Genomic DNA, 251,889 nt, shown 5'->3' on the forward strand with positions numbered 1-251,889 from the left:
AAACACAGGTTTACGATTATTGCTGTTTAGTTCTCCTTTAAGTCAGATAGGAGAAAAAAAGTATTACAAAGAAAAAATAAAGTTATACTGCTTTTTCTACTTACCAGTGCCCTTTATTTCCCCAGGTGGGTTCAAGGATTTCTTAAAGGACTCCTTTTAGAATTACCTGAGGGCATTGAAATGGTACCCTAGAACACAGCCCAGTTTTTCGCTATTTTTTTTTAAAGATTTTATTTATTTATTTGAGAGAGAGAATGAGAGAGAGAGCACATGAGAGGGGGGAGGGTCAGAGGGAGAAGCAGACTCCCTGCCGAGCAGGGAGCCCGATGTGGGACTCGATCATGGGACTCCGGGATCATGACCTGAGCCGAAGGCAGTCGCTTAAACAACTGAGCCACCCAGGCACCCTTTCGCTATTTTTATGGAGGGAAGAATTCTCGTTTGCCATTTTGGCTTATATCGTTTTTTTCCCTTGCATTTGGAACCTGGGTGGGGGCTTTGTTCCCACTGCTCAGTGTAGTCCTCCTGGCCTGGAACAAGGCCCCCTGGCCTCCTTCTCTGAGCCTCACCCTTTTCTTTCTCAGAGTAAGGATGCAAATGCAGAAAACAGTGCTCCTGACTGCTTGTAAAGCATTAAGCACAGCGCTAACATCATTTATTCAAACTAAAAGGATTTACCCTGGGGCGCCTGGGTAGCTCAGTCAGTTAAGCATCTGACTCTTGCTTTTGGCTCAGATCGTGGTCTCAGGGTCTTGAGCTTGAGCCCCAAAATGAAGGGCTCGGTGCTGGGCGTGGTGCGTGCTTAAGATTCTTCTGCCACCCCCCACCCCACCCCCACCGCGTACACTCGCTCTCTCTTTCCAAAAAAAATAAATAAATAAAAATAAATAAAAGGATTTACCCTGAAGGAAGAAGGTGAATGTTTCCCTTAACTTGGTGCTGGGGGCAGTACCTGGAGACTTGCTCCCCATGAGGTCACTCTTCGTCCCTCTTTCCTTCTTTCTCCTCTCCTCCCCCCGGTCCCTAAGATAAGGCAGGGTGGGGTCCTCATGAGCTGATTTGGTCATCCCCTAGTCTAAACCAATTCAAGATCATGGATCCTACAGATACGGTGGCAGGTGTATTTTAGGGTCAAAGATAACTTGGTCTAAACCCAGCCATCCATTCATTCCATGTGTCCCCGGAAAGTCCCTAAACATCACCGAGCCGCCGTTTACTTTTCTGTAAAATGTGAGTAATAATATTCACCTTGGACATTCCTAAAACGATTGAATGGAGCAGGGAATGTATTTGAAGTGCCCAGTATACTGCCATCCATTTAGTTGGTGCTTGACAATAATTACAATAATTACACCTATATGCTGTGCATGTAGTTGGTGCTTGAGAATAATAATCATGCCTCAACATTATCCAGAAAGGGCGACTTGTATAGCCTTGTTTATAATCCTTTCCTTTATTAAACACACCTTACTCCCTGAAAGTTTTTTTATTGTTTTTTTACATTTAAATTTAATTTCCCTGAAAGTTTTTATATCTAAACTAAATTCCAGATTATATTCAACTCCTTTGTTTTGGCCCTAGTTGGGGAAAAAAAAAAAATGGCTGTGAACTTTGTTATGACGACCCTTCCCAGCCTGTTGTAAAGTTACCATTAATCCAGATTTCTCTGGTCAGCCTCCTCAGCTCAGTCCCTCCAGTCCTCCTCTGGCGATCCTTTGCCCTCTTTTGTGCGTCTCTTTCTTCCATCTCTTCCTATGTGTATTAATTGGTGTATTTTGTAGGTCAGTGTGCTATTAAGGTCAAGGTCTGTGTCTCTGGGGCTTGGATTCAGCTGTCAGCCCTCAGCCTCTAAAACAATTCGAGACAGAGTAGAAGCCGTACACACAGACAGACAGGCTGCCGGAGAAACAAAGACTGGATTTGATGGACAGCAGGAGATGACTGAAACCATCTCTTTGGGCCTGTTCTCCTGAGGTAAAAAAAACTCGGGAAGTAGGGTAGGGTAAAGAGTGTTCAGGAATAACTATAAACACCAGGCTTGAACACACATAAAACACGGGTCAGGAAACGCTGGGCCTATTTCATTATTTTTCACAAAAGATTCCCTCAGTCTCTTTTGCTAATAGATGCTTGCCCTAAATTCTATTCATTTGGTCTTCCTTCTTTTGTTTATTTTTCATTATCTCCCCTACCCGATTTATTACACACATTTAATTGTCATATTCCTTCTTCTTGCGGGTTCCCTTGGCCTTTTGCTAAACGGTCACTCTTGTCCTCATTACAGATCTTTCAAGGTTGTTTATTTGATATAATGGAAAGAATGAAATTTGGAATCTGACTGGTCAGCCACTGGGAGATGTACAACCTTGAACACGGAACAATGAGCTTATTTCACAATTACCTCCCTCGGTTGTTAGAAGATGAAACGTTTTTATGCATATGCAAAATCGGGACATAGTGAGAACTCTAAAAAAGTATAGCTATTATTGCTGTTTTATAAAACTCAGGCATTTATAGTTTTTATTGGACATGGTAGGGTTATTTGGCTACAAAGGACAACTAACACCTCGTGAGTGGGGCCTGTGTTTGGAGTTGTTTTTTCCAGAACAAGGATAAGGGAGACTGAGTCATTCACTCACACGCTTGGTTTCCCTTTGACCAATGGCTGGCGTTTCTGAGGATGAGGGTTTACACTATGTCTGTGGCAAAAATCGAGGCAGGTAACTTTCAGTATCCCTGGGCTCTGCTGCCAAACGATCCTGATACTCTAGGGTATTATCTGACTTCACATTAGAATCATCCGGGGAGTGCTTTTCTATTTTGTTTAGTTTTTTCATACATCACACTCAGAGAGTCTGTGGTTTTAGGTCTGTGGTAAGGCTCCGTTACCTGAATTCTGAAAAAGCTCCCAGATGATTCTAATTGCTTAGTCAGCTTTCCCGAGTTAGATAACTCAGCCACCCCTACTCCCACATGGTAGATTTTCATGCTGTCTGTCCTCCACTCAAACTTTTCTAGCCCCAATCTTAGCTTCAAATGAACTGGTTTTCTAAGGTAGAGTAGCGTCTACTGATGCCAAAGAGTTAAATGGCTTATCCTCCTGGTTAATATTCACATTGTAAGTGGTTCCATCTGGAGGACCACATTTTCCTCAAAGGAAAGATTTTACATCAAAGTACCTCCTCCTCCAGGAAGCCGTCCCTGATAGGTAGGCTAAGCTAAGAGTCCTTCCTGCGTACTTTGGAAATGCCACCCCTACACCTTCAGTTTAGCACTTCTCGTAGTTACGTTAAGATGATCTGCTTACAGAGCTGACGCCTCAGGGCCAGTGACTGTGTCTTTCGTCTTTGTGCCTGTGGTAATGTTCCCAAGCAGCTGTCGTTTATTGAGCATCTGCTATGTACCAGGTGCTTCACAAATTTGCATCCTCCATCAAGGCTTTTCACAGTGAGGTCAGATCTGGGTCACATGACTGGCATCATACCCGTCTTCCCGAATTCTCTATTTTGTAGTCCTGCTAGTCTTCCAAACCAGAAACCTGAGCTTCATCCTAGACTCTTTTTTCTCCTTCCAGCTCGTATCTGATTAGGCATTTATATCTTGCCCATTGTCCCTCCTGGAAATTTCCCTACCTGTCCCTTTTTATTCTGGCCTCATGACCACTATCTTAGTTTCCTGAAATAGACGTCTAACTGGTCTCCTTCTCCTCGGTCAGCTCTCTTCCCATCTCTTCTTCTGACAGCTAAAAAAAATCCTTCAATAAAATGTCCTTCAATGGGGTGGGTAAAGAAACTGTGGTATGTCCATATGATGCAACACTACCCAGTAATAAATAGGAAAAAGTACTGATACAAACAAAACTTGGAGAAACCTCAAAGGCATTGAGCTCAATAAAAGAAGCCAGTCTCAAAAGCTTATGTAATATATGATTCCATATAGGGGCGCCTGGGTAGCTCAGTCAGTTAAGTGTTCAATTCTTGATTTTGTCATGATCTCGGGGTGGTGAGATCAGGCTCCGCACATGGTGTGGAGTCTGCTTGAGATTCTCTCTCTCCCTCTGCCTCTCCCCCTGCTCTCTCTCTCTCAAATAAAATATTTATATATATATATACACACATATATATGTATGCATATATAGATATGATTCCATTTGTATGACTTCTCAAAAAAAAAAAACTACAATGATGGCAAACAGATCAGTAGTTGCCACTGGTTTGGGTGGGGGAAACGTGTGACCACAAAGGGACAGCAGAATGGATTTTGGGGGTGTGTGTGTGTGATACAGAACTGTTCTGTATCCTGATAGCTACACAAAACTGTACATGTGTTGAAAGTCATAGCACTATTTGTCCCCCAAAAGGTCAGTTTGGGATATGATAATTTAGAAATTAAAATTTAAAAAATATAGTGAAAATCCTGTTTCTAAATTTAATTAATAGAATTTATTCTATTTATAAATCTTACTGATGCAAAACAAACAAAAACCCAAACCAGGGGCGCCTGGCTGGCTCAGTGGGTAGTGCGTGCGACTCTTGATCTCGGGGTTGTGAGACTGAGCCCCACGTTGGGGGTAGAGATTATTTAAAAAAATTAAAATCTTAAAAATCCCAAACCAAACCAAAAAATACCCCTTCAGTGACTCCCTAGAGGCCATCCCCAAATGTCCTAGTGCTTTTGAAGATCTGTTACCATCTGACCCGAGTTTGCCTGGGGGGGCACCCCTGTCACATTGTACTTAGCCTTCAGCACAGACACCCCCAGAACCCACACTGCTCCCGTCCTGCTGAGCAGGACAAAGCTCCTCAGATGCCCCACGCTCTCTCTCTCTCCTTCCCTGGTGCCTTGGCACACGCTAGTCTCTCTGCGGACGGCTCTCACCATCTTCACGCTCCCTGATGTCTGTGTGACCCGTCGGTTCCTCAGCCTTTACTCTGTCACCATCTGGATTCAGCCTGTAACCTGCTCAGGCCCGCCTTCCCTGAGCCACCCTCCGCTGGGTGAGACCAGAGACCTCCCCTGGTCTCCGCGCGAGGCCCCTGCTCAGAAGAGCCACTGGATCCCTGCCCTATCTCCCTCTCTCTGTGTCGTAATCCTGCACTCACCTGGCGTCTGCCCGCAGATTGCACGCTCAGAAGCTGGGGCTCATCTCTCTACCTTCGGGGCGTCACACAGGGCTGGGAGGTAGACTTGCAGTTTGAGGAGTGAATGCATAAAGGATGTTCTCACCCCATAAACAGGACCAAAACACACTAGAAGGGAATGCGAAATGGTGTTTTAAGTGAGCCCTTGGCCAGTCCTTCCAGGGGGCTACAAATACAATGGCTGCCTGTGCAAGATCAATCTAAACCGTTAGCAGGCAGGCTTCCATCTCCTTCTGAATTCACGAAGGGGTGGGAAGGAGGCACTAAGATTGGCCACACGCTGTGTTTCCAGCACTCCTCTCGAATGTCCTTCTGTCCCTTCATTTTCACACCCATCCTGTGGAGTAGATACTAACAGCCCCATTTTACGGATGAGGAGCCAGGCTTCGGTGGCCTTACCCATCCTCCCAGAATCAGTAAGCACTTCGGCCAGCGTTGCCACGGTAACAGGAGCTAATGATTATCTATTGGGCACTCTTTTATCTCATGGAAGCCTGTTAGTGTTGTGTGCATTCGGTAAAACAGAAAACAAAGGCCAAGATGTTGCAGGAATTCTCTGCCTTTAGCACCTGCGGTTCTTGATCACGCCGCGTCAAAGAACGAAGAGGTAGGACCAGACGAAGAGTGGTGGGCAGCAAAGCAACGTTTATTGAGCAAGAGTATAAAGCTCCAGGGAGAGAGGGAGGCCCGAGAGGGTTGCCCCCTGAGCTTCTAAGTTGAGGGGTTTTTATGAGCTCTTTTGCGGAACTACCTTAAGCAATCACGGTGTGCTGAGTCGTGCCCATCAGCGCTCTGGTCACGTTATCTGTCTACCTATTAGGTTAATGTCTACGGGCTGATGGTCTTTTTTTGCTGACATCTGGGGGTTTATGTCTTAACTGCCCCTTGCCCGGGATAGGGACAAATGCCTTGTGTTTAACTGTCTTATTTTTACAGAAGTCACTTCTGCAAAGGCTGCAAAGCAGAATGCTAGTGCGCTCCTGTCTAAGCTGCAAAACCGGATGTCAGTGTTGTTTTATCTCAGCTGTCCTGACTCCATATCTTCTTGTTGCGGACCCCGGCCCTGACTACCAAACTGTCCAACTCACTCCTAACAAAGAGACATTAAGCAATTCCTTCAAGGTCACATGGTGGGAATGCTGGGTCTGTCCCACAGCAAAGTTCAAGCTCTTGGCCACAGCGTGATCCTCCTTATCACTCCACCCACAAAGTTTACACCATTGTAGGCACACGCCGACCCTGGGCTTCAGGCACCGCCCCCCCCTCACTCGCTGTTCCTCTCTTTGCCCCCAACCAGTCTTAGCAAGACTTGCCCAAATCTGACAAGGAGGACCCCAGAACATCTCATGAATTCACATCACCAGTTTTAGGACAACAAAACCCAGCCAGTGTTACTGACGAAGAAAGATTTCCTTCCCCAAATCAAAGCACAAACAAGGCTGTTGGAACCATAGTTAATTTATCTAAGGATAAACATTCCCGTTGGTTTCAGAACATTTTGATTTAGAAATTACACCAATTTAAAGGAAGTATTTATAGTCATTGCACCACACAGCGAGCCTGTACATAGCGGCAGATGCGAGCCCCAGTTACTGTATACATTTGAAAGAAATAAAGCTTCATCCAGTTTGAATTGGAGAGGCTTAAAAACAAAAACAAAACAAAAAACCCTTACAGCTAACTGGAGAATCAGTTAAAAAAAAAAAGGAAAGGAGTTAGGACTTTCTAAAGCAAAAAAAAAAAAAAAAAAAAGCCCGTTTGACCTCTATTTAACCTCTGCTAGTCTTCGTATTATTAATTGCAACACTTGCCAACTCACCAATAAGCCATATTTTGTTATGTCCAGAACATACCCTAACAGAGGCAGCCGAGCAAAAGGTAAAAAAAAATCTGAAACACAGGGGGAAGGGATGGCCCTTCATTATAGGTAGAAGAATCTTTTAACTTCTACTACGGATTGGGCTGGGAAAAAACGGAGACTAAGAATAGCCACGCAGCGGGGCTTGGTCATAAGAGCCTGCAGGCGTTGGCGGGTGAGGTGGTTGCCTTCAGTCTTAAGTTGCTTCCCAGTGGCCGACACTTAACTGTAATTGAGACTGAGTTCAGGTTTATTTTTTGCTCCTTTCCTGCATCCTGCCCTTGTTCTCAATGAGCTTTTCCCTCCACCTGGCACCCACCCAACCCTCCCCTCCCGAGGAGCCCTGCCACCCTTGCAGTCCGATCACAGGATCCCCAGACAGGAGCCTTCTGCTCTGTGCCTGTCTGTGTGGTTGGCAAGTCTGGGCGGCTTGCAGGCCACAGGTAGTGTTTCCAGAAGATCTGGTAAGGATGCGCCAACTCAGCACAGCTGGGAGATAGATGTTCATCAGATAAGACACCTCTCATTCTCCTGTGCGGCTTTATAGCGAAAGTTCCTTGGTTTCTCACTGGAAATCAACCACAAACACAAGCCCTATAAGAATCTTGGCATTGACTTCAAGATTCTATTCTGGATCTTTCTGCTGTTATTAAATTAAAACCCCAAAGGGTCACTTACTCACATTTCCAGTTTTAGCCAAAGTCCCAAGAAGAGCCTCAGGTTAGAGCATAAGCAAATGAAGAATTTCGAAGAGAATGCTTTTCCAGAACTTGCCTAAGGAGATGCCATCCGAATGTTACCTTTTGTGTGCGGTTCCAAGTTAACGTGTCCCTGGCAAAAAATCCCTACACTCTCAGTTCTTATTTTAGGTGCCTTTTCTTCTTTTCTTTCCTTTTGAGGTTACACGTGCTCCTCTTAAAGAAACGATTAACTATCTATTTCAGCTTTTAAAATCCTGTCTTGATGATCAATTGAACAAAATTGAAAGTAAAATTACCGAATTAGACTTTAAAATGTCAGACTGCTAAACCAGTTCTTCCCAAAGCAGAAAGATCAGGCTGCCCCAGGCAGCCAACCTTGGGCGGACACAGAGCCCTCGCCAGCAGAATGAACCCCCATGAGGTCGATCTGCAGCCTTGGTAGCCTGGTCAAGACTCAACCAGCTACAAAGGAACTTGCAAACTCACTCCCAGATCCCAAGGATAGGTCGTTGCATTGCTTCTCAGAAGGAAAGGGAGCCAGGAAACAGGACCAGACCCAGGAACCCCTGGGGTCTCTCTCTCTCCAAGGCTAAATAGTCTCTGTTTCTCCCTATCATGTCTACTTCATCCTTCTCTCTATGCAAATGGAATGATGTCATAGATGCTGAAAACACCATGAAAAAAGGTAAAATTCCAGGCGCAGATGCTTCTAGGCCAGAATTTGGTGCTCCTGATCAGGTTTGTGTGCCCTGAAGCAAAAGCCAGAATGTAGGGGGAGGAAGAGCTCTGGGGGCAGAATAAAAGGCATATGTGCAGAAGTATGAAGATGGGAAAGACAAGGGCAGGTTCAAGGGCTGGTATGCTGGGGTCAGAATTTGGCAAGATGGGGTCACGAGTGAGGGTGGGGAAGAGAAGGAAAAAGAAGGCAGGGCCAGATCTGGAAAAGCCCATGTACCACGTGAGGCATTGGGAGTTCACTCTTCAAGGGGGGGTGGGAGACGCACAAAGAGGCCGGCGGATTGTCCGTTCTGGATCCCAGAAAGAGACTGGGCTGAGGGACGCGCTGGGACATCCTCCACACAGGAGTGGCCGCCACAGCTGTGGTGGGGCTGAGCTCCCCTGGGAAGGAGACAGCATGTGAGGCCGGCGGGAGAGTGGCTGGGACCGGGCCTTGAGGAGCCACCGCATTGAAGGAAGGTCAGAAGTACAGCTGCAAGGCACCAAAGGACAGTGGCCGGAGACAAAGTTACAATGGAGGAGCCTCAGAAGAAGAGAGTTTCCAAGGGGACTGGTCCCCTGCATCAAACTGCAGGATGGGCACGAAGACAGAGGCCCCCGTCATGTGTTCTCTGCTGGTGGTGACCAGAGGAGCGGCCGTGTGTGCAGGAATGATGGAGGGCAAGGCGAAGACCAATGAGCTGTAGAGACTGTTCTCCCAAGAAACTTGACTGCGAAAGAAAAGCAGTCTCTAAGGGCCCTGAGCTCTAAGGGCGTTTACTAGTTGTTTATTTTTCCATCTAAAATAGATTTAGGGACACCAGTCTGGCTCAGTTGGTAGAACTGGGTCTTGAGTTCAAGCCTCACGTTGTTCATAGAGATTTGGTGGTGCCTGGGTGGCTCAGTCAGTTAAGCATCGGACTCTTGATTTCAGCTCAGGTCATGAGCTCAGGGTCATGAGATCGAGCCCCGAGCCCGGCTCCATGCTCAGTGTGGAGTCTGCTTGTCCCTCTCCCTCCCCCACGCTGTTCTCTCTCTCTCTCTTTCTCTCTCTCAAATAAATAAATAAAATCTTTAAAAAAATAGATTTAAACATTTTTATGGGAAAAAAGGTCAACAGAAGAAGAGAATGAGTGAGGGGGTGGGGTACTATCTGTGGAGGCCAAGGAGGGACACTAGCCCAGTGTTCAAATAGAGGCCTCGGTCATCTCCTCATGCTAGGATAGTGGAGTAAAGACAAAGGAGTTGCCAGATTCTTTCGGAGTGTATTAACAGTCCCCACATGGGAGGGGAGATGCCCCCCCGACACACACACAGCCACAAGCCTCCTCCAGGGGATGGGGCACCAGTGCCGTCTACCTGCAGTGCCCAGAGGATGACAAGGACAACGGCCTCTTCACAGACACCTACTGCGGAGGACACAATAATGAAACAGGAGACAAAAATACAAGGCCCATCGTTTACAATTTAAAAACAACAGTTTAAAAAAGTAAAAATAACAGTTTAACATAAGAGATCTCCTATTTCATTTTGCCCTGACAATAAAAAGGGGGAGGAGGGCCGCCTGGGTGGCTCAGGCGGTTAAGCGTTGGACTCTTGATCTCAGCTCAGGTCTTGATCTCAGGGTCGTGAGTTCAAGCCCCGCCCGGCATTGGGCTCCATCCTGGGAGTGGAGTCAACAAACAAACAAACAAATAAAGGGGTCACCTTTTATTAAAGAACATAGTACCAAAAAAAGTCTTATCCTGAGTCTTCATCTCATATTTGAAAGCCAGACACGTTGGAAGACACTTCTTTCGGTAAAATGATGAGACCCGAAAGGTCCTAAAAGTTCAGCTCCTCAAATTCTTAGTAGTTTGCACATTTCCATGTGGATGCAAGAGACCTGCTCATCTCATCTTCAAGCCAGCCTATTGTGGCTATTACAAATATTGATTTTAGTTACTGCAACTATAATGCTTTGCACTTCCGTTTGTATGGAATAAACTGTTGATTTATGCTTGGCCCCCTTGTGCCGTCGCCCCTTCCGTGGTTTACCTTCCCTGGTTGCTGTTCCAAACGCCTCCAGCACCTCCAGGGAGACGCCTCCAGATCCTAAGACAATTCCGCATTAAAATTCATTATTTCAATTTACATATATTTGCAACTCCACCCCTAGGTCTGAAAATAGGTATTGTTTTAGCGTCATCTTATAAATTTCGGGAGCCTCTCAAACACCCCCTGAATATAAGAAAAAGGCGACTGTACCTCCAGTCCTATTTAAATTGGTTCGTATTGAGCACCTCCTGAGTTTTTATTTGCACATGGAATTATCCCAGCTGATCCTGCCTCTGTGGTCAGGTCCTCTTTGCAGCAACGTTCCTGTTGTGAAACTGTTCTGCGGTTCTGCCTGCCATTCAGTGAGCTCATTTCCTCGTCATACGTCTGCCTCTGAAGCCTCCATCCAGATCATGTCAGAAACAAAACAGTGCAGTAGCCTTGCGGGGCACAGCTGTCGCCAAACGGACAGGACAAACACCAAGGTCTCAGCTCAGGTCTAGTGACCACTGGGAATATGCATTTGCTAAAAGTCCTAAGAATCTGCCACCTTCTTCTTCTTTTTTTTTTTTTTTAAGATTTTATTTCTTTATTTGACAGAGAGAGACACAGTGAGAAAGGGAATACAAGCAGGGGGAGTGGGAGAGAGAGAAGCAGGCTTCCCGCGGAGCAGGGAGCCCGATGCGGGGCTCGATCCCAGGACCCTGGGACCATGACCCGAGCCGAAGGCAGACGCTTAACGACTGAGCCACCCAGGCGCCCCGCCACCTTCTTTTATAAACATCTGAAAATTCTTGGGCTTGCAGATTCCAATGTGGTCTCTTTGTCCTTTAAACGCAAACACAGAGCATTTTTAAACACCTTAAAACAACAAGCATTTATTATTTCACACAGTTTCTGAAGATCAGGAACCCGGAAATGGCTCAGCTGAGTGGTTCTGGCTGAGTCTCTGGCGAGGTTGCCTGCAAGCTGTCAGTCAGGGCTGGCGAAAGCTCTAGGCTCATTTGGAGCTCAAGAATCCACTTCTCAGCCCACTCTCATGGTGGTTGGTAAGCATCAGTTCCTAGCTGGCTCTTGGCAGAAGATTTCAGTCCCCCACGACATGGGCCTTCCCATTGGGCTGCTCACAAGATGGCAGCCTGCTTTTCTCAGAGTAAGAGAGGAGAGAAGAGAGAGGGAGAGAGGGTGTCCATCCAAGATGGAAGCTGAGGTCTTCTTATAACCTGATCTCCAGAGTCTATCAGGCATGCAGTCCAGTCCCGGTAAAATAACACATAGCATTTTGCTTTGTAGTATCAATGCTCAAAGGTGTGGATTAATAGAAAGAATATTTTATAAATAATATTTAGGGGCACCTGGGTGGCTCAGTCGGTTAAGTGTCTGCCTTCAGCTCAGGTCATGATCCCAGGGTCCTCGGATCCTACTCAGCAGGGAGTCTGTTTCTTCCTCTCCTTCTGCTGCTCTCTCTGTCAAATAAATAAATAAAATCTTAAAAAAAGAATATTTAAATAAATAGTGTATACATATATTAAAGCTGAATGATTTTTTTTTTTTTTTTTAATTGATGAGAGTACATAGTCAAAAAGGCTGGAGACTACTATTCTGGAGAGAAAAAAAACCTGCTTTGGAAATATTTCCTAGGTGCCAGGCACTGTTCTCAGCCTTTTATATGTATCCTCACAGTTACTCTTCATGTCCTTGTAATTGGTATTATTCTCACTGTAAGGCTGAGCAAACCAAAGCATAGAGAGATTAAATACCTCGCCCGAAGTCACGGAGCTGCCAAGTGGCCCACAAAAACTCAACTCCAGGCAAACTCATAGGAACAGCTTCTCTCCATCCTCTCAACCCCCCTCACAATCCATTTTACTCTCCATTTATAATTCTCCGACATTTTTTAAAAAGTTTTATTTATTTAAGTAATCTCTGCACCCCATGTGGGGCTCGAACTCTCAACCCTGACATGGAGCCCTGCATGCTGCTGGAGGTTTGCAGCTTTAGGAACGAAGAAGGCAAATGAAAATGAAAGCCAAGGTCTTTTTTCTTTGTTTTACTGGTTCCAAACACTTTCCTGAATCCCAGCTGTGGCTTGGGTGGGAGAGAAGAGACTCCCATTTGATTATCTATGTGGTTTTGAGTGTGGGGATACCTCACTGAAAGAAGTTGCTTTTGCAACTTGTGCTGAAAAAAATTGTGTCAGTAAAGGGGAAATTATTCAACAATAAAGGCAATCATTCTTCAACTTAATTGCTAGTTCCTTCACACCAAGCCATCTCATGGACATCCAAGAAACACTGTAGCCGGAGTCAAACAGGGAATTAGTGCCTTCAGCCCTTTTTTTCAGGAATAGAGACAGGTCAGTGTTTTCTTCCCCAGACTGGCAAAAAAGCTATTTTAAACTGTTCAAATCTCTAAAATCTTCTTACCCCCTTTCTCAGCCACCAAAATTAGGCATACTATTATTTTGAAGAGAGGCTAAGATGGATTTTCTTTTCTCTGCATATCTCCAGTGTCTAGAAACCATTTTATCTGAATACAATGAAATGTGGGAACTAAAAGCTCATCTCATGTGGACATTTTGGGGATAAGTCTAGCTCCACTGCTGCTCAAAAATCAGCTTCTTAGCCATTTTTTTCTTTTTTTTCCTTGAGAGAGAGTGAGAGAGAGAGCCCTGAGAGGGAGGAGGGTCAGAGGGAGAAGCAGACTCTCCACCGAGCAGGGAGCCTGAGATCGTGACCTGAGCCAAAGGCAGATGCTTAACTGACTGAGCCACCAGACGCCCCATTAATCTTTTTTTTTTTTTTTTTTTAGTTTTTATTTATTTAAGTAATCTCTACGCCCAATGTGGGGCTTAAACTCATGACCCCAAGATCAAGAGTTCCATGTTCTTCCGACTGAGCCAGCCAGGTGCCCTTAAAAAAATCAGCTTCCCCAATAGTGGTGGCCAGTAGGTGCTAGCTGAGAACTTTATCATTACTGAAGCTTTTAAAAAAATACGATTATAAAGCATTATTGATTTGTTAATCTTGGAGAATACCTTGCTGCATTGACTTGAATGTTGCAAATATTTATAGACAAGCAACTATCTAACAGTTGTTATTAAATATAGGCCAAAGAAGGATATAGATTTTTTTTTAAGCTAGAAAATATAAACCCTGGTCAATTTTCTTGAAGTTAAATTTACCCTGGGAAATTAACATTTTAAAGTCTTATTTTATTTGAGAGAGAGAAAGTGTGCATGCGTGGTGGGTGGGGGAGGGAAGGGAGGTACAGAGGGAAAGGGAGGGAGAATCTTAAGCAGGCTCCAGGCTGGATCTCAACGACCCTGAGATCATGACCTGAGCCCAAATTAGGAGTCTGACACTCAACCGACTGCACCACCCAGGTGCCCCTGGAAAATTAACATTTTAAAACATGGAAGCGCCCCCTCCCATTCTTTATCTGCTTTCCCTTCTCTCTCTTTATCTGATATCTGATATGATATTGCTAGATTCCAGTTTGTATTTTGCTAAACATTAGTGATGAGGGAAGCAGAAAAGGCAGGGACCTTTGCAGAAACTGTTCTTAAGTGTAGGATGTTCCTCTTAGCTGATCTCACTGTGACTGCACCTCTAGCTTCATTTCTTGTTTGATCTGTTTCCTTTAAGGCCCTTCAAAAGCAGGAGAACTTGGAAATGATATTGGCCAAGATGATTACAGGTAGGTCCACTCCTTCTTTATTGGCAAAATGAAACCAAGGAGTTAAAAGGGTGTATTTACACAGCAGGGCAGAGTCAGGAAATCTATTGTTTCTGTATTTTATCAAGTCTAATTGTTTCAGAGTTAAAAAGCCTAGAAGCAAAACAAAATACCAACCTCTTAACACTGTGTTGACATCTAATTTGGTTTAGTTTTCATTTCAAAAGATATTTCAAGCACGTTTGAAAGTTGAAGAGACTGGAAATTAAGTAAAAACAGATATCTAGGATCTTAATTTTAGCCCATCTGAGAATACCTAATATATTGTTCTTTTTTTTTTTAATTAAACCGTTTTTTCCCCCAGTTAATTGTAGATTCACATGCAGTTGTAAGAAATAATGTGGAGGTCCCATATACCCTTCACCCAGTTTCCCTCATGGTAACATCTTGCAAAACTATAGCACATATTACAATCAGGATATTGACATCGATACAGTCAAGGTACAGACCATTCTCATCCAAGGATCCCTCTTGTTGCCATAGCCAGACCCACTCCCTCCTCCCCCACCTTTCTTTAACCCTTGGCTGTCCCTAAACTCTCCATTTCTATAATTTTGTCATTTTAAGTATGTTTTATAAATTTGAATCAAAATGTATGTAACTTTTGGCGATCAGCGGTTTTCTTTCAGCTTATTCTCTGGAGATTCATCCAGATTATTGTATACATCTGTAGTTTGTTTCTTTTTATTGTTGAACGGAATGTCTTCAAATCTTTCGCCCATGTTTTAATTGGATTGTTTGTTTTTTTACTATTGGTTTTGAGAATTCCTTGTATAACTAGATACTAGTCCTTATTGGATTTGTGGTTTGCAAATATTTTCTCCCAGTCTGTAGCTTGTCTTTTCATTCTCATAACTGGGTCTTATGCAGAGCAGAAATCTTAAATTTTGATGAACTCTCAATCTAAACATTTTTCCTCTTATGTTTTTGTGTCAAGTCTGAGAACTCTTTGCTGAGCTCTATACCCTAAGATTTTCTCTTATTTTTAAGAAAGTGTTATAGTTTTATGTTTTACATTTAAGTCCATGATCCGTTTTGAGTTAATTTTTTTAAAGGTGTGAGACTTAGGTCAGGTTAACTTTTTTTTCTGCCAATGGATGTCCCAATGTTCCAGCACCATTTATTGAAAAGGCTATCTTTCCTCCATTGACTTGCTTTTGCAAACTGTGAAAAAACCAGTTGTGCCTATTTGTATGGATTTATTGAAATTGTTATAAAATTATTTTACATTTGTTTTAAAAGCATTTAGCAAGTCAACTTAAAGGAATGCAAAAGAAATGTTAGATCAACATAATCTGCCTCTCTTCAATTTATTCCTAGTTAAGATATTTATCAGTTCACACTCTCATTATTTTCATAACTAAAGGCATGTGGGTTTTGGCTGACCAAATATTTTCTATAGTGATTAAATTCTATACTTTGGAGCAAATATTCAGTATTTCATAACCTAATGGTTTTCTGCCTAGAAATATGATAAGCAGTATATAATTGCATATAGGTAACTTTATACTTATCGGCAGCTCTGTACTGGAATAACCATCTTCTTTGGCGTGGTTTTAAAAAGTACAGTCTTACTATAAGGTATTCCCAATATCACACAAAATGCATTATGCCATGAGGCCCAATGCTGGACCCCTCCTAGGTGGATTGATTTCCTTGAAAGGACCAGAATGAATATATGTAATTATGCTGATTCCAGAGCATAGACTTCCCTTCTCCTAATATCATTAAAAAAACTGTGCTAGGGCACCTGGGTGGCTCAGTCAGTTGAGTGTCTGCCTTCAGCTCAGGTCATGATCCCAGTGTCCTGGGATCCAGCCCCGCATTGGGCTCCCTGCTCAGTGGGGAGCCTGCTTCTCCCTCTCCCTCTGCCTGCCGCTCCCCCTGCTTGTGCTCTCTCTCACTATCTCTCTCTCTGTGTCAAATAAATAAATAAAAAGTCTTAAAAAAAAAATGTGCTAAAAGGAAATTGCTTTTCTCCTATAGCCTCGCTTAGCTGACTGTTAATGCCCATCAAGAAGCCAGGCAATACCCAGAAAGTCAGTTCAATCTCAAAGCTAGAGTAGTCATACTAGACCTCGGCTGCATAGTAGCATCACCGAGGGAGATTTTTACAACCCCAATACCCAAGCTGCACCCTAGACCAACTAATGTGGGATGCAGGCATCAGTATTTGTTAAAATTCCTGGGTTATTCCAGTATGCAGCTAAGTTTGAGAACTACTCTTGTCTACTTCTTTATGAAACTTAATATTAGCATAATTTATCACTCAATTTTGGGAATACAGTTACTGGGTTGTCATGATATACTACATGAACTTCTATCCTTCAGGTTCTAGTGTGCCTTGGATAATTAAAAAATCTCTAACATGCTTTTTATTCTATTGGCAAGAGTAACACATGTTCAATGTAGAAAATTAGGGAAAAAACAAGCAAGCATAATGAAAGGAAAAAAATCATTTTAAATGCTATCGTCCAGAATGAATTAACATTCTCGTATGTACATTTGTACAAAGAAGTAACATTCTTGTCTTTTTTCAAGGCATATATACATATATTAGAAAAAATATATATGTGTATATATATGTTTTCAGTTTTTATCCTATCAAGTTGAGATGATATTGTAAATATAGTTTTTTAAGTTATTTTATTTTATTTTAAGATTTTATTTATTTATCAGAGAGAGAGACAGAGGCAGGCAGAGGGAGAAGCAGGCTCCTTGCTGAGCAAGGAGCCTGATGTGGGACTCAATCCCAGGACCCTGGGATCATGACCTGAGCTGAAGGCAGACGCTTAACCGACTGAGCCACTCAGGCGTCCCTTAAGTTATTTTAGATATCTGATAAATAAATGCAAAAATCAGTACCAATAACAGAAAGTGTGAAATTAATATTGGTTTGCGATATGATCATAATTGTCATAATTTTGGTCAAATTTTGCAATGGTCAAAATTGTTTAATATGTCATAATTTTTACAACTTTACACACCTTGATCTGGGTTATGGATATTAGCAGTTAAGATACACTTTTTATTTTTTTTATTTTTTTAAAGATTTTATTTATTTATTTGACAGAGACACAGCGAGAGAGGGAACATAAGCAGGGGGAATGGGAGAGGGAGAAGCAGGCTTCCCGCTGAGCAGAGAACCTGGTGCGGGGCTCGATCCCAGGACCCCGGGATCATGACCTGAGCTGAAGGCAGACGCTTAACTGAGCCACCCAGGCGCCCCTAAGATACACTTTTTAAAAAGTCATTTTAGGGACCCCTGGGTGGCTCAGTGGGCTAAGTGTCTGCTTTCAGCTCAGGTCATGATCCCGGGGTCCTGGGGTCCAGTCCTGCATCGGGCTCCTTGCTCAGTGAGGAGCCTGCTTCTCCCTCTGCCTGCAGCTCCCCCACTTGTGCTCTTTCTCTCTCTTTCTGACAAATAAGTAAAATCTTTAAAAAATAAAATAAATAAAATTAAAAGTCATTTTACATCGCTATAAAAAAACATTTAAGGTATGTGACTATACTTTCCAGAATATTTTCCCCCTAAATTGACAAATTACTAATGATACCTCCACTTTCATTATGTAAATTTAGAATTATGGCCAAAAATGCATGATTCCCAGCCAAACTAATAACTATTATGTAAAGATAATTAAGTTATCATTTTCCCCCCCAAATCTTTCAATACTCAGATTAGAATAATGATATGAAGCAGGAAAAGCACATAAAGTGAATACAGACTTATTAAATATAGAATGGATTTGCCTTCAGCTCTATCAGACTCAAATGCCAGTTGATTTATTATTCTCTGGATTTCAATGGGATATGCATGCATATATCATGCACATGGGCCTCAGTGTTTTCAATACAGGCGAAAAAAATCTCATACAATATATTCATTACTGAATATTTAGGGAAGTCATATAAGCAAAAACATTTTTTAAAATAAAAGTCATCTATGGGCGCCTGGGTGGCTCAGATGGTTAAGCGTCTGCCTTTGGCTCAGGTCATGATCCCAGCATCCTGGGATCGAGTCCCGCATCGGGCTCTCTGCTCCTTGGGAGCCTGCTTCTCCCTCTGCCTCTCTCTCTCTCTGTCTCTCATGAATAAATAAATAAAAATCTAAAAAAATAAAAAATTTAAAAAATTTAAAAAAATAAAACTCATCTATAACTATTGTTAAATGTTAAATAATTCAATATAATTATGGATGCATCTCAATATAATTATGCTGAGTAAAAAAAGTCAGATGAAGAAAACTATATATACAGCAGATGATTCCATTTCTTTTTTTTTTTTTTTAATTTATCTGAGAGAGTGTGAGAGAGCGTGCATGCATGCAAGGGGGGCAGGGGTAGAGGGAGAAGCAGACTCCCCACTGAGCAGGGAGCCCCTTGGGGTGCTGGATCCCAGGACCCTGGGATCATGATCCAAGCTGAAGGCAGACATTTAACTGAGCCACCCAGGGGCCCCTAGATGATTACATGTCTATAAATTTCTATAAAATGGAAAATACAAACCCATTTGTAGTGACAGAAAGCAGATCAGTGACTGCCTGAGAAGGTAGGGTGGGGCCAGAGGGGCTAGAGAGAGGAATTACAAGGGCACATGGAGAGATTTTTGGGTAAATGATTGTGCTCATTATCTTGACTATGATGAAGATTCCAAGGGTGTATGCATTTATCAAAACTCATCAAATTGTACACTTTAAATGTGTGCAGTTCTTTCTACACCAATTATACCTGAATAAAACTGTCAAAAAATATTCTAAGGGACCGTTGACAACTTTCAATCAGAGGATTTGTTCCGTACAATTTTACTTGAAATACTGAATATTGCAGTCACTCACTGGATATTAGTATCACTAACCCATCATTTTTACTGAAGAAAACACCCCGTAATTTTGCACTCTGAAATAATCAGTGTTTTAAATTCTCTCATAGAAAGTAAAATTCAGGGGTGCCTGGGTGGCTCATTTGGTTAAGCATCTGCCTTTGGCTCAGGTCGTGGGATCGAGTCCCGCATCGAGTCCCGCATCGGGCTCCCTGCTCGGCGGGAAGCCTGCTTCTCCCTCTGCCACTCCCCCTGCTTGTGTTCCCTCTCTTGCTGTCTCTCTCTGTCAAATAAATAAATAAAATCTTAAAAAAAAAAGTAAAATTCAAATATTTTACTCATAATTTCTTCCAAAGAATTCTCAAGAGCACAATAACATTCAAAACAACATATCCAAATGATTATTTCATTTTTCAAAGTTTTCACTGATTTAGTAGCATAAGCATCTGCAGATTTTTGAATCTTGTTTATGTAATTAATTATGCTCCCAATGAAGTTGTAATGAAGTCACATGTTGGGGGGAAGGAGGGGGAGGAAAAGTGTATCTAGTTTCACTATTGATTTTCTATCTTTTATTCTGATTTATCACAGCTACCTGCCTATAGATACTGCATTTGTAGGAGTGACAGGAAGTCATTAGAAAAGAAAAGAAAAAAAAAAGCAGCCCATAGAACTGAGATCAATCCCCAGGAATACAGAATCTCACCACCCATCAAATGAAATTTAGATGGGAGTTCTAGAAAATGGGATGAAATAGCTAACCTCTCCTGTGTACTTGATTTTGGTAATTCTTCAGGTCAACCATTGGTCTTTTCATCGCTAATCACATGCAAACAATAACGAAGTATTTTTTGATGTCAAAGATAGCAAAAATATTGTAGATCTGAGATTAAAAATTCACAAGGGGGGGGGTCGCCTGGCTGGCTCTGTTGGTCTTGATCTCAGGGTCATAAGTTTGAGCCCCAGGTTGGGTATAGAGTTTACTTAAAAATAAATAAAATCTCGGGGCGCCTGGGTGGCTCAGTTGTTGAGCAACTGCCTTCAGCTCAGGTCATGATCCCAGGGTCCTGGGATCAAGCCCCGCATCGGGCTCCCTGCTCAGCGGGAAGCCTGCTTCTCCCTCTCCCACTCCCCCTGCTTGTGTTCCCTCTCTCGCTGTGTCTCTCTCTGTCAAATAAATAAATAAAATCTTTAAAAAAATAAAAATAAAAATAAATAAATAAATAAAATCTTTAAAAAAAATTCACAAAGGGATTCAAGTTCATAGAGTAACATAAAAATCTCTCAATAATTTACAATGTGTGTTTCTAATGTCTTTTATAAGTCAGCAAATGTCGACTTATGAAACCCAAGTTTTCAGCCCTGAAAAGTCCCAAGCATTTTGCCTGGTACTTAACTCAATAAAAGTCTGATGAATTAATATGTTAAAATATATATATATTTTTAAATATTGGATACTTACAGGACCTCTGTAGAATTTGTGAAGTGATTTGAAGTTATGAGGATTAAGGTAACTTGGTCTGCCCTGGGGAGTAGGAACCTTCCGGATACCTTCGGATACCCTCCAAAAATACCCAAAGATACCCGGAGAAATCTCTCTCCCTATTGGGCAAATAATTCACTATATTGTGGTTCCAGTCATAAGTGTGTGGAGAGCATCCTAACTCTAGAAAAATGAGGAGTCAAAGTTATCCTGGCTTATTGTTCAGTGCATTTCAATTGCATTCATTCGTTTGCTTATATTTTAGACACATCTTGAACAAAGTTTAGCTATGGCAGCTACATCAAACTTGTTCTCTGTGAAATTTGCTTTTTTTTTTTTAAGTTTTATTTAAGTAATCTCTACACCCAACATGGGTCTTGAACCCTGAGATCAAGAGTCACATGCTCCTCTGACTGAGCCTATACATAAATGAAAAAAATTTTTATTTATTTATTTTTAAATTTATTTATTTATTTATTTGAGAGAGAGTAAGAGCAAGGAGAAGAGACAGGGAGAGGGAGAAGCAGACCCCCCACTGAGCAGGAAGCCCGATGCGGGGCTTGATCCCAGGACTCTGGGATCATGACCTGAGCTGAAGGCAGATGCTTAACCGACTGAACCACCCAGGCGCCCCTGAAAAAAAAAATTAAAAAAAATTTCTATATATATTATATATAGAAATATAAATACAAATATATATGCATATGTATATATATGTATATATATGTATGTATGTATATATATATATATGATTAACTTCTCCACCCTGCCACCTTTTTTGTTACTTTAGTGTAATCTTGTAATCTTAGATTTGGGTCAGGAGCCAATCTTAAATCTTAGTAAATGAAACTGATAAGACAGAAAGCTGGCTTTATAGTTAACCCAAAGCAATAGGTTTCTTGAAATTTAGAAATTTAGCATTTGCCTGTATTTATGATGTATGTCTACAGGTGGTTGACCTTTGAACTTCATCTGTATATTGAACTTTTTCTGTAACTTCTACATGAATGTTGGATTATTAGTTAGTCATGAATAAAATAAAATTGTCAATTCTTATAGTTTTCCAGTTTACAATTAGCAAATGCAGGAGAGGAGAGGAGGAATTGGGTTCTTAGGTGATTTAGGTATCTTGATGTAAGTAATTAGTTCAGAAAAAAGTAGGCTTCTTATTTAGTGAATACAATGAAGTTACACGTGGTATTTTCAAGATTGAAGAGTTTCCATGTTTTAAGGGAAATTGCCTGAAGGCTTTGTAGCTAGAGAATGAATCTGTGGGGGTAGAGTTAAGTGTTGGTTTTAAGTTGTTTTAATAATTTTAATTATGATTGCTTTTTCAAGGGGTTGTAGTAACTCAGATATAACATGTTTCACATTTGTGAATTCATTTAAAACATATTTGAAGAGGTTTTGGTGTGTGCCAAGATGCCTAGCCATGACTTTAACTCTTACTGGTAAATCTCGTGTGGCCCGTCTTTCCGGAGAAGTTAGGCATGAAGCCTACAAGTTCAGCCTGCTGTACCAGCAACGTATATTTGTTTTTGCGAAATCTCAAGCTGTTTTTGTGAGAGTATCAGCTCTCGCAGGGGAACCACTCTATCACCAGCTGCCCCATGGGAGAGGATGTGGGGGACACCCGTGTCCTGCTGTTCGGGGGAGAAAGGGCCGTGGGCTAGAAAGCGGGGTAACCGACAGCCTTGGACTGAGAAGTGGAAAATTCAGAACAGTTGCCTTCCTCTCTATCGCTGACACTAATCCAAGCAGTTCTTTTTTTTTTTAAGATTTTTTTTTTTTTAATTTATTCATTTGACAGAGAGAGACACAGCGAGAGAGGGAACACAAGCAGGGGAGTGGGAGAGGGAGAAGCAGGCTTCCCGCGGAGCAGGGAGCCCGATGCGGGGCCCGGTCCCAGGACCCCGGGATCATGACCCGAGCGGAAGGCAGAAGCTTAACACTGAGCCACCCAGGCGCCCCTAATCCCAGCAATTCTAAAGGTATCTCCAAAACCCTAGAAAAGAAAACCTTCGTGACTTGATTTAGAGCCTTGAGTGGGAAGCACAGTAACTCTGTGCTTGGCACCAAATAGGTACTTACTTGGTAAATGTATGTTGAAAAATAAAGGAATCAGGCAACTAGTTGGCTCAGTGGGTAGAGCATGTGACTCTTGATCTCGGGGTTGTGTTTGAGTCCCACGTTGGGTGTAGAGATTGCTTAAAACAGTAAAATCTTAGGGGCGCCTGGGTGGCTCAGTTGTGAAACATCTGCCTTCGGCTCAGGTCATGATCCCAGGGTCCTGGGATCGAGCCCCACATCAGGCTTCCTGCTCTGCAGGAAGCCTGCTTCTCCCTCTCCCACTCCCCCTGCTTGTGTTCCCTCTCTCGTTGTGTCTCCCTCTGTCAAATAAATAAATACAATCTTAAAAAAACACAATCAAACAATAAAATCTTAGGGAAAAACATGGATGAATGAAAGAAATGAATGTAGTGTTCTGAATAGCATATGTTCTATTATATAGAATGTTCTAAATAGTATATCCAAAAGGTTGGGAAATGTCATTGCCAGGGATAATAAATAGTACAACTACTCTTCTTAACAAAAATAACAGAGAGTAACTCCCCAGTTTACAAGTAAGATGGAAAAGGATTCTTTGGACAGTCCAGAAACCAAAGGTGCTTGTGTGAATCTACAAAAGAGCCTGTTATTCCTTTTTTTTTTTTTTAAGAGCCTTAAAATAAGATTTTGCTGGGGCGCCTGGCTGGCTCAGTTGGTGGAGCATGTGATTCTTTGATCTCAGGGTTGTGAGTTCGAGCCCCACATTGGGTGCGGCGATTACTTAAAAATAAAATCTTAAGGGCACCTGGGTGGCTCAGTCAGTTAAGTGGCTGCCTTGGGCTCAGGTCTGATTGAGCCCCACGTCTGACTCCCTGCTCAGTGGGGAGCCTGCTTCTTCCTCTGCCTGCTGCTCCCCCTGCTTGTGCTCTCTCTCTATCTCTCTGTCAAATAAATAAATAAAATCTTTTAAAAATAAGTAAATAAATAAATACAAATAAAATCTTAAAAAATAAGATTTTGCTTTAAAAAAATCAGAATATGAGCATTTTCATGGCCTGAAAAATAAACACAAGCAAGCAGTTGCTAGTCTAGGCAGACACTGGTGATGCCTTCCTCGACATGTGGGCTTGAAATCTTTGACCTTGTAATATTTCTCCGAAAACTGGAAAGGTAGATGTGAAAAGCTTTGTTAAGAATTTCCCAAGAACTGAATAAGTATAATCTCACAGAATGGACAGAATGGGACATTTTGATAGTGTTTGTACTACTTACTGATACATTTTCACATGTGCTGACGTTAATCATTCTCAGATAGGCTTTAATAGCATTTTTAGCCCTTAACATCTTAGGTGAGGCCAAAATGCCACTTTTCACAGATATCCCTGGGAACAGAGAACACAGTGGAAGCTTCCTACGGAAGGAGAGTGAAGTGTTGTACAGAGGCTCAGTGTGGGAAGAATCCTTGGTCTTTTTTGCCTACCAGCTGTGAAATCTTGAGCACCTGATCTAATTTCTCTGGGTCTATCTTCCTCCACTCCACTGGTAAAATGAGAATAATAGGATCTACCTCACAGAGTTGTTGTAAGGATTAAATATGATTAGATATGCAAAGTGCTTTGAACAGTGGCACATAGTAAGTACTGGAATGTTTCCTAAGTAGTAAAAAATTTAAGTTGAAATGGATGAAATGCTTGAAAATCATGAAAACCAACCATTTTGCTTAATATTGCTTAAGAAGCGATACACTCCAGAGAAAGTGGCCTTTATGTACTTCTTCAAAAAAATGATAAATGTGAAAAAATTTTATGCTGGATAACCATATGCCATTATACTACACGCCACGGTTAGGCACAAAATATTCCACTACTGAATTAACCGCTTACATCAATTCTCCACTAACTTGTACAAAATCCGAGTATGGGATATTTATCTGGTATCTAGTGTCGATATTCCGAGTTTCTTCATTCTTCCAACTATTTGTGAACACTAAGGCACTTTGTTGCCACTTGAAACTGGGGATGATTTTTCTTTCAACCCCAGCACCTTCAGGCTTATGTCCCCAATAATCCACCTAAAAATTTGATTTCATTCAAGTATTTGTTGGCTGCCTTCTCTATTCATGTAACAAGTATTCAAGAATATGAAGGATAGGAATGCAAGCCCTTCGGCTGCTATTATTCAAAGCCTTCATCTATGGAGAGCTACTGATGGCCATGAAGAAGAGATCTATGTCATGTCTCAGCATGGCGCGAGGGAGAAGTGGCCTGGACCTCCAGCATCAGGCCCTCAAAGAAGGACAGGCACATTTCCAGTCACAGCCTCACTTCCCCGAACTCCCCAAGGAAGGAGGCCAGCCAGTGTCGCTGATGGCATCGCCTGACATCACTCGTTTCGGACGATAGGCGAGCTTGGAACCGCCTGGCCCACCTCATCCGTGGCCTGACTGCGCTACCCTCTCGGTTCCCAGCTCCTGCCACGTGAGGTGTCCTAATATGGTCAGGCTCCGGAGAAGCCAAGGAGCGCTTGCCTTTCTCCTGCTAGTGGGGAGGAGGCAGGAACCAACATTCAGAGGATAACACAGTCCGAAGGAAAGCAACTGGGGATTTGGGTTCGCTTGCTGGGCGAATGGAAAAGTGCGCTGCCGCAGAAGCTCTGCCCTGGGTTATCAATCATTTAATAAACCTCAGCAAATCCAATCTCCCCGAGGGGCCTTCTGCCCCCCCCCTCCCCTTCTGCAACCCTGGGTCGTCCCCCAGCTCGCGTCCCCATTTAGGAATGGGAAGCGCCCGGGGGTCGGGGTGGGCTGCCCGCCTGGACCCCGGCTCGAGGCTCGGGCTGCGCCTCAGGTCCTACAGCCTGGGGGGCGATGCGGCTGCAAGGCGTGTCTGGGGCTGTGCTCATGTGATGAAGCGAGGGAAAAACAAGGGGGAGGAGGAGGCAAAGAGGTGGCTTTTTTTTTTTTTTTTTTTCTTTTTTCTTTTAAGGAGTTTGCCGCGAGCGCGTCTCGTTCATTCGCAGTCTGGGCGCGTTCGGAGGAGGACGGCGGGAGAGGAAGGCGTTCCTGGGACCTCGCGGGCGCACGGCTTCTCGCTCTTCTCCACGTTCCTGCGATTTGGGGGAAGGTGTAACCGGGCAGCTGGGCGTGGGAGAACCGCAGAAGAGCCATGGGTGCCGGGAGCTCCACGGAGCAGCGGAGCCCGGAGCAGCCGGAGGCGGGGAGCGCGACGCCGGTCGAGCCGGAGCCCAGCGGCGGCGGCCTTGCGGCGGAGGCGGCGCCCAGCGCGCCCGGGGACCCGGCCATCGCTACCGCGGACCCCGCCACCAAGGTACGGGCGCGCCGGGCCACCTGCCCCGGGGACGGGGGTGGGGGTGGGGGGTGGTCCCTCTTTTTTCCGCCTGCCAGAACTTCCCGGCCCGTCCAGCCCATCTGCAAACTCGGGAGCACGCACCCCTCTTTCGAGCTCTCCGGGGTCTCCTGCGCCGGGGCGGGACCAGAGCAGCAGCGAGCGCGGCGGGCTTGCATCTTTGTCGTGGGTCTCCGGGGGAGGCGACTGCGCCATCCGCAGTAATAAAATCCGCCCCCCGCCCCCCGCGGACAGCCTTTCTCCGCACTCTTCCGGTGGGAGCGACCCAGCCCGCGACGCCCGAGCTGCTCGGGGGAGCCCGAGGGGGGTGGGGGGGAAGTGAGCCACCCGCCGAGGGTCCTGCGCCCCCCGCCCCTCTTTCTCCCGGATTCAGAGAGTCAGCTGTTGGGCCAGGACCCGTGTGGCAGCGTGGCGAAGCCGCCACCCGTGGGTTCCGCGCCGCGTGTGGCCTTCGGCACCGGCTGTGCGCGGAGAGACCCGGCTTTGGTACCCAGCCCCGCTGCGGCTGCGGCTCGAGCCGACGCCGCCTTCCTGATGCAGAGAAAGCCTGGGCTGTAGCTCCCGCTGAGCCAAAGAAAAACCCGGGTAGACGCTGCACTTCAGAAGGAATGACAGGTTTCGTAAACAAGGCAGCGTCCTCCTTTTCGCTCAGTTCATTGCCCGTGGACTCAAGGGATAAACATACCGTGGTTAGAAGTTCCCAAACGATGCGGTCAGAGACGTAAGCAAGGATTTCTTACCCTTATGTCTATGGAGACAGTGCTGAACCTCCTAGAGATTTTGTATTTTATCGTCTTAAGTCTTCAAGGCTGAAATATTTACTCCTGGCCGCTATAGCCGCCAGGAGCGTGACTTGTTTGATTGTCGTATTCTAGATCTAGTTTTCCAGGACGTGTGTTCATTAGCAAGGCGTCACCTAATCTGTTTTGCGATATCCTTATAGGAAGATGGTGGATAACTTATCATACTTCATTTTTTTTTTTTTCCAAAAACCCCATGTGTTTCATGGGTTGGGAAGATGGTGGATAACTTATCATACTTCATTTTTTTTTTTTTTCCAAAAACCCCATGTGTTTCATGGGTTGGGAAGATGGTGGATAACTTATCATACTTAATATTTTTTTAAAAGCCCCAGGTTTTACATGGGTTCACAACCCGTGTTTTAGCTGAGGATACAAAATGTGAGGAACTTTAGATGTTTACAGTGTGAAAAACACCCCCCCCCCCTAAAATCTGGGTAAATTTCACAGAACTGTGACCTCATTGCCCTGACCTCTTTAGCTGTCCTAGTCTAGTTTGGGCTGAGAGACTGCGCTTAATTAGATTACTTCTAGTCTTTAACTTATAGCTACTTGTAAAACGCATGGCCCTGGGGCTGTAGATACTACCAAGAACAAACTGCTAGAATATCTAATTTTCCAAGACAGTGCCTAAGCTTTGGGCACATGTAAGGTGCAATCCTGTTGAGGTCTAAGTCACATTTTAATATTTAAGTATGTATCACCTTTTGATGCTGATTACTGCCAAAATGGCCACATAACCAGTATTTAGCATCCAGTAGTGAAAGTGGTTTTAAGGTGTAATTGTTAAAAGCTTGCAACTGGGGACATTTTTTTCTTGGTTTTTACTACTTCACGTCTTCTTAAGAGTTCGTGCTGAAATAGGATACTTAATCCCTTCCTGGTAAGCTTGAATTTGTTCATTTAAGAATATTCTTTCCATTCTCTTTTTGTCCTTCTCCCATAACCTTATCCTCCCTTCCTAGTCGCCACCATCTTGAAGCAGGCAAGCAACCTCCTTAAAAAAAAAAAGACTTAAGTAACATCTAGAATATCATTGAGCTTTTTGGCATACTGCCCAGTTATCAATTTGGAGACAAATCAATACACTTACATGTATCCTTGGAAAATGGTGTCGTTTTTCATTTTCAGCTAGCAAAATTTATTACACAGGTTTTCAAAAGTCCTTTTGAAAAGAACTCCCTAATTAAGAATGACTCAGCACATAGCTCTTGCCTCCCCTCTTCGCCCTGTGAAACTCCAGTTGCTGACCTCTGAGTAATCCCATCTGCCTTTCTAGTCTCCTGTAGCCCCACAGACCCTTCCCAGCAGTTTGCTGCACATTTGTGAGGTTAGTGACTTGACTGTTGTCCTGCTTCTGGATGCTCCACGAGGGCAGGGACCATATCTGTGTTTGCTCAAGTGTTCCCCCATCCCCCATGGCCTGTAGGACCATACTGGCTCCCTGGTTTTGATTGGGCCCTGTCACGTTGGGGAATACCTTGGGCCATCTACTTTTTCTACAGTTGAACCTTTGACCATGTCATTATTGTGCTCTCTGCCTCATGTATCAGATAGTGACTAAACCAAATAGGTCTGGTTATTAGTAGACCAAGTGAGTATTTTGGCAAAAAACTGTGATGTAGAGGTTCTCCAGAAATAAAGTGGCTTGTTGGCATTGCAATCAAATTGTCTTTAATCTCAAATAGACAAAATAGTATAAAATGTAGGTGGCTCAGATGAGACCACTTTATACATCGACTTAGTTAGGAATTGCATCTTGAGCTTTCTTGACTGGGTGTGTGGACATTTGGGGGTTATACTAATACACCCCCCCCTTCACTGGTAGAATGCTGATCGCTAATAAAGGCTATTAACAGATTTTTTCCATCTAAATGATGTTTATATCAGATGCCTGCTGACTATTTAGTCATCCAGTTTACTTTCTCTTTTTTTTTTTTTTTTGCTAATTATGTTACCAGTCATTTACGGAGTAAGTACTCAGCCCTCAGAAAACATTACACTAATTGAATATCACTTCTATCAGATCATATGGAGTGTAAAAAAAACTTGATTACTGAAGCCTAACATTTAGGGGCAGTGAGGCACAAGTCCATAAGTCCTGGGTTTATCTGGTGTATTTCAGTAAAATGGAAGGAATCTTATCTTCCAGTCAATCTTTTACAATCTTATACATGTAAATTCTGGGGGACAATGCAATCAATTTAGGCTTAATTTGGAGACTTGGCCATTTTGGCCACTGCAGGGGCAGGAATGTTAGACGATGCAAATGCAAGTAGTAAATAAAGCCTCCTATTCCCCAATCACCTGTTTTTATTTATTTTTTTTTAAAGATTTTTTTTTTAATTTATTTATTAGAGAGAGAGAGAGTGAGAGAGAGAGCGCAAGAGGGGGAAGGGTTAGAGGGAGAAGCAGACTCCCCGCCGAGCAGGGAGCCCGATGTGGGACTCGATCCCGGGACTCCGGGATCATGACCTGAGCCGAAGGCAGTCGCTTAACCAACTGAGCCACCCAGGCGCCCCCTAATCACCTGTTTTTAAAAGTTTGTCTTTGAGGGCGCCTGGGTGGCTCAGTCGTTAAGCGTCTGCCTTCAGCTCAGGTCATGATCCAGGGTCCTGGGATCCAGCCCTGCATCGGGCTCCCTGCTCAGCAGGAAGCCTGCTTCTCCCTCTCCCACTCCCCCTGCTTGTGTTCGCTCTCTCGCTGTCTCTCTCTCTCTCTCTCTGTTGAAAAATAAATAAAATCTTTAAAAAAAAAAGTTCGTCTTTGAAAGAGTATTTTCACTCAGGTGTCAGTAGAGGGTGGGATGACCAATGACAAATTTCCTTAGAGTCTGGCAAATCTTGATTTCTTGAGCCAAGTTACGTCTGGACAATCATAATTCTCTGAATTATCCTTTCTGTATTTTCTGCTCAATCAACGACTTCAGAGCTGAAAATGGAGCAGTGGTCAGTTGTAACCTTGAGGCCAGTGTCCCTGGCAGGTGGGAAGGTGGGGACTCTTTTCTGTCCTTCTGGTTATGGTTCCATTTGGTTACAAGAGCTACGAAACACCAAAACGTAACCGTGTACTCAAATAGAAGAATCCATCATCTGATTGGTAGATTAAAGGATGTCTTTGCCCTCTGTGCACTGAAATAGACAACTGAGTTAGCCAGCTGCATTTCAGAATCCTTCCCAGCCTGAGGTGTAGGATGCTATCTCCCCCTTGCCTTCTGTTTACAAAGCGGGAAGGGAGGACAAAGATGACCTTACTGTGGTTATGCCCCAGTTTTCTAATAAGAGGGCCAGAACTTAGGATTCGGAGAATTATATGTTTGTTAACAGTGGCCTATTGTGTGTGTGGCTACCTGTATTCCTATGGATTCCTCCCAGATTACAAGAGGTACTACTTTCTGAGTAGAACGCAGTCCAGAGACATTGGAGATGTGGGTGTGGTGAGGATGATCATTTAGCCTGTGGGGATTGCATTGCCATCCCTTTAATCCGTTTCGGGTTATCTGTGTAGGTTAGTGGATGTGTGAGATCAGTGGATTTTGAAATACTTCTGTGATGAACAGGCCTTAAACACGCATCCTTTTGGATACACTTTAGGTCGGCTAATCTCTTGCCTTGATCACTTGAAAGCAATTAGAATAAGGATCATTCTAATTTGGTATTTTATAGGATAATTAATAAAACAGAAATAACATGTTTTGCTATAAAATGGCATGAAGTTCTTTTTCTCCATCAGCTGTAACACATTCAGTATTAGAGAATACCACTGAAAGGAAAATCAAGCTAAATGGTGCTCTCATCGTTGGCCTCTATACTTCTATGTGCTATAGTCTATTCATGAAGTGAGAAGTTAGAATTCAAAGCACTGAGAAAAAGATATCAGTACTTTTATCTCATAAAAAAAAAGCCAAACTAAATATCCTTGAATCCAGTTCTTGTTCTCTTATAACCTGAAAAAATTATAACATAGAATGTTTCATTTTAAAATAATGGAGGGGCGCCTGGGTGGTTCAGTCAGTTGAGTGTCTGCCTTCGGCTCAGGTCATGATCCCAGGGTCCTGGGATCGAACCCCACATCGGGGTCCCTGCTCAGCGGGAAGCCTGCTTCTCCCTCTCCCACTCCCCCCTGCTTGCGTTCCCTCTCTCGCTGTGTCTCTCTCTGTCAAATAAATAAATAAATAAATAAAATCTTAAAAAAATAAAATAATGGAAAAACACAAAAAAAGCTGTGTTTGGGGTGCCTGGGTGGCTCAGTTGGTTAGGCGACTGCCTTCGGCTCAGGTTGTGATCCTGGAGTCCCGGGATCGAGTCCCGCGTCGGGCTCCCTGCTCGGCAGGGAGTCTGCTTCTCCCTCTGACCCTCCCCCCTCTCATGTGCTCTCTCTCTCTCATTCTCTCTCTGTCAAATAATAAATAAAATCTTAAAAAAAAAAAAAGCTGTGTTTGTAAGAGAGAAGCACTATATATTATAAATGTGAACTTCTTTAAATTTTCAAGGGGCGCCTGGGTGACTCAGTTGGTTGAGTGTCTGCCTTCAGCTTGGGTCATGATCCCAGGGTCCTGGGATTGAGTCCTGCATCGGGCTCCCTGCTGGACGGGGAGCCTGCCTCTCCCTCTCCCTCTTCCGCAGCGTGTGCTCTCTCTTTCCCTCTCAAATAAAATCTTAAAAAAATAAATAAAATTTCAAAATCTATAATTATAATTGACTTGTCTATTTAGATTTTGGACGATTTTCTTGCAAATTAGCACCTTAGTAGAGATTCTAAGGGTTGGTTTTTGTATGATCATCCTCTTGTTTCCTTACTCATTAGTACATCTAATAAAAGGATTTAGGAGAAGAGGTTAATAATCTGTAATTCCAGTAATACATAATTCATATTTCTTATCTTGAATAATTAAGTTATTTAAAACTGACTATAATCTGACTTTCTTGAATCATAAAGTCTTCATAAGATCAAAAGTCCTTGTTCATTGTTGAAATTTTTAAGAGCATTGCATAATAGGATTTATTTAATGTTTATTTTAATTTTTTTAATTTTTTTTTTTTTTTTTTAAGTAATCTCTATACCCAACATGGGGCTCAAACTCACAAGCCTAAGATCAAGAGAGTCACATGCTCTCTGGACTGAGCCAGCTGGGTGCCCTTAATATTTTATTTTTCTAAAAATGTTAACGGTTGAGGGGCGCCTGGGTGGCTCAGTCATTGAGCGTCTGCCTTTGGCTCAGGTCATGATCCCAGGGTCCTGGGATCGAGCCCCGCATCGGGTTCCCTGCTCCGCGGGAAGCCTGCTTCTCCCTCTCCCACTCCCCCTGCTTGTGTTCCCTCTCTCGCTGTGTCTCTCTCTGTCAAATAAATAAATAAAATCTTTAAAAAAAAAATAAAGGGGCGCCTGGGTGGCTCAGATGGTTAAGCGTCTGCCTTCGGCTCAGGTCATGATCCCGGGGTCCTGGGATCGAGTCCCGCATCGGGCTCTCTGCTCCTTGGGAGCCTGCTTCTCCCTCTGCCTCTCTCTCTGTCTCTCATGAATTAATAAATAAAATATTAAAAAAAATAATAATAAAAAATAAAAATGTTAATGGTTGAGAACTTTGATTTGTAGAGTATGGTAAAAAGTAAGTCTTCTATTACCTCTTCTTCCCCCAGGCATTCACTGTGGATAGTTTGAAGCCAATGTTGGTGGTCTCTTGCATGTTCTTTCAAAACTTGATGCATGTACAAGTATATAAATAATAGCGCCATTTTTTTTAAAGTAATCTATACAATGTGGGCGTCAAACTCAAGGCCTCGAGATCAAGAGTGGCATGCTCTACAGAGCCAGCCAGGTGCCACGCCCCATGTTTTTCTTTTTACAAATAAAGTCATATCACATATGTTCTGCTACTTTAGGTTTGGAATATCTTTTCATATCAGGACATAAAGACTTACCTCCATTCTTATTAATGGCTACATACATTTTCCCTTTATGGGTTGAAGTGCAATAAAAGCTTAACCAATCCCCTGTGTTTACATTGACATTTTCCTGGTCTTTTGCTGTATTAAATTAACACAGGGAATATCCAAGCCCAGATATCTTTGTATGTGTGCAAATGTATCTCTGGGATAGATTTCTGCAAGTGGAATTGCTTGCTCAGAGCATTTATATATATGCATTTAAATTAAAAAAAAATTTTTTTTAAAGATTTTATTCATTTGAGAGAGAGCCTGACCGGCGGAGGGGGGTTGTAGAGAGGCAGAGGGAGAGAGAGAGGGGGGCAGACTCCCTACTGAGCAGGGAGCCGATGAAGTGAGGCCGGATTCCAGGACCCCGAGGTCACGACTTGAGCCGAAGGCAGATGCCTAACCATTTGAGCCACCCAGGTGCCCTTGCATTTAAAATTTTGATAGTCCTTGATAAATTTGCTTTCCAGAGAGATTCTGTGTCATTTTAGGTCCCCACTCTGGAGATCACTTGTTTTTGGATGATTTGCCTCAGTGCAGAGCAGATTTTCTAATACTTGCCATTCTGCACCCAAGTTGGCAATTCAGTTTCCTCAGTGCATTTTTAATTATGTATATTGGCCATATGCTCTGCTTCCATGTACCACCCGATCGTGAACTGGACTGGCTTCCAGAGCATTAAAGGCTATGGTTTATTTTACTGTTAATTTTTAAAGACCCCCCCCAAAGTTACTCATAATAGGGAAAAAGCAAGTTTAAGAGTAAAAAGGTTGCTCAGGTACTGTTTGTATTTCCTTCTCAAATTCATAAACGGTCTTAATTTTATTTGCCTGGACAATGACCTACTTCTTTAGCAATCAATTTTAAAGTTTCTCCTCTGGGAACAATCTAAAATCATCCAGTTGCCAGAAATTTCTTCATACTTCTGATCCATGAAACGTTGGAACCTGGGACTGGGGCTGGGGGCAGCAGAATTCTACTCTTGGGAGAACAATAGGCTAAAGGCCCTCCCTTAGGTTCTATTCTCATTCTCATGACAAACTACAGCCTGGTTCTGTTAGCTGGAATAAATGTGCTTTCCCAGAAAAAAGTAGGTGCTCAAAGCACAGAAATGACAAGATCTTTCCCAGACCATGTTAGGCTTCTCTCACTCTCTCTCTCTCTCCTTTTTTTTTTTTTTTTTTTAAGATTTTTAAAATTTATTTTTGTGAGAGAGAAGAGCAAGCAATCACGAGTGGGGGGAGGGCAGAGGGAGACGCAGACTCCCCGCTCAGCAGGGAGCCTAATGCGGGATTCAATCCCAGGACCCTGGGATCACGACCTGAACTGAAGGCAGACGCTTAACCGACTGAGCCACCCAGGCGCCCTGATCTACTGCAGGCACTGTGCCAGGATCTGGGGCTACAAAGAGTGAACTCCAAGAGCTCAGGACTAAGAAAGTCACATGCTTTCCTTCCCACATAGTTAGCTTCTGAATCTGCTCTAAATGAATTGTTTTATGTCTGGAGGGAGAGATCCAAATTCATTTTCTATACTGGTTACCTACTGTTTCCAGTAGTATTGATTCAGTAAGTCCCCCTGTTTAAAACTCATTTCTGCACATATGCATAAATCTTTATTGATTTTTCATTTTACTTTTAAAAATTCCCTGCTGTGTTTATTTGTATAGTAAATTAAAAGCATTAAGGGAGTGGCTAAAATGTTATCAGTTATAATAGCAAGCCTGGGTTTTTGTTTTGTTTTGTTTTGTTTTTGACAGAGAGCACAAGTAGGCAGAGAGGCAGGCAGAGGGAGAGGGAGAAGCAGGCTCTCCGCTGAGCAGGGAGCCCGATGCGGGCCTCGATGCGGGGCTCGATCCCAGGACCCTGGGGTCATGACCTGAGCCGAAAGCAGACGCTCAATGACTGAGCCACCCAGGTGCCCCAGCAAGCCTGTGGTTTAAAATACTTTTCTGTTCTACATCTCAGGTGTTAACCTACAGAGGCCTCTTTTAGGCAACAGGTTTGAGCAGTGGAAACTTGAGGCCAAAGAGCCCAGGGCGACCACCTGGCTGCATACAGATGGGCTCATCAGGCGACCCACCTCAGACTAGCTGTAGGCCCTCACTGACCGGTGGGCTACTTAGACGCAGGCACAGTTACCATAAAAGGGAAGATTCCACACTTCCCCGTGCCTCCTCACCTTCCCGCTTTAAGTATGGCCCCCACCCACTCCCTCTTGGCAGACAGCCCCTCCTCTGCTCTCCTGCTCACTGCCCCCTTGCAGTGTATTCAGTAAACATCTATCTCCTTTGTTCTGCCCTGCATGAAGCCCGATCCACTGGCTTCCACCTGATCGTCACCCCACATTTGGGGGCCCCCATCCGATCGAGACACCAGAGACACCACCTTACCCTGCTCTGCCGTGGCTATGGTAAGTTTATACATCTGTAAATACAAAAAAGTAAGTGGGAAGCAGATGTTATCTTCTAAACTTAATTTTTCTTGGTATGTATTAACATGCATTAAAATTGGTCAAGTGTTCCAGGAGCGCCTGGGTGGCTCAGTTGGTTAAGCGACTGCCTTCGGCTCAGGTCATGATCCCAGGGTCCTGGGATCGAGTCCCACATCGGGCTCCCTGCTCGGCGGGAGGCCTGCTTCTCCCTCTCCCACTCCCCCTGCTTGTGTTCCTGCTCTCGCTGTCTCTGTCTCTGTCAAATAAATAAATAAAATCTTAAAAAAAAAAATAGTGAAGTATTCCATAAACACACGTGAAAGGCATTGGTCTAGATGCTTGGAGAGATGAAGAGAAAAGAACATGCAGCATTATCCCCGAGTGCCTCATATAATCCAGGTGAGGTGATAGAGTCCCTCTAGGAAATAAGGATAATTCAAATAAACTGGATAGACATAGAAGAATCACCATTGCTTGGTACTTGTCTTCACAGTGAATTGTCTAGGTAGCTGCTGTGGAAAGGTAAGGACATTTTGAAGTGTTGCAGGCACATGAGGCCATTGGCTGGGCCAGCAGATGAAGGAGGCATGTTTGTAAGGGAGTGGTGGGAAGGGCATGGTACACGGGCCTGCACATGGGCATCGGGAGAGCTGCCCAGGAGGCAGAGAGCTGGTGAAGGCTGCTCATGAAGAACACAGCAAAGATGCAGTTGCCACGTGAGTGGATGATCTGGGAGCGTGGGGGGTGGGGGGGGGACAAGACCAGAAAGGGTGATGGGGGGGAGGTCATGCTAGCAAACATCATGATCTGATGATGTATCACGTGTCTGTAGGGCGCAGTGGGATTGGGTACAGGGTACAGGCCTGGCAGGAAGGCAGTCAGAAAACCGGAATGTTAAGACTTCAAATACTGAGTACTTCCAGCAGGCAAGAACATTCCCCTCATGGTGTAGGTTGCCATTAATTGAATTGCTGGGTCACTGAGCCGTGCCAAACAATGACAGATGCTTCAGAGAGTATCTTGGGAAGGGAGAACATGACCTGGTAGTAACAACTTGGGACTTCTGAGAAAGGAGTTTGCAGCCGACTTGACAGGAAATGACAGAGGGCTCTCATGAGAGCCATACCATTCCTCTATCAGGGGTTCCTGTCTGAGCAGAGACCGCCCGCATGGACGGCAATCCAGGATCGTGGGGTGGTGGGTGTGGGAGGCATAGGGACAGGTCACATGCTATAGGATAAGTAAGAGGTGATACTGTGGAAGGAACTTAGGGTACTGGCCGTGGAGAAGGTGGAAATGAAAGTGAGTATTAATAGAAAACTAGGTAGAAGAGACGCCACTGTATTGAATGGCTGTTGGACCCACTGAGTCATCATACATCAGTGACTCTCACCCCAGCATGGCAGGTCCTCCTTTAATGAGAGTGCCTGATGGTTGATTTGGATTCCTTCCATTTGCAGGCAAGGAGTCTAGGTAACATGGGGACTGTTTACCTTTACTTTCAAAGAAGACATTTCTTTGTCATTTTTTTCCATCTCCACTGCCTGCCCTCTGGTTTGTTGTTCAGAGGACGAGTTATGGTTTGCTATTTTTCACGTCGGAGCATATGACTTCTTACTGAATTGAGCCATTACAGGCTCTGAGCTTGCTGGCACAAGGATCAGTTGTCTGTCGTCACTCCCTGATATTGACCATTTTTATTTAAGACCTGTTTTTGGTTTTTTTTTTAAGACCTATTTCACTGCACCCTTGGTAGTTTTCCTTACTCTATACAATACATATTGTGGTGCATAGAACAAGGTTGTTGATGTGTTTTATGGTTTCTAATCTTTGTTTACGTTTTCAGTGCTGGGTGATAATTTTTCACTACGTTAGCAAACTGTAGAATGCCTCTTAAGAAACTTTGGTTTGAAGTTATCCTTCATTTGGGTATTTATGTAAAACCGTCTTACTCCATACCCATAACAAAGAGGCTATGCAAAGTTCAACCTTAGATGTGGTCTGTCTACTTTGAATTTACAGTCTGTATACACACAGTACAAGGGAGGGATGGAGATAGGCTTGTTATCTATAGGCCATTGCAAAGAGTTAGCCACTCTCTCTATGATGAATTTTTCTTAGAGAAATGACACATTTAACCAGTACTTAGACATAAGTTTTGTTTTGTTTTTAGTTTTTATTTAAATTCCAGTTAAGTGAAAACACAGTGTAATATTAGTTTCAGGTGTACAGTTTAGTGATTCAACACTTAGACATGAGTGTCTGACTCCTGTAATGTTAATCTAAATATTTAAATGGAAATTTTTGCTCTTTGGCTCTGTTTTATATGAAGAAAGTTATGAAAAGTAGTGGAAGATGTCACCACTAATGTTTACTAAATCAGTCTTGATTATTACCATCTTTTCTCCAATCCTGACAGAAGTTAGTGTATAAAACTTAAAAAGGAGTTGACAAGTAATGGGGGCAAAACCCCAGTTGGTTTGGTTTTCTATCTGATGTTTTTCTTTGTAAAACCTTCAAGAGTTTAAGTTAACTTTAAACTCAGTTTGATGGTAGTTTTAGATCTGGCTCTTGTTTACAATATAGAAAGTTGTTTTGCTTTGATTAAAACGAAGGTTGATTATTCTTTTGATACTAATTAAAGACATACTAAGGTCTTTGGAACGCTCAAAAGGTTTTTGTCCTCCATGGAGAGTCTGTGGTGACCGAAGAGGACCTACAGTGTTATCTAGAAAGAAAGATTTCAAGTCAGTTCTGGAACTGTGCCTGATAAACAGTCCTCCAGGACAGGGAAGAATGCAAAGAATGCTTAAGTATTCAGGGAACTAGGTCATGGTTTAAAGTATTACATTTGTCAGAGAAAGTTTCTCAAGCAGGCCCTAGGATCCTTGGATCCCCACTTATTCCTTACCCAGGGTGCTTTAGTCTTCGGCAAATTAGGTGACTGAATTCACTTCTCAGCCTCTAGGAGGGCTGGGCTAGAAGTAGCAGATCCGCCACACTCCCCTGCACCACCAAAAAGACAACGTTAAAGCTCTAGGTTAGTGACCGGAAAAATCAGAGATGGGATGTGGTTTTTTGTGGGTTTTTTTTTTAATTGCATGATCTCAGACTAAAAATTACTTTAAGAGTATGTAGGCAAGTGGTAATAGACTGTAAACATATTTAGAAAGAAGAGGGAAATCAGTGTTCCTTTTAAGTGAACCGGGTGTCTGTCTTTTTCTTTCTTTCTTTCTTTCCTTTCTTTCTTTCTTTCTTTCTTTCTTTCTTTCTTTCTTTCTTTCTTTCTTTCTTTCTTTCTTTTTCTTTTTCTTTCTTTCTTTCTTTCTTTCTTTCTTTCTTTCTTTCTTTCTTTCTTTCTTTCTTTCTTTCTTTCTTTTTCTTTCCTTCCTTCCTTCCTTCCTTCCTTCCTTCCTTCCTTCCTTCCTTCCTTCCTTCCTTCCTTCTTTCTTTCTTTCTTTCTTTCTTTTCTTTCTTTCTTTCAGATTTTATTTATTTGTAAGGGAGAGAGAAGGAGAGGGAGAAGCAGGCTCCCCACTGAGCAGGGAGCCCGATGTGGGACTCAGTCCCAAGATCCTGGGATCATGACCTGAGCCGAAGGCAGACGCTTAACCGACTGAGCCACCCAGGTGCCCCGAACTGGGGGTCTTTCTTGGCTGCCAGTGATAAGCACTGCAGGGGACCAGCTGAGTTTCCCGTAACTACATGTGACCACAGTGCCCACAGTTTGCTGTGGACTTAAGCTCGTAGAACCTGTATTTTGCCCTGAATTGTAGCTGAGTATTGGACAAGAGTCACGAACATGACAGGTCCTGAAGGCAAGAGAGAGAGTGCGTACTCCAACACCAGGGAAGGTGACCTAGAGGATGCTACGGAGAGTATCCCCCGAAAATTCATATGCTGAAACTCTAATACCAAATGTGATGGTATTAGGAGATGGGGCCTTTGGGAGGTGATGGGTTAGCTACCTTCTAAGAAGAGACAGACAGCTTGCTCTCTTCCTACCATGTAAGAAGACAGCCCTCTGCAAAGGTGGAAGAGAGCTCGGCCTGCACCTTTCATCGTGGACTCCCCAGCCTCCAGAACTGTGAGAAATACATGTTTGTTGTCTAAGCTGTGCTAATTTGTCATAGCCCAAACTAAGGTAGAGGAAATGGCATGTCTGGTGAATTGTTGAAAAATGGAGGTGCTTGAGAGGAGGCAAGAGAATGGAAAAATAGTGAAATAATAATAAAAATTTAAAAGTGATAAAACAAGGCATGAGGGAGCCTTGTCATATGGGGGGAAATACCAAGAGAAAAATGGTCTAGGAAAAGCTGGGCGACCCATTCTTTCTTAACTGCAGGACTTTGCAGAATCTTTAATATGTGGCATCTTTAGCCAAATGCAGTTGACAAATGCTGGGCTGGAGAGGTGAGCGGAGCTGGAAGAGTGGTTGAGGAGTCTGGAGAGGTAGCTTGTGGCTCTGCGGTGGAGAATGTTGAATTCAAGGTGTGACTCCTGCATTCTGCATGTATTGTGATTGGCAATGTGAAGCCAATAATTAATTGGGATCCAAATCTACATCTGTTAGCATGTAGGCGGGGACTGAAAATAACTTTGTTCCTAATCTGAGACTGAGAGAATAATTCTAAAGTACTAGGGAAATACGTTCTTTTTTGGTGGGGGCACGGGAAGGATGGGTTTTCATTTCATTCATATAAAAATGATTGTATTTTTTATATGTAATTTTTAAGTTAACCACATGTAGAGAGATTCCTCCTCTGGTTAAAATGGAAAAATATGGACTATGTCCCAGCTTTTAAATATACGTTATTTGGGAAATGCCTCAGATTATCCTGAGATGAAATAGTTCAAGTTTTCATATCCTTATTTAATGACGTCTAGATTTGCTAATATATTTTGGTGGGGGAGGGCAGAGAAGTAGAAAGTTGAGGCAACAATAAGGATCATTAAAATTTGGGGGGTTGAGGACAGTTTGGATTAATTTCATTGTTAGATAAGCCAGATAATTGCATCAGATTGAGATTATATTCAGTTTCTCGTGAGTCTAATAACTGTTTATAGACTCAATATTTATAGCACTTAATTGCATGTAGAGCTAAACATCCTAGCTAGCACAAGCCACGTTATGCCTTCATACTTCCCTTTAACCATATTTTCTGGAGCCAACGACAATTGGGCTACTGTGGAGTTAAATGCTGTCAATTATTGTGTTCCTCAAACACTTTCCAGCTCCTGTAATGAATACTGGCGGTATTGTAACTGTATGTGAACTTGAACGAAGATCAGGGGAAGGTCAAAATAGAGCCTTCTTGAATGGAATTGCAAATTCTTCCTCTGGCAAATAAGAGTAAAGAGAAATGTCACCCATTTGTTGCTTTTTATGGTCATGAAGAAGGAAAAATCCTCAGAGCTTATGATTCCTTTGCTATGAGCTGATCAGCTGGCTTATTTGGGCTTTGGATGAGAAGTTGAGAAAGATACTGATTTATTTTTTTCTTGAGTCTGATTAAAGCAAATTAAAGCAAATAACTGTATTTGGGGTTGTAACTAAGCTAAATTTTAAAGAAAGTTGCTTCTTTTAAAACCTAAAAGTCAGTGTAGACTTGTTTTAGGCCATAATAAGCAGGAGCAATTTAACCAAGGCATAAGGCACTGATTCTTGCTTCTTAATGTTTGATATTACTGTGTTTATTTTTATTTTTATTTATTTATTTAGAGCGAGAGAATACATGAGGGGGCAGGGTAGAGGGAGAGGGCAAGAGGATCCCAAGCAGGCTCCACACCCAGCATGGAGCCTAATGTGGGGCTTGATCTCATGACCCTGAGATCATGGCATGACCTGAGCCGAAGTGAAGAGGGAGAGCTTAACCGACTGAGCCACCCAGGCACGCCCTACTGTGTCTGTTATTTTAAGTTCATGTATACATAGTGTATTGATTGAATATGCCCCTTTCCTGACCCTTTTCTTTAGTGTAACTTTTGTGCTTATTCTCCCACTAAGCCTTAACAATGTCAGTGGAAGAAATGGGCCTGGACGTGACAGTTTAGTGCGCTCTCCCCACATCTGAGGTCTCCTGACATACTTGTACACAGTGTTTCTGCGTTGACTTCAAGGTTGAAACCTGTATAGAGAATGAAGTAAAGCTATGCAAAAACTGTAAGAGTCAAGTACATACAGAAATATAAAAAAGTTCCTCCTCTCAATGACTGTCAACTCTCGAATGTTGGTTGTTTTTGAGTATCCATTAGGCACCAGGCGGTTTTGGGGGGCACTTCTACATACTTTTCTTGTTTTACCAATAGCTCATAGCTTCAGTGTGGTAAATGGTATCATCACCATTTAAAAAATGAGCCCACAAAGTGAAAATTTAACTAGGAAGTGGAGCTTTTGGTTCACTAGCTCTTGAGTTCAGCACTAGAGGTCCCCCTGTGGTGTGCTCAGCTCCCAGTTTTGGGGCTGGTGGGTAGAGACCACTGCAACGTGAAGTGGGTCTTGGCTATCATGCCAAAGAGATGTCCTTATTATTTTTTGATATCTCTTATTATTAACTTCTGGGATACCAGACAGCTCCTACGATACCAAAGCTCTCTGTTTTTCTAGGTATTTTAGAATATATGCCTATATCTGTAAATGGCAAACGATTCATTTTTATTAGACAACCTCTTCTTTCTTTTTTTTTTTTTTTAAAGATTTTGTTTATTTGACAGAGAGACAGCGAGAGCAGGAACACAAACAGGGGGAGTGGGAGAGGGAGAAGCAGACTTCTGGCAAGCAGGGAGCCCGATGTGGGGCTTGATCCCAGGACCCCGGGATCATGACCTGAGCTGAAGGCAGACGCTTAATGACTGAGCCACCCAGGTGCCCCGCCAGCCTCTTATTTCTACTGACCTCACTCTTCCTACCCCATCATGGCCTGGAAATAGCTGATGCCAGGCTGTATGAGCAATTTGGGTTTGGAGGCAAGTCATATACAACCTTAAATAAGAATCCATACCACTTGTTTTTCTTTTTAATTTGGGTGTACCTGAATGCCAGGCCCATGTAATCACTCTCTTTTCCCTTCCTGTTTTGCTCTGCCCTCCTGACATCCCAGTTCATCATCTAACCTACTGTACCCCGTTGAACTCCATTCCACGTTAAGCACATTTCTTCCCTTAGGACCATCCCCCAGCTGACTTGCCCTCTGTGATCAAGGCATTGTCTTTAGGAGTTTGTCTTCTCCCAGGGTTTTAACACTAAATTATGTCCCGGTTTCAGTTTCACGTACACATCTGTGTATTATTAGACAAATTGACCTTAAGAGTAGCATTCCTTCTGTCCCTTTTGCCCACCTCTTCCCATAAAGGGGGAGTCTCTTGGTATCTTCACCGTCTTGGAGAATGGTATCCCTGTCTTACTCTTGTTCTTCCTGTCATTTATCCATGTCCAGGCTGCCGTGAAGTTCTTTTGGTTCTATTTCTGCTTCCTTGGATCTTTTCTTTATTCCCCAGTTTCAATTATCCTATGCAATATATGCAGCATTCATGTAAACTAGTCTTCCTACTGGTCTGCAGCTCCCACCGCTCAGGTTAGTGAGTGGGTAGGAATAACCACTGTGTTCTGCAAAGGCAAACAAAGTTGAAATAAGGTTGATGGAAAATCATTCCTAAAAGTTGAAAAAAATCCACTAGTCGTCCTGCCTGTAGCCGTTTTTCTCTGTATACAATTGCTTTATAGATGGAGACGGTTATAAAGTGGACATACCCTGGACCCCTGTAATTGGAAAGGCCCTCTGCTTGCAGGTGTATAAAGCCCTCCAGACTTTTCTTTGCTTCCAGCCACACACCTATGATTCCCTCATTCTTCATTCCCAAGTTGTGTCTTGAGCATTGAGAGAGAAGACAAAAACCAGTGGTTTATTAAATGTTTTCTTTTGATCTTCTATACATTTTTCTTCCTTTCAGTCCATGAATGTGGTAATAAGGGGACGTTCCTTTCATTGCATATTGAATTTTAAGTGCTTTCCTGTGTAGTACGGTAGCATGTCTACATGACTGAAGTTAATTTTCCGCCACCTTGGGCATCCTAAATGCAGACTATGGAATCTTGATCACATTTGTATGGAAACACAATTGTAGTTTGGGCTATAAATTTATTTCATTATTGGGCTGGCGTTTATTTTGGGAATTCTGTTTGAAGCAGAAATAGGACCAGTTGACTTAAAGGTTCAAACATTTGATTTATTGGTATTTTAGTTTTCAACAATTCGTGTCTGGTATGAATTAATGAAAGTTTAGAAAGTCTTTGTTTTCCTTCTCCCCACCTCCAGGAAGAAAATCCCTTAAAGCCTCTATGATTTTTATTACAAACAGCAGGCTTAGGATGGGAGGGACCTTAGTGAAGCCATTGTGTATCAGGTCTGTTTCACAGGTGGGTACTGTCTCACAGGGCAGGCTCAGTCCCTCTTTCTAAAGCTGAAGAGACATTCCACAGTGAATGCCTGCCAAGTCTAAGGTTTTGACAAGTTTTCTGGGTCTCGGTTTCCTTATACGTCAGAGCTGAAGCCCATTTTCTTTGCCTGCAAACCAAAGACAGTTTACTACCCAAAGTTCTCAGCCTTTAGATTTATTTCTTATATGAAAAAAGTGTTGATTTGATTTCCAAAGTCCTTTCTTCTCTTAAACTTAAAAATTCTGACTCAACGCTGATGCTCTGAGAGTCTGGTAATCTAAAGGCTGAAGTACCACTTCCTAAACTAGTAGCTTTGGACTTTTTCTAACTCAGAACTCGTATGGCTAGAGCCTTGCGAACTGGTCTTTGAGGCATCCATTCAAAAAAATACTAAATTCCTTCTGTTGGTATATTTTCAGTCATTGCTACTCCCCAGGCTCTCCTGAGATCTGGTGTTCACTGGCTTGGCTTCCATTACATCTGTGTGCTGTTGAATTCTGAAACTGTCCATCTCCATCTGGGACACCTCTGTTCCATTGTCTTTTGTCTCTTCAGGCTGAGCCCACCCACCTCAAATCTCTACCTACTGTTCTCTTCCCTGTTGATGGCAGTTTCCAGGTTGGGGTAGGCGGAGAAGAGACTTCTGTGAGGAAAGCTAGTGGGATGTAGAAGGGATGGAATGAAAGAGAGGAAAGGGAGGGAGAACATCCTTACACCAAGACAGAAAGCAGGAGCAGGACGTGGTCCTTTTGAATCACGGGCTGACAGGTCCTCCTTGAGGACCAGAGGCAAATCCTGTTAGCTCGGAAATGTTGTATGTTTCAAGCAGTTTATTAGCTTTGCTTGGTAAGAGAATAGGATCTGTATTTAATGCAAAATCATAGATGGTCATTCATTTGTCAGTAAATTCTATATCAAGATAGTATATACAAGTGCATGCTAAAGATATATTTTTATTTTTTATTTTTTCATTTTTTAAGATTTTATTTATTTATTTGACAGAGAGAGAGACAGCGAGAGAGGGAACACAAGCAGGGGGAGTGGGAGAGAGAAAAGCAGGCTTCCCACTGAGCAGGGAGCCCGACACGGGGCTCGATCCCAGGACCCTGGGATCATGACCTGAGCTGAAGGCAGCTGCTTAACGACTGAGCCACCAGGCACCCCTAAAGGTATATGTTTAGATACTATAAATGTGTATGTAATATTTCTGGTTAGAAAATGAATTTAGCGGGGGTGTCTGGCTAGCTCAGTCAGTTAAGCAGCAATCTCTTGATTTCGGCTCAGGTCATGATCTGGGGGTCATTAGATCAGGCTCCTTGCTCAGCGGAGAATCTGCTTGGGATTCTCTGTCTCCCTCTCCCTCTGTCTCCCCTCCCCCCCAAACACTTGTTCTCTCTCTCTCTCAAATACATCTTTCAAAAAAAATGAATTTAGCTTAAAAAATCTCATTTACAGAAAATGACATACTGAAGCTTAAATCTGGGAAATAGAATTTGTCTAAAACTTAGGTCTTAGGGACAAAATTTGTGGATGTAAATTAAAGGATTCTTCTTGCAAAAGCTTTAATTAAGATAAAAATTCACACAAAATGCAGCTCACCCATTTAAAGTATGCAGTTCAGTGGCTTTCAGTAATTAAAAAAATCTTAAATGAAAAATTATCATTAAACAACTGGAGGCAGGTGATACTTGTTAACTGATCTGCTATAGGTGCTCGTGTCTGCTTAAATCTTTTCCTTCATTCGAATCCAGCTGGCCCCTTCTAAATTTTTTGAAAAATTAAAATTCTAAGAAGGGAACTCCTACTGCTATTTGACCTTTAGTCTCTGTAGGGGTTTCCATTAAATCACTTAGCTAGATTAACTTCCACCCAGTAGATTTAAAATACAACAGAGGAAAATGAACTTGAAAAATATAGCTGAAGAAAATAAACTTGAATATATTAAGGAGAAAGGATAATACTGCTTATTAAAAATCAAACAGGGGGCGCCTGAGTGGCTCAGTCGTTGGGCGTCTGCCTTCGGCTCGGGTCATGATCCCGGGGTCCTGGGATCGAGCCCCGCATCAGGCTCCCTGCTCGGCAGGAAGCCTGCTTCTCCCTCTCCCACTCCCCCTGCTTGTGTTCCCTCTCTCGCTGTGTCTCTCTCTGTCAAATAAATAAAAATCTTAAAAATAAATAAATAAAATTAAAAAAAATAAAAATCAAACAGTACATACAAAGGTATATAAAAACCAAATCTTTTTCCTTACCCTTCCATCCCCCCATCATTCTCCCTCATCAGAAAGAACTACAGTTAACAGTGGTTATAATATCCTTCTTGGGCTAGGATGGATTACTCAGCAGATATGAAAAAAAAATTAGTGATCACTAGGAGTCAGGTTGGGTTCACCGAAAATAAACCCAATAACCAAATTTATTTAATTTTTTGTTTTGTTCTTCCTTCCTTTCTTGGTCTTTTGTTGTTGTTCAGGTTCCCATACTATAGAATTTTTGAGAATGAACCGATAGTGTTTCTGGATTTCCCAGAGATTTGACAAAATTGAATGATTCAGCAACTCTCCTTAAATGTAGGCCGGTGGTCAAATGTACAGTTGAATAAACATAATGGAAGGGTCATCCTAGTAAGAGGTGCCGGCTACAGAACTCTCCTCGGCCTTGCCAGAGTTAGTTTATCAACTTGCATAAGAAGTGAAGGCAGGGCGCCTGGGTGGCTCAGTTGGTTAAGCGACTGCCTTTGGCTCAGGTCATGATCCTGGAGTCCCGGGATCGAGTCCCGCATCGGGCTCCCTGCTTGGCAGGGAGTCTGCTTCTCCCTCTGACCCTCCTCCCTCTCGTACTCTCTGTCTCTCATTCTCTCTCTCTCAAATAAATAAAATCTTTAAAAAAAAAAAATTCACTCATAGGAGATATCACATTGCTAAAGTTCACATTTTGCTGTAGAAGTCCTTTGAATGAATCATTAACAGGTTTTTTTTTTTTATCAGAATACACATTTTATATTGATTTAGTAATTTGAACATTAAAATTTTTTTATACTATCCCTGGAAAAAGTAAGATTTTATAGAATTATTTTCCTGCCATCTGTCTCAACAGGACCACCTACATACCCTTTTTTACCTGCCAAGTTGTACATTTATATTTTCTACTCTAGTGTGGGATTGCAGAAAGGCTGTTTTCAACCATTAGGATACCTCACTGACTTGGAAAACTCTTAATTATCTAGACATCTAGACTGGTTTTGTTTAATTGGTTAGCATTCATCTTTGCAGGAAGAAAATAGCTAGTAAATAATAAAAATTAGATCGAACATAATTATTAATAGATGATACCACTGACCATGAACAAGTTGATCAGACGAAATTTTGTGTATAAACAGAATTATGGTAGTCTTGAGTCTAAACAGACCGTGAAATACAATTGGCAGAGTTAAACAATACATTTTGTATTTTATTCCCTTCCAGGTTCCCCGAGACCTTTTAAATCTTGAACAAAATGTAAATGTAGCAAAGCTAAAACCGTAAAAGCTGATTTTCATGGCTTGGTGTTCTGGTGGGAGTCATTTTTGCCAAGGCTCGTTAAGGAGAGCCAGGAAAGAGGTGAAAACGTACACATCTTCCTGCAAGGGTTTGCTTCATGTTTGCAAGTGATTAAGACATTTTTATAGGTGCCAATACATTCGATTGCGTGTTTCTGTTTTAGCTCAGGGCTTTAGTGGAATGGAGAAGGATGGCTAATGACACCGAGTTAGCTTTGTCAGCAGTCCTGGCGGGGGGAAGGGATACGGTTCACACCCAGCTCTGCAGTCAGTGCAGCGCATTTCCCCGTGGACGGAGCCTCCCCGAGCCTCACACAAAGGGAAGCCAGCAGGACTGGGAGTGGCTGGAGGAGCACAATACACCTGCAGAGCCAGGATTGGGAGCAACTTAGTACTTATTTATCATTTATTTTTACCGTTTTCCCCCTAGGAAGTCACTGATTGTGTTTTATCACAGTCACATGCCTTTAGGAAAGAGAGAGTGCATTGATTTCTCTGTCCCTTTTTATTGATGTATCTGTTTAAAAGGAGAGTACGAGGAAACCTGTCCTTTAAAAGACTATCCTTTATGGATTGATGTGGAAGGATTGGCTTTTTCTTAGTACTTTTCAGGTGGAATTCTTCGGGGTTTACATACACAGTTGTAGCCATTTAAAACAGATCTTGTTCACGGTCATTTAGTTAACAAGAAAACCTAAAAACAAGTACAACAACTTACAAAATCTTGAAGATACAGAAGAAAATGAATCCGTCCTTTCCTAGGGGTAATTACTTCTGCAGCTGTTTAAAGGTGGGTTCTGTGCTCTGGGGCTCCAGATTTCCATCAGAGCAGATGGAGATGTTGAACAAATGTCTGGGCATGGTTATTAACCGATGGGGCTGTGATAAATGTTTGACAGTTATAAATGTCATGGAGACTGGAATGCTTTACTAAGCAATATGTGTGCTCTTAATTAAAAAAAAAAAAAAGCCTGGATTTTATCTTTTTGGGGTGGAATATTCCTATGGTAACCACACCCATGGACATAAAACTCACTTTCTGGATCTTCTCTTTAAGAGTTTTTAAAATGCAGAATGGATGGAACAAGGTCTCTGGCATATTGTCTCTAAAGGTCTAGATGTTACCAAGGGAGAACTTTTTTTTTTTTTAGATTTTATTTATTTATTTGACAGAGAGAGACACAGCGAGAGAGGGAACACAAGCAGGGGGAGTGGGAGAGGGAGAAGCAGGCCTCCCGCGGAGCAGGGAGCCCGATGCGGGGCTCGATCCCAGGACCCTGGGATCATGACCTGAGCCGAAGGCAGACGCCTAACGACTGAGCCACCCAGGCGCCCCACCAAGGGAGAACTTTATAGAACTGAGATAATATGCAACAATACCTGTTCAATTCCCTTAACTCAAAATTTGATACTTAGATAATAGTTGCTCAATAGATATTTATTGAATGAATTTCACACTTAGTTCTTAAAATGAGAAGGCTTAAAACTGCGAATAGACTATTCCTCCTATTGAACCATTTTCTTTGGTTTACTATATTTTAGCAGGGCTATAAATCCTCATCTTTTTTAGCTTTTCCCTTCTGTTCTTTTTGAACAAACATAAAAGACATTTTAAATGCTAATAAGAATATACATAGGAACAGATTTTAGGAGTAATGTGTGGGTTTTGTAAGAATTTATTCTCCAACTGTATTGGTTTGCCAGACAGTGGTGCGTCTCCTAATATTAAAAAAAGCTTTCATCACTGAGCTACATGACATGGTAAGCCTTTTCTCTTCAGATCTTTAGGGAATAGCTAATAGGTGCTTGTGCATCGGGCTCCCCGCTCAGCGGGGAGTCTGCTTCTCCCTCTGACCCTCCCCCCTCTCATGTGCTCTCTCTCTCTCAGTCTCTCTCTCTCAAATAAATAAATAAAATCTTTAAAAAAATATCTACAATAATGGAAATGTATCATGTCCAATAATCGAAAATGTCATAAATTAACCTCATACTAATTTCTATGTTGAAGATAATCATTGGGTCTATGATATATGAATGTGGATAGACTCACAAGGAAGGAGAATCCAAGTGCTGTTTATCGTTATTAAAGATGCACCATCAATCCGGTTGGATTTTGCTTTTGGAAGGGTCCATTCTTTGAATACAGATGTGCTGGAGATCTCTTTCTCTCTGCAATATTATTGATGCTGGAGTCATGAAATGATAATGTCTAGTTCATGACTTAGCTTAGGACAATGAGTTTAGAAGTGTTTTTCTATCAAAACCTCATGCTTCTTTTCGAAAACCCTCCAGTAAGTTTTTAAATATAGTGGATTTGAAAAGAACAACAGACCTTGAGTGTCGTTACAGTCTGTACTACTTTAACGGCCTAGAGTGCCCACACCCAGAACCTTATTCCAACTCTTGGGAAGATTCTTGTTATTCTAATGTCTTAAAAGATTGTGTTCCCTGGGTGGCTCAGTTGGTTAAGCGTCCGACTCTTGGTTTCAGCTCAAGTCATGCTCTCATAGGTCGTGGGATTGAGCCCCACGTGAGGCTCCGTGCCTGGGCCAGGAGTTTGAAGATTCTCTCCCTCTGCCCCTCACTACACACTCTGTCACTCCCTCTCTAAAGTGAGTAAAATAAATCTTAAAAAGATTGTATTCCCTAGTATTATCTTACTAACATGTTTTCTTTTCTTTTCTTTCTTTCTTTCTTTCTTTCTTTCTTTCTTTCTCTCTCTCTCTCTCTCTCTCTTTCTTTCATTCTTTCTTTCAAGTAGAGGTAGAGAAGGAGACGGGAACAGTGGCCTGGAAGCTGGGATTTTTTTTTTTAGGGTGGTTTGTATTCTGAACAAGGTCTGTGACCTTTGACTAGTTACATTCCTTCAGATCTTGGTTCTCAGTAGTGTAGTGGAGGAACGATTCTAGATCTTGAAGAGGAACCTTTCACGCTCTGATGTCTCATAATTTTACTGTCTTCTTTTTAAAAAATATTATAATATTAGATACTTTATGCAATATTCAGAACATCCCCCTCCCAATTTTGCCATATGAATTTTAAATTTATATATATTTATGTCAGTGCATGTTATTTATAATTTATTGAATTTATAAGCATATGAATTTTTATTGGGGTAGAGTTAGTTTAACACACTCCTATTTTCCTTTCATTTATAGAATTCCTTATGTTTTCATGTCATTTACATGTATGACAGTTGACTAAGCCATTCTTGTTAGTTGCCAGTGAACACACTGACAGCCTATTTCCATTCTGTAGGGAGTGGCTTTGTTTCTGGGCCCTCCTCCTGTTATTTCTATAAGGTGAGCTTCCAGGCTTCATGACAGAATAGGGAAGAGCTTGTGCTTTGTAGTCAAGGCAGGAATTTGAATCCCCAGTACATAAGAGGCTTAACTTGTAAGTCTTCGAATTGGCTAGAAGGCTGTTAAGGGCATGCTTTTATACGTTACGCTAATTTCGATGCCGCTGGGAACGGGTAAGTGTTGAGATTTCACTGCCACATCACTGATATTGTAGGTTTACTTGGATGGGCGAAGGATGGTATCTTAAGTTTGCTCTTTGCGTTCCTTCAGTTTGTTAGAGCAGATGATGTATTTCTGTTTGTTGATTTGTTGGTTTAATTTCATGTTATGAATGGCATTTATTGCCCACTTTATCTATTAAGGTCTTACTGCTTTAAAACTCATAGTTTCTATTTTTGCATTTGCAGGCAGTCCCTCAGCTGTCTGCATTTTCCAATTTTTTTTTTTTTTTCTTGCCGACAGTGTCTTCGCTTGGGTTTCGGGCAAAGGTCCCAGTCCCGACATAAACCTGTTGTGTCCTGATGATAACACAGAATCTTGGGTTTGGGTGGGTAAAGCATTCTACATGAGGTTGGGACCCAGTTTCTTGTGGCTGCTTTCTTTTGTCCACACACGCTGTTTATTCAGCAAACATGTAGGGCTTAGTCTGTTGCAGGGCTTGTTTCAGACACTTCACAAATACCAACTTGTGTAATCCTCTCAACAACCTCATGGGGGGACACCGAGGCACGCTCTGAACGCTGAGGTGGCTTGCCTCAGGTCACACAGCTTCAGTAAGCGGAGCCCTGGGTTGACATCTTGGAGATCAGGCTTCAGAGATGCCCGGGTTTACCTCCCTGGGGTTACTCTGACGGAGTAGGCTGTGTTTTTCCCTTTAGGGCGTGGACCGGTCATAACCCGGATTTGGCTCTCCTATAAGCTCACCCCTAACATTTGCAGGGCCCAGGGCAAGAAGATAAATGAGGATCCGCATACCACATGTCAAAATATTATAAATCTATTAAGCTAATAAGCTGTTAGATGAGATGTTGTATTTCCTTTCCTGACAATTAAACCTTCATAATGACCAAGAAGGCCAAATCTGAGCCTTAGACCTTCTAGGCCAGAAGGTGGTGATGCAGGGAGCGTCCGCTTCCAACCTGTCTTCTCACTCCTGGCTGACCCTACACCTTGAGGGGCCTCCAGCACATGCATGTGATTGTCCAGCTTTGTGCCTGCCCGCCCCCCCCCCCCCGCCCCAACCTCCATCATAACAAATGCCCGTTGGCTGGCTTCTAGGCCCTGGGGACACAGTGAGCTTGGGTCCCGGGGCAGGTGAGACATTGATTTCAGGTAGATTTCTCCTCTTGGTTCCTGTAGGGAGGAGAGGGCCTGCAGAGGGCCAGAATGGGACTCTCTAAAGGAGGCTTTCTTCGGCCTGAGTCTAATGGTGTTACTGCTCATAGGGATTCCTTGAAGCAATTGCCTTTCCCCTCTTGTGTGTAGACTTGATCCAATCCGTGCTGTCCTCCTCCACTTTATGTTATTACTCTCGATGTTCAGGCTAGTCAAACGTGAATTCAATAATTTACTTAAGTGTGTATTATGGGTAAGGTGCTGGATCCCCAACCTCATGAGTTGATAGAGTTTTCTTATTGGCTTAGCCGTCGCTAGCTTCCCACAGCATAGCCTGCATTCATGTTGCATAAAAGTGCAGATGTGACTGGCAAAATTGAGGATTTCTTCCTGATTAGCCCAAGACTGATCCTTTAGGAAGGAGAGTAATGGGAGCAAATGGAAAGTGGAGGCTATTCTATAAGGAGGGCTTCGTCTGCTGCTACAGATGGTGAGGAGTTAGGGTTTAGGAAGTAAGGGAGACACATGGCAGATGGAAAACTCGAGAAGGTAACCAGGGGGTCAGCTCTCAGGACACTGCAGGCTGCAGTAAATCAGACGTGCAGTGTTAACGCCTGAGCTAGAGCAGAAATCAGTGGATGCAGACAGCACTGAAAACATGAAAAATGATGGGACTTGATGGCGCATCAGTGTGGGGATGAACAAGGGGCAGAAAAGCCCAAGATGATCCCCAAGTGTCTAGGTTCTTGCATGTAGGATGTTCTTCCTTTCCTGGGAGGGAGTAGTATCGAGAAAAGATGGCCCAATTGTTGGGACCAAATGGAAGGAAAGGGCAAGAAAAGCAGTGATTTGTTCTTTGTAATGTTAATAGCTGAAATTAATTGGATGCTTACTACGTGTCAGGTGCTTTCTTAAGCATTTAACATATACAAACATGTAAAACCTCTTTCTATCAATGGCCAAAACAGGCATCGAGAGATTAAGGAACCCCACAGAACTGGGGAGGTGGGAGAGAATGAGAATAAAGACAAAGCCCAGGTTTAGAAACCATGAACAGGATGAGTTTTCTCTGAACTCAAACTCTTACTTACAATCAAGCCTCCAATTCGGCAGTCCATTTTCCAGTGTCAGGTCCTGTGGGCTTCACTCAAATCTATGACAGATTAGGTGTTGCTGTCCCCAGGGTCTCCTCCCTGTTTCCAGTCTCCCTGCCTCCATTCTTGGCTTCTTTCATTTCATTGTCCACTTTGCAGCCAGACTGATGGTTTGGGCGGTTTTTAAGTTTGCTTATGTCCACTGACATCCAGTAAAGCATGACAAATCTCAAGTGTATAGCTTTGACAGATCCTTAGAAAATGAACATGTGTTGGGGCACCTGGGTGGCTCAGTCGTTAAGCGTCTGCCTTCGGCTCAGGTCATGATCCCGGGGTCCTGGGATCCAGCCCCGCATCGGGCTCCCTGCTCAGCGGGGAGCCTGCTTCTCCCTCTCCCACTCCCCCTGCTTGTCTCTCTCTGTCAAATAAATGAATAAAATATTTAAAACAAAAAAAAAGAGAAGAAAATGAACGTGTGTAAAGAGCTCCCAGGTCAGTTTGTAGAACATTCCCAGCGCCCTAGAAACCTCCCTTGTGGCTTCTTCCAGTGATTACTCTTTGCTCTAGAAGAATTCTATCCCCTTCAAAATTCATATGTTGAAGCCCTAACCTCCAATGTGACTGTATTTGAAGATAGGCCCTATAAGGGGGTAATCAAGGTCAAATGCAGTCATAGAGCGGGACCTGATTGAGCAGATCTGTATCCTTATAAGAAGAGACACCAGAGAATGCTCCTACTCATTGCGTGTGTGTGTCTTTCTCTTTCTCTCCTTCCTTTGCCATGTGAATGCACAGTAAGAAGGTGGCCATTTACAAGCTAAGAAGCAGGCTCTCATCAGAAATCAATTGACTTGCACCTTGCTATTGGACTCCCCAGCACCCAGGCTGGGGTATTTTGTTATAGCAGCTCAAGCTGACTAATACAGAGACTTTGGAAACTGAACTTAGAAGGTCAGTAAGGAGAACAGAATGCAAGAAAGCTGTATGAGTGTGTAGTGGTCTAGGTTTCCAGATTCCATGAACTTACTTTTTTTTTTTTAAAGATTTATTTATTTATTTGAGAGAGCGAGAATGAGAGAGAGAGAGAGTACATGAGAGGGGGGAGGGTTAGAGGGAGAAGCAGGCTCCTTGCTGAGCAGGGAGCCCGATGCGGGACTCGATCCAGGAACTCCAGGATCATGACCTGAGCCGAAGGCAGTCGCTTAACCAACTGAGCCACCCAGGCGCCCCTCCATGAACTTACTTTAAGAATAGTGGGAAGAGTGGGAGCCTGGGTGACTCAGTTAAGTGTCTGACCCTTGATTTTGGCTCAGGCCATGGTCTCAGGGTCGTGGGATCGAGCCCCATGTGGGGCTCCACACTCAACGTGGAGTCTGCTTAAGATTCTCTGCCTCTCCCTCTGCCCCATTCCCCTCCATGTGCTCTCTCTCTTTCTCAGATTTTTTTAAAGAGTCTTTAAAAAAATAGTGTGAAGAATGTCATTTATGAAGCAACAGAGTGGGGAGTGTATTGGGGTCAAGTAAGACTAATTCTAATTCCATCATACGAACTTAACCATTAAAGCAGAATGTTGTCCCCATCTCCCCATAGGCAGTCACTGGGGACAGTTTTATAAGACATTCGCTAATTTGTTTCTCAGCCATTATCATATGATTGGATACCAAGTAATATTTTCCTGTCTCGGCAGTAATTCACTTTATTGAGTTTGCCATTGAACTATTTTTTCCTTGCCAGAAGGTGATTGCACGTATTAGAACTGCATTTCATTTTCTGTGTATCTTTTTCAAACTACTGATTACCAGAGAGCTTCTAATCCTCAATGGAGAGTTTATGGAAAAGAGGAAAAGGATGCTTGGGGCACCTGGGTGGCTCAGTCATTCGAAGCATCTGCCTTCGGCTGAGGTCTTGATCGCAGGGTCCTGCTTCTCCCTCTCCTGCTCCTCCTGCTTGTGCTTGTGTTCCCTCTCTCACTGTGTCTGTCTCTGTCAAATAAATAAAATCTTTTTTAAAAAGAAAAAGAGGGAAAGGATGCTTTTTAGAAGAATAAAACACACACTTGAGACAAATGAATATTAAAACAATGGAAGTTCTTTTTTTCGCAGTAACTCGTCTGGTAATCTACTCTGGTTTAGAAAAATCTGTTTTATACCAAAATGGGGGGGGTAGATTAAAGTTAGATAAAATTGGAAAATAACACCTTTCAAAGGACCCTAAACTCTGTGTGCTTAGACAAGACATTTGAACTAGAGAATGTGTGTAATGATGGAAAGAAGGCATTTACAATAACCTAAGCTCTATCTTGCATAGATGCCTTTGTTACTTTGGAGAAAATGACGTTTGAAATCTACTTTGCATCCTCATAATACTTTTCAGTGTTGTGATACCTTTGGAATGATGTCGTTTTAATGTAGTTCTTTCGGGGTGCTTGTGTGGCTCACTTGGTTAAATGTCTGACTCTTGGTTTCGGCTCAGGTTATGATCTCAGGGTCCTGATTTTGAGCCCCGCACCGGGCTCCATGTTCAGTGTGAGTCAGAGATTCTCTGCCTCACCCTCTCCGTCTGCCCCTCCCCCTGCTCGTGTGCGCATTCTCTCAAATAAATAAAATCAAATATATTTATTTGAGAGAGTGCGCACACGAGCAGGGGGAGCAGCAGACGGAGAGGAAGAAGCAGGCTCCCCGCTGAGCAGTGAACCTGCCATGGGGCTCGATCCCAGGACCCTGGGATCATGACCTGAGCCAAAGGCAGATGCTTAATGACTGAGCCACCCAGGCACCCCTCAAATAAATAAAATCTTATAGTTCTTTCACTCTGGTGTATATCGCAAAAATAAAATTATGTCTTATTATCTTTAAAAAATCTTTTCCTCTGGAAATCATTTACTTTGCTTATGAGGTTTTTGACATGTGGGTAAGGAATTGGCCATCTCTTTCTTATTTTTTATATTTAAAAGATTTTATTTATTTATTTAAGAGAGAGAGAATGAGAGAGCACAAGCAGGGGGAGCTTCAGAGGCAGAGGGAGACGCAGGAAATCTGCTGAGCGGGGAGCCCGACGCAGGTCTCGATCCCAAGATCCCGGGATCATGAACTGAGCCAAAAGCAGACACTTAATTGAGCCACCCAGGCGCCCTGGACATCTCTGTTTAGATGCTAGTTATTTATCGAAGCATTTGTGGACAAAACAAGCTAGTCTACTCTGTCTGTCCAGGTGTCAAAGCCGATCATTTACTTGTCCTGACTGAGATTAGAAGGTTAGAGCTCAGAGTTCTGGGTTTATACTTAATAGAATAAAACAAGAACCAGAGCTGTCAGTGTGGGCCTGACCAAGATCCCCTAGTCGTTGGCCTGGTGGAGCCAGCTGAGATGGGTGCAGATTTATTAAAGAATCACGAGCACGCTGTGTAAGCTGACTTTTCAAACAATAGGTGCTAACATTAATTAAGTGCTATTGTAAAGTTGGTAGTTAGAATTCACGATTGCCAAGATCTGAAATATTTAATGCATATCTTTGTTGGATTTGGGATAATTCTGTCTTGTGTCTCACTGCCCCTCACCCTAATCACACCCATTCAGAAGTAACAATGTCTGCATTTGACAGTGATTTCCTCCCAAATGAATGCTTCGGCCTCCTAAATCAGGAAGACTCCTTGCGTGTGTTTTATGTGGGGGATGAGCACTGCTCTGTGTTCCCCTGTAAAGCTAAAAATCAAGGTATTAAGAGCATTACTACATGTTCTCCATGATCGCTGGCAGCTCTAAAAGCTATTTTGACAGGTTTAACTTATGATTTATAAATTAGGTTAATGGATTCCCTTTTTACTGGAAAATGCACTTGTATATGATCACTTATATTCAAGTAATAATTAACTACCAGCGATGAGTGCAGATGAAGAGATGCAAGCTAATACTCTCCACCCCCTGCTGAGGAGATGGTGATACAGATTTGTCTCTCTGCAAATTCACTGCTTAGCCAGACTGAGTGTAGTTAGGTAATGCGTTTTAGAGTGCTTGCTTATATATTAGTGAATATTCTGACCACTCTGTATGTATCAGAAACAGAAGTATGAGGGAATAAATTGGGTAGCAAAATCAAGCAAGCAAGCAAACAAACAACAGAAACGTGTAGTTGGTGTGCTTTTCATAGGGCTTTGCCAGTGATAAAGCTTTTCACTGTGTCTACTTTGTAGAAACACCTTCCAGTAGAGTTAGGTAGATCCTGAGAAGAAAGTCGGTGTATGTGCAGTGTAACTTATTTTTAAGAACTTTGAGAAATTTTTAAAAACCAGGAAAATAAGCAGGAGGGGTGCCTGGGTGGCTCATGATCTCAGGGTCGTGAGATCGAGCCCTGCATGGGGCTCTGTGCACAGCAGGGAGTCTGCTTGAGATTCTCTCTCTCCCCCTTTCTCTCTCCTTCTGCTCCTCCCCCCACTTACACACACGTTCTCTATTTTTCTCTCTCTAAAATAAATCTTCATAGGAAAGAAAAGGTTGCAGAGCTGCCATATTTCTATCTAGGTGTTGTCTTTGTTAGAATGTCTTTATTGGCGCCTGGGTGGCTCAGTCGTTAAGCGTCTGCCTTCGGCTCAGGTCATGATCCCGGGGTGCTGGGATCGAGCCCCGCATCGGGCTCCCTGCTCTGCGGGAAGCCTGCTTCTCCCTCTCCCACTCCCCCTGCTTGTGTTCCCTCTCTCACTGTGTCTGTCTCTGTCAAATAAATAAATAAAATCTTTAAAAAAAAAAAAAGAATGTCTTTATTAATGCAGTCTAAGCCAGTTGAGATTTACCTAGAGAAAATAAGCATGATGGCTCTTGAGTACAGATACTGTGGGGGCTTGATTTTGTAATGGAAGGGCAGAGGGGCGTCCCAGATGTCGCTTCCTTCCAGGTTTTATTAATAGGCTTGTCTCAGCTCATGCAGAACAAAGACCGAGAGATGCTTAACTTGCAGAGACGTGTGTTGTGTCACCTGGATTGTGACTCTATTCCTTGGATAACAACGATGACTAGTGTGTTTAGGGCTTGAGGCAGTTTTGTTTTTGTTTTAATATCTTTTCCTTCGTCCAGAAGGCAGGGCTTGGGAAGAGGCATCTGAACAAGATTACTTGGATGCTTACTGTTGACAGAAGAAACACATCAACCAATATAAACCTGTGCTTAGAATAGTCACTATTTCTTTATGGAAAAAAAAATATATTTTAGTGTCTTTGCATGCTTATGGGACCTAGAATCATGGTGTTCCTTCTCCGTGAGTCCCGATAGCTTGATCAAGGCCATTTGGGTGACAGGATTACTGGGCAGTGTCTGGGAGGCCGAGATGCTGTCTGTGCTGAGCCCCCGGTAAGGGAGCTGGGTGACAGATCCTTCCAGCATGCCATGGCTGTGCCAGCTGGACACCATGATGAGCCAAGTGTCGGGCTGGCTGGCCGGCCGGACATGAAAAGCAGTGCCTGCTGTCCTCTCTTCTCTTGCACCCGCCCCCCCCCACCTCACCTCTACCCCGCCTCCACTCTTTTTTTTTTTTTTTAATTTTATTTATTTATTTGACAGAGAGAGACACAGCGAGAGAGGGAACACAAGCAGGGGGAGTGGGAGAGGGAGAAGCAGGCCTCCCGCAGAGCAGGAAGCCCGATGCGGGGCTCAATCCCAGGACCCTGGGATCATGACCTGAGCCGAAGGCAGACGCTTAACGACCGAGCCACCCAGGCGCCCCCCGCCTCCACTCTTAAATCCATAGCAGAGGAAAAGTTCAAGCCAAGCTGATTGAATCCTGGCGCTAAGGTCTCAACAGGCAGTGAGGCCGCCTCACTGTCTTTATGAAATGCCACTTTCCCTTTCCGCTTCCCTCCCCACCTTCATCAGTTTCTTGTTTTGACCTCCCCCCCCACCTCCCTAAACTTACCTGCAGGGAAACCGAGTCCCTGTGCCTGTAAACTTACGTCCCACAAACTCACCTGCATTCTGATGTGTTTTCCCTTTGAGGGCTGTTTTCTAGTTGCGGCAAATGACCGAACCCAGTGTCCCTGTTCACCAACGGTCAGTCTGCTGTGGTCAGTATCCTGACTCTGGGACCGTGGCTGCCCTTGGGAATCACCTGAGCAGTTTTGGAAACTTCGAATACCTGGGTACCATTCCCCCAGATGCTGATTTCATTGGGGTGGGGTGTCATCCCCAATTTGTAGGCTCAGGATGAGAAATGTGCCCAGATGTCTCACGGCTGATAAAGGAGGCTCGGCTGGGATGCCCATGCCCTTCCATTTACTGCATCACGCCATCCTGCTGGGTGCTAGAGCATTTTTACCAGTTAAGGGAATGGTCTTGCCATCACCTGCCTTTTCTGAATCTGTGGGCCGAGGCTGTCTTTGTTTGACTGCGAGCAGACTTTCCTGTTAAACACCGGCTGTGATCAAGGACCAGCAGGACTGCGTTCACATCACTTGTATTTTGGTCTGCAGCCAGCCGGCTGAACTCCGGGGAGTACAGAGCAAAGCCCACACGTCAGAGAAACCCATTTCATTTATCATTTTAATTCTGCTATTAACCATCCCCCAACCCTAAGTGGATTCTCCAAAATGGCGTCTTCAAGTCCATTATCAGAGCTAGATGTTTAATAACTTTATGAAAAAATCCATGCCACGCTGTATAGGAAACTTCTTTAGCTTTTTTTTTTTTTTTTTCCCCCATCGAAGGAGGCATTTCTGGACAGCCCTCGGGATGGCTTAACATAGTTCTCACCGGCCCGCTCGTGTGCTTCCTTGCTGAGTGCCTTTGCCTTCCATCCTAAAAGCTCCGGGCCAGAGAGGCTCTGGCAGTGGGACCCCCTGCCTGGCAGGCTTCAGAAAGCAGCGGATGTGAGGCAGACATTTAATCAATTGAAAAGCAGTTGAAAATTCAGCCTGGGAAGCTATAGATGCGCTCCGTGGCAAACACAGCACAGCACTCCCTGGAATAGCAGTGTGTTGCTTTTTTTTTTTTTTTTAATTTTATTTATTTATTTGACAGAGAGAGACACAGCGAGAGAGGGAACACAAGCAGGGGGAGTGGGAGAGGGAGAAGCAGGCTTCCCGCCGAGCAGGGAGCCTGATGCGGGGCTCGATCCCAGGACCCTGGGACCATGACCTGAGCCGAAGGCAGACGCTTAACGACTGAGCCACCCAGGCGCCCCAGTGTGTTGCTTTTCTAGTCTCTGTCAGGATCTTTTTCGGTGATTACATGCTAAAAATAATTTGGAGTTGAACACTGTGGGATAGCGTTGTCGGTTCTTTGGTAAATCACGTTATCTTAGATGGGCCATCTTTAGAAATTAAGTTCATTCGACAGGCAATTTTGTGTGTTCATTTTCTTTCAATCAAAGGGAGCACAGACTTAGAACTGAAGTAGCAACAGTGATCAATAAATTGGCTCCACCTGGATTTTAGTCAGCGGTTATTTTATTTTATTTATTTTTATTTTTATTTTTTTTTTAAGATTTTATTTATTTATTTGAAAGAGAGAATGAGAGACAGAGACCACGAGAGGGAGGAGGGTCAGAGGGAGAAGCAGACTCCCTGCCGAGCAGGGAGCCCGATGCGGGACTCGATCCCGGGACTCCAGGATCATGACCTGAGCCGAAGGCAGTCACTCAACCGACTGAGCCACCCAGGCGCCCTAGTCAGCGGTTATTTTAAACAATATAGTTCAAAGGCAGTACAGCCACCAGATTTGCATACTGATAACGTATGTTACTTAACTTTGACCTCAGTTATGCCTCTAATTAAATATTACTTAGGTTGGGCAAAGCTTGCAGTAAACTTACTCTCATTTCCATACACTGGGGTGGAACCTGCAAGAGGTGGTAATTTGTGCTGCCTTGGGCTGCTTAGAACAAGCAATTAAACAATTTCATCAGGATGGGAGAAGAGCTTCTTGTAAGACACCCTTGTGTGTCTCCCACTTTTCCATCTCTGCCTTCCCTCCTACGTATATATAGGTGATGGGGTGCTACCACTAGACGCTCACTCAATCCCAGATGTGTATTTTATTTTGGATTTTGGAGTTGATTGTGCAAAATTTGGTGCTGCATATTTTTCATAACTTACTCCCTCTCTGAAGTTACTGATGCTCATGTCATAGGGATACATCTTTGATTAGAAATAATATTAGCACCTAAAGGTGTTTTGAAGCTTAAAATCTAAACTTTACTGGAGATAATGCTGGTTTTCTCCTTTGTCAAAACTGTTGATCCGGGCGCCTGGGTGGCTCAGTTGGTTAAGCGACTGCCTTCGGCTCAGGTCATGATCCTGGAGTCACTGGATCGAGTCCCGCATCGGGCTCCCTGCTCGGCGGGGAGTCTGCTTCTCCCTCTGACCCTCTTCCCTCTTGTGCTGTCTCTCATTCTCTCTCTCTCAAATAAATAAATAAAATCTTTAAAAAAAAAAAACCAAAAAAACCTGTTGATCTGTCAGGCTAAGAAACGAGTTAGCCTTTCTTTTTCTTTTTCTTTTTTTTTTTTAAAGATTTTATTTATTTATTTGACAGACAGCGAAAGAGGGAACACAAGCAGAGGGAGTGGGAGAGGGAGAAGCAGGCTTCCCGCCGGGCAGGGAGCCCGATGCGGGGCTGGATCCCAGGACCCTGGGACCATGACCTGAGCCGAAGGCAGACGCTTAACGACTGAGCCACCCAGGCGCCCAGCTAGTTAGCCTTTCTAAGGCATGCAGTGGATTTCAGAATTTTTTTGTATTATTGAATTCCTAAGCAAGGATGTGATAGAATATTTTGCTACCTAAGAACAGATCCCTTTGAGAGGATCTTAACCAGAGTAATGACTTGAATGTGACATGGTGTGTAGGATGAGGTGGGAATTGGGATCTTGACTTCTGCATCTACCACAAACCAAACGAGTATGAACTCTGGTACAGGGACTCAAAAGGAACAAGGCATGAAAATAGAAATGTTTCAGAACACTTTGTGTTAAAGATTTTATTTATTTTTTGACAGACAGCGAGAGAGGGAACACAAGCAGGGGGAGTGGGAGAGGGAAAAGCAGGCTTCCCGCCAAGCAGAGAGCCCGACGTGGGGCTCCATCCCAGGACCCTGGGATCATGACCTGAGCCGAAGGCAGACGCCTAACCGACTGAGCCACCCAGGCGCCCCCAATCTTGTGCTTTTAAGCTACTCATGTTCATTGTTCTCTTCATAGTAATACTTTATTTTGCCTTTGGGATCTGCAGGTGCCTATGACGTCCATATGGCAAGCGTTTGATTTACCTTGTATATCTTGCAGGTGCAACAACTCAGAGGGGGGAAAATAACCTCTTAGACATTCATAATATATGTCATTACACTAGAAAATGATGCTTTAGGGAACCATATCCTGAGGTGTCTAACTTGGCCAGATCTGGAGAGTCCACAGTCAAATAAGTAACCAATAGATGTTAAGTACCTACTACAGTTAAACATGCAAGTTCAGCATTGCTTGGAAGCTTAACAAGAAAGTAATTAACCTGAAAGTGGTTAATTCAAAACTTTGAATTGTTGGGTTGCTTAGTTTGTTTCCCCAAGTGGACACACTGGTTCAACCATGGTTCACTTGAGTATCTGTATCAGGAAGGTTGTAACAGTGGTCCGACATAAGTAGGATCATTTTTTCTTGGTTAAAGGGAAGTCGCGGTGGGGGGCTGGTGGAAAGAACACAGTTAAAGTTGAACCCTTAAGAGTTGCGTTCTGATTCTACGAGGCTGAGTTGTGGTTCTTAGCCAGGGGTGTTAGGACCACCACCTAGACGAGGCACATTTTGGGGTGGAGAACACCCGGAATGCCTCATGTCCTGCATTTCCAGGGTGTAGTTTGCACAGAGATCCTCTCAAAGGGATCTGTTCTTAGGTAGCAAAGGCTGGTGGTGTCTAGGATTCACATGTTTCTTTTTGTTGTTTTATGGAGCATCTCTCTGTCCTCAGTACGATACAGACCTAAATGTGGCGGGAACGCCAAACCTTGCCAGGTAGGCCTTTCATGTACTGGAGTTCTGGTAGACCCTCTTCACACAGTGAATTGCTGTGGTTGGTAGGTGGTACTTTTTATTTCCCTCATCTCAAGCAGACATCTTATAAATTCCCTTTGTCTGAAATCAGCATGGTGGATCTCCCACCTCACCAGATTTAGAGCTCTGTTTTCTTTCACATACTTTCCCAGAGAACTGAAGATCTTTAATATTTTTTAAAACAACTGTAACTTTTTAAAGTACGGGAATATCTGGCTGAAAAAACATATTGCATTTACCCTGGTGTCTTTAGTTACAAGGGCTGTTAATAGATGGGACTCAAGGGTTCAGTGGGCAAGTCCGTTTTAGAAAATGCTACAGTTGGGGGCACTTGGCTGGCTTAGTCGGTAGAGCATGTGACTCTTGATCTAAGGGTTGTGAGTTTGAGCCCCACACTGGGTGTAGAGATTACTTAAAAATAAAATCTTAAAATGTTAAAATGATTTCCCCCTTAGAGATTCAGAGCGCACACTGAGGACTGCACTAGATCAGAGTTTTCCCAGATGATTTGAGCCCAGAATACTACTGAGGTAATGCCTGGCACACTGCTATTGATAGACCTAGAGTATTAATATTCTTGGATACCAGTTTGAAAAATGCTGATCATTGAGATTTAGAGGCCTAGTTTGTACTTAACATTACGAATAGAGTTCACCTGTAGTGGCCAGGGCCTTGGGATTTACATAAAAATATGAGATATATTATTTTCTATTTTTAACTTCTTGATTACTAGCATTCAGTTGAATTAAATTAATTTTGCATGCTAAAAGCATTAACTAGTGATTTTCATGGGTCTCTCTTCACTTTCATTCTTTCTCTCTCTCTTTTTTTAAGATTTTATTTATTGGGGCACCTGGGTGGCTCAGTCGTTAAGCGAACGAAAGTTGGGGCACCTGGGTGTCAAATATTTGACAGAGAGAGAGACAGCGAGAACAGGAATGACAAGCGGGGGGAGTGGAAGAGGGAGAAGCAGGCTTCCCACCGAGCAAGGAGCCCAATGCGGGGCTCGATCCCAGTACTCCGGGATCATGACCTGAGCTGAAGGCAGATGCTTAACGACTGAGCCACCCAGGTGCCCCAACTTTCATTCTTATGTCAAGGGGTGACTCTGGGCTATTCCTCCTGAAACTACATTAAGGATTTTAATGAATTTTCCTGAAAATTACAAGAAATAGGGAAATCATAAAGGTGAATACTGCTTAAAAAAAAAAAAAAGAGGGAAATCAGAGATTTGTAGACAGTGGCCAGAGACTCTATTGGTATTAAATACCCTTCACTAAGGGGCATTTAAGGACCCGCAAGCTCATGTGCTGTGCAGATCATATTCCAGAAACATTACTTAGATAGTCAGCATTGAACTTTCAAAAGCATGGTTAGTCAGAGTGTGTGTTTTCTTTATTTGGGGCTGGAGGGAAGAGAGCCACATTGACTCTAGATGACGGTGATGAGACGCCCACCCCCTTTTCTGGGTCTTCAGATGAACTCAGTCTTGTTTAATGTCAATAACCAGTAAGGAGATATTTTTTGTTGGTTGGTTGGTTTTGTTTTGCTGAATAGATGAGTGGGAAGACATAGCATGAAATTAAAAGCAAGCAGAGGTTTTATTTAAAGATCAGATACTTCGGGGCATCAGTATTTTAAGAGATGAAATTGCTGCCTTATAGGAGGGCCTCTTGAGGAAGAAAATCGGGATCAGAAAGAGATCTCCAAACGTCGTTTCTCAGAGATAAGGACATCTTATTAATTATTATTATTTTGAGAAAGAGAGAAAGCTTGCATGCAAGTGGGATGGGAGGGGTGAGGAGCAGAGGGAGGGAGAGAGAGATTCTCAGGCAGACCCTTCGCTGAGCGGGGAGCCCCTGATGTCATAAACCTGCGATCACGACCTGAGCTGAAATCAAAAGTCAGCGCTTAACCAACTGAGTCACCCAGACGCCCTGAAAACATCTTATTTTTAGAGGTCACTAGAATCACTCCTGTCCTAGGGATATAGTCTTCTCAATTTCATGTGGTTTGAAGAGCTTTTGGTGTAACGTTTTGACAGTATCTCTGAAACTTGAGAAGCAGGTCATTTTCTCTCTTTAAAAAGCCTTCCAAGTTTAAAGGGCTCCTTTTTTTGGTGGATTACCTTGCATCCTTTTTAAATTCATGGAATATAGAATAGTATAATAAACACCCATGTACCTATCAGCCAGTTTCAGCTGTGATCAACATTTTACTAATCTTATTTTGACAAATACATATATAGTTTTTAAAAAGATTTTATTTATTAGAGAGTATGAGCAGGGGGAGGGGCAGTGGAAGAGGGAGAAGCAGACTCCCTGCTGAGCAGGGAGCCCACCACTGGGCTCGACCCCAGGACCCCTGAGATCATGACCTGAGCTAATGGCGGATGCTTAACTGACTGAGCCACCCAGGCGCCCCAATCTTATTTTGTCAAATTTTAATTTTTATATTCTATTTGCTTATCTTAAAACAAATACAAGATACGTTGTCTGCAGATCAGTCATTATACACCTAATGGTGGAAGGCTTTATAAAATAACATGACCACATTATTATTGTTAGACATTACAGAATTGACAACTTTTTGGAATCTTAAGAAAACCTTTAAAAATTATTTTACAACTCCTGTTTTCATAAGTTTTATTTCTGCATCTCAGAGATGGACTGCCCTTGGGGTGGAATGGTTTCATATGGAGACAGAGCATCTTAAGGCCAACTTGTTAGAAAGCATGGCTGTGTAGGGGAAAGCATAGAGGGCTTAAGGAATTCAATCCAGTTAGCTCACAGAAATTAGGGCTGTGGCTCATCTAAAATTTTTATAAATATGCTTTAGTGATAGAGTCATCAGCTTCTGCATTTAGCCTTCTTGCTTATTTCTAGAAATTTAAAAATAGTTTGGGAATTCTCTGTGCTTGTGTTTAAATAAAAGGGAGGGCTGAAATAGTTTCACTGTATTCAGTTGGGCACTGTTTGAGCAGTTTGGTTCTAGGTTGAATATACTGTTTGGAGCTATGGCTGTTGACTTACAAAATAACTCTACAGTCATAAAAATGGTTAACTTTTTTTTTTTTTTTTTTTTTTACTTTCATGTTAGATCTCCACCCAAAATGAGGAGTTCCCATTAGCTGTGGAACCTTTGCTCTGAGCTCATTCTCCCAATTATAAGCGGGGACTACGACCATCTCAGTTTTTAGATTGTGTGCGATTCAAATGGAGTAATATCTGGGAAGGTTCTCGTTTGGACCTATGGCTCCAACAGCCCTGAGATCAACAACCTGAACTCAACAACCCTGAAATCAAGAGTTGTGTGTTCTACCAACTGAGCCAGCCGGGCACCCCCAGATGGTCAACTTTTTAAGCGTTCTTTTTTTTTAAAGATTTTATTTATTTATTTGACAGAGAGAGATAGCGAGAGCAGGAACACAGCAGGGGGAGTGGGAGAGGGAGAAGCAGGCTTCCCGCGGAGCAGGGAGCCCGATGTGGGGCTCGATCCCAGGACCCTGGGATCATGACCTGAGCCGAAGGCAGACACTTAACGGCTGAGCCACCCAGGTGCCCCTAAGCGTTCTTGATAGATGGGCTTATTAATATCTTGCAGCTCTATGTACATGTGGTGGTGGGGTCCTGTACAGTCTCTTTCTTGTAGCAGGATAACTTGCCTTTGCTACCTGAGGGTCAAACCAACTAGGATCCCCAGGCAGGAGAGCCTGCATCTCTTGAGTCATTGTTTCCTTATGTCCAAGTCTGTGCCCAGGCTCTGGCCATCTTTTTTTTTTTTTTTTTTTAAGATTTTATTTATTTGACCCTGAGAGAGGGAACACAAGCAGGGGGAGTGGGAGAGGGAGAAGCAGGCTTCCCGCTGAGCAGGGAGCCCGATGCGGGGCTCGATCCCAGGACCCCGGGATCATGACCTGAGCTGAAGGCAGACGCTTAACGACTGAGCCACCCAGGCACCCCCAGGCTCTGGCCATCGTATTCTAGTGGTGCCCTGTGTCTTGAGCTGCAACCCCATTTGTGTGCAGGATTGGGTTTAGCAAGATGCATTCCATGTACACAGCTGTGTCTAATATTGTTGAATCCCCTTGTCATTTGAAATCTGATGCTGACTCCTTCAACACCCTCCTCACTGCAAGAATGGGAATTTTTAAAAGGTGGCCTTAATATGATATAAAAATATTGGAGTAGAATACATACCTTGGTTTGTGCAAGTGGACTGAGGCTCACACAATGGCTCCTCTGAGAGCTTTTCAATTAAGAACGAGAACCTTCCCAGATATTACTCCATTTGAATCGCACACAATCTAAAAACTGAGATGGTCTTAGTCCCCATTTATAATTGGGAGAATGAGCTCAGAGCAAAGGTTCCACAGCTAATGGGAACTGTGTTGTGGTCTCTGCTGTTTCCCCCATACTTTCTGTGGTTAAAAAAAAACAAAAAACAAAAAACCAACTCTGGTGTCTCTCCTCCATTTAGACCTTTATGTAAACTGCCTTGCCCTTCTCCTACCCAGACTATTAGAAAATTAGAGGATTGGAAGTCTTCATGTTAGATGTTGTTGAGTGCAGAGGGTGGCCCAATCAGGCAAAATTTCTTGCAGCTTTCATTTTAGAAGGGGAAATGGGCCCGGGACCGGTACTTCCCTTTGAAGCATAGCTGTTGACAGCAAGTTACCTGTATAATAAAAACAAGTAAAACTTAGTTAACAGTTAACTTATTACAAACTTATAACATGGGTTAGGGGATGTTCCAAATATTCTGTGAGGTAGATAAAATGAATTCTTAATCATTTTACAGAGAAAGGGAGGTAGGAGAGGCTAAATAATGCACAGATTAATAATAAGAGGCTAGATAATGCACAATAATACATTAATAATGAGAGGCTAAATAATGCACAAGGCCGCAGATCAGACCCTGCTTTCCTGGCCACCTCCCCGTTGCTGGCCTGGAGCCAGCACGTTTCAGGCTAAGACAATGACGGGACAATTACAAAATGCCGAATTGAAGTACTTAATCTTGCTCCAGAGTACCCAGCCCTCCACTCCTTCTGAGCCCACTATGTTCTCTTCCCGCCAGGAGGGAATATGGATTAGTTTGCATGAACAAACTCCTGAAATACGATTTCACTGCTGAGTTTCTTTCTTAAAGCAGTTCTGTTTTCCCATGAAAATTCATGTGACTGGTAGAAATTAGAATTACAATGCTTCACTGTAAAGCAAAATTTTCTTAGCTGCCTTTCACCCATACTAAAAATAAACTGAAACAAAATAACTTGCAAAGGAAAAGCTCTCCCACCACCCAGTTGTAAAAGTAATGGTGTTACTTAGGTAAAGAACAGAACACAAAAATAGAAAAATAAAGGATATCAAATATTCATAGTTCCTTCCCCAGTGACTTTGATGCATTACGATATTAACAGTTTGATAATGTTGCTATTTTACAGTATGTTCTCCTATGTATTTATCATTATTTTATGAAAACTGTGTAGTTTGCCTTTTAAATTGACTATTACAACATAAAATACATCTCCATACTATTATACACTTTGTAGGTACCATTTTTAATGCCTACAAGATAGGCTGTAACCATTCCCCAGATTTTGGATATTTAGAATTGTTTCTCATTTGAAGTTAATTTCGAAAAATCTTTTTCCCTCTTACTCTTTTGTAATGACCTTAACTATAGGAATTCGATCCCATAATTCAGGATAGTATAGTTTACTATGATTTGGTAAAGCATCCGCTTCTTTTCTTCACTCTGTGTCCTAAAGGTTTATACCATGTTTAGACTTGGATTTTATAAAGTTTCTGCTTAGATTAGGTTTTACAAAGCTTTCTGCTTAAATTAGTTTGAAATAAAAATGGTTATTTTATAAAAGAAAAGCAAAGCTTTTGAAACCCATAATTCTGTTGGCGTTCTGTAAATGACCTCTGAATTAGAGGGAAAACTTTTCGCTTACGCATAACCCAGGCTGGTTGATACTGCTACGATGACTTGTGTTCTTACAGCCTGTGCCGTTTTTGAGACGAGTTTCCCAAGCGAGGAATTCTGCGCTTAAGAAACTCCACGCGCTGGGGCGCCTGGGTGGCTCAGTGGGTTGAGCGACTGCCTTCGGCTCAGGTCATGATCCTGGAGTCCCGGGATCGAGTCCGCATCGGGCTCCCTGCTCGGCGGGGAGTCTGCTTCTCCCTCTGACCCTCCCCCCTCTCATGTGCTCTCTCTCATTCTGTCTCTCTCAAATAAATAAATAAAATCTTTAAAAAAAATACACATATCAATATATCGGGAGCCTCTGGTAGCGTGCAGGAGAGCCGTGATGTTCCTGACTGGGTCTTGGTCAATATATATTTTTTATTTTTTTATTTTTTTATTTTATTTTTTATTTATTTGCGAGAGAGAGAATGAGAGACAGAGAGCATGAGAGGGAGGAGGGTCAGAGGGAGAAGCAGACTCCCTGCTGATCAGGGAGCCTGATGTGGGACTCGATCCCGGGACTCCAGGATCATGACCTGAGCCGAAGGCAGTCGCTTAACCAACTGAGCCACCCAGGCGCCCCCAATATATATTTTTTAAAGATTTATTTATTTTAGAGAGAGCGAGCGAGCGAGCGAGCAGGGGGAGTGGCAGAGGGAGAGGGAGGGAGAGAATCCTTGAGCCACCGAGCTGAGTGTGGAACCTGACCTGGGGCTCAATCTCCCCACCCTCAGATCATGACCTGAGACGAAATCAAGAGGGGGCCTCTTAGCCAACTGAGCCTCCCAGGCGCCCCAATTCTGTTTTTGATTAATGGTGTGGCCGAGGACATTATTAATATGGTAATCACATTTGGAGATCATACGAACAGAGGGGTGGAAGCTTCATGAGAGCAGTTTGGTCCATCATTGCTCAGATGATCTGAAAAGATTTGTGAATCATGGGAAGCCAGGTGATTAGCATGCTTATAGCCCTAGAATCTACAGCTTTTAGGGTTCTCCAAATATTTTCACCTTTGCAGTGATAAAATGAATAAAAAGGAAACCATGCCTTCATATGATATATATCAGTTATACCTCTCAATAAAAAAAGAAAACTGTCTCTTCCCCCAACACCAGTGCAAAACAAAGAAGTCTGCAAAGGCAACATTTGTTAAAGATTTTGTGTAGTGTTACTAGAGTTTTGTTCTTTTTGTTAAGTGCTTAGACAGAGATCGGACAGAGACCTCTCATTCCCTTCTTCCCTTCCTGCACTCCTGTTAGTGGGTTATTTTTGTCTTATTTTAAACACATAAAGGAATCAAACATTCTCTGTAACTTGCTTTTCCCACTTAAACTGGAGACATCTACCCACATCAATGTCTCTAGATTTATTGCCTTCCCTTCGATGCTGTTATATGGATTGTGTGTTGTACATCACTCTCCCTATGTCTCAAGTATGTAAAGCCGTATCCATTAGAATAGCGTGCTGGATGGGGCGCCTGGGTGGCTCAGACAGCTAAGCATCTGACTCTTGGTTTCAGCTCAGGTCATGATCTCAGGGTCATGAGATAGAGCCCTGTGCCGGCTCCGTGTTCCGTGTCTGCTTGAAGATTCTCTCTCTCCCTCTCCCTCTGCCTCCCCTTCTCGATTGCTTGAACATGTGTGCGCTCTCTCTCTCTACTTCTTAAAAAAAAAAAAAAAAAGGAATAGTGTGTTGGAGTGGGTATGCACATTTAAATTATTTATAGCTATTTACAAATTGCTCTCCAAAGACATTGTTTACTGATTTATACTCTGATTTCTATTTTTTTTCTGTTTGACACTTTTAAAGGCTTACCTTCAAAACGCTGCCTATTAGAATGAAGAAAAAGACATTGAAGTGTTTTCTTTACAAGTTTTATTAGGGGTTTAAAATACCCCCCAGATGGGGATGTATGGCGGCTCAGTCAGAAGGGCATGTGACTCTTGATCTTGGGGTCATGAGTTCGAGTCCCACATTAGGTGTATTTATTACTTAAATAAAAATTTTAAAAACTGACTAAAAATTCCCCCCAGATAATCTTTTTTATTCTGATCATTTGTTTGTGGGTCTTTGTCGTATTGACTTCTGGCTGTTCCTGCTTATATCTGCTTAACAGTTCTGCTTCTTGGGTTTTGCCAGAATTGCGCTGGTCAGAGCCTCATTGACTACATTCGTGGCAGGACTGTGGGCCCAGTCCCACCTCTGGTGGTCATCCAATGAGGATGTAGACAGAGAGCATCACTTCTGTGGTGGAAGAAGATACTTCAGCAGGCTCATCGCTACCCCCAACATCCTGAGAGTGTCAAGAACTCACCTGTTTGAACATTGTTTGACTCATTCAGTAAAGAGCTTGATAATCCTGGGGCACCAGGCTAGCTCAGTCAGTAGGGAGTATGACAACTTATTCTCGGGGTTGTGAGTTTGAGCCCCCTGTTGGGTGAAGAGATGACTTAAAGATAAATTTCCTTTTTTTTTTTTTAAAGATTTTATTTATTTGACACAGAGAGAGAGGGAACACAAGCAGGGGGAGTGGGAGAGGAAGAAGCAGGCTTCCCGCTAAGCAGGGAGCCCGATGCGGGGCTCGATCCCAGGACCCGGGGATCATGACCCGAGCCGAAGGCAGACACTCAACCGACTGAGCCACCCAGGTGCCCCTAAAGATAAAATTCTTAAAAAAGAAGGGTGCTTTGATGGCTCAGTCAGTTAAGCGTCCAACTCTTGATCTCAGCTCAGGTCTAGATCGCTGGTTTGTGAGTTCCAGCCCCATGTTGGGCCCCGCCCTGGGTATGGGGCCTACTTTAAAAAACAAAACAAAAAAGCTTGATACTCCTACTGCTTACTCTGCAAAGGAGCTCAGAGCAAATCATGGGCAGTCCTGTGGAGGAGGAAGAGGAATGGAGAAGTCTGGTGGTTTTTTTGCAATGCTTTGGCTGCCATTTTGGATATTCTCTGTTCTTAGAGGAATGAGAGGAAAACACTGTTGCAGGAAGCACTGAGATTTTTTTTTTTAAAGCTTGTTGAGTTGTGATGTGGTAATACTTTACAGGAATAAACTCTGGCTGACCCACTCAAAGGATATAAGCTTGAAAACATCAAGGGTTTTGATTTGCTCGAAAGAGGCGTTTACGCTTTTTGAAGCATAAATCCAGTGGGAATAGAGGTTTTCTGGTGCTCACTGTGTCAAGTGCAGAGAGCATGTCTTTCAAGTCTAATGTCTATCTCCGGAGTCAAGGTTCTATAACTGTATTTGTACAAGTGTAAAAGTAAGTTCAAAAGGAATGGAAAAAGCTGTGTGAAAGAATGGAGTAGACATTTCCTCTTTCTTTCTTGCTTGGAAACTTGAATCCTGATAACTGCTTTCTTCCCTGAGTTAGATGGCCCTCATGCCTCATCTGGCTCCAATATTCCCATTCCCTGTCACTAAGTTGTGTCCTTGCCTCTCTGTGTTTACCTCGGTAACTGATAAATAAATCCTTCTCTTCTGTGGGCATTTGAATTATAGACAAAAGAGAGAATGACTGAGGACAAGCCAGATACGTATTAAAAAGCATGTAATTCTCGGGACACTGTGGCTCAGTTGGTTAAGTGCCGGAGTCTTGGTTTTCTGCTCAGGTCATGATCTCAGGGTCATGAGACGGAGCCCTCAGTTGGGCTCCGTGCTCAGCAGGGAGTCTGCTTGGATATTCTCTCCCTGTGCCCCTCCCCCCTCAATAAATAAAGCTTAAAAGCATGTATTCTCCCCCTTTTACAAATGCTTATGAATATATACATACACATGTATGTATTTAATGTTAAGGAACAGTGGGTTCGGTTTCTTACCACTTGAGGTGACTTTAACTTACTGGTCACTCTCAGAAGCACCTGAATCTTTAACAATAGTATAAATTATATAAATGGTTGGGGATGGGGAAAAAAGCAAACAAACACTCTTTTTGTCGCAAAAAAAAAAATTATCCATCTACAAGGACACATGAGATTTTGTAAATAGCATCTCTAAATGAAACACAGAATGGTGGAAATAATCCGAATATGGTTAGGGATGAAGCCCCATTTTTGTTGTGGAGGGTGGGTCTGTCATGGGCTTTGAATGCTCACTGGAGATTGAGCTTGGGTGGTCCCCTTGCATTGAGACCCAAGCTATGAATATAATAACATTGACTCAAAACTCAGTTTTAATAATGGTCCCTGTCATCAGTTGTCTGCTACCAAAGTTTATACCTCAAGTGCCTTTTGGAAGTAGAGACAGTTGCCCTGTGGTCCCTGGGAATAAGTAACCCATAATTTTTTTTTTTTTTAAAGATTTTATTTATTTTTCAACAGAGAGAGAGAGACAGCGAGAGAGGGAACACAAGCAGGGAGCGTGGGAGAGGGAGAAGCAGGCTTCCCGCCGAGCAGGGAGCCCGATGTGGGACTCGATCCCAGGACCCTGGATCATGACCTGAGCCGAAGGCAGACGCTTAACGACTGAGCCACCCAGGCGCCCTAAGTAATCCATAATTACCACACTTTGTGTATAAGGAGGGCTAGCAGCGATCTCCAATTTTAAGACTCATTTGATGTCATTTAATGTGCTTTGTTATATGTAAGGGTAGAGGAAAGTTTGTGTCTGAATCCTATAGATCTTTCACGTTTAAAGACAAAGACAGGGGGCGCCTGGGTGGCTCAGTCGTTGGGCGTCTGCCTTCGGCTCAGGTCATGATCCCAGGGTCCTGGGATCGAGCCCCGCATCGGGCTCCCTGCTCCGCAGGAGGCCTGCTTCTCCCTGTCCCGCTCCCCCTGCTTGTGTTCCCTCTCTCGCTGTGTCTCTCTCTGTCAAATAAATAAATAAAATCTTAAAAAAAAAAAAAAAAAGACAAAGGCAGTTTGGATCCCGGTTAAGGTGTCTTGAGTTTGACAATAAAGAATTATGAGACGTCTTTCAAGAATTATAGAAATTCTCTAGGACTCTAAACTCTGTAAAACTTCAGACTTCTGGTTACTAAACAAGGGGCACAGTTTACTGCGTTGAAAAATGGAGGCATTAAACCTGCTTTCCCATGAGCCCCATTTAGTTTGCCGTATCATGGTGCATACGTCAGCGTTTTTTTTAGGTTAGATTCATTGTGTTTCCATGGATCCCATAGTGATATGTGTTCCCTGCTTTCATCCTCTAGCTCTTCTTCACGTTATTAATCAAATCTGAGCCTGACGTGTTCACATAACTAGTGATTTTTAGTCCAAATACTCTTCAACACTGACATTTTTGCTAATGGGCATTGTGGAGACCTTCCCCTCCCCCAGCTTTTGTCTTTAGGTTTCGCTTAAGACTCCTGTCTTTCATATTTTGGTAAGAGAAGACTTAAAGTGGAAATGTAATCTGAGTATTCTGTCTAATAAATAGACTCAGCATGGGTATTTTGAAGCTAACTATTCCTTCTGGAGAGTAAGTATTAAAGTACAGTGGTTATTATTTCAGGAAGCAGCTCATGTCGTTGAAGGGCCGCTTTGCTGGGAGCCGGGAACAGCCAGGTGAAATCAATTTAGCTCGGTTCAAGTCTTCTGGGTTGACTGTCTTGAACCTGCTGTCCCTTCAAGCCTCCAATCAAAGTCAGTGCTTTGGCCAGGGTGCTCCGTTCGCCTGGAAGCATCACTGAATCCTGCCAAGTAGAGTGCCGTGGTTTAGAGATTTCTTTGGAGTAGGCAGGCCTGGGTACTATGGAATACTCTTAATGGCATTGTATCATTATGCAGAGCAACAGGTCCTTCCATAATCTCTAATGCCGTGGGAAAACCCTGGAAGTCGTTATTGAGGAGTGCTGGCCTTCGGGCCCTGGTGCCTCCCTTCTAGGCTGTGGGGCCCGTGGCCAGCCAACCCCAGCCTCTGTGATCACACTGAGGTCCAGTGTCCTCTTCTGTACAATGGAAATACTACCACCCGCCTAAGTTGGTTTTGATAAAACGAGAAATGTATATGAACTTATACGAACTGTAAAGCTTTGTTGAAATCCTGGCGTTCCTAATGGTTATTATACTATTTTTTGCCATAGCCTCAAAACTGGATTTACAAAATAATGGATGGGCATATCTATATGTCTACTGTTTTTGCAACGGAAAACATCAATTGCACAGGCTATCCTCTGGGGTAGAGGACAACTGGTCATTTTAGTAATATTTTAAGGAAAAATCAACGACTCACAAAAGCACGAGTGACCCATCTCTTTGTGTTGTCCCTGGGTACACTGGTCTTTGAACCATGGGGTTCCTAATTCACCTCCCTTCTCTGCTTCCCTTGTATCCTTTGTCACACGCCCATTGTGTGGGAACTGAGATGTAGCTTTATCTGTACTTCCTCATCTGTTTGTGACTGGCTCTCTGTATTCCTCCATCATGACCGTTGCCCTAATTGTTTAGTTACATGTCTGTCCTTTTTCCTGAGAAGGACACATTGTCACTTAGGTATACTTTGGTCAAATATGCATATCTTGCATCCAATCACAAGGAAACATTGTTTTAAAGAAAACAGCATATGGTATAGCTCCATACCCAGCATGGAGCCCATCCCTGGGCTTGAACTCACAACCCTGAGATACAGACCTGAGCTGAGATCACCAGGAGTCAGTTGCTTAAGCGACTGAGTCAGCCAGGTGCCCTGAAAAAAACAATTTTTTTTTTAAAGATTTTATTTATTTATTTGAGAGAGAAAGAATGAGAGAGAGCAAGCACATGAGAGGGGGGAGGGAGGGTCAGAGGGAGAAGCAGACTCCCCGCCGAGTAGGGAGCCCGATGCGGGACTCGATCCTGGGACTCCAGGATCATGACCTGAGCCGAAGGCAGTCGCTTAACCGACTGAGCCACCCAGGTGCCCCAAAAAAACAATTTTTAAAAGTCTACTTTTCAAGTAGTCTGTAAGCTCAAAGGGGCTGGGGCCACACCTGACCTACTCATTGTTGTATCTCAAATAGGCCTGGAATGGTGGGTGTGTAGATCATGTCTGGTGTTTGGATAAGTGGAAGGGTGTGTTCAATTTACCCAGATACAAAGCCCTATCTGCTTGATAAGAGCTCCTGGGGTACCTTCTGTAAGGTAGCTGGATCATCTAGACTAATGACTCAAATCGTCATTATCATTGAAAGTAAGTTTACATGGTTTTGTTTTCTCCCCGTAGCTCCTACAGAAGAATGGTCAGCTGTCTAGTGCCAATGGCTTAGCTGAGGAAGAAGAGTTCAGTCCCCAGGAGGGAGCCCTGAATGGCCAGGAGGAAGAAGCCATTGTCGCAGATGGTAAGCGCCTTTTCGGTCTCTGGGCAGAAGAAGTAGGGACTCTAGGGCTGACAATACCTGCTATAGATCTGCTGAAACAATAAAAACCAGCCTGGTTGGACCATACAGTGTCCTGCCTGGGGGTGGATGAGGTTGATAACAAAAGCAATCCATTGGTTGCAAAAGGAAGTATTTATCAGACCTTTTGGGTGGCCTCAACACTCAGGTATAGGAAGTTCTGCCAATATTTGGGTATAGGAAATGTAGTCATGTTTCGTCTTTCTTAGATGTTTTTGTCTGGAACTTAGGTTGGTGGTGTTTTGTTTTGTTTTGTTCTGTTTTAATTGTTGCCTGGTCGCAATTAGTTGTCTGGTATTGATGTGAATTCTTGTTGGAAACCCCAGAGTCGTGGTTGCTTTAAGAGTCAGTGTCTCTCACTCTGGCGAGAGGCCTGCTCCCCTTGCACAGATTTTTCTAGAAGTGTATTTTTCAGGGCGCATGCCGCTCTTTGCCCAAACTATGATTTGCTGCATGTTTTCCAACTCTTGAGCCTAGAGGCCCCGTGGGGGTGGTTATTGGAAAGTGAATCACCACATTGTCACTAGTTCGAGTCAGCCCACGTGAGGTCGCAGGGACCGCACCTTCGGGTCAGAAGCAGGCACCTTGGCCGGTAGGCCTCAATCGAAGCGCCCCGAGTTGAAGAAGAAACGTCCTCTGCTCTCGAGTTCTTGTTTCATCATTCCATTCAATCATAAACAGAGGAGTAATTTAACAACCACTATCGAGGATGCATAACAATGATGATTTGGCATGGAGTGAAGTGAGTCTTCCAAGCAATGTGAATTAAGACAAATGAGGGGGAAGGTCCCAGGAGAGGAGACTGGCCATTGCCTTGGTTAAATGAGACTCCTGACATGTGGAACCTGTTTCTCTTCTTGTTCAATGCCCCCATGGAACTGCTTCAAGCTGCGAGCTGCTTTTGAAGTTAGTGGGAAGACTGATCTTTATATATAACACCACAGGCACAATATAAAGTTAGAAATACATACAGTCTCACAGAAGGGAGGATTTGCATGACCTAGTGTGAAAGTTTCAAATCATCTCCAGCAAAAGAATTGGAATGGCCCCAACTCAAATTCCAAAGTCCCATGCTTTGTCCTTCCCATGGCAACTTTTGAATCCAGTCAAGCCACAGCAGGTCTGGAGCCTTCTCTGGCCAAGCCACTGTGCTCAGTGCTGCAGGGAAGATGAGCAGACTGACAGACAGCCCACCGCTTACCCATTGCAGGGGAGAGGAAGCGGGTCTGTAGAAGGATACACAAGATAAAGGGAAAGGTTAAGACAGGGTAACATGGTGGGTATCAAATGAATGTGCAAGAAATGAGAGCTGCTCTGAGTTCTGGTGGTGCAACCATTTGAGGTCAGAGCGTGGGTAAGATCTGGGGACTGGGGGAGATCCGGGACTGGGGGAGATAAGGGTTAGATTTGTTGACAAGGGACGGGGGCCAAAGTGAGGAGAGTAATAACAGCCAACACCTTGCAAGTTTTTACGGTGGGTCCTGGAACTCTGCCTTTTGTGCATTATGGTCTTTAATGAGGTAGGTAATATCGGTGTCAAGATTTCAAACCCAGGTCAGCAGATTACCTGGCACAGCGTCCTCTGAGCAAAGAGTAGAATGAACACCCAGAGAGGCAAGTGTGCTCAGTAACAGGGCTGTGAAAGCAAGTATTTGGTAGCAATGTGGGATCACTGACGTATGCCATCAAGGGAGCCCCTGGGTCAGGCAGGCTTCCTCTATGATGCTGATGTATGTGATCGAGAAGAGAAGGTAGAGCAGGAGAAAGGACAGGCCTTAGCAGATGATTATTCCATGGTCTCCCTGAGCTGACCCAGGCTTCTGATCGTGGCCTTGGGGCTCTGAGCAAATAGCAAAGATTTCTTGCAAAAAGAGTGGTAGTTAATATACCTTGTCCTTCAAAAGATCCTGAAAAGGCCTTGTCACCTAGGAAAAGACTGGTGGGTGTCCTAGGGCTGCAGAGGTCTCCACCCCAGGCCCTGCCTTTAGGGTGAGCTTTTAGGCAGAACTATTAATCCATTGGCTTATTAGCATCTGTAATAAGCTTGGTACACTTGTTTTTTCTTCTGCCTTTTTTTTTTGCCTGCCTGGCATTGTAAACACGGATACTTTTTCATGCCCCCCCCCCTTTTTAAGATTTATTTATTTATTTGAGAGAAAGAGAGAGTGGGGGGAAGGGGCAGAGGGAGAGAATATCCAAGCTGACTCCCGCTGAGTGTGGAGCCCGACTCAGAGGCTCAGTCCCATGACCCTGAGGTCATGACCTGAGGTGAAACCAAGAGTTGGATGCTCAACCAACTGAGCCACCCAGGCGCCCCTTTTCATGCTTTTCTTTCGACTACAGTAATAGCCTATGGTTAGATTTTATGGTTCTTTCTAGAATTTCCTTCTACACAGAAGCTTACTAGGATGTATAAACAAAGGCATAATTTAGTATGTAACACTTAATCGTAGGATTGCGGGGACCTTGGTTTCTACTACTGTCCACACCAGTAAGAATAGATCTGACCCATCTTCTTCCCTAGGAGGATTGACCAACTGTGGGATTTGGTCCTGCCATACGTGGATCAGTTCATGCGAGAAAACTATGAACGAGCGGCATTCCTGCTGGAGGGTTTTTAATTTAAAGTGGCTGACTATATTTAGACAAAGCCAGATATGAAAATATTTTCCGACCTTGACTTGTTTGCTTTCTTTCTGAAACCAGACATACTGGTAATTCAGAACCAATCCTCTTCCTATAATGAAAATGGAATCCTGTTTCCTTGTAAACTTTCCTCAAATGACAGAAGATAGGAACTGCCTCCTAAATAAACATCTTCTAATCTGTGCATCAGTGTTAGAAATGTATACGGCAATTTTGGAGAGGACTTGAAGATTATATAATTCCATGGGCCATCTTTTAGAAGGTACACAATCAGGGTTGAGAACAAATAATTATTGAAAAAAAAAATGGGACCCCTGGGTGGCTCAGTTGGTGTCTGCCTTCGGCTCAGGTCATGATCTCAGGGTCCTGGGATCGAGTCCCACATCCGGCTCCTTGCTCAGCAGGGAGCCTGCTTCTCCTTCTGTCTGCTGTTCCCTCTCTCTCTCTGACAAATAATGAAATCTTTTTTAAAAAATTAAAAAATGGGCACCTGGGTGGCTCAGACGGTTAAGCGTCTGCCTTCGGCTCAGGTCATGATCCCAGGGTCCTGGGATCGAGTCCCACATCGGGCTCCCTGCTCGGCGGGAGGCCTGCTTCTCCCTCTGCTTCTCTCTCTCTCTCTCTGTCTCTCATGAATAAATAAATAAACTCTTTAAAAAAAAAAAAGAAAAAATGAAAAAAATTCACAGTAAATTACTTTAGCCTCGGAGATTTTGTCCTTCTGAATTTTTTAAGGTGATTTACCGTTTATTAAAACTGCTTCTGTCCAACAGCAGCCTTTTCCCAACTCGAAAGTTCTTTCATGCCACGCTATTTTCAGTATTCACAGGGGTCATGCAAGTGCCATTAGTTTTGTGGAAAGTCTGCTTTTGTTGAAAGGTTTAAAAAAAGCCCCCTCCATCCCTGTCATTTTTCTATAGTCTGTGGCCCCTGGATTTTCTGTGAGTTAAATGCCTCAACACAAATGATTTTTAAAACATTACATGTGGATCTAGTTCCAATTTTATATTTAAAACTTTTGCAAATTAAAAACTCAGATTAATAAAAAAATTTAACTTTAGTATCTGTTGTATGCATTTCCCCCCCACACAGATGGGAAAATTCAATATTACCAAATAAAAAAATTTAAGACCTTCTTTATTTGGATAGTATATATATTTTAAAGGTTTTATTTATTTATTTATTTATTTATTTATTTGACAGACAGAGAGAGAGAGAGAGCGCATACAAGCAGGGGGAGTGGAGAGGGAGAAGCAAACTCCCCGCTGAGCAGGGAGCCTGATGGGAGCTGGATCCCAGGACCCTGAGATCATGACCTGAGCTGAAGGCAGACGCTTAACCGACTGAGCCACCCAGGCGCCCCTGGATAATATATTTTTTTATTAAAGTGCCTACTCAACTCTGCCATGTGCAAATACACAAGTGATTGTCTCCGATCTTAATAATTTGAATTTATCATTTACAAGGCAGTTTGTTTCTTTTTGAGATTTGCCTTTCTGCAAAGTAGATACAGCAGATGTTATAAAGCAGGTGAATGCCATGATTCCTCATCTCCCTAGGTCATACTGTTTGTATGAACAAACAAGAGTCATTTCCTTGGTTTTTAAATTTTTGTTCGCATGTGCTTTATATAATTTGCATACCCAGAGTGTGAGGACATTTACCCCAGCAGCAGTGGAGTGGTTGTGGTGCTCTCTACCCTTGGCATTTGCCACTCTGGGGCCAACTGCATTAAAAGTAGCAGTCAGCTAACCAGGCAGATAGGCTTTGTTATGCTGATCAGAATGGTGAGGAGGAGGGCGCCTGGGTGGTTCTGTCCCTTAAGCATCCAACTTTTGATTTTGGCTCAGGCCATGTTCTCAGGGTCCTGAGATCGAGCCTTACATGGGACTCCCCGTTCCCAGCAGGAAGTCTGCTTGAGATTCTCTCTCTCCCTCTCCCTTTGCCCCACCCCCACTCTCTCTTTCTCTCTCTCTTTAAAAAATAAATAAATAAATAAATCTTTTTAGAAAATGATGAGGAGGGTCACTACTGCAAATGGGAGGCAATCCTGGGAAAAACCCTCTCAGATCCCAAGGAAAATTTAAAAACAGGAAACCCCCCAAATGTTGTCACTTAAAACAGAAGTCTTTTAGAGAATGTGTTTCTTACATTCTGCAGGATTCTACTTTTTCTACATCTGGATACTATCCCCCAGATACAGTAACAAAAATGGAGCATGCCTTGCTCAGCTATCTAGAAACTTCATTTGCAACATTATGGGAGAATTTCATTTTCCTCATTGCGCTTAATGTCACTGTCTTAGCTTTTATTAAATTGCTGTTTGAAACCTACCAGATTCTGGTGTTTAGTGCCTTTGGGATATGGAAAGACCAAAAGGTTATTTACTGCCAAATGATCGCAACACTCCCTGTGGACCTTGTTACCTTACAGAAAATCCATTCTGGAGTGACTAGTAGTTTGTCGCTTTTTGATCATCTAATACCTTTATCCGGACAGTGAGTACTTAAGATCCTTTCCATGTCTCTGTTAGAAGATGACCTCCCCCCGCCCCCAATACATGTTCTTCGGTGAGAGGCTGCTCTCTCAGCTGTGAAGAAATCCACGATTCAATCGCTTCTCTATTTTAATTGGTGACATAATTGGTACCTTGTTATTTTATTCTCATGAAAACATCCATGCCTGTTGCTCAGATGACTACCCTCCATTCCTCCTTTATTTTTTTTCCCCACATCGTTTGTCAACACGCGGCGTGGTTCATGTCTGTCTCTTACCTCCAGCTCTGCTAAAATAAAGGGACCACGAGGGCAGAGATTTCTTGGGCTGACGTGGGAGGTCTGTCAGATGCTTCCGTGCTGAGTCCCCCGAGGCTAAACCTTGTGTCCGACACCTCGTAAGTGCTTAAGAAATACTTAAATAAATGAAGAGCTAGAGTTAACAATATGACCTTTCTGCTCATGGGAGAAGGGCATCTGTTGGCTTTTCACCTTCGTATCATTTGCTGCGCATAAATACCACCGCTTTGTAGATTTTACCCCCCCCCCCGCCCCGTCCCCTTTCCTTTGGTGCATTAGCACTCTCAAAGCTGGATCCTTCTCCGCACACCATGCTGTGCTGTCACAGGTGCTCACTGTACTTACTATAGGTTATGCAGGTGTTGCCTGGAAAGGTGAGGTCAGACCCTGCCTGCTCAGGAATGCTATCCAGTGTGAGTGCTCAAACCACAAAGAGCGCCCCCCCCCCCGCTTTGGTTTTTCGAGTACAGTATTATTGCATGACATGTTCTCAAGCTGTATCCTGTTTTGTAAGGTTTTGAAAACGAGGGGAAACACTCACAAAATAACCCTTGAACATCGGCAGGAGTACCGTGCTTTGCAGTTTCTGGGAACCGGTTTTTATTCATTCCTCCAGCGGGAATGTTTGTAGCATTCCTCTCTGAAATTACTTATGTCATTGACAAATTTCTGGTAACAAATAACTACTGCTTTCATCTTTAAAGAACCAGGTTTACTTTTTAGTAATTAACAGCTAACCCATACAGAGAAGAATTTCTCCCTCGAACTATATTCAAGTCTGGCAGTCCAAAGAACCTTCATTTTTCCTTCTAACTTGATAAATGGTGGGGGTATGAGGAAACAAGGACTTCTGGTCCTCCGTCCCTTTTAGTTCATTCTCGGGGACAAAACCACGGGTAAGGCTGCTCTAGTCACTATTTCTTTGTGTGCCCTTGAATTGAATCTATCCCTTTATCTCGCTGACCATCAGTTTTCATTCGTACAATGAGCATCCTCAGTCATCTCTGAAATTCTGGGACTGAGTAACATCAGTATTGCTAGTGGGTTAGCACTATGATGCTAATGATGGGTTAGCTGTTGAAGACACCCCAGTGACCTTGGGCAGGTGAGAATCTACATGGTAATTTCATTATGCGTTTTTGTAAAAACACTTTTTCTTTCTAGTCTGATCTCAGAAGTCATCTTCTAGATTTGGGGCGCCTGGCTGCCTCAGTGGGTGGAGCATGCGACTCTTGATCTCGGTGTTGTAAGTGTGAGTCCCATGTTTGGTGTAGAGATTACTTAAAAATAAAAAAGTCTTTAGAAAAAATCATCTTCTAGATGTGAAGTTTTAATTTAATGAGAAGTTCAAGAGGGAACATTTATTCAAGAATGTCTCAGTAGATAATCATTTAGGTAAGAAAGAAAGCTAAGTAGTTTCATAAATGTGGCTACAAGGTAACATAGCTCTCCCCCTGTATGGGAGATTGAAATTATGTAATAAGATTGGTTATGAGTCCCATTCAGTGACAGATATGGGTAAATGCCATTTCTTTTTGCCCTGAAGACTGTCATTCAACCTTGAGTTACTTCGAAGACTCACCCATAAGTAGCTATAGTTTCGAGGCTCTCCCAGTCCACTGAGCAGGGTGAGTGTTCTGGCCCACGTGAAAGGCACGCGGGTGAGATGGTCTATAGGCTGGTCTGCGTTATGTACCAAGCTTCAGACCCTTTCCTTGGAGGGACTGAAGTGGTCTCAGGTTACTGGTTCTTTAATTGTGACTAAGCCATAATGGAAACATTAAATTTTTTTAGCTATTGCATTTATTTGACAGTCCTTTAGATCTTAGACTGACTCATCCTTAAAACAGTTCCAATTTAGGTTCACCTGGCTGGCTCAGTTGGAGGAGCATGGGACTCTTGATTTCAGGGTCATGAGTTTGAGCCCCAGGTTGGGTAAGATTATAAATTTTTGAAAAAATCTAGTTTCACCTAATGTAGCAACCCCCAAATGGTTCCAACAATGGTATGTTCTAGAGCACAATGTCCCTATGTTATATAAATAATGGTGCTTAGGTAACTTACAGAGGATGTAGTCTCTGGGTTTAAATTCTGCCACATTTTTAGCCTATCAGTTGAGTCTTTCTGAGTACCACACGTTGAATTTTTTTCCTTTTTCCTCATTCGTCATTTATTTAGAGTAGTATAAGTCTTCATAAAAGGTATATTTCCCCCAAAATCATTAGTTTCAAGGTATCTCAGCTGGTTATTTTTTTATTTTCATTTTTTTTTTGAATGTAGCTTTTCCACAGTTTGAATTTTTACGAACTGCTTTTGTAGTTAACGTGTCAGGACAGTGTGACTAGTTATAGGCAAGATGTGATTAATTGAATGGACTGGTTACTTTCACATGTCTGAGCCTGCAGTGTTTAGAATGACAAACAAAGCACAGGGCGGTCACCCTGCTGTATTAGTTTGCTAGAGCTGCCATAATAAAATACCACAGAACAGGTGGCTTATACAACAGAAATTTATTTCTTCCCAATTCTGGAGGCTGCAGAGTCCCAAGTTCAAGGTGTCAGCAGGTGTACTTTCTCGGAGGCCTCTCCTTGGCTTGGGATGGCCACCTGTTGACTGTGTCCGGTCATTCCCGTATACGTGCACACCACTGGCATCTGTGTGTCTCAATCTCCTTTTTTAAGGATACCTGTCATTTAAAAAAGGGGGGGGGGCGCCTGGGTGGCTCAGATATCTGGGTGTCTGCCTTTGGCTCAGGTCATGATCCCGGGGTCCTGGGATTGAGCCCTGAGTCAGGCTCCCTGCTCGGTGGGGAGCCTGCTTCTCTTTCTCCCTTTGCTGCTCCCCCTGCTTGTACTCTCTCTGTCAAATAAATAAATAAATAGGATCTTAAAAAGAGAGAAAGAAAAAGAAAATAAAGATACCTGTCAGGTTGGATTTGACCCAACCCGCCATAACGGTCTCTTTTAACTTGATCCCCTCTCTGAATACAAGCACACTCTGATGTGCTGGGGGTTAGGGCCTTCAACATCTGAATTTGGAGAGGGCACAGTTCAGCCCGGAACACCTGTCTGCCTGATTGACAGAACTGCAAAGTCCGGTTTAGTGGCTTTGGTGGAAGGGAACTTAGAGGTGGTCTAGACCAGGCTCTTGCCCCCATTCTGGAGGCTCTTCTGCTCAAACACAGATTTAGGGGAGTTTCTCCATAACAGGAAACCAGTTACTCCACCTCAGGGAGAACATGCCTCCCCCCAGCTGTGCTGCCTTCTGGAACTGTATAGAACAAACTCACCTCCCTTTTCCACATGATGGCCCTTTAAGTATTTGAAAACATTTATCCTGTCTTTTCCTTTAATCTTTTCTTCTCTAGGCAAAACATTGCCAGAGAAAATAAGCCGTCTCCCATTTAAAGAGAAATGCCCGGGGCTTATTATATATTTTGAGTATGAATATGCTTGCTGGAAGCCTGCCAAGCATAACTGGGTTTCAATTTCAATATTCCCGCCTTTTACGAATCGTTTAATTTCTCCAACTCTTCATAGCACGTGCGAACGTAGTTGGCTTTCCACCAAGTATTATGTACTGAAAGAATGGCTTAGAGAGGAGATAAGTACATTGATGGAGAAGCATATAAAGGAGTGTCTCCTTATCAAGGATGTTGCTAAATGAGCCAAAGCCAAGTAGCGTGAAGAAAATGTCAATATACTTTGATACTTTATTTCTTATGTTGGAATTACAGTCGCTCTCTTGGTATTCACTCATCAGGATCCTCAGCACACAGCCTACATAATGGGATCCAGTAGTTAAAGATCAGAGTAAGATAATCTCCACTTTGCAAATAATTGCCTGTCACAAATAAATGGAGGATGCTTTAGTTTCCACATTAGTAGCTTCCTGCCGAGCCCTCAGTCAGTGGCCGCATTTTCTAAGCTCAGTGAATGAACTTTTTACAAAAGAGCAACATTTTCCTCGCGTGTGTCAAATTTTGGCCTTAAACACCTACCAGTTGTGTTAATTTTTCCATTCATTACTCAGATGCATTAGGATTTTCTGTGTCGTCTTGATACACGTATCACTGTCAGAATCTGATGCTGACCTGCTTTTTAATCCCTTGGATGGCTTGATAGTGTCCTTTCTGTCCTAAAAAGGTTCTGAAAATCTTAGTGATGGGTCTCCTTGTGATTCCATTTATCACATGCTGGGTTCTTTAAGTCGAGAAACCCTTCACTTCTGGGAAATTATTTCATCCATTCCCCTCTTTTTCTTTGTTCTCTGTTTGGAATTACTATTACTCAGATTTTAGACCTTTGAGAAAGGCCCTCTTTAAAACTTTTTTCCTCTATTATTTATCTCTTTGTATTTGGCTCTATTTTCTGGGAAAATATGCTAAAGACTAGATTTTGTTTTGTTATCTTATTTTTAATTTCTAAGAACTGAGTTTTTTCCCTAAACATTCATTGTTGAAGTATCCTGTTTTTTCCTTGGCTGCATTATCTTTCTGAGGATTGATTTGAAGTTTTCTTTCTCTCCATTGCCTCCGTCTCTTCCAGATTGCTTTTTTGTCTTTCCTAATAGGTGTTTTCGTTACATATCTGATTTGGGAGCTGGCTTGTCATATTTAAAAATTGGGGGGGCGCACCTGGGTGGTTCAGTCAGTTAAGCGTCTGGCTCTGGATTTTGGCTCAGGTCACGATCTCAGGGTCATGAGATCAAGCCCCGAATCAGACTTCACGCTGGGCATACAGGCTGCTTAAGATTCTCTGTTTCCCTTTCCCTCTGCTCCACTCCCCTGCTCGTGTTTGCTCTCTCTCCTTTCCCACTCTCTAAAATAAATAAATAATAATAATAAATAAAAGTTGGTTGGGATTTATGTTACTGGGGCAACGTGGCCATTCCTCGATGGTGATCTGATCGATCTTAACATGTCTTTTCTTGGGCTGGTCAGATTCCCCCAAGAACACTCTTGTTTCCTGGGAGTGTTCAGGCTCATTTCTGGAGCCTAGTGAGGGAGAGAGTCTGGGAGTGGGGTGCATAAACTCCTCTTGTTTTTCATGGTGGTGCACTTGGTGTCTTTGAATCTCTGCTCCCCCCCACCTTCCACTTCCCTGGCCTGGAGACCAGTTTCACTCCTGTCATCTCTGGGACAGGTGAGTGAAGAGGGTCTGGCGATACAGACTGTGGGAGGGGGAGCTGAGGGTCTTTTTTTCTTTTTTAATAAGATTTTTAAAAATTGTGGTACCTCATATAGGAGGAATCTACCCTTCTGTGAATGGCTTATTTCACTGTTTCATGTCTTGAGGGGTTTGGCTGAGTTGTAATAATGTGACAGGATTTCTATCCATTGTTAGGCCGAGGAGTAATCCATTGTTTGTATATATCACATTTTGTTCATCCATTCATCCATGTATTGGGTCTTTTAACCTAAATCTACTTGCTTTAGGTCCACTGAGGCTTTTGGAGATTTCTATAGCATAAATGGAGTCACTTTCTCCACTGTTAGTCTAGTGGCAGGTTTGTTGAGGTGCTCGAACCAGTTGCCACTGAAAATTTCTTACCTTTTCTGTTTTTCTCTGACCGTGGAGTGTATCCATTCAGTCTTGATGATCCATGAGTATGTTTTCTGGAGGGAGTAAAAGATAAATATGCTGTCATGCAGAATTTACTCTTTATCTCGACAGTAAATTTTACATTGACTTTTTAAAAATTATATGCTTTTAACTATCACCCTCTAGATTTGTAGAAAAAGTCATCTTTGCAAGTAAATTGTAATTCATGTTTGCAAGTAAATTGTAATTCATGTGACTATAGCTTAAATATTTCTTCTGCAAGTGTCGACTTTTGCTTTGTAATTATTTTTTAAGCCGATCTAAATATACTCATAGGATGACCTTTTAAGTAAAAATCATTTAAAGGACTTTATTGTTGTATATGAGTACTATAAAAGTTGGTGGAAAAAATAATATATTTAAACATATTAATTCAAATATATTAACAAATTAAGAGACAATGGAAAAGACAGGTGTACCAATTAAATCAATCAATGGGAATTTTATTCCTTGCCATGTAGAGGCCACCAAGAACTCATCTGTAGTCCAACTAAGTTAGGTCCAACTAAGTTAGGTTTATTTAGGTGCTAAACCAATGGAGGATTCCTGCATGGGAGCTCCAGTAATGGGGAGGTGGGAGGACCTTATTATAGGATTTGGACTTATGCTGGAGAATTCTAGGAGAGTGGAAGGGTCAACTCTAAACTGGACACTGAGGTAGTGCGGGCGATTCTGTGATTGGGTATCTTGGTAATTTCTATCTAGAAGGCTAGGAAATTAAAGCAGGGATAGGATTGTCATTTGCGAAGTGGCAGAAAGAGGGGAACGTTCCGGGCATCTGGCTGGCTCAGAGGTAGAGCTTGCGAGTCATGATCTCAGGGTCGTGAGTTCAAGCCCCATGTTGGGCATGGAGCCTACTTTAAAAAAAAGAAAGAAAAAGACAAAAAGGAGGGGGAACGTTCAGTTAGGTTTGAAGTTTCAGAGCTGTTCTCTGGCCACATGTCACTATTTAGCACTTGAAATTCTGCTAATCCTATTTGAGGTGTGCTTTGTGAATAAGATACATCCTGGGTTTCAAAGACTTACTGCAACAAAAAGATTGTAATAATATATTACATATAATAAAATATTTTCATTAATCATTTTTTATACTGAGTCCATGTTGCCCTGACATTATGTTAATACTGGGTTAAATAAAGCATAATAAAATTAACCTCAATTTTTTTTTTACTCATATTCATGTGGCTACTCTAATACTTGAAGTTGTGTATGTGGCTTGCTTGGGGGTTCACACCATGATTCAGGAAGACAGATGTGGAGGGCGCTGGGCCGATCGCCGCCATTGTTCGAGTCTACCTTCGGCTTCTTCCCCCACCCCACCCCACTCCCTGACTCCTTTTCATTAAGAATTCAGGCAAATTAAGATCCTTTCTTTCTTTTCTGGTAAAGTGAGGAAAAGATGATCATAGTGATTACACAAGAGGATACTTCTCTTCTTAGGATGCATTTCTGAAAAATTGATGACAAAGGGGCATTCTTGTCTTTCCAGAAATATTTTTCAAAGGATTCTTCAAAATGAGGCTTATCTATATTGAAAGTAGTATTTCTCAACCTTTTTTTCCATTATCGCTCCAGTAAGGAATCTTTTTTGATATTTTCCTAGCACCCCCCCATAACATTTGAATGACACAGATGTATATCAGTTTATCTATCATCTATCTATCTATCTATCTATCTATCTATCTATCTATCTATCTATCTATCTATCTATGCTTCATACACAACATAGCCTCCCCATCATGAAACCAGTTTTCTTTATCACTCTGGTTGAGAAGTGCATGGTTTAAAGTGAGCTAATAAGGCGCCTGGGTGGCTCAGTTGGTTAAGCGACTGCCTTCGGCTCAGGTCATGATCCCAGAGTCCCGGGATCGAGTCCCGCATCGGGCTCCCTGCTCGGCGGGGAGTCTGCTTCTCCCTCTGCCCCTCCCCCTCTCATGCTCTCTCTATCTCATTCTCTCTCTCTCAAATAAATAAATAAAATCTTTAAAAAAAAATAAAAAATAAAGTGAGCTAATAGCTAACATTTATTCTGCTTCTAGAATATACTCAGTAGTGCTAGTGTTAACCTTCATTTGCACCTCAGAGTAACATTCCTGTGGGTGATATATTTATTCTCCCATCAGAAACTTCAATATTTTGCCCTCGCCATATAGCCAACAGAGTCAGAACTAGAAGCTAGCTTTTCAGACTTTGGTATCCTCTTGACAATATCAAAGACAGGGGTGTTCAGACTTAAGATGAATGGAGGATTGGAACGCAAGGCACCCAGGAAAGAATTGATTCCTATTTATTCATGTACCTGACCAGATTTGGAAGTTTTTCTTATTTCATAATTTTTAAAAGATTACACTTAAACTTTAATCTCCTTTCAGTTTGCTAATTTCTATGTTCCAGTGATTGGAGAGTTGAAGATCATGAGATTTTGGACCACTGTGCAGTTTTATAGAATATCAGAGGCATTGCTCTGGGGTTCAAGGTCTGGTAGTGCTGGACCCCCACCCTGTCTAACCCAAACCCAGGTGTCAAATGTGCTTGCATTCTAACCATAAAAGTAACAATGTTGTGAAAGATTTGTAAAATGTAGGAAAATATTGGGGCACCTGGGTGGTTCAGTTGGTAAAACATCAGACTCTTGATCTCAGCTCAGGTCTTGACCTCAGGGTTGTGAGTTCAAGTCCTGTGTGGAGCCTACCTTAAAAAAAAATAAAAGGAGGGGCGCCTGGGTGGCTCAGTTGGTTAAGCGACTGCCTTCGGCTCAGGTCATGATCCTGGAGTCCCTGGATCGAGTCCCACATCGGGCTCCCTGCTCAGCAGGGAGTCTGCTTCTCCCTCTGACCCTCCCCCCTCTCATGTTCTCTCTCTCATTCTCTCTCAAATAAATAAATAAAATCTTTTAAAAAAAATAAAAGGAAAATATTGAGATAGAGATTGCCCATAATTCCACTATGTTTGGCTTTTGTTATTTTTCTTTCTGGGCCTTCTTTCTCAGCCTAATGTACATATATGCATTTTAAAAAGCAGAATTGGGATTAGATTCAATATATAGTTTGTATCATGCTTTTTACCCTGAACAAAGGTGGACTTCTATATCCATGTAACCATTTTCCTTGTCATTAACTGCTTCAAAGATGTTGTTTTGCCAAATATTCCACTGAAGGGGTTAGAGACACCATTTCCCTACTAGTGGAACACTTAGGCTCTTCAAATATTGTACACCCCAAGGAATAAATATTCTCATACATAAATCTCTGCCTCCCATTTGGTATATTTCACAGAAACAGAATTGCCAAATCAAAGAATATAACAATATGGACTCAATAAGGGGAGAAATAATACTTAAATTATGTCATTTTTATTGTTTGTATTGAGTTTTTAAATATTTTCCCCTTGCTTTGTTTTAAACTGTATTGTGAGGTGATTTTTAAATCCCCTTTTAGCTTTTCTGTTATTACGACAGTCCCTTTGAGGAACTATTCACATTATTTGTCTTGAGGACTTTGAGTTAGAATAACCATGTCTATATAAACATGTCCAATTCAACAGGACCATAAAATTCGATTAGCTGGTATTTGTCATGGGGGCGGAGCCCAGGAGAACCTACCCATCCTGTCCATGACTTGCCCATGTCATTGAGACAGTGTCTGTGTTCATCTCTTTGGGCAGCTTTGAGCTCACCCTTAGATGATCTTGAAGCTTTTCATTCTTTTAAATATATATATATTTTAAAGATTTCATTTGAGAGAGAGAGAGAGAGAAAATGTGCACGAGCGGGGAAGGGGCAGAGGGAGAGGAAGAAGCAGACTCCCTGCTGAGCAGGGAGCCCAATGCGGGGCTCGATCCCAGGACCCTGGGATCATGACCTGAGCCGAAGGCAGACATTTAACCAACTGAGCCACCCAGGCGCCCCTACACCTGCTCTCTTCTTGCCAGAGGAAGAGACCTCGCGGATTTTTGGTTGCTTTTCCTCCAAGGTGATGATGCCACCTTGGAAAGGTAGTGAAACAGGGTGCGGAGGCCTGGGTTTGGTGTCCATTTCCGCATTTCCCCGGTTCTCATATCTGGGTTTAATACTCAAGACCCCTTGGAGGCAGGCAGTTAGGGAACTGGTTTACGGGCCCCTGTCGCCTCCCTCTCAGGAAAGAGAGTAAAGCACTCATCTTTATGGTGGTTATTTGTCTGCGGGTTCTCCCACCCTCCAGACCGAGGCCTCTTCGAGTTCCTGTGTCCCTGCTTTGTGTGACGCATCAAACTGCTGACCACCTTTTCCACCTTTAATCCTCTCCACCTTTGACTTCTGATGCCACTTCCTCCTGATTGCCTCTAGTCTCTGTCCGTATTCCATCCTTTTTCAAATTTCCTCTTCCTCCGGGTTCCAGACCTTTCTTATTTTGCATCCATCATTCCATTCGGATAATCTCATAGATTTGCATACCCCTGGCCTCATGGACATCTTCCCATCAGTGCATGACTTTTGACGCCTTGCCCGTCTTACCTTGCCATGTATCCTCCTCCTTGGCATTACTGCCCCATTACCTTTTTAATATCACAGTTCAAATTACGTGTCAGCTCTGCTCCAAAGCCTCCAATGGGCCCCTGGAGTCTTCAAAATTAATGTAAAATTCCTTAAAAAAAAAAAAAGCTTTAATGAGATATAATTCATATATTTCAATTGGCCCATTGAAAGTATACATTGCAGTGGTTTGTAGTATATTTACAGAATTGTACCACCATCACCCCAATGAATTTTAGAACATTTTGATCCTTTCTTAACCCCCAAACCTGTTAGCAGTCAGTCCCTCTCTCCCCACCTCTCAAAATCTCTACTGCTCCCCACCTCTGGTTCTAGGCAACCACTAGTCCAATTTTTGGGGACATTTCATATAAATGGAATTAAATATTTCAAGGAGCACCAGGGTGGTGCAGTCGGTTAAGCGTCTGACTCTTGGTTTTAGCTCAGGTCCTGATCTCCTGGTTGTGAGATCGAGCCCCGAGTCTGCTTGAGATTCTCTCTTCTTCTCCCTGTCCTTCCCGCTCCTTTTTTCTCTCTCTCTCTCTCTCAAAATAATAAATCTTAGAAAAAAATTTCAACATGTGCTCTTGGGTGATGACTTTCTTTCGCTTAGCAATGTTTTAGTTGTTCATCCATGTTATAGCATGTATACTTCTTTTTTTTTTTTTAAGATTATATTTATTTATTTGACAGAGAGAGACACAGTGAGAGAGGGAACACAAGCAGGGGGAGTGGGAGAGGGAGAAGCAGGCTTCCTGCTGAGCAGGGAGCCCGATGCGGGGCTCGATCCCAGGACCCTGGGATCATGACCTGAGCCTGAAGGCAGACGCTTAATGACTGAGCCACCGAGGTGCCCCTAATTCTTTTTTATTACTGAATAACTTTCTCCTTTGCAGATATACCTAATTTTGTTTTCTATGCATCAGTTGATGGATATTCAGGTTGTTTCTAGTTTTGGGCTTCTATGAATAATGAATACTGTTATCAGCATTCCTGTACAGATTTTTGCATGGATGCGGGTTTTCATTTCTCTTGGCTATATATCTAGGGGTAGAATTGCTGGGTCATATGGTAGCTCTATGTTTAACATTTTGAGGACTTGCCAGACTGTTTTCCAAAGCAGCTGCACCATTTTACATCTCCACTAAAGAAGGTTCTGATTTCTCGATTCCCTGTTACTGTCCATCTTTCTGATTATCACCATCCTAGCGGGTGTGAAATGGTATCTCACTGTGGTTTTGATTTGCATTTTCCTGATGGCTAATGATGTTGAGTGTCTTTTCATGTGTTCATCTGCCATTTGTGTATGTACTTTAGAGAAATGTCCACTTAGATCTTTTGCCCATTTTTTAATGGAGTTATTTGTTACAAAGCCATTAAGCTGTCATTCAAATTCATAAGCCTCAAATATAGTAGTTCTCGTTCTCACTTCAATTATCATCCCTCTCCTTCCCTTCCCTTCCCTTCCCTTCTCCTGGTCTCTTGCTCTGTACTCTGAGCTTGTAGCTAGACAGAACTCACTCGTGGATGACTTCTCTTTGTAAATGCAGACACACAGAGGTGGCAGCCCTGTCCTTGCTTACTCTTAAGAGGTGGACATCCAAGGAGAACTATCTGCTGAGAGAGTCAGCTACTTGCCCCCTGATGATCTCTTGCTCTGCCTTGTGGTTTTAACTACTTTAGGAATGCCAGATTAGATGTGTCAGCGTCTTTACCATGTCCTAAAAAGAAAAAAAGTTTAAACAGAATCACACAGGAACACGTTTATCTTTGTAAATGTTTATTTGGGGCCTTAAATTGGTAACTAGTGACGTTTCTCCCAGTCCAGCCCAGTGGAGCCGCTGTTGCTTGTGGTTTTGTTAGATCTTAGGCTTATAGGAAGGAAAGGACCTGGTAGCACAGTTAAGCGAGGTCAGAATTGACAGACGTGCCCGTAAGTGGACCAGGGGTATTTCAGAGGTGGCACCAGATGACGGCCATGTGTGGTCCCCAACAGCTGGTGCCGAGAAATGAGGCACAACTGAGACCCCAGATCCCTGAGGTAGCCGGGGGCTCCTGGGACAGTTCAGGGAACGGGTGTGGGCTGAACCTGGGGACACACTGGGCTGATAGACGTGCTTGGGAAGGCTGTAGGCCAGTCATGTAATGTGGCCCACCTGTGCGGCCTCCAGAGGCTCTTTTATCCATGATCTGTATAGCCAGGACTCCCCAGGCCCGGGGCTGGGGGCGTATGTGGGGGGAGGGGAGAAATGCAGACCACTTAGCTGTGTGGACTACAGAGGGACCATTCCACCAGAAGTATTTCACACACACCAGCCTCTCAGTATAATTGAGGCAATTTGTGAACCCCAGTTAAGAGTCCTCTAGGGAAGATGAAAGGTTAGGATGTGGTTTGCCCTGGGAATCAGATCACAGGTGTCAGGACAGGGAGCTCATCACTCCGTTCCCTGGGGCATCCACCACCTGGCTGGGTGTTCTCTGGAATAGAAGAGGGAAGCCGGGTCAACAGAGAGGCTGAAGCTGGTTTTTGTAACCCGGTCTGATTACTAGCTACACTGCCTCCTTAACTTTGCTCATTTTTGCCTGACCCTGGTGCCTTGCGCCTCCTGGTGGCCAGAAGGAGCAACTAGGTGCCAGCCAGCATCCCCGTGCTCAGCTGTTGCTTGATACTTCTCTCCCACCCTTCTCTTTACTGCGCCCACTCTGGTCCACCCCAGGGCTCTCTGCCCCCCTAAGCAGTAATGAATCAGATCTGAGCTTCTCCGTCTGAAGAGAAGAGCAGTGGTAAAACCTTTCTTTTGTTTGCTTAGGGGAAGAGCCCGTGGTAATGAGGTGAGGCAGGCAAGGCATGAAGTGAAAAATAGGGAGGGGGATGAAAGGGGGAGGAAGCCAGGGGGCCTCAGTGGACTTACCCTCACAGAACATTGACATACAAAAGCATGCCAAAATTGTAAGACTTGTTTATCACCTACCTACCTTGTGTCTTTATATGGAACATTCTAAAGTTTCACGAAGAAAGAATTTGAGAATTCAATGCTGTCTGAAGTTTCCTGAGTGTTTGATATGGGTCCTGACTGATTTCCATGCCGTGTGCTTGAATATTAGAGATTCGATAGTGTCTAGATTTTGGAATATGGCCTAGTTTGATCTAAAAATTTAGTTAACTTGTACCATTAAACAAACAAAAAACAAAACAAAACAAAAAACCCCAAACCTACTGCTCCAGTATTTGGGCTTTTTACAGGTTGCCTTGATTCAGCGTTGAAGACACAAAGATTGCCTTGTAACACCCTTCTCAAGGACTTGAAGTAATGGGACAGCGGAGATCAGTTGCCATCCCTCAGCTCAGTGCAGCCCGTGTGTGTCCGACAGGTGGTGAAAATGTAAAATCCTGTAGGTGCTAAAAAGCGAACCGTGTTTTGCACCTCATCAGCCTTTACACCAACAAGGATACAGAGCGCGGTATAAAAACAATGGTCGTAGGATGTAGCATCTGCGCCCATGTTTGCTTTAAGTAAAGCTAAAAGCTGAGACGCAAGAGTACATCGGTGCCAGGAATGAAGTAACGGTTGAGATAAAATGTTGCCGACTCCGGGTTATTCATCCCAGCAACTCTGAAACCCTCCCTGGGTCTCCCTGCAGAGCCTCACTGACCAGGAGCGGAGACCAGCTCCAGGGAGGGCTCCTCGTCTTTGAAATGAAACACGTGACTCGCGCGCGGTGCCAGGTCCCGGCGCGCAGGGGGCGGGGACGGGGGCGGGGGGTGGGCTCTCCTATAATTAGCCGGGGAAATGCATCCTCGCTCTCGTTCTGCCTCCTTTTGCGGCGGCTCCGAAGGCACTTCTAATTCTCCCTCATCCTCGGGGGGTGGCTTGGCGCGCACTTCTTTCCGATCGCAGCCAGACTGCACGGGGTTGGCAAGATCCCGTGCTGCGTCAGCCAACCGCCGAAGGAGGGCGAGGACCCGCTGCCCTTGTCATCTGGAGGTGTGCTATCAAATATGCTGGGGATCATCACAATCACAGGTAAGGCAGGAGCCAGGCTGTTGTGTTCCCCCTCCGTGGCAGGTGAAACAAATGCTTCCTTCCCTGGAGCCTGCATTGGGGTGGAGAGAGCTTCGAGGTCCGTGGCTGAACACACACGGATTGGCATTCATTTCTGTGTGTGCTGACTTTCCAATCAGAAGAGCATTCTCTCTTTGGCTCAGTAAGAACCCAACACGCCCAGTGTTTTCCTTCTGCCTACGCAGGAAATCTTCCTGGCTGTACTTAGGGGAGACCTTGAATGTATTTGGGGCGCTTGGGGAGGGGGGCAGAAACGTGTTAGTTTGGGATGAATTTGCAAATAGGTTGTGAAAGCCTAATCACTGGTTGTAGTCCTAAAAAAGTAAATTCCTGTTTTTGCAAAATCAGGATATTTGGCATTTTGACCTGCTTATTAGAAACTTTCAGTGAAGGTGTGCTTGGTGATTTAGGGGACTAAGATGTTAGCTCTGGTTTAAATGGTGGTTTTAACGAATACCTGGTGTAAAATTGATGGCTAGCAGGTAACCACATTTAGGCACTAATAGTAAAAATGTATGTTTTTAAAACACGCTAGAAATCTGGCTGTAAGTATGAACTGTAATATTTAATTCGCACATCTAGCAAATGACTTGTAGAAAGCCCTGACAGCTCTTCTAACTTGATATTTGATCGTTTATGCAATTTTGCTGTAGTCTGAATCCTTAGGAACTTGCCTGCCTGTTTTCTCCTCTCTCCCTGTACCACTCAAGCATAAACGCCCATTGGCTAATTTAGATTTCTAAGACCTGCTCTTTTCTAATTGTTTGAGATCACTGCTCATCAGATCTACGTCTTTCTTAAAAATGCTGTGTAGAATTTCTAGACTTCACATTTTTCTCAATAAAATGGCTTCTGCAAAGCCTGGTTCTTCTGTGGAATTTTAAGTGAATGTGAAAGTTTAGCAAAACTAAAAATATCTCTCACTTCCTATAGATTAGCTTGTTTACTTTGAGATTTCCTTCCTCACATTAATGCCATAAGCCTTTCTACCATTTGTATAGCAGGAATGTTTACGAGATACCTAGAATCTCTTATTAAATAGACTGTACAAAATAAAATAAAACCAAAATGTTTCATTTTTTCCAGATCATTACCCTTTCTCTGAATGAAACATAGCCATGCCAAACCCTGGGAGGGGCTGCCTGAGAGTGTGGTTTGTGGGGTGTCACGGCTAGGGGTGGGTCTTCTATGATTATAACTTTCTTCTGGGTGCTTTTTGTGTATAGCGTGATCTTTCTTATATTCATTCCCTGATTGCTTTATCACATGCTGAGTTTCTTATGGGAAAGAAAGGTGTTTCTTTTTCAAAGTAATTAAGAGGTAATAAACTTGGGGTATTTGGAGGGCTTTCAAAAATTGATTCAGATCATCCCAATGGACTGACGAATGGAAACAGTTGGAAGGATGGTCTCATTTTTCAGGCAATTTCAAGTTAACTAAATCTGTTGCTTTCTGAGTTTCTCTTCCATTACAATGCTGGTATGGAGGATGGACAAAATTTGGTACTTTCCCCTAGTAATAAGTAGGTGCACAGAAATTCTTTTTAACAGCAAATAACCATTTTGTCGTGGACCAAGGGAGTTTGAACTGTCATTTTTTCCGCCTCTGTAAGTTATCCTGATAAGGAAGATTTACAAGGACCAGTCTTTAGTTGGTCAGAATCTTGAAAAGCAACACAGGCTTTTTAAAATGGCATTAAATATTAATTAAATATCAGATTACTCATCTAAATAATGTGAAAGAGAGTTACTCTAGTCCTCTTCGGTGTTAAGTTATGCTTTGGAGCATTTAAATTTCACAGTGAACAGGAAGGGATGAGACTGATAATATTCTTGTACTTCAGAACCAAGTTTCCTTTTCTGAAAGTAAGGAAATGCTGTCACTTACAGGACTGTTACACCCCACCCCACTCCCCCCCGACCAGTGAAATGAAGGCAGCAGAACTTGAATTATGAAATGATGGCATATTCTCATACACACTTGGTCTTTCTTGACATCTTAACCTCACATCACATGAGTAATACTTAGCTTACAAACTGGAAAATAGGAGGCACCTTGGGTGGCTCAGTTGGTTGAGCATCAGCCTTTGGCTCAGGTCATGATCCCAGGGTCCTGGGATTGAGCCTCGATTCGGGCTCCCTGGTGGGCAGGGAGCCTGCTTCTCCCTCTCCCTCTGTTGCACCCCCTGCTACACGATCTCTCTCTCTGACAAATAAATAAATAAATCTTAAAAAAAAAAAAAAAAAAGGCACGAGCTCTTGGCTGTCTCAGTCGGAATAGCATGCAACTCTTGATCTCCGGGTCCTGAGTTCGAGCCCCATGCTGGGTGTGGAGATTACTTAAATAAATTAAAAACAAAAACAAAATGGGATGCCTGGGTGGCTCAGTCAGTTAAGCGTCTGCCTTCGGCTCAGGTCATGATCCCAGGGTCCTGGGATCGAGTCCCACATCGGGCTCCTTGCTCAGCAAGGGGCCTGCTTCTCCCTCTGCCTGCCTCTGTCTCTCTGATAAATAAAATCTAAAAAAAAAAACAAAAAACCTAGAACATAAGTGATTGCATAGGATGACGGAGGTGTCGTCTCCCCTACCAACCTATTAATGGTATGCCAGAAAAAAAATGCCTATTGGATTTTGAAAGATACTTTGAAAATATGTACCCTATTTTTTCTGACTCACATTACTGAGACTAACTGTGGAGTATCATGGGGAATTAGGGCAGCATTACTCTTTGTAAGAGTCCTCTAACGTTCATGCAAGTTCTAGGTGATTTATATTGCCTTTCTCTATGCAGGTCTTTTGACAAGATAAAAAAAATATATATATATATCCTCCGCATGGCTGCTTCTGTCTGCCAAGGAGGCTGGTTAGTTGTAGAGACTTGTGAGACATTGAAATGAGTACCCTCACACCTGCTAGAGTAATAACTACCACCTACTGAGTGCCCATTCTCATTATTCCATACAATAATCCTGCACAAAGTGGGTGTTTAACGCCCTTTTATTTATTTTATTTATTACTTTTTAACCCCTTTTACTTATTTATTTTTATTTTTAAATGTTTTATTTATTTATTCATGAGAGTCAGAGAGAGAGAGAGAGGCAGAGGCAGAGGGAGAAGCAGGCTTCCCGCTGAGCAAGGAGCCTGACTGATGTGGGGCTCGATCCCAGGCCCCGGGATCATGTCCTGAGCTGAAGGCAGACGCTTAATGACTGAGCCACCCAGGCGTCCCTTGAGTTGTCATCTTTCTCAGCCACTAAGAAGCACAGCTGTAGAGTACCTTGTAAAGGGTCTTACTCTGGCCCTGGTGGTGCCCCCGTTTTTATACACCTGCCAAATGTACAAGGGACCATTCAGCATCCCTGCTGAGGCCGGGACAAACGGGGACCGTCACCTGTACCCCTCCTACACGGGCTTCTGCTTCTCTGAGTTTTAATCCTGGTTTAACATCTCCCCTTCGAGGTTTTGTGGTTAAGGAGCATGACAACATGGGGCGTTGGGTGGGTAGGATGTAAGGGATGGACTTAGAATGTAGAGAATTTCTGGACAAAATCCAGGACAATGCTGCAGATCGTAGGAGAAAGTTAACCAGATCCAGATGTCAGCAGCAAGCAGGCCTGATGTGCCTGCAGAACAGAGCGCGCTGGTTACATTAAACTTAATGTTGTAGCTTTTGCAATATTGCACTTTTTCTTTGACAAAAACGACTGTCGTCGTGCCATGGACTTTGAGAGCTACGTTTGGATAAAAGCATTAAAATTTCGCAGTGTATAATATGACATATTTCTTGTCTTTTTTTCTTTTAAACATCTCACAGTAGAAGAAACAAGTTATACTTTTTATGTCTTAATCTCTTAAGTATTTGGAAGAGTGAGAACAGACCCTGTAGTTTTGGACCTGCAACTGTTTATTGCGTTTGTGGAGTTTGGAGGTGGGGTGTCTGTGAGGAGCACAGCTTCCGTGAGGGTACTTGGACTTTGGGGGTGGGGTGGGGATCATGCGCCTTTTGAAACTTGGGAAGTAGGCGGATGATGACAGTTTCATAAGGAAAATGTAAATTTGCCCATGCACCTTAGAGATCTCGTGATTGATTTCATAAATTGGGGTTGAGTAACTGGACATTTATCCGGAGATTAAACAGAGTTTACTAGAAAGTAACACCTAAAAGCTTTAATGATTCTCTACCAAAGTGGGATTTCTATACCCTTCAAGTTTTGGTCTTGAGACATCATTAAAAATACTTTTCATATATTCTCACACGGGCATATGATTAGAGTCTTCTCCCAGAAAAGGGGAATAGAAACGCATGGTTTCTGTAATACTGATTACTTGAGAAGCAAGAATTCTATGATGTTGTTTACACTGATGGTGAGGTGGGAAAATATGTCAGCAAAACCATGTCCCAGGCAACATGGTGGGAAGTGTGGGGCTCATGAGTGTGTGGACCAAGGTAAGGACTGTAGTCTTTTAAATGGCTTGGGGGTGTGGAGGGGACCAGCATCTGCCAACTCTATCTCCTAGAGGCTTTTCCTGTTGATAAAGCAGACGGGCTCCCTTCCCAAGCCTTCTGTTGTCTTTGACTCCGGGCGAGAATGTGGAGTTTCTAGCCCAGTCACCACAGCAGTGGGTAAATGAGCACTGTGTTTGGACTTTATGGGCATTTGGGAATCTTGCTGGATTGATAGCAGTGTTCTTCAAAGTGGATAATTTGGATCATTCTAAATCCCCCGTGAGTGATACTTACATGTTGTGTCAGAAAGGCCTACTCTAAAATCAGTTGTTTCTGGGGAAGGACTTTCTGGGTACCAAGAAAGTGCATCCCCGAATCAGTGATGCTTAGATGATCAAGCCTTTTGATTGTCCTCTTCCTATTCAATCCGACAAATCTAAGGCAGATAATACTAGAGGGAGCTGTTGTGTTGAAAACTATAGCAGAGGAGGTAAATTTATTAATGAAACTTTTCTGAGTCTGGTTGTGAATGGATTCTCCTGTGCGAATCTGGGGAGGTGAACACCGGGCCTTATCACCAGCCTTCTGTGTCTCTTACCTGCTGCTCCACTCACAGCAGCAACCCTGCCAAACCGGGCCAGCAGGTTTGCTCATCAGGCTATGATCTTTAACTCATTCAGAACCAGCATGCAGACAGCACCTAAAAATGCCTGGAAAAAGGTTTCTGCTAACCACAAACTAGAACACGGACGGGAATGAGGGTGGTCTTTTCTGGAGATCTCCCCCTTCTGCCAAGCACCTGGGAAACGTACTGCATACTGCTGGCCTGGAAAAGCAGGGGACGGAGTGCAACACAAAAAGAAGGGCTGCAGTCCTGTTTGACCCACACTTGGTCCAAAATGGGGTAAAGGGTCTAGATCCTCACGGGGTGCAAATAAAGAACAGGGGAGGGAGGGAGCCAACTCAAGATGTCTGTGCCCCGTTTTTTTCCTTAGTATCTATGTTGGGAGTCAAAGAGGTACACATAGGTAGAATATGGCATTCAACTATGGAGAATTTGAAAAGGCACCTAAGCTTTATGGATTGTTAGGTTTTTGCATCGTTTTCTGGCCCAGGTCTAGGAAATTTGCAAGGCTTCCCAGTCTGGCGGAGTTGAAAACTGTTCAATACTGCCCTCTTCTGTTCAAACACTTGCTCAGGGGTGTTTATTATATGCCTGAATGTTTATTGTAGAGCGTAATGATGAAAAATTGGACCAAGAAATTATTTACCAATAGGAGGACGTAAAAATAAATTTTGTGGCCATTATATCACAATTTCAAAAACTATTGAATAACTTAGCCAGATTCTCAGTTACTAATCTCTGGACACTGTATGCATGTCATTCCCAATTTTCCGAATTTGAAAATCTCCTGCAATTTGTATAGATCAGTTTGGAATTGGTAAAAAAATTAATTAAAATATAAGTAGTTCCATTCTGAAGAAGACAATGAAGAAAAAAACCATTATAGAGTTTTTGTTTTATCTTACAACCAAGTGATACTTCCTCCTGACAAGCCTTAGCAGGAAGTCCTAAAGGTGACCTGTGTTTTAGGCGAAGACACTAAGAACAGAAACCTCAGGAAATTGGCCCGAGGGCCCAGTGTTAGATGTGGTGCAGCTGAAATTTAAACAAAATCTGTCTCCAGAACTTCTGTTCTTTTAATTTCCCCCCTCCCTGAATTTGGGAGAGAGTAGTTTTTCTATTAATACATTGATAAAACAGGGGCGCCTGGGTGGCTCAGTCGTTAAGCGTCTGCCTTCGGCTCAGGTCATGATCCCAGGGTCCTGGGATCGAGTCCCGCATCAGGCTCCCTGCTCAGCAGGAAGCCTGCTTCTCCCTCTCCCACTCCCCCTGCTTGTGTTCCCTCTCTCGCTGTCTCCCTGTCAAATAAGTAAATAAATAAAAATCTAAAAAAAACAATACATTGATAATACATATTATGGTCTGTGATGTGAGGTTAAGATCCCAGTGTCTTCTACAACCATTACCCTCTCCACTTTCGTTGTTTTCTGTATTTTTATTAGTTATTTGCACCTGTTTATTCTTCTGAGTTTTTTTTTTTTTTTTTTTTAAAGATTTTCTTTATTTGAGAGAGAGAGTGAGAGAGAGAGAGAGCACAAGACGGGGGGAGCGGGAGCGGGAGAGGGAGAAGCAGACTCCCTGCTGAGCAGGGAGCCTGATGCGGGACTCGACCCCGGGACTCCAGGATCATGACCTGAGCCGAAGGCAGTCGCTTAACCAACTGAGCCACCCAGGCGCCCTCTTCTGAGTGTTTTTTAATTGAAGTATAACTACGATGTTACATTAGTTTCAGGCGTACAACATAGTGACCCAACAACTCTATACATTACTTACTGCTCACCATCTATCACCATAGATTCCCTGTGATGTACTTTTAATCTCCATGATTATTGTATAACTGGAATTTTGTACCTCTTAATCACCTTTATCTATTTCGCACATCCCTGGGTGATTTTTTTTAAAACAATAACTTTGAACTTAGAGAAAGTTGCAAAAATAAAAAAGAAGTACAAGAAACATCTATATACCGTTTATCTAGATTCATGTATTGTTAGCCTTGTACTTCATTTATTTCATTATTTGTTGGAAAACAAAACAAACCAGCATACAGGTTCCTGTTATCTCTTACATAGGCAGGAGATAGAAATTTGTCTGAAGCTTTTGAGGATAAGTTATCCACATCATTTATTCATAAATAGTTAAGTGTGTCTGTCCTAAGAAGAGATATATTCTCTTTTATAACCATAATACAGTATCAGTGTCCTAAATCTACATCATTACAATAATTGTATAGAATCTATCATCCTTATTCCAATTTTGTCAGCTAATTTAACAATGTCCATTTTAGCATTTCTGACCTGGCATTGTGAGATCCATCCGTGGATCAGGTATTACGTGTTAACATTCTTTAGCTTCTGTAATCTGGAACATTTCTGTAGTCTTTGTCTCTTAAGACATTGACATGTTTGAAGTATTTAGCTCTCCTCTCCCCATTTCCACTGCATTCCTTTGTGTTTATTTCTTCCTTTTTCACTTTGGGTTATGCATTCGTAGCCACAGATGCTGCTGTATCCTTGTGAAAGTTTTACACACAATGTGCATCTGGCCCCAATGGAGGTTGATGTTAAGTTTTTGCCTGGTTTCCCCACCCTTACAACTAGTAAGCATGTAAATATCCTGCCCACTCTCTCTCCCATCCCCCCACTTAGCACCCACAGATTCTTGCCTTATCCAGTTTTTACTGTAATGGTTGCAAAGGTGATGGTCGAGCGATCTTCTGACCATCTGTGAGTGGGTGAGTAGGATATACATGTTCGCTCTTTTTTTTTAATAGCATGACTATAACCATCAAAAACAGCTTTTCTATATTGAAATAGAATTTAAAGTGCTGTTTACATCAGACATAATAGCAGTTTTTCCATCTAAGAATAGGAGTTGACATGTCTCAGTACTTTTTCTTGTCATAAATGACAATTACAAATTATAAAATGTAATTTATGGAAAATAAAGCATTTTAGCACTTTGAAAGTATATGGAATTAATTTTTCTTTTAAAAAGACAAACTTTGTTTTGTTCCTGTTTAATGCTCCCCCTCCAGCCTTTGGCCTACCAGAGATGCCACACCCCTACCATGACACTGGCCAAGTCTTGTGACCATTTTAGGAAAATAGACTATTTTTATTGTTATGTTAATCACCATACATTACACCATACATTACATCATTTGTTTTATTTATTTTTTTTATTTTTTATTTTTTTAATTTTTTATTTATTTTTTATTTTTTATTTTTTTAAGATTTTATTTATTTATTTGAGACAGAGAGAATGAGAGACAGCATGAGAGGGAGAGGAGGGTCAGAGGGAGAAGCAGACTCCCTGCCGAGCAGGGAGCCTGATGCGGGACTCGATCCAGGGACTCCAGGATCATGACCTGAGCCGAAGGCAGTCACTTAACCAACTGAGCCACCCAGGCGCCCATTATTTTTTATTTTTTTTAAAGATTTTATTCATTTATTCAACAGAGAGAGACACAGCGAGAGAGGGGACACAAGCAGGGGGAGTGGGAGAAGGAGAAGCAGGCTTCCCGCTGAGCTGGGAGCCTGATGTGGGATTCGATCCCAGGACCCCGGGACCATGACCTGAGCCAAAGGCAGATGCCCAACGACTGAGCCACCCAGGCACCCCACATCATTCGTTTTAAATGTAGTGTTCCATGATTCATTGATTGTGCATAACACCCAGTGCTCCATGCAGAACGTGCCCTCTTTAATACCCATCACCAGGCCAACCCATCCTCCCACCGCCCTCCCCTCTAGAACCCTCAGTTTGTTTTTCAGAGTCCATCGAATAGACTGTTTTTTAGAGCAGTTTACGTTCATAGCAAAAATGAGTGGAAAGTACAGAGTTCCTATATGCGCCCTGCCCCCCCCCCATGCATAGTGTCTCCTACTATCAGATCTCACACCAGAGTGGTACATTTGTCATAACTGATGAAGCTACATGGACATATCATCACCTGAAGTCCATAGTTGATATTGGGGTTCACTCTTGGTGTTGTACATTCTGTGGATTTTGAAAAAATGATATAATAATCATATGTCTCTACCCTTAGAGTATCATAATGTATAGTTGACCCTTGAACATCATGGGGTTAGGGGCCTACTAGTTGAAAATCCAAATACAAGGTTTGACTCCCGCAAAACTTACCTACTATTAGCCTGCTGTTGACTAGAAGGTTTACTGATAATATAAATAGTTGATTAACATTTTGCATGTTATATATAGGATCCACTCTGTTCTTATAATAAAGTAAGCTAGAAAAAGAAAATGCTATTAACGAAATCACAAGAGAAAATAACATTTACAGTATTGTGCTGTATTTACTGAAAAAAATCCATGTATAAGGAGCCCCACATGGTTCAAACCCATGTTGTTTGAGGGATAACTGTAGTTTTGCTGCCATAAAATCTTAGGTGGTCTATTCATTCTTTACTCCCCCAACCCTTGGCAGTACTGATTTTTTTTTTTAATTGTCTCTAGTTTTGCATTTTCCAGAATGTCATATAGTTGGAATCATACAGTATGTAACTTTTTCAGACAGGTTTCTTTCACTCAGTGATAATGCATTTAAGGTTCTTACATATCTTTTCATGGCTTTGCTAGCTCGTTTCTTTTTAGCGCTGAATAATGTTATATTTTCTGGATGTACTGTAGTTTATTCATTCATCCATTCATATAATGAACATCTTGGTTGCTTCCAAGTGTGTGCAATATGACTAAAGCTATAAACATAGCTATAAATATCCATATGCAGGTTTTTGTGTAGACATGTTTTCAGCTCATTTGGGTTAAGTACCAAGGAGCAGGGTTGCTGTATCGTGGTAAGAAAATGTTTAGTTTTGTGGAAAAACTGCCAAACTGTCTTCGAAAGTGGTTGTACCATTTTGCAATAACCGCATAACCGTATCTGAAGTCCGTTTATTCCCCAGTTGGAAGGACAAGGTGACTTCTTCCTTCAAGCCCTAAAGCATTGTGACTCTTAAGTGAGCGCTGTAATGGGAACGTGCACGAGGTACACAGTTCTCGTTCATAAACTCAAGAAATTAAAGTTCTTACAACCAAACAAACCACGCCATGTGCAGGATCCCGCTATCCCTTGGGCCATCGCTATGCACTGCGATTTTGGAGTTTACCACCGAATAGCGTAGATCAGAGACGCAGCTCAGGAATCCAACAGTATTGAGGTCTAGCAGTTTGGCAGTCATTTAGCCATGATGATTTTCAGACATTGGGTGTGCTTACGTTTGAAGAGACCCATTGGCGCGATGCCCAGGACCCCCGGGGCGCTTTCCTTGCAGACTTGTGAGGCCAGAGCGCTGGGCCCCTGGGCCACGAGGAGGCTGTGCCCTCTGTGACGCACGCGGTGGCCCCCAGGGGGCACCCTCGTCCGCGGCACCAGTGCCCATTCCGCGATGGGGCAGCTGGGAGAAGCAGCTTGGGGCTCCCCGGCCCCTGGAGCGCTGCTCTGCCGGCTGGCGGCGCGTGATGCCCTGGTGGAGTAACCTTTGCTGTGAGTAGCGCGCCCCCCAGCGGCGGTCCGCGGGGGGACGCGGCGGGCGGGTGGGCTTGGAGGGCCACTCTGAGCGCGCAGAAGGCTAGCTCCTAGGATGACTTAGGGCAATAGAGACTGCAGACCGGTGGGTTGACCAGTTAGGATTTAACCTGTTTTTTCTTGTGATCCTATGTCCCTCTTGCAGAAATGTGTTCAGCCCATATACCATGCTGTACTAAAGAGACGGTCTCAGTTTTGGAAGGCTAGCTGGAGCTGTCAGTAGCCGTTTTGTTGGGCCAGTTGGCGGCTGTTTGTTTTTGTCCCTCTAGTTGTGACTGTAAACATTCCTCCAGTCATCCCAGAATTTAAGAAAACGTGTTTCAGATTGAAACAGATTTGGGAGCATGGAGGGAAAAGGGGGAGGAAAATGGTGTGTTTGACACCTGTTTTCTCCCACTATGTTAGCAAAATGTCTCTGCATTTTGCAGTGAATTTTAGAAAGGTTAGTTAATGAGTGTTTGTTTTTCTCTCATGCTTGCCAGCAGGAAATTTAATTTGTATTTGTGTACATTTTTTTAAAGAAGATTTTATTTATTTATTTAACACCGAGAGAGAGCACCCAAGCGAAGGCAGCTGCTTAACCAGCTGAGCCACCCAGGCGCCCCAATATTTGTGTACATTTTTAGTAAAATTGTACTAGCATGGAGTTTATTATTGGGGTTTGACTTTTTTCTCTAGTTTCAGTGGTATTGTACACCTTTTAAAAAAAGTCACGTCTCTGGGCGCCTGGGTGGCTCAGTCGGTTAAGCGTCTGCCTTGGGTTCAGGTCATGATCCCAGGGTCCTGGGATGGAGCCCCACGTTGGTCTCTCTGCTCAGCTGGGAGCCTGTTTCTCCCTCTCCCTGCCACTCCCCCTGCTTGTGCTCTCTTTCCCCTCCTGCTCCGTCAAATAAATAAAAATCTTTTTAAAAAAGTCACATCTCTTGTGTTACATTAAAAAGGTTTGGGGAAAGTTTTTTCCATGAATGTACTTTTATGATTGGGGAAATTAACAAAAATATTTCAAATTATTTATTGGGGGAGAGAGAGAGCACGCGATTGAGCCGGGGGAGGGGCAAAGGGAGAGGGAGCAAGAATCTCAAGCTGACTGTGAGAGTCCATGAGGATCATGTTGTATATGTATTTCCAGATATATCTGTATTTCATATATTTATGGATACATTCTAAGTATTGGTATGGATACTATTTATAGTTATTAAGCTTCATTTTATGCTGTGGGTATTAAGTATATAATTATAATTGTATTAAGACCTTTTCTATGATCATTTTAATTGACTTAGAGAAAATTAGAAAATTCATAGATGCAAAACTAAAATATCACAGGGGCGTCTGGGTGGCTCAGTTGGTTGGGCATCCAACTCTTGCTTTTGGCTCAGGTCCTGGTCTCAGGGTGGTGGAATTGAGCCTTGCATTGGGCTCCATGCTCTGTGGGGAGTCTGCTTGAGATCATTCCCTCTCCCTCTCCCCTTCTGCCCACTTGTGCTCACTTACTCTCTCTCTGAAATAAATAAATCTTTAAAAATATTTTTTAAAAAATCACAGTCTATCCCCCAGAGATCATGTGAGGGGTGTGTTTGTGCCAGGGGGTGGGGAAGGGTGGGTGTGGTGTGGGGGTGTAAACCAAAATGGATTCATACTATATATACTGTTTGGTAACCTTCTCTTTTTTTAAGTCAAATTTCAACTCTTTTCTCTTAGGAAAAGCTCATCTCATCTAATCCTAAATCATAATCACTCACACATTTTCCCAAAAAAAGCGGAAAGTGTCCTTTGACTAGTTTGCCCTAACTAATAACCAAATCTGGGACCACATATGCCCAGTATGTCTTATTGTTATGCTTCTTAAATTTATTAATTTAGCACAGTATCTCCCTCCCTTTGTTAAATCTCATTGATTTGCTTGTTTAAACCCTCAATGATTTTTTAAATTTCAAAACTATAGACGAATATAGTCATATACCCTTGACCTAATTCACCAGTTATTGAGATTCTAGCACAGTCTCTCTCCTTAAACTATTTGAAAGTTACTTGCACACAGTCTACTTGGGTTTTTGTTTGATTTTTGTCCATTATGACATTGACATATCCAGCCAAGCTAGTTGTTGTACTGAATATCCTTCATTGATTTACCTGATTGTTTCCTCACAGTTAGTTAAGCATTTTTGGCAGGGGTGCTATAAGTGATTTATTGGCCTTCTCAGTGCCTCACATCAAAAAGCACAATGATAGTTTTATTCCATTATTGGGGATGTTTAAGGCAGTACGTGCCAGATTTCTCCACTGTAAAGGAAGGTTTTCCTTTTGATCTGTGTGTCCATACTCTAAAACTGTAGGTTTCCTGAGAACTTTTCACCCAATGGTTTTAGCATTTCTGCATTTTTGACTGAATGAGTTACTACAAAGATACTGGTAAAGAGCAGTTTTCTTAATCTGATGACAAACAGACAACTGAGTTTTTTCAAATAAGATGACCATTTAAGTTATCGCAAATCAGACAACTTCCTTGCTCTGCGTTCCAGTCCTTTCTATATAAAAACTTCTCCCCTAACTCCTGTCTTTTTTTGTTTGGTTTGGTTCTGAATGGCTGGTTTTTAATGGTGGTATGACTAGTTCCACATTTATTCAGTCACAGCCACATTCAAAACAGTAAAACTTCTCGTAACCACACTTGCCATGAAACAGTGTTGCATATTATTTTATGTTGAACATAATGAGAAATGATTTTTTACTTTTCTAAGCAATTGAAAAAGTCCAGTTCAATTGATCCTACTGACGAACTGAATTAAAACATGGCTTTCTCTTCCCCAAATAACTATAAAAGAAAATCCACTTAAGTTATTTCATGTAAGTGGATCGTACTTGATGAATGACAAAAATACATCTTCAAAGACCATAATGCTCCACATTTTCACAGCTGAACAGCTGGGTCTGGGAGGAGCCTATATGTAAGTGGCTATAAAAGAAACATTTTTGTTAACTCTTGTCCTGAATAATGTGAATCTTGATGCAGTAAAATTTTGAAATTCTAATGAGTGACTATAGATCAAAGTGGAAATTATATATAAATTTATTGATCGGCACTTTTTATTAAGAAGTATTCCCTGTTCCCTGTTTACTTTCTTAGTATCACTCTTGATCCATGGATTTTTTTTGTTCAGTGTTTTGTAACCCCATCCTTGTCATTATTCTTCTTATGCTTCAGTGTTTGTCCAGCAGGAGGCCCCTTCAAGCTGACTTCCTGTCCCTCTGATATTCCTCTCTCAGCTTTTGAGCACCACCTTTTTTTTTATTTTGTATTTTTTATTTGAGTATAGTTCACCTCCAACATTACATTAGTTTCAGTTGTACAACATAACAGTTCTTCAAGTTTCTGTGTTACACTTCTGAGCACCTCCTATCTGTCAGGATGAATTGTTCCTTGTACTTTCCCTACCCCAGTCCGGAATTTCCCCATGCAGCTCCGGTCCGTTTTTTGGGACTTGTTAAAGAGACTACCAGCTAGTTGTCACGTAGAATGCCCCTCCTTTAGATTCGTCTAGATTCTTTTGTTGTTAGTTAGCTTATTTCTCTAAAACGGGTTGGATTCTGGATCACAGGTGTGATGATTGATTCCATTTTCCGTTGCAGCAGAACCTACACCATCTGCTTGCCCTAGTTTAATGATGTTGCAGCTACTTACATGTAACTAGTATTCTGGTACTTGAGCGTATTGACTTTTCCTTCACAGGGAACTGAAGGAGCAGAGTAGTATCTTTAAACCTGAATTTTTAAAGGTCATTTGAAAGAAGTAGACACTGCCTCATGGACTGAGATTTACAAATCCTGAGAAGACTGTTACCCTATCATGAAATTGCCTGACATTAAAGAAAGTATTACTTGGTTATGGTTTTTACATATGTAATTTTTCTGAACTGTAATAATTTTATTCTTCTCCACCGCTCTCCTTTTTCTGTTAATAGTTGGACAGAGAGAGTCTGAAGATGTGAGTGAAAGAGCCTCAGATAAAGCGACGGCTGCTGGCTCCGTGGTTGTTCAAGACATGGCAAAGGATGGGCAGGAGGAAATGCCTGAAATCATCGACCAGATTCCATCTTCAGAAAGCAATTTAGAAGAGCTGATACAACCTACTGAGTCCCAGGCTAATGATGTTGGATTTAAGAAGGTGTTTAAGTTTGTTGGCTTTAAATTCACTGTAAAAAAGGATAAGACCGAGAAGTCTGACACTGTGCAGCTACTCACTGTCAAAAAAGATGAAGGTGAAGGAGCGGGAGCAGCAGACGGGGCTGGTGACCACCAGGAGCCCAGCCAGGAGACCGGAGAAGCAACAGCCAAAGAAAGTGAACTAAAACAATCCACAGAGAAACCCCAAGAAACCCTTACGCGTGAGCAAAGCAACACGGAGATTTCTCTTCAGGCTGAGTCTGGTCAAGCAGCAGAGGAACACCAAGAGGAAGGGGAGGAAAAACAGAAAGAACCTACCAAATCTCCAGACTCTCCAACTAGTCCGGTGGCCAGTGAAACAGCGTCACCCTTCAAAAAATTCTTCACTCAAGGGTGGGCTGGCTGGAGAAAAAAGACCAGTTTCAGGAAGCCTAAGGAGGAGAAGCTGGAGGCTTCAGAGAAGAAAAAGGACCCAGAGCCAGAAAAAGTAGACACGCAAGAACAGGAAAAGACAGACGCCGCCTCTGAGAAAGTGGATGCTCCTGAGCAAGCGCACCCACAGGAGATCACCGAGAGTGTTAACGCTGCCAGACTGTCAGTGGAATATGAAAAAGTCGAGCTGCCCTCTGAAGATCAAGCGCTGGGACCCCCCAAAGAGAAACCCGCCCCCTTAGCAACAGAAGTGTTTGATGATAAAGTAGAGATTGTTGCCGACGTCCACGTTAGCATGCCAGAGACCAAGACAGAAGAGGAGAAGGCGGAGGGAGAAGAAACAGTAGAGCCCTTGCCAGCTGAAAAGGGGGTGGAGACACAGGCCGAGCTCGAGAAAGCCGAACCTGCTGAGGAGCTGGGGAAGATGAAAGAAGTGTGCGCCCCTGGAGGGGACCACGCCCAGCCAACCGACCTGAGCCCCGAGGAGAAAGCGCCCTCTGCACACCCCGAGGGCGTCGTGAGTGAGGTGGACATGCTGCCCTCACAAGAGAGAATGAAAGTGCAAGGAAGCCCTTTAAAGAAACTTTTTACTAGCACTGGCTTAAAAAAGCTTTCTGGAAAGAAACAGAAAGGGAAAAGGGAAGGAGGGGATGAAGAGTCGGGGGAGCACCATCAAGCTGCAGCAGAGTCTCCAGATAGTACAGATGAACAGAAGGGCGAGAGCTCTGCTTCGTCCCCTGAGGAACCAGAGGAGATTACGTGTCTAGAGAAAGGCATCGCGGACGCACACCAGGAGGGGGAAGCCGAGGAAGGGACTATTTCTGATGGGGAGAAGAAGAGAGAAGGTGTTACTCCCTGGGCATCTTTCAAAAAGATGGTAACGCCCAAGAAACGGGTCAGAAGGCTTTCTGAAAGTGATAAAGAAGATGAATTGGATAAAGTCAAGAGTGCCACCTTGTCTTCCACGGAGAGTGCGGCCTCTGAGATGCAGGAGGAAGCCAAAGGAAATGGAGAAGAGCAGAAGCCAGAAGAACCCAAGCGCAAAGTTGATACTTCAGTATCTTGGGAAGCTTTAATTTGTGTGGGGTCATCCAAGAAAAGAGCAAGAAAAGCATCATCATCTGATGATGAAGGGGAACTGAAAACAATGGGAGGAGACAGCCAGAAACCAGATGATGCAGGAAGAGACAAAGACACAGGACCAGACACTGCCCTTGCCAGTTCCCAGGAACATGATCAAGGGCCAGGAAGCTCCTCACCTGAGCAAGCTGGAAGCCCCACCGAAGGGGAGGGAGTTTCCACCTGGGAGTCCTTTAAAAGATTAGTCACTCCAAGAAAAAAATCCAAGTCCAAACTGGAAGAGAAAAGTGAAGACTCTGTACCTGGGTCTGGTATAGAACATTCAGCGTCAGATGTTGAGCCTGGAAAAGAGGAGTCTTGGGTCTCCATTAAGAAATTTATTCCCGGACGAAGGAAGAAAAGGTCAGATGGGAAAGCAGAACAAGCCACTGTTGAAGATGCAGGGCCAGCAGAAGCAGAGGTCAATGAAGATGATTCTGATGTCCCGGCCGTGGTACCTCTGTCCGAGTATGATGCAGTGGAACGGGAGAAAACCGAAGCACAGCAAGCCCCAAAAAGTGAGGAGAAGCCTGAGCAGAAGGTAGCTGTTTCTGTGTCAGAGGAGCTCAGTACGAATCTTGCTCATGGGGTGACGGTGACTGTCCTTGACGGGGCAAGGGCTGTTTCCAGTGTTGAAGAGAGGTCGCCATCTTGGATATCTGCTTCGGTGACAGAACCTCTTGAAGAAACAGAAGATGAAGCCAAACCCCTAACTGGGGAGGTATTTGAAGAAGTCCTTGCAGAGGAAACCTCCATTGTTACCAAAACTCTGCCAGAGGGTCAAGAGGCCATTGATGACACAGTCGTGAGTGAGGCGGAATTAACTTGGGAAGCCACGACAGCTGCAGAAGGTGCAGAGGCATTTTGTGCTGAAGAAGCAGCAGAAGCATCTGGTGCTGAAGAGACCGCTGACATGGTTTCAGCTGTTTCTCAGCTCACTGACTCTCCAGCAGACACCACAGAGGAAGCAACACCCGTTCAGGAGGTGGAAGGCGGTGTACCAGACCTGGAAGACCAAGAGAGGCGGACTCAAGAGGTCCTGCAGGCAGTTGCAGAAAAAGTTCGAGAAGAATCACTGCTGCCAGAAGACACGATTCAGACAGTGCGGGAAGTAGAAGCCAAAATACCAGAGAAGGTGGAAGAAGCGGAAGAGGATTCTCAAGGGCTAGACCTGAAGAAGGAGACAGATGGAGTGTTGGAAGTACGTGCACAAGAAGCTAAAGCTGAGACTTTGACACAAGGGGAAGTAGTCCTACAGGCCACCCCAGAAAGCTTTGAGAAAGTTCCTCCAGTCACAGACAGTGTAGAGTCCAGTGAGCTTAGAACCACTTGTCAAGCTGAAACCTTGGTTGGGGTAGAATCAGAATTGATCCTGGAACAGGCTATTGCTCCTGACTCAGCTGAAACCCTTACAGACAATGAGACCAGCGGAAGCACCCCAGTAGCAGATCTTGAAGCTCTCCATGTAACACAGCAAGAGCAGATCCCGGAGAGGCATGAAGATACGGAGGTTGCTTCAGGTACACCGTCCCAGGTCCCAGAAGCAGAGGCAGTTCCTGCCCCTGAACAGGTGTCTCCAGCACCTGCTAGTTTTCCATCCCAAGAAGAAAATAAAGGACATTCAGAAATGGAAGAGGTTCTAGAACATCCGGGCAAAGAGATACCAGTGGAAACTGTACCCATTCTTTCAAAGACGGACACGATTCAAGAGGAAGGCCAATTCACCGACAGGGAGAGCCAAGAGAAACCGCTTCTCGAAGGCCCCGATGTGTCTGCAGACCCCGAAACAACCAGCAGTCGGGAAGCGACAAGTGAAGTTGCCCTGAAAGAGGAAGCTACTAGAGAACCTGAATTTCAAAAGGATGACGGTATTGAAGTCCGGAGCCCTACGCCATCTCCCGAGCCAGTGGAGAGAGAGATGGAAGCTCAAGGAGAGAGGGAGGAAATGGAAGCAAAGCCAACTCAAGCCACCGAAGAGGAACTTGAGCAAAAACCAGCTGTGACCACATCTGATGAGCTTAGTAAGCAGCTGGTGCAGACAGAGAGTTTGGCCGTCATCGGCGGGGAAAAGGAGGTCACCGCTTGGGAAGAAAGTTCTCCCCAGCTAGTGCAGGAGGAAGCAGCGTGCACGGAAGTTCAAGTCCAGAGCTCGGAGGCGCCCTTTACTCCAACGGCTGCAGCAGTGGAGGAGAAGGTCTTAGGACAAACTGTCGAGATTTTAGAAACCGCTGAAACTCTGGAATCTGCAGATGCACAGTCCGTTCCAGAAGAAGAATCCTCTGAAAAAGATGAAGAAGCCTTGACTGCCCGGCCAGGGGACGTCGAGGTGCCCACGGGGACTGAGGCTCAGCCAGAGTCCATCCCAGTGACTGTAGCGGCTGCTCCTGATGGAGGCGTCAGTGCTGATCTGGAAGGAGATGAAACCACCCCCCAGAGCCCGTCCTCACATGAAGAGGACGGGCCGGCTGCGTGTCAGGAAGTCCAGGGGAGCGAACCAAGAAAGGAAGATTTAGAGCCTGAAAACGAGATTTCGAAACTTGAGACTGAGGGCAGTAAACTTGTACAGAATGTGATCCAGACAGTTGTTGGCCAGTTACTAAGCACAGAAGAAGCAGCCGCTGATTTCCAGACACAGGCTCAGCCGATGATCTCGGACACCCAGGAGGTGAGAGCGCACACCGAGACTGAAGAAGAGCTTCAGGCTCAAGATGGAACACGAGCCAAAGAAGAATCCACACTAACCACCGTGGAACAGACCCATTCTGACATTTCCGAAGCTGTGAGTGAAGCTTCAGCAAAGGTCACAAGTGTTGAGGTAGAACGTTCCAGCCTAAATGACCAGCAGCTTGAAGAGGCAGTTCTCCCATCTGAGGAAAAGGAACAAACAACCGGGACCGAGTCTGTTTTAGAAGATGGTGATCGTGCCGGGTTAGAAGAAAGGATAGAGGAGTCCCCCTCTGCATCCCAAGAAGATGAAAAAGGTGATGCTGTTGATGAGCCTGAGAACCAGCACTCAGCCCTGGAAGATGCTGGGGCCCCAGGAGGCTTAAGCAAAGAGTCCCCGGACACAGATGGACCAACACCAAAAGAGAAGGAAGGTGACCAGGAAGTAGAATTTCAGGAAGGAAAAGTCCACAGCGAGTCAGAAGAAGAGATCAAAACCCAAACACAGGACGACGCTCAGAAACAGGAGGGAGAACCGGCAAAATCAGAACCCACAGGATCCTAAAACATCACGTAAGCAAGCTTCCTTTTCTCCTAAAACAATCTTTTCCTCTTTCTTGCCATGTGATGGCAAATTTGTCATTAGGGAAGCAGGAATTTGAATCATTATGACTTTATGCAGAACGTTTAGTTGGGGAAAGAATAATCAAGATCTAGCTTCCTTTTTTTTCCTCGCTGACCTGTCATTCAGTCTTAACCGGTGTCATGAAAACAATGAGCTCCTTTTACCCCTATGTGCCCGCTTTCAGAGAGAATGAAGAGGCATGTGCATGGGCACAAGGGTGCATGTGTGTGTTTGGCTTGAAGGCATAAGAAACATGTTGTACTCCCAGCCCCATACTAGCCAGTTTATTGAATTTTTCTTAATAACCAGAAGTCCATAGTAAGTTGATATCCTCCTACAGCTTGAAATTTTAGTTGATAACTTTCTAGGAAAAAAAAATCCCCGCCCCCATCAGTAGTAATAGGCATTTAAAAATCTCCCAGGGCGTGTGATGGGCCCAAATGTTGGTGCTGTGGGGAGCCACAGGCCCCAAGTTGTGGGGTGGCCCAGCCTCAACTGCCGTGGGTCCCGACCCCCTCGCCCTCTCAGGGGCGGCATTCTGCTCTGAGGGCTTCCACTGCTCCTGGACTGAACGAGGGAGGAGGAGACACTTGATTGACTTTCGGTTCTTCCTTCCTCCTACAGGTCCAGCGCACGGGTTTGCAAGACCAGAGTGTGAAGACGAGCAGTGGTAGGAGGAGATGGACGGACGCTGCTGACGAGACTCGAGACCAGTGTTTTTCAGACTCACAGCCGAAGAACAGGCCCCTTGACTGACCTCCTTTCTGGAGCACCCTGACAATCCTGAGGCTGCATCGGGAACTAGAGCCATTTAACACTTCCTCTTCGCAGGGCCACCCCCTTACTGTCCCTTGATACCATATTACAATGTTTCTGACTTAAGGTCCTAAATTCTTAACCCGGAACTGGAGTTGGCCAAACCTAGTTCTGCTTCTCAAACTGGAGTATCCTCCTTTATGTATTTATATGTATGTTTTAAGTAACCCTCCTTCTGTATCTATTGTATATTTTTTTTTCTTAACGATTAAGGAAATGTGCAGTATGGTACATTCCTTTTGTATTGCACAGGACGTGGTGGGGCGTGCAGCCGTGGTCAAGCCTTGGGAAGCTCGAAGCCTCAGCTGTAACCTGTGAAAACAGCCTCCTAGAGACAACATTCCTGATCAGAAGCTATAGTTTGTACTTCAGAATCAACTAAGGAGTAGGGTCCGTGTTTCCTACCACTCTAAAATTGGTCACTTTCCCATTATGCACAGTGTGCTAAAAATAAAAAGCTTTTTTTTTGGGTGGGGGGTGGGGACATACAGAATGTTCCATTGTTACTGTGAAATTTTTCTTTCTAGCCCAGTGGGGGTTGGAAGGGAGTTTTTTTTCAGTAGCAGATTAACTTTAAGCCTTTTCTTTGAATTGTTGAGGCTGTTTGGAGAGATGAATGTGCTTAAAGCCTGAGGCAAAGTAGTGAGAAATGTTTTTCGTCTTACCAAGAAAACAATTGGCTGTTTGAAGGTTTTGATTCTACTCTTCTGTGCTGGACGACATTCACACGCAGCATGAAGTAAAGTCAGGTTCTTGACGAATGGTATTTGGCTAGGTCCTGGATTGGGTCTGTGCCTCATTTATGCCCACTCTTTGAAGGACAGTGTTGCATTATGTTCATTTGGATAAACTGTGATTTGACAACTGATTTAAATAAAATATTTGCTTCACTTAGATTTGCTGGTTTTATTAGATAACTAGGAAGCCTGGGGCATGTTTCCTGAGTCCTAAAAGCAGATAAGGTAGAAGTTTCCAGCGTGGTCACTACATGGTGTCACCTGTGGATATCGGCTTGAGGTAATGTTCAGAGGAACTCCCAGCAGAGTGGCATCAGCCAAGATGACCCAGGAGCTTTTCAGACTGACAGGACTGATACAGTGCCACCATCTGGTGGTGTCTTCTTGAAAAGGTCAATTTTCTTTTCTTTTGTGGTTTTTGGTTTTTAAACAACGAGAAATATCTAGAAAGAAATTTTTAAGAAGGCTTAATAGTAAAGATGCCTTGTCCATCAGGTGATTTTGGAATTTTTTTTAAATGTCAAAATGATTTCTGATTTATGCCAGTATGTAAAAGACTTTGTCAGACTTTGGCCACGATTACCTATGTAATGTCCCACTTTTTCGCACGTAGAAATAGCTTGGCCACAGAGGCATCTTAAATTGCACTCAAACTCTGAACTTCAGTTTGCAAACTGAAATTACGACTGCTAGTTAATGATTTTAAAGCATTCTAGATGTTCTAGAAAGACTAGTTTAGCAGACGGAAAACAGGCTGTTAGAATCAGAAAGTACTTGATCCTAGATCAACAAACCTGATGACCAAAAAAAGGGCCATATTAGAGAGACAGCTCAGATAACAGCGTATGGCCTCATAGCTGGTAAATGTTTAACATCCTTCTAGGAGTTAGTCTCCTATATAACAGTCATCTGAGCTTCATGATCATTAAACTTCAAAGTCCCCAAATTTAAAAAAAAAAAGCCCTCTGATCTAAATATCTTTTGCCAACTTGAGACTCAAAAAAAAAAAAAAAAAAAAAAAATCCAAGTGCTGGTGTGAATTTTTAAAGATCGGCCAAGAGGCCCTGTAAATGAGGGCAACTTGTAAGGGGCTCCTGATAGGTCCAAACACTAACTTCATCTCTGTGGCAAGAGGAAGCTTCGCTTTGAACCGATTAAAGATTCATGTAGTCTAGTGGTAAACGATTTTTTTTTTTTTTTTTTTAAATCCCGTCCCCCCACTCCGTTCTGTTTGTGTTTGCTGTTCTCGGACCACCTGTGGCCAAGCCGTTCTGGCCCTGGCACGTGGTTTTCCAGCAATGACTGTGCTTTCCATACTCCTCTCCGGATGTGCCCCCGGTTATACCTCTGTACGAGCTCTGTACCTGTCTGTTAAGCAACACTTTCATTAACCGGAGGAAATACTATTAACAGTAGCGTGAGATGGAATTCTGTATTATAATTCTAAAGCTGCTGTTAATTTATGAAGTACATAATAACCAAATGTAAACTGCAGAATTTGGAGCAAGTGCCTATATTTTGCTATTTTTGGCATTACTGTGGATCCATGTACAATAGAACGCAATAGAACGCAAGACTTGTAAACTCTCACCACTTCTTGTAATGGAGGAATATAAAATGTTCCCCCTCAGGTTATTTTGCTAATGGTACACATGAGTTGCCTCTCTCTGTCACGAATCCTATGTTCCAGTATTTTCCTTTGGTGTTTGGATCTACAAATAGTCAAGGGCTGGAAATGTTAGCTTTCAGTGTAAGCTTCAAACATAGCAGTTTCCTTTTACCCTGAGACAATATTTGATTACTAGTTCTGTTTGGGGGCAAATTTTCATTTATCTAAATAAAATGCAACCTAATTAAATGCCATGGATTTTCTTTCTGTAATTTCACCTTAATTCGGTTTTGATTGCTTTTCTCTACTGGTGTGATAGTCATCACACATTTAACTTCTTCTTTTAATTACTTACCCATCCTTTGCAACATTTTCCACAGAGCATCATGGGAATTTGGAATGTCCCTGGGACAGTGAACAATGCACAAAAAACTATCAGTGATTCTTAACCTTTTGGAGGCCAAGAGCCCTTTAATTAGAATCTCATTAAGCCTCTGGCTGACCTCAAACTCCCCAAAATGCAGTTTTTGGATAGTCACACAGACCTCCTCTGAAATCCCAACCAGTAACTAGAACCAGAGTTAGAAACCCTTCACCCAGCTCTACAAGGAAGGAAATGGACCCAGCCCCAGGAGTCCCAGATGGTGATAGGATGGAAGCTGAACACACAACCAGAGTCCTGTAACTTCAAGTCTAAGTGACTGTTCATTTCTAATGTGATTCTGGAGATGGATCTGCTGCTGGACATCCTGGCATGATTCTTGTGTAAATGCAGATTTCTCCCCCCCACCAAATTCCTTACCATCTCCACTTGTGTCACTGGAAATGCTCTGGGAATCTGGGTCCTAGTTTTATGTATGAGAAAACTGAGATTTAAACCACCAGCTTTTAATGGGGCGCCTGGGTGGCTCGGTTGGGTGTCTGCCTTGGGCTCGGGTCATGGTCCCAGGGTCCTGGGATCAAGCCCCATTTCAGGCTCTCTGCTCAACAGGGAGCCTGCTTCTCCCTCTCCCTGCCGCATCCCCTGCTTGTGCTCTTTCTCCCCCTCTGTCAAATAAATAAAATCTTTTAAAAAGAAAAAAAAAAAAAACCCACCAGCTTTTAAGTCACTTGAGGGTTTTTGTTTTGTTTTTAACTTTGAAGGTTTTGGTTAAGGTGACCAGGACTTGGGGATGGCATGGTGGTGAAGATAGTCATGACTTTTTTTTTAACGCTGTCACAGCTTAGAAATCATCCCTACTTTTTAGATCTCTGTAAGTAAGGCAGTGTTCCAGTGCCCTACCTCTAGTTACGAGTGAGGTGATCTCAAAACTTTGCATGTTCTTCCATTGCTTGTTGACACTGAAAATTTTAACACAAGTTTTACATTAACTTCTTCAGAGCAGCTTCAGCGGCTCCTAGGTGGCTTACTCCATTAAGCATCTCTCTTCGACTCAGGTCATGATCCCAGGGTCCTGAGATCGAGCCCGCGTTGGGCTGGCTCCCTGCTCAGTGGGGAGTCTGCTTTTCCCTCTCCTTTTATCCCTCCCCACGCCGTTGCTCTTGCTCACTCTCTCTCACTCTCAAATGAATAAATCTTAAAAAAGAGCAGCTTCACCATAACACTCATATTTGGAGACCAGAGAGAGAGTAGCATTTCCTAAACAAAGGAAATAGGACTGAACATGCTGTTTTCCCACGACAGGATATTGAGTACTAAAGCCTACCTCTAACTCAACCTTTTATTCTAATTCCAAATAACTTGGTATAATTAACTAGCACAGAGGCAATACTATAAATTAGGTTAATTTAAAAAACCACATTGTGCTTGATTCTACTCATCCCTGTTAGCTTCAGGAGCTCACCTGATACCTGGAAAAGCAGGTGGGGTTTCCTCTAGAACTTGAAACCTGAACATAACTTGTGTTCTTTTGGAAGACTTTATAGAAATAATATTGCAGAGTCGGCCAGTGGGCCATTTTAGGGAGTGAGATTTGCTATAAATCATTAAAATAACTTAGCAGGGAAGTGAAGCGATATCCTTGTGTGTTAGTGATTCCCAAGGAAGTGTTTAGGGGGTTGTGGTGCTGTTGTACTCTATTCCCTCGTAGTGGTTTTGGTTTCAGTGGTAAGGAAGGGCGTTCCTGGAATTTAAATGTGTTGAGGCCCTGGGGCCTTGTCATCCTGCAAGGCCCAGGACAGCCCTTCATAAGAAAGGAGTTTCTACCTAAAATGTCATGCATCTCAGGGGTGCCTGGGTGGCTCAGTTGGTTAAGCTTCTGCCTTTGACTCAGGCCATGATCTGGAGGTCCTGGGATGGATCCTCACCCCATGTCAGGCTCCCTGCTTGGGGAATCTGCTTCTCCACCTACCCCTCCCACCACTTGCACGCTCTCTCAAATAAATCTTCAAAAAAAAAAAAAAAAAAAAAAAGGAATGCATCTGGAGAATTCCTTCCAGCTTCTAGAGATTTGAAGACTAGAGGTTGGGAGGAGGACCAGCAAACGTGAGTATAATAATCCAGGCAGGAGTTGATCATGGCCGACCTTAAAGTAGTGGCCGTTTGGCTGGCGAGCTGTGCATGAGATCTAGAGATTTGGGAGGGTAGAATCAACAGGGCATGGCACCTTATTATCTGCCATGGGAACTATGTGGGGTGAAGAAGGAAGTTTCTGGGTTACCAGCCTGCATATGGAGCCGAGCCCTGTCATGGTTGGGGCCAGGGGATAATCATCAGTTTGGGAAATGTTCAATTAGAGAGGCCCATGAGCTCTCCAAGGGCAAATGCAGGATCAGCAGCTGGATATGTGGGTCTCAAAAGAGTTGAGACCAACGGAACAGCAATGGCTCTTCTGTTCTATGTCCTGGGAGACCCAGAGAGGGGAAATAACCTACAGGGATCCTGGCAATATGTCTTAAAATCTCACACACAAGCTTCGGTCGGGTGACAGAGAGAGGAGGCTTTAGCTCCTTACACTTTAGCAGTGTCATTTCAGAACTTAAAACTACGTGCTTCACAAGATTTTCCTGTTGGGAACGTGCTTTAGGAACTAAAAAGCAAAATGCACCACGATGCATTCACATTAGTAATTAGAAGAGAAAGAGAAATTTAAATAAAACTGTCACCGGAGCCAACGTCATGACTGCTGGTGACCACCTCTCCTTGAAGGTTTTGGTAGATTCAGAATAGTGACACTGATATTCCTAAAACGTTATGAAGATACACCTTATTCAGACGCGCTCTTTTTTAGACATGAAACATCCACTCTGTGTCATCTGCATTTCTTTTCTTTCCTCCCTGTTGCCTGTTCAGCTTCTGTGGCCTGCTGCACCTCTCCCCGGGGAGATGTGACAGGAGAGACACGCTACCTGGGGTGGTGGGCCTGTGGGAGGGACCAAGCCTGCAGTGTCCTGGGTCAGTCCCAGGTTCCTCTGGACGCTGTATCATGCAGCCGCCCGGTTCTCTCCCACATTTGTCTACTTACGGGCATCACTACCTAACTGCAAAGATGAGATTCTTGAGTTCCTTTTCTTTGGCTGACAAAAAAAATTATAGAAATACATTGAAACGCCTCACAGCTAGGAAGGGTTTCCCAGGTAGTGTGATGGTAGCAGAAGGGCCCTGGCGTAGGAAATGGGGGCTGTGTACTTACCTCTGAGGGGTTGTGTGGCCTTAGTCAACCACCTAATGCCATTTTGTGTCCTCAGATGGATCCCTGCTACTTTCACCGAGGAGGAAACTAGGTGGCTTCCCTGAAAACTACTTAGGGTATTTGATTACTTCAGCTTCATTCTTTTCTGTGCTCACAGGTTACAGGGGCATTTAGAATGAGAAGAGGGAGGTTTAGAATAAAGCCCGTTTCTTCTAAGGGCTCCTGTACCAATGTGTACAGAGCATATATCTCATTAAGGAGCACTTTGCTTCGAAGAAAGCAGAATGCTAGAAATGTCACAGGTCCCTGTCTGGCCCCTTATTAGCTCCCCTGGTTATTGCAATTCTGAGAAGCAAGTAGAACCAGGAAAGGACAGTAATATAGCAGAAATGACAAAGTAATGCTGTGGTTCTCAAAATGTGGCTCCTGGGGGCATCTGGGTGGCTCAGTTGGTTAAGCATCTGCCTTTGGCTCAGGTCACGATGCCGGGGTTGTGGGATAGAGCCCAGCGTCGGACTCCCTGCTCAGTGGGGAGTCTACTTCTTTCTCTCCCCCTGCTCGTGCTCTCTCTCAAATAAAAATCTTTTTTAAAAAAATGTGGCTCGGGGCGCCTGGGTGGCTCAGATGGTTAAGCATCTGCCTTCGGCTCAGGTCATGATCCCAGGGTCCTGGGATGGAATCCCGCATCGGGCTCCCTGCTCAGCGGGAAGCCTGCTTCTCCCTCTGCCTCCCTCTCTCTCTCTCTCTGTCTGTCATGAATAAATAAATAAAATCTTTAAAAAAAAATGTGGCTCCCCGTATCATCATCATCATCGTCATCTCATCTGGGAACCTATTAGACATGCAAATTCTTGGGCCTGACCCTAGACGGACTGAATCACATACTCTGCCGGGCTGACAGTCTGGGTTTTTTTTGTTTTTTATTATTTTTTTATTTGAGAGAGAGAGAATGAGAGACAGAGAGCATGAGAGGGAGGAGGGTCAGAGGGAGAAGCAGACTCCCTGCCGAGCAGGGAGCCCGATGCGGGACTCGATCCCGGGACTCCAGGATCATGACCTGAGCCGAAGGCAGTCGCTTAACCGACTGAGCCACCCAGGCGCCCCCCTGACAGTCTGTTTTATCAAGCCCTCCAGGAGATTCTGATGTGCTTGTTGTAGGACCACTGCTGTAATATAAGGTTTTAGAACGGATTTAAGTTAATTGCCTCAATAGCAGAACAAATAGGTTAACAGGTAAAAAAACTCTCCCTTCCCTGTGCCTGGCACCTCTCCCCAGCAATTGCTTCTAACCCTATGTTTGCACATTTGGGAAAATATCTTTTTTTCCCCCCTTCTTAATATAATTTGGACAAACCTAACCAAATACAAAAAAGTAGGTCAGATGTGCAAGGAAAGCCATCCATGCCTTGTACTTCTTGCTTTTGCTGAATCAAAGGCTTGTCAATTACAACAATACAGGACTTGTCGATTGCCAAGGGCTGGTCAAAGGTGCCTGTGGGGTGTAGAACATCCCTGGGGGAGTAGAAAGAGCATTGCTTTTTGAGGGAGCCACATGGGGTTTTAAATCCTGGCTGTCTCTATTTGGCTGGATAACCTCAGAGAGGTTATTTAATTTCTTTGGGCCTCAATTTCCTCATTTATAAAAACGGACACATGCCTGCCAGGATGATTGGGAGTAAATGAAAGCACCTAGCACACAGACACCCAGTTGAGGATCTCACGTTCCCCCACTCAGCCCTTCCGTTGACAATGGCTTCCTCACAAGGAGCGATGTTCATAAGGGCCAGGAAATTAGGCAGGGCAGGTGATTATGTATTTCCCAGAGAATAGCACAAACTTGGGTCAAGAATAACCATGTTTTATGTTCAGAATTATTTTGGTTTAAGGAGAATTAAACCACAGAATATCATTTCATCCTGGTCCATTTTTTTTTCACATTAAAGATTCTGAGTCTACTTTTTTATTTAGAGAGCTGTTAACGGTTTAGTTGATGTTCTTCCAGTTGTGTTTAAGGAGCTAGCTCTAGAAGAGGCAGATTAGTTGACCTATATCTTAAGATAATTAGTTTTTTATTTACCCAAAGATTTCTAAGCCTAAATCTTGCTTACTTGCCAATGATGGATAGCAATAATTTGTTCCAGACTAAAATGGAGAACTAAAGCAAAGCAAAATGCAATTTAAGTATTCTGAGGACTTTGAAAATGGTCCTAAAAAATGCAGTCAACCTCAAGAACAAGTTCCATTCCATTCCAATAAACTACTCTCCATACAAGTAAGTTTGTCTCAACATTCCTTACTAGTGAATGAGTGAAGAGGGCTCCCCGTCCCCCACTATAATTCCCAGTCAAGTCATAGAAAGTGCTCCTCCCACACTGCCCCCCCCACACCATCCTCCCCGACCATCCTCCTAAGTGCCTCGATCTTTTTAAACATAGCAATTCAGTGTTTTACCTATTTGAAATGCGTGACCAAGGCCTGACATTTTGAACTGAAGGGCTCATTCTGCATGCCTCAGCTCTTTCCCTTTCTTGGGAGGGAAATTACAAATAACAATAGTGGCTGGTTTCTGTGACTTTTTTTTTTTTAAGATTTTATTTTTAAGTAATCTCTACAACCAACATGGGGCTCGAACTTACCACCCCGAGATCAGCAGTCACATGCTCCACTGACTGAGCCGGCCAGGTGCCCCCCTGTGACTTTAAAAAGGAGGATGTTTGGGGTCCACTCCACTCTCCATTCTTATATCACTATCCAAAGCAACTTTATATATACATGTATATATTTTCCAGTTTTATTGGAGAATAATTAACAAATACCTTTTGATGGCAAGGCTTTCTTCCCATTACAGCTGTATTTCCCATGGTAAAGTAAAATCCTACAGTATTTTACAAACTTTTTTAGCTGTATCTGTTGAACGAATGAGTCACTTTTCATTGTTTTCCCTATGAATGGAAAAGTGGTAGGAGCAGTGGTGTTAATAAGGGCTAAAACATGGAGAGTGACAACGCCAATTAATGCTGAAGCTTAGGTGTTCAGACTGATCCCACCATCAACTGAAATTTCCAAAGCTTGTTTAAATTGGGACCATCAAAAATTAAGAAGGAATGGTTAAATTTATAGCCTCTTGTGATTAAACAGCCAGCGAGCATCCTAGGGTATGGAGGACTGGCAGGTCTGTCACAAGAGGAGGTAACCACAAGCTAACGGTAAGAGCCCCTGGACCACCCATAATGAGTAGCTGACCACACAGTTCCCGCCCTCCCCCCGCCACCAAATTGCGGCTGGCATCTTAGCCTCGCCCTCTCTCCTCACCCACCAGATCCCTCGTGATTCCCATGACTTTCTGCTCTTTAAGAGCCTCTGGCCGTGACCCAGGTCCCTTCATAGCTGCCGGGAGTGCTGTGGAGGGCAGCGGGGACATGCCTGGATTTCCCTTCCCCAGATACTCAGAGAAGTTAATTTGGCACAAGACTCTCATTTAAATTGGGAGATTCAGTGAATATAGTTTTACGAAAAAGATGAAATCGGTGGAAACCTCTCACTACTCAAGAGTCTAGGTTTATGTAGCACGACTTTGTGTCATTTTTAGGTAAACACCTTTTCTTCCTCGTAAAACAAAGTCGGGTAGGATGACCTCCCGATCTCTTCCTGGCCAAGCTTGGACTGTCCATAGCACCTTCCTACAGATTCCTCATTTGATTCCCCCAATCTGACGATCCAGCGGTACCGCGGTCTTCATGGTACAGATGTGAAAAATGCCACTCAAGTGAGGGGACCCGCCCACCCCAAGTTCTGCAGACAGAAGGAGGGGTACAGCAAGGAGATGCCTCCTCAGGCCACGTCCCCCTCCTGGCATCTTTTTGGGTAGACAGAGTAATACGCAGATACAATAAAACACCCATTTAATTAAATGTTTATTCAATGAAAGTATGTATAAAAACTTACAAATCTGAGAACTCAACTATACATGAAACAGGATGACGGGATATTCAGTTTTAAACATATACGTACAGCACAGCTAAGAACTGTTCTTCCCTTTTCCCTTCAGTCCTTATTTCTGGCTCTTGTTCTGTCCTGTCAGACTATTCTGTTACTGGCCCAAGGAAAGATTAATGGACACGTTTTACTGCTTTCAGGCCAATGGAGGAAAATTTCAGGTGTTTAAAGAAAGAAAAAAAAAAAGGTGGAGATGAAACATCAAAATCAAGTTTTTTCCCCAAACAGCAATTAGGTTTTTTTGTCCTGATTTTTCTCTGCCATTTTTGATGCTTCAATGAATGTTGCCAGTAAACTATCAGCATTAACGTTTAAAGTCATTAAAGTTACTACATGCTCTGCTCACAACCTCCCCTCTGAGATGCACCTTCCTGCATACGTACACTGATTTAAAGCAGCCAGCCGGTGCTAAAACAAATTTAACACTGGCAGCTGCTGGAATGGCATGTCGTTTTCTATTCAGAAAGACAATCTATAGGATAGTACTTTCAAATCTGATTTTGAAAACAACCAACAGATTTATCAGAAACTAAAACAGAGAATTTTGTTCTTGTTCAACTTTGAAAGAAGCCAGCAATTTGATAAGGCATGTGCGTTAATACACCTGTTAATCGCAAATATCCACACATTTTCTCTTACAAACACACAAACTCACAGCTTTGTCATGTTTTATCCAAAAATTAAGATTGCCATCACATTATTACTTTTTCTCTTTTGTGTTTTGTTCAAGTAGATTTCTTAACGAATGATTTTTCTTGACTGGACATAATCTCAAAGGACGCATTCTGAAATAAGACCTGGAGGATAAATACTAAGAACATTTGCTTGGGTTTCAAGTTTCCCCACACCTTCTAGATTTTGCATAGTACAGAGCCCAGCGGTATCTCTAAGAAGCATGCTGTCTTTTCTGCCATTTTCTGAGAAGGAAGACTTATTACCCAGGGAAAGTCATAATTTTAGCTTACCAAATCGCATTCTAGTTGTTTTGTTTTGTTTTGTTACATACCCTTCATTAGTTCCAAGTAGGCTTTTAAATAATCTAAAACGTCTCAAAATCTATTTGAGTTTATAAGTACTACTGACCATTATCTTTCCAATGTCCCCTGACTGGAAGTAAATATGTTCCAGGTTTGTAATGCACAAAGCCTTTGCGGAGGAAGGGCTGGGGACAGGGAGGGGGCGGGGGGGGACAGAGGGGCCGGGGACCTGTTTGTATCATGCCACGGAGAACTACAGTTCTGAATTGGGGGGGGGGGGGGGGGCGGAGAGCGAGATAGGAGACAGTCTCTGTAAAAATGACAGTGTTTAAAAAGGAAAGTCACATTCAGTCTAACAACACTGTTTCCTGTTCCTTTTTGATGGAAGCTAACACCGGGTGGTCAGGTTCCGTGACTTCGGAGTCCCCGCTGCCCAGGAGAATGGCCCGCCCCTCGTCCAGGGCGAAAACGTCCGAGTGCTGGTTTTGGCACGAATGTTTAACCACCTCATTGGGAGTCGAGAATGTTTTGTCACACAAGTTGCATTTGTAGGGTTTGTTGGTCTGGACCAACATGTTGTCCATCTGGCTGCCTTCCTCAAAGGTGCAGAGCTCCAGAGTCTGCTTGTCCACCATGGTGTAGGTGTCGATGCTCTGATTGAGGCACACGTGCCGCGCCGCCTGGTTGGCCCTGCAAAAGCTCTTGTCGCACGTGCTGCATTTGAAGGGCTTGCCCGTGTGGATGTACATGTGCTCCCGCCAGTGGCTCTTCTGGATGAACTTGCGGCCGCAGATGGTGCACTCGTACTTGCGCCGCTTGACCTCGCGCTCCTGGTCGGCCTGCTCCAGGTTGTCGATGTCCGCGATGTCGGAGGGCGGCGGCGTCTCCGAGTGCTGTCGCCCGTCGATGATGGGGGAGTCGGAGATGTGCGGCAGCTCGCTGTCGCTGACCATCCCGGCCTCGGGCACCTCCATGGCGTCCTTCCCCAGGTCGGCCGCGTTGCTACAGAGAGACAGGGGCGCCCGGCTCTCTCCCGGCTGGCCGGCCGTGAACGGGACCCCCGTGTGGATCTGCAGGTGTTCCCGCAAACTGCTCCGCAGCGTGAAGCGCCGGCCGCACAGGTGGCAGGCGTAGTACTTCGGGAAGCTCCCGTTCCTCTTCATGATGCTCGGCTTGACGTGGGCTATGGTGAGGGGTGCCGGCTGCTCGTCCGAGGAAGAGGCTTCCAGGTTGGTCTCCTCGCCGGGCGGAGGGGGGGGGCACGGGAGTGGAAACGAGTTCTGGAGACAGTGAGGTCTGCAGGGGGTCCGAGGGAGTCAGGTGCGTCCGAGTCACCTGGGCCAGGTTTGAAGTCAGCTGCGAGAGCTGGGAGGCCTCAGGCACCTGCTCCTGGCTCATCCTGGGCGGCTGTGGCCGGGGTTCCCGCCCGAGCTTCTCGGGGGCCGAGGCCAGCTTGGTGGCTTGCCTCAACTGGTGATCCGCAATCTGAATGCCATACAGGGAGGAGGCCAGGGGGAAGACTTGGTCGGGATGAGAAAAGGCTCCTTGGCTGGCCAGGCTGGCTTCCTGGATCAGTGGGTAGGCGTGCAGGAACTTGATCCCCTGCTCTAATCGAACAGGATCAATCAGCTGAGGTGCCATCTTGCCAGTGTACATCAAATGCAAGAGATAGCTGAAAATATCTGGCTGTATGTCAGTTGGTTTCAAACGGACACACTCACTGGAAGAAACAAGTGAACAATCTGTAAGTAAACGGCAACCCACGTCTCCGATGAGAACATGACCGCTGAAGAAAAAAACGGGCCACTTTTTAAAGGCAAATGAAACAAGAGCATTTCCTGTTTCTTACTGTTAGTGTTTCGTGAAATGGAACACTCAGGGGAGATAACTGGGAGCTATGTAATTTAACTGTATTAAGAACAGAGAGATACAATAAATATATTTTCAGGGACCGAGAAGGAAAAGGTTCATGTTAAGCAAATATGACATCTTAACTCCTAGACTCTTGCAGCAGTTTTCCTCCTCATAGTCTACGTGAAATTCTATCATCTTGTATTTTTAGATAGAACTGCACGAGTTCTATAAAAAGAATTCGGTGTTTTGTGCAGAGAATCTATTGCTTATCAGTCTGAAAGCGGCCGTGACCCAGTCATGGTTAAGAACCGTTGACCTGGCAGATCTTTGGCTAAAAGTCTATGATTTTCTATTGACCCAATGCCATCCGGAGCTCAGCAGGAGATCTTTTAAGGCAAATCAAACAATCTACCTGCTGAGAAAGCTTCTTCATTTGTAAAATGACACGGGGGTGGGGGGGGGGGTGGCTGGACTAGTATGAACAAGCGCTAAGAGCCGCAAGACAAAAGTGAGAGAAAAATAAAACCTAATTCTGTTGGTGCTCTGAACTCTCTGATCTATCTCCTGCAGGAAGGTATGGAGGAACATTCTAGCTCTAATGCAGTCAGATCACCTTCCCAGTATTGCTAGACTGCATTAAAAAGCGGTTCCAGGACAACTCCCTTCCTTACCAAATGTAAATACCACCACCATCAACAGAACTACAGCGGGCCTTTACAGCCATGAGCTCATTAAATTGCCATTAATTCTCATTTTACAGATGAGGGATTGAGGCTCAAAGAGATTCATGCCTTGCTCAGTATCAGAATTCGTAAGAGGGATTTAAATTCTCGCTCTCATTCCAAACCCATGACACCAAAATTGTTTAGAGCATGAAAATGATCCTGTGTAGTAGTTAAGGCAGATCTGGATTGTTCCCATTTGACAGATCTGGAAACTGAGATCCCCAAAAGTCAAGTGATTTATCTGAGGCACCTAAAGCAGCTGATTTTCTAACTTTTAGACGCTAGTGTCTGCCTCATTCCAGAAACATCATTCTGATCAAGCAGCTTTAATCAAGAAGTCCCAAAGAATTCTTCCTAAACCATCAACTAATGACAGAAATTCTAATGCATCATTAGAAAGCAATGATTGTATCTATATAGTATGAGTTATGTGCTATCGTCCACTGAGTGAATATATTCTACAGACAATGCAGTTTCAAAGACAGCTTCCTTGAATGCCTTTAGAATGTATAATCATTTTTTAAAATGGATCAGTTATTTAATTAGGTTCTTAGAATTTACAATCATTTTTGATTATACCACTTCTTACTATTACAACTTTTTGTCTCCTTTTGCTGTTTATCTTATCGATAAATATTTTCCGATATGCTAAAAAAGTTAACAGTATCCCTTGCTCTTCCAAATTTAACATTTTATTCTATTTTTTAAAAGAGTGACTTTAATAGCATTTGTGACAGAACAGATCTGACTAATTCCTGTCTTGCCATCAATGTGTGTATATTTCAAGATGACTGCATACAAATAATCATGTGAAAAATGTCTGCCTACGAAGTATGGAAGTCAAAGAATAAAGATTATGCATAAAAACGAGCAGCACTTTGATGGCAGAAAGAACAGAGCTTCTGTGACTCTATTTTTTAAAAAGACAGATCACTCATCTTCCTTTGGAATCTTTTTACAGTCCTCTCTTTATATTCCTTTAAAGAGGAATGCAGTTACAGGTGGTCTTCCCTTCAAGCACAGGGTGAGTGCCAATAATACTCTGTGTACACCAGAATGCATTTAAGGGGCTCTAGGGAAGTTCAATATTCAAAACCCTAGGGAAGTTCATTATTCAGGGATCATGTGTGGTGAAGAATACTTGAATCATGTAAACAATCACCTCCAAAACAGAGAACTGGGAAACCATAGGCCTTCAGAGATATGAAGTACTCCCAGGAGATCACAGGGCACCTTTGTTCTGCTGGGAGGGAATGTTCCTCTAGGCAGAAGGGACAGTGAGCCCCCCTCTGCCTCCCAGAAAGAGAAGAGAAGGGCCGAAAATCCCAAGGAGGGCTGTGTTTTTTAAGCATCTGTGAGCAGTGAGTACCAAGCAGGGCCCCTTCCCATCAAAATTTTGTTGTAAGTTTTATGATTTTCCCTCATTTGTTATTGTACAGGTTGTCCTCTGTCCCCTGCCAGTGATGGGTGGTGACTGAGCAGACAAGAACTCAGGTTTTAAAGAACTGTGTGCAATCTCCGAAGGCAAAGAATAAATGGGGCTGGGAGACTCCGCCAGGCTGGAGGGAGAAGGATTCCAAAGGGACCCACGGGGCTGGTGAGAAACCACCAGGGAAAGGGAGGCAGCAAGTCTCTCCGATTTAAGGCCAGCGCCTAGGGCCCTGGGAGGTTCCCAGAAACCAATTATCTTGATTTCTTGATTTTAATTTTTTTTTTCTTAAAGCGGAAGAACACATGCACCCATATACACATAGAAACACTTAAAAAAAAAAAAGCTATTTAAAAAAGTTCCTTAGGTCACATTCCAGCAATTTCCATCCTTGACTGCTTTCCCTCCCAGGCAGCTAGACCTCTCTGCTCACTATGGGCCGGACTTTGGTCATTTCCAAGTCCTTCTGGAAGGACATAGCTCTCCACGAGAAAATTACACCTGCATGCTTTGATTTGTAGGTGTCTGCTTGAGACAACACTTGTACAGGAAAAATACGGTTTCAGCACTGCCACAAGCCCTTCGTACAAACTTTTGCAGTAATTTGCAGGTTTGCTCTTTCCTTCGCTAGAATCTCAAAGTCAAAGAGTGGCTTAAAGAACTGGGGACATAATTAATTTTAAACAATGTTCGGCCTCATTCAGAAGGTTGTGCTGAGCCGAACCTGCCTCTCTGCAGTTTGGGGAGCTCTGTGTTTGCAGCCCTACAAGATTTAAAGCTTAACCACTTAGTGTGCGGTGCAGGAGACAGAGACATCTAGTGGTACTACAGGCAAAACACTCAAACCAAGTGTGAAAACACTGTATTCTCAGCCCACCTTTGGGGTCATCAGGTGGCAGTTCACAGTGCCTTGCAAAAAAGGCGCTGGCTCAAAAGCCTGCCTCTGGCCTTTGCCCCGGGTTTGCTTTGTCTCAAAGAGAAATGACGCGTGCTGCCTCCAGCCCAGTAACACTTGGGACTCCGATCTACACAGATAACCACGCGTCCTTTTTACAAAGGCATTTAACGGCTCTCCACTTAAGTTTCTTGCATCTATTTAAAATTCATTAAACTGTATTCTTTTACTCCTCAAAATGAAAATCTTCCCGCTTTCAAGACAAGTTAACTCATTGTGTTGAAACTTCTAAGTCAGTCTCTGACAATGAGGTAAAAGGGAACAGCCTTAGTGTCGCAAGACAAAGCAACCTCTGCTTGCCATTATTCCTCTTCTTCACCCATTCTGCTCCTCCAGACACTTAACAAGTGGCTTAAATTATGTACAAATACCTGACCTATACACTGGGGCGTCCACAAAGCTTGGTCCAACCCGGTCTCTGCCCTCAGGAAACTTACAAATGAGGAGGGGAGATAAGTCCGCCAAGAACAACACAGGGAAAATGTGCAGATCTTGCCGTGAAATGTGAGAGAGGAAGAGATGGCTTTGGATTACTGTGGGGAGGGGTCACGGAAGAGGTGACGGGGGAGCTGGGCTCAGGGGCTGGGCCGAGGGGGCGCGGTGGCCAAGCAGGGTGGAGGTCAGGCTGCCAGCCTGCGGGGCCTTGAAAGAGAAGTAGGAATCTGTGTGCTGTGTTGACATGCAATGGATATCCTCTAGGTTTCTGATCAAAGGAGTAACACCACAGAGTAGGTTTCTGATCAAAGGTATCCTACAATCAAAGCGCTGTTTAGGAATATTCATCTGACAGGAATGATTAGGAAATGGGAGGAAGTAAGAAGGGGAAGGAAAGGGCTAATGCAAAAGGGACTGTGAGAGAAACATGATTTGGGGACTGAGAGAATGGGGTTTTAGAGCGGTTTTAAGTGCAGGTTACTTGGAGATGAACAGGGAAGCGAGGGAAGGACCTGGGAAGGCCTAATTCCGCTTCAGACCCGCGGATACTCGACTCTACCCCTCGGGCAGCCAGCCTCGCAGCCTTGGGAAGCAGAGTCCTGGACACAGAGAAAGGTCAAGCTCAGAGCTGTAAACTTAGGGTTTCCAGTGGAGGCCAAATCCAGGAGAAACAAGCCCCCCTCAGAAGAGTGCACATGGAAAGAAGCACGGAAAGCTCAAGACCAAAACTCAGCAGACTCTCAGAAGGCTCCTGCGCCGAGGGCAGGAAAACAGGGAACGTTCTGCATCATCAAAGTGCAGACGACGGCCCTTAAAAAGAGGAAGCAAGCGGGAGCAAGTGCTGACAAGGACAAGGATGCCAGAGGCTGAGAAGAGCCGAGGTTTCGATGAAGAGGTGCCCTTTGAGAAGTGATTTCAGTGGAGATGGAGCACAGGCCACAGGGCCACCAGAGAGGCGAGGTCAGGGGGTGCGGTGCGGGGAGCTCCAGCAAGGCTGTGGCTCGCCCTCTGAACACCTTTTAGGTGAGACCGAGGAGAAGCTGGGGTAGACACCACCGTCAGGGTGGCAGGGGAGCATGGCTCCTTCAGCCTCGGGCGCTGGCCGGGGGTGGCGGCGGGGGGGGGCAGTGAAAAGTACAGAACAAGGAGTAAGAGGTCGGATCCACAGCCCGAGAGTTGGAGGAAGATCATTTCTTCTTAGACATCGAGGGTGCTTTTCTCCGAGATGGGACGGAAAGATCAAGCCAAGATACTGGGATTGAGATGTTTTAAGAGAGAAAAGAAGGAAACTGGGGAACTGATACCCTCAAGCTTCTCATTAGACCGACAGATAAGGATACAAATAGGGAAAGGAGTGCGGGGAGTCCGGGGGGCTGGGGCTGGAGGAGTGGGAGGAAGGGATTCAGGAGGCCACTGCCCATCCTGCTGTTGGGGGGGGACACCTAGCCAGGGTACTGGGCGTGGAGGGGCTGCTGGGGGCTCGAAGGTCCATGGAAGTAACCAAGATGGGCAAAGGGGGAGAGTGAGGTCACGAGGGAAAACTGGGAGCCCAGGGGCCTAGGATTCCAGGGAGAGGAGGGGAGCCCCACGGTCTGGATGGGCTAAGAGCGGGTTCGGAGGGGAAGAGGCCTGGGAAGTTCAGCGTCTACAGTCATTAGGTTATTATCAACCACGTTCGTTACCTGGTCTGATGGACAAACAACATCTTAAAGTAATTGGAGAATGAAGCAAGAACTGATTTGTGTGCCTTGAAGTACACATCGCCGATGGCAACCGTGCAGTCACACAGGAAACCAAACTCTCGCTGAGCGTTTAACTGTTGCAGGAGAATAAGTCCATGGTTGGCCAAATCCATTTTTTAAAAAATCTGCAAAGCAAACAATGTTTTTTTTAAGAAAGGTGATTCACAAGTAAGTACGTGTCCGTTACAGTCACGCATAGTAATGACCGCAGCTAACACGTCATGCCAACAACGTGACACCAATTCACTCATTCAACCTCCACAGCAGCCCTGTGAGTCTGCTGCTCTGTCTTCACTCCCGCTTCACGGATGATGGCATTTACCGTGGCCTCAGGGGGTGACACGGTCTGCCCAAGCTGACACAGATGGTGAGGGGACGCGCCGAGCCGTGGAATGAACTCGGCTGTCTGCGCTCCAGACAGCAAACGTCCCCAGAGCGGTTAATCTTTTAGATTAGGACTCCAAATGCAAATTCTAATGATGTAGCTATCAGAAGTCGTCAAATCTTCCATAGAGATCAGTAAATCAACGTGCTGGGGTGGGGCCACAGCAGGGCAGGGTGAAGGCAATTTTCCAGCTCCCGCTGTGTGGACAGGGCTCCCCTGGACACCTGCGCTCTCGGAGGAAGCAGGATGGTGCTCTTCTCCCTCTTTTGTGGACGAGGAAGTGGGCTTTGAGAGGTGTGAATAATGTGCCCAGGCCATCTAGCTCGAAGATAGGGGAGCCAAAATTTAAATTGGAATGTTCTGACTCCAAATTCTAAGGTCTTCATTCTCCCACTCTACCCTAGCCAACCACTCGGCCTGAATCATCCATATAGTAGGGGAACTACCTCTGAAGGAGACGTGCATCAAATCAGTAGACTGCTCCTTTCCCACAAAGAGCATTTATAACAGCCCACTACACACAGATCAGCATTATACTTAACAGTAGACTCAATGTTATCAAGAGCGAACGCTTTCTGAGATTGTGAACAAGGCAAGGAGGCCCACTCTCACTACTGAACATAGTACTGGAAGTTCAAGTTCGTGCAATAAAGCAAGAAAGGAAATAAAAGGCATAAAGACAGGAAAGAAAGAACTACAACTGTTGCTATTTCCAGATGACATGGTTGTTACCTAGAACATCCCAAGGAATCTACAAAAACTCCTAGAACTAACAAATGAGTTTGGCAACACCACAGGGAGGCTCTAAGATAAACATGTAAAAGTCAATTTCAATTCTGTATACTAACTTTGAACTTGTGGACACTGAAATTAGAAATATAATACTTACAATCACTCAAAATACTGAAATACATTATATGTTGTCAATCTAACAAAACATGTATAGGACTTGTATGTTGAAGACTAAAACGCGGAAGAAAGAAATCAAAGAATATCTAAAGAAATGGAAAGATATATTGTATTTATGGTTAGGAAAATTCAACATAGTAAAAACATAAATTTTTCCCAAGTCAATATATAGGTTTGACAAAATTCTTATCAAAATTCTCGCAAGATTTTTTTGTAGATATAGACAGGACTATCCTAAAATGTATAATGTAAAGCCAAAGAAACCAGAATAGCTAAAATAATTTTTAAAAAGAATATTAAAGTGGGACAAATCAGTCTGATTTCAAGATGCATCAAATAGGTACAGTATTCAAGACAGCGTGGTCTTGTCAAAGGGATAAACATACAGACCAATGATACAGCTTGAGAACCCAGAAGTAGACCCACATAAATATGCGTAATTAATGGTCAACAAAGGCACAAAAGCAATTCAGTGGAGGAAGAACAATCTTTTCAACAAATGGTGCTAGATCAACCGTCCTCCCATTAGGCAAAAAACAACAAAAAAAAGCACTTCACCAAAGTTTCATACCTTATATAAGAATTAATTCAAAATGAATCATAGACTCAAAGGTAAACACCAAACTATAACTTCTGGGGGAAAAGTGGGAGAAAAATCTTAGGGATCTAGGGTTAGATACAGAGCTTTTATACTGAACATCAAAAGTATAATCCATAAAGGAGAAACTGGTAAGTTGGATTTCATCAAAATTAAAAATTTTTGTTCTGTGAAAGAGCCTGTTAAGAGGATCAAAAGAGGGCGCCTGGGTGGCTCAGTTGGTTAAGCGACTGCCTTCGGCTCAGGTCATGATCCTGGAGTCCCGGGATCGAGTCCCGCATCGGGCTCCCTGCTCGGCAGGGAGTCTGCTTCTCCCTCTGACCCTCCTCCCTCTCATGCTCTCTGTCTCTCATTCTGTCTCAAATAAATAAATAAATAAAATCTTAAAAAAAAAAAAAAAAAAGAGGATGAAAAGATAAGCTAAAGACCAGGAGAAAATATTTGGAAACCTTTGCAAACCTTTGACAGAGGACAGGTAAACAGGATATATAAAGAATTCTCAAAATCCAACAGGGAAAAAAAAATATAATTAGACAATAGGCAATGGACTTGAAGATACATTTCACCACAAAGGCTATGCAGATGGTGAATAAAGACTTGGAAAGAACTTCAACCTCGTTGGCGGCTGGGGAAAAGCAAATTAAAACCACACCGAGATTTCATTATATACCTATCAAGATGACCAAAGTAAAAAATAACGGCAACACCAGATGCTAGCAAGGATGCCAACGAACTAGACTGCTCAAACACGGCTGTGGAAAAGGTAAAGTGGTGCAGCCACTCTGGAAAACAGCAGTTTCTTAAAAAACTCCATATGCAACTACCATATCATCCAGCAACAGGGATCATGGACATTCATCCCAGAGAATGAAAACTTACGTTCACACTGAAACCTATGTGTGGACATCCCCAGCAGCTTTATTCCTACGAGTCAAAGACTAGAAACAACCCAGATGTCCTTCAGGGAGTGAACAGTTAAGTGGTGTAGGATGCCCACACCACAGGAAACCACACAGCCAGTAAGGAGAAATGAACTCCTGATACATGTACACAGCAAGGTGGGTGTTTTCTGCGGAGTGAAAAAAGCCAATCCCCAAAGGTCACATACTGTAGGACTCCTCGGCTATAACATTCTCGAAAATCATAGGAGCAGAGAAAGGATTAGTAATAGAGGGTGAGGGGAGCAGGAGGGAAATGGGTTTGGCTACAGAAGGGCAACACGAGGGATCCTTGTGATAGGAACGTTCTGTAGCTCAACTGTATCAGCGGCTGCACCCTGGTTGTGGTGTGGAACTACAGTTTAGCAAGAAGTTTCCATCAGAGGAAACTCGGTAAAGGGCTTTATGGGATCTCTATTATTTCTTGCAACTGCATGTATATTTATAGTTATCTCAAAATAAAAAGTAAAAAAAGACAATCCCACCACACATCAACTAAATAGCCAGATTTAAAAAGAAATGGGTAACTATGATGATTAACTGCAGAACTGGGAAAGCTACTGTGGAGAATGCATTATCGATAAGCTTTAAAAAAACAAAACAAAACAGAACAGACCCGTGGCAATTCTTACTCAGCTGGCACTGAACTCCCCACTCTCCTTTCTGTTCTAGGTATGATCTGGCAGATTCAGAATTAACAAGTGTGACCTAAAAGAAAAGAATGAAATGGAGTAATACTTTGAGAGACCAATCAAGTCACAAAGCAAGGATGGAGGAGGTCCAGTCTCACGTTTTCTATCAAGAGCTATCCCCTTCTACAGGGAAGCGTAACATCCTCTGAGAGCACCCTGCTATGCGCTGCTTTTTCCTGCGCTGTCTCTGAGCAGGTTCCCCATGTGCTTAGGCAGCTCCGGGTGTCACTTCACTGACAGCAGCTTCAAGTATGATAACACATTACCATTTATTCCTTGATGACAATGACAAGAGTGGCTATTATTTATGGAGTGTTTACCACTGACCGTTCATTTCCGTATGTTATTCATTTACCTGCACACTAAATTATCTGAGGTACTGCTATGCAGATTTTATAAACGAGGAAACAGGCTGAGAGGTCAGCTAGTTTGCCCATGAGGATAGAATCAGTAAGCGCAAGAAGTGAGATTTAAACAGGGTTGTTTGATTTGTTGGAACGTGCTATGCGCGAGTGTATTTAAAATCAAATCTGAAACATTATTTTTATTGCTGCTTTTAAGCATATATATTTGTGATAAGACATTCAACGATCACGGACACACAATCGTGAACTGTCTATCCATCCTCCCCCCCAACCCCCCCACCCCCCCGCCCGCCGGTTTCTCCACACTCTGCCAGCACTGGGTATTACCACTTCTTAAAGGAATCTTTGCCAAATCCATTCTCATTTTCTTACCTTCTAAGGGTTTAATGATGAGAGGAAGTATATTTTTATGTTTATTGATCATTTACATTTCCTCTTGTATCTCTTCATGAGCTCTGCCCGGTTTTCTATCAGGTTGTCTTTTTCCTATCGATCTGTAAAACCCTTTGTATATAATAAACATGAGCCCTTTAATCACAAAAGTCGCTAACGTTTTTTGCGCTTTCTTTTGATTTTGTTTTATAGAGATTTTTGACATATAATTTTATGTTGTAATGTCATCAAACTTATCAGTATTTTGTAGGATTTTGAAGTTTTTGTTCTTACAGTGAAAACCCTCCTTCGCTATAGCAAAAGGTAGAGCTGCTTCTCATTCCATAAACAGATTAAGGTAAGTATTTTTTTGCAGCCCATAAGAATGGAGCCATGAAAAAAACTGAAATGTTTCTTTTTTTAAGGGGGTCTACCAGTTAGTCTAGAATCTTGATTTAGAGATTTCCTATTTGATCTAGGATAGGAAACAAACTGAACATGTCTTTCACATAGAGAGGGAAGAACACAGGTACAGGAGTCTCAAGGATGTGAAAAAAGCCAAATGAGAGGAGGAAACATGGAAAGAACGAGTCTTATGTTCAAAATTCACGCAAGGAAGACACACAGGGAAGACAAAACTCTGCACAGATAAATTCTTAAAAATCTTACTTTGGACACCCAAAAAACCTTTCTCAGGGAGAAAAATCAGAACAACCCTCCCCCCGCCCCAGAGTCTGTCACATGTGAATGAGTCCGAGAAAATGGGGTGGGGGAGTCCCCAGCCTGGATTCCACGAGAAGGGCATCTCAGGCAGTGCCCCCCACCCCTGCCCAGCTGACAGCACCCCATTTTCCTAAATCTTCTTTCCTCATCACGGCCCCTCAGAGCTGTTTCCACTCAGCGTGTGCTGAAAAGGCTGAGGCCGCAGCATCTTCATGGGGGGCTCTGCTCGAGGCCACCCCCCTTTGTGGAAATGGAGGTCTGCTCTTTGCTTCCTGCCTCCATCCACAGCTCACAAGCCGCACCTCTCCCGCCCCTGTGCACTGAGATGGCTCAGGAAGGTCACCGAGGACCTCTGCTCCCCAGCCGCCCAGACTGCGCTTGCTCGGAACTCTCTGCGGCATTTAATGCCCTTCCTCCTGCTCCATAAACACTACCTCAGGCTCCGAGGCCGCTGTGCTCTGGTTTTCTCTCACCTCTGGCCGTTCTATTTTGATCCCCGCCAGGGATTCCTCTTTTGCTGATGTTCCCCTGCCTTTGGCCCACAGCCTACTTCTCATTCTGAGGACTCTCTGTGGGGTCCAGTCCACTCCCACTGGGCCACCCCACAGACCCCTCAGCTCAGAACAGGAAAAACAACTCAAATCCCCCTTCCCCTCACCCCCATTTCCTCCAAAGGACACTAAACGCCACGGACACAAACCCCTTCCTTCCGCACCCCCAGCTGAGTGCATGGCACCACCATCCATCTCCTGACCAACCCAGGAATCTCAATTCCTCCTTTCAGGGCCCCACTTCCCTCATTCTTCAGTCAGTCACTCATGGCCCACCAACGTCAACTCCTTATCCCAGCGCCACACCTGAGCTGTGCCTCCCTACTCATCTCTCCAGTTTTCGGCTCTAGCTCTTGACTCCATCCACACGAAACAGCCAGAATGATCTTTCCAAAGGGCAAATCTGGTGTTACGATCCTGCTTAAAATCCTCCTGTGATTCCCTACTTCCTTTAGTATGAAACCCAAATTTTTCAGCACAGTTTACCCGGTCCTGCATGGCCCAATCCCTGCCTAACTCTGCACAACATGCTCTCATGCTGAATGAAACTAATGGTTTGAGACTTTTGGATTTCACAGACCTACTAAAAACCAACCAACCAACCTTGAAACTAGGGGTCCAAAAGGATAGCAGTCCCTCTTTATTTTTCAACAGAAGACATAAAATATTCACATACCCAGTAGGGATGGGGACTTCTGAATGTAAATGGACAGAAAGGACATAAGTTCAGAATATTTTTCTAAAGGAAAGACTGTTGGCACTATATTCATTATATGGAAGAAAAATTTCCAAATACAAAAAAAAAATTACAACATAAAATTTTACTTTATGACATTAAGTTGTGCCTAATTGTTTTCTTGATATAAGATTATCCATTTGATGATCTTCACAAAGTGATTAAGTAACCAACTTGTTCTGAAATCCAGGCATCACCAAAAACCCAGTTTCATCTGAGTATGTTGATGACAATGGAGACAAAATGATGTTATTTCACTCACTTTGGAAATGCCGGATGAACTGAGATAAGCTGAAGGAGGGCATTTTTCTTTATAACTAGAAGGTCCTGAAGCCCAGGCCATTCTTGGGCTCCTAGCCGTCCGCAACACTCACTGCTCAGAGGCTGCACTCTCAAAGCTGAGCCCAGCACCCGATTTCTACTCCCACTGTCAGGAGTGGGGGCCTGTTTGAATGGGGCCTTAGAACCTCTATGCCGGACCTTCAAACATGCCACTCCCAGAGGGACCCACCACTTAACTGCCTCCCCTTTTCCTCCAGCCCGAGCCCTAACTTGTCCTCTGCAGATTAGGAGGCTCTCCTGGTCTCTGGAGCATCTGTGAACACTCCAGTTTACCTGTGTCTGTCTGATGCTTCCAGAAAGCCAGCCCTGAGTCTTATTTATCATTTATTACTTTATTTTACACCAAGCATATTGTCTGGTGTTCAATATTTGTTAAAAAAATTAAAAACTCTATGTTCAGAGAGAAGAATGTTGAGTTCTTGGTCCCTGACTAGCTGGGTGATGTGGGGTAAGAGTTCAATTTCTATTTATCCTAGATTAACCTAAAAAATTCACCTCAGTTTAAAGGGAGCTATATTTTGGAAGAAGTTTTTGATTTTTAAATGTCACCATGTTTCTTCATGCTAACTTCATTAAGTTTTGAATAGTGCTTTATATTTTACAGTAACTCTTTATACTCATTTAATCCTCAATAATACCATGGTATATCATTTTGTCACTCTTTAATATTAATTATAATATTAATAACCACAGCATTAATAATAAATGACCACTTATTATGTGCCAAGGACCAACTGTGCTCTTTCCAGAAGAAATCTACTAGACTTAGGAAGTTAAGTAACTTGCCCACATGTAGTCCAGCGCTTAAGAAGTCGACCTGGGAAGTAGTCAGGCATTTGTTGAGAGCTTTCCGAGGTGCCAGGCACAGTGTTTACAATGGTATGCAGAGTACAGAGTTCAAGGGTAGAATCACACAAGCACACAAATTTATAATGTGAAGAAAAATACAAGGAACTATGAGGTCATGAAACTAGGGTCTAATTTTGGGGTTGGAGGTCAAGGAAGGCTTTTGTGAGAAAATGCCAGTTAAGCAGATATTTGAAGAATGAGAAGAGTGAACTGGGCAAAGATGGAGTATTTCAGGCTGCGGGGACAGCATCTGCAAAGGCCCTAAGATAGGCAGGAGCAATACGCCGCTGAGGAACTGGGAGAAGGTCCATGTGACTGAAGGTCAAAGAGCTGGAAAAGAATGAGGCGAGGCGAAGGTGGAGACTCAGGTCTTCTTAAGGATTTTGGTCCATATCTGAAAAACAACGGGAGCCACCAGAGGGGATTTTGCAGGGTGAGCGATAAGATGGCTGCACTGCAGAGCTAACCAAATTTGACCGGGGAGTGAAGAGGCAGGTGACGGCAGACCTGCCGAAGTGGTGAGAGGGGCGACCTTTCTGGGGTCTAGAAGAGAGATGACAAGAGTGGGTGGTGGCTATCGCGACAGAGCGAGAGGGATGGGATCTGAAAGGTAGTTAGAAGATAAAAACTCAACAGAGCTGGGTGGTGAATTAGATGGAGGAGGGTGGGGGAAATCAGTGTGTCCAAGATAACTCCTACTAGATTTCTCGTTTGTTTAACTAGAAAGATCATGGGGATTCCCGCCAAGAGAGGGAACACAGGCAAAAAGCCAGCTTGGTGGGGAAGATCAGGAGGTTATGTTCGGACATGCTGGGACAGGGATACTTTTGAGAAACCAAGTAAAGGTGTGCAGTACCGTGGTTATATTGGTCTGGAGCTCCTGAGTCCCCACTGGGATTTATGTCAGAGAGTCTTGGGAGAAGCCTGGTGTATCTGACTCCAACCTGAAATCACTACATGATAGTTCAGAGAGGTTACAACTGTAAACAGGAGTCAATTGAACTCTGGTCTTCTGGGTGTAAATTTCACACACTTCCCTCTGCACTACCTGGCTCCATAGATCAGTCCCCAGAGTTCTAGTAATCCGAGTCACGGAGGGCTGACATGAAATCTTGACAAGAAACGGAAGACCTATATAAAGCCCCCAACCATTTAAAACTACAAATGGGACGTTAAAAAAACCCCAAAAGCGGGGCGCCTGGGTGGCTCAGTCGTTAAGCGTCTGCCTTCGGCTCAGGTCATGATTCCAGGTCCTGGGATCGAGCCCCGCATTGGGCTCCCTGCTCAGCGGGAAGCCTGCTTCTCCCTCTCCCACTCCCCCTGCTTGTACTCCCTCTCTCGCTGTGTCTCTCTCTGTCAAATAAATAAATAAAATCTTTAAAAACAAAACAAAACAAAACCCCAAAAAGCTAAACTAAATTAAAAAAAAATCATTTGTCTTGCAGCGCCTGGGTGGCTCAGTTGTTAGGCCTTTAGCTCAGGTCATGATCCCGGGTCCTGGGATTGAGCCCCGAATCGGGCTCCCTGCTCCGCGGGAAGCCTGCTGCTCCCTCTCCCACTCCCCCTGCTTGTGTTCCCTCTCTCGCTGTGTCTCTGTCTGTCAAATAAATAAATAAATAATCTTTAAAAAAAAATCATTTGTCACTCTTAAATCAGAATAGTAAGCAGAAAGGAACTGAAGGAAAATAGAGATGGGAGAGGGGAAGTCTTTTTTTTTTTTCCTTAAGATTTTATTTTTAAGTAATCTCTATACGCAACATGGGGCTAGAACTCACACCCCAGAGATCAAGAGTTGCATGCTCTATGGAATGAACCGGCCAGGCATCCTGAGAGGAGGCAATTCTTAGAAGTGGGTTTTCTTTTTTTTTTTTTAAAGATTTTATTTATTTATTTGACAGAGAGAGACACAGCGAGAGAGGGAACACAAGCAGGGGCAGTGGGAGAGGGAGAAGCAGGCTTCCCGCCGAGCAGGGAGCCCGATGCGGGGCTCAAGCCCAGGACCTGGGATCATGACCTGAGCCGAAGGCAGACGCTTAACGACTGAGCCACCCAGGCGCCCCAAAAGTGGGTTTTCATAGAATGCCTTCTTTATGCATGTATGTGCGTACAAAGTTTTGTTTTTTTTAACCTAAGCAAATTCAGAGACCGTGGGAGACATGTTGAAATACGTAAAAAACACTTTTCGGAGCTAAATGTAAATGACCGTTTGGATTATTTAATGCTTCACCACTGTTTCCCACACTGATAAAGCGGTAGTGCCTAGATGGCAAGAGGTCACAGCACAGGTGGCACTGATCCTTTTTTTTTTTTTTTTTTAAGATTTTATTTATTTATTTGAGAGAGAGAGAATGAGAGAGAACACCTGAGAGGGGATAGGGTCAGAGGACGAAGCAGACTCCCCGCCGAGCAGGGAGCCCGATGCGGGACTCGATCCCGGGACTCCAGGATCATGACCTGAGCTGAAGGCAGTCGCTTAACCAATAGAGCCACCCAGGCACCCGGTGGCGCTGATCCTTATGTGTAAGTTACTCATCTTTTGGACGTGCAGTTGAATGGGACATATATATATATATAATCACATTATATTTTGACAATCCAACTTCCTCCTACATTTTCAGTATAAGAAGGGGAGACCAAAACAGCTTTTGGGAATTGATGACTCACTTTTTAAAGATAATAGCTCTCCTAAGATACCAAATACCACTTAGACGACCCATTTCTAGGGCACTAAAAGGGTCCTCTAAGGTCCTTAATTTTATTTAAGTGAAGCATAAATGAATACTGTAATGCACAGTACACATCAGTAACAGAAAAAGCACTACCCACAAGTAAGATTGATTCTTTCAAGTAGTTCAGACCACTTACCAGGATGAAAAAAAGTGCTTTTTCAATTAGTATTATTAATAATTAATATTTAGGGCCTATAAAGTAAACCTGAATGAGGCTGGTCATTTGAATTTTAATGTTTTTAAATTGTATCTCAAAGCTAGGATATGTGTCTTAATTAGTTGTGGTGACAGGTTGGTGTATTGTTCTTAACATTAGTCAATCCTTTTCCATAGTAATTAGAAAAAGGTGGGACATAAACTAATCAACAGCACATATTTTGACTTTGAAAACCATTGGATTTGTAAGAGATTGTCTTTTCAATTACAGACTGCTGATGTTAACTTTGGAATTATTTTTTAATTTCTAAGTGAAGGTCAGAAGGAGGCAGTTCCGGGACAGTTTGTGTCAAGGAGAACCAAGTCAGAGATTTATGGCTAATGGAGTTGATATTAAAGTGATAATTCTAAAGGCATTATGCTATAATCAACTTTAAGGAAAGCTACATATGATCACACAGCAAAATTTAAAACCTAATCTAATTTGCTATTTTTACAAATCTCTTTAATAGAAGACAATGGGGGGGCGCCTGGGTGGCTCAGTTGGTTAAGCGACTGCCTTCAGCTCAGGTCATGATCCTGGAGTCCCGGGATCGAGTCCCGCATCGGGCTCCCTGCTCGGCAGGGAGTCTGCTTCTCCCGCTGACCCTCTCCCTCTCATGTGCTCTGTCTCATTCTCTCTTTCTCAAATAAATAAATAAAATCTTAAAAAAAAAAAAAAGAAGACAATGGGATTCTGCATTTATTCCTCCATTTACTTTGTTGTGATAACTGTTTTGGTTGAGTATTGAAGAAAATCTAACCTCACCCACATATGTAGTTGGAGAAATATATTAATAGCTTTTCCAGGTAATTGTGGATATTCTTTGATAATAGATCAAAACTTGACAAGTCGTAGTTTCTTAAAGGTTAGCAGTATGATCTAAAAGTACATAACGAATGAAATTTTCCTACTCTCTTACAGTAAAATTCATTGCTCTATCTTGCACTTTGAAAGGATCTTTTACCCATGCATGGTTTTTTTGAACATCACCCATTGGTCACTGGAAAATGTCAGCTCAGTGAGCTATGCAGCAGATCTTTCCAATGTTGACACATTCTGTCAACAGCTAAGAAGTTCAATAACATCTTACCATTATTATGAAAATTGTTTTGACCTCATGGAACCCTGAAGGGGTCCTGGAGACTCAGAAGAGTGTGTAGACCACACTTAAGACAACCCCTGTTCAGAATCACTTTGGGGCTCAGAGAATTTAAGCAGATAGGCGTGATGTAGAACACAAATACACTTTGAAACTGTTCTCAGATGATTCTGATAGTTCATCCTTGCTTGATGCAGAACTTAGGTGGGCACACAATTTAAAGGGACTGTACCTCTGTAAAAAAGAGCTGTTTTGTAAGTACTCAGGTACCTAAAAATGCTTTACAAATTCCTGTCTTTGCACACTGAGCTTTCTTGAAGTGAGAGAGTCATATGATGCGTACCTCCTCATTCATGTGAACTGGGAATTATGTATTTGAGCATAAATAAAGCCTCTAACTTGGCCTTATAACATAGAAAAAAATGGTCCTAAACGGTCTTGGACTGCCAACTCCTGGTAAGTACTCTATGGCTACTGACTTCATCCTGTATTGGCATATTAGCACTGTAAAACACTGACTCTTACTATTGACTCACAGTAATATTTTAATTATTTAAGTTTAATTTGCTAATAAAATTATAACGGGCATAAAAAAGGTTTAGAAAATGTTCTAATGCTTAGAATGTTTACAGTTTATTTTTTTCAGGAAAATAAAAATTCTCAATTCCCTTTTAGGTTTTTAGTCATGCTTTGCAACCATAAGGAAGTAGGAAAAGTAATAAATTCCCATTTTGGCCATGTGCCTTCTGAAATTTATGGTAGTCTCCAGCAGACCAGCAGTTCTTCTTTCACCGTGGCAGGCTGGAACCACACCACTTGCTCAACATTTCAAAGTTACTTCAGGAAAAGGTCAGTGGGTCTAGGGATGAAGCACCAAGACAGTTAAGAAGAGATGGCAGAAGAGTCTCCAACTCCAGAGCCATTCCCAAGCCAATGCCACATATCAGCCTTGAAGGCTTCCTTCACTTTCTACCTCCATGTCAGGAATTCTCAAGCCAGAGAAAGCATATCCCCGTACACAGGACATGCAGTGTTTACAAGGAGCACCTTCTTTGAGGGTTAAGGTGAATAAAATTTTATATTTTATATAATTTTTATATTACAAAAGCGCAGATCTTTGAGGACAGTGCAAAGTTCATATTAATCATTATGATAAAAAAGAAAATGTCACTGTGGCAACTTTTATTCTGTGGCCTAAAACATGCCTCGGGTTTACTCTGCTGCTGGATTATTTCAGTGGAAGTTTGCAGAGCACCACTTAGTTACACCCTCTTTGAGAGAAGCTTTAAAACTGGCAAGTGGCTGGACTATACATTACAACAAAGCTTCAAGGGTGGTTTATCTGCCACCCTTTAAAGGATTCCTCAACTACTATCTGTGGCAGGCACTACCACCGGTGTTAAGTTGTACCTTGAGATCTTACCGTGGTGTCAATAACAGGTCAATTCTTTGGCTAGAAAATAAACTTCTATAAACCACCAATTTATTGAGAAATGCCCAGGTTAAAGGAATGTGGAACTTTTTTCTTAAAAATTACCTTTCAACAGTTTGAAAACACCCTGGATATACACCAAGGTTATTTAAAATGCAAAATAAAATCTACTTTAACAGTTAATGTTGGTTTGTAATAAATCACAGAAATGAGCATTTAAAATGTCTTAATTCTGATTTTCTATTAAAGTTTCAGGCCTCTCCAACTAAAATGCTAGTGCAGGGTTCCGTCAGGGTCTACATGGAGGTCTGTCCTAAAAAGGACAGGGCAGCCCATTTAAAGGAACCCTGAGCACCCCTAAGTTCTGTGTGAGCCAGTAATTCTGACCTTTTTTATGCTGTATTTTACTGAAACAATTACCTATGAGAATGAATAGAACTGAGACTCATACACTAAGTGGGCCCATTGTATTTGATGAAGAGCAAATGAACAGTGCAGCCGGTGGCGGGGCGGGGGGGTGGGGTGGGGAATTAATTCCCTAAGGCATCATTAGTTCAGCAGTTGGAAGTTCGTGCAGTAAATGGCTTAGGCCTTTTCACCCTGCCCGTTCTCTTGCCTGCTCAGCTACCCTTGCTTTCTTATCGCCCCCCCTTCACTACCAGCTAAATGCGACAAAAACCTTGCTTCCTAAGCACCTCTGTATTATCAGATCTCTTTGCAGCCTGTTTAAATATCGATGGTTTGGGGGTTCCGTTTCAACGGAAAAACGCCCTGGGCCCGGGAAGCAGCCTCCGCGCCCCCAGCCTCCCCTTCTCGGAGCCCTCCGGGGTGTGAGGGCCGCGCCGGCCTGGGGTGCGGCACGGACGCCGGCCCACGCCCCACCGCAAAGCAGCCAGAAACCACAGCGCAGCTCCGAGCTAAGCTCGGCCTCCGCGGAGGCGCAGATCGGCAGCGGAGCGGAAGCCGAAGGCTGCCGGCCCAGCGTGCCCACACCCGCGGCCCGGGCCGCAGCGGTCCACCCGGGCGGCGCCCAGGGAGGCCTACATCCCTCCTCCGCCCGCAGGCAAGCGGCCCAACGCCCGCCCTGTCCTGCCTCGCCCCGCCCCGTCCCGGGGGGCGGGGGCCCGGCCGGGGGCGTGGCCGGCCAGACCGGCAGGGGCCCGGCGGGCCGGGGCTCCGCGCATCCCGGCCCCGCCCCCATCCCCGAGGGGCTGGGAGGAGGAGGGGGGGCGACGCACTCCGGCCGCGCCGCACGCTCTCCGCTTCCCTCAGTCCCGCGTGCGCGCGCGCGCTCGCCCCAAGTCCCGCGGAGTTTAACACAATGCCGACGCCTACGCCGTGCGCAACGCCCCGGCTGGCGCAACAGCTCCGGCGCCGGGGGCGGGGGGTGGTCAGACAGGGCGAGGGGAAGAGCGCGCGCGAGAGCCGAAGACAGCGCGAGACCCGAGGAGGCCGGAAGCGCGCGTGCGCGCCCCCGCCCGCGAGCGGGGAGGCGGAGCCGCAGCAGTAGCGGCAGCAGCTGTAGGAGCCGCTGCAGCTGGGAGAAGCGCCAGAGAGGCCGGGCCTGCTCCGGTCGGACCGGATCCCTCCCCTCCCCCTCCCTCTCCGCTCCCCTCCCCCAAACCCACTTCCGCAGCTCGCGGCCTTGCCGCCGAAGAAGCAGCAGCGGCAGCAGCAGGAGGCGGCGAGGCGTCGGAAGGATTACGCACCTGACGGGCCTGCCTCTCAGGGCTCCAGCGCGGGACGCTCACCGGCCGCCGCTGCTCGGGACGCACTTCGCGGTGGCGGCGAGAAGGGAGGGACCGGCAACGGGGAACGGAACGCGAATCGCCCCCCTCCCCTTCCTCCCTCCCTCCCTCCGATCCGCCGCCCGCCCTCTCGGCTTCCGTCCCCTCCCCCTCCCGCAAAGCCCCGGATGGAGCCGCCGCCGACTCGCCGCCGCCTGGCTCCGGGGGATGGTTTTGTCAGGCGGCCAGAGCCCCGGCGCCAGGCGCAGCCGCCACCACCCCCGCGGGGCGCCCCTGCCCTCGCTTCCCAGAACTGGGTCCCCGTGTGGTCCGGGCCCTCGCCTGCCTTCACCCGGAGCCCCGGGACGGGGGTCATTCGTCGTCTTTGTTGCCACCGTTGGTGCCGGAACCGTTTGCGAGCTCCGGTGGCCCCCGCCCCCCCTCCGCCTTCCCGGAGCCTGGGCTGGGGGCGGCACGTGGGCACCGGCCCCGGGAGGTGGAGGCGTTGCGCGCTTACCTGTCGCCGGTGCTGCTGCGGCGGGGGGTGTGGAGGAGGCACCGCTGGGCAGCCTTGGCCGTGCTCTCCCCGCCGCCGCCGCCTCTGCCTCTCGCTGCTGCTGCTGCTGCTGCTGCCGCCGCGGTCGGTGTCTCCGGCGCGGCGGCGGCGGCGGCGGCGGGGCTTTTCCTGTCCGGTTACGTTAAGGTCACATGACCGAGAGAGCGGAGCGACTAGTGCAAAGAGGCTGAGAGCGGCTCCCGCCGGGGGGGAGAGGCGGCGAGAGAGCAGTGGCGGCAAGAGCCCCCTCCGCCCCCCCAGCCGCCTCCCCTCCCCCCGCCCGCCTCCGCCTCCTGCTGCTCTGCCGCCGCCGCCGCCGCCGCCTGCAGCACTAACTACACTGCCGCTCCCACCCAGGCTCCGCGCTGCTCCAGCCAAACTTCTGCAAACCATGTGCAGCCGAGGCGAGGAAACTTCTCTCCACCTACTGGGGCTGGAGGCTTGAGTCACAAGCCCCACGTTTACATAAAGTGTTTAGGTAGGACAATCCTGGAGATGCTCGGGGAAGGGATGCAGAACGGCTCGGGTCCTACTGCAAGCTTCTGCTTGACATCCCTTGGCCATTGCCTTTGTCCCTTTATTTCCCGTGTGTCACGAGTTTTCATCCTAAGACTTGAAATAAGTGGACTTGAGAGCTAGGGAGAAACTTGTAAGTCACTAATATACTTTTCTGTCACCAGTGGAATTGAAAAGTCATACCGAAGTCGGTATGTCAGTTTGTGCTGTGTGTGAAGAGGTACACGTGCTGCCTTACAGACTAGTTGAGTGTGATGTCAGACGTTGGTTAGGATGGAATTTGATGCTTATTTCAGTAATTGTGTTTTAGTTTATGGCGCGTTGGTCCAAACAAAAAAAAAGTTTGCAAAGCATGTTTGTTACTTAAGAACAGTTTACTTGCCTGTTAAGTTTTGGTCTCTGTGGTACTGTTAAAGTGGATTTAGAGTTGGCCATTCTGTTAAATTTGGAGGCCCTGAAACAGGGTACATGGCAGGCAGGGGACTAGATTCTCTGGTGGTCATTATTAACATTTTAAAGTTTATTTTTGTGTTGTTTCCATTTTGCTAGAATTTTATGTCTTTGGAAATAGAACTTAATTTTTTGAGGACTGGATTTAATTCTGTATTTTACATATCTAGGATTTTGGAGATTTAAAAAGAATATGGCTTGATTATTAAGGAAATGGAGGTAGCGCTTTCCAGGATTCTCTTTGGTTTTGAAGTATGCAACTCAGTTAATTTGATGTTGAACTCATTTTGGTTTACAGGGCCAGACTTTAGCACAGAGCTTTGGCACATATTTCCCAAAATATTTAAGGCAAGATTAATAACTTAAGACAATTTAACATACATAAGTGCCCCCCTCCTAAAAATGTGAGTTTGATTTAGTAATCCAGGGCTCCTGATGACTAAGTCCTTCCTCTCTGAAGACAAAATAAGCAGCTGTGTAACTTCAGTGGTCCAAAAGTGAATAATAGATTTCATACATACCTGCCTTGAACTTTCTTACTCTTTGATCAGCTAGATAAATGACTTGAGTGGTTAAATGTCTGCCTGCAAAACTGCATTCTGATCCTGATACAAGTATTTTCTAGTGAACTAGCACTAACACATCAAAGTTGGCCTTCAAACTGGCATGCCAGTTTCCTTGGATTGGCTCTGCAGTTGATGTCTGTCTCATCTTACTGGGAAACTAAAGTGATTAACTATTCTCATTGGTAGACAGTCATAGAGATCTTTGGCTTCTTAATTCTTTTAGACCTTGACTGAACTTTCAAGTTTATGGTGTGATGGAGTGCTTACATGGAGAGTGACCTGACTTGAGGGAAACTAAAGAAAAAGTGGGCAAAACTATGCTAAAGTTTTGGATTAGTTTTAGCCACTGTGTCTAGAGTATTGGCCTTGAGTCTCAAAGTAACTGCTTATTCTTAAGACCAGTGAATAGTTTTCCAGTACTATACTCTTACATAGTTGTACAGAAAAAAACCACGGTTATTCCTGAAACTCTGGATCTCATTCCTAGAGAACGTGCTGTCAGGAGCATCCTAGTCTCTTCAGGAGCTGCGGCTCTTGACCTTAGAACTGGGCTGCTTTGCTGCCAGTTTTCTCAAGGGCATAGGCATGCGTACTTGAATTTTGCCAAGTATGCTAATTATTTTGATTTTTAGTCACCATCATAAAGTAATAGCATTAGAGGAATTCTGTACAAGTTATATCTGCTTCCTCCAGTTTGCTGAAGTGGAAGTATTTAGGTGGATACACATATGCAAAGGTTGGGGAGAAAATAGTCATTGCAAAGAAGAGCTAGTAGTGTATCTCAGGATTGGGACAAGGAAAACTGTCAGTCTGGTTGTGGGAGAGGCACAAATGCCCTGAGTTCAGTAACAAGAAAAATAAGAAGTTAAATCATCTGTTTAGTGCTTATGTACTGATTTATTTTGGTATTTGGGAAATAAATTCGGTAAATTTGTTTCACACATTTACTTCAAAGAAAATCACAGTGTAAGCAAATAATCTAAGTGGATTCATCAAAAGTTGAATTATGCATAAATATTCTAGTCATGTGCTGCTGAAAGTTTTGATGCATGTTATGCTGAAATACAATTAGAAAAGTATGCACTTGCTTGTATTCTGAAGAGGGTAATTCCAGTGAGATTTGGACAGCGGGCAGAAAGCAATTTAATAGTACTGTACTTAGCTTTTTTTTTTTTTTTCCTTTTTGGCAAAAATTTGTTGTGCATGTGTGCTGAGGTGGAAGGTGGAAGTTTCTTTAACACTGAAATCAAAGTAATAGGAAATAATAGAAGTGGGTAGATCCCAGAGCAGCTTTTTCACTGCATAAATTTCCTGGGTAACCTCTTGAATTAGGAAAATGACATGTTTTTTCATGTTTTAAGTCTACCACGCCCTCTGTGTTTTGTGTGAAGTTTAAAATATAAGTCAGAAAAGATGTATTTTGAGAGTGTCTTAGATCTCATTGGCTTGGTTATAAAGTTTATAGGAAATGCTTATTTTATAGTTGGTTGTTACTGAGTCCATATTCCCTCAAGGATTCCCTATGCTTTAGGGAAGTTTTTGTTTTAATCCTGTTAGCGTTGGCTTTTGGGTTTCATACCTTTTTAGTTATAATTCTAAGATACATATTTTATTAAATGCTACCTGGAATACACATATATGTAAAATTTAAACAGTTTTCAGGAAATAGTACTTGTTCTTTTGAGTATAGAATTACTTTTTTCTAACGTAAAAAAACACCTGATTGTGGTGGTTTAAATTGATTCCGTCAGTCACAAATGAATCAAGGTCCACTTTTTGAAAAACACTGGTAGATGAGTTTTCTTGCTATTACAAATTACCCCAGAACTTCATGGCTTGAAATAATAGACATTTGCCTTATCTCATACAGTTTCTGTGGGTCGGGAATCCGGATGAGGTTAGCTCGGTGGTTCTGGGTCAGGGTCTTTCATGAGGGCTACAGTCAAGATGTTGCCTGGGCTAGAGGATTTGCTTCCCAGCTGGCTCATGCTCTAGCAAGTTAATGCTGGGAGTTGGCTGGTCTCAGTTCTCCAACACACTGCTTGAGTGTCCTCACAACATGGTGGTAGTTTGTTTCCCTCAGGGCAAGTAATCCAGCTAGAGCAAGGAGGAAGCCACACCACTGCCACATGCTGTTAGTTAAAAGAAAGTCACTTAAGTCCAGCCTATAGCCAAGGGCATAGGAATTAAGCTCCGTGTCTTAAAGGGTGGAGTATCAAAGAATTTATGACATAATTCAGTAACTACGACAGTTCTCTATTTTTCCTGTTTATGGGTGAATTAGGATTGAACCAGAAGCCTTGTTGAAGTCAATCTGTAAGTAATTATCTTAGTTAATTAAGTCAGTATTTTCCTCTGAGGGCATCTAGTCTCACACCCTCAATCTTAAATTTGAGAAGGGAGGCTCAAAGAAGTTCAGTAATTAACCAGCCCATGGCCATTCAGTCTAGGAAAACTAAATAGATTTTTCTCTGATTTTTGTCATGAATAATCTGTATACTGATTAAGATGAGAAAACTTGTTGGTGATTTTTAAAAATCTGAAGAAGTTATAGTATATAACTTGTTTCCTAGCCTCTCCTGGTTTGCAAACTTCTACATGATAGTAATACTTTCAACTTATTTGGCCTACACGTAATGCCTTGGTGTCTATGAATTTGCAGACTTCTCATACCAGCACCCCCTCCCTGTTGATTCTTAGAGGAAACAAAATGTACTTATGAAATTAATTCAGACTACTTACTGTTCGCTCCAGATGCTGCACATACACAGACCTCGAGATTGTACTGTGTATTCCAAGTAGCACATTTTTAGGACCTAAAAGAAGATGTTATAACAAAGATAATCAGGGTCTGTGTATGAAAGAAAACGATACCACCTTCTGCTGTGAGATTGTCATGGAAACTTTGGATATAGTAAGATTTGTTCTAAGACTCGTTTTGGCTTTGTGGTATAAGAAGTTGGATGGGACCCTGACATGGGTAGTTTGAGTGGAGCCAGGATAAATTTCGAAAGCTTTCCTTGATTTTTTCTTTTAAATCCAGTAGCCCTTCCTGAGTAATAGATTGGGGATACAGTAAATTATCTTACACCTTTTGCTGTTGTAGTTGGATAATGGTGGCTTTGTTCTTAAACTGCTTTCCAGTTTCTCTTACCATCAGAACTCCTGACAGTTGCTGGTCTGCCCTAAAGCACATACTTAACCTGATTGCTCTTCTTGTTGTCTACCTGTATCTTGTTTCTCCCACCCCTCCTGTAAATGCTTTATAGGGACTTCCCTTTTCTAGATATTGCTGGTACTCATTCAAATGCTTGCAGAATTGAATTTGTAGTTGAAGGGCATAAGATAATTTTCCCCACTAGAACTGAATGAAAAGATGTTTATTGTTGTGGAGAGCCTCTGGTGGGAGGTGCTGGTGCTGTATGTGTTAATACTTGCCCTTAAGATGCTCAACAGTCCAGTGGGGGAGGACACAATCTTATATTTAATACACAGTTCTACAGTGCACATATTCGAAGTATAGTGGTAGTATAAATGAAGTTAGTATTTTTTTTTTTTTTTAAAGATTTTATTTATTTATTTGAGACAGAGAGAATGAGAGAGACAGAGACAGAGAGCACATGAGAGGGGGGAGGGTCAGAGGGAGAAGCAGGCTCCCCGCCGAGCAGGGAGCCCGATGCGGGACTCAATCCCGGGACTCTGGGACCATGACCTGAGCCGAAGGCAGTCGCTTAACCAGCTGAGCCACCCAGGCGCCCGAAGTTAGTATTTAAACTGAATCTTGAAGGGTGAATAGATGTTTGAAAAATAGTTTTGTGACATGTTTGGTGGTTGTGCATTTCTTTTCTTTTCTTTTTTTTTTTTTAAGATTTTATTTATTTGAGAGAGAGAGCAAGAGCGAACACAGGGAGGAGCAGAGGGAGAGGCACGAGCAGAGGGAGAGGCACAAGCAGACTCTGGGCTGAGCGCAGAGCCTGATGTGGGACTCAATCTCATGATCCTGAGATCATGACCTGAGCTGAAATCAATTTAACCAGCTGAGCCACCCAGGCGCCCCAAGAGGTTCTGCATTTCTCAGCTTTACTCCTTCATTATACATCTATTGAATTGTTTTATTGTTGAGTTGCCATCGTATTTTGGTAAGTTGCTTTTTTCTGTGGCATGCACGTTCTTTTATATTATTTCTGTAGGAGTGTGCTGTCCAGTTCAGTAGCTGCTAGCCACATGTGGCTATGCAAATTAATGTCACACTAGCCACATGTTGGTGTAGGCTACCATATTGGGCAGCACAGATGCAGAATATGACTGTCGTTGCAGAAGGTTCTTTTGGACTGCTGCTCTGGAATCATGTTTTGCTCATCTGACAGTTTCACATTAGGTTAATGTATTGAGTTAGGAATAGAACGAATGAACTTAATAGCTTTCTGGCATCATTGGAAGAGTCAGAGTGGTTGGTATTTATGAACGGTGGGGAGAGAGTATAGGATATTTACATTGGTGAAGAATATAGGCGTTGGAATCAAATCTAGGTTGGAATCATGTTCTCTGTACCTTAAGTGGTTTGGCTTTGGGCATGTACTTCACTTCTGAGCCTCAGTATTTCTTTTTACTTAAAATATCTGTTCTTAAGATGCTCACAGTCCAGTGGGGGAAGGACACAATCATATATATTATTTTACATATATATAAAATACATATTATATAAATGTAATATTTATCTCAGGTTTGTGTGTATATAAAATAAAAGTGTAAGGGGGCTTAGCACAATACCTCAGTACATAATAAGATTATTAATGTATTTTTGAAATAGTCACTGAGAATTGAAAGAATTTTTTAAAAAAATTTGCTTATAGAATTGTTTGACTTGGGATTTTTATGTTTGAAAGTGAAATCAGTGATGAAATTTATAGGGAAAACTATTTCCCCTTATAACTGTGTCTATGATATTGACTTGTTTTTCTTTAAGAAAATGATTGATCATTGGCAGGGGAGGTTCCCATTTTTGTTAGTTTATCCATAGTAAAGATCTGTGGAGTGGCAGGAGTGTCCTCATTTGAAAAAATTGTCGAAACATTAATTTCTAAAATGTGGTCTGAAGATAGGATAACCAGCTGGCTGCTTTGCCCAGGTCTTTCCCAGCCTAGCACTGCAAGTCTAGCTGCTGCCTGAAACCCCTCAGTGCCAGGAAATCCAGGATCTGAAAGGGCCACATAAAATTCAAGGATTCCAGTTTATCAGATTTCATTAGTGAACCATAGGACAAGTATTCAAACTAATCTTACTTGCCATCAGAGTGCTTAGAGTCAAAAATCTCTAAGGTAACCAGAACCCAAACCACATGAGCCTTTTTAGATTGAGATCAATACTCTGCATTTAAAGACTAGTGCCTGGTGGCTTAGATTTGACTGGAATTACATCATTTTTGTTAGTTGTTGCCCTCTGTAAGTCTTCATGTGATGAGTTCAAGAAGCAGTCTAGTACATATTTTTATATTAGCAGTATTCAAAAAAAGTCGTGGTAAGCAAGTTTCTAAGACTCATGTATAGAAGCTAGATTAAAAGTCAAGTTTATACTTAAACAGAATCTTGCCTGTTTTGGGCTTTTCAGTTCAAATAGTGCTGTCTGAATATTGCTTAAATTTTAGGTTCTTTAACTATTGTGTTCACTTTTCTCAGTTTTCATACCACCCCTTTACCAGTCCTATAGATTTCTTTGTAGTAGAGCATCTCTCTCTTTAAGCAGGTTACTTAGTTGTTTGTTTTTCTCCTGCGTTTATTTGAATGTAAGCTTCATGAAAGTAAGAGCCCTTTCTGTCATCTCTACCACTGTATCTTGGAGCCCAGAGTAGCACATCCTAACTTCTGAATAAGTATTTGTTGTATTACATGAAAGAATGAGTATCTCTGAGAGTAGGTTTTATAGTTCTGCATGCTTTCCAGCCTGTTTTATTGTAATACTCTAGGACATGTTGAAACATTTTGTTTTTATTTTTAAATTTATTTTTTATTTTTTAGGATTTATTTGTCAGGAGAGAGCAAGCACGCAAGCACAAGCAGGGGGAGTGGCAGGGAGAGGGAGAAGCAGGCTCCCCGCTGAACAGGGAGCCCGATGCGGGGCTCGATCCCGGAACCCTGGGATCATGACCTGAGCCGAAGGTAGACGCTTAGCAACTGAGCCACCCAGGCGCCCCAAATCTGGGTTTCAAATTGTGCAGAAGGAGTTAAAAAATGTGGCCTTTAAAAAATCCCGTTTTGTTAAACCCTTGAGGAAAGCTCCCATGAGGAAAGGGAATTTGGAATAGTGACCTTAAATCTTCCTTTAAAAAAATGGCAATCCATAACCAGTGGTGAGAATTGAAATAGATTTGGATTGGAAGTATTTGGAAAAACTTGGTCTACTCCTCTTTATCACCTCGTAGCACAGGCCCCACACGTGCAATTTGTAAAGGCGAGGAGAGGAGAGCATGAGGAGATTGGGTTGGAGAAAGAAAGAGAATTGAATCACCTGTACTTACTACATTAAATGGAGCAAGAGGGTGCTAATGAATTACTGAAAGTCTGTATCTATGAAGTGAGGACAAGCCAGTAAATAGTCTCTTAGTGGTACTCAGAGTTTAGTGAGCATGGGAATCTCTTGGAGAGTTGTAAAAATCATTCCTTAGTTGCAGCCTCAGAAATCCTGATTGCAAAATACAGGAATCTGTATAAATCATGGACACCCAGCTGTTTGCTGATGGAGTTGGTCTGAGCACCACACTTGGGAAAAACTGCTGTGAGAGACCGGGGAATAATTAAAAATAGGTGAAAAGATTAAGTTTTGGCAAAAAAAAAAAGTTTCTGATACTAGAAACAATAGATTGCTTTTATATGTAAAAACCATTCCTGCTTCTGACTGCTGTGGTATGTGAGAAGGCACCCGGAATGCCTGTTGGCGGCTGCCTGGTACATACAAAATGTGTCCAATTTAAAAGCCTTTTGGGGCTTGCACTGAATAGCCAACTCATTTTAAACAGTGGAAATATTACTTTATATTTAAAGTGAACTGCTCCATCCATTTAGGTGCAGGATTCACTAACGTCAGTCTTTAATTAAGCCTCTCATGATGTTTCTCAATTGGATTCGAAGCGGCGGGGGTGGGGTGGGGGTGGGGTCCTAGTGATTTGATTCAACCTCCATTTAATCTCAGAATCCTATGGATTTTTACTTAGATGGATTGTAGTAACAGTTACTCATAGCTTCACGTATGTTAAGTCCATTAATCCTCACAGCAACTCTTACGAGGTAGGGGTACTGTTAAACCCATTTTACAAATGAAACTGAGACCCAGAGAGGTTCAGTGATTGGCCTAAGGTGATACAACTAGTAGGTGGTGGTGAGGAATTCAAATCCAGGTTGGTCTTAATCACTGTACTCTCATGAGTGATAGAAATTTGATGCCATTTTGAGGAGTGCTTCCAAGGCCACTGGTGAATGTACTTGAGGCTCTCCTGTCTTCTGGTAGGATTTCTTGGTCATTTTGATATTACAGAAGTTGTGATCATGAAAATCTTCTGTTACATAACCTAAAATAATTTTTTAAAAAAACCTCTTTCCTGTAACTAAAGTTGAAGCTTTTATCATAAATTTAAGTAGCTGAAAAAGATGCAATTTCTGATGAATCATAAATATTGATATTTAAAAATAAAGGTATTATATCTGTCTTTAGTGTATCTAGTGGAATGTAATACTGTAATGAGTTGGTGTCTACCATGATTGCTTTAATAAACATAAGTAAACAATTCAAATTTAACACTGTTCCTTTTTTCTTCTTGAAAAACTGTTAATTGCCCCCCAAAATGTTTACCTAATAAATTTTTATGCTTGAAGGTCTTACTGATTATCCTTTTGTTTTTTGCAGCATATTTGTATGTAAATTGAAATGTTAGATTTTGCCATGACCATAAGGCACCAGATGTTCATGTTTTATTGTTAAAATTGTTGTAATTAACACACAGTTGACCCAAACAGCAAATTGTACATATTGATACTTGGAGTAAAACTTTATTGGAAATGCCCCTCTTAATAGGTGGGGGATTATATGGTTCCCATTAAATTAGAAAGCTTTGTTGACCAGTATTTCAAATTGTGTTCTTGTTGACTTCCCAAAGAGGTCTGAATGTAGGTTAAATATATTTATAGGTTTTTAAATACAGCAGGCCAAACTAAAATTGAAGGTGGGCGAGAAGGGAAGATGGGACAGGAAAACAGCCTTCATACATTGGCTGCAGGTGTGTATCCAGGCACAGCAGCTTTATGTAAGTGCTTCTGTGGAACCCAAGGATCTAGAAAGCATTCCTTGAACTCTCCATGCCCACATGTACCTGGGATATAGGTACCTTAGCAGACTGCTACTCAAGGAGGACTCCTGCAGTGTGCTGAAAATGGTACCAGGATGTTTACCTTTGCATTATTAGAGCAAATAAGTACATAAAAATAGTAAGGGTATAGATTGATGTGTATTCTCTGGGTGAAAGTATCTGTAGCAGTTAAGTTGCAAAACAAGTGTCTCAGTTTAGAACAGTAATATTGTATTCATGGATATAAACCTTGAATAACGGGTGTCATTGAACTTCACAGTTCCATTTATATGCAGATGGATTTTTTCCATACAGTACATAACAGTATATAAATACATTTTCTCAACCTTTACCTTGCCTTATTTGTAAGAATACAGTAAAAAATAAAACAAATGTGTTAATTGACTTACTGTTACGTCTTCTGGTCAGTAGGCTATTAGTAGTTAAGTTTGGGGGGAGTCAAAGATAATACAGATTTTCAACTGGGGGGTGGATACATCTAACCCCCTATTTAACGGTGCACTAGTGGGGGTTATGCATAAAAATGAAGATAAAAAGAAATTTACTTATTTTTTTAAAGATTTTATTTATTTGACAGACACAGCGAGAGAGGGAATACAAGCAGGGGGAATGGGAGAGGGAGCCCGATGCAGGGCTCGATCCCAGGACCCTGGGATCATGACCTGAGCCGAAGGCAGACGCTTAACGACTGAGCCACCCAGGCGCCCCAAGAAATTTACTTTTTAAAGATTTATTTTAGAGCATGGGGGAGGGAGAGTCTCAAGCAGGCTATGTGCTGAAGGCAGAGCCCAACATGGGGCCCGATCTCACGACCCGGAGACCACAACCTGAGCCGAAACCGAGAGTTGGACACTTAACTGTTCCACCCAGGTGCCCCGCTTTTTAAACATGTTTATCAATTCAAGATGGTAAGCACATGAATATGAAGTTCTTTGTTCTTGGCATTTTTCATTTCCCCAAAGTGTGTGAAACTAAAAAAAAATGTGTGGGAAGAATATTTTGACTAGATTGGTAGTAAAGGCATGGATAGTACTGATAAATGAAGTGCCAGTGAGCAGGCACACTGAAATTATGCCATCCAAAGTAGGTATATAAAATTCGTTCTTGTCATCACAAACCTGTCTTATGTATTTATTTCAACACTCCGGAGTTTCCTGTATGGTTCTCTTAGGGCTGGGATTGGGATTCCCTGGAGACAGGTGAGGGATAGTGTCCAAAATCTAAGCCTTTTGGCTTTAATAAGTATCTTTGCCTAGATTTCCTAGGTGTTAAGCTTTCTATAGTTCTTTTAAAATATCTTCCTTTCAAATTCTTAGTGTTAAAGACCCAAACACCAGCTTCTTCATAATTTTTATTCAAGCAGCAATACATATAGGAGCTGAAAAAGATCATCACAACTTCTTGATTAAAAAATATTAAATACCAATTAAATAAGAGATTCCCTCAACAGTGAGCATTTATTTTTGATTGTAGAACTTGAATATCTCTTGCACTGATACTTTTCTCTGGTTATCACTTGATCAGAAAAAATACTCGTCCCAGCTCAAACATTACCTTAGGGTGATAAAAAGTGAGATTAATTTCATAGCAAATTACTGGTAAAAAGAAACGATTTTTCCAAAATTGTGATTAATGAAAAATGCTCCTGAAGTCTTCCCCACATGGCAAGCTGCAGATGTGAGGCAAAGGTACTCGCTGCTAGGTTGTACATTATAAATCTGCAGCTAGAGCTTTCTCTACATGCTATCTTCAAATACAGAACTCCTCCAAAAATCACACTTTGTGCATTTGCGATATTACCACAGTCACTTGAAACTTGGCCTCACTTCCAAATAGACTAATTAGAACAAAGCCATGCTCTTTTCCACTGTCATTTTCTATGTCCAATTATCTTTATTTTCCTTTTATTTTTTATTATTTACACCCAATATGGGGCTTGAACTCACAGCCCCGAGACCAAGAGTGGCACTCCCCTGACTGAGCCAGCCAGGTGCCCTTATTTTCATCTATTTACCTCGATGGTGATAAGGATTACAATCATCCACTCCAGGCGGAGTGCCCTCTTCTCAGTCAGGTGATTCCGCATTAGATCTGTCAGCTCCATGCAGTGCTGAAGTTTTTCATTCATAACCTGCATTAGAAAAATCTTAGGAAGTACCCTGTATTTATATTTAAACAATTTTTTTTTTTAAAGATTTTATTTATTTGACAGAGAGCGAGAGCAGGAACACAAGCAGGGGGAGTGGGAGAGGGAGAAGCAGGCTTCCCGCCGAGCAGGGAGCCCGATGTGGGACTCGATCCCAGGACCCTGGGATCATGACCTGAGCCGAAAGCAGACGCTTAACGACTGAGCCACCCAGGCGCCCTATATTTAAACAATTTTAAGAACTAAGTAGCGTCACATATCAAAATTCCAAAAGTCTGAAATAGGTAAACAGAATTTATCCTCCAATTCTTGCTCAGTTCTCTCCCCAAGGCAACCTGCCAATGTGAGACGGCGTCTTGTGAGTCCATCTAGAGACACTGTAATACAGATTGAACTGCAAGAAGTGCTTTACCTATTGAAGCTCTTACATTCCTGAGATTTTGATGGAAGATGTAAAAAATAGGGTTTTTGAGTCCTAGTTTTTTTTTTTTTAAGATTTTATTTATTTATTTGACAGAGAGAGACACAGCGAGAGAGGGAACACAAGCAGGGGGAGTGGCAGAGGGAGAAGCAGGCTTCCCGCCGAGCAGGGAGCCCGATGCGGGACTCGATCCCAGGACCCTGGGATCATGACCCGAGCTGAAGGCAGTCGCTTAACCAACTGAGCCACCCAGGCGCCCCAGAGTCCTAGTTTTTGGTAGCTGGCCTTGGGAGTTTAGTAGTTAAGAAAGGCAAATTGGAAACATGCATTGTGGCTGAAACGCCCAAAAGGTGATAAAAACTGATTATTTCCTAAAATCGTTCAGGTTCTGCGCAAACCTCCAAACTGTACCACTTGACCTGCTGCACACTTGCCACTAGTTGGCGCTGCTTTTAGTGCTGAACTGCAGAGCTTCTGGGTTCCGATGCCCCGCCGCACGCTGGTTGGGGCAGGGTCACGGAAAACCACCTTTGGGGTTCCTGTCTTTTTTAAAGATTTTATTTTTAAGTAACCTCTACACACAATGTGGGGCTTGAACTCATGACCCCGAGATCAAGAGTCACATGCTCTACAGAATGAGCCAGCCAGGCGCCCCCAGAAAACAGAACCTTTGAATTTAAGACTTGGATGTGACCGCTGGTAGTTGTACCTCCTTAATCTCTGCATCTCACTTTCTTTTGGAAATTGGAAGAAGTCTGGAAACCTTTTTTAAAATAGTTTGATTCCCCCTGACTACTTATGGGGCATGCTGAGGGCGTGGGTTTGGTCTGGAGATTTGAGACAATCATCACAGACGCATGTTTGGGGCCTGACTTCGTCAGCGTACCGTATGTACTATGTATATATGTACCGTGGTTGTACACAGAGCACAAGACTGCCCCGGGGGCGCCTGGGTGGCTCAGTCGGTTCAGCATCTGCCTTCCCCTCGGGTCAGGATCTCAGGGTCCTGGGATCCAGCCCCATGTCCTGCTCCCTGCTCAGTGGGGAGTCGGCTTCTTCCTCTCCCTCTGCACCCCATCCCCACTTGTGCTTTTTCTTTCCTCCCTCCCTCTCTAATAAATAAATTCTTAAAAATCAGATAAACGGCCTCAATAATGAGAACACAAAGGACCACAGTCATAAGCTTCCTGCCTTTATGGCCATCCCCTAGTTTCTCCCCTGTGTAAATGCTTAGAACAGTGCCGCCTTCTGTCCTCCTTTGCTCCCCTCCTTTCTGTTTCTATTGGCTGCTCGGATCTTGGTCTATAAACATGCTCATCCTCAGGCTTGCTTCTCTCTTCAAGGTGTGGGCCTGACCCTCTTCCATTTTCTTCTACTTCTGACTAAACAGACACGTTCTTCCTCCACTTCCTCATCACCGAGTTTATTCTTTAGCCCTTAGAAATTGCATATTACAACTCTTCTGGAACTTCCAAATGTCTCCGAGTTAGTGAATCTAACAACTTTTCTTGGTTCTAAACCTCAGGGAACTCAAGCATTGTGTCAAATGCACACCTTGAAATGCACACTTCCTTTGGCTTTTTCTCCGCTAAGATCCACGTTCTATCTCTGACCGGCATCCTTTCCTGGGTTTTCTTCACCTCCTCTTGCCTTTAGATGACATTTCCCGAAGTCCTGATCTTGTCCTTCTTGTCTTCTAGCTCTACGCTCTGCTTGCACCATCTCATCCACTTCGGTTTGTGCAGACGCTCCCTAAACTTCGGTCACTTTGCATCCCACCATCACTATTTCTGTGATGTGTATGTACCAGCACTATTATATAATTTCCAAAAGACTTTGCTTAATAGGTTTATTTTAAAAGTGAACTGTCATCGCCATAAATGGACAACAGTGTGATGTGAAACAGTGTTACCTACAGGAAGCTGAGCCTGACGCCAGGGAAAGGGGAGTAGCATACACTAGAGGGCCCATCAGGAGCCACTAAACCACTAAAACCAAACTAGTTCAGGGTCCATGTGTCACCTAAATTCATCTCTGGGACAAGTATATGTATCCCACATTTTGGGAAAGACTTAAACCACTAACTCTTTTCTACTCCCAAATATAACTGTTTAATTCTGGTTTCTTCTCTGACTGAATTTCTAACTGCCTATAAAACATCTTATGGATTTCCTGACCGAACCTCAAATTTAATGTTTCTCAAACTAAAATTGACATCCTGTCCAAGTCTATTCCTTTGGCCTGGGTTCCCTTTCTCCGATCAGGTCATGCTGTCTTCCCGGTCACCTGGGGTGGAGATTTTTTTTTTAAGATTATTTATTTATTTGAGAGAGAGAGAGAGAAAGAGAGAGCACAAGCAGGGGGAGCAGCAGGCACAGGGAGAAGCAGACTCCCCTCTGGGCAGGGAGCCCAACATGGGACTCGATCCTGGGACTTTGGGATCGTGACCTGAGCTTTGAAGGCAGGTGCTCAACGGACGAGCCACCCCGGTGCCCCTGGGGTGGAGATCTTCGATCTCTAATTCCCACTCCCTATAGTTATGTCCCATGGTGGACAGTCTTGACTCTATCCCCTTCTTAGCATTCCTTAACACTACATAGGAGGTCTTCATGAAATACTCATTATTTGTTAAGAACAGATCCACTCCCCCGCCCCCCATTGGCATCAGAGTTCTCATTCTAAGCAGTTGGATCAGATCATGTCACTCCCCTGTTCAATAGCTTTATAAACATTTTACCATCCATTGCCTTCTCAATATCATGAAACAATCCCAGATCACTTGGTCCAGTCACGCTTCAGAGGATGGCATCTCTGCCTTCCCAGCCTGCTCTTTCCTAGGTGCTCCTAAAGCACTTGGTTTCCTTGTCTTAGCACTTACTTCATTCTGCCTCACAGCCATCTGCTGGCGGCCCAGCACCCTTCCCTCCTGCCCCCTACACTTTGGGGAGTTACTCTTCCACTATTTTCAGCCACCTGATGTGGCCAACCATGATGTCAGCACGTACCCGACACCCTCCCCAGCGCCCCCGCCAAAAGCCCCAGGGTGAAGGGGTGGCTAGAAGACCCAGGCTTAGCCAATCATAATGCCCACTTCCGTCCTCATATGGTTGGCCAAAGCTTGAACACACGCCCCAGTTCTTTGAGGCTGCCAGGCAGAGTGAAACGTAACTTGGAAATTCCCTCCTCCCACATCCATTGCTCCCGTTCCCACAGAGAAGGCCACAAGGAGGCCAGCTTGGCACCTTGGCGAAGGTGCTGAGGAAAGAGTCCCGACTGATTTAATTGGGTCAGATGTTCCCCATTCCCTCACTCTAGCCTTGTTCTTCTCAGCAGTCCATGGTGACAGGTCAGCTCGTTCAAACTTTTCTGTGGTGTGCAAGCAACAGAGTCCCCATTAGCACATGCTTCCTATTTCACTTAGCCACAGAGTCACGCAGGTTACATGCCCACGGATGAGGGAGCCCGAGAAAACAGGGATGGTATCACAGAGGTGGTAAATGCGAAGTGGGCTCTAAATAGGCAGGTGCCCGGCACCGGGGTGGCTCGGTCAGTGAAACGCCGGCTTTTGGCTCAGGTCATGATCCTAGAGTCCTGGAAGGAAGTACTTGAAAATGAGGTTTAAAAAGGTAAGTTAGTGCCAAATTGTGAGAGGAACTGTAGACCCTAATTCCTGGGACCTGTGAATGGGACATGGCAAAGGAGAGTTATGACTGCGTATGGAATTAATGCTGGAAATCAGCTGACCTTGACAGGGAGATAAACCTAGATTATCCTGGGAGGGGGGAGGGTCCAGTGGAATCACAGGGGTCCTTTTTTTTTTTTTTAAAGATTTTATTTATTTATTTATTTGAGAGAGAGAATGAGAGAGAGAGAGAGCACATGAGAGGGGGGAGGGTCCGAGGGAGAAGCAGACCCCCTGCTGAGCAAGGAGCCCGATATGGGACTCGATCCCGGGACTCCAGGATCATGACCTGAGCTGAAGGCAGTCGCTTCACCCACTGAGCCACCCAGGCGTCCAAGATTTTATTTATTTATTTGAGAAAGAGAATGAGAGAGAGAGAGAGCACATGAGAGGGGGGGAGGGTCAGAGGGAGAAGCAGACTCCCCGCCGAGCAAGGAGCCCGATGTGGGACTCGATCCCGGGACTCCAGGATCATGACCTGAGCCGAAGGCAGTCGCTTAACCGACTGAGCCACCCAGGCGCCCAAGATTTTATTTATTTATTTGAGAGAGAGAATGAGAGAGAGAGAGCATGAGAGGGAGGAGAGTCAGAGGGAGAAGCAGACTCCCTGCCGAGCAGGGAGCCCGACGCGGGACTCGATCCCGGGACTCCAGGATCATGACCTGAGCCGAAGGCAGTCGCTCAACCAACTGAGCCACCCAGGCGCCCCCACAGGGGTCCTTAAAAGTGGAAGTGGCAAGTACAAGAGCTCAGGAAAGTGATGCCACGTGAGGAGCCCTCAACTCGTCACACGGAAGGGGCTCCAAGCCAAGGAATGCGGGCAGCCTGTAGGAACGGCAGAAGGCAAGGAAAGCGCCTTTTCCTACACAGAGCTTCCAGAAAGGAACACAGCGCTGCCAACACCTTGATTTGGGTCAGAGACTATGTTAGCCTTGTGACCCACAGAGCTGTCATACGATACATTCATGTTAAGCCAGTTTGGGATAGTTTGTTCCAGCAGCAAGAGAAACTTACTACACCATGCTGCAACGTTGGAGTTTTATTCTGTAGGTAATGCGGGGGCCTTTGTTCAGTCTTCAAATGTTGGTTGTGTGGACTATACTGTGCTGGGCAGAGGAGAGGGGGTGGTGAATAACGCAGACACATCTCTGCCTTCCAGCTAAGGGGTCCAGCGGAGAGGCTAGGGGGCAGTCAAGAAGGTCTGAGAATAGTCCGGGGGAGAGAAGTGGGGGAGTATCAGCAGGAGTGTCATAGGCGGGGGGCCTGAAGGCAGGGGTCCGTATGGCAACCCCCAGTCTCACCAGCCCAGGGCCTATCATGCAGACTTTCCGTAAATACCTGTTAATGAACGAATGACACTGAGAAGAAAATGCAAAGGGCAGTGTGACTGGACGTGGAGGGTGAAGGAGAAAGAGGAAACCACCATGCCTTTCAGTTTTCTGGTTGACTGACAGAGGGAGGAGGCCAGTGGTCCTGCCACAAGCCGAAAGGGAGAATAGAGAAGGTTCAGTGTTTTCTGGGTTCATTTTGAAATCTTTTTTTTTTTTTTTAAAGATTTTATTGATTTATTTGACAGAGAGAGACACAGCGAGAGAGGGAACACAAGCAGGGGGAGAGGGAGAGGGAGAAGCAGACTCTCCACTGAGCAGGGAGCCCGACGTGGGGCTCGATCCCAGGGCCCTGGGATCATGACCTGAGCCGAAGGCAGACGCTTAACGACTGAGCCACCCAGGCGCCCCCATTTTGAAATCTTAATCACCGATTAATTCTACAAATATTTACTGAGCATGTGCTCTATGTGAGAACTGGGAAGATAACAGGGAAGAAAATAATGTTGGTCTCTGATCTCAGGGAGCCGACATTCTAGTGTGGAGTGACTCAGAGAATTGACTCTCAAAGGGACACTACGAGATATGTCAGTGTGGAATGTCAGTGTGGAAGACGTGTGCGATTTAGTAGGCAACGGGAAACACCTGGAAGGCAAGCAGAGCACTGAGGTACGTATTTGAAAATCATCAGGAAAACATGGGAGCGGAAGTCATGGAACCGAAGAGGAGTGCTGCTGAGACAAGCGTCTGCGGGGCTCAGTCGGTGAAGCATCTGCCTTCATCTCAGGTCATGATCCCGGGGTCCTGGAGTCGAGCCCCGCATTGGGCTCCCTGCTCAATGGGAAGTCTGCTTCTCTCTCCCCCCTCACCCCTCCAACCCCCTGCTCATGCTCTCTCTCGCTCTCAAATAAATAAATAAAATCTTAAAAAAAAAAAGGAAAATACACTGAGAAGCATAGTCTGGGAACTTTTAAGTATGCTTGGTAACTCGTGGAAGACTTAACACCAAAAAGATGGCTCAGAGTGGGCCTGGGAAATGAAGAACAATTAGGTGTAACAACCCAATCAAGCCACGAAGGTGGCAACGGTAATGATAATTGGGTACCTCTGCTAAAGGGGAGACAGATTCAGTGGGATGTGAGATGTGAGGAGAGTTCCATAAAAACTGTCAGTTACCAAAGGAATTCTGATGAGCGAAAGTTTTAGTTGCTATGTAATGAGTTTTCAGAAACAGAATGTCCAAGTCCATTAGATAAAGTGAAATGTAGTTCAAACCCATGTGGCCATCATGCCCCGCAGCCATCTACCCGCTAGAGGTCCCAATCCACATCCCTTGCCCTCGGGGCCCATGAGCCAAATAATCCCTCCGTCTCTGGTGTGCCCATCATATATTTAGATCTTTAGGAGGAAAGTAGCTTCTATCCCTTTTGCTGCTTTAAGGAAGGAGAGGGGGAATCCCACGAGTGTAGCTCCAATTTCCTATAAGTCCCTTTCCCCCCTAATACATTGCTTCTTCTACTTTTAGCTATCTTGCCCCAGTTCCTAACTTAGAATCCAATAAAGATGTGGTAGAAATATGTAATTTATAAAGATAATTAAAATGAATCTTGAATTTTAGCTCCTAAAGAAAAAATAAAGTGGAGTTTCAGGGACTGCTGGTATTATGGAATTAATGTTTGTGTCCCCCTTAAATTCTTATGGTGGAACCCTAATCCCTAAGGTGCTGGTATTTGGAGATGGGGCATTTGGGAGGTGATCAGGTATAGAAGGGGTCATGAGGGCATGGATGAATTAGTGTGATGGAATCAGGGTCCTTACAGGAAGAGGAGGGGCCACGAGACAGCACTCTCTCTCCTGCCACGTGAGGACACAGTAAGAAGGTGGCGGTCTATGAACCGGAAGAAGGCCCTCACCAGGAACCCGGTCTGTACACGTGATCAGAACACGAAGATGCAGTGTGTAAGGGCTGCACGAGAGGGATTCGTACAAAGTACTCCATAAGCACAGAGGCACAGACCAGATGGGAAACCTGCCCAAGGACGTGACACTTGGGCTCATTAGGCAAAATGCAACCAGGGATGGTCCTGGCTCAAAGGTACCAAACGAATCAAATCATATCAACTTGGAAATCAGCTACAGATGGATCTATGATGGTGTGAAATTTAAAAAGACTCTAATTTTTATTCTGATTAACTGCAATGTATGCATTCTCCCAATGCACTGAGTTAAGGACTGAGAAGCCAGAAGTACTTTCATTATATCTAGTTCATATGAGATTTTTTTAAAAAACTGCCACAGAACTGACTTGTTCCAGGACTTTTCCAATTTGGGGACTGACTGGACTCCACCCCACCGGCTCTCTGGGCTACTCAATCAGCCCTCCAATGGTGTCTCCACTGGAGGTGTCCCTCCTGGGTTAGCAGAGTGATGATGCAGTGGCACTTTGTCCAGGTTTCCCCTTCCTTCTTAGCAGTTTGATTTTTGTCCTGCTGGTTGATTATTTCATTGTACTTCGTCTTCATTATCGATCCCGCTTGGACCTTTCTTATCTTCAACTCTGGCATTCCTGTTGATGTACCACTCATGCTGAGTAAGTTCTTGAAAGACATCCTTATCTTTATACTTCTCCTCTGAACACCTTCAAACCACCTTCATAATTGGTGACCATGATCTTGTTTCTCCTTTTCTGTAGTCTTGTCCACGAGGGACATGTGAAGGAAACTTTGGACATCAGTATTACAGAACCATGATTTGAGGGAAGACAGGATGGGCTGGGGAAGCAGCTGGTTATCTTGGTTATTGCTCAGCCACTTTTACTGACTCAGGTAAGCACAGCAGGCTGAGGATCAGAAGAGCTAGAGAAGGTCTGCATCTGCTTGGTGGCAGTGACTTTATACCTCATCACACTGATCATGATTCCATCACGAGTCTCCATTCCAAGAGAAAAAGAGACATCCAAGAGCAGTAACTCAGTGCTCTCCAATTTGTCCCCAGTGAATGTGTCTCATCAACACTGATGTTTTTGTTTAGTCTGTTATTACAGAATTCTCACAAGATGCTTTATTTTCAAATGAGCTTTACTGAGGCATAATTTACGTAGGATAAAATGCAGCCATTCTAAGTACACAATTGGAAGACTTTTGACAAATGGATACCCTTGTAACTGCCCACACATTTCCATCACCCCCAAAAGTTCCCTTGTGCTCCTCTGGAAACTATAGTCCCATCCACTCACCCCCTCCCCAGCTCCAGGGAATCACTGATCTACTTTCTGTACCTATTGATTCGAATTACCTTTCTAGATCCCATAAATACAATAGCACATGTTTTTGTGTCTAGATTTTTTCACTTGGCATGATTCTGATATTCACCCATGTTGTGGCATGGGTCAGTAATTAACTTATTGTTGCTGAGTGGTATTCACTGTATGGATATGCCACAATTTGTTTATCCACTCACCTACAGATGGGCACCTGACTGCTTCCAGTTCTGGGCTATTATGAATAAAGCTTCTGTGAACATTTGTGTATGACAGCGTGAGGACATGTGTTTTCATTTCTCCTGGGTAAAATAGTTAGAGAAGTAGAATTGTTGACTCCTTTAGTAAGACAATGGTTAATTTTATGAAAAACTGCCAAGCTGTTGTACCAATTTATATTCCCACAAGTAATGAAGTTCCAGTTGCTCCACATCCTTATTAACACTTGGCATTAGTCTTTTAAATTTCAGCCATTCTAATGGGTATGTAGTGAAATCACATTGTAGTTTTAATCACACTTCCTTGGTGAACAAGGATGTTGAACATCTTTTCATGCTCATTGGGCCATTTACATTATTTTCTTTTGTGAGGTGCCTGTTCAAATCTTTTGCCCATTTATATATATTTTTTATTTTTATTTTTAATTTTTATTTATTTACTTGAGAGAGAGAGCCAGCGAGAGAGTGACAGTGAGCAGGGGGAGGGGCAGAGGGAGAAGCAGGCTCCCCACTGAGCAGACAGCCCTACACTTGGATGCCGGGATCATGACCTGAGCCACAGGCAGCTGCTTAACCAACTGAACCACCCAGGTACCCCTCTTTTGCCCATTTAAAAAAACTGGGCTGTCCTTTAAACATTGAGTAGAAAGAGTTCTTTGTATATGCTGGATAAGTCCTTTGTCGGGTATGTCTACTGAAAATGTTTCCTCCCAGCCTGTGGCTTGCCCTTTCATATTCTTAACAGTGTCTTTCAAAGAGCAGTTTTTTAGTTTTGATGAAGTTCAACTCATGAAGTTTATCCCCCAACATTCATGCTTTTTTTTTTGTCCTAAGAAATCTTTGCCTGGCTAAAGGTCATGAGGCTTTTCTCCTATATTTTCTTTCTTAAGTTCTATAATTTTAGCTTTTATCTTTAGGTCTCTGATCCATTGTATTATTTTTATTTTTAAAGATTTTATGTATTTATTTAAAAGAGAGAATGAGATAGAGCATGAGAGGGGGGAGGGTCACAGGGAGAAGCAGACTCCCTGCCGAGCAGGGAGCCCGATGTGGGACTCGATCCAGGGACTCCAGGATCATGACCTGAGCCGAAGGCAGTCGCTCAACCAACTGAGCCACCCAGGCGCCCTCTCTGATCCATTTTAAAATGGTGAGAATTAAAGGATAGAGTTCAGCTATCCAATTGTTCCAGCACCATTTGTTGAAAATATTATCCCTTCGTTACTGAACTGATTTATATTTGTCAAAAATCAATTGCTTGGGCGCCTGGGTGGCTCAGTCGGTTAAGCGTCTGCCTTCGGCTCAGGTCATGATCCCAGCGTCCTGGGATCAAGTCCCGCATCGGGCTCCCTGCTCAGCAGGGAGTCTGCTTCTCCCTTTCCCTCTGCCCCCACCCCTGCTGGTGCACTGTCTCTCTCAAATAAATACAATCTTTAAAAAAAATCAATGGCTTATATGTGTATTTCTCAACTCTTCTGTTCCACTAATCTATATGTCTGTTCTTATGCCAATATTCAAATATCTTGATTACTGCAGCTTGATTTACTTCAAGTCTTAAAATCAGATAATAAAAGTCCTACAATTTTGTCCTTTCTTTGAAACTGCTTTGGCTAGTTTAGGCCCCTTGCATTTACATTTTAAAATCAGCTTGTTACTTCTTTTTTTTTAAGATTTTATTTATTTGCGAGAGAGAGAATGAGAGACAGAGAGCATGAGAGAGAGGAGGGTCAGAGGGAGAAGCAGGCTCCCCGCCGAGCAGGGAGCCCGATGCGGGACTCGATCCCGGGACCCCAGGATCATGACCTGAGCCGAAGGCAGTCGCTTAACCAACTGAGCCACCCAGGCGCCCTCAGCTTGTTACTTCTAAAATAAAAAAAGCCGGCTGAGATTTTGATAGGGATTGAGTTGAATCCACAGGTCAATTTCCAGAAGTAACACCTTTATAATATTGAGTCGTCTGTTTTACAAACATGGTAGGTATATGTCTTCATTCATTTAGTTTCTTAGCCATGTTTTGTAGTTTTCAGGGTACAGATCTTACTTTAAAAAAAAATTTATTCCTGAGGGGTGCTAGGGTGGCTCAGTCGTTAAGCATCTGGTTTTGGTCCTGGGATTGGGCCCTGCGTCGGGGTCCCTGCTCAGTGGGAAACCTGCTTCTCCCTCTCCCTCTGCTGCTCCCCCTGCTTGTGCTCTCTGTCAAATAAACATATAAAATCTTTTTAAAAAAAATTTATTCCTAAGGGGCACCTGGGTGGCTCAGTCGTTAAGCATCTGCCTTTAGCTCAGGTCATGTTCCCAGGGTCCTGGGATCGAGCCCCGCATCGGGCTCCCTGCTCAGTGGGAAGCCTGCTTCTCCCTCTCCCACTCCCCCTACTTGTGTTCCCTCTCTCGCTCTCTGTCAAATAAATAAATAAAAGCTTTAAAAAAAAATAAAAAAAATAAAATGTATTCCTAAGTAATCTGACGTTTTGATGTTATTGTAAATGGTATTTCATAATTTTCATTTTCCAATTGTTCATTGGTAGTATAAAGAAAGCGAATTATTTTTTATATAGTGATCTTGGATTTTGCAGCCTTGATAAATTCACTAATTTATTCTAGTAGTTTTTTTTTTTTTTTTTTAAGATTTTATTTGTCAGAGAAAGAGAGAGAGAGAGAGCACAAGCAGGGGGAGGAGCAGAGGGAGAAGGAGGCTCCTGCTGAGCAGGGAGCCCGATGCGGGGCTCAATCCCAGGACCCTGGGACCATGACCCAAGCTGAAGGCAGACGCCCAACTGACTAAGCCACCCAGGCCCCCCTGTAGTAGCTTTTCTGTAGATTCTTCAGGACATTCTACATATAAGATCCTGTGATCTGTGAATAAATGCAATTTTACTTCTTCTCATAGGAGATGTTAAATCTTGGGGCTATAAATATAGCCACCCAGAGGGATTAGTGCCTTGTCTGGCTGGCACTGCATGGGGCTTTCTCCACGGGTCTAGGGTGCCAGAGACTGGGTTAGCATCTGATTCTCCCAACTGCTGACGTGTGACGGTGGTTACACGTCAATCCTTTCATGGAGGGACTCAGTCTCAACCTGGCCTTGATACTGGAAGACAGGGGGTACTCAGCATACTACAAGTAGAGGGGGAGAAGCCTACGGAGCCCTTTTGTTCTCACTGATGTTTTTCTTATGTTTGCACTTGATCTTAGCCATGAATTAGCCGACCGTTTGGTTGTCAAGGTATTCCTCACTCAAGGTGTCCTCAGTTGTAGACTTGGTGCCAATAATTCCATCTTGTATAGGGAGGAGAGACACAAAAACAGCCACCTTCCAGGTGAAAGATCAGATCATTTCTTTGGCATCAACCTTCTTGCCCAAGCAACGTGGCAGTGGGAGTTGGCTTACTGATGATTCAGAACATGAGACCAGTGATGCTTGCTGGCAGTTCTGGTGGTGGCAGGAAGCAGGGAATCTTTAAAATAACAGCACTGTGAGGATGTTGGGGGTCATAGTGCTTACTAAGTAGGTTTCTAACATTTTCTCCACCTTTTTCAAAATCTGAAGTCTGTATTAGGCAGACTTCTAAGATGCCACCCAGAGGTCCTTGTCTACCCGCTTCCCTGGACTGTGGTCTGGGCCCAGTGACTTGTTTCTAACAAAAAGAATGCAACGAAAGTGATAGGCTGTAATTGCTGTGATTAGGTTACAAGAGACTGTGAGTCCTATCTTGGTAGTGCTCTGCCCCCGTCTCTCACCTGCTCAGGCTGATGAAACAAGCTGCCACATTGGGAGGTGCTTGCTCCCCAGAGAAGACTATGGGGCAGGGAACTGAGGGAGGCCTCTGGTCAACAGCTTGTGAGGAACTGAGGCTTCAGCCCAACACCCTGAGAGGAACTGAGTCTTGTCAACAACACATGGGTTAACTAGCAAGTTCACCATCCCAGCTGATCCCTGAGATTACTGCAGCCTTGAGAGAGACTCGGAGGCCCTGGTTAAGCTGGACCCGGGTTCCTGACGCATAGACTGTAAGGCAGTGTTTGACACAGTGCTGTTTTAAGCCAGTCGGTTTTGGAACAATTCGTTTCACAGTAATAGCTAACTAATACAATCAAAGGAGATCCCTCAACTCTGAAAAGCTTTTGGCATCCCTTTTAGAGCCTCTGGAACTTCAGCCCAATCCACAACCATGCAAGTCCAATGCTTTTCATGTCTGACCAGACACCTGGATTGTCAAATCATGTCTAGTTAGACATTTAGTCTCTAAAACCATTTTGGAATCCACTGAAACTTGAATCTTATAGTATCACTGATCAATCTTTTCATGTCAGCTAAAAGTGACATAGTTAAGGATAGGCCTCTTTCCCTGACTGCTGGCAATGACCTCTGCTCTCCTGTGCTGGAAGCTGCTCATACAGGCAGAGGTGGTGACAAGGTCAGTGAGAACTGTAGCTGGTACCACATAGGTCAGTGACAACTAAGGTAACTTCAATGTTGTTATTCAAGGGGAAATGTCTGGCCTGGAGAAAAATACATAGATACCAGAGCTGCCATAGCATTCCATAAGCCATGGTGGGCTACTGAAATTGTAAGTCATTTTTTTTTTTTTTAAGATTTTATTTATTTGTTTGAGAGAGAGGGCCTATGCGCACAAGCTGGGGGAGGGAGAGAGCCCGATGCAGGGCTTGATCCCACAGCCCTGAGATCATGATCTGAGCCAAAATCAAGAGCTGGATGCTCACCCAACTGAGCCTCGCAGGCGCCCCGTAAGTCATTTATTTTTGATGAGGCATAGGATGAATGTGGGGAAGTGGTAGGAAATAAGATTGAAAAAGAGGAGAGAACACGAAGGTCCTTGTATATGAAGCAAAAACACTTGAACATAACACTTGAGGCAATGACGGAAACTGGAGGTACTAACTTAGTGGGAGGGACTGAGAAAAGATAATCAGTTGATGTTAACATCAAGATAAATCAGATGCTGAAATTATCTGACAAGAACTTTAAAGCAGTCATTATAAAACTGCTTCAATAAGCATTATGAACATGCTTGAAACAAATGACCAAAAAAAAAAAAAAAAAAACCTCAAAAAAACAACCAAAGTCCCAGCAAAGAGATAGAAAGCATAAGAAGAATCATAGCAAAATTTTAGAACTGAAAGATACAATAAGCAAAATAAAAAACCCAATGATGGGCTCAGCAGCAGAATGAGGGTGATGAAGAAAAGAATCCATGAACTCAAAGACAGATCGATGGAAATTATCCCATATGAACAACACAGAGGCAACAGACTAGAAAACAGGTGAACAGAGCCTCACATATGTGTGGGAGTGTAAGAAAGGACGTGAGGTTCACATTATCCCATCAGAAACCCAGCAGCCCGGAACTAGATGCCACAGCATTTTTTGGGTGCTGGAAGAGAATGGTCAGCCCAGAATCCTAGAGCTGGTGAAAATATCCTTTGGAAGGAAGGGGAAATCAAGAGAGTCTCAGAGAAAGGACAACTAGGAGAATCTGTTTCTACAGACTTATCCTAAAGGAATAACTAAAAAATGTTCTTGAAACAGGAAGGAATCAATAAAAGAAATCATGGAACATCATGAAGGAAAAAAGAATGACAGAAAGAATAAAAATATAGGTAAATACAATAGAATTTCCTTCTCCTGAGTTTTCTAAATTATATTTGATGGTTAAAGCGAAAATTTTAACAGCGATGGAGTTCTCGGTATCTGCAGAAGAACAGTTCAGACAATTATATTGTAAATGGTGGAGGGTAAAGGGATGTAAAGGATAGCACATTTCTGTACTTGATTTAATCTGGTAAAATGTTAAAACCAGTAGACTGTGATAAGCCATGTATGTATAATATAATATCTAGGGCAACCACTAAATATCTATGCGAAAAGTTATACTAAAAATATACAGATAGATAAATCAAAATGGAATTCCAAAAAATATTTAAGTAATGCACAGGAGGGCAGGGTTTGACACAGGTGACAACTTAGATGGATGGCAAGGGCATTATGCTCAACAAAAAAAGGTCAGTTTTAAAAGTCGCACACTGTATGACTGTATTTATAGAGCATTTTCAAAATGACAAAATTATGGAGATGGAGAATAGATTACTCATACCAGGGGTTCGGGATGGTGGGGAGCGGAGGGGGTGTGACCAGAAAGGGGCAGGTCAAGGAGATCTTTGTGGTGACAGAACAGCTCTGCATTCGACCGTGTGGTTACGTGGACCTCAACGTAAGGAAAGGTCATAGAACTATGTGCACACATCATACAACATCCAATCTGTTTCCTACTCTCCTTCCCCACGTGGTTTATCTCCATCATGACCACCTCCACCCGCTTTCATCATTCTCTTGATACCTAGGTCACTCTTCTCAATTTTGCTTCCATGCTTCTAAATGCTTCCGTGATGGTTCTCATTGGATGGCTTCCTGCCACTTACTCTCAACATATCTTAAATTTTGCTCCCCCACTCCCCTGGCCCCAACTGTCTGTGTTCTGCCATCTTCCTACCTGTCACTCATGGGCAAACATCAGTCATCCTTGACTCTTCCCTGTCCCTGGCCTCCCATGAACCAATTGCTTGATTTGTCTTAGAGGATTCTTTCTTGAATTCATTTCTGTTCTCGCTGCCACGATCACAGTCCTGGGACTCATGAACTCTTGGGTTCAAGTCTTGCTTGAGACTTGACAAGAGCTTGCTGAAGGAAGCGTAGGCCTCTAAACTCTCACTACTTTTACCTAGTCTGCAGAGCAAGTATCAGAATATTCTTTGATGCAATAAAGAAATGTAGTGAAAACTGTCTGTATCTAGGAGCTGGGGAAAGGGAAATCCAGAGATCTGAATCAAAGTCAAACAAAATATTTCTCCAAAACCAGTTAAACACATTTACTCTTTCACATGGTCACCCAAATTATCAGCAGAGATGTGTCTTTCTCAGTAAAAGTGCAAAATACATACCTTAACTCTACGAGTAATGCTAAGGAACTGACAAGTTTTATCATAAAGTTGTTCCAGGTTTTCTCTGTCCCAGTAGAAATCGGGAGTGATCAAGAAGTCTGAACTCAAGTTTATACGGTGTCTTAAAAAAAAAACAAAAATTTTAACTCTTTTATCTTGAATTAAAAATCACAGTCCCTATTTTATTTATTTTTACAAAGTACTTTAAGAAAATATTTGTTAATGCTGACCTTTATAATACTTCTGAGAAATATATAAATAAAAAGATTTACATAAGAATTTCAAAATTTGCAACCAAATTAACTCAATCTTTAACGTTAATGTTATTTATGAAGTAGTTAGAAAAAAAAACCCCTCTCATTTTGCTTTCAATTTCTGAGCTTTTTTCTGTTATCATTTACTTTGCAAGATACACACATTTTTTGATGGATAGGTAATCATATGCCTTAAAAATAAAAAAGACAGAAAAGGTAAACTGACAAATCTCACTCCTATTCTTATTGCCATCTTCCCCTTTCTCCCACCCACGACACGGAACCACTGTTAGCTTACTCTCTATTCTTCCAGTGTTTGTGCAAACACTGGACAAGCACATACACACACACATTCTTAATTTCTACCTTTTTACGTAAGAGGCTTATGCTTTCTTTTAAAAGAAAATTTAAGGCACAGAAGTAACATATAAATAGTTGTTCACTATAACAAAGAAAGCCTAGAGAAGAACTCAGGAAACGGTAGTTGGCTCTCTTACCCTAAAACACAACTCAAATCCTTCAGGCCCCATGAACACTTTATTGTGTCCTTCCAGACCTGTTCTATGCATACATTCATGTGTATGTGCACACACACGTGTGGAATGCATACAGAGAGATAAAGATGAATATTCATTTTTGTTTGTTTACACAAATTGGATCATACCATACATAATTTGGACTTAAATTTTCACCCAATGTTGTAACTTGCCGTGTACCTATTCATAGATTTACCATGTTCCTTTTAATAACACACAAGCACTTTTATGGTAAAGAGAAAACTTAGGATAAGAACAGTAAGACTCTACAGAAACTGTTCACAAACCTACGTATATTTAGTCCTAACTTCTGAGTTTTGATAGGATTATCATCTGCCATATCAAATTCTGCTGGCATTACCAAAAGAGGACAGAGACTGTCTCCACCCCACTTCTTAGAGAGCTCAAGGCTTCAGATGAGCTGAGGAACGCATAGGTGAAGAAATCCTGGGCCGCTTCTCTCCAGGCCAATCCCTAAGGGGAATGTGGAACAACTCTCAAACTCTTTACGGCGATCCCTAGCAGCTCGTGCCATGTACTTGGAGGGACAAGACACTGAGCGATGCTGCGTGGTGAGAAGCACGCCAAGATTCAGGATGTTTCATCCCATAAATCCTGGGCAAATTGCAAAAATGGAATAAACTGAACACCTTCTCAGAAACTTCTTTAAAATGATGCACTGATGTCCTTCGTCAGTCTTAAGACCCCGTTCCTTCCCATCTCTGAGAACGGACGGCATCTTTAAAACGGATGAGGTCTTACAGGTCGGCTGTGACTTAGCTGTCATTGCCCTAACTTCCCTCTTGCTTTCCTTTTCTGTACGCCCTAGAGGGAATGTGACGGAATCCACACCCAATAAAGCTAAAGGAGTTATTTCAGTGTAAGAGGTTAATCCTGGGATAAAAAAGCACTGTCGCAGCATCTGTCACAGCTGCGGCATCTTACGGCGTATCTCAGAGTTGACACACGGTAGAGAACGTTTCTGTAGCACTTGCTTCTATTTAGCAATATCATGCAATAATATATACATATTATTTTAATATATATATTATTTAATTCCAATATATATAAAATATATATATTATTTTAATTCCAATGTAGTTTATAGTGTTATATTAGTTATACGAGGTGTACGATACAGAGATTCATCAATTCGATACATTGCTCAGTGCTCATCATGATAAGTGTACTCTTAATCCCCTTCTCCTATTTCTACAACCACCCCCCCAAACCATCTGCATCTGTTCTCTATAGTTAAGAGTCTGTTTTTTGGTTCGTCTCTTTTCCCTTTCTTCATTTGTTTTGTTTCTTAAATTCCACATACGAGTGAAATCATATGGTACTGGTCTTTCTCTGACTGGCTTATTTTGCTTAGCATTATATTCTCCAGATGCAATGAGATATTTTTACTGAGAATTCCCACTACCCAAATTCTGTAATATATCTTTCTACCCACAAAGAACATCTACTGGGCTTCTTTACGTAGATTTAATGTAGATTAATTGTGATGTCTGGGCACATGCAGAATTTCTTGCAGGGCAGTCCTAGTAGAGTCCAAGCGCCTCTAATGCGTAAGAGCTCCCCCGGCTTAACATCTGTGGGGTGAAAGTGGGTGCACTTCCCATCAGGGCACACGCCTGCTTTTCACTATACACGTACAGGAATGTCTTCTTCAGACTGTTACACACATACATTAATTTTATTTACAGAGAAAATTCTACCTCAGGGCAAAGAGTTCACCCATTTTCTGCATAACTTCTTCATGAGATAGTTTCACTTTCTTCCCAGCTTTTAAAGCCTATTTGGGAGGGAAAAAAAATACACACATACATACATACGTCCATACAAACATATCTCCAACAAGTGACAGGACCATATAAAGCACATTCTAGAGCAGATGTAAATACATCTCTTGGTTGATTTCTCTCAGTCATCTCTCTTTGAAATTTCAACATCTTATTAGGTAGAAATTGTATATTCCCTTGTTCCATTTCCCTTCCCAATAGCATTTTCTAGGATCTACATTCCTAATCTCTTACTGAAAAAGCAGGGCCTCTTTTCCCAAGTATAACTCCGTCATTCTTTCACAGTAAAAACAAAATTACAGTAAACCTGAGTTTTGGTGTATTCTGATATAACTTAATATGTACTTTTCAAGCCACTATTTGTCTCATAATTCAGCAAAATACTTTTCAATCAAGAAGACTGGTCATAATCCTCTTCCTTAGAGAGGAAATAGCTCACTTTTTAAAAAAGGATAGTTATGTTAAAAATATTACACCACCAGAAGAAAGTAATTAGAATTCTAAGTTTTCAAAAGTAAAAAAATATATGTATCTAAAATTTTTAATTTTAGATATAATGAATGTTCTGTTTTTGCTTAAATTCAGTGTAGCTTTTCTAGCATTTATTACTACTTTTTTGCACTCCTAAGTATATTGATAGGGTGGGAAAATAGTATTTTTCTCAAACAGAAATCAATCCTTGAAAACAAGCATAAAATTGGTATAATTACCTCTGGAATTGACTGAATAGACTCAACAAATTTATCCAGTGATGCCTCCCAAATAGCCAGTTTCACTGGGGGAAAAAAATGAGTAACAATGGAACATTTTTTCATCATCATATTCATGTTTACACAGAATGCATAATTAATTGCCTGGTACCTTCACCACCATTTCAACAAGAGTTTAAGAAGCAAATGTGCTAACAATGTGCAAGTGTAACTTGAGAATAGTTCATTATCATTATCAAGGATAGCACTAAAGTGAAAAAGAGGGAGGAAGCCCTGCTGGCAGACTGAAGCACTATTTGGTAGAATTCCTGATTTTCTTTTTTTTTAAAAATTTTATTTATTTATTTGACAGAGAGAGACACAGCGAGAGAGGGAACACAAGCAGGGGAGTGGGAGAGGGAGAAGCAGGCTTCCCGCTGAGCAGGGAGCCCGATGCGGGGCTCGATCCCAGGACCCTGGCATCATGACCTGAGCCGAAGGCAGACGCTTAACGACTGAGCCACCCAGGCACCCCTGAATTCCTGATTTTCTGATGCTGCATCTCAGAAACCCAGAGAGGATAAGGTACACCCTGAAGGGAAGCGTGGCTCTGTGGACGGGGCAGGAACCAGGCCTTCCCCGCCTTCCCTCCTACTCCCTACTCTCCTCAGGGCTGTGTGTCAAACTCACGAGTCCCCGAAGCCTCCTGGAGTGGTGTGGACAAGGCCACGTCAGCCGCAGCTGAGTGTAGGGGAGGGCCATACAATTCTTAGAGAACGTCTGCAGTTTTATTCAGTGCATGGATCTCTGACCCATCGCTGGGAGGAACCGGTGTGCGCCTCTCCCCAGAGGCCTGCGCCCAGTCACGCTGGGCTTTCTCTGCCTGGATTAGAGACAACCCGAGAGCTACCACCACGCAGAAGAGGAGAGGAAAACAAAGGGAATAACGATAGTACAAAAAATATTTTTGGAGAGGGTAAGCTTTATCCATACAGTTAATAAAGAATGAATAGTTTCAGCACAGACAACTCTATTCTCTGTATGTTTTTTTCTCTTGGAAAGAAAAGAAATGTTAAGGCTTTGCTGAGTAATCTGTGAAAACATGCCTAAATCTTTACTGAATGCTTAAACTTCCCCGATGAAATGAAAACTATGTAACACTTTTCTCTGATAAGTAGCATTAACTTACCTGAAAGGCAAAGAGCATTCGAGAAAGCAAATTTCTCTAGAATGGCATCATCCATATCCAGCTCTGAATTTAATCTGATTTCCCCTCTGTGAAGTTTCGACTGTCCCCTGTGAAAAGGAAAAAAAAAACTATCTTCTAAATCTTAAAAAGTACTTTATTTTTTCTTCAAAAATTTTTTTTCTTTTATATATTTATATATTTCTAGAAGTAGTCACCTTACACTCTTTCTAAAGGTCATTTTGGCAATTTGTACCAAGAGTCTTATAAATGTTCTTAATACCCTTTGATCTGAGTACTTCCACTTTTAGGAATTTATCCTAAGGAAATAATCAAAGATGCAAAGAAAGATCTGTGTAGGAAAACGTTTTTATGGTCAAATGTTTAACAGTAAAAAATCAGGAAAGAAACTAAATGTTCAATAGGAGAATGGTTCATTTATAGGAAATCCACACAGCAAAAATGAACAGGCGTGTTTTGATATTTCGTAGAAAGGAAAAATGACCACAATAAATTGCTAACGGATCAAATGCTGAATATAAAGCTATCTACAGGGCGCCTGGGTGGCTCAGTTGGTTAAGCGACTGCCTTCGGCTCAGGTCATGATCCTGGAGTCCTGGGATCAAGTCCCACATCGGGCTCCCTGCTCGGCAGGGAGTCTGCTTCTCCCTCTGACCCTCTCATGCTCTATCTCATTCTCTGTCTCAAATAAATAAATAAAATCTTTAAAAAAAAAATAAATAAAATAAAGCTATCTACACAGTGTCTAGATATCCAAAGTCACACTGACACGGTGGGAGTGGGGAGGGAGGTGAGGAAGTGGTGAAACAGTGAGGGGCACGTGTGAAGGCTTTGGGAGGACTCGGGGACAGGGAAAGGGCGGGAACTTGGGAACATAAATGTCACAGGCAAATAGGAAACATATAGGGTAAACCGTCACAGAAGATGTGAGGCAAGAGATGGGCAAAGCGGTGGACCCAATGGGACGCAGTGAGGCAGAATGTGCTGACAACCTCAGGCAGAAGGAAAAAGAAAAGACAAGACAGAGCAGAGGCGACAGGATGCTTTAATGAAGGAGCCTGGCCGACACCACAGAGTCGCCTGAGGCAGCCAACAGCTGGGACCCCCGGCAGGACTCATGGAACAGCCACGGCGGTGGCGCTGTGATGGGCTTTCTGGTGAAACCAAACATGGGCTCTGGGGTCCAAAGAGACCCCAGTTGGGCACTTTACTCCTCCACAGACTATAAGGTAATGAGCGTGCGTGTGTGCATGTCTGTGGGTGCCTTGGAACAGTCTGATCTGGAAACAGAGCACAGAAGGGAAGTTCATGGGAAGCATAACCACAAGGCCAAGTGCTTAATAAGAAAATTAATAAAATTCTTTTTTTTTTAATAGAGCAGAAATTCTCATAGTTTGGTTATAGGACCCATTTCTTTTTCTTTTCTTTTTTTAAGATTTTATTTATTTATTTGACAGAGAGAGTTAGCAAGAGCAGGAACACAAGCAGGGGGAGTGGGAGAGGGAGAAGCAGGCTCTCCACCGAGCAGAGCCCGATGTGGGGCTCGATCCCAGGACCCTGAGATCATGACCTGAGCCGAAAGCAGCCGCTCAACAGACTGAGCCACCCAGGCGCCCCGAAAATTAATAATATTCTATTAGCTTTTCCTCTGTTGTGTCTCTCAGGTTCACATCCTCCCTTTCAAGTGCATCCACTCTGGGCCCAGGCCCTCACTCACTGGTCAGGTGCCCTTAGGGAGGATGAAACATCTCTGAACCTTGTTCGAAAGCTGGTTCACGCCATTTGTAGGGCTTTTTGTCAGGACTAAATGAAAGGCTGCCTGGAGAGCACCTAGAACAGTGCCTGGCCCAGGGCAAGTAGTTTATCTCTGTTGCCTGTTATTACTTAGCTCTGACCCCATCTTGTCTTTCTACAGCTGGTGTCACTTCCAAATTCTCCTAAAGCTCTGCTTTCATCACTTCCTTGAATACAAACAATTCTTTTTCCATATTCCACTAGACAGGTAACTCCCCAGGGAAAAAGGCCTTTCTATCCTGTTCGCACTGCCATCTCTCTTCATTTTCCCCTGCTTGCTGAGACAAGAAAACCAGCTGGGATGCTGCCCACCCACACACCTTCCCCGGGAATGCTATGTAAGGCCCCCACTTCCTGCAGGCACCCCCACTTCTACCAGTGGGTTCTCCTAGATCACACCCTCACCCATACTCAAAATCAACAGGGGAAAAATGGACTTACTTATGAGAAACCTTTACTAGAGTAACTTGCTAGGTTCATTCTGATGAAGGCAGATCATTTTACTGATTCAGGCTCCTTAGGACACTTAGCACTTTGGGGTTATACTATCTATTTATTTTAATTTATGGGTAGCCTGACAAGTTGAAATAATTATGGTTACCTACTAATATTTATATTGTTTAGGCTTTAGATTTGTACCAATAACTTTTGTCTTAAAATTAGTCTCCAGGTGCATAAGCTGTTTACCGCCTCCACTGCTTGATGCCCTTTTTGTAAACTTGATAAAATGCTGCTTACTCTGTTTTTACGTAGTTAAGCTCTTCATTTTCCCAGTGCACCAGGGCAATTTCATAGGGCTGGATTTCATGCTTTTCTAAGACTTGCATCACATGCTTCATCTAGAAGAGAAGGAAGAAAACCCAGAATTATATGGACTCTCTCAGTATAGAACTATGGTACAGGGTTAACGCTTGTAACATTTTTCATTACATTTGAGGACATTTCTCCTGCTTAGTTTTAAATTAGCAATACTCGGGCGCCTGGGTGGCTCAGTTGGTTAAGCAACTGCCTTCAGCTCAGGTCATGATCCTGGAGTCCCTGGATCAAGTCCCGCATCGGGCTCCCTGCTCAGCGAGGAGCCTGCTTCTCCCTCTAACCCTCCCCCCTCTCATGTACTCTCTCTCTCAAATAAATAAATAAATCTTAAAAATAAATAAATAAATAAATAAATTAGCAATACTCGTGCCTCCGAGAAACCTCACCGGCTACGATCCTGTCACTGTGCAAAACTCTTCTGTTTAGTTTTTAAGGAAAAGGCAAATTCTTTGTGATATTAAACTCACCAGGAGAATATATAGTTTTTATATTTAGAAAACACAGATTAGCATAAAGAAGAAAATAAAATTATCCTATTCTACAACCCAAAGAAAACCAACTAGTAACATTATGGTTTGTAGCCTTTCAATCTTTTAAAAAAATATGTAAGTTACAAAACTGTAAAAATTTAAATGATATCAAGGTATAAAAAGTGACAATCTCTCTCTGTTCTCCTGAATTCTTTTTTTTCTTAAAGATTTTATTTATTTGAGAGAGAGAGAGTGCACACGCATGCAAGCACACAAGTGGTGGGGAGGGCACAGGGGGAGGGAGAAGCAGACTCCCTGTTGAGCACGGATCCTGGGACTCCAGGATCCTGACCTGACCAAGGCAGATGCTTAACCGACTGAGCCACACAGGTGCCCCAAAATACAATCATTTTAGAAGACAGAAGTGCTATGATAAATATCACATAATACAGAGCAAGTAAGTTGTGGATTATCTGTTAATTTATCTTCTAGTGGCTCAGATTATTGAGTGATAATTAACACTTTTTTTCTCAGAAAACTAAATTTTTACACTTTTATACTTTATGTATACTTACAGTTTTGTCTTTCACATTCCAGAACACAGCAGCTCCTTCTCTGATTTAAAAGAATAAAAGAACTAACTAAGTTAATGCTGGAAGTATATTCTTTAGGGCTATACATAAAGTCATGCTTAGGTAACTTCTAGAATATATCCAGAAGGCAATTTTTTAAAATGTGATTTATTACTTATTTGCCATTATGGTTCCTAGATGGAGTTGCTAAAACAAGAGCTATTATTGAACTCTTGATAAAACCTGAGCTCCCCCAAATTCACGATTTCTCACATGGCTTGCAGAATAAATATAATTGTAATACTATATAACTTCACGTATCTAGACTGTTTCATACCTGGTTCAATTCTGATGTACAGAATAAGGAAAATTTTGGGACCCGTCTTAGCTCTCATTAGGCAGATTCTGCTATAGGAAAAGAATAAAGGATCATGCTTTTAATAGTTGTGGAATAAAGAGACGGAGATAAATTAAAGCCAGGGACGGCGAAAAGCACCCATGGAATAATGCCGCCCATCCTTACAGTGCTTGGAGCAGTACGATGAAGACAGAGGAGGCCTCTGAATGACATGTTTGACATGCTGAGCTTTCTTTTTGGTGGCAAATTAGAAACAAAACAAAACAAAACAAAACAGAGAGAAAGAGAAGTTATGGCTCTGGGTTATTGCACTGGAGGAAGGAAAGGTAAAAATTCGGTGGTCCGCATCATTCAAACCTTTCTTAAGCACGGTGCTTATTAGCATATGTGTGGGTCAGCACTTTGCATGGGATACAAAGGTGAGTATGGCCTAGTTCCTATCCTGGAGGAACTCCTGATTTAGAAAAGACTGACAGACAGACCTCCAATTGCGGGTAGAGTGGTGAGTGCTTGGAGAGTTACGCAGAATGTCCTCTAGGATGTCCGCGGGAGGCCCCGTTCCCACGTAGGGCTAAGCCCAAGGAGAAAACAGGAGGTGGCAACAGGGCAGAGGGAACGCCCTGGGCTCAGGGAGAAGGTGTGAGGGAGCACGGCTGCATCTCGGAATAGACAGCTAGTTGTCTGCAAGGCTGTGGATGTGAGCAAGCAGTAGGCGATCAGGCCAGAGAGGCAGGGACAAGGAGTTTGGTCAAGTTCCACGGAATTTTAAGCAGGAGAGTGTAGGGATCAGAAGCGCCCGCTGAACACTGCTGCAGTCTGTGACAGGGAAAGAGACTGGCAGCGGGTGAGAAGAGAGGCAGGGGGACCAGGCAGCTGGCTGTGGCAACCCACCCGTGCAGGGTCTAGGAGGTGGGTGGGATTAGTATCTAAAGCCACAGCAAGAGGCGTATTCCTTCAGAGTATCACTTGCGGGCAGATGGGAGGTCTTGGGATCATGCCCCTCTCCCTTCAGGAAGGTGGGCTTTGCGGTGTGGCACTCGGAGGCCATGTGGGCTACGGAGCCCTTGAAATGTCCGCAGTCCACGCCGAGTGATGTTGGCAATGGAAACCACGCAGCGAGTTTCAAAGACTCAGTGTGAAAAGAACAGTGGAAAATCTAATTAATTACTGACTGATTGAATGTTGAAATGATAGCATTGTGGATATGTTGGGTTAAATAAAACACATTATTAAAATTCATTTCAGGCGACATATATTATTATTGGTGTTTAAAATCAAACCCTTTTTTTTAACCTTTTTTTTTTTTTTAAAGATTTTATTTATTTATTTGAGACAGAGAGAATGAGAGACAGAGAGCATGAGAGGGAGGAGGGTCAGAGGGAGAAGCAGACTCCCTGCTGAGCAGGGAGCCCGATGCGGGACTCGATCCAGGGACTCCAGGATCATGACCTGAGCCGAAGGCAGTCGCTCAACCAACTGAGCCACCCAGGCGCCCCTTTTTTTTAACTTTTAAAAATGTGGCTACTAGAATATGTATTATTACATATGAGGCATGCATTGTATTTCTACTGGATGGTGTTCATCTAAAGGCCCCCGGAAATCCAAATTCCTCAAATCCAAAGAGGGCACTATTCTACTTGGGCCACATGTTGAACTCTTGATTATCTCCAAAGTTATGTCGAAAGGAAGGTAAGGCATTGACAGGAACCAAGCTGGAGCTTCCAGTTATCATCAACCATAAGCACTGTTATCACAAAGATTTTATCAAAGTTTGGGTTCTTACAGACACTCCGTGTGTTTCTGTTCTGTCAGAGAACAATCCCACGACTGTGGGCAATTCCCTTAATCTCTCTCACCCTGAGTTTCCCCAGCTGCAAAATGGGAATAATAGGGCTCCTCAAGAGCTGTGAGGACAAGATGAAATTATTTTAAGTGGTTTCTATTATCATAACCATTCTCACTCAGCTACTCAGGAGTATTTGGTGTTAAAACAACCTTTAACGAAAAGGAGTAAGTATATGTGACTCAGGGTTCCAGTCTGATGTCTCTGGAGAGGTAAGGTGGTCTAAAACTAAAGCAAAAGAGTTACAAAAGGAGAAAAAAAGAAGAAAAGACAGCAGGGTGGTAGCATGAGTCTGGTAGGGAGCCCTGAGGATGAATGGAAAATAGGATGCTTTACATACTCTCAGGAAACAAAAATCCAGATTTATAAATAAAGGCAAGCCATGGAAAAATTATTTGTTTTAAAAATTATTTGTTTTATCAGGATTTACCAGAAAATTCCTAAAATTGACAAAGTCTCCTACATCAAATAAGAATCAAAGGAGAAATTTAAATCATAAGTAAACTTTGGACATATTTACTATTAAGGGAGGAGGTACACCTTCAAGTTTAAGGAACATGTTATCTGGACAGCAATATGCAGAAGAATGGAACTGGACCACTTTCTTACACCATACACATAAATAAACTCAAAATGGGTGGAAGACCTAAATGTGAGACGAAACCATCAAAATCCTAGAGGAGAACACAGGCAGCAACCTCTTTGACTTAGGCTGTAGTAACTTCTTACTAGACATATCACTGGAGGCAAGGGCAACAAAAGCAAAAAAGAACCATTGGGACTTCATCAAGATAAAAAGCTTCGGCACAGTGAAGGAAACAATCAACAAAACTAAAAGGCAGCCTATGGAATGGGAGAAGATATCTGCAAATGACGTATCAGATAAAGGGTTAGTATCCAAAATCTATGAAAAACTTACCAAACTCAACACCCAAAAAACAAATAATTCCGGTTAAGAAATGGGCAGAAGACATGAAAAGACACTTCTCCAAAGAACACACACAGATGGCTAACAGGCACATGAAAGGATGCTCAACATCACTCAGCATCAGAGAAATACAAATCAAAATCATGATGAGGTACCACCTCACACGTGTCAGAATGGATAAAATTAGCAACACATAAAACAACAGATGTTGGCGAGGATGCGGAGAAAGGGGAACCATCTTGTTGGTGGGAATGCAAACTGGTACAGTCACTCTGGAAAACTGTATAAAGTTTTCTCAAAAAGTTGAGAACAGAACTACCCTATGATCCAGCAACTGCACTACTAGGTATTTACCCAAAGGACACAAAAATACAGATCCGAAGGGCCACATGCACCCCAATACATATAACAGCAGTATCAATAATAGCCAAACTATGGAAAGAGCCCAGAGGTCCACCGACAGATGAACGGATAAAGAAGAAGTGGTGTATATATAGAATGGAATATTACTCAGCCATCAAAAGAATGAAATCTTGCCATTTGCATCGACGTGGATGGAGCACTACGTTAAGTGAAATAAGTCAGTCAAAGAAAGACAAATACTGTATGATCTCACTCACATGTGGAATTTAAGAAACAAAACAGATGAACATATGGGAAGGGAGGGAAAAGAGAGAGAGAGATGGAAACAAACCATATGCGACTCTTAACAATAGAGAACAAACAGAGGGTTGACGGGAGGTGGGTGAGGGGATGGGCTAGACGGGTGATGTGTATTAAGGAGGGCACTTGTTATGATGAGCACTGGGTGTTATATATATATAAATGAGGAATCACCAAATTCTACTCCTAAAACCAATATCACACTATATGTTATTAATTAGAATTTAAATAAAAATTTGAGAAAGAAAAAAATTACAATGTAGAAAAGGTGCAAAATGCAGAAAGATAAAAATAAACCATCTGTGGTTCTACCCTTGGAGAGAGAAAAAAAAAAAAAAAAGACCACCTTATCTGACCACAGTCCCATTTCCCAGTAGGGTTGCTATCTTATCTTACCTGAAGAAGAATATTGTTCCAGGATCACCTTCTTTAGCAGAGTGTTCCACACCCATCACCAAAATATTTGCTGCATCTGTGATTTAAAATAAAGGCATGAAAAGCTACCATCATAAAGTGACTCCAGGTTTACAAGTCACCTATGAACTTTTAATAATATCCTTATGATCATTCCTTCATATACCATTAAGTGCTCTGTAACATTCTGTCCGTGTTTAGGTTTCTGAAAGCATTTAACATATGAAAATGAAAAGACTGTAAGAAATTACTTTCACAAAACACTGGAATACCTGGGACACTATTATTGGTACTATTTAAAACCACGCACTGACACTCATTTTTATTCAGTGATCACCAGTCCAGTTAATAATGATTAAAGTCTTAGTTATTTTTTTTTTAAAGATTTTATTTATTTATTTGACAGAGAGAGACACAGAGAGAGAGGGAACACAAGCAGGGGGAGTGGGAGAGGGAGAGGGAGAAGCAGGCTCCCGGCAGAGCAGAGAGCCTGATGCGGGGCTCGATCCCAGGACCCTGGGATCATGACCTGAGCCAAAGGCAGACGCTTAATGACTGAGCCACCCAGGCGCCCCTAAAGTCTTAGTTTTAATACAACTAAGATTCAAGAATTAAACTCTCTACAAAATTCTCTTCCTTTAAATATCATTTTGCTAACATAATTTTAATATTCTCAAACTTGTCATTTTGATGAATTTTAAACTATATATAGTGTGAGACAACAGAAAATATACAGAAACAAAGATACTGACCATTTCAAAACATATCTGAGTTCAAAGCTATTCATGAGAAACAACACTGTAGTCACCTATAACTATTTAAATATTTGTAACCTTTTACATATTATTAAATATAAATTGATATACATATATTCATCAGTAAGTAGTTGCTTATATATTAGCATAGTATTTGTTGTAAGTATAAAATATTCTGTAACATAAATTATAAATATACACGAATATGGGGCGCCTGGGTGGCTCAGTTGGTTAAGCGACTGCCTTTGGCTCAGATCATGATCCCAGGGTCCTGGGATCGAGTCCCGCATTGGGCTCCCTGCTCGGCAGGGAGTCTGCTTCTCCCTCTGACCCTCTCCTCTCTCATGCTGTTTCTCTCTCGCTCCCTAATAAATAAATAAATAAAAAATCTTAAAAAAATAAATAAATATACACGAATATGTCAACTAACAAATATATTAATGTTAATATGCAAAACCTAAAATTACCTAAACCTAAAATTAGGACCAACAAAATTTCAGAGTTCCTAGTAGAGGCTGGGGAATGGGGCGTTCAGATAAAAACCAAATCCTACACTACCTTTTTGGGGTGAGCTCTAACTTCCCTAAGCACGACATCCCACAGAGAGCAAAGTTCACCTACGCAGCCAAGAGCAACATAAATGACAAGGAAAAGACCCAGGGCAGTGGGCCTGGCACTAGAAGCTAGCCAGGCTGTAATGCACAGGGTCACCCGGCTGACAGCCTTTGAAATCAGTCAAGGATACACCTGGAAAATTTATTATCTTCATGGTTCTGGACATAGCTCTGTTTTTCTCAATTATGCTTGTTTCTACCATCAAATAGCACAAAGAGTCTGTTCCGATCACCAAGGCTGAAAGAGCACAATGACATTTCAAGTGTTTCTTATGGGGTCAATGACTCTCTGAAAAATTTTCTATGTAGCACGGAGGTTTTCAACCTGCTATTTTTGCTACTTTGTGGTAAATTCATGAATCTCCATCACAGTGTTCCAAGTTACTTAATCTTTAATATAAAATAGGCTATTTTTTTCAAGAATCCTTCCTGATACTATCCTAAAATCCTGTTAAGTTTATTTTAATTCTCTTTTTCGACATTCCTTATATTTCTCTTTTCGTTAATTTTGTTAGTTTTAAAGTATTGGATTGTACTGGTAAATTTTCTATAAAGGCTCTCCCTGCATTTCTTTTTTTTTTTTTTTTTAAAGATTTTATTTATTTATTTGACAGAGAGAGACACAGTGAGGGAGGGAACACAAGCAGGGGGAGAGGGAGAAGCAGGCTTCCTGCCCAGCAGGGAGCCCGATGTGGGGCTTGATCCCAGGACCCTGGGATCACGACCTGAGCCAAAGGCAGACGCTTAACGACTGAGCCACCCGGGTGCCCCTCTCCCTGCACTTCTATTAATTGCATGGTTCTTCTGTAACACTAAAACAACTTTTTAATGCAACAGAAATGAAGTGTCACAGCCTTTGATCATCCCAAGTCACAGTGATCCTACAAATAAAGCTTAATAAACCATACTGATTTTAATCTGAGAGCTAAGTTCTCTGAAATACATTTTAATTTCTTATCTTTGCCATTTGTATAAGAAGACTCAACATCATTTTTGTGATACAATCCTTTATTTTTTTTTAAAGATTGATTTTAGAGAGAGAGCGCACACATGAGAGCGTGCGGTGGGTGGGGGGGTACAGAGGTAGAGGGAGAGAGTCCCAAGCAGACTCCCCATTGAGCCCGGAGTCCAATATGGGGCTCGATCTCACGACCCTGATCATGACCTGAGCGGAAACCAAGAGCTGGATGCTTAACCAAGTGTGCCACCCAGGTGCCCTGATATAATCTTTTAAGTAGAAAATGGAAGGTAAACAAATGCATATTTAAGGCATATCATAGGAAAATTATTTTCTAATATATTTTACCATACTTGGCCCCAGGTTCAAGATGTACCTCTAGGCAAGCTTGTTACTTCAACATATCCATAGGAGGCCAGATCTTGAGAGAGAGTCCCGAGATGATATTCATCTGCAGTTGCAAACGCTGTGCAGTGCATCAGGTCCTGTTTTGGCGAGATTAGCATGACATGGGTTACCAAGAGGTTAAAATGTCTGATGGCTATCACCTTCCAGGACTCCATATTGCAAAGCAAGCTCTTGAGAGTTTTCATTAAACGTCTCAAAGATTCATACAAGGGATATGATAAGGGTGAAGAGAAAGAAGGAACAGGGAGATGGATTTCAGCCCAATCTGTGAAAGGACTTTCTCCTACCAGCCCCCCAAAAGATGTAATGGGCTATCCAGAAAAGAGAGCTGCTCTCCGAGTGGTGGTGTTGCAAGCGCAGATCGAACAAAAGATACGGAGAGGATTAAGGCATCATATGGCCCTGGGTGGAATGATATTTACAGTCTCTCCAAACCTGCGTTTCCATGACTTTTTCACAGCAACATTATTATTTGAGGCCATTTGATAATATGTCACTAGCCCTGTACCGCAGAGATTACTTTAAGCCTACAAAGGAAGTACAGAACTTTTACTCTGGTTACTACTCAACAAAAAGTGTGTTTATCTGAGGATGTGTCTGGGTTTCGTTCGTGCATGGAGTCTCGTCTGTGTACACACGTGTCCATCTGTGCTGTGTGTGTGCGTGTGTGTGCACAGCACACGGACGGTAAGGGACATGGCACAGCACTGTGCTTTCATCACTCTGTCAGTCACAACCCATCAGTGAGGCCCGCTACCGATTTACTTGGCCCAAACCAACTTTTAGAAAGAATTAAATACAGGGGCGCCTGGGTGGCTTAGTCGGTTAAGCGTCTGCCTTCAGCTCAGGTCATGATCCCAGGGTCCTGGGATCGAGCCCCACATCGGGCTCCCTGCTCCGCGGGAAGCCTGCTTCTCCCTCTCCCACTCCCCCTGCTTGTGTTCCCTCTCTCACTGTGTCTCTCTCTGTCAAATAAATAAATAAAATCTTTAAAAAAAAAAAAAAAGAATTAAATACAGCAAAACAGAAAATATTATAGTACATCATTCACAGTACAGGTAAATGTTATTTCATGAAGTTTTTTTTTTGTCACCTACACATGTCTAAGTCCATATAACGTAAAATATATATATATATATATTTTTAAAGATTTTATTTATTTATTTGACAGAGAGAGACATAGCAAGAGCAGGAACACAAGCAGGGAGAGTGGGAGAGGGAGAAGCAGGCCTCCCGCGGAGCAGGGAGCCTGACGTGGGACTCGATCCCAGGACCCTGGGATCATGACCTGAGCCGAAGGCAGACGCTTAACGACTGAGCCACCCAGGCGCCCGTAGAATATATTTCTTACTAGGGGATGAAGTCCATTGAGTTCAAAGCTACTGGTGAAGGCTTCATGAGTTCAGTGCAGAATCTGAATGGTTTTTAAGAAAAAAATCAGAATGACAAAATGCCTTATAGGATTGTTGTGAAGTTTAAACAAGCAGATGAATGTCAATTGCTCAGAATCAGGGCTAGAACAAATGGTCAATATTTGTGAGATTATAATTATTACTATTGCATGTACGGGTATGTTTAAACCATGAAAACTTATGAGAGGTGAAAAAGTTTATCAAGTAATTTACATCTGAATTTTCATATGTTCATAATTAATATTTCCAATCAGAACGTGGGTCATTCTATGCTTATTTGATACATATGCTGCTTTGGCCCACCACCAGTTAAAAGAGCTTTATGAATCACTGAATCAAAATTTACTCCTAGGAGTTACTCATCTCAACACTAAACCCTTTCCCTTTCTGTTACATTCCTAGTACAAAGTTTCAGGAGAGTCGTATATTATATATTCCTTCCTTCCCCTCTCCCACATTTGTTATCTAACTCCTGGCCCTATCTCAGGAATTGGCCTAACTCTGCTTTGCCTTTTCCTTAAATCGGTTATGCCGTTTTAATGTGTGGCTTAAAAAGTAGCAGAGGAATAAACAGAGGACCTGAGGATACACACTAACTGAAAAACCTAAAATCAATCCAATATCCATTCATCGGCAAAATGATTTTAACTTAATTAGAAAAGAAAAAAAAAAGGAAAGTCAGACCATCAGCAATTGCTGTTGAATGTGAGGATAAATGAATGCAGGACACCTTTTGCAGGTAGGTATCTGACAAGCTGATTCCCAGAGTCACTCTGAAGGTAAGAACATGCTGATGTACAAATCATATAGATCCATACAGCCAGAGTACAGATAGTATAGTTACAGAGGAATTAATTACGTGCTTAAGGTTTAGAATGCTAGCACTGTCTGTTCTTTTAAGGGTCCATGGAGTTAGAAAGAGCTGACAGGACATGTGATTAAGCTGGATGAAAGAGAGGAATCCTGGTAACGGGCATCAGGTATGGCCACAGTGGGCAGGCTTTGGTCTGCAGGAGACCCAACAAATTTACTGAAGCTTGCCAAGCAAAATCACAGTATATTAGTTTGCATGTGAGAATTATTTCTGTGATTACTACAGTTGACATGCTTAGTCTGGGCCGGATGGAGAAGAGCAGGAAGCACAAAAAAGATTAGAGATGAGGAGAGGGGTGCCTGGGTGGCTCAGTTGGTTAAGCGTCCGACTCTTGATCTCAGCTCAGGTCTTGATCTCAGCATTGTGAGTTCAAGCCCCACACTGGGCTCTAGGCTGAGTGTGGAGCCTACTTAAAAAAATTAAAAAAAAAAAAAAAATTGGGGGCACCTGGGTGGTTCAGTTGGTGAAGCGTCTGCCTTCGGGTGAGGTCATCATCCCAGGGTCCTGGGATCGAGACCCCAAATAGGGCTCCTTGCTCGGTGGGGGGCCTGCTTCTCCCTTGCCCTTTGCCTGCCGCTCTCCTTGCTTGTGCTCTTGCTCTCTGTCAAGTAAATAAGTAAAAGCTTAAAAAAAAAAAAAGGCTCCTTTAAAAAAAATTTAAAAAAAAAAGAGATGAGGCAATAAGGGGGCCCCAGTCCAAGAACCAGTCCAGTGAATGATCTTTCCATAACTGTACCGAAAGTGGCGGAGGCCAACTGTCTCTAGAATCAGAATTGTAAACTCCAACTCAAAAGGTGACCCAACTAGTCTTTTTAAGATTTGAATTCATCGTCAACAACAAATTGAGATTTCACACAAAACCCAGATTTCCACCAACTTTTGATCAAGATCTGGCAATGATCAACTAAGGTGGAGGACGGGGTCCCAGTTCTCCAGTGCACCCAGGCCCTCCCACTCCCTGCTGTCTCTTGCCTGCTTCACCATCATCTGTTACGGACCAGCCTCGTCCGTGCTAAGAAGGTATACTACTCTGCATTCTCAAGGATGGGACAAGGCAAGGCATTCAGTCACTACTTCCATGAGAAAATATATTGAGTCCCAAAGAGATTAAAAATAAATCTTGAGGGGCGCCTGGGGGGCTTAGTCGTTAGGCGTCTGCCTTCGGCTCGGGTCATGGTCCCAGGGTCCTGGGATCGAGCCCCACATTGGGCTCCCTGCTCCTCGGGAAGCCTGCTTCTCCCTCTCCCACTCCCCCTGCTTGTGTTCCCTCTCTCTCTGTGTCTCTCTCTGTCAAATAAATAAATAAAATCTTAAAAAAAAAAAAAATCTTAAAACACAATCTGTTTTTACTTAGCCATTCCAAGGATTTTTGCAGACTTTCTGAAGATTGTCACCTTTCCCTCTCTCACTGTCTCATGTTTGGTTTGGCTCACAGTTCTGGCCAGGGTCACACAGCTTATCTGGCTTGCCACACCACTTTCTGTATCCTCCTTGTGCATCTCGGATCTCAGTCTCTCTTTAACCAATGGCTTCTTCTATTAATAAATGATGCATAAAGTTCTTCAGTTTGATTTGTTAGATCTTTTTTTAGCTTTATATCCTTTATGTTTCAAGACTGTACTCAAATCCATTTGGTAAAGGGAAAGAGAGGCCCATGGAGTGTGTTCACATTTTTTTCCCCCGTTAATGATATTGTTACATTGTGAGAAGCTTTTGTTTTTATACATGTCTTTTTCTGGGTTTTTATAATGAATCACATATCTATATGTAGAGAGAGCAAATTTCAGGATTTAGGATAGGGATCAACAACTCATTCTTAAATAAACGAATTATTGTGCCAAATTAACCTAAAATAGTTACTGGATTTAACACCTAAGTTTAGGCCTTTCTATTTTAAAATGTTAAAAAAACAAAAACAAAACCCTAAAACCCAAAGCCAAGAAAGCCACGGTGTTTCAATATGTGTTTCATTTTCCTGGCCACAGAAAACATGTTCCAGCAGATGGGGCTAGAAATCTATATACGATTCTTGTTTTAGCGCATCACACACTCTGATGGAACACTTTTCTTGAAAAAGAAAGTTTATTTTTATTCACATTCTAGTACTGAAGAAAATTAATGCATTACTGTAATGTTGCTTCTATATTGCAGAAAGAAAAATGCATGTTTTCCCTGTTATGTATAGACTGCAGATAAAAGTTAGAAAACACAAATACATTTTACATTACCAGTATGATGCTTTGCCTTTCAAATTTCTGACCACCTCCCGTGGTGAGAAAGCCTTTTGTATACACAGTACATACACATAGGCATGTGTGCACATACCAGTACCCGACACAAAACAGTGTTAGCTCTACCACGATACATTCTGATGCTTTCTAAAAAACCTGTCTGCATAGCTACTAAAAAATGATTTTTTAAATTTGATGAATTCCTAGTTTGATACTCTACCACAGTAATACATTCTGATGCTTTCTAAAAAACCCACCCAAGAACAGACAGACAACTCTTAACCCACTAGTTAACTTTGCAGTACACAGTAGGGTGTTCCTCTGAAAACCACGAGCAGGCACCTGGCATCTTCCCTTTCGTGCCCATCCCCATGCTGCTCAGAACAGTGGCTGTCATCGTCCAGCAGGCTCCTCCTGAGAGACAGGACACACCAACAGGAAGCACTGTTGCCCTGATAAACTATGAGCCAATGGCACATGGGTTGAGTATCTTAGTAGGTTAATCTCTGCAAATGACACCAGGTAAAGATTGGATTCCAGTAGAGAGGGTGATTAACCTCATTCAGTCAATTCTGGGAGCATGCTGTGTGGCAGAGGAAGAGGGTGAGCTCAGGAGCTTGTGTGGGGATCCAGACAAAGCACACCTACTCTCTGGTACAAAGCAGAGTCCTTCCTGTCTCAGTCCAGAGGGGGAGAAAGGGCTATACCGCCACAAAGGGTTTGCCAGCCCCATGACACCCATGTGGAAAGGAGTGGCCCTCCATCTGGGGCAGATAAAAGCCAGTCTTTGGCTCTGGGGATAGAGTACCTCGTCACAGCTCAAGATTGTGTCTGCCTATGAAAAGTACGATCATCAGAAATAATGTTCCAAGGGGCTCCTGGCTGGCTCAGTGGGAAGATCATGTGACTCTTGATCTCAGGGTCATGAGGTTGAGCCCTACACTGGGTGTAGAGATTACTTAAAAAAAAAAAAAAAAAAATGAATGAGTGAATCAATTCCTAACTTCATCACCTGAGGATCAATAGTGAAGATGTATAGACCTTTCTGAAGGAAGTCAACTATGCAGTAAGAAAAAAAACAAAACAAAACAACACAAATTAAACATGCTCAGGGTCTACTTCTCAGAATCAAGATTTTAAGACAGTCTAACCTGTTTTCTGATAGAATCAGAAGGCCTGATCAAGCTTTAAATATTCTACATTCTCATTTTTAATGCTGATGGCCATGGACATCAAAGATCCCTTTGCCTCTCTTCTCTCTTTTCCAATTTAATAAACATTTATTAAGTATAAGGCACCGTTCTAGGTATTATGCAAGATACAAAAGCTAGCAAAAGGCTTAATCTTGACCTTAAATAGTATTGATCATTTAGAAGGGAAATGCAATGTAGCTGAGAAACTCCCATAAACCTCTTAACAGTGAATAAAAAAGCCCCCTTCAGCCCTCAAAGGCTAAAAAAGCAAAAACCTCTCACTCTTTTCTGATTGTACCTTGCCATATCATTTCACTACCCAATTCCATATAGTTACCACAGGCTAATGAGTGCTTACCTGTCTGCATAGCTACTAAAAAATGATTTTTTAAATTTGATGAATTCCTAGTTTGAATTTTTTTAAATGGGTTTTTTTTTTTTTTTTTTTAAAGATTTTATTTATTTATTTGTCAGAGAGAAAGACAGCGAGAGCAGGAACACAAGCAGGGGGAGTGCGAGAGGGAGAAGCAGGCTTCCCGCCGAACAGGGAGCCCAATGTGGGACTCGATCCCAGGACCCTGGGATCATGACCTGAGCCGAAGGCAGACGCTTAACGACTGAGCCGCCCAGGCGCCCTAAATGGGTGTTTTTTACAGTACGATTCCAACACTGGACTTAATACTAGTCTTCTTCCTCAAAGTTTCCTTAAGTCAATAACTAATCTTTTCATAAACTATATTTTTATATTTAATTGCCTATACCTTGTCTTTATACATACTATTGATTTTTAAAACTAAGATGTTGATTCCCTGGGGCACTAGGGTGACTCAGTCGGTTAAGCGCCTGACTCTGATTTTGGCTCAAGTCATGATCTCAGGGTCGTGAAATCGAGTCCCACCTTGGGCCACCACCACACTTTTTTATTTTTTTTAATATTTTATTTATTTGACAGAGAGAGACACAGCGAGAGAGGGAACACAAGCAGGGGGAGTGGGGGAGGGAGAAGCAGGCTTCCCGCCGAGCAGGGAGCCCGATGCGGGGCTCGATCCCAGGACCCTGGCATCATGACCTGAGCCGAAGGCAGACGCTTAACGACTGAGCCACCCAGGTGCCCCATCCCACCACACATTTTTACCTCATTCACAGACAGAACTGGGAGGTTGGTCCTGGATGGCTGCCTGGTCCTCGATGCTTTTAGTGGTCTCTTGATTTGCGGAAAGTCTTGTTTAGAAACAAGTGTTTCTGTTGATGGAGATGAGTAATGCCGCTCTAATATTTTTATAAACCACTTAGAACCTAATAGATTCGGTTTGTGAGTCACTTTCCTGTGAGTACCAAAAGATTTCCTGGTTGGAAGGTGCACTCTTTCATCTTGGCAATGCACAGCATTTAATGGAGAGAGTGTGCTTGTATTTGAGATTTTCCGATTCATTTCCAGGACCGGGGACTTACTCAAACCACCAGCTGCTGTACCAGGAAAGAACAAATCCAAATTTTGACTTCTCGTCATGGTGCTGCATGCTGTAGTCTCAAATTCTTTAAGTGGTTTTAATGTTCGATGAACAAGTTTTTGGCATTGACATACTTTTGATAAAATACAGTGAGATCCGGCCAGGGCTCTGAACAGTCTGGCTGACATTACCACATCCCAAGCTAAAAGAAAAAGAATTAGAAGTTCAAGGTGTTTTTGTTTTTACATGTTTTCAAATATACACAATATTCTCCTAGGTAATAAGCATATTTTAAAAAATTATTATTATTTTTTTAATGTAGTGTTCCATGATTCATTGTTTGGGTATAACACCCAGTGCTCCACGCAATACGTGCCCTCCTTAATACCCATCACCGGGTAACCCATCCTCCTCTCCCCCTCCCCTCTAAAACCCTCAGTTTGTTTCTCAGAGTCCATAGTGTCTCATGGTTCATCTCCCCCTCCGATTCCCCCCCTTCATTTTTCCTTTCCTACTAGCTGCTTCTTCTTTTTTTTTTTTTTAAACATATAATGTATTATTTGTTTCAGAGATACAGGTCTGTGATTCATCAGTCTTAACACAATTCACAGCGCTCACCATAGGTCATAAGCATCTTTCTGTAAAAACATCTGCAAGACAAATACACCTTAACCTAAGTCTAGTAAAAGAATGAGGTTAAAAAAAATAAACACAAGCGTAATTACAACCGAGGCTTTTCCAATTCCAAAGATGATACAGTAACCACTGTGCTATATTACCTACCTCTAGAAGGAAGAAGACCAGGGCGAGTCACAGCCATGTTTAGAAGCTACTGCTTTCAAAATATCTCAAAAACTGGAATTCTGTGTTTAGTTCTAGTCCAACTAGCTAGCTATAGTTCCCCTTTAATTAGTACTATTCCTTGCCAGTTGAACCAGTGGGTTTTAAAGAAACTAATTATAAAATATTTTAGAAATTTGTATACACTGGTTCTCCTACTCTCTTCAAGGACATTCTTACCTTGAAACTAAAGACTGCCTGCACACAGAGGCCACACAAAGCACCAGGACAAAGAACGCAAAAGCGACAGGACAAACAAGAGGTGTGTTTTCTCTCTGTCTTTGCAGAGAAAGACAGATGTAGCATTTAAGGTGTCCAACACACACACAAAATTTAGGTTTTGTTAAAAACTGGGGCACATCTCAGGAAAGTTAAATTTTAATTGTACAAACTAACTGTAAAGGTTAAAAGTATATTAGATTGTTAATTACTCTGAAAGCTCTGCATAAGCTTTGTGCATCATCAGCAACTGCAACCTCATATGCTCGGTTTCAAGCATTCTACTCCAAACTCCATGTCTGGTGTTTCAAACTCACTCCTCTTCCTCAATTCCAGCAGTTCTTCAACCCCAACAGGACCTAACCATTTAATGATCCAAACACCCTTTTAGCGCCCCTCATTCCCCACACCTCACTTTTGCCACGCTCAGTATACATTCTGTGGTTTACCATCTCTCTCTCCCCCAGACCTCAGATCCCTTGCATCCTCTCTCTTCCACATGCCCATGTCACACCACATCCATTGAAATTAAATATAACTCACCTAATACGTGCCTGCCTCTGGACGTGGCTACAGACAACCAGCCAACCAACCATGCCAACTGGTCTCACTTTAAAATCATGACCACTTCCTTCAGGAGCGCCTTTCATGCTGCTCAACAACCATAACCTATTTCCCTACCAGAGTCTACTCTGTGCTCTCTCCTCATACCTCCAATGTCTCCTCTTCCTTTCTCATTCTTAACAATGATCTTTCTTCCTCTTTCGTTGACAATCAGAAGAGAATTTCCACAAGCTCTCACCATGATCCACCTGCCCACCTACTACTTCTGTGCCCATGTATTTTGTCTTCCCTTCTGCTGCCACAGATGAGCTGCCCCTGGTCTCATCTGGAACCAGGTCCTCCATGTGCACACCAAGTCTCATCCCTTTCTGCCTCTAGTAGGAATGGTTAAACTCTTCTTTTCTCTTCCATGCTATTTATTTTTCCTTCTTTTCAGCATTTTTTAAAAAGATTTTATTTATTTATCCCAGAGAGAGAGAGCATGAGGAAGTGAAGAGGGAGAGGGTCAAGCAGACTCTGCGCTGAGCACAGAGCCCAATGCGGGGCTTGATCTCAGGATCCTGAGATCATGACCTGAGCTGAAACCAAGAGTCAGATGCTTAACTGACTGAGCCACTCAGGTGTCCCTTTCCAGCATATTCTTATTAGCATATGACTATGCTTTAATTTCTCTCTATCTTATAAAAACAACTCTCCCCTGACCCCATCTTTCCTTCCATACACTATACCTTTTCTCTCAGTTCCTTTCCTTTAAAAGTTTTATTAACTGTCTCTAACTCCTCTGATTTTCTTGAATCCACTTCAGTCAGGCTTTCATCCCTACCACTTCGCCAAAACCCACTTGTGAAGGCCACCAATGACCTCTATATTTCTAAGTCCAATGGTCACTTCTCGTCTTCATTTTACCTGACTTATCAGCAACATCAGATTAGTTGATCACCTGGAAGCACCTTCTTCATTTGGCTTCTGGTATTCGATACTGGCCATTTCCCTCCTACCTCATTGGTTGTACCTTCCATCTCTTTTGTGTTTTCCTATCCCCTCAACAATCAAAAGCACCATGGCTCAGTATTTGGGCCACTTTCCTTCTCTATTCTCAGCTCCTTATATGCAACCTACACATTGATGAATGGCAAACATTTATCCCTAAGTCACTCTGATAAATAGCAAATATTTATTCCTAAACCACTCTGATATGCATGAAAAACATAACATGCCTAATACTGAGCTTCTGAAATCTTCCCACAAATGCTATTCTTCCCACAGTCTTCCCCATTCACAAAATAGCAACTACATTCTCATCTTTGCTAAAGGCAAAAACCTACAATCCACCTGCCTCTTCTTTCCCCATACCCAATAGGTCAGCAAATCCCACCGGCTTTATTTGCACCAGGTCTCAACGGACACTGCTACCACCCTGGTCCAAGCTGCTGTCTTTCCCATGATTATTGTAACAGCCACCTAACGGGTCTCCCAGTTTCTGTTCTTCGCCTCCTACAGATTCTTCTCAACACAGCAGCTAAAGTAATCCTTTGAAGATCTACGTCGGATCACATCTTTCCTCTTGGACCAAACTTGATGCTGGCCTCTCATCTTACTTGAAATAAAAGCCAAAGACCTTAAAATGGATGCATGGTCCTACATTCTCTGCCCTTTATCTCCACCTTAACACCTCCTACAGCTCTATGCCTTGCTCATTTTGCTCCATTCACTATGGATTTGGGTACTTTTTGTGCTGACTGTTCCTTTTTTTTAAAGATTTTATTTATTTGAGAGAGAGAGAATGAGAGAGAGAGAGCACATGAGAGGGGGGAGGGTCAGAGGGAGAAGCAGACCCCCTGCTGAGCAAGGAGCCCGACATGGGACTCGATCCCGGGACTCCAGGATCATGACCTGAGCCGAAGGCAGTCGCTTAACCAACTGAGCCACTCAGGCGCCCTGTGCTGACTGTTCCTTATGCTCTTCTCCTAAGAATCTGTAAGGCTCATTCCCTCACCTCCTTCAGATCTTTGCTCCAACAGACTTCTACCCAGTGAAGTCTTCTCAAACCACTTCATTTAAAATGCACAACCGACTATCTTCCTCCCCTGTGTATTTCTCCACTGCATTGAACATCACTTGAATGCCTTGTATTTCTAATTTGTCAATTCATATAACAAAGATGAACTGAGTTCCTACCATGTGCCAGATTTTGTCCTAATTGCTGATAATACACATGAAAATAAAACAGACAAAAATTCCCACCTTTTGAAACTTCCATCACATTGGAGATGACAGAGCATAAACTGGGTAAGTCAGTAAAATATATGTTAAGTAGTGACAAAGGGGCGCCTGGGTGGCTCAGTTGGTTAAGCGACTGCCTTCGGCTCAGGTCATGATCCTGGAGTCCCGGGATCGAGTCCCGCATCGGGCTCCCTGCTCGGCAGGGAGTCTGCTTCGTCCTCTGACCCTATCCCCTCTCACGTGCTCTCTGTCTCTCTCATTCTCTCTGTCTCAAATAAATAAATAAAATCTTAAAAAAAAAAAAAGTAGTGACAAAGGTAGGCGCGCCTGGCTGGCTCAGTTGGTGGAGCCTGGGGCTCTTGATCTCCGGGCTGTGAGTTTGAGCCCCATGTTGGGTGTAGAGATTATTAAAAAAAATAATAATTAAAAAAAAATAGTGACAAAGCTAAAGTAGAAAACAGAAGAGGAAAGAACAGATTTCTCTCTCCCTTCCGTAGAATGTAAGCTTCTTGAGGATAAGATCTGTCTTCCTTTCATGCTGTGTCTTCTGTGATCACAGTGCCCAGTATACAGTAGGTATTTAATTCATGTTTTCTAAATGAAATACAAGGCAGCTACTCAGTTACTGGGCACATTTCCTACTTCTTAACAATAATACCAAATAAGAAAACAGTTATCAGCCAGATTACGATTCAACGGATAACGCGCTAATCTTTGGGAGCATGCCTTCCAATTCCTTAAGCTCATTTTTCTTTTTTTTTTAAATCTCTGCGGTAAGCGCTATGCACTGGCTCAAAAAAAGGTTCAGTAAGTGTTTACGGATTGCGTGCTTTTCTACTCCCAGCTAAGTCAACCAAAGATCACCGCACCGGTTCCGGGGAAACCTGTGACCCGAGCGGTTCAGAGCGGCCGGGATCAAAGGTGAGAACCGCTGTGAGCGCCCACACAAGCTGGGTAGGGAAAGGCAGTGCACTAACCTCTCCGCCGGAAAAGAAGAAGCACGTGCCAAGCGCGCAAGCTTCCGCGACCCGGCCGCAGGTAAGAAACAAGGAGCGGGAGCCGAACCTCCCGCTTCCTGCAGCCTGCACTGCCGCGCCGGCAACCCTCCCAGCGCCCGCACCCCTCCCAGCGCCCGCACTGCGCAGGCGCGCAGAACTCCAGGCCCGGCGGAGCGGGAGCCGCCGGGTGCACGTGACTGCCGGACCACGTGACCCGCGTCGCCGCGACCTTTTCCGCTCCCTAGTGCCTGGGACCTCCCGGTCCCCGCTTGCTTCCGCCTCCGCCCGCTTCCTTATTCCGCTGCTCTCGTCGCCCTCCGCTGTCCCCGCCCTCGTCCCCGGAAGATCTCCTCGTCCTCCCGCCGGCCGCTGTCTGTCTCTTCCACGGGAACCAAATAAAGTTTCTTCATTCAAAAGCACTTTTTTTTTAACCCATGGCCCTCCCTTTCTCAGCTCCTCCTCGGCGCCGGAACCTCCTCTCTCCCTGCAGTGGGTGCGACGTGAGCCGGCCCGGGGGAGGTGATGGCTGGGCCTCCGGCGTCTCTCTCGGGACAGGACGAAGGGTTCGTGTCGCTTTCCTCGCCCAGTCCCTCCGCTGCTCTTCCTCCTCCCGGCTTCTGCGGAAAGCCGGGCCTCGTCGGGAACCTCTGGGTAGCCATCAGGGGAGTTGCGGCGGGTCGGGGGCGCGCGGTCCAGCCATCGGGCCCGGCTCCCCGGCGCGTCGGCTCGGCCTCCTCCTACGGGCGGGGGGCGAGGCGGCCAGGGGCAGGGGGCGAGCCTGCTGGCTGCGGCTGTCCGCCGGGCTTCGGGCTGCGGACTCGGACCGGCTTCCAGCCTTCTCCCTGACTGCTGGGAGCGGACTGTGCACCCCGCCGAAATCCTCCGGTCACCCGGCTTCTCTCTACTGTCCTTGCTCAGGCCTTTTAATAGGCTTGTGTTATAATTTATGTCGAACAGTTAACTTGTCTTTCAAGTGATCCGATGCTGCTGTTTTGTTTTACTCATGACTGTCTTGAGAGCTTATGCCTCCTCTGTCCCCTTTCAGGGTGTTACAGCGGCGTGGCTTTAAGACACACACACACACACACACACTCACACATTCATTCATTCATTCGCACGCACTTTTGGAGGGCTAAATTTTTCTGCAAAAGTTAGGAATCTCAGATTTATCGAGAAATATGTTTCTTCCTATTGCCGTTGAGATTAATTCGTGAGCTCTCAATGCCTGCAGCTTTTCGCTTTTTACGCGTCATGTCACAGATTTCTAGATAAAAGTTGTGGACGACCATACAAAATATATATTTATTTGTATAAATTGAATGGCCAAATTTATATTTGAGATCTGTCTTGCAAAATATTGCAAAAAAAAAAAAAAAAAAGGCACGTAGAGGAAATTGACCTTAACGGGAGTAGATTGAGGCTGGAGAGGCACCAATGGCCCAAAACTAGAGCAGGCACTCATTCAGTCATGCAAAATAAAAGGGAGTGTGTGGAACCTTAAATTTTGAGCTCTAGGTTCCTCTGGCTCTACCTTAGTCCCGGACCTTGGAATTTACCCTCACAAATGCGGGTCTTTGACGAAACTCTGAGGAAATTTAGTACTGTTGACCCTTACACAAGGTGGGGGTGGATTGAGGTTAAGGGCTCTGACCCCCCTCCTTCCCTCTTCTTTGGAAAATCTGCATGTAACTTCTGACTCCCCCAAAACTTAACTACTGTACTTTGTCTCTGGTGACCTGAAGATATAAATGAACTGATCAGCTAAGTTTTGTGCTCTAAAAATGCACAGAATTTCATCGCTTACTGAAGTCTTTCTTTCTAACTGAATCATGCATTTGCTTAAAAATTAATTATATATAAAATGATAATCTGTAAATCTTGATTTTTGTATGCCTAAAATCCAGAGTACCTTAATTTTTTTTTTTTTTTTTTTAATTCAAGTATGCTCAAGTTTTTCCTCCAGCTTTTTTCATTCTTTGACACTTCTAGAAAGTCTCCTGATTTTTTGGTTGGGAGAGTGTGATGGTAACATGCCTTAATTTTGTTTGAGGGCAGAGTAGGATGGATGGAGTCATTGTGCAGGTAGAGAATTCAGGAGAGAAAACCTTTGAAGAGAATTAAAATTGGCTAAGAACAGAGACAAAGAGAAAAGCAGGTTTATAAATATCTTTCATTTCTGATGTTCTAGCACATTAGAGGTTTTCACACAGTTTTACATCCGTTGCCTCATTTGTCTAAGTATGTGAAGTCACTTAGTAAGTACTAAACCTGCAACAAGAGCCTGTTTGAATTTTAGTATAAATTCTTTGATCCTAATTTCTTTTTTGGATAGATCCTTTTTCTGTCCTATCACATTGTTAAGTTAGTTTCTGATTCAAGAAAATAAAAGGAAGAGGATGGGAAAGATAATCATGGAACAGTCTCAAGGGGAGAATCTGGGATTAGAAGCACAAAGAACGTTTAGCTTTCATGACATGTAGCACCAGAAAAGTTTTCGAATTTTCCTGTCTTGATATAATAGTCCAACAATGGTGGCTTACTTTATAATGCTTGTATGAAAAGGAATTTTAATTCAAATGAAACTGGAAGATGGCCAATCTGCTGGTATTAACGCTAAGTAATATACTGTGTATGTGACTCTCTTTTCTAGATCGTTTGCATATCTTACAATTAAAGACAGAATACCACAGATCTTAACCAAGGCTATTGATACATTGCATCGACATAAAAGTGAATTTTTTGAGAAACATGGAGAGGTAATATTGTGTTTTCAATTTAATTTTTTGTTAACTCTTTAACAGAAACACAATAACAGTTTTCTGTCTTTGGTAAGGATCATTCCTCCCTCCTTAGAGTACTCTGGTTCCTTGGAAGAAACTTAAACAAAAAAGGCAGAATAGATAAGACAGGATAATGTGTGTGTTCTTTGATTTTCTACTTAATAATTCTGAATTTCAATGTTTATAATAGTTCGTAAAAGACATAAAATGTAGCTTTGAAATCTAGTATTTTTTTCTTTCTTTAGGACTTTAAAAATGTGTTATCCTAGAGGGCTTATTCCTATATGAATTAACTGTTTACATATATAAATTATATATTTAAATATAGATTATTCACATATTTTTTAAGTATTTAAAAATTTTTTCATGTTTCTGCAGAAAGGCACAGAAGCCGAAAAGAAAGCAATTTCTCTTCTTTCTAAATTACGAAATGAATTGCAAACAGATAAACCAATAATCCCTTTTGTTGAGGATTTTGTTGATACTGACATATGGAATCAATACATAGAATATCAGCAGAGTCTTTTAAATGAAAATGATGGAAAACCCAGGTGGTTTTACTCACCTTGGTTGTTTGTAGAATGCTACCTGTATCGTAGAATTCATGAAGCAGTTATCCAGAGGTAAGTATATAACATCAAATAATAAATGTTTAGATGACTTAGTGCTTTTTTGAAATTATAAAATGATAAGATTAAAAATAAAAACCAGTGGAAGCCAGAATTCCATTCAGTAGGTATTAATGGCAGTATTGGATGTTTCCGCAGATGTTACTGATATAAGAGCTTCTTGGCAGTTACAACCCAGTTGCCCAGAATAGATGTAAGATAAAATATCTGAGGGTGCCTGGTTGGCTCAGTCAGTAGAGCATGCGACTCTTGATCTCAGGGTTGTAAGTTCCAACCCCACGTTTGGTATAGAAATTATTAAAAATGAAATCTTTAAAAAAATACAATATCTGAAGTGGGAACTAATTAAAAATTCTTATGAAGACTTTTGGAGTAAAACAAATTGTATTGAGCAAAAAATGTCAATTTGAAAAAATTATTTCAGTAAAACGACAGGATAAAGCTTGTTTTGTTTATAAAAATAGATAATATGTCAGTTAATTTGGGGTGAGGAGTCAACAGAACAGTGAATCACTACAGTGTTTTTGCACTATCTTAATTAATTTTTAGCCCTTTTTTTAAATGGCTAGAGACAAATTTTAAAAGTTATATACATATCAAAATCACTTTTTATAGGCTTATTTATACTAATTTAATTTTTCCTAGGAAAAATCTGATACAGAACTGATTTAGAAAGCAGAAGAAAAGGGCGCCTGGGTGGCTCAGATGGTTAAGCATCTGCCTTCGGCTCAGGTCATGATCCCAGGGTCCTGGGATCGAGTCCCGCATTGGGCTCCCTGCTCAGTGGGGAGCCTGCTTCTCCCTCTGCCTCTTTCTCTGTCTCTGATGAATAAATAAAATCTTTAAAAAAAAAAAAAAAAAAAAAAAAGAAAGCAGAAGAAAATGTAATGTGGATCATCCTTTTAGGTCACTGGTTACAAAAATACAGGTTTGCTAAATAAGAGGAATTCTTTGGTATCTGTCCCTAAACATAGGAAAGAATAATTAAAAGCAATTGATCAAACCAGCACTAATGGTAAAACAAAAAAATTATTTGGGGAAACAATTTGAGTGTATTCATTAGCTTTTTCTGTTTAATCTTTAGAAATTATTTTTTAATTAAAAAATGTTTTTTAAGATTTTATTAATTTAATTTTGGAGAGAAACAGCACAAGTGTGAGGGGCAGAGGGAGGGGAGGAGAGAGAGAATCTCAAGCAGACTCCATGCTCAGCACAGGCCCAATGCAGGGCTTGATCCCAGGGTCCTGGGATCATGACCTGAGCCGAAACTAAGAGTCAGACGCTCAACTGACTGTGCCACCCAGGCGCCCCTAGAAATTATTTTTTAAAGTCACAACTTGTTGTTTTTGCTGAATAAGTGTATTTAATTAAATTAATTGTGTCTCATCCTGCACCCACTGCTGAATAAATGTATTTTAGAACTTTTGCTCTAAAAGCAAAATACACTATTAAATATCTAGCACATTGGCCTGGCACATGGGAAACACCTAAGCAAGACGAGAGCCAATGCTAAGAGCTGTCATGTACTGAACACCAGCTATGTTCCAGTTACTTTGCAGCCCAGTGAAGTGTAGGTATTGTTATGGTTTCGGTTGGAAAAATGGAGGTCCAATGCTGGTAATAAGTTGCCCAGGGTTAACGTGGCTAGGAAATGGTGTAGCCAGTACTTGACCCTGGTCTATGTAAGTCAGCTTAGAGCCCTCATTAAACCATCTTTTTCCAAGTAGTAGATTTGGATGTCTGTCAAGGTCTAAGGAGAGTCTGAAATTCTGGGTGATGGTTTCATAATTCTGGAAAACATCCATGGTATGAGCCAAAGCTGCTGAAGTTTTGAAACACGGGGTGGCTCCCTGCACGGGGTTGGGGGAGTTTGGAAGTTAGAAAGGTAAAAGGAATATGTTTCTGAGTTTGATTTTAGAGGTAGATTGGGTTCAGAATTTTAAAAAATTAGGGTAGAGGTTTACAAACCTGGCTCCACATTTATAACCCAGTTGGGGGAGACTTTTTTGTTGTTGCTTTTTAACATACAGGGTTTGAAATCATTATATTAAAATAAACATTGACGGTTTAATTTGTGTGCGGTGGGACCTGGGCAGCAGTTTTTCTTTCCACGCCTCAGGGAGATTCTGCACATCCTGGATTGATACCTACTGGTTCGGGAACAGCTTGTTAAAAGGGGTCGAGGCAAAATTTAGCTTTAATTTGCAGGAACAAGAATGTTAGTTAGTCATAGATGTAGAACTCTCCTCAGGTGATCTCTGTGGCAGACACTCAAAGTCAGGGAATTTGTACCAGAACTCAGGTGTTAGGTCAGTGTAAGGAAGAAATACCTTACAGTAGAACTAGTACTGAAAGTTTTTAAATGTCCAATTCCGAGGAGGAGTTCCTGTCCTGGGCCAGTGATAACTCCAGTGACCAAAGAACGGTTTTTACTTTTCTAGGATCCCAAAGCACACATTGTCTTTAAGACACGTTTATGTTGATTTTGCCCCTTATACTGAAACATAATTTTCTTTGTCAAGATGTATGTTTTAGGGGCACCTGGGTTGCTCAGTCATTAAGCGTCTGCCTTTGGCTCAGGTCATGGTCCTAGGGTCCTGGGATCGAGCCCCGCATCAGGCTCTCTGCTCGGCGGGAAGCCTGCTTCTCCCTCTCCCACTCCCCCTGCTTGTGTTCCCTCTCTCGCTGTGTCAAATAAATAAAATCTTAAAAAAAAAAAAAAGATGTATGTTTTAGTTTTTATCAGAGTTAAATAGTTGAGTAATCTAAATCAAGATTCAAAATATCAGTCATATGCAAAATTTAAATAAGTAAATATACTTCAGATACTGAAAAATGAAAGTATGGAGAAAATGGACATTTTAAAGCTTTTATTAAAGTATAATATACATCCAGAACATATCTTAAGTGTTCAACAATCTTTACCAGAAGATGCTTATGTCCCAAGCACCCAGATCAAGAGGCAGAACCTTAGTAGGCCCCAAAGAAGCCTTGCATATGGCCCCTGCCGTTCCTGCCCGTCAAGATAACACTATCCTGACCTGCGTTAGTTTGCCTGCGTTGTTTCTAAACTGCATTTAAATGAAATTATATTGGATATAATTTTGTGTCTGGCTTTTTTCACTCAGCATTATGTTGGCGAGATTCATCCGTATTGTTGCATATAAATGTAAATCATCTTCGTTGCTATATCGTATTGTGTTACATGAATATATCGCAGTCTGTTTATTCTATTGTTGATGAATATTTGAGTAGTTCCCAGTTTGGGGTTATTATGAAGAATGCTGCTACACACCTTCGAACACATGTTTTTGGTGAGCAGACACATGTATTTCTGTTGGGTGTATATCTAGGAGTGAACCACCGGGTCATAGTTTGTGCACATATACAGCTTTAGTAGATTCTAAAATAGCAAATGTTTTTAAAATCGGAAATCATATATAAGTATATGAGTTTACCCTTAAATACAAGGAATAAGGCTCATTCTTAATTCGAGGTATGGCTTTAGTGATTTATTAATAAAACATTAGAACAAGGATTAGTGAACTTTTCCTGTAAAGGGCGGGATAGTAAACATTTTAGGCTGTGGGGGCCACGTGGTCTTTGTTACAGCCCCTTGGCTGTGTCCTTGCGATGCAGAGCAGCCACAGATGGTACGGAAATGACCAAGTGTGGCTATGCTCCAGGGAAATGGTACTTATGGACACTGAAATTTGAATTTCATGTTTCACAGAATACTCTTTCTTTCAACCACACAGAAGTATAAAAATCATTCTTAGCTTACAGGTCATACAAAACAGGTGGTGGGCCAAACGGGGTCTGCAAGCTGCAGTTTGCTGACCCCTGCACTTGAACCTGTGCATCCAAATAATTTTTATCTTTTAAGTCACCTTGAGAGACTGATTTATTCCAGCAGGGCTGCCACTGCTAAAAATGCCTTTTAACTTTTTCAGAGCCAGTGTACAGCCTAAAAAAGAAATTAGTCTATTTTTTAGTCCTTCATTTTTTTTTTTTTTTAAAGATTTTATTTACTTATTTGACAGAGAGAGACATAGCGAGAGCAGGAACACAAGCAGGGGGAGTGGGAGAGGGAGAAGCAGGCCTCCTGCCGAGCAGGGAGCCTGATGTGGGACTCGATCCCAGGACCCTGGGATCATGACCTGAGCCGAAGGCAGACGCTTAACGACTGAGCCACCCAGGCGCCCAGTCCTTCATTTTTGATAAAAAAAATCTATTACTCCATTTCATTTACACACGTCATTCTAGTGAAATTGCTCTGAGTGACTTGGCTCCAAATAAACTCCAAAGGATAGAGATGTGCTATCACTGATAGGACCTTCAATAATGTGCCACAAGTTCTAAAGAAAATTCCCAAAGTGCTTTGAGCAATGGCAGCATCCTTGGAATAAGGGTGTAGCTTCCCAGGGAGACTGGGAGGAGACAGCAATCGTGTGGATGTATAAATTCTGGTATGTGTTTGTTTTTTAAGCCAGTCCCACATCAGTCACATTGTTTTTATCCTAAGGTAGATGACCCTTGGAAAAAGTTGTGAATTTAGAAGATCAGATGATCTGAATGTCTTTTGTGTTTGGTTCTTAAAGTCTATGATGTTCTTATTTATATCTTGCTCGTTATGTTGTTCTTAGGCCAGTATTAATATCATTTGATCTCTCTTTGGACAGCATAAAGCCCTGACACATACCACCATTGGTCAAAACCAGAGAACTACATATATGTGGTCAAAATTTGTTATAATAAAATTTACGTTAATATTTTATGATTTCTCTCAAGTAGTTTTTGGGTTCCCATAGTACTCTGTGTTTGACTCTGTTGGTAATTACTATATTGTGTTCAAATATTGATATTCATAGGTTTGTTTCATGGAACCCTGCCACATTTAGCACCCAAAAAAATGTTTGTTAAACTAAAGCAATTATCTTGAAATGTTGTTTCTTTCTACTTTTGCTCTGGAAACCCTAACTGGGTAATGATTATGGATATATCACTATAATTATTTCAAATTCCAGTAAAATATTTGATTAGGGAACTTCTAACAGTTAACTAAAATGAGTTTGGATATTTATTTTTGTGTAATTTGATTAAATTGATTTATTTTGTGTAATTTGATAATTATTCATTTTTCTGTAACTTGATTTATGTTTCATACAGTATCTATTACCAGTAAGTTTTGAGATTAGAAGGTTCTACTCTCTTTCCTTTAAAGAACTGCAATTACCCAAATGTTAAAAAAAAAGGTACAGAGTTATATAAATGTTTCTTCTATATGTTTTTCTCCTCCTGTAGTCCACCAATTGATGACTTTGATGTATTTAAAGAATCAAAAGACCAAAATTTCTTTGAGTCGCAGGAATCTATCATTGCTTTGTGTACTCACCTACAAGAGGTGTTAACAACCATCAGAGACCTAGATGAAAATCAGCTGAAAGATGAATTTTTCAGACTTCTTCAGGTAAATGTGATAATTGATCTCCTGAGTATGTTTGTGTGTTTAAACAGTTAAAAAATAAAGTGGCATTGACTTAACAACAAAGCATGTGTATATATTGTCATTTAACTTATAATTGATCATTTTTTATCACTTTAGTAATAGTGTTATTCAAGAGCTGAAAATCCACTTAATCTCTGAAAATGAGTTTTGAAATCTCTTCAGCTGGAGGTGATTTTAGTGGTACAGGAGTCCTCTGGCTACATAGCCTCTGTCATTCTTGAGAGAATACTCCACAGTCATTTGGTCGGCCTAGCCTGACTCGGACTTAGATGCTGGTTCTGTCACTTATTTGTTGTTAGACCTGAGGCAAGTTACTTAATCTCTCCGGTAAATGAGGATGGCACCGTATACGTCGTCATTTGACGTGAGAATGAAAGTAGATTCAGTCGTGTCAGCGTGGAGCACCAGCCTGCGGTTATCATCAGGTGAAAACACTCAGGTGGTCAGTGGCCTCTTTAATATGGTTTTATTACATTTTTTCACCAGTCTTGCATTAAGTTTAGTTTTTAATTCTCATTCGAACACATCCTTAAGATGTGTTATTAGAACTATTTGAAAATGTGGGGTTTTACACAACAGTATCCCCAGCCCTCATCTCCCAGAAAAAGTTAGAAACATTTCCAGAAAAAGATGCTATTAGGAAATGCCATGAAGAGAGAGAAAGCAGGGCAGGAGAATGGGGATGTTGGGGGAGATGCAGGGGTGCAGTTTTAAGTGGGGCTGCCAGGAAAGGGCCTCAGAAAGTGACAGGCAAAGCAGGCAAGGGAGTGGGTCACATGCAGGTCTGGGAGAGTGTTCTGCCAGGGTACCTGAGGTGGGGGACTGGCAGGTGCGTGAGAGAAACTGCACGGGGATCCCGCAGGAAATGAGTGAGGTGAGGGGCCTGGAAGGGCCACGGAGGCCTCCTGAGCAAAGGTAAGATTTCCATTTGTACTCACATTGCCACCACTGGGGAGCTATTAGAGCGTTTTCATCAGAGGAGTAACAAGGATGGACTTCCTTCAAGGATTACTTCTCAGGACACACTGAAGGGGTACAAGGCTAGACATTGGGGAAGTCTGTTATTAACATGACTCAGGGAGGGATGACTGGACCAAGAAGAGGTGTTAAAATTTGTCACCGGTATTCTGGAAATACTTTGAAAGTAGAGACTGCAGAATCCTGATAAAACTTTGAGGGCAAGCAGAGTAAGCTGCATGATTAAGAGGGAAAGGCTTATTTTGAGTTTGGAAGAAAAGTTGTCAGGGTATTGTTAAATAATAAGCTTTAGTTATTTCCCCCAGTTGGAACTATCCTTTATGCTTAGTTTAGAATTAAGAAAAGAAAAAAGAAAAGCAGTAACATGTCAATCCTTACCTGTAGCTGGCCCATTGTTTCGGGGGACAGTCTTTGAGTATGTCTTTGTCCCATGAGTATAGTAAGTTGTGAAGAAGAAGGAATACCACTCTTTTCTGTCATCGAATGTGGCCAAGTAAAGGAGGCCAAAGTTGCCTTCCATTAGTACTCATGATGACTAGCAGGTTAACTTCCTATAAGAAACCTGAAAGTATTTTAGTTTGCAGGGAACGTTGATCTGTTTTTAGAAGCCAGGGAACACCCCCACTGTCCACACAAACGTCTCAGCACCTGCTCTGTCAAACTGGATGCTGGGCCTGTGATGGCAAGGAAAACAGACAATCCTTGCTATCGTAGAGCTTGTAATCTCAAGGGAATATAGACAAATAATGGCACAACTCAACACGGAATTACAAACTGGAAGATGGTGTGAGGGAAACGTGCGGGCGGCGGACAGAGACCCTGATGTCAGCTGAAGGGTGCCGTCACCCACAACGCTGTGTTTCTGCATCAGATGGACACTTCCTATTTAAGCCTCGTACTTAAAAACATCCATTCATCTGTCTTTTTTAAAAAATAATATTCTTAGAATGTGCATTTTCCTCTTATTTTGAATCACACGAGGTAGAGTCTGTTTTGGCTGATATTTATGGAGTCTTGGGTGTGTTACTTAAACGTATCATGTCACTGCTCACAGTAACTCTACAAGGTAAGTGCTGGTATTATGTCATTTTTCCATTGTGGGACCTGAGCCTTAGGGAGCATGTATACTTTACCAATGGCTGTTAACTGGAAATGCTGGGATTTGAACCCACATCTGTCTGATTCTAGAGCCTGTAATCCTAAACATGTAATTTAATTATAGCTTAAAAAGGGGGGCTATGTACCATTTTCTATAAAATAAACTTGAAGTATTATTTCAATTTAAAGTGGAGTAATAGATGATTGGATTTGGAGGGGTCTTTAGACATCACGTTGCCCAATTTCTTTATTTTTCAAGTAAGAGACCTAAATCCCAGAGAGTTTGCCTGGTCCTAATGTTATGCAACTAGTAAAAGAAACTGAGCAGTTTGGGAGGAATGTGAGGAGGGAAAAGGGAACTTACTTTTCTCTTGACTTTGGATTTTTAAATAAACTTTGTAGCCTCTTTTTACAGTGTGATCATATTCTAGTATCTGCAAGATGCAAAATCATTCTGATTTAAGCCATACAGATCGTTAACATCATTCAAACCAGTGTTTTAGAAAAATTTTTACATAGTGACCAATTAAATGTTTCATTGTCTTAACCTTGTTTATACATGATGATGGAAACACAGTCTTTGCATTATTAGAGGTGTAGATCTGGTGGATATTTTATATTAAGCATGTTGTAGAAATGAATTTTATGAATTGTTTTAGCAACCTCTCCCCCCACATTTTACACAATAGAGTTTTTGTTGGTTATTCAAAACAAGGGTAAAAGTTTTATACTTTTTCTTTTTCAGATTTCACTGTGGGGGAATAAGTGTGATCTGTCTCTGTCAGGCGGGGAAACCAGTTCCCAGAAAACCAACATAATGAATTCTTTGGAGGAACTAAAACCTTTGATCTTAGTGAATGACATGGAACATCTTTGGTCGCTGCTTAACAACTGCAAGAAAACAAGAGGAAAAGCATCTATTACCAGAGTAGATATTGTTCTGGATAATTCTGGGTTTGAACTTGTTACGGATTTAGTTTTAGCTGACTTTTTGTTGTCCGCTCAACTGGCTACTGAGATCCATTTTTATGGAAAAACTATTCCGTGGTTTGTGTCTGATGCTACTATCCGTGATTTTAACTGGTTAATTGAACAAGTGAAAGGGTCTAATCATAAGTGGATGTCCAAGTGTGGGGCTGACTGGGAAACCTATATTAAAGTGGGCAGATGGGTTTACCATGATCATATATTTTGGACTCTGCCTCATGAATTCTGCGTAATGTCTCAGGTTGCTCCTGACTTGTATGCTGAACTACAGAAGGCACATTTAATTTTATTCAAGGGTGATTTGAACTATAGGAAGTTGACAGGCGATAGGAAGTGGGAATTTACTGTTCCATTTCATCAGGCTCTGCGCGGCTTCCATCCTGCCCCTCTCTGCAGCATACGAACCTTAAAAGCTGAGGTTCAGGTTGGGCTGTGGCCGGGGCAGGCTGAACAGTACATAGCCTCTGAGCCCAGCTGGATGACCACTGGCAAATATGGGGTATTTCAGTTTGATGGTCCACTCTGACTTGCTTTAGGAACTCTTAAGTTGTGTAGAGAGAGATGACAGACACTTCGCGTCCCCAAAAGGAGTGTGTGATTTGAGTCCCATGGCTGCTTTGCATCAGCTCTGGGGAGCTTGGCTTCTCAGTGTTCATTTCCATATGCTCTGGATGCTTTCTCTTTGGGCATTTTGCCCCACTACATTGTTTGGGCGATAGATGGATTGAGCTAGTTATAGACATGTACGTTTATGTTGGAATTTTAGTAATTTATTTCAAGTTAAATGCATCATTTCAAGTGGTTTTAATGAACTTATTTTTAACTGGTCAGAAAGTAAAATATAAGAATTCTGCTTTTAAAGTTAGTTAACATTCTTTTAATGCTATGCTGCATGGTATTTAATATTCTAGGAAGCATGGGATTTTATTTAACTTGTTTTGAGGCTCTAGAAATAAGGGCTCTGTGAAGACAAACATCTTAAATGAAATAGGCTTTGAAAAGAGAGGCATTTCTTAGAACTGTGATACTTGAACAATGAAAGTAAAGATTACCTCGTAAGTTAATTCTAAATTTTGTTCTCCTTGAACTTTATTTCATTTTAAATAACCTGTTTAATTTGCACGCATTCGTATTTTGATTGACCTGTGCAATGGATAGCAGGAAACTCAAAATCAAACAGAATGAAACAGATGATATTTGAAGAACTGATGCCCTTTACATTCTATTTGTGATATCCATAACCAACTGAAATATATTATTTTAATACATAAGCGCTTTAAATGAACAGATTTTTAGATTGTTCTGCAGTTTTTTAAAAAATGCTTTAGATAGAAAAGATTCTTGTGCATTGAATTTGCAGTACTAAGTTAATTTTTTATATACTTACCAATTTTTTGATGACCACTAGATATTAAAGGCTATAAGTTTCAGTCAGTTTGCTTTGAAACTGAAATCGGTAATAAACCTGGAAATGTTTTCTTGATGATATAATAAAATGAATTGTACTGAAAATCTTTTTGGTTTTATTTTCCAGTGGGAGAAAGTCAAGAAGGGAAGATTAAATATGAGGTCTATGTAATAAAGAAACTGATAATGTGTATTATACATGTTGCCAAAGCAGTTCTTAAATTATGTCACTTATAAATGAGGTTATGGTCTATGTCCTTGCTAAGTGTTTTTAAAAAGTTTTGTAAAATGTTTATATAAAGCTGCACATTTTGAATTTACTCTTATCTACATGTGTTCCTGTCTTAAACATTAAGTTACTAAAACAGTGAGCATATTAGAATTGTTTGTAGATACTTTCCAACATAAGTTAAAACACGACTGTATATATGTATTGACTTCATAGCCACAGTGTGGGCTATGGTGTAATATATTACATTTTCCAGAGAATGGATTTTTTTATCATGTTTTTTTTCCTTTTAAGATTTTATTTATTTATTTGAGAGAGAAAGAGAGAAAACAAGCAGGGGGAGCGGCAGAGGGAGAAGCAGCCACCCCACTGAGCAGGGAGCTTGACATGGGGCTCCATCCCAGCACCCTGGGATCATGACCTGAGCTGAAGGCAGATGCCCAACCGATTGAGGCACCCAAGCGCTCCGTGTTTTTATCATGTTTTATTAAGAACATGAAATTCGGATTTGTGAAGAAATAGTTCACTCTCTCCTATAAAAGCAAGGAAGCAAATGAGCAAGCAAGAAAAGTAGCACTATGGGAGAGGAAGTCGGTTCAAGATGGAATTTTAAAAAATGCTTAGTGGGGTAGGACCCACCAGTAGTTTAACCGGTTCACTTTTTTTTTTTTTTTAAGATTTATTTATTTGAGAGAGTGAGCGAGCAAGAGAGCATGAGCAGGGGGAGCAGCAGAGGGAGAGAGAAGCAGACTCCCCACTGAGCAGGGAGTCCACCGTGGGGCTCAATCCCCGGACTCCGGAATCATGACCTGAGCCAAAGGTGAGCCACCCAGGCGCCCTGGGTTGACTTTTTTAAATTGAAGCTTAGTTGGCACACAATGTTACATTAGGTTCAAGTGTACAACATAGTGACTGGACGAGTCCGTGCATTATGCTGTGCTCAGCACAGGGGTAGCTGCCATCAGTCTCCAGATGTTGCAATCACAACCCCACTCCCATTCACCCGTTTTCCCCATCACCAGCAATGCATGAGGTCTCCAGTTTCTCCATATCTTTGTCAGCACTTATTATTATCTGTGTTTTTTATTATAGTGTACTACTGGGTGTCAAGGGGTATCTCACTGTGGTTTGGATTTGTATTGCCCTAATGACTAATGGTGAGCATATTAGAGCATATTTGCATGTGCTGATTGGCCATTTGTGTATCTTCTTTGGAGAAACATCTTTAATACCTTTGCCCATTTAAAAATTAGATTATCTTTTTATTATTGAGTTGTAAGAGTGTCTATATATTCTGCATACACCTCATCAGATGCATAATTTGCAAATATTTTCTCCCATCCTGTGGCTTGTCTTTTCTCTCTTTCAAATTTCCCTTTCTTTCTTTCTTTCTTTTCACTTTCTTGATGGCATTGTTTACAGCACAAAAGTTTTCTATTTTGATGAAATCCTTTTACCTACTTTTTCTTTCATTGCAAAGCCTTGATTTTTGAACTACTTCTTAACATCCCCTTCAGGGCCACTGAAGTGAGAGACAGAAACACCCAATGGTTAGGGCTCTGCCTACAGTCTTCTGCTCTCCCACTTATTTCAACCCAGCAGGATTGGCCCTTCTTTGACATAGCTCCAGAGTAGGATAACGGGGAAAGCTGAGGCTCTGGAGTCCACTGGGCGTGGGGTTGAGTGATCTTGGAGAAAGTTTCCCAAAATAGCTCCTGCAATTATTTCAACTGCAGATACCATACTTGGTTAAGTATGAAGTAAGTCCTGGATAAAGCAGCCATTACATTTCATGCAATACATTTTTATCAAGACGTAGATCCAGTATCTTATATATATTATGATGGAAATATGGAAGAAGGGAAGGTAAATAATTAGGGGAGGATGGTGGTTTATACTCTGTGGATTTATGTTACTTTCCAATTAAACAGATGAGGGGATCCAGCTTTTATTCCTATAATTTTTTTTTTAAGATTTTATTTATTTATTTGAGAGAGAATGAGATAGAGAGCATGAGAGGGGGGAGGGTCAGAGAGAGAGGCAGACTCCCTGCCGAGCAGGGAGCCCGATGCGGGACTTGATCCCGGGACTCCAGGATCATGACCTGAGCCGAAGGCAGTCGCTTAACCAACTGAGCCACCCAGGCGCCCTTATTCCTATAATTTGAGGCGGTATTTTGTGTTGGATAAAATGCAGTAATGTTTTTGAATCTTTACCAAGCCCAAACCTGTGTTGTTCAACCTCAAGGTCCTGTTTCTATAAAAGAAATAACCACCACAAAAGGCAATCTCAACATAGTTCAAACTCTTTACTTACATTTTATTTAAGAAAACTCCAGAGTGGATCAAAAACATAATTCAGAGTTATACTTAAAGATTTTTTTTTTTTTTAATTCATCTGAGACACAGAGAGAGAATGAGCAGGGGGAGAGCAGAAGGAGAGGGAGTGGCAGGCTCCCCGCCGAGCCAGGAGCCCAATGTGGGGCTCGATCCCAGGACCCTGGGATCATGACCTGAGCCGAAGGCAGAGGCTTAACCATCTGAGCCACCCAGGCGCCCCCAGAGTTATACTTAAAATTCAAATTCTCTCTCCCACCCATGTTTCTGACAGTTGTTTCTGCCCAGACCCCCACTGAGTCTTGTTTTAGAGCCTCTCCCTCCATAAAACTTTTCTTCTCCTCTCTACTCTTTTTGTTTTCTTTTCTGAACTGGGGGTAGGTGTTGGGGAGACTGAACACTTCTACACATGCATGTCTTATAACCTGAATGAAGCATTGATGTAATGTCTGCCATGCTAAGCAATCAGCGATATCTTGAAATTACAGAAAATGAATAAAGCAGAAGGAAAAAAAAATGGGAAAAACAAGAACATAATCCTAGCAACTTCAAATACCCTTATTGATTTTTATGTATGTATTTCTAAGTTTTTCTCCATATTTAGACATTTTTTACATACTAAGATAAAAAAGGATCCTACTGTCTGAAAAAAAATTTTTTTTTTAACCCTGAAGTATTTTTTCCAACTCCTGAAGTTTTTGTCTGGTTAATTGGTTTCGTTGTTATTGTTGTTGTCATTTTACTTTTTTCTAATTTGCTAATTAGTTCCTGCTGGAGGGATAGAAGTTTGTTGGAGATTTTGTTTTTGTTTTTTCCCTTGGGTAGCAGTATGGCCTGGGACTCAGTAATGGCCTGGGACTCATAAATACTGGATTTCTAATCCCTGGTCTCCTATGAATCATGTGACCTGTCACATTCTCACCATTTTACTGGAAAAAGAAAAGTTATTTCTGGTCAACTTGAACTATATTCAATCTCAAATCCAGAGTCCCCTAGGAAAAGGAGTCATGCAGGGATATTAGCATTCTAGCGCCCCCTAGTGGCCACCTGATATTCCGTAAAACCTGATCTTTTCCCTTCCTTGGTAATCTGTAGACAGGGAGATGCTGTTGTGAGTGGAGCATCAGGTTAAGCTAAACCATCCCTTAGAGACCACCATTCACATTGTTCATCCTTTCTGATTTTCTTTGGTGGGTGACATTCCCCCCTTCCAGTTTCTTTAGTATCCACTCCATTTTCAGACCTTTTAGAAAATAAGAGGGAAAATCATTCACACAGAAGACATTTCTGAAGTGTTGAATCCCATTAGTTGTATATTTCTTGGGGCAGCTACCCACTGTGGCTTCTGCATATTTGTCCCACACACGGTTGGGGCAATGAATGACTGATTGATAGGTGATGAATTTTAGCATTGGAAGTAATTTTTTAAGCCTCTGAGGTGATGCTATTTGCACTGAAGTCCAAAGGATGAAATGGGTCTGTTAGCCTGATCAGTTAGATCAAACCGTACTTGTTGAATGAATAAGAAGTATATATTATATAATTGGGAGTTTTCCATAAATATATGCATTTTTGAATACTGCTTTATTCAATATTATATTGTGGTCAATTTCCCATAGTTAAAAATTCTTCAAAAATGTGATTTTTAAAATTTTTATTTAAATTCATTTTAGTTAACATATAGTGTATTATTAGTTTCAGGGGTAGAATTTAGTGATTCAAGTGCCCTCCTTAATGCCCATCAGCCAGTTACCCCATCCCCCAACCCATCTCCCCTCCAGCAACCCTCAGTTTGTTTCCTAGAGTTCAGCATCTCTTATAGTTTGCCTCCCTCTGTTTTCATCTTATTTTATTTTTCCTTTCCTTCCCCTATGTTCATCTGTTTTCTTTCTTAAATTCCACATATAAGTCAAATCATATGGTATTTGTCTTTCTTTGACTGACCTATTTCACTTAGCATAATACCCTCTAGTTCCATCTACATAGCTGTGAATGGCATGATTTCATTCTTTTTGATGGCTGAATAATGTTCCATTTGTGTGTGTGTGTGTGTGTGTGTACATATATATACACACACAAGAGGTGTATATATATATATATATATATTCGTCTGTCAATGGACATCTGGGCTCTTTCCATATTTTGGCTATCATGGACATTGATGCTATAAATATTGGGGTGCATGTGCCCCTTCAAATCACTATGTTTGTATCCTTTGGATAAATGCCTAGTAGTTCAATTGCTGGGTCATAGAATAGCTCTATTTTTAACTTTTTGAGGAACCTCCATACTGTTTTCCAGAGTGGCTGCACCAGCTTGCTTTCCCACCAACAGTGTAGGAGGGTTCCCCTTTCCCCGCGTCCTTGCCAACATCTGTCATTTCCTGACTTGTTAATTTTAGCCATTCTGACAGGTGTGAGGTGGTATCTTATTGTGATTTTGATTTGCATTTCCCTGATGCTGACTGATGTTGAGCATTTTTTCATGTGCCTGTTAGCCATTTGTATGTCTTCTTTGGAGAAATATCTGTTTGTGTCTCCTGACCATTTCTTGACTGGAGTATTTTTTTGGGGGGGAGGGTATTGAGTTTGATAAGTTCTTTATAGACTTTGGATACTAGCCCTTTATCTGATATGTCATTTGCAAATATCTTCTCCCATTCCATAGGTTGCCTTTTAGTTTTTTTGTTTTTTGTTTTTTTAAGATTTTGTTTATTTGATAGAGAGAGACACAGTGAGAGAGGGAACACAAGCAGGGGGAGTGGGAGAGGGAGAAGCAGGCTTCCCGCGGAGCAGGGAGCCCAATGCGGGCTTCGATCCCAGGACCCTGGGATCATGACCCGAGCCAAAGGCAGACGTTTCACGACTGAGCCACCCAGGCACCCCAGTTGCCTATTAGTTTTGTTGACTATTTCCTTGGTTATGTGAAAAGCTTTTTATACTAATGAAGTCCCAATAGTTCATTTTTGTTTTTGTTCCCTTTGCCTCAAAAATGTGATTTTTAATGGCTACAAACATTTCATCATAGAGCTAGATCATATTCTCTTTTGTTATGTAGATTGTTCAAAACTTTTGCTATTATAAAAGAGGCTGAATGAACATCTTTGGACAACTAACTCCCATTAAGATTTGCAAGTCTTCAGTTACTGCAAATTATTTGAAGCTATCCAATTATTCTGGTCCTGCTAGAATGGTATTTGTATTAGACTTATAGCCCCAAACCCTCAATATTGAGAAACTGCTTGATATGAGAAGGAAAGTCTCATTTTTCCTTACTTTTTTTTTTTTTTTTTAACTCATGCCATATATCATGACTTTCAATCCTTTTGAGTTCAATACAAAGCTTAGGCACAAGGGGGAGATCCTCTAGCATAGTAAAGTGGCTGGATTTTCCTCCTGTACTATTTAGCAAAATAGATTCCAGAAAAAAAAAAAAAACTGGCAGAGTATAATTTTCATTGTTGACTGCACACATTCTTGTGGTTTCAACTTTAAAATCATTATAGTGGAGCTAGGATTCTGGTGTCTGCCATGGCAAAATGCAGTAAGGTCAATGACAAAAAAATTATGTCCTCATTCCTTTCTTGGCTGAAATTTTATGTATACATATAATATTTGCAACAAAATATTATAGTGGTTTATCGTAGAAGTATATAAAAATAGATGAGAAAATAAAATTAAAACTCAGGAAAAGTTAAAAAAAATAGAATTTTGTTAACAATACAGAAAAGTCACTCTAGAAAATATTTTATTTTATTTTATTTTATTTTATTTTAATTTAATTTATTTGACAGAGAGAAAGCACAGCAGGGGAAGCAGCAGAGGCAGAGGGAGAAGCAGGCTTCCTGAGTAGCAGGGAGCCCGATGCAGGGCTTGATCCCAGGACTCCAGGATCATGACCTGAGCTGAAGGCAGACACTTAATGACTGAGCCACCCAGGCACCCTAGAAAAAACTTTGTAAGAAAATAAAAATAATTGCTTTCCATTCATTTAACCTTTACTTGAAGAGAAAAAGCACTACTACGTTTGTTTTCTTATTTGGTTAATTTTAATATAGCAAATTAATTTTTACTGTGATTCAGAAAATTTAGAGGTACGAATATTCCAATTGTACCTTACATTTAAGAAGATATGAATTAGGGGGCACCTGGGTGGCTCAGTCGGTTAAGTGACCAACTCTTGATCTCAGCTTAAGTCGTGATCTCAGGGGTGTGAGATTGAGCCCCGGGTCGGCCTCTCTGCTCAGTCGGGAGACTGCTAGAGATTCTCTCTCTCCCTCTGCGCCCCCCACCCGGCTCCACCCCGTGCGTGCTCTCTCTCAAATAAATAAATCTTAAAAAAAAAAAAGAAGAAAATACAAATTGGGCATGGTATGCCTTCATTGCAGAAATTTTTCAAGTGGTGTCCAAGGGCTTCATCAGACATATCCAGGAAGTCTGTAAACTTGGCTGGGAAAAAGTTTCATCTTCATTTTCATTAATCCTGAATTGAAATTTATTATTTCCTTCAATTTTTTATGTCAATTGTAAATTTTTATGGTTTGACGATTTTTGATGATTTGTAATTGCAGCAATATTGGCAAAAAAAAAAAATTATGGACCTTTTAAAAGGTCCATAATTCAGTCCCAATTTTTCAGCTTATTCCCTTTCATGTTCTTCTATATTTATATAGTTGCAATTATAATGAGCTCATTTTTAGGTTTTTACATGGCTTCCTAAAGTATTTCCTTCGATTTTGTGTATGGGCCATAAACTTCAGCAATATTAGTGGTACCTGTCCCTTTGTCGCCTGGGGAAATCATAGATCTTTTCATATCATATAGCAGTTGTTTCAGCCATCTTGAATTATTGTTTCATCATTATATCAAAAATTAAGACACTTTATTTGGGGAAGTTGATTGCACAAAAACAGCTAAGAACACCTGCTCTTATTTTTCTCCTTTCCCTCCAATTTTTCTCCTTTCCTTTTCTCAAAGCTGGTGGAAGACAGGACTGGATTTATTTGTATACAGTTTTTTGTTTTTTAGGCGAAGAGGAAGCACATTATACTGTATTTTTTTCTTCACATCTCAACCTTCACTTAATGCTAATTATCTATTATCCAGCTTGGTACCTTCCAGGGGTCCTTAAAAGAAGTGGAAAGATCTGACACGTACACATGGGTTGAGTCATCCTTAACTTTATCATTAGGAGATTTTTTTAAGAGATGAAAAAGTACTTGGAGTGTTTTTTCTTATTTAGAATTCTTATCTTAGAAGTATTTTTAAAATTCTAAAAATTGGAAACCAGAAAGCTATTTAAAATATAAAGCAAGAAGCAAAATTCAACAAAATTTCTTTCACATATATTTTCAATATTATGATAAGTATTGAGAATCAGTGAGTATCAAGCATAAGAGATGTGTTATAATCAGAATAGATACCATTTATGGAGCATTATGTTCCAGGCACGGTATTAAGTGCTTTACTCATAATGTGGCATGATATCCTCATAGAAACGCTGGGGGCAAATATCTGTATTCCATTATACATGCAGGAGCACTGAGTCTCAGTGATTTCAAGTAATAGGGCACAAGGCTGCTCAAGTAGTCAATGACAGAGCCAAAATTTAAACTCCAATCTGCTAAATTCCAAAACTCAAGTTATGGCTTTTATTGAAGTTATTATGCCGTAGGCGTAATTTGTAAACGTAATTAAAATTTTAGAAAATGAGTAAATATACTGGGGCGCCTGGGTGGCTCAGTCATTAAGCGTCTGCCTTCAGCTCAGGTCGTGATCCCAGGGTCCTGGGATTGAGTCCCACATCGGGCTCCTGGCTCAGCGGGGAGCCTGCTTCTCCCTCTCCCTCTGCCTCTCCCCCTGCTCATGCTCTCTCTCTCTGTATCTCTGTGTCTCAAATGAATAAATAAAATCTTTAAAAAAATGAGTAAATATACTATCATTAGAAATTTGAGTCATGAGTGAGATTATATGGATCATAAACCATATTATCAATCATTAATATGTTGAAGTCTTAGTAGAAGTAGAAAAAAATCTCAGCTCTAAATAGCGATACATTGTAGAATAATCTAGAGTGGGTGGGGCAGAAATAGGGATTGTTTTACTGTATCATTACATTTCGTATCTTTGGGCACACACGAATTCATGGAATTTTACAACAGGCTGAACATCACACTGAGAAAGGGAGTCTTCTCTAAGAACTTTGGTTCATAGGGCTGAACATCAGCAAATCTGGTAACAAAATGGAAGCCTCTCATGTTTCAGGCTACCAACCAGCTGAAAACAAGTGGGTAGTTATTTTGAAGGGAAATTATTTTTGTGAACAGATGGAAGTGATTTGACAAGAATGAACTGGCTCATTCATCCAACCAGAGGGATGACCAAAAATTGTTTTGCTATCTTGGTGAAATCCAAAATCTGTTCATGTAAATTATCTCAATTCTTGCCTGGTCTTTGATTGCAGTACTGATAAGTTGTTTCAAATTAAATGAGGCGCAATTTTATACTGATGTGTAAAAGTGTGCCTTAATTCTGTATTTCTATTCCTTTCTCATCAATTCCCCAATAGAATGTGATTTGAACTTCTGAAGCCCCAATGATGGTGCTCTTAGAGAAGACCTACCAGCCACCTTCCATTAGTGAGGTGGGTTCTTGTTCAAAGAGTTAGTAACTGGGCAAGGAATCTGAATACCCATCCCAGCTTTGTTACTAATTAACTATGTTAATTTCAGGTAGGTGTTCAATTATCCTGCTACTTAATGTTACAGATGGGTTGCTAGAGATATGATTATGTTGTTAAGTAAGAACCAAAGGATACAATTTATTTTCAGTTAAAATAATTGATTGAAAATATTCCACATTGTAGACTGTAGGCACTATAGACAGAAATTCTTCATGGAATGGAGGAATATTTTATTATATTGAGGAGCCTGTCTCAGCAACAGGACTCCAAGGGTAATACCTAAAGGATATTATGCTAAATGAAATAAGTCAGACTGAGAAAGACAAATACCATACAGATCACTCACATGTGGAATCTAAAAGACAAAACAAATGAATAAACAAACGAAAAGCAGAATCAGACCTATAAATGCGGAGAACAAACTGATGGTTGCCAGAGGGAAGAGTGGGGGGGTGGGCAAAATGGGTGAAGGGGAGCAGGAGGTTCAGGCTTCCAATTGAGGAATGAATAAGCCATGGGAATAAAAGGCATAGTATAGGGGAAAAAAAGAAAGAGGCTTATAGAAGGAGAGATCTCTCTTTTTTCTCTGGAGATTTTCTTTTCCTTTTTTTTTTTTTAAGATTTTATTTATTTGAGAGAGTGAGCAGGAGAGCATGAGAAGGGGGAGGGGCAGAGGGAGAGGGAGAAGGAGGCTCCCTGCTGAGCAGGGAGCCCCACTCGGAACTCTATTCCAGGACCCTGAGATCATGACCTGAGCCAAAGTCAGATGTTCAACTTGACTGAAATACCCAGGCACCCCCTGAAGGTTTTCATGTCCTAATGTGATAGTATATTTTCTCCATTTTACACATGCAATAACAAACTCTGAGAGAATAAGCTCCAATAGTAGCAAGCAACAGAACCTGTATTTAAACAAGGTCAAAAGGGCCCAAACGCATAGTTTTGCCACCACTTACATTGCCTCCCATAATAATAATACTCTATCATACATTTTGCAAAACAGAAGAATTAACATACTATGTCATGTCATCACAAGAGCACTATGAGAGAAGTTATTACTGCATTAACTTGGTCTATGGGGCAATAGAAGCTCAACAAGATCCGCACAGCTAGTCAGTGGCTGGATTGGGGCTTGAACCGAAAAGCTTCCAAGTCCTCTGCCCTTTCGTTGATCCCATAAATTCTTTAGGACAAGTAGTAAGATCTCGGAGATCAGAAACACAACTCTAAAAAGTTAAGCTTTGTCCTATTGACTCCTGGTTCTCAATCTGTGCTTCTAGGAGTTCCTGGGATTCTGTGGAGGTACTTTGGGGGTTTGGGGTGGTGTGTAAGATGGGGGTCATGGGGAGGCCCTTTAGCTGGACTCTAGCACCCCACCCCTAGTCAACTAGGTGAACCAGGGAAATCTCCAAATTGGTCTACTCTGCATACTGGGCTCCTGAGAAAAATTCCAGTTGAACAAAGATTCATTGACTTTAAAAGGAGAAAGGCTTAGAAACCACTGCTGTAGGTGATAGGGAGTTTCTGAGGAGGGAAGTGGTAAAAGTCATGTTCTAGAAAGATCAGTCTGGCAGTTCTGTTGTAAAAAACTTTCAGTGTGGGAGAGTCCAGTACAGAAAGACTTAACAAAGAGGGGACAGGGAAATCATAGCGAGAGGTGGGGGACAGCAAAAACTCAAATTTTCTGGATCTTAGGATCAACAGGACTAAAAAGTATTTTTCTTACATATTTATTTATATTTTATTTTTTTAAATTATCACATGGTAAGTTTGACTTTTCTTTTGGAGTACAATTCTATGAATTTCAACACATGTATAGATTCTTGACAAACACCATAATCAGGATACAGATCAGTTCTATCATCCCCCCCCAAATCCCCCCCGCCGCTGCTATTCTTTTATAAAGTAGCCTCTATCCCCACCCATAACTTCTGGCACCACCGATCTTATTCTTTGTTCTTATAGTTTTGTCTTCTTGAGAATGTCATATAAATGGAATCATACAATATCGACATTTTGAGATTGGTGTCTTTCACTCAGCATAATACCTTTGAAAGTCATCCATGTTGCTGTATCAACATCCAGGGGACTCTGAGATGGGAAAGGCTGCAAAAGGGAAGCATAGCTTGATAATTTTGGGATCTGAATGTTTTTGAGCAGAAAAGGGTAATAATCAGGTCCTGTGCACTCTCTGGGGTATTCATTTATTCATTTATAGAATTATTTACTGAGAAAAAAATACATGCTATGTACTGTTTTAGGTGTTTGGGATATAGTAATGAGCAAAATAAAAATTCCATCCTCAAGGAGGTTATATCCAGTGAGGGGAAACGAACAAGTCCATGTATGATTTAACGTCAGGAAGCGATATGCTCTGGGTAGCGGGGTAGAAGAAGAGACTATTTAAGACGGAATAGAATGGAAATGGACTGGGAAAACCCTGTGAGCAGGTCAGATCTGACCACAGACCTGAATGAAATACATCAGTGAACCACGTGGCCAATCGGGAAAATGAGAGGAGGAGGCAAAGGGAAAGTGGAGTGTAAGGGGCCCGGCCTGGACCACACTTGCCGAGTGTGAGCAAAAACAAGGAGGTGTAGATGGAGTAGCGGGGGCGTAGAGATGAGGCCAGGTCATGTAGAGTCTTGCGGGCTACTGAAAAGCCTTTGGATTTTTATTCAAAGTATGATGGGCAGCCAATGGAAGGTTTTGAGCAAGAGTGACCTGCTCAGATTTATATTCCATAAAGTCCACTCATGCTGCTGAATAGAGAATAGACTCTCAAGAGAATGTGTGCAGGGGAACCTGGGTGGCACAGTTCGTTAATCGTCCAGCTCTTGGTTTCCGCTCAGGTTGTGATGTCAGGGTCGTGAGATGGAGCCCCACGTCAAGCCCCAAGCTCAGTGCCGAGTCTGCTTGTTTCTCTCTCCCTCTCCCTCTGCCCCTCCTTTCTGTTCGCTCTCTCTCGCTCAAATAAATGAAGCTCCGAAAAAAGAGAGAGAGAATGTGTGCAGGATGGATTGGGGAATTGCAGAGAAACTCAGACAAAGGAGTCATGTAATCCGGGCCTGAACTAGGCTGATGGTAGCAAAAAATGGAAGAAAGATGAATGTAAAAAAAACATTTTAAAGGAAAATGGAGTCTATTATGTAGGATGTTACACAGGTTGAAAATTTAAATAATTTCAAAAAACGCAGATAAACTGGTAGATGACAAGGCAATCATTATAAGAGAAACTAAGAATGTTTAGCCTCACTGTACCTGCTATCTCGTGATTGAATTAATATAAACTGTGGCTTTTAAACTATGCTCCTAAGTGCCGCTGGGGTTTTCTTAAGTTGTTTCCAGGGATGCCTGGAACAGTTTGAGCCTGGAGCCAGATTTTCAACCCCACTGCAACCAGAGCAGTGCCAAGATGATCTGTTTTATATATTTGCTTCCCTGTAAAATTTTACTGAAGTGTTACACAGAAAAAATGGAGGGAGGGTGACTCTGTGGGAAACCATACACTGAAAACCTTATTCGATGAATGAAGAGACTTCCCCCTAGACAGACGCTCTTCTGGTGCATGGCATAGGGGGCCATCGGGCACAGATCTTGTACTACAGATCGGTTTTAAAAAAATATTCCCCTGGGGCGCCTGGGTGGCTCAGTTTTAGTTAAGCGTCTGCCTTCGGCTCAGGTCATGGTCCCAGGGTCCTGGGATCGAGCCCCACATCCGGCTCCCTGCTCTGCAGGAAGCCTGCTTCTCCCTCTCCCTCTCCCACTCCCCCTGCTTGTGTTCCCTCTCTCGCTGTGTCTCTGTCAAATAAATAAAAATCTTTAAAAAATAAAAATAAAGAATATTCCCCTTCAATAATGTTATCTCTCCGTGTTTTCTTTTAATGATATCTATACTTACAGGTTTAGTTTTACTCACTATTCAAATGCTTTATTTTTTTGCTTTAAAAAAATGAAAATGAGGGGCGCCTGGGTGACTCAGTCCTCTGCCTTCGGCTCAGGTCATGACCTCAGGGTTGTGGGATCCAGCCCGAATCGGGGAATTGGGCTCCTTGCTCAGCGGGGAGTCGGCTTCTCCCTCTCCCTCTGTCCCTTCCCCTGCTCATGCTCTCTCTCTCTCTCTATGTCTCTCTTTCTCTCAAATAAATAAAATCTTTAAAAAAATGAAAAGGAAGTCATAACACATCTCCTTTCATAAATGTCTAACATTCTCCAACAAAATTCAGCAGGATCACATCTTTTTGCTTTGGTTTTCTGTGTTTTAAAAATGACCTGTTGTATCATTAAGGTTATGCTAGTTGTTATAACATGTAAATACCCAGAGCTCAGTGGTTTAACAGAATAGAATGTACTCTTAGAAGTCCAGGTGGCCGGGCGGGTGTGTGGGAGGTGATGCCTTATCTCCCCTATGCAGACATTCAGGGATACAGGCTGTTGGAGGCTCTCCCACCTCTCATATGTGGAGGTCATTCTGGAATCAGGATCTCGCCAGAAGACACGAGAAGAGAGGGCACACAGAATCCCACAAGAGGTTTTTAGGGACCAAACCTGGAAGCCACGCACTTCACTTCGACCCACATACCAAAGGCCAGAATTCAAAGTCACACCCAACCAGGCTTAGTGAACAGCTAACCAGTCTCTGCCACACAGATGGTTGTGATGTCAAAATGGAAACACAAGCCTGGGCCCTGGCTTTGGTTTTGCTGTGGGGCAAGTCAGGAGGTTTTGGACTATGTGTGAACACTGCAACATACGGCAATGGATTCAGAGGGGTTTTTTTCTCCACATACGTGTTATAAAATGGTCCTGGAGCTTAGACTAAAATACCTTTTCCTCTGTTTCTAACTCACTGTCCATTCTGATTGCTGCTCTGTGTGGAGCAGGTATTAAGTAGTTGTGGCTGACTTAGCTAATGAAATAAAGGCGTTTGCCCTCAAAAATCAGTGTTTTGTATAAATGATGAAACTTTGAGGAACAACCTCAAGAGATATCTGTCCCTGGGAAGGCTAAGGTATTCATTTAAAAAAAAAAAAAAAAGGATTATCTGAGTGCTTAGCTTTCTGTATTTTGCTTCTTTCTCTTTCTCTTTTACTAGAGGAAGCTTTATAGACCAAGGACATTTATGACTAGTAATGTAAGCTTATACAGAGGTTATTTTAATTGATGCCAAATTTCTGAATCAGAAGATAAAATCTTTTTTCAAAAATTAGGCTAATTTATTTTTATGATATTGTTGAGAGAAGTAGCTGAGGGTCGCTTTATTTATATATTACAGTTTTAATATATATTATATGTAATATAGTTGGTTCAACCTCAGTTGGTAATAAAATCTAGCCTGGTCTGAATCAGAAAAATCATCAAAATGTTTTGATTACTTCTGTGAAAACCTCAGCAGGAAGCCAGGACCAATCCTGAGAAGCCAGAGCAGTGCATATGAGAAACTCTTCACCCTCAACTTTTATAAATGTTTTATTAACAAGAGTTATTTGTTGCTTTTTGAAAGAAAGTTGGCATTATTTTAAAAGAAATTTAAAGCGTGTCTAAAATGAGGTCAGGAAAATCCCACACTCTCCCACCCAAACCCATAAGATTTTCCAAAATAATAAAGACATTTTAAAGATCCAGCAGAAGCTGGGATTTTGCTTAATTTAGAAATCACATTTGCTTTTGAAAGTTGATTTAATGGAATGTTTGGCAAATTATCATATTTTTTGGCGGAAATTTTTTTTTTAAGATTTTATTTATTTATTTAATTGACAGAGAGAGAGAGACAGCGTGAGAGGGAACACAAGCAGGGAGAGTGGGAGAGGGAGAAGCAGGCTTCCAGCCAAGCAGGGAGCCTGATGCGGGGCTCGATCCCAGGACTCTGGGATCATGACCTGAGGCAAAGGCAGTTACTTAACCAACTGAGCCACCCAGGTGCCCCTTTTGGTGGAATTTTTTTTTTTAAAGATTTTATTTATTTATTTGAGACAGAGAGAATGAGAGACAGCATGAGAGGGAGGAGGGTCAGAGGGAGAAGCAGACTCCCTGCCGAGCAGGGAGCCCGATGCGGGACTCGATCCTGGGACTCCAGGATCATGACCTGAGCTGAAGGCAGTCGCTTAACCAACTGAGCCACCCAGGCGCCCCTTTTGGTGGAATTTTTAACATCGGTCCTTTAAGACCAATTGGTCCAACTTGTAGAAGCAAAAAGAACCCGAAGAACTGCATTCTTTTTTTTTTTTTTTTTTTTTCCATTGCTGTTTTAGAGTAGGCTGTGACATCCTGTTCCTGGAACATTCCTAACATGTCCTGTGAATGGATGGGGAGACCGTAGCCACAGGTTTGCAGGCTTTGAAGGTGGAATCTGGATCTTCTAAAATCTCCAAAGCTTATTTATTAATTTTGATGAGAAATAAAGTATCAAGTGGACAAGACATTAACATTTGAGATCTGGGGCTTTCCCCCTAAGTTCCCGTTGCACAATTAACTTCTATTGTGATTACCACATTCCCTCTTTATTCGTGTTACTGTATTCAGTTAAGTTACAGTCCTGTCTTGGCTGGGGACATAGTGTCTTTATAAAGTATCTTGCATATCTCTAGTTTGGTTTAATCGAATGAGGCCAATTGATTTCTAAGTTCTTGGAGATAAGGCACTTCTGTTGCTGCTAGTCGCTACCTACAAACCCTTTCTAATATCCTGATTTTTCGAAGTAAAGAAAGTGCTTTAAGAATTTGTTTGTATATGCTGAGTAGTTTAAAAAAAATTTTTTTTAAGACTATGATCTTCCAGGGCGCCTGGGTGTCTCAGCGGGTTAAGCATCCAACTCTTGATTTTGGCTCACGTCATGATTTCAGGGTCATGAGATCAAGCTCCACAAGGTTCTCTCTTGAGATTCTCTCTCTCCCTCCCCGTCTGTCCCGCCCCCACCTTAAAAAAAAAAAAAAAAAAAGATTATGATCTTCCAAAGTTCTAAGCAATTTAGAATAAGAGTAAACAATTTTGCTTTTCTAGTCCTTTTTTGCAGTGTTTCGAGAGGAAATTTCGTACTCTTGTGTTTTAAAAGAACAGTGCTAACAGCTAACACTTTGTACTTTGTCCCAGGTTCTGTACTGGGTACTTTACATGCATTAATCCTTACAAAAACCCCATGGGTTAAGTACTATTATTCCCTCTACAGTACAGACCAGGAAAGAGGCCCAAGAAAGTGGAGAAATGGTTACCCAAGATCACAAGGCCAGGCAATGGCAAAGCCAGGATTTCATCCCAGGCAGCCTGGCTCCAGAGTCTGTCCACGTAACCTATGTTTGAGGGCCTCAAAGTCCTGGGATAAACCCAAGGACTTTTACTATTTTTAAACAAGGAAAAGATCTCTCTTACAAGCTTATACTTTGCTGGTGCTTCCTCCTCTCCCCCATATATACGAAAAGAACTACATCTCATTTACAATCTGATTTCAGTTAAGGGGGAATCTACTGATTGCCAGTTTTGTTACAGCAGGGGAAATGCTTGACCTGACAACACTTTCACTTGGTAGTCTATTATTTCCAGCTCCCAAGGAGGGCTGCTTTTTGTCTGGGAAAAATTCTGCCAACTATATGGGTCAGTTCTAATTTTTCAGTAACACATCTATGGAATTAATACAGCAGTGATATTCTTTCAATATTGTAAACTTCTCTTTTAAAGATTTGATTGCTGTTCAACAGCCAAAATATTTTTCTGAGCATAATATTGCTTCATTTTTCTTCAGAGAATTTCACAATTTCACAATCTGATGCTTTCAACCACACTAGTTGCTTGCAGCCTTTGGCCACGTTTCATTCAGTTGTTTAGAGAAATATTTAAATCAAATATGGTCTTTTTTTTTTTTTAACTTTTTTTTTTTTTTTAAGATTTTTTATTTATTTATCTGAGAGAGAGAATGGGAGACAGAGAGCATGAGAGGGGGAGGATCAGAGGGAGAAGCAGACTCCCTGCCGAGCAGGGAGCCCAATGCGGGACTCGATCCTGGGACTCCAGGATCATGACCTGAGCTGAAGGCAGTCGCTTAACCAACTGAGCCACCCAGGCGCCCCTCAAATATGGTCTTTTAAAACAATCTTCAGACAACTAAAATGTCATAGGAGTGGTTTCAGCAACAGGTTTTGAAATATAAGTCAAAAGCCCCCAAAGTTATTATCGTATTACAAATTTTCCTATGAGAAACGTATATTTGCAAGACAAACAAGCAAACCAACAAAAGGAGAAACCAGAGCAATAAACTCGTGACATTACAAGAAAGCTCCAAAATAAAACCCCAAGTGCCAGGAGAGAGCGAGCTCTTCACTCCCTCCCAGAGCTACTCATGAGGCATTTTTATCTCATCTCCAAGAGCCTATTTATTTAACATATACCTCAGCAGGGCCAGGTTTATAAACACATTTCAGGATAAAATTTAGCATTATAGCCGAATGAGCTGGAAATTCTGGTTTAAGCTGGATGTGCCCAGGACTTCCTGTTCTCAAACTGCAAAATGTTTGCCTTCCTCTATCAGCATCTCAGACTAAATTTGTCCCAAGCTGAACTGTCTCTCCTCCTCCCTCCTCTGCTTTATCTCCTTGCTGCCTCTCAGGCTTCACCCCAATTCCAGTCTGGCTGGAAGCTCGGGGACTCCAGACCTTCCCCAACCTCCCCATCTGCACCCCCATGGCACGAGGGCCAGCTCTCAGCTGCTCCATGACAGCCCCTCTGGAAGACCTCCTTGCTCCGCCTCCATCTCCTCCAACAGATCCCACCTCTTGTTGCCCCATTGTCTTCCTCCAGGTGCAAGCTTCCCAACGTTCCTCTTCCAAAACCTGGGCAGCGGAAGAGTTCCTACACACCATGGCCCAAACTCAGCCTGGCATCTAATCTGGAAGATGCACTTATATGAGATGTACCAGGTCACACAGCTGGTAGCTTTCGGTCTTTCTTGATGTTACAAAGAAAAATAGAAGTCTGTACTGAGGTATGATGGGTCATAATATAAATTGTCCATGCATGCAGTTTAGTGAGAAATCTGGGCTGGAATTTGCTTTGTGCATTTGGACCTTCCTCCCTTGCTTAAACCATCATCCTGCCCAGGGGCGCCCCAATGCCAGCCTGCATGGTCTGTCACCATCATACCAGCTCATCCCTTCCAGGCTCCAGCTGAGACCTACGTCCAGACTCCATCCTCCCTCTCAACCCTCAAAGACACATCATCAGATGCTGCCTTAAAGGCTCCCTTGGCTCATGTCTTGACATCCCAGAAAGTTCAAAGGCATCTGGGTGGGGGCAAGCCAAGCACTTCGTCTGCTCCCACTTACACAAAAGTGCATTGCTGTCACTTAGAGAAAAATCTACTTAACACTGAATAAAATTTTTTATTGTGCATATTTGTTTTTTTAGCTTTATTGAGGTATATTGACAAGTAAAATTGTACGATATATCAAGTGTGCACAGTGGTGATCATTGTATGTATTGTAAAAGGATTCCTCCCATCTAGTTAATTAATGAATGCATCCATTACCAGCGCTTTTTTTTTTAAGTTGGCTCCATGCCCAGTGTGGAGCCCAAAGCGGAGCTCGAACTCATGACCCTGAGGTCAAGACCTGAGCTGAAATTAAGAGGCAGATGCTTAACCGACTGAGCCACCCAGATGCCCCTGACTTTTTAAATTTTTTTTAAAGATTTTTATTTTTGAGTAACCTCTACACCCAACATGGGGCTCAAACCCACAACCCCAAGAGATCAAGAGTCGCATGCTCTACCAACTGAGCCAGCCAGGTGCCCCAACCAATGCTGACTTTTAAAAAGACTGTGGGAATTCATATCTTGTGTTGTCAAGAAGAAGAATTACAAAGTTGATCACAGTGACCAGAATTTGACTTCATAAATTTGAATTCTGAAACAACTGGATGCAGAGTTAATAGAGAAGGGACTTTCTCAGCTTGGTTCTCTGCCAGGTGCCTTGGGATTTCATCAATTTATGTGTTTCCCCAGGCAGTGTCTTTTTATTGAAAAATTTAAAAGTGTGTAGTAATTCCACTGCAAGGAAAAACTGCAACTTGAAAACATGATTACTACAAATGATACTATATTTTAAGAGGAGATTTCTGAAAGCCTTAGTTTCCCTTAAGGATTTTTTTTTTTTTTTTTTTTTTTAAAGATTTTATTTATTTATTTGAGAGAGAGAATGAGATAGAGAGAGCATGAGAGGGAGGAGGGTCAGAGGGAGAAGCAGACTCCCTGCTGAGCAGGGAGCCCGATGTGGGACTCGATCCCGGGACTCCAGGATCATGACCTGAGCCGAAGGCAGTCGCTTAACCAACTGAGCCACCCAGGCGCCCCAAGGATTTTTTTTTTTTAATGGTGTTCCAGGTGAAAGCCTTTGAGGTGATTATGGGTTGGATATGCAGCAATGTGAACTGTAAAAACAGAAACCACTGTCAAGGCCAACAAATCCTCAGCCAATAATGGATGCATGTAGGATAACTGGATAGAATCCAAGGAGAGCTGCTATCTTTCTGATTTTGTTCAATTTTAGAACAGCACACAGGTCCACCAAGGGCCTTCAAGTGAGGTGAGTGGGGTTCCATTTTTAGGTTCTGCTACAAAGAGTGAGACCTTCGGCAGGATACTCACCTTCTCTGTGCTTGAGTCTTACGGTCTAGGGTCTGATCCTCATTCTGCCCCTGACCAGCTCTATACTGGTGAACAATTTATTTCATTTCTTTGTGATTGTTTCCTCATCTTAAAAATGGATTATTCTCGGGCGCCTGGGTGGCTCAGTTGGTTAAGCGACTGCCTTCGGCTCAGGTCATGATCCTCGAGTCCCAGGATCGAGTCCCGCATCGGGCTCCCTGCTCAGCGGGGGGTCTGCTTCTCCCTCTCCCCCTCCCCCGTCTTGTGCTCTTTCTCTCTCTCTCTCATTCTCTCTCTCAAATAAATAAATAAAATCTTGGGCGCCTGGGTGGCTCAGTCGGTTAAGCGACTGCCTTCGGCTCAGGTCATGATCCTGGAGTCCCTGGATCGAGTCCCGCATCGAGTCCCGCATCGGGCTCCCTGCTCGGCAGGGAGTCTGCTTCTCCCTCTGACCCTCCCCCCTCTCATGCTCTCTCTCAAATAAATAAATAAATAAATAAAATCTTAAAAAAAAAGGATTATTCTAATGTCCACTTGATACTCTTGTTTTATTCAATGAGACCACACCTGGAAAAGCACTTAGAATAGCTCTTGTAAGAACACATACGTCTTTTGTAACTAGAAGCCACGGCTGTTGCTAACGCCAGTATTACTATTACTTCTATTTTCCTGCAGGTTGTTGAGAAGGTCAAATGCAAGAACGCTCACCGGGACAGGCTACTTAATTTGCAGAATGAAAATGTAGGGTCCCGTGTCCAAAAATCATTAAGGATGTCAAGGCTGGAACAGCCGAACATTAAATCAAACGCGGGACTCTCCCGCACAGCCTGCACGCCCTCGAAGCCGGCCCTGGAGCCTGAAGGAGCAGAGCGTTTGCATACAGTAGGTGCTAACTAAAGCCTCTCCACCTTTGTGTCAGCACGGGAACGTTGACCAGAACACTGACCACTCGCTGTCACTTGTGCCTGCCAGGCAGAAGGACAAGACCTGGAATCGCGCTCGCGGGGCGGGGAGGCCCACGGCGAAGACCGGCCTCTCCCACCCGGGACCCCCAGCCTCCTGGCGAGTGTCTGCCGCTCAGCAACGCCTAGGTCTGGCCACACCGGGCCGCCGGGGCCGCCGAAGCCGCGGCTCAGCGCCGCCCGCGCGCGCGAGGACACGGTCGAGAGGCTCGGCGTCTGTCCGCGGCCCGCGGCGCATCTCAGAGGCCCAAGGCTGCGGGGCCACCCGGCGAGGGCGCAGCCCGGCCGGCCGCCAGGTCCCGCGAGCGCCGCCAGCGTCGGGCCCGCGCCGTCTGCGCGTGTTTACTAGTTGCCCGAGGAGACGCGCGCGCACCCGCACCCGCGCGCGCACCCGCACCCGCGCGCGCACCCGCACCCGCGCGCGCACCCGCACCCGCGCGCGCACCCGCACCCGCGCGCGCACCCGCACCCGCGCGCGCACCCGCACCCGCGCGCGCACCCGCACCCGCGCGCGCACCCGCACCCGCGCGCGCCGCTCCCCGCCGCCTGCGCTCCTCTAGCTCCAGGCGCCCGGACCCGGCCGGCGACGGCGCCCCCGCGCCCGAGGTACGTCCCAGCCCGCCGGCCGCGCACGGGGGTGGCCCCGGCGGCCCCTCGGAACGCCGCCGAGTAGCGGGGCCGGCCGGCCGCGAGGCGCCCGGGCGCGGCGTGGGTGCCTCGTAGTGGGTATGGCTCCGCCTTGGAAGTGGACTGGGACGGCCCGCGGCCGGTTAATTTTAGGAAGTTAGGGGCAGGTCGTGAGTTTGTGACGTGCGTCTGAATTTCAGTTCGCTTCTCTGACCACTGAAACGGGAGAAGTGCTGAAGACAACTCCTGTAGACCCGCGGACTCCCCCACCCCTTTCATTTAACTTACGCTGCTTGCCTAAGAAGTGATTCAGAGCAATTTCTTCAAAATCTGGTGTGGTAGGATTGATGGCGGTCCTGAGCAAAGTCGCTGGCCTTTTTGTTGCTGGTCACCCTAGAAACAATCATTCAGTTGTCCTTGGATCCATTTACTCAATTACTTAGGCATTGGGGTCTTTGGGGCATCAGACACACACACACACAGACACACACACAGACAGACACACACACGAAGTTAAGGCTGGCTGAGCCAGGGTTAAGTATCCCGTTTTGGACCTGGCATCAGGGTCCCACCAGGCATGGTGTGCTGGGGTGTTGCTAGAGACAGGGAAGGAATTGTGTTCAGCAGAGCTGCTAACCGAGGAGTTGTCCTCAGCCTAACCATACTGGACCACAGAAATCTCTGGGGGACACTCTTCGATTCAAAACATGGGGTGGATTCTCCAACATGTTTTAGGAATTCTAATATTTAGAAGCTTTGATTGCTGCCCTACATCTGATCTATATTTCGATTTCTTTGATTCCTGGCTTATTGTGGAAAATTAGTAATATATTGTACAAATAAAAGTGTTTTTTTTTTTTTCCATTTGACATTTTGCCAATTTTATCCCAACATGGCATGCTCTGTGAAATAAGAATGTTAGCCCAGGGGCGCCTGGGTGGCTCAGTCTGCTGAGCTGCGGACTCTTGATTTCCCTGGGCAATGATCTCAGGGTCGAAGGATCCAGCCCCCATATCTCTGTGCTCAGCAGGAGTCGGCTTGAGGATTCTCTCTCCCTCTCCCTCTGCCCCTCCTCCACTTGTGCTCTCTCTCTCAAATAAATAAATAAATCTTTAAAAAAAAGAATGTTAGCCCATGCATAAGTATTTAATATTTTTATATTATTTATATTTGTTTGGAGAAACAATTGAAAGTGAATTATAGACATCATGACCCTTCATTCCCAAATATTCTAGTAGGTATCTCCTAAGAGCAAGGGCATTCTCCAACCACAATGCAATGATCAAAAGCAGGATATCTGACATTGCTGCAGTAACTTTATCTAATGTATACTATCTACAAAAATTTTGCCAATTGTCCCAATAATGTCATATACTGCAGAATATTTTTTCATGTCAGGATCATGCATTGTATTTAGTTATGTGTCTTTAGTCTCTATAAACCTGGAACAGTTCCTCAATCTTTCTTTGTTTTTGATGATACTGATATTTTTACAGAGTCTAGGTCATCTGTCTTGCAGAATAAGTTCGTCTGATTGTTTTTCATTAGATTTTTGGTAGAAATACTGTGAAGTGATATGTTTCAGTGCATCACACCAGGAGGTGCATGATGTCACTTTGTCCCACTTTTGGTGATCCTGATTGGTAGTATTTGCCAGAGTTTTCCACTGTGAACGTGAAAAAAAAAAAAAAGCTTTAGCCATAAATAAGTGATCATATTGAGTAATCTTATTGATTCATATTGAGGTTTTTAGGATAAATTTTACTGCCTACATAAAGGAAAATATTCGGGGTGCATGGGTGGCTGAGTTGATTAAGTATGCAACTCTTGATTTTGCTCAGGTCATGATCTCAGTGTCATGGAATCAAGCCCAGCATGGGGCTGCACTTTCAGCTTGGAGTCGGTTTGAGATTCTCCCTCTGCCCCTTCCCTCCCCGCACCTGCGCATGCTCTCTTTCTCTAAATAAATAAAATCTTTTTTTTTTTTGAAAAAAAGGAAAATATTCACCAAGCCCAAGATTTTAATTGACCTGAAAGACCTAAATTTTACTGACACTAAAAGTAGAAGCTGAAAGATCAGCATTTATTAAAGTTAATTTTTCAGTTTACTAAATACTTCATCTGAGACAATCTTAAAACTCAGGTAGGCAAGGCAAGAATTTCCTATTATATGGATGTGAAAATGGCTTGCTCAGTTAGCAACTGCTGTAGCTGGGACTTAAATATCTTTCTTTTGAAAGTTTAGTCCTTTTCTGACCACACCATCCTATACTGAAAACAGAATAAAATATAATAGTATGCAACTGTATGAGGACATAGAATACTGCAGAGACCAGAGGTACTAGTTCTGGGTTCAAGCAATCCTGATTATACCCTTTATTATCTGTGATGACATGGGCAAAAAAATTACTTATGTCTCTGACTATAGTTTCTTCATCTGAAACATGGGATCAGAGTCCTTACCACGTAGCATAGTTTTGGGATTTCACAGTTAATATATCTAATCCATCCAAACTGACAGAGTTAAGTGCTTATTAATATTAGCTCTTCTTATTCTCTGTAACCTGTGGAATTTGCCTTGGCATCTACCCCCTACTGCCATCACTGATACCTCCATTAATAATACCTCCGTCACCACCTCAAGAAACAGTAATTGAGGATTTGTGTGAGGTAGTGAGGGTAAAAAAATGAATTTGACAGTTTCTGCTCACAGTGAAGAATCAAGAGTTCACAATCAAGAAAAACAGACACACAAACAGATGGCTTTCGTTGGTATCACCCATGACCCAAATTTAATGGGACATTTTTCTCAAGTTGGTTACCTCTAATCAAATTATCAGTAGAGCTTTACTAGGCTAGAAAATGTGATGAATACTGCGAGCAGTGTCATGTGACTTGAAGTATAACAGCTCAAGCACAGAAGTCTGAAACATGCTTCCGGGAAATTTACAAATATAGCTTTGAGCAGAACAGTGTAACTTTGCTGTGCATTTGAAATAAGGCATGGGGAAAAAAAAGAAATAAGGTATGGAAGCTGAAAAATGTTACCACATTATTAAAATAATACCAGTGAGCAAAAAGCTACAACAGTCGTTTGGTAAAAACAGATCAGAGATGGCTTTGCTCTGTCAGTGTTTTCACATACCTAGAAGACCTGAACCAAAGTTGAGGCTCCAGTAAATAGTACTGTTGGGACTTTGAGCAAGTCTCTTTCCTCTCTGTGAAACAGATTAACTAACCGTCTGATGGGGTTGTTCTGAGAAGAAAATGTAAGTAGCAACAGCTTATCAACAGCTATACATCCTCAGAGAACAACAGACCTGGAGCTGGTGAAGTATAGTTAAAAAGGAAGTCAAGTCAGTTTTCCCTTTATTTCCCCACTACTTTTTAAAAAATTATGAGAAAATCATCTTACCCATTTTTATGTGCACAGTGCAGTGGCAGTAAGTACATTTATGTTATTTTGCAACCGTTCCACCATCCATGTCTAGAACTCTTTATTTTTTTAGAACCGTTTTCATCTCAAAAAACTGAGACTCTATACCCACTAACCCATAACTCCCCATTCCCCTCTCTCCCTTGGCCCTGGAACACTAGGTACCTCATATAAGTGGGATCATGCAGTGTTTGTCATTTTGTGACTGCCTTATTTACTTAACATAATGTGCTCAAGACTCATCCCTGTTGTAGCATGGCAGAATTTCCTTTCTTTTTAAGGCCAAATAATATTCCATTATATGTATATATCATGTTTTGTTTATCCATTCATCTGTGCACAGACACTGGAGTTGTTTCCACCTTTGGCTCTAGTGAATAATTCTACTTTGATCAGAGGTGCATAAATAGTTCTTCAAGACCTTGTTTTCAATTCTTTTGGGAGTGCTGGATGATAATGGTGTTTCTATTTTTAATTTTTTGAGGCGATACCATACTGTTTTCCATAGTAGCTGAACCATTTTACATTGCCATCAGCAATTCATGAAGTTTCCAATTTCTCTACATCCTTGTCCACACTTAGATTTTTCTTTCCTGCCTCCCTCCTTCTTTTTTCTTTTTATAGTGGCCATCCCAATGGTATGAGGTAGCATCCATTTATACTTTTTAAAAATAGTTTTTTTTAAAAAGATATTTATTTGAGAGAGAGAGAGAAAGTGTGAGCAGGGGGAGGGGCAGAGAAAGACGGAGAAGCACATGGGGCTCTATCCCAGGACCCTGAGGTCATGACCTGAGCCGAAGGCAGAGGCTTAACCGACTGAGCCACCAAAGCACTCCTCCATTTCTACTTTCTAAAGACTCATTTCTTCCCTCTTCCAGTTTGTTTTTTTTGTTTCCCCCTCCTCCTTTTACTCAAACTCAAGTTTACGAAAAGATATGACTCTAATCACATGTCTTCATATGAATTTAAGTTAGAAGCCTCCCTATCCTAGGTATAAAGAAAAAAACCTAAATCTCCCAAAAAAAGGCAAGAAAGAAAAAAAGAAACAAAAAGCAGAGAAAGAAGAAAAAACAAAATGATGGTGGAAATAAATATGAATATAGCAGTAATTACAATAAAGGAGAATGGACAAAATGCTCAGTTAACTGACAAAATTGTCAGATTGAATTTTTTTGATCTAAGTATATGGTGTTTATGAAAGACATATAAACAGTAGTATATGGAGAAGTTGGGAGCACAGTGTATAAAAAGATTCATCAGGCATGGGGCGCCTGGGTGGCACAGTTGGTTAAGCCTCCGACTCTTGGTTTCGGCTCAGGTCCTGATCTCAGGGTCATGAGGTTGAGCCCCATGTGGGCTCCAGGCTCAGCACTGAGTCTTCTTATGTTTCTCTCTCCCTCTGTCTCTGCCCCTCCCCACCCCCACACTGTCTTTCTTTCTAAAATAAATAAATTTTAGAAAAAGATTCATCAGGCAAAAAATAAGCAAAAGAAAGCTGATTAGATATAACAATATACAAAATACTTAAAAAAAATATTTATTTATTTGACAGAGAGAGAGACAGCGAGAGCAGGAACACAAGCAGGAGGAGTGGGAGAGAGAGAAGCAGGCTTCCCGCCAAGCAGGGAGCCCAATGCGGGGCTCGATCCCAGGACCCTGGGATCATGACCCAAGCCGAAGGCAGATGCTTAACGCTGAGCCACCCAGGCGCCCCTACAAAATACTTTTAAGGCAAAAATGCATTACTAGAAGTAAAGAGAGTTACTATACAGATTACATCAGTATCTCATAATAAAAATTTTCATTCAACAGGAAGGTGTAAGAATTCTAAATGTATATGCAATAACATGGTGTCAAACTTGGTATTCAAATATGCAAAATAAAAATGGACAGAAACAAAATCTATAAGGACATATAGACAAATCCAAACTAGAGTAGAACTTCTTCAACAAACCTCTGAAATAGCAACCAGGCAAAAATTTGGTAAGAGAGCTACTAAAAAAACTAAAGATACAAGCTTGGTTAAGTCATTGTGAAGAAGAATTATAGTATATAAGATATGTGGGATATGACTGTGAAAGTTAACAGGATGACTTTTTCTCTTTGTCTAAGGGAAAAAACACCTTTAGACTAGGAATCGATTGGACAAAATCCTAGAAAATGTACTCTATTGGTAGGGATTGAGCTAGATCAGTAATTACATGTTTTTCCCTTGTAAATAAATAAGGACTTTCTACTATCAAAAGTAAATGATGACAGTCTGAACAATGAAAACATTAGACACACCCACCTTGAAGGATTTTTTATAAAATAACTGACAGGACTCAAAAGTGTCAAGGACACTAAGGAGACACAACACCAAATGCGATGAGGGGACCTAGACTGGTTTCTGGACCACAGAGAGAACAATAGCGGAAAAACTGGTAGCTTAGTTAATAGTATGGTACCAATATTAGTTTCCTGGTTTTAATAAATGTACCTTGCTTATCCTGGTTATTAACGTACAGAAACTCAGTTCTAATTTGGCAACTTTTCTCTAAGTCTAAAATGATTTCAGAATAAAATGTTTAAAAAAATAGATGATAACCACTTAATTTATTTGTATATCTAAGTTTGTTGATTTTAACTCCCAACACTTGGTTTCTCCTGTTACCTAATCTCTCTTTGACCACCTGGCTTTGGAATGCAGCATGAGAGAAAGCGTTCAAAGGACAAGTAGGAGAGCTTTTTGAACACCAAACAGGGCAAGTTTTTGTTTGCATATTTTTAAATGTGTGTGTGTTTACTTAATGTTACCAAATACAGTGTGTAGTATGTTTGAAACAATAGTGAGTGCTCCTTGGTTTGTACTCGAATTAAGTTGACTCATTATAAAGACTTTCTTTTTCTGTGTTCAAGGACAACGTAAAAACATTTAATTGAAGAAGGGAGTAACGTTTGCTGCCCTAGGAATTATTTATGCTATGTACTTTACCCAAGGTGGTTTTTTTTTTTTTTTCTCCTTGTTTTGCTTCCATTTTTTTTTCCCCTTTAGAAATTGGTACTTTGGTGGCTTAGATCTAAGGCAGAGAACTTCAAAGGCATTGCTGAGGTAGACCAGTAGCACCATACTCTTTTTTCTTACTGATACCAGCATAATTATTGGTTGTAGCTTCAATATTGACATGTTTAATTAGTGCTTGAATAAAATATCTTAAATATTGCTTATAAAAACAAATATATGCCTTATATTTCTGAGTAACTGAAATAACTTCCTTTTCATGGAATTTACCCTATGATTTCCTTCTTGAATCTTCCCTGTTAACTTTGTGCAGAAATGCATTTTTCAGCATAGTCAGACCATCATAGCCTAACCTCAGTATCAGTGCAAAGGGGAACAATTTTCAGACTATATTTATATTTGACTATAATTGTCACATTTCCTTAAGTCTCTTCTACTTCAGGGCAAAAGAAATGGGTAGTAGAGGAGAATATGAAAAGGAAGTCTTGATGTTGACATCTTGTGAACATTTGAAGTAAGCAAAAATGAGAAGTTGGGAGGAAATCTGAATCAGAAATATTCTGCTTAGTGAATCACATGTCGTGTTAGTCACCTATTTGGCAACCTCCCATTGAATCCTAGGCTCTTTGTTAGCATGGAAGATACAGAAATTCTTTCCTTTTTTTTTTTTTTGGTAAAGATTTTATTTATTTATTTATTTGAGAGAGAGAGCGAGAGAGAGCAGGAGCGGGGAGGAGAGGGAGAAGAAGTCTCCCCGCTGAGCAGGGAGCCCAGTGTGGGGCTTGATCTCAGGACCCTGGGATGATGATCCTGGGATCATGACCTGAATCACAGTCAGACACGTAACTGACTGAGCCACCCAGGCATCCCAAACAGTCACTGTTTTAGATAAAGTCTTGTTCTCATAAAAGTTATATTCTTGTGGGGGAAATAAATAACAGAAAAGTAAAGAAATAGATAAGCAAGGTAATTTATGGTAAAAAAAAAAAAAAAGAGAGTGGTAAATGCTTTAACAAGAAGCTAAGGCACAGGGCGCCTGGGTGGCTCAGTCGTTAAGTGTCTGCCTTCGGCTCAGGTCATTGATCCCAAGGTCCTGGGATCAAGCTCCGCTTTGGGCTCCCTGCTTGGCAGGAAGCCTGCTTCTCCCTCTCCCACTCCCCCTGCTTGTGTTCCCTCTCTGGCTGTGTGTCTCTCTGTCAAATAAATAAATAAAATCTTTAAAAAAAAAAACAAAACAAAACAAAAAAGAAGCTAAGGCAGGATGCCAGGATCAAGATTGGCTGGGGTAAAGGGTGAGGTCTACTTTGGATAGGGTGGGTAGGAAGGGCTCCCTAAGGAGATGATGTTTGTGCTGAGTTGTGAATGATCCCAAGAAGGAATGTTCTCAGTAATCACAAGGGCAGCTACAGGCCCTTAGGCAGGAATGAGGGCAATGTGCTTAAAAAGAGCCCAGCTTGTAAATGTCCCTCAGTTGGGGTATGTCCAGTGTTCCCTCATAGATTCAGCTTAATCCTTTCTGGCGTTTATGGTAATTCTCTATGAGAGATGTTGTATTCTCAGTGCACCATGTTAGGAGCCGTATGTCAGTTCATCTCATCACTGATGTTATGAAAGTCCAAGAGAGGCCGAGGATCCGTTGCACGTCAGACAGACTAAAGGTGCTTGACAACATGTGCCCTGCAGCTACAGTTGCTCCAAAGAACATCACTGAAATAATTGGTGAATGATATGATGCCATAGTTAAATTCCTTAAATTTGACTGTTTTATGCAAAGGGATGTTCTTGCTTTTAGGAGATACGTGCTGAAGTATTTGGGGGTGAAGGGCCATGATGTCGGCAAATTACCCATGATTCAGCAATCATAGTTGTAATAAACTCACGGAGAAAGCAATCGGTCAGATGTGGCAAAATGTTCTCAGAGTTGGCAAATCCAAGTGAAGCATATACTTGGGTTTATTGGATTATTCTTGCAACTTTACTGTAAGATTGAAATAAAACTTAAGAAACATGTGCCTGCTACAAATGGAGTGACAAAGTAGAAGACTCGCTCTTCCTAAGTATTGAGCTTGCAGTGTAGTCCAGTAAATAATAAATGGTAACAAATAAAAATTTAAAAAATGATGGCGGAAAGCATGCCTAGAGTAAAGACATGGTCTCAGATAAGGATCTAGCAGGAAATACAAAAACAATTACACAGGGTGTTCTAGTAGACCAGGGGCAAGGATGGAGCTGGGCAAGTTTGGCTTCTGGTGGTGGGGGAGGTGATGTTGCCTTTGAAGCGCCGGCAGAACAGGCAGGCAATGTTCAGTAGATGGTTGGAAATGGATCTCTAGCTAGAGGTGCAGATTTGGGAGCCATCAGACTGGCTGAAATCTCAGCAGGGCAGGAAGCTGGCCAGAGAAGGTGTTTCTGGTGACAGAGGGTTGAAGACAGATCCCCAGAGAATATCAAGTTAAGGAGTGGTGAAGGAGGATGAGCTGCAGGAGGGACTACGAGGGGTGGGCCAGGTAAGTCAGAGGAGGGAGCAATGCAGAGAGGTGAGGGAGATGAGTAAGGAGAGTTCAAGGAGAGTGTGCTTTGTGTGGCACATGCCCAAGGGAGGTCAAGTCAGGGAGGGGGAAAAGTGTTCCCTGGAAACCCTCTTACACTATTGGTGGGAATGCAAACTGTTGCAGCCACTCTGGAAAAGAGTATGGAGGTTCTTCAAAAAGTTGAAAATAGGGCGCCTGGGTGGCTCAGTTGGTTAAGCGACTGCCTTCGGCTCAGGTCATGATCCTGGAGTCCTGGGATCGAGTCCCGCATCGGGCTCCCTGCTCGGCGCGGAGTCTGCTTTTCCCTCTGACCCTCTTCCCTCTCGTGCTCTCTGTCTCTCATTCTCTCTCTCTCAAATAAATAAATAAAATCTTTAAAAAAAAAAAGTTGAAAATAGAGCTACCATATGATCCAGCAATTGCACTACTGGGCATTTACCCCAAAGATACAAATGTAGGCATCCGAAGGGGTACGTGCACCCCGATGTTTATAGCAGCAATGTCCACAATAGCCAAAATATGGAAAGAGCCCAGACGTCCATCGACAGATGAATGGATAAAGAAGATGTGGTATATATACACAATGGAATATTACTCAGCCATCAGAAAGGATGAAATCATGCCATTTGCAGTGATGTGGATGGAACCAGAGGGTATTATGCTAAGTGAAACAAGTCAGAGAAATACAAGTACCATACGATTTCACTTATATGCGGAGAAACAAAACATGAATATAGGGGAAGAAAAGGAAAAATAAGATGAAAACAGAGAGGGAGGCCAATCATAAAAGACGCTGAACTCTAGGAAACAAACAGGGTTGCTGGAGGGGATGTGGGTGGGGGGATGGGGTAACTGGGTGACGGTCATTAAGGAGGGCACTTGATGTCATGAACACTGGGTATTATGTGCAACTGATGAATCACTAAATTCTACCTCTGAAACTAATTAAAAAAAAGTGTTCCCCGGATTTGGTGGTCAGGGCAGTCTTCTCCCAGGAAGTGAGCTTTAAGCTGAGCTGTGGAAGGTAAGAGTCAGCGAGGCAAAGGATCGGGGGCGGTTGTGTTGGATACGTCTTCTCCACAGCACAAAGCATGGATGCTGGCTGTGGGAGAGGAGGAAGCAAAGTCCACTCAGGCAGCCACAGAAGGCCAGTGTGGCTGGAGTGTGGTTGGAGAGCACAGTGAGGTGAGAAGTCATGGGTGTGGAAGCTGGGGAAGTAGGCAAGGGTCAGATCATACAGGACTTTATAGGAATTTGGATTTTGCCCTGAGGGCAAGGGATGCCCCTGGAGAATTTTTTTAGATTTTTTTAAAATTTTTATTTATTTATTTTTATTTGAGAGAGAATGAGAGAGAGAGAGAGAGAGCATGAGAGGGGGGAGGGTCAGAGGGAGAAGCAGACTCCCTGCTGAGCAGGGAGCCCCATGCGGGACTCGATCCCGGGACTCCAGGATCATGACCTGAGCCGAAGGCAGTCGCTCAACCAACTGAGCCACCCAGGCGCCCGCCCCTGGACAATTTTAAGTCTTGGAATATATTGAACAGTTCTGCATTTTATTTATTTATTTATTTATTTATTTATTTATTTATTTATTTATTTATTTTTAAAGATTTTATATATTTGACAGAGAGAGACACAGTGAGAGAGGGAATATAAGCAGGAGGGGTGGGAGAGGGAGAAGCAGGCTTCCCGCCAAGCAGGGAGCCCGATGTGGGACTCGATCCCAGGACTCTGAGATCGTGACCTGAGCCGAAGGCAGATGCTTAACGACTGAGCTACCCAGGTGCCTGAACAGTTCTGCATTTTAAAAAGATCCCTTTAGGGGCGCCTCGCTGGCTCAGTCAGTAGAGCATGTGACTCTTGATCTCGGGGTCCAGAGTTCGAGCCCCATGTTGGGCCAGAGCCTACTTAAGAAAATAAATAAAAATAAAAAGAATCCTTTGGCTACAAATGGACTAGCCCCTTGGTGGGGTAGGGGAGGGTAGGGATAAGTCTGAGGTTGAGGGGACTCTCTGGGGGCTGTTGTGGCAATCTAGACTAGCATGGCAGGCATAGATGGACGTTGAAAGTGAAGAGTTGCTTAGGTGTGAGAATCAAGACAGAAGCATTGGAACTGGAAGAAGAGAGAGAGAAATTGTAAAGTATGGGCTATTGGTTCAAGGAACTGGGTGGGTGTTTGTTGCCATTCGCTGAGATGGAGAAAGAGCAGGTTGAGGGAAAGTAGCATGAGTTCAGTATTGGACATTTTGGGTGGGAGGTGTCTGTGCTATCTGGGTGATATCCCCTGGGCAGTTAGATGTAGATCCTGAGCCCAATAGAGAAGTTTCAGGTGGGCATCGTCATATACGTGGGGCACCTCAGCACATAGATGGTTCTTGAAGTCACAAATAAAGGAAGGCCAGAGAAATAAGAGGGTGTTTTTTGTTTGTTTGTTTTTTTGCTTTTTGTCAAGACAACCATTGAGATCGTGACCTGAGCCAAAGGCAGACGCTTAACAACTGAGCCACCCAGGCACCCCTCTCAAGACAACCGTTGAAATAAGAGGTTTTCCAGGGAGAGTGTGAGGAGGAATTTTTAAAAATTGAATTTGACCATGCAATGGTTGAGGGGGAACAGACAGGAAAACTGAAAAGATCCGAAGGGAATAAATTCTTCCTGTGATAGGCACCTGTTAAGAAAATTGTTTACTCATAATTTTATTCATTTATTGACCAAATATTTGTTGGCCTCAAAAGAATATTAACCTTGGAGTGAAGAGACCCGGATATTATTGACTCTGAAATGAGCTGACTTAATCTCTCCAGGTCTGGTTTCTTTATGTGTTCAGGTTCATTTCCACCTCAAGTTTTCTAAGAAATACTAATAAACTAATCATAATTTCCAAAATATTTTATACCAGAAACATATATAAAATAGTAAGTGTATATAAAATAGTAAGTGAGAACATATGGCATAAGTCAGCCCCACTGTTTGGTGAAGGTGAGAACTTAGGAACATCCCTTAACCGTTCCAGGCCTCAGTGTCCTCTTTGGAGTATTAATACTTGATCTGGGCTTTTCACTCTAGATAGTAGACTGAGCTTGCGTGCTTCTGTCTGCTGCTTCTCCGAACCACATTAAAAGAGAGGAAAAAATAAACAGCATCATTCCCAACAGTGCTTGGAATATGACCAGATTTTTTTTTTTTTTTTTTTTTTTTTACCATTCTGGAAAATACAAGGGCAGGGGCGTCATCAGGTAGATCAATGACAGAGGAGGAGAAGACAGCAGTGGAGGTAGAACTGTTCTTCCCAGAGACCTCTGGAAGCTTCCATGCTTGGAATCGGCAGATGTGGACCTGGATTATTAGGAAGTAGGAAGAAATCAGGCAGACATCACTAGTGAATGGAAATGTGAATCAACTACTTCAATCCCCAGTGCCCCACAACTGCTTCTACTTTGAATTCACCTGTTTGCACTCTATGCAATTCAACGTGCAGTCTATTGTTCATTGAACATTTGTGTCCCTCCCCAATGCACATGTTGAAGCCCTAACCCTCAGTGTGATGGTATTTGGAGAGGAGGCCTTCGGGAGGTGACTGGGTTTAGATGATGAGGTCATGAGGCTGGGCCCCCATGATGGGATGAGTGTCCTTAT

The 251,889-nt window shown here is 42.9% G+C and overlaps 5 protein-coding genes across 9 annotated transcripts in view; 3 read left to right on the forward strand and 2 right to left on the reverse strand.

Annotated features, from left to right (window-relative positions):
• Nucleotides 1-25,547: 25,547 nt before the first annotated feature.
• AKAP12 (A-kinase anchoring protein 12) lies at nt 25,548-118,752 on the forward strand. 3 transcript variants are annotated; one of them, XM_045865746.3, is made up of 4 exons: nt 25,548-25,871; nt 75,923-76,037; nt 110,295-115,284; nt 115,961-118,752. In XM_045865746.3, exons 1-3 carry the CDS (start codon nt 25,710-25,712, stop codon nt 115,274-115,276), a joined length of 5,259 nt encoding a protein of 1,752 aa, XP_045721702.1. In that variant the 5' UTR covers nt 25,548-25,709; the 3' UTR covers nt 115,277-115,284; nt 115,961-118,752. The 3 variants fall into 3 exon arrangements, with proteins under 3 accessions (XP_045721702.1, XP_045721703.1, XP_045721704.1); XM_045865747.3 differs by lacking the exon at nt 25,548-25,871 and adding an exon at nt 35,037-35,055; XM_045865748.3 differs by lacking the exons at nt 25,548-25,871; nt 75,923-76,037 and adding an exon at nt 95,447-95,673.
• Nucleotides 118,753-126,027: 7,275 nt separating this feature from the next.
• Nucleotides 126,028-149,595, reverse strand: ZBTB2 (zinc finger and BTB domain containing 2). The gene is given in 4 exon segments (XM_045865749.3): nt 126,028-128,362; nt 128,364-128,823; nt 134,184-134,368; nt 149,407-149,595. Coding segments are annotated over 3 exon segments (1,545 nt in total). The 5' UTR covers nt 134,357-134,368; nt 149,407-149,595; the 3' UTR covers nt 126,028-127,450.
• Nucleotides 149,596-160,671: 11,076 nt separating this feature from the next.
• Nucleotides 160,672-204,574, reverse strand: RMND1 (required for meiotic nuclear division 1 homolog). 2 transcript variants are annotated; one of them, XM_045865752.2, is made up of 12 exons: nt 204,413-204,549; nt 199,274-199,791; nt 192,397-192,505; nt 189,676-189,751; nt 185,491-185,530; nt 184,368-184,468; nt 181,818-181,924; nt 180,650-180,714; nt 179,856-179,932; nt 177,345-177,465; nt 161,348-161,464; nt 160,672-160,887 (listed from the first exon to the last, which is right to left on the reverse strand). In XM_045865752.2, the coding sequence occupies exons 2-12, from the start codon at nt 199,775-199,777 to the stop codon at nt 160,846-160,848; spliced, it is 1,359 nt and encodes a 452-aa protein (XP_045721708.1). In that variant the 5' UTR covers nt 199,778-199,791; nt 204,413-204,549; the 3' UTR covers nt 160,672-160,845. The 2 variants fall into 2 exon arrangements, with proteins under 2 accessions (XP_045721708.1, XP_045721709.1); XM_045865753.2 differs by lacking the exon at nt 199,274-199,791 and having other exon boundaries at nt 204,413-204,574.
• Nucleotides 204,575-204,811: 237 nt separating this feature from the next.
• On the forward strand, nt 204,812-217,926 carry ARMT1 (acidic residue methyltransferase 1). Its single transcript, XM_045865754.3, has 5 exons — nt 204,812-204,996; nt 207,084-207,189; nt 207,592-207,836; nt 213,147-213,312; nt 216,173-217,926. The coding sequence occupies exons 1-5, from the start codon at nt 204,956-204,958 to the stop codon at nt 216,938-216,940; spliced, it is 1,326 nt and encodes a 441-aa protein (XP_045721710.1). The 5' UTR covers nt 204,812-204,955; the 3' UTR covers nt 216,941-217,926.
• A 21,228-nt stretch (nt 217,927-239,154) lies between these two features.
• CCDC170 (coiled-coil domain containing 170) overlaps nt 239,155-251,889 on the forward strand; it is a 103,783-nt gene continuing 91,048 nt past the window's right edge. Inside the window, exon 1 of one of the 2 annotated variants that reach the window (XM_045865756.3) lies at nt 239,155-239,264. The gene's annotated coding sequence lies outside the window, so the exon portion shown is untranslated. Of the gene's footprint in view, nt 239,265-251,422 lie in introns of those variants that run through there. The other variant, XM_045865758.3, reaches the window with a different exon arrangement.

Source organism: Mirounga angustirostris, unplaced genomic scaffold (genome assembly GCF_029215605.1).
Source record: "Mirounga angustirostris isolate CCGP_5_RB_7025 unplaced genomic scaffold, mMirAng1.0.hap1 SCAF_8, whole genome shotgun sequence".
NCBI classification, from domain to species: Eukaryota; Metazoa; Chordata; class Mammalia; order Carnivora; family Phocidae; genus Mirounga; species Mirounga angustirostris.

What these genes read in the sequence shown, in the direction of transcription:
- AKAP12 (XM_045865746.3), top strand. Translation starts at nt 25,710, where the DNA reads ATGGGTGCCGGGAGCTCCACGGAGCAGCGGAGCCCGGAGCAGCCGGAG. An exon ending in CCGCGGACCCCGCCACCAAG is followed by an intron (nt 25,872 to 75,922) that starts GTACGGGCGCGC and finishes TTCTCCCCGTAG; the next exon opens with CTCCTACAGAAGAATGGTCA. An exon ending in AGAAGCCATTGTCGCAGATG is followed by an intron (nt 76,038 to 110,294) that starts GTAAGCGCCTTT and finishes TTCTGTTAATAG; the next exon opens with TTGGACAGAGAGAGTCTGAA.
- ARMT1 (XM_045865754.3), top strand. Translation starts at nt 204,956, where the DNA reads ATGGCTGGGCCTCCGGCGTCTCTCTCGGGACAGGACGAAGG. An exon ending in CTCTCGGGACAGGACGAAGG is followed by an intron (nt 204,997 to 207,083) that starts GTTCGTGTCGCT and finishes TCTCTTTTCTAG; the next exon opens with ATCGTTTGCATATCTTACAA. An exon ending in CATGAAGCAGTTATCCAGAG is followed by an intron (nt 207,837 to 213,146) that starts GTAAGTATATAA and finishes CTCCTCCTGTAG; the next exon opens with TCCACCAATTGATGACTTTG.
- RMND1 (XM_045865752.2), bottom strand. Translation starts at nt 199,777, where the DNA reads ATGTCAGCCAGACTGTTCAGAGCCCTGGCCGGATCTCACTGTATTTTA. An exon ending in AGTAACAAGCTTGCCTAGAG is followed by an intron (nt 189,752 to 192,396) that starts GTACATCTTGAA and finishes TTTAAATCACAG; the next exon opens with ATGCAGCAAATATTTTGGTG. An exon ending in CTTAACTACGTAAAAACAGA is followed by an intron (nt 181,925 to 184,367) that starts GTAAGCAGCATT and finishes TCCTTTTCACAG; the next exon opens with GGGACAGTCGAAACTTCACA.